General features: G+C 35.6%; 1 protein-coding gene across 1 annotated transcript; it reads left to right on the top strand.

Moving 5' to 3' along the window:
* The first annotated feature begins 63,639 nt into the window (after nt 1-63,639).
* LOC149580574 (uncharacterized) lies at nt 63,640-66,128 on the top strand. The gene has a single exon (XM_089792031.1). It carries the CDS (start codon nt 63,853-63,855, stop codon nt 65,356-65,358), a length of 1,506 nt encoding a protein of 501 aa, XP_089648157.1. The 5' UTR covers nt 63,640-63,852; the 3' UTR covers nt 65,359-66,128.
* The last annotated feature ends 222,230 nt before the right edge of the window (nt 66,129-288,358 follow it).

Here is a 288,358-nt window from a genome sequence, read left to right on the forward strand (position 1 = left end):
ATGTTGTTTTACACTCAATTTATTATATGATGAGATGACTTGGTACTCTATATTTCATGCATGTATGATGATTATTCAATGTTTTCAATTATCAATGATGATTAGTTATATGGTTTATTATCACACGTGCTTTCTTATGGATACTTACCCCATACTGCATGTGTATGGTGTGCGTGTTTGTTTTCTTTATGTATGGTGTTTCTGATGTGGTTAAGGAAGGGAGTCGTAGTCACCTGCTAGTCGGGATCTACACGATGCACCACTTCCTGCCATTGTCTGTTTAGCTTAGAATATTGTGTCTGTACATGCGTGAATTTTATGCAGGTTGCAGGTACCGAGTATTGACTTCCCTGAATTGCCAGGATGAGCGTACCTTATCGCATTATCTCAATGGTAAGAGAGGGGAGATAAACTCTTAAGTCCAAATCCTAAACCCTTTAGCCAATTGTCCTAATTGATAATTAGGACAAGTATCTGAGTTAAGTACCCTCCGAATGCATCAAATGATGTTATTTCGTGATTATAACCCTTTTTGTTTGATTTAGTATGTGTTCTTCTATGATGGGTTTTCATATGTTGCTTTATGAGTCCTTGATGTATTTACTATTAATTAAGTTTAATTAAAACGATTAATTAATGATTTAATTTAATAGAAAATTATTATGATATTTTAATATTTAATTATATTTAATTAATTGAGAAATTAATTAAATAAAAAGTATTAAATTTGGAAATAAAAGTTTTAAGTATAATTTTAGAATGTGATAATATTTATTTAATTTAATAATAATATATATTTAGAGTTCATTTTTAAATAAATGCTAAATATTATTATTAATTGAATTAATAAATATTTTATCAATTAAAGTTTTTTTAAATAAATTAAAAGTGGAAAAGATATTAAATTATTAAAGGTTTCTAGATCGCATGATCTAAGCATGAGTTTAAATATAAAAGAAATTAATTAAAACGATTAATTAATGATTTAATTTAATAGTAGATTATTATGACATTTTAATATTTAATTATTTTTTTATTTAAATTGAGAAATTAATTAAATGAAAGGAATTAAATTTGGAGATAAAAGCTTTAAGTCTAAATTTAGAACGTGATAATATTTAGTTAATTTAATAATAATATATTTAGAGTTCATTTTTAAATAAATGCTAAATATTATTGTTATTTGAGTTAATAAATATTTTTATCAATTTAGTTTCTAAAATAATTTTAAAATTGAAAATATAATTATTTAATAAAAGATTCTAGTTCGCATGACTTATGCATAAGATTAAATAAAAGAAATTTATTAAAAGATAAAATAAGTGAAAATAATAATGTTACTTTAATTTCATAAAGTGCGCATGAGATTAAAAGTAATAAAGATTAAAAATAGAAGTCAAGTGGAATATTAAATAAAGTTATTTAATAATTCAACTTAATATGCATGAAAGATGAATGCAAAATAAAAGAAAAGATAATAAAGGTTAATTTGGAGTTAACTGAGTTGTGCAAAGAGTCTTCTCGGGTAAATGCACAATTAGTGCCCCGAATTGAGGAGAAATTGCTTATCACAACTTTGGGGGTTCATTTTTGGGATATACGAAGTTGGACGGGAAATTTTGGTGAGACATCTTTTGGAAGCGATTTTCAGAAGGCAAATACCAAAGAAAGATTTTGGGAAGAACGTTATTGAGAGGAGCGAATTCTCTTGCAGTTCCTGGGGATTTCATAATAGCATCAGGATCAGGTAGGGTCTTGTGTTGTTGATTATCGATTAAATATGCAATTATCCTTTCCTGTCTTCTTCGTGTCTGGGATTGGTAAATCCGAATTCTCTGTGATGAAAGTTTTAAGCTTTCAATATTGTGAATTTATTAATTGTTCGTCAATAATTTCTGTATCCATGGAGACTGGATGAATTATTAGAACCCTTGTTTTCTTGATTTAGAAATTAAGATTTATTTAGGTAAGGATTTTGAATGTAAAACTGAAAGTTCTAAGTTTTAAAAATATATATTTTCCTTGGAGGATATTGTCTTAATGAAAATTAAATCAAACTAAATTTAAAATAAACATTATTTATTTTATATAAATATATATATATATATTTATTTATTTTATATAAATATATATATATATTTATTGTTTTAATAAAATTAAATAAATCTTATTTAAAATAAAATTAATTATTTAATACTTTTATTAAAATCGAAAATGGAGATTTGTTTTATATTTTTAAAAAAAAAAATATTACGATTTAAATTTTTATAAATCATTTAAAAAAAAAAAAAAACGTTTTAAATAGAATTACTTTATTTAATATTGTTATTAGATAATTTAAAATTATTAAATTTTAAATTATATTGAAATTTTATTATTATTTATTAATAATTTTATAAATAAATAAATTATTAATAAATATAATATGATTCTTTATGTATCATTAATTAATCTTAGTTATAGTTTGACTTAATTAAGATTAATTAAATCGAATATTTGTGTAAGCAAGTTTAATATTATAACATCGATTTTAATGGAAGCTCAGATTATTATAATCAACAAGGATTATTAATAATTTAATTATTACCTTAGATTGTTTTAGGACTTTGACTTAAGATCAATTAAGGGTAATTAGGTGTTTCATTTGGAGTTAGGAACGGGTTACTTTGTAAAGGTGAACTATGGGTTCTATCTGTTTAAAACATACGTTCAACTGGAAATGGAAACCTCAATAGTATATTATCAATTAAATTGAACTATAAAACTTTTTATTTGAAAATAAACACTGAAAACTGAAACCTTATTGTTTAACTCAACTGTATATTTCAAATCAAAACCAATTGTGAGACTATGATGTTTTCTATATATTGTTTATATTTGAGTGTTATGGGGTTGGTTTAGCATTGACCAGTTTAGGTTGTCCCCAGAGGCTCGAGGTTGTGAATGTGATGTTATGATGATTTGTTCTCGATCTTTTCAAACCAACCAAGGTAATGTGATAGTATGCTCTATGATGGATGTATTTACTGTTTGTTATTGCTTTCCAATTTCCTTGTGTGAAGCTGAGGTGTATGTATTTGAGATACTTGACTTAACCATTTTCAAGTCTCGATCAGTTATATTTGATAACCATTTTTGAGTCTCGATCAGTTATACTTGGTTTGCTTTTCGGTCGCTTAAGAGGACTGAAGTGTTGGTTATGTTCTTGATGATGTCATGTTTTGACTTGACCATTTTGGAGTCTTCGATCAGTATTGTAATTTACTATTGGGATACTTTCTGGTTGCTCATTGGAGAACCATTGGATTTTGTGATTTATCATTGATGCCTTCAGTTGCTGATAGAGAACTGTCGTGATCATATGATTATTATTGGATGCTTATCTGTTGCTCATGAAGAACTGATGTAATTTTGTGGCTTATCTTTTATGATGTTTTTCAGTTGCTTGTATAGGATTGAGGTGATTTTATTATGATTCTTGATTCGTGATTTCATGAGCTTAGGGTAGGTTATCTATGTGTAGAGTTGGGAAGTGGCTTGCAATGGGGATCGGGGCCCTAAGAGGCTGCCTGGAGTAACCCATTGTAAGTTGTTTTAATAAGTGAAAACATTTACACTAAATAAGGGAAAATGAACCTAATAAGATAATTGTATGTTCTCTCCCATGCCTTGAGTGCTAGTACAGACTAGGATGGGGTAGAGAGAATGCTTGGTTATGACCTTGCACTCCATAGTATGCCTCGTCAGTACGAGAGGATACTAGTGGCCGCAGGGATCAGTAGGGACCCGAGATTCCTAAGGGATTGCTCGGGTAACTTCTACGTGACTTTTGCGATGACACTTTCCCGCTTGCATATTAGGTTTCCTACGTGTCTTGTGGTACCTCTGGGATTTAGATGTCGATCTTTTTAGGAACCCTTGAGTTAGCATACTTATAGGATTTCCTGGACTTAGAGAGTATTTATGATTATAGGTTTTGTATCCTATTTGGGACTTGAGACTATCTCCTCAGCGCGGTGGGAGTGGACCATTTAGGTTCCACGCGGTTGGGTGGTAGTGCTTTTACTCTTACCATTGAGATCCGTTCCGTGGTCACCGTGGCTGGAGTTTTTGTGATTGGGATTTACCTTCACTATGTCCTTGGATTATTATGATGGATGGTTAGATTTTATGTTAGATGTTTTATCATTATGGATGTATGGACATATCAAGTATGGTGAATAGTTTTGTATATATCTTTACTGCACTTTGTATCATGGATTCATGGAGGTTGATGTATTTCTATTATTACATATGTATATTCTTTTAAGCCTTTCATACCCTGTGACTTGTATAGTGGATGATTGAGCATTCCGAATTAATTTGCCGAGAGGCATTCGGAACAAATGTATATTATGGACATGGGACTTTCTGATTATTCTTTCATATGTATGTGATAGTTGTTAGACTTAGAATTAATTAAATTTAAACGTGACTCAACGTCTTGGGATCTTTAAGAAATGTAACTTACAATGTATGTTGTCAATGATTACATGTTATTGCTTCCGCTACTATGTGTTTGATGTGTACGTTATACTTCTTGTTAAAAAAAAAAATGTTTAGCAAACTTAGTAAAACTTTAGGTTAATTCTTTTGGATCCCTTGGCGGGGCATTACATAAAGGTCAAAAAATGAATGCAAATGTACTAGTGTAAGCACCTAACAAGTGCACATGCATGTGTTCGTATGTGGGCACACCAACAACATGAAGATCATAAATAACAAGGGTTAGATGAGAACACATCCGACCTATATCTAGGAGCACAAATTCTACACAAATCCCTATGATGCAACAAAACCAAACATCATGAATCACTCCACCAGCCTAAATATGAGAGTATGGGGTTCTACACGAATCCTAGTAATGGAACAAAATACTAAACATAATGAACTCAAACAACTGGCCTAAATCTAGGAGTATAGATTCTACACAAATCCTTGCATCCATGAAATAATGATAAGGGTTTGATCAGAAATAATAAACCAAGTACAAAATCATTCAACTAAACACATAGATGAGAGTGCAGATTAAACACAAATCCTAATGCAAACATAAAGATGCAACAATGGTTAGATTGAAATCCTACAGATAATCTAAATCCACAACCAACATCATGCCAAGAAGACCTGATAAAATCGGGTGGCACACAAATTGAGGCAAAAACCTCAAAAACCCAATATTGACAAAAATTAATGAAAGTAAACCCCATTCTACCATCAGGTGAATGAGCCACAAAAATCCAATAAAAATTAGGCTTGAACCCTATATGTAAAAATGACCAGCATAACAATGCAAAACCCCAAACCCCCATCTCAAAAAATAAGAAAATGCTCATGCCTGCCTAATTGGGTAGAGCTAGCAATAAAAAATAGAGGGGAATACTATTTCTCAACCTCTTAATAAATGACTACCAAAAATAGAAGCAAAAATAGAGCTAAAATAGTAAAACATGAGAGCCCTACCTGACAGCCAAAAGGGCAAATATAGGAATCTGAACAGTAAAATAAAAACCCTATAGAAACTACTGAAAGTCATGACAATCCAAGATGTCCCCGAGCTAGATCCAATAGGACAAACCTTCTAATGATCCCATGCTTGTAGCTCCTAAAATGAACAGAACAATATTTCCTCTTGAAGAGGATTTGGAATTCACTCTTAAATTTCTAGTTCAAAAAGTGAGTAGTCAAGAATAAAATTCCTTTTTAGATAAATATTCACTTTTTGAGTGAATAATAGATTAGGGTTATTAACCAAATCACCTAGGTAAACCCTAAATCCACCCAAACAAAAATTGGTTATTACAAGTAATTAGAATTCAACTATGACAAAGCTACCAGGAATTAAATTAAATAAGATAAAGCCCAAAATTCCCTTAAACTGAAAATCACATAATTCCTTAATAACTTTCACGATAATTGAAAACCTCTAAAATGTACAGACATGCTCATAGGTGTAATCGCATAATTCAAATGAGTTTGGATTTATTTAAATCACTGGAGATTTTAATTTTAAACAATTAAATAGGATATGTCAACCATACAAGGATGACATTGGCTAGATATGAACAACTAAATCACTAACTCCATGTGTCACTACCAGGGACATAAGTCCTACACACTAAAAAACATGATCAAGTGCAATTGCTTATAATAATAGTTAAAGTGATTAATGCATTGAATCACATTAAAATCATTTATTTAAAGAGCCCATTTTGCATAAATTACTGAGATGAACAAGATAAATATCTGTAGCACATAACCAATGAATCCAACGTGGACAATTCATTTCTAATTATTTAAGCATTTAATAATGGTTGTTTAAACAACATAAAAATTCACAAAAAAAAATACATAAGTAAACATCAATCCTAGTAACCACTGGCACAAACCTTAGTGAAACCATCTAACACATCATATCTCATAAATCAGTCATAAACATAATCAAAGCAATTGATATAGTAATATAAATCTAATCACCTCAAGGGTGTAGACTACTTATAGTCCCAATCATGATCACTTCACAAAGAAGGATCAACAAGGTTGCATCCATCAGGATGACTTACATAAATCAAATGGGAGAGGCACTACACCAATAGATGGGATTTGATTCTACCATAGGTATAATTTTCTTACAATAATTTTGTGAACATAAGCAATGGTAGGTCACCATTTCAACTTGTGTATGAAATTGGTCCAAGGACTACACTAGAACTAAGCAAGATGAACCATGGAGGCAAGTCTAATGTTGAGTTACAATACTGTGGTGAACATGTCTCGAACCCACATGAGGAAGTGTGTGAAATTTATCACCAAAATGATCATGTGGTATAAGGCTATGACTAATTAGAAGATAAGGAATAAGGACTTCCAAGTTGGGGATGAGGTTATGGTGTACTTGAGGAACTAGCAATTTCTAGTGGGCTCCTAAAACAAGCTAAAGATGAAAAAAATTGGTCCCTACAAGATTTTGAAGAAACATGATTGAAGGATTGCATATGAGGTGAAGTTTCCAAATGAATCGACATTCCCCCCATTTTTTAACATTATAAATTTAACAAAGTATTGACAAGGTGACATATCAGAGGATCGTATACTTGAGTATCCTAAAGATATTGAACAAATCCTAGATTGATGTGTGGGAAGGAGTATTAGAAACAAATAGTATGAGGAGTACCAAATGAAGTAGAAATGATGCCCCATGGAATACTCAACCTAGTTATCTAAGGTGGAAGTTGACTATTTGAGTTTTTCCTCAACCAACTTGTTAGTGAACAGATTGTCCTTTCAACAATTTTCATAAATTTACTCTATGCCCAAGGTTTAGAAATAACAAAATGTCCACAATAGCTAAGAAATCTCATATTATTTGACTTTCTCTTTAAATTTTTTGAAGGTATAGCTCCCTTATTAGGTTTGCAATGAATTTAAATTATCTTTTACACTTTTATCCGAAAGCGCTTAAGGATCTCTCGACTACTCTTAGGTAGTGAGGTAAAAATTAGTACAAAATCTTAAAGAAACATCCATTTGAATATACTTATACAGAAAATCTACTTCAGAAGAATGAATAACACCATAAACTAATATCAATCATCCAAATACCTTAACTAAAATGAACTTATAGTAAGAACAACAATCAAATATCTCAAACCAATAAAATAGAGTTCACAAAGTAACAGTGGTCTACACACTTTGAACACCAAGTTTATAAGTTGAATTCAAGATGATGTGTGTGTGTGTGTGTGTGTGTGTGTGTGTGTGTGTGTGTGTGTGTGTGTGTTAAACCTTTCACATGCACATAGTCATTCAAAAGAAAAACATCCATATACTATCCTTTGATTACTGTATAAAAGTATCTACTTATCAGAGTTTCTAGCTATCTATTTTCTAACTATCTATTGCTAACCTTAAACCAATTCAATGCCCTAGAATTTATAGTTTTTCCATACAAATATGAAAGGCCTCCATCAAAACCCAGCCATTTTAGCTAAAACAAGAAATAGTTACAAAACAAGAAAGTAGTTTAAAAATGAGCGCAAAAAAGTAACTGAAAGCAACGATTTAGTTCAAGTGTCATCTCTAGTTTTCTCCTCCTCACCAATGGTCTGACATACCAACTTCCAACTTCAGAAAGTATTCATAAACTCCTGCATCGCATGGGAGTGTGGATTCTTTAGGATCAACAATCGGGCTCTACATGCATCCTTCTTCAATTTGAATTCCTTTATCTTTAAACTCTAACGTAGCATCAGGTTCTTGTTGAGACACAACATCAATTCAATACTTGCCAACATAGTGAAGTCATTGGCACTTGGCAATTCACCATCCCTAATTCATTCCATGGCTTCATTGAAGCTCTTTGTTAGTGTCTCGGCATCCATGTTCTCATCGTCAAACTATAGGATCCCTGTAGGATTAACTACCTTCATATCCTTAAGGAGTTCTTCGTGCATTTTAGTAATTTTATTTTCTATTCCTTGTACTTCTTTAATTGTCTCCTTGTACATTGACTCCTTCCATCTCATGTTGTTCTTCATAATGAACAACATGCAAGGATCCACATTTTTCATTGGGTTCTCATTCAGGAACTTGAGGACCTCGAACCTCTCAACTTGAGCCACTTGAAAAATGACTGCTTGACATTGACCTAGCTCTATATCCCAAACTAGAACTAAAGTTTGGATCTCTCCCAAGAAATGATTCTCCCTTAGCATAAACATTAGCAAATTCTAAAATAAATTTATTACCTTCTTTTATGATGATGTCCACCCAGTCCTTCACATTTTTAGCTAACAGCTTCCCTCTTTGCATCTGCTTCATCAATTGTTGACTTCCTACTAAATTAGGATCAAAGGGCTGTGGAACTTGAACAATCAGCAATGCACCAAGGTTCATTAAGGAATTGATATATGCAGCCATTATTGTCACCATGCCTTTTAGTTCCTTTTTCTCTTTGCTCTCCTTCTAAGATTGTGTCAACATATGATCAGTAGAGAATTTAAAGAAGTGATTGTTGGTGCTTCTATTAATAGTTCCCAATTCAACCGAGGTAACTTTGAAGCCTTCATCATCAATATCTTTGGACTCCTTCTTCTACTTGTAGGTAGCTATTTTGGCGATGATTTTTCCTGTTGCTAGGTCTTTGGTAAGGTGAGCATTTGTCTTCAACTTCTTTACCTTTGAACCCCTAGTCACATATTTAGTAACAAGGTCTTTCACCAGTGTGGAAACTAGTTGCAAATTCATTTTCTTGTTGATTGTGTTAGATAGCTAGGAAGGAATAACCAAGCTCACAGAAATTGCCTAGGCATCTCTAGTAGGAGTTAGGAATCTGGGTTGATCTATCTTAGGAGCCTCAATGAATTGAACATCGTCATCCGCACCATCTGAGAAATTTAGGCTATCATTTGAATCCTACCCCTGAGTTGACATTCTCTCCTTCTAAACTTTATGTTGCTTCAAGGCTTCAGATTTAGATTGAGATCTAGTCCTTGGAGCTATAGTTTGCAAATGAAGGGGCATCTTCTTCTATTTATCCTAAGCCAATATACTACCTACAATAGGAGAAAGTGGGACATCGGATGGAGATGGTTCAAAAAAGGAAACCACTCCTAAAGAGGGTTCATTGATAATTCCTTTGCTCTTTTTCTTTAACCAGTCATCTATGAAGGTAAGTATAAATCTAGCCCTTAGATTAATATCATCTTCCTCATCTTTATTCTAGTCAAATGTCAGATACTTCAATTCACTAGGTTCATCCTAGCTAGGTTCAATTATATTTGAGCCATCTTCAACCACTCCCTCTATTTTGAACTTCACTCTGAAGGAATTAATTTGCTACAAAGTCAACCTTGAATGATCTTTTCTCAAAACTTATCCTTCATCCTTACAATCTTGTCATAGGTCTTCCAACTGTGGAGTTGTCGGTGGGTGAACTTCAAGGCCCAGAATTTGGACTACATACCCTTTACTATCAACATTCCTTCTGCTATGGTAAGAGCCAAAATTGAACCCAAGCAAATTAATTCCATAATAGAAGCATTGGTCATGCTACTACAAACCAACAAACCCGTCTTGATAGGAAAAGTTGTTTCCCAATCCTCTTGCAGTAAATTATCCTTTATAATAGAGCAAAATTGCCTACATATCTCAGCCAAAACAAAATAGTCCAAAGTATACCGTGGAAATTTTGTAGGTTCTTCTTCGAATCCACCTATCCTAAAGTAAGTGAACCTAGGCAACTGTATGAAGTGACTTCCATATTGCTGAATTAATCTTTGGGATTCATGAGACAACCGAGGCATTGGCACTTCCGTCAGAGACATATAAACATTCTCCATTAATAGTTCATGAACTTTTCTAAAATCTTCTAAGACTCTATCTTTTTGTAGCAAAGGGCAATACTGAAAAACTATTATTTCTTCACTCCATACTCCATGAGGAAGAGGGGTAAGATCACAAGTATAGGAAATGCAATAAGTTAAATAGGAAGCCATATAAAAATCTTCCCAAGATTCCTTAGCTTGTTTGAGTTGAGACCTCAGTGAACTGGTAATAATATTTTCCCAATCCATCCATTCTTCACCCTTCAAGATGATTTCTATGTACCTCTACATTCATTCTTCAAAAGGAAACACGTCATTTGAACCTTTGACTCTGTGCAATAACACTACAAGGTCATCGATATGAGGTTTAAGGTGATCTTTTTTTATGACCTTGGGTAGCCTAGAACCTCTACCATACATGGTCTTAGTCCATTTTCAAGCTAGGGTATTGTGAAATTGATTTTGGGATTCTTGATAGTCGGCCTAGGCTTGAACAGGGGAAAATGCAGCAAAGGTATTCTCTTGCAAATGTAGTATAGAGGCAATAGTGTCTCTTGAAATTGAGAGTATCATGTTGCCATTTTTACTTACAATACTCTTACTTCTAACATTGTACTGATCAATACAAATTTGAAGAAGTTTAGGACTCACAAAGTTTGCGAGAAAAGCAGCGGCCTCAATTAACCCACTAGTTAGGACTTCAATACACCCATTCACCTCATTAGAATATTCAAGAAAATTTGCCTATAAATTCTCCAACTTAACCCCCTCCAAATTTGTATCACAAATGATTGGCTTTCTACATTCTAAACTTGAGACATTATCGAAGAAATGCAATATAGACCTCATTCTTAATCAAACAACAAGGCTTCGAATAGATATGCTAGAAAATACAGAGATTTTTTGAACAAAACAAGAATTTCTAAGTCCTCACTTGTATTTTGCTAAAAAATAAACTTTTTTTTTTAATCTCCCTTAACATCTTCTTCTCCACACTTTCCATTCTTTACATATCAAATAGAAAAAGAAAGTTGAGCAAGTTTTAAATGGAAAGTACTTATGTGTAGAAGTACAAACTTATTAGAAGGCATTAATGACACATCACTCCTTGTTAATGTTCACATGTTCAAAATCCTTGTTGCGTAAAATTTCCATTTAATGATTTCCTTTTTGGATATATTGGTAATGATTAGTTTTAATGTGACGTCTAATCTCTTTTCTAGCTGAAGATTTCCAACTTTCCCCATAATGAAGACTTTCCAGATTGGGAAAAGAAATGTCCTTTGATTCATTATTTTCTGACATGACCATCAATTGCCTTGCGAGATGACGACATGTCATACACTAGGATTTAATATTTCCAAAACACCTCCACCATTGAACAAATTTGAACTACTTCAAATCGAGGTTCAAAGTGGTTCAAAGCAATTCAAAAGAAAAATTCTACTAAGTTGAGGCATATCACCTACCATAAAAATTGTTAGTACAAAATGTTTGGTTCAACTGCTTTGAACTACTTTGAACCGAGGTTCAAAGTGGTTCAAAATGGTTTGAGGGAAGGGATATCGACTGGGGGCAAAAGGGACTTCAAATCATCACTTTAGGAGATGGTGAATATGTAGAGAAACAAGGGAAAGACTTCAATAAACAGTTAGGAAAAAAAATGAAGGAAAGACCTTTGAAAGATGGCAACTCAAAGAACTACTAACAGGGGCTCTAACTGGGGACTATGTATGTGGAGTACATAGAGAACTCAAAAAAATAGAAGCACAAACAAACCTAAGCTAATACAAAGGAAAACGACAGGGAAAGAAAATAGAAAACAAAACAAAAGGCTGTGTACATGACTGGGGACTTCAAAACTCAGAACTTGATTAACTTCAAGTCTTGCCCGATATAAGTAAAGGGTAGAACCATTCCATTTGGGTACTTCAGAAAAAAGGTGTTTGGGCCAACAACTTTTGAAATGATAAATGGACCCTTCCAGAGATATTCAAATTTTCCATGTGCACCCTTTGGTTCTCTCCTTTTATCCCAAAGAAACACTTCATCATTTTTGAGGAAACTGTGTGGTCTTGCTTTCCTATCAAAGATCTATTTTACCCTCATTTGATGCTCGGTATTATGATCAACTAGCTTGTTTCTTTCCTCTTCTAACTTGTGCAAGTACATTATCATTTTCTCCAGTGAATCCTTAAAGAACTAATCCTCAACAATAGTTTGCAGCTTAGCAGTAGACAACTCCAGAGGCAATGATACTTGAGCTCCAATCCCATACACCAATTCAAACAAAGCCATGTCGATAGCTCTTTTTGGAGTAATCTAGTCAGCCCATAATGCTTCATAAAGTTTCTTATGCCAATCTCGAGGATTATCAAACACCAACGTTTTGGTTATAGCTATCAAGTTCTTATTGCTGGACTCTTCCTGTCCATTCCCTTATGGGAAATAATCTAAAGAATGGGCTAGTGATATGCCATGTCCATATCATAACAGAGAGATCTCTTCAAATGAAAAGTAGGTTGCATTTTCTAAAACTATCTTTTGAGGAACCCCAAATCTGACAAAAATATGTTCCATCAGGAAATCATATACTACCTGGGAGTTGGCCTTTTTAGTTGGAATAGCCTCCACCCATTTGGTGAAATAATCTATTGCTATTAATATGTATGTATGTCTAGCACTTGATGGAGGATTTAAAGGTCCAACAAAATCGATACCCCATTGCTGAAAGGGCTCATCAATAATGACCAACCTAAGAGGTAGTGCTACTAGTTGAGGATGACCAGTAAAAAGTTGACATTTCTCATAGTTCTTTACAAATTTATAAGCATCCTTGAACATACCTGGCCAATAGAAACAATTCCTAAGGATCTTGGAAGCAGTTATTGTGGATGAGAAGTGTCGTCCACAAGCCTTCGAATGATATGCCTTTAATATTTTTTCTTGTTGCTCTGCATCCACACACCTTAAAAAGGTTCCATCAATTCCTCTCTTATATAGAACATCATTTGAAATGACATACTTAGTAGCCTTTAATTTGAGGTTTCACCATTCCTTATAGCTCATGTTCAGGGGACATTCACCATATGTTAGAAAATATGCAATATTTGAGAACCAGGGGTCCATAAGGCCAACAAACAAAATAGCAATTTTTTCTCCAACTTCATCAAGAGATGTATCCTTGCTTTTAGCCTATCATTTTTAACATAAAATTGATTTCTTACCTGCTTCACAATAAGTTCAGAATCACCCTTCACTTTTAACTGCTTCGCTCCTTTTTCTTTGGCTTCTTGTAGGCCTAGAAGCAGGGCTTCATAGTTCGCAGTGTTTTAGATTGCGGTAAAAACAAGTTTTGAAGGGGCCCTGAAACCCTTTAACAAAAATAGAAAAGATAAAGCATTAAATTCTACCAGTTTTTACAAGGACCTGAAACCTATTGAAAAAATAGCATCAAAATCAGGTTTTACAAGGACCTGAAACCACAAGCAATATCCAAAAAAACAACCCAAGTTTTACAAGGACCTAGAACCTAGTTAAATACCAAACAAAAACTAGTAAATAGGACCAAAAACATAAACCATTAACCACAACTAGCTATAAAGACCAAAAGCTGAGACAAAAACCAGAGATCAAAACCTAGTGAGAGTTGCTACTATAGCTCTTTAATCATTTAGACAACCTCTTTTCCAATCTTTGCAATATCTTGAATGCAATCAATAGCCAAAACAGTAATAGCCTCCTGAGCTTGCTTCCTAGAACTTTGTCTAGTTCTCTTGCTTGGACCCCCTGGTGATATAATCTCTTCATTTGTGCATTTTCCAAAAGTAGCAGCAATAGCGCATATACTGGAAGTCACATGTTCCATTTTATCACCACTTTCCTTAATAAGCATTATGAGGTTTTGTTCATAATCCTTGAGTTTGTATGGGATGTTTCCCACCTGCACTTCCAATTGGCTAATTTTTGCACATTTAATATCCTGGTTATGTTGCACAATATCCATTTTCTTTTTTAGACCCATTATTTCATTATATATCCATGAATCAACTTGAAGTATGGAATCGGCTTTATGCTTAGTAGAATGCAAAAAGGAAAGCAAAGTTTCCCTTTACAGAGAATCATTATTTTCCTCTTCCATAACCTCTTTTGTGGGTGAAGCAGTCTTATCTGTCTGATCCTCCTCCCATACAGTCGTAGGGTCCTCATTCTTGTCCTGATCCACAACCTCTTTGGTGGGTGAAGCAATATTAATAGTTTTTTCCTCCTCCCTCATAGTAATGGGGTCCTCTTCAGCCTTTTCCATCTCTTCTTCACCAGCTTCAATATCACTCTGATTACCCTCATCACCAGTATTACCATGTTCTGTGTTTTCTTCACTATTTTCTTCCTCATCCTCTTTCCCACTTTTTCCTTTGCTCTCTGAGTGACCTTCCAGGTTAGAACTAAAGTCTCCAACATTTGTATTTTCTTCTTCCTTTGGAGTATCATCCTCTTTCCTTTCAGAATTCTTAGACTTAGCTTTCTCTTTCACCTTGTGCTTTTGAGAATGCGAGGTTTTTTGTCTGAGAATCCTCTTTTTACCCTTGACATTTTCTTCATTCTTATTCTTTTTAGAAAGAGAATCAATAATAGAACCCTTATTTTTATCTAATGAAGGAGTGGAAACAATGGACTTTCTTTTACAGTAACCCTTAATAAGGAGGATTAAACCTTCATGTAAAATAGGACACGACTCCTTCCTATGAGCTTGCAAACTTTGAAGCAAAGAGAACCGCAAATAGAAAGGAAAAGAAAGTCTATCCTTATGTTTGAAATGATTGAGGAAGACAAAATGATATTTATGTACTCTTTTATTTCTACCATCAAGGATGAAATACTCATGGGTACAGGAGAGCACATCCCACCAAATTTCCTTTATCTACTCTAAATCGTAGAAATCTCCACTTTTTTCTAGATTTTTCTCCTCAGCATCCGTCTTAAGAAATTTTTTGAAAGTAGCATTTGAAATGTTGGTTTTTTTACTAAACTTTATGCCTTCCATGGGTAAACTCATGATCTTAGCTGAAGTCCTCTATCAATTTCATAGTAACACCATGTAAAGAGACCCTGTCCTCAGTCCAGTTTCTAAAAAAGGCCATGGTAACATGTGGTTTGAACCCATGAAGACGTTCCAAATAATTGGTCACCTTTCCCTTCTACAAAATCTTCCAAAAATCCTTCCTAGCCTTCCATTCGTTGCAATTTTTGGGTTCTTGTTTATGTGGCTCACCTCCCATTTTCAGAGAATTATAGAGAATGGCTAAGACCAAAAGTAGTTGAAAGAAAAAAGCAAACAAGTGAAACTAATATCAAATTTTCATCACATCACATAAAACCTGCTTTAGAGATTATACATGCAAATCCTTCCTTGTAATCACATAAATGTACCTCCTCGAGGAAGGAACACTAACAACCATAGGCCCACTACCAAAAATCATTAAATTTATAATCTTGGCAAATCTTTCTCACCTTCACATGAGTAGCATCATAATTAATAAGAGCTTTTAGATCAATGTGCTTGTTTAGCTCACCGATCCACATCATTTTATAACCCATTTGGATAGCATGGTTGACAACCCCTGTCAGCTACCCTATTAGCCTCACAATAAGTGTGGGATATTATGACTTTTTCGAATTTATTAATAAGAGATTTAATCTCCTTGACTATTACCTCAATCGACCAAGTAATTGATTTTTTTTTATTGAGCATGTTAATAATATTTAATGAGTCACCTACCAACCATAGTTTAGGGTAACCCAAATTAGCTACTAACTTCATAGTGTATAGAGCAACAGTAGCTTCAGTAATGTGGCTATTAGAATTACCTATGGGAACTACAATGGCATCGATTATATTGCTAGCATGATCTCTTAAGACCCCTCCACATCCTACTCTTCCCGGATTGCCCTTTGCAGCACCATCAAAGTTCCCTTTAATCCATCCATTAGGAGGATTATTCCATCTTGTAGTCAATCTTGGGTTATCAACTTTCAAATTAGGACCTTGTGATCACAAAGGATTGTCAATTTGAAAAGTATGAATAGTTTTCCTCTGAGATTTAAAATTTTCCTTGATTGCTATAACAATAATTTATCCAAGCACCCATCCTAGCAAATCTTTATTTCTAAAGATTCTATTATTTCTTTCTTTCTAGATACCCCACCAAAGATGGGGAAGAGGTATTTTCCAAAGAAGTTCAACATCAAGATCCCTAAAAGGACACTTCCAACTTTTAAAACAAAGTTCAACATTGTTTTGATGAACCCAAGTTATATTCTAGTAATTAAGAATCTTGGTCCAAACTTGTTGACTATAAGAATAGTTCAAGAACAAATGGTCTCTATCTTCAAGTCCATTTTTACATAAGGTACATCTATTTCCCACATTAATACCTCTTTTTTGCAGATTATCCTGGGTGAGGATCTTATTTTGAAGCATAATCCAGTAGAAAATGTTTATTTTAGGTATGAGACCCTCAATCTGTGCTTGAGACCAAAAAGGATGATTACCCTTCTCCCTCGAAGTAAAGAGAGTAGAAACTTTAAATTGACCACTAGGATCAGCATTCCAAATCATCTCATCCTTATAAGTAGGATAAAGATAAAAAGCATTCAAACTTAGTTGTATATTATTGAAACCTTGATCAATATCAGTCAAATTCACACAAGAATTATTATGCCAATAATGACTCACTAGAATGCCATACCTTTGCTTACATATATCAACTTGAGCAGTATTGTGAAAGTCTTCTATGAGGGGATGATCCATTAACCAAACATCTTCCCAAAATATCACCTTTTTCCCATTTCCAATTTTCTAGGAACAACCCTTTCCAACAGTATTCTTTGTCCCCTGAACTACTCCCCATATTGCAAATGGATAAAGAACATTAGGAGAAGAAAGGAAATCAGGTAAAGTTTTAACATTGAAAAGGTACTTATGTTTCCAAATAGTGCTCCATTCTTTGTCATCATGATAAGTTCTCCATCCTTGTTTAGCCAAAAGAGCTATATTCATACTTCTTATTGTTATGATTCCCAGTCCATCTTCTCTGATAGGTTTACAAACTTAGTCCCAAGAAATTAAATGCAGTCTCTTTTTTTCCTCAATACTAGTCCATAAAAAATTCCTCTAAATTTTATCAATAGTATCTACAAATTTCACTGGAATTCTAAAAAGGCTCAAAGCATAAGTTGGTATACTTTGAAGATAGACTTTGAGAAGAGTTAATTTACCTACTTGACTTAAAAGATTTCCTTTCTAGCCCGCCAACTTCTTATTGAATTTATTTATGAGGTCTTCCCAGAAGGAATCAAGGACTTTCAAACCTAAAGGTAGACGCACATAAATTGAAGGGAAAGATCCTATAGAACACCCAAGGATATTAGCAATTTTATTATGTCTAGGAATTGGGGTGTTGATAAAAAAATATAGCACTTTTATTCCAATTAACCAATTGACTCGATGCTAAAGAATACAAATTTAGAGCTTGCTTTAGGTTTCTGGCTTCATTGACTTCAAACTTACCCATAAAGATAGTATCATCAACAAACAGACCATGAGAAAAAATGAGAGGATCGGAAGAAGGCTACAAACCTTTAATAACACCTTTTTAAACCAAATCCCATATGTATCTCCCCAGACAATCAACCATAATAACAAAAAGAATGGGGGATAAAGGGTCTCCTTGTCTCAGACCTCAGGAGGGATTGAAGAAATGAGAAGAACTTCCATTGACCAAGACAGCTATAGAAGAGGTTGAAATCAATTGATAAATAGCTCCAACAACCTTATGGTCAAAACCAAAAGCATGTAAAATCTTAGAGAGGAATTCCCATTCAACTCTATCGTAAGCCTTAGCAATGTCCACTTTCATAATAAACCCCTAATTATTAGAACAGGACAAAGAATGAATATTCTCATGGGCTGAGATAACAGAATTAAGAATTTTTCTACCTAGAACAAAGCCATTTTGTTGATCAAAAATAATTGAAGGAATCACAAAAATTAATCTAGAAGTAAGCACTTTGGAAATAATCTTAGAGAAAGAATTACAAAGGCTAATTGGTCTAAACTAATCTGGAGAATCAGCTCCAATCTTCTTGGGAATTAGATAGAGGAATGTGGAATTTATTTCCTTTAGCATTTGTTTTACTCTATAAAATTCCTTCACAGCATCACAAAAATCTTTTCCAACGATTTTCCATAATTTATGGAAGAAAAACATGGGAAAACCGTCTAGACTAGGTGCTTTGTCTCATCCTAGAGAACAAACAGCTTTGAAAATTTCTTCATCTTTGGGGATAGAGCTTAACAATTTATTATGTTCCTTCGAAACCAAAGGTGGAATCACTCTAAGAAAATTAGCCTAGTGATCCAGATTAATATTGGGATCAACAGTCATTAAAGAAGAGAAAAAGGCAACCATTTCTTCCATAATGTCATTATCCTTAGTAATCTTTAGATCCACCTTTTTTAGATGTGAAATGTGAGTTTTAGCTCTGTGCTTGAGGGTAGAGAGATGAAAGAATATGGTATTTTTGTCACCTTCATTCAACCATATCAATCTTGATCTTTTTCTCTTGTAGATTTCTTCTTTAGTAATGATGTCATGATATTGGACCAACTTTTCATTTTCTTCTGTAATAAGGTCAGGAGTGTATCCTTCCTTCTAAATTTTATCCTATATTTTTTGGATATCTTCCTTGATATCAGAGTTATTCTCAAAAATATTACCAAAACAAATTTTGTTCCATATTTTAACTTCTTTTTTAACATCTTTGAGCTTAGAAGCTACTCTATAGAGAGTAGTACCTTCAATGTCTATATTCCATCATTCAGCCAGTTTCCTTTCAAACTATGGATGCTGCATCCACATCTTTTCAAATCTAAAAGGAAATTTTTTCTTGAAATTTATCTTTGCAGCAGTAAAGATCAAAGGAAAGTGATCTAACCTAATCTTCTAACAAGCTTCCAACTTACAAATAAAATCTTTTGTCCAGTCAGGAGAGATAAGAGCATGGTCAAGACAAGCCTGAATACATTTATTAACTCTCTTATTACTCCAAGTAAACTAGATTCCATGGAGATCCATATCCATTAAACCCTCCTTGTTAATGAAATCCATAAGATCCAGTCTACCTTCCAATTGACTCACATTTCCTCCCTTTTTCTCATGGTCATAGAGAGGCACATTAAAATCACCCATAATGATCCATCGACCAAAATAATCCTTACTTCTTATATTGGAGAGAGTATCCCAGACCTTTTTCCTAAGGTTCTTATTGTTGGGAGCATATATGTTGACAATATACCAATCTTCCTTTATGCTAGTAATTTTGGCTGCCATTTGATATTTACTAGCATTCAAAATGGTTCTTGAATAACAATTTTTCTTCCATAACATCAGAGTTTCCCCTAAAGCACTTTCTGAACTACTAGCATTTATTGAGTAATTTTTAAAGGATTTAATCTATTCAACTTTCTCTTTATTCATCTTTGTTTCTTGCAACAAAAGAAAATTTGGCTTATGCTCTCTAACAAAATTCATAACAACATCAAGTTTATGGATGCTATTCAACCCCCTAATATTCCAAATTATAATTTTCATTACTATTTTTTAGAAGTAAAGTCCAGAATAGTTTCTTGTCTACCATTAGCAATATTCTGCATACTCTCTAATTCTCTAGTTTTCCTAGAGGATCTTCTTCCAGGTTTATCTGGGATACCAACATCTGGTTTCACCTTAGTTTTTTGATCCACTCTACTTCCAATTTTTTCTAGGGTACAATCATTTGGTTTCACCTTAACTTGCTGATCCACTTTACTACTTCTTGCCTCTACCCCCTTAGAAACAGCATTAATATTTTTTTCAGCCTTTTTCCTTTGATTTGGTTTATGCTTTAAGTCTTTTCCTTCCTCCTTTGAAACTTCTAGGACAAGATCATTCCTAAAAGGAACAATATCTTTACACTTAGTAATATCTATCTCCTCTACAAGAACTCCAAAGTCAACCAGGATTTCCCCTTCCTCAAGAATCTCCTTCTAATCTAGATCTCCCCATTGATCTTCCATCCTTTGATAAATAACAATTTGTTTTGTTAAATCTGCTAAGTCTTCTATATTTTGTTTTGGCCTCATATATTGAACCATAGATCCATTGTCATCTTTTTTAGTATTCTCTTTCTCTTTCTCAGGTTGTAGGATAGGTTTATTCCCCAGAGATCTATTCCTTTCCTTTTGACTATTCTCAAAATCTTTATCAATCACTTCATCTTGAGCTTTTGAATCCATGATCTCCATGTTCTCTTTCAAGTGAGAAACTTTAGGTTTCCACACTTTCTTCTGAACTTTAGCCTTCTTCACTTCCTTTTCAGTACTTGAATGATTCTTACTTTTATTGGAACAATTTTTAACCAAATGACCCTATTTTTTATAGGCATAGCAGGAATTTGGAAGATCTTCAAAAATAATTTCTTGTGTTTTCTTTTCGAGCTTAGAAATTAATTCCACCTTTTTTGGAAGATGATTTAGATCGACCACCTTAACATAGAGTCTGGCACTATGAAGTTTGGTTCTAGCTACCGTAGCATTATCCCAAGCCACCAGTTCACCAAATGAACTAGAAATGCCTTTAAAAATATCTTCATGCAAAAATTCTAAAGGAAGGCCAGGGAGTCTAGCCCAATTTGGAGTGGTTAAGAAAAAAGTATCTGATAAATTCATATTTGGCTCCCATTTTTTAATAGTTAGAGAAATTTTTCCAAATGACCATGGACCTCCACAAAGAACCAAATTCAAATCTTCCTTACAATTGAAAATAAATGAGAAAAAGCCATTCGACATGGGAGCAATATCCACATCCCCTCAAATAACCCATTTTCATTTGAACATTTTTCCTCAAAGAATCTAAATCTAGTCTAGCCCCTAAAAATTTGCCCACTAGGGTGAAATCCATGGAAGACACAAAAAAATCGACTGAAGGATCTAGGATAAATATTTGAAACTCAACTTTCTCCTAGCAAGATTTAGCAGTCACCAATGGAAAGGAAGATTTACCATTAGGTTTTTTTCCAAAAAGTGAAGACCAAGTCCTTTGATTTGAAAACCCTACTTTTGGCCCTTAAGAATACTTTTCCTTATTGGTCTCGACAATAATGGAAGTCCAATTTGAAAGAGAAAGGGAAAATATCCCTTGTGGCTGAAATGAGGACAACACCAACACTTGAACCTAAATTCAAATAGCTTCCATTGAATTCTAGAGTCCATAGGGCTTCTTCAGAACCTACTATCTCTTCTTCTTTGCATGGTTCTTCAGGAAGAATAATATAATTTCCAAACTGACATTCCTCATATGATATCTATGTTTTGGGATTATCTGAGGGTACTACTGTATATTTATTCGTTGGCTCGGGCTCTAGCTTTATTTTCTTCTTTCCTATTGGAATATAGGCTTCTAACTAGTCCATTTTAATTTCCCCACCCATATCCTTATAGAAGGTTTTGCTAAGCAACATTCCATAGCTAGCTAGTATATTAGCTACAAAAATAGTGAGTTTCACTCTTTTCTTTGGCCAAGCATAGAGAACAGCCTATACATTCTTCACTTGATCGATTATGGACACTTGTTTTCCATCCATAGAATAACAACACCTAAAAAAATTTGTGAGCTCCAGACCAAGAGCCCTTGCAATAGGCTGGGACATAATGTTATCTAATGCTCCAAAATCAATAATGCAATTACTAAGCTTCTGGCCATTTAATAGCAATGATATATAAAATAGATTGGGCTTTTTCTCTTCTGTTTCCTTCTGAACAGAGTTAACAGTTGCCTCATGGTAAGAGGTGTTGTTGGTGCATCTTTTAGACACAAAAATAGGTTCATTAATAGCCTTTGAGTTCTTAGAAACATCATCAAAAAAATGTGCATTAGTGGTAGAACCTCCCTTTACATATTGAACTAGCTTGTCCAACTCTCTAGAATTAAGTATTAGGTACTCGGCTGGAAAAATATATATGGAAGAGGATTTGCAAAATTCAACAATATCAAAAGCTGAAGTACTAGCCATACTTTCTATTCTAGACAAGATTCTCGGTTCTATAGTTTTTGCTAAATCAACATGTATATGTTCCTTACCTTTGGAAGTTGATAAATTTAGGCTAACTCCTGGGTAAGCTTTCTGATTCCTTTGTCCTCTAGTCATCACCATGCAAGCAGGGTCTTGAAGAGTCATAAAAGCAATGCCTCCTCTCTCTGAATTAGATTCGTACTCAAGAAAATAAGCACCTAAATCACCACCTTCTACATTCTCATTTTCAGGAATTTGCTCTATTGCAAGAGCATTTTTTACTAATTGAACACAATAAAGCCAATCAAGACATTCTCATTCATCATGGTCTGAAGTCATATGAAAAGAACACATTTTTTCCTTGGGAGCTTCTTCAATTTTTAGTCTCATTTGAGGAGTAGTCAACAGGGGAGTTTTGCCAAAATTTTGAGGTTGTTGTCATCTATGAATGTCTAAATAAGGAGTCTGGTAAGGGCCATGGATTTTGTTTTGTTGTCTCTTCATCATCACTACATCATTCATCATTTTTTGTAGAACAAGATCAGTTGAATTAGAGGATGAAGTTGTTCCTAGTGTTTGAACTTCTCATTTCCATTTACCAGCATTGATAAATGCATCCTCTAACTGAATAGCCAATCTCTGGGTAGCAGCCAAATCAACACACGCATCCTTTATGAGATGAAAACTTATGTATGGATGACCAACAGTTATCAAGAATGACTTCTAGTTCTCTGCATTAGGTCTAGATGTAGCAAGGATTCTTTGAATCAATCTAGTGAACTTGGCAATGAATTCCCTCATGGGTTCGTGCATCTCTTTTTTCATCTGACTGAGTTGGAAAAATAGAGAACTTTCATTTTCAGGGGCCTTGAATCTATCTTCAAAAGCATTTTTCATATCATCCCAACTAGTGATGGAATGATGAGGTAGGTGGTTAAACCAATCTGCAATGGCATCAGTCAATGTCTACACAAACAATCTTACAACAACTTCTTGTGTGGGAACACTTATAACAGCACAAGCAGAATGAAAGGCACTTAAGTGATCATCTATTGAAATCTTGTCATCTTCACTAAACTTGGGTAAAATTTTAGTGGCTCCTTTGGGTAATGGTGTGGGATTTACACCCAAATTTAATGGCCCAATGTTTTTCCCCTATGGTTGGTTTATGACCATGTTTGGTGGTACAACTTGCAAAGGTTGAACGATTATAAAAGTGGGGACAAGAGTATTCAATGGAAGCAAAGATTGCACTAGTGATGAAAGAGGAGATCACTTCGTTGGTGAACTAGGTCTAATTTGGGATTTGATACTCTTCTTCTTGGGGTTGTTAAAATCTGGTAAGAGATTTAGATTCTTCAATGGCTCAAAATTTTCATCAAGAATCCCCTTTTCTCTCTCCCCTCTTGTGTATCTATGGGTAGCTAGCTCTAACTCCTAGTTCTAGGTTCAAGGTCTTGTAGGTGCTTGAGCAAGTCTATTCACAATTGCTTCCTCTTCAACTTTTGGTACCCCTCTCAACAATCCAGCCCTTTCTTCTTCTCTTTCCAGAACACCCAGTACTTGTTGATATTGCTAGTTACTTTTGTGCAATGCCCAAGCAGTTGAAACCAAGTCTGAGATTATGTCTTCTTGAGTATCTTCAAATTGAAGATTAGGTTGTAGTACAAGGAAGACCTCGTTATGTGGAAAAACCATTTTTATACATTGTTTTTAAAAATTTAAGTTCTTTTTCAAAGGGACTCTTCCCCAGTAGAGTTGCCAAAAAATTGTTAGTGACCAAATTGTCCTTTCAACAATTTTAATAAATTTACTCTATGCCCAAGGTTCAGAAATTACAAAATGTCCACAATAGCTGAGAAAATCTCATATTATTTGACTTTCTCTCTAATTTTTTTAAAGGTACAACTCCCTTATTAGGTTTGCAATGAATTCAAATTATCTTTTGCACTTTTACCCGAAAGTGCTTAAGGATCTCTCAACTACTCTTAGGTAGTGAGGTAAAAATTAGTTCAAAAATCTCAAAGAAACATCCATTTGAATATACTTATACAGAAAATCTACTTCAAAAGAATGAATAACACCATAAACTGATATCAATCATCCAAACACCTTAATTGAAATGAACTTATAGTAAGAACAACAATCAAATATCTCGAACCAATAAACCAGAGTTTACAAAGCAACAATGGTCTACACACTTTGAACACCAAGTTTCCAAGCTGAATTCAAGATGATATGTGTGTGTGTGTGTGTGTGTGTGTGTGTTAAACCTTATGCATGTACATAGTCATTCAAAAGCCAAACATCCATATACTATCCTTTGATTACTGTATAAAAGTATCTACTTATCAGAGTTTCTAGCTATCTATTTTCTAACTATCTATTGCTAACCTTAAACAAGTTCAATGCCCCAACATTTATAGTTTTTTCATACAAATCCAAAAGGCCTCCATCAAAACCCAACAATTTTACTTAAAACAAGAAATAGTTACAAAACAAGAAAGCAATTTAAAAATTAGCACCAAAAAGTAACTGAAAGCAATGGTTCAGTTCAAGCATCATCGCCAGTTTTCTCCTCCTCGCCAATGGTCTGATGTACTAGCTTCCAGCTTCAAAAATTATTCATAAACTCCTACATCATGTGGGAATGTGAATTCTTTGGGCTCGGCAATCACGCTCTACACACATCCTTCTGCCATTTGAATTCCTTTATCTTTAAATTGTAACATGGCATCGGGTTCTTGTTGAGACACAACATCGATTCAATACTTGCCAACATAGTGAAGTCATTGGCACTTGGAAAATCACCATCCCTAATTTGTTTGAAAGCTTCATTGAAGCTCTTTGTTAGTGTATTGGCATCCATGTTCCCATCGTCAAACTATAGGATCCCTGTAGGATTAACTACCTTCATATCCTTAGGGAGTTCTTCGTGCATTTTAGTAATTTTATTTTCTATGCCCTACACTTCTTTAATTGTCTCCTTGTACACCGAATTCATCCATCCCATGTTGTTCTTCATAATGAACAACATGCAAGGATCCACATTTTTCATTGGGTTCTCATTTAGGAACTTGAGGACCTGAACCTCTCAACTTCAACCACTTGAAACATGACTACTTGACATCAACCTAGCTCTATTTTCCAAACTAGAACTAAAGTTTGGATCTCTTCCAGCAATGATTCTCCCTTAGCATAAACATTAGAAAATTCTAAAATAAATTTATTACCATCTTTTATGATGATGTCCACCCAGTCCTTCGCGACATCAGCTAACAGCTTCCATCTTTGCATCTGCTTCATCAATTGTTGACTTCCTGCTAAATTAGGATCAAAGGGCTATGGAACTTGACCAATCAGCAATGCACCAAGGTTCATTAATGAATCAATATATGCAGCCATTGTCATCACCATGCCTTTTAGTTCCTTTTTCTCTCTACTATCCTTCTCAGATTGTGTCAACATATGATCAACAGAGAATTTAAAGAAGTGATTGTTGGTGCTTCTGTTAATAGTTCCCAATTCAACCAAGGTAACTTTGAAGCCTTCATCATCAATATCTCTAGACTCCTTCTTCTGCTTGTAGGTGGTTATTTTGGCAATGATTTTACCTATTACTGGATCTTTGGTAAGGTGAGCATCTATCTTCAACTTCTTTACCTTCGAACCCCTAGCCACATATTTAGTAATGATTTATTTCATCAGTGTGGACACTGGTTGCAAGTTCTTTTTCTTGTTGATTGTGTTAGATAGCCAGGAAGGAATAACCTGGCTCACATATATCATTAGGGCATCTCTAGTAGGAGTTAGGAATCTGAGCTGATCTACCTTAGGAGCCTCGATGAATTGAACATCACCGTCTGCACCATCTGAGAAATTAAGGCCATCATTCAAAATTGAGGTCATCATTCGAATCCTACCCCTGAGTTGACATTCTCTCCTTCTGAACTTTATGTTGCTTTGGGGCTTTGGATTTAGATTGAGATCTAGTCCTTGGAGCCGTAGTTTGAAAATGAAGGGGCATCTTCTTCTGTTTATCCGAAGCCAACATACTACCTGCAATAGGAGAAAGTGGGAAGTCAGATGGAGATGGTTCAGAAATGGAAACCACCCCTGAAGAGGGATCATTGATAATTCCTTTGCTCTTTTTCTTTAACCAATCATCTATGAAGGTAAGTTGTGAAGGTAAGTACAAATCTATCCCTTAGATTGATATCATCTTCCTCGTCTTTATTCCAATCAACTATTAGAGACTTCAATTCACTAGGTTCTTCCCAGCCAGGTTCAATTATATCTAAGCCATCTTCAACCACTTCCTCTGTTTTGAACTTCAATCTAAAGGAATTAATTTGCTGCAAAGTCAGCCTTGAATGATCTTTTCTCAAAACTTCTCCTTCATCCTTACAATATTGCCATAGGTCTTCCAACTTTGGAGTTGTCGGTGGGTGAACTTCAAGGCCAAGAATCTAGACTGCATACCCTTTATTGTCGAAGTTCCTTCTGTTATGGTAAGAGCTAAAATTGAACCCAAGCAAATTACTTCCAATAATAGAAGCGTTGGTCATGCTACTACAAACCAATGAGCCAGCTTGATAGGAAAAATTATTTCCCAATCCTCTTGTGATAAATTATCCTTTATAATAGAGAAAATTTATCTACATATCTCAGCCAGAACAAAACAATCCAAAGCATACCGTGGAAATTTTGTAGGTTCTCCTTTGAATCCACCTATCCTCAAGTAAGTGAACCTAGGGAACTATATGAAGTGACTTCCATATTGCTGAATTAATCTTTGGGCTTTAGGAGACAACTGAGGCATTGACACTTCCTTCAGAAACATATAAACATTCTCCATTAACAAATCATGAACTTTCTTGAAATCTTCCAGGACTCTATCTTTCTATAGTAGAGGGCAATACTAAAAAATTGTTATTTCTTCACTCCATACTCCATGAGGAGGAGGGGTAAGATCACAAGTATAGGAAATGCAATAAGTTAAATAAGAAGCCATATAAAAATCTTCCCAGGATTCCTTAGCACATTTAAGTTGAGACCTTAGTGAACTGGCAATAATTTTTGCCCAATCCATCCATTGTTCACCCTTCAAGATGATTTCTATGTACCTATACATCCATTCTTCAAAAAGAAATACATCGACTAAACCTTTGACTCTATGCAATAACACCACAAGGTCATGGATATGAGGTTTAAGGTGATCTTTTGTGATGACCTTTGGTAGCCTAGAACCTCTGCCATACATGGTCTCGGTCCATTTCCTAGCCAGGGTATTGCAAAATTGATTTGGGGTTTCTTGATATTCGGCCTGGGCTTGAATAGGAGAAAATGCAGCAAAGGTATTCTCTTACAAATGCAGTACAAAGGCAATAGTGTCTCTTGAAATTGAGAGTATCATGTTGCCATTTTTACTTACAATACTCTTGCTTCTAACATCGTAGTGATCAATACAAACTTGAAGAAGTTCAGGACTCACAAAGGTTGGGAGAAAAGCAAGGGCCTCAATTAATCCACTGGTTAGGACTTCCATACACCCATTCACCTCATTAGCATATTCAAGAAAATTTGCCTATAAATTCTCCAACTTAACCCCCTCCAAATTCATATCACAAATGACTGGCTTTCTACATTTGGAACTCAAGACATTACTGAAGAAATGCAATATAGACCTCATTCTTAATCAAACAACAAGGCTTCAAACAAATATGCTAGAAAATACAGAGATTTGTTGAACAAAACAAGAATTGCTAAGTTCTCACCTATATTTTGCTAAAAAATCAACAATTTTGTTTGTCTCCCTTAACAACTTCTTCTCCACACTTTCAGTTCTTCACATGACAAATAGAAAAAGAAAGCCAAGCAGGTTTTAAAGGGACAGTACTTATGTGTGGAAGTACAAGCTTATTATAAGCTCCTTGTTAACATTCACATGTTCGAAAGCATTGTTGCTTAAACTTTCCATTTAATGATTTCCTTTTTGGATATATTGGTAATGATTAGTTTTAATGCAACATCCAATCTCTTTTCTAGGTGAAGATTCCTGACTTGCCCCATAATGATGACTTTCTACATTGGGAAAAGAAATGTCCTTTGATTCATTATTTTCTGACATGACCATCAATTGTCTTGCAAGATGATGGCATTTCGTACACTGGGATTTAATAATGTGAAAACACCTCTGCCATTGAACAACCTTGAACTACTTCGAACTGAGGTTTGAAGTGGTTCAAAGTGATTCAAAAGAAAAACTCCACTAAGTTGACGCATATCACCTACCATAAAAATCATTAGTACAAAACATTTCGTTGAACTGCTTTGAACTATTCAAAGAGGTTTGAGGGAAGGGATATCAACTGGGGTGAAAGGGACTTCAAATCATCACTTCGGGAGATGGTGAATACGCGAAGTGACAAAGGAAAGACTTCAATAAATGGTTGGGAAAAAAAAAATGAAGGAAAGACCTTTGAAAGATGGTGACTCAAAGAACTACTAACACAACTGAGACATGATGGGGTCACTTCTCAAATTACCCTGAATGTCTAATGCAGGAACATCCACCAGTGTCAAGACAATCTTGCATCACCCAAAAATATGTCTAGTGATAGTTTCTAGTTCATGTTTTTGCATTTTTTTATTCCCACTTGGGAAAATTGGAGGTCCCAACTCTCAAAGTTCCACTCCTACTTTTTTGGGTCAAATATTTTTCAAATTTTAGGCTGACATATAAATATAGAAAAAATGAGCTATTCTGTAGGAGAGCCATTTATATAAAGAATTAGAGGGTGTGAGTTCAATAGAATATGATCATTTAAATTTTAAGTACTTTGAAAAAATAACCAAGTCAAAATGTTTTACTGTTTGAAAGTTCATGATGTTTTAAGTTTCTAAAGACCTCTTGAAAAATATTTATAGTCAGATTTGAGGTACTAAACAGTAGTTTCCAAAATCTGATAATATTGTAGCCCATAGGACATATAGTTGTAATATTCTTCTAACAATGAAAGAAATTCCAAATTGAAATCATTATTAATATAAATATTTAAACAATCGCAATAAAATGATTATTTAATATTTGTAATTAAATTATTGCTAAATGATTTGATACAATACTACTTATGAATTAATCATCAATAAAAAAAATCATTACAAAAGAATATGTGTGTGTGGGTGTATAACATATATAAATAGCTAAATTAAATAACACATAATAATATAATTATGATATTCATCAAAATATAATATCTTAAACTATACTAACTCCAAACTAACACCTAACCCTCCTAACTATTTAAACTAGCGATGCGACCTATAATCCTATAGGACATGGGACATACTATAAGTATGATTGCGGACAAAGGTAAAAGGGAGGGGGGAAAGAAGCACATAAGCTGGGGAAGAAGGCAAAGTAATAATTTAACAATGCATGCCATCCCAAGTGGAAGTTTAAAAAAAAAAATTTAATGGAAAGTTAAGTCTCATTTCATACCCATTGAATAACAAGGAGATAAAGACCCAAAATTATAGGGTTGACCAAAAAAAAGGGTATGTTATATAAAATATAAGTTTTTTTATTGATTATAAATGTAATTTAGTAAAGAACTTTATTAAATAGTTTATATATATATATATATATATATATATATATATATATAATTAAAAGATATTATAATTCATTTTAAGTGGTATTTAGAAATATAAATAAATTAGTTAGTATATTTTTGACAAAGTGAACTAAGAACCCATAGTGCTAGTATAAGGACATTGCTTGTCTATATAAATGGCTTCGTGCCAGTATATACTCAGGAGTTGTCTTTACATAAATGGCTAAGATGGGATTGATAAAATGTTGTAGTGCTAGTGTAGGAAGTGAGATCCTCATATAAATGGCTATCGTGTCAGTGCGAGAGATGAGTAACCTTGTATAAATGGCTAGAGGAGAACAAGATAATGGCTAGAAATAAGGATAAAATAATATATTTCTACTTTTTAGTATTAAATCCTAACATTACTTTTTCAAGTATTAGTGTCCCAATCTAACCCTAATAGCAAGGATGTCACAGTGGTGTTAGAGCATGATCTTTCCATCCTAGAGGGTGAAGATTATAAACATTTCAATCAATAAAAAGGATCAAACTATTGAATAAAATTGTTAAAGAATCTTGGAAATATGATCAAACAAATGATGAGTTCATACAAGTGATTTATTGTTAAGATGAGAGAGACAAAGTAAATTCGCTCGAGATAGGTAGATGCTAAGATAGGTAGGGACATGGGTCCCAATGCCTTGAGGAAAGAGTCCAAGATGGGTGAGGACATGGTTTTGAATGCCTTGAGGAAAGAGTCCAAGATAGGTAAGAACACAATTCCAAAATCCCTGAGGAAGAATCCAAGAAGGGTCAAACATTCAGTCCAAATACCTTGTGATAACCTACTCATAGATAGGTATCTAGCATCTTGCGACATTGAGATTTTCATCCTCTTAAGGAGGTAATATATGAAACAAAAAAGGACTTGAGATCAATATGCTAACCTATTCAATCTATTTCATTAAATGAATTGCCAAGGAAAAATATATCAAAACTATATAGATCGATCATACTATATGTGTCAATCCATCACACATCCACCCTTAATAATTTTAAGACATAAGTCAAATTATGCTTTGGGCGATCCACCAAACCTAAATATTATGAAATCCATTTAATGACCCACAATATTTCATTCTATATGATACAATCACTTAATTCTATCACTTATATTGTTTGACGTATAAATCAACTTACCTTTCAACTCAAAAATATATTATTGAAATGAAATTTGGAAATTGAAAGAGAGTTAACAAGAAATTTAAGGATTGGTCAATAATCTAACATATCAAATGAAAATTGTAATTGCTTGAGGACAAGCAATTTCAAGAGGGTAGGACTGTAATATCCCTCTAATAATGAAAGAATTTCCAAATTGAAATAATTATTGATAAAATTATTTAAATGATTGCAATAAAATGATTATTTAATATTTGTAATTAAATTATTACAAAATGATTTGATAAAATACTACTTATGAATTAATCATCAATAAAAGAATCATTGCAAAAGTATATATATATATATATATATATATATATATATATATATATATATATATATATATATACACATATATATTCATCAAAATATAATATTGTAAACTATACTAACTCCAAACTAACACCTAACCCTCCTAACTAGTTAAACTAGCGACATGACCTATGATCCTATTGGACGTGGGACACACTATAAGTATAAATGCGGACAAAGGTAAAAGGGAGGGGAAAAAGAAGTACGTAAGCTGGAGAAGATGACAAAGTAATAATTTAACAATGCATTCCATCCCAAATGGGAGTTAAAGAAAAATTTCAAGGGAAAGTTAAGTCTCATTTCATACCCACTGAATAACAAAGAGATAAAGACTAGAAATTATAGGGTTGACCAAACAAAAAGGTATGTTATATAAAATATACATTTTTTAATTGATTATAAAAGTAATTTAGTAAAGAACTTTATTAAATAGTTCATATATATATATATATATATATATATATATATATATATATATATATATATATATATATATATATATATATATATATATATATATATATATATATATATATATATATATATATATATATATATATATAATTAAAAGATATTATAATTCATTTTAAGTGGTATTTAGAAATATAAATAAATAAATAATTTAGTTTGTATATTTTTCACAAAATGAATTAAGAACTTGTTAATGAACAGATTGTCTTCCAAAAAAATACATATAAATTAACTCTAAATGCCCAAATAAGAAGACTAAATCAGAATTAATAGTTGGGTCACTTCACTATTGAAAGAGTGTAAGTGCCCTCTAACTTTATCTAGGTACAACTCCCCTTATATGATTTACAATGAATTTAAATATGGATGCTTTTAACCAAAAAATACGAAAGGTTTACAAACATCTACCCACAAACACGAAATAGATGCAAAAACTAACTGACTGAAAAGAAAAGAGCAACAAATGACACAAAGTCTATTTGCCAAAATGTTGCATTACAAAGAGAATGAAAAACCTAAGAAAGCGTAGAATTAGAGCTTTAAAGACATCTTGAAATTAAATATATTTAGAAAATCATGAAATTGAATGTGTTTAGAGAAAACTAAAAGCTACACAAAGATAACAATCAGTGGAAAGAAAATTGCCCAAACTTGAAGTTTTGATATGCAATTGTCTTCCAAGTCTCCCTTCTCTAAAAATGCAAAAGACAACAAAGATCTCATTACATGTTGAATCAAAATCACTATCTAAAAGGAAACATAAATTCCCTCTCCTGCATTATATTCAAAATCAAAATATCCCCTCTTTTTCAACACATAGTTTAGAAAAATAAACAAAAGCTCTGCTCTTTCTCCCCTAGAAGAATTGAAGAATCTAGAAAAACTCTCCCTTCCCGCTATAGCACAAAGTCTATAATCAAGAAAGAAAAAAGTGAAAAAAAAAACCCTGGCACTTTTGTCATCCCATCGTAAATAGAGCTTCTTTTTCCACTTTCAGTTCTGATAACTGTCTCTTGCTAGTTCTCTTCATCTTTTGTTTCGATAAGAATTTTATCAGTTAATTAAAAATTGACTTTTGATATTGTCTTTTCTATAGAGTTTATTAAAAACTCTCTTAAATATCTCCTTCATATCCCTTGTTTAATATACTTCGATAAAGTTTTTTTTAAGAAACCTTTTAAAAGTCTCCATATATTCTGTTCATAAGGAAGTAAGGGAATATTTGAGGGGAGAATATAATGTTTTGAATATAACATTATAAAATTCTTTTAAGTAAAACTAGCAATTGTTTGGAGACACGAGTTGCTATACACATGGCATCTGTTCAAATGACTGTTCATATTTAAATTAACAAATCCCCAATCTTGTAGAATATTTGTTAGAGAATTATCTGCACTCTGTCAAACACCCCATAGAGCACACCATGCATAATTAATTTGCCTTCTCCATTATGATCCCATTATTCTGCTTCCAACCCGAGCTCACAGTTTCTCACGAACACCATTGAGGCCTGCAAATTCATTTCAAAGCTGCTTTCACATAAGAGTCCATTGAATTTAGCATAACTCCTATTTACCACCAATGCTCAAATATTTAATTCCCCGAATGTGGAAATCCATATGGCAATGTTGTTGTGAACCCGTGACTTGACAGTGTGCTTGATGTTGCTGGTACTTATGATTAAACTTGGTCTTTTTAAGAGCCCCACCCACGGGTTGTTATTTTCATATTTCAGGTTTGAGATTTCATTTGTGAGAATGAGTGCGTTCATTCGGGTTCGAGCCTCCCCTTTGACCCCGTATGGTTGCATCACCATCTGCATTCACAAAACCCGATAGCAATTGATGGTGGTTTATATTTTAAATGTGTTGCTTTGGAAATGAATGGAGCCTTGTCGACTTGGGAGAAATTGACAAAGCTCAGGTGTAAAGCTTTCGTAGTTGATAATCATCCTCCATGCTTGTCAATTCATCATGGATACCCATGCTAAAGAAAATGCATGTGAAAGACCATTCAAAGCATCATATTTTTGCATGTGCAACATTCTGATAAACATAGATCCCAACATCCGTGATATATCATCACTATATCTCAGCTCCATTCCGCAGATCATTACACATATCATATACTCTTGCTTATTCTTAGAACCAGATAGGAAACATTTTGCATAGGCTGATGATAGCATTGGGTTGAAACTTGCGGCTTTCAATGGATATTAATTTTTTGACATGATTTGTCTTCACCCATGGTTTTCCATGCACTTCTCCATGATGAGTGTGCTCAACTATCAGCTTTATCTACAAACTTGCATTTATCATGGAGCAACATAGAAAGATAAAGGGGCACGGGTGATTTATTTGGGAGAATCATAGACAAAACAATATTATGAATCCTTTCCATGACATATCACTGAGTCATCCATTGTGCATTCAAACGGTTAGCATGCACCTTGCTTTTTGGACCAGATCTCATACCTATAGTATCCTTTGATGATTTAATGCATATGCACTTATGTTGGTTGTGCTCGGGGGTCCTCAAATTGGATGTCAGAATGTAACAATTTCTTAAAGAGCTGTTGTCATAGAAGGATAATCTTTCCATAAGCGACCTAGAATAAACCTCCAAGAGAGAATACCAACTCAAACCTTTTCAAGGATTTGAAAACACTTATCCATTGTTTCATGGGAGCCGAGTTATGAGCATTATTCATTGGAAGCAAATTTAAATGCTTGGATCCAAATTGGTGGTATATAACAAATCTAAGTTCTGGCATCTTGTATGCAATTCTATCTTTATTCAGATTTTTGCAACTACAAATTTCTTTCAAAAATCCAAGCTCAGCCTTGGTCCTCTTATTGCATTCATAATCATGGTGCTCTGTTCAGCAAGTATCATCCAACTGTTAATAATTCATCATAGAGGCTCTATCTGATTCATAAGGGAAGAGATCTAAAAATTACTGGATGTTTTTTTATTGTTAAGCAGATGCATGGTAATAATACACTGAATTTCCTATATGATAAGGCACTTTAGATGTCAAATTTCAGCATATGGAGATGTTCATGGGCTACTTCCTCATCCATAGATTCATCATGTGACTTATAATACCCTTAGTACATGACCAATTGAAATCTTCGAGCTTTTCTCAACTTGGCTGAGATATTGGTTTGATGTATCTTGCTGAGATTGAGACAATAGTAAATTCAAACTTGTGCATTTAAATCTGCATTTTGAACTAGTGATATGAATCTCTAGGCCTCGGGAGCTTGCATGTCAAGACTTGAAAGAATCTTGAACCTAAATTATGAACTTTGATTCTAAATCTCAAACTGCAATCTAACACTTTGAATTTGCAATGCAAGTCTTGAACTTTGAACCTTTGATATCTTTGAGTCACTGGACTTTCATGCTAAAACTGCAAGATGAACCAATTTGAATCACTAAACCACTTCAAACTACTTTGAACCTTAGTTCAAAGCGGTTCAAAATCATAAATCGAAAATTCTAAACTGTGTCCATATTGGGTACCAACAGGGACTCTAACTGTGGGACTATTTTTGATGCAAAAATTGAAAAACTCCAGCAATCTCTGGCAAAGACAAGTGCCTAACCCATTGGGCAAATAGAGTCAATAAGAAGAGAAAATCGAGAGATGCTTGCAGAGAGGGTGGAGGGGAGCAGGGAAAAATCAACTGACCAAAAACACCTAAACTACCAACAAGCACGAAGCTCACACATTATTCAAACTAATGCTACACACACCAAAAAGACATATTTACAAAGTATATACAAAGGTAGGAAGAGAACCTACCAAAAAATTGGAAGAAAGAAGAATTCATGTGAATCCATTTATTGGTTGGGAGAAGTAGAAGCCTTTCCACATCAGCAAACCATGTCTCAATAGAGCAACTCCATACCACTGCTTAATGATGACTCTTTCATTGCCATACTTCAAACTGAAAGTGCATATGCATATGTTGATCCAACACTCATTTCCAAACAGCCATAACTCATCATAGCATCATTCTTTGCTCGAGAATTGATCTTTAATATCCACAGGGTCAGATTCTACTTCAAGATGAAAAAAATAAAATGCTGAAAATCCACCAAGAGATGATGCATAATACCTTGAAATGTTGTCATCAAGATTCAATTCTTGCACATGGCCCTTAATGTCATGGTCAATTTGCAGCAATAGAGACACCTCATCCAACATGGGATTAACCCTTGAATATGTGTTTTATTCATCTCTTTCAAGAACCAAACTGTCATCGAAGATGTTACACATTCCATTTTTGTCCTTTTCCAAAGTGTTGTCACATGTTTCAACATTTCTCCCACAATCCAAACCAGCAAAACCATGTATAGATGAATGAAAAGAAAAATTATCAACAAATGCTTCATTCTCAATCTAATTTGAATGGATACCTGAGTCATCATTAAAGGAATGATTTGGGTTGAGTCATGATAAGAATGTGTCTATAATTTCTTCTTCCTCATTAAGAAGCATGTTCTTCAACATATCAGCCAAGTCACCACTAGATTGAAAGTCAGATTCACACATCCTTTTCTCAACAAGAACTTCAACAGGAAGACTTTCATCCAAAGACATCTCTGCCTTATCTCTATGAAGGATTAAATTTCCATCAAATGAACTAACCTGAGAAAGGTCTTCTAGCTAAAGAGATAATAAAAACACGCTTATGATTCCCTCTTCTTGATCAAGGAATGTGCCTTTCCATGTTTTAGCATGGCTATCTATAGGCTGAGTGATAATTTCAACACATCTTTCTTCAATCTAATTTTTAGCATGAGAAGAAAACTTTTCATTGCAAATTTCACCTTCAAACCTATTAGGTCTTCCCATGAGCTGATTTTGAATTTTCAAGCATGAGGAATCATTTTCATTATCCATGAAAGTATAAGATTCAATCTCAGATTGTAGGTTATTCTAAAATTTTTCACCAAGAAGACTTTTTAAAGAAAGATGACCAATATCATTTTCACCCATTTCATCAAAAGTGAAAGATTGAAATTTGGGCAGCAAGTTGTCTAATTTTTCACAAATAGGGACTTCTGAAATGAGATGATTGTCAACACTCTCAAAATTGAAACTTTCTAAAGCCAAAGAGGAGAAAGATTTAGAGGCACCTTCGTCAAAATCAACATTAACAATAAGGTTTGCTGCTGCACTATTTCCAAAGTGAAAATATTCCATAAAAGGATCTTTTCTAGCATTCATATTCAAAGAGCCAATGTTCTCACAATCTTTTGTGAGTTTTAAAGGTTCATCTTCTGACAAAGCATTACTAGAAAGCATTTCAATGGAATTCTTTAAAAAAGAATGCTCACCATGATTTTCAACTGGAAAACTTTCTACATGAGGTGAAGAAATATCTTGAGGCAAGATTTCATCATTATTGCTTACCCTTTCTCCATTGCTGTCACATATATTCTCATCTGTTGAAACTGGATCAACATGAGGCTGGAGTAACTCTAGCTGTACGTCTTGGTCATTCATGAAAAGGTGATTGAAGTACATGGGTGAAACTGAGATAATTGGAGCTTCATCATCATCCACCTCCAAATGCTTCTTCAACCGAGACACTCTCTCCTCAAGTTCTTGCAAGTCTTTCAACTTGTGAAATTTTGCACAGAGGCTTTTCCATAGCAGCCAAGACAAGTCATTATTTTCAAGGCTTATATTATTCTAAATGCCCTGAGAAATACTTTCTTTAAAGCTATCCACAAAGTCACATAACACTTTATCGTCAATTTGATGAAATTCCAGGAGAGAAGGGTCTAGCCTCGATCTTCTCATGACTTTTGTATCCAACATGGTCTTTGTATAGATTCGCCAATCTCTTGCACATAGAGATAATCATAAAACTAAGGAAGCAAATGTTAGGCACTTAAATCTTTGCTTCAGGATCCCCAGTAGAGTCACCAAAAATATGTTAGTGAATAGATTGTCTTCAAAGAAAATACATATAAATTAACTCTAAATGCCCAAATAAGAAGACTAAATCAGCACTAATAGTTGGGGCACTTCACTATTGAAAGAGTGTAAGAAGCCTCTGAATTTATCTAGGTACAACTCCCCTTATATGATTTACAATGAATTTAAATATGGATGCTTTTAACTAGAAAGTACAAAAGGTTTACAAACATCTACTCGTAAACACAAAATAGATGCAGAAACTAACTAACTGAAAAGAAAAGAGCAACAAATGACACAAAGTCTATTTGCCAAAATGATGCATTACAAAGAGAATAAAAAACCTGAGAAAGCGTAGAACATAGCTTTTAAAGACATCTTGAAATTAAATATATTCAAAAAATCATGACATTGAATGCATTTAGAGAAAACTGAAAGCTACACAAAGATAACAATCAGTGGAAAGAAAATTGCCCAAACTCAAAGTTTTGGTATGCAATTGTCTTATGAGTCTTCCTTCTCTAAAAATACAAAAGACAACAAAGATCTCATTACATGTTGCATCAAAATCAATATCTAAAAGGAAACATAAATTCCCTCTCTTGCATTACATTCAAAATCAAAATATCTCCTCTTTTTCAACACACAATTCAGAAAAATAAACAAAAGCTCTGCTCTTTCTCCCCCGGAAGAATTGAAGAATCTAGAAAAACTCTCCCTTCTCACTATAGCACAAAGTCTATAATCATGAAAGGAAAATTTGTAATCATGAAAGGAAAAGTGAAAAAAAAACCCCCCTAGCGCTTCTGTCATCCCATCATAAATAGAGCTTCTTTTTCCACTTTCAGTTTTGATAACTGTTTTTTGCTAGTTCTCTTCATCTTTTGTTTCTGTTGGTGCTCAAAATTGCAGCCCTTATTTTGAGCACTGTTGAGAAATTAAGCCCTATGAAAGCTTTTTGATACCTATGCACCCGACTGCTAGTCTAAAGCCTAAAAGGTGTTTAATGTTTCTAACACCCTATATTCAGCCTGTCTAAATGTTCCATGAAGTTAAATCATCATTCTGAGCCATTTGGCGAAGTCCTGTTTCAAGCATTTGTCAAATTTGCAATTCTGCCCTAGTGTCAAACAGCGACAGGAGGCTGTGTTTGCATTTGAATATCTTTAACCCAGAATTGTGTCATGACCCGCCACTTTGGGAGTGTCTAATATCCATACCTAAGAGCCTATGTTTTAGATTTTGAGTCGTTTCCAGTCCATTTGACTAGGTTTTGAATCTCTCAAAGTTGGAAATTTGATGTTTTCATGTTGATGCACTTTGCACCTAATTCTGGGAAGCCTTGTTTGACGTGCTGTAACTTTTGACCGGTTGACCAAAATGCCAAAATTACTTTTGCATTACATTGTAGACATTAGAGACTTCCTATGTTTCAATGTTCAAGTCTTAACGAATCCGTTTGATCAGTTTTCAAACACGATTCCAAATGGAATTTCTAAAGTTTTACTGGTGTCAGCATTTGCAGATTGATTGGAACCCCTATTCGTGATGTCATAACTCCTAATCTGTGATTGGTGAGATCGAATGGATTCTACCATTGTGTTGTCCTCCGAAAATAGTACAAGTGTGCCAGTTTTAAGAACTTGATGAATCCATCTTCACACTTTTCTAGGGTCAATCCATTTGTAAAAAATCATTGTCTTGTCTGTGTTTCTATCTGCAAAATCCAAGTAGCATACTTTGAACGTCCGCCATTCGTGTCCTGTGATTCGTCATGAACCCAAATTGCATATTCATATTCACCTCATGACATAGAATCAGTGTCCCAGTTTTTGTTTCCCCATGTGCTCATTTGCCTAGTTTTCTGAGCCAAATCCAAACCCAGTTTATGGTATTCTGACATGTTTTGGTGCAGGTAATTCTGAAGAGGCAACTTTGATGGTCAATAGCTTTTGACCTTGAATTCGTCATGAGATAAGATTCGACAGGATGTAAGTATGTGGAACAAAGAATCAATGGGTCAGATTTCAGAGCCTGGTTAAATGTTTGGATCAGTTTTTAAAGCCAGTTGATAGGCCCTATTAACAGAAAAGTGACAGTTTGTAGATAAGTGATAAAATGAGTTTTAAGTGATGATTCAACTGTCAAGTTTGTTGCAATTCAGTATGAGGTGATCAGTGGGTCAGTTTTGTGGTTCAGTTGTTTGAGTTTGAAAATTTTTTAGTTGGACCCGCCTTGGGGCTCGACCAGCCTCATCAAAGTGACAGGGGAATGTAACAGTGAGATAAAATGGGGAAGTAAACATGACTTTTAAAGTCTTGAATGAGATCAGTCATAGTCTTAAATGATCAGAGATGAGTTTTACTTCCAAGTCAAAGATTTGATGAAGTTTGTTTTGTTTTGCCTAATGTAAACCTTACTAAGACATCCTAGCATAAAATAAGCTCGACACTGTTGAACATCCTCCAGACTAATCAATCACCTAGGAAGCTTGGAGGCCATTAGTTGAAGGTGCTACATCAAGAAGAATCTCACTCTTGTAGCTGTTGAATTTCAAATGCTTATCAGCAAGGATTACTTAAAAAGAATGCTTGCAATACTGAAGGGTCATCTCAAGTTTCTGGAGGTCACCAGTTGGTAGTGCATATGGAAGAAGCTCCATTTCTTTGAAGAGAGTCTGCCAACAACAGTCACTCATAGTATGAAAGACTGCCCAGCACCAAGAAAGCAAGGGCACTCCACGCAGGCAGAGTATGACATGTTAAAGATTCAAAAGCAAGGACTCACATTTTAAAAAAGGGAACTGAGGAGCCATCCAAGTCAAGATGAGACCATGTGTAATTAAAAAGAATGTCCATGATTGCAAGACACCACACATAAAAGAGGTTACCACCAGTGAAAAAAGGCCTCATGCTAATCAAGGAGAAGCAGGGGAGCTCACGCATGAAAAAGGCACCACGAGCTTGCAAGGAACCCGCCATGTCTAAAGAGAAGTTATAGTTTTAAATGAGGAACGCGGACATAGGAATTCACATGCATTAAGACCACAGCAAGGGACTAAGGTAAAAGGAATAACCGCTTAGTGAAAAGGAGGCCTGCCTCCAAAGCAGAGGCATCAAAGTTTGAGTTTAAATCCATCAGAGAGACATGCCTATTCAAGTTGCAGGAACCTCACAAAAAAAAAAAGGGGCGGAGCTCGGTGTTAGAAAGAGCTCCACGTGAGTGAAAAGAAGCCATTGGAGCATAGGGCATATTCAAAGGCAAGGAATGTGAGGCATCTTATAGTAGGGAGGCATCCATAAAGCAGCAACCTACATTTTAAATGAGAACAAACCCACAAATTAAACAGCAGACCCCAGACAGCGCGCGCCAACAAATATAACAAGGAAACACGCAATACAACAATCCAAGAAGACCATGCCATTTCAAAAGAGCTCCTACATCTTCAAAGAAAAGCCACTCAACAGGGAAGAATAGATGAGGAACATGACTGGAGCCAGTGCTGTGTAAAAACCAGAGAAGCCGATCCCAATCACAGCCAAACCACAGAAGAGAGCATTATCAGAACAAGACAATGGCCACGCATAACTTGGAGACGCTTATTCAAGCAAAATTCGCAAGTTTTATAGAGAAAGCCGCCATTCATTGCAAGGAAAGAGCCCACGATTTTGTGGAGTTCAAGCCATGCAAGTCAAAGAAGTCGTGCCATGCCACAGAGACCCTACGTTTTAAAAGAGACTCCCAGGCCATTAAATCCCATATTGGCTGGGCAAATAAGTTTTTAACAGTTCAAATAGAAATGAACACAATAGACATTGTGAATTGAAGGTAGAGGCTTTTGAGAAGCCGCAGGTCAGAGGGTGGGGCCCATGGTCGGATTGATGACGTCAAATTTGAAGCCCTTGTAAAATTTTAAACCAGAGTACAAGCACGCTGATGTGGCACCAAAAGATGGAGGTTGCACGAGATTGTGACACGCATCTTGATCTTGCGGCCATCGTTACCTCACCATGCGAAGGTGCTCGCTAGTTATCTATAGCGAGATAGCAAGGCTAACGTGGCAACAAGTCTGGGAGATGATGATGTGGCATGATTTCCAAGGCTGATGATGAGGTGTCAGAGGATGACACTTGTCATTCTGTCGCTGTGTCGCTAATGACGTGGCAATTGTTGAGTTAGATAGCGATATAGCGAGGGTTGATATGGTGACGACACGTGGTAGGTAATGCAGAATAGGCGAGCCAATCAATGAATGACATGTATCATCAAGCCGGTCAAACCAAACTTGACCTCGGATTCAAAGGGTAGGGAAAGTTGTGAAGGCCAATGAAAAATATTTTTTAAATCATGTTATGCAAAATGGATGCCCATGAAATTTTTTCAAAACTCAGAAAGGATTTTAATATAAAGTTCTAACCTTAGAATATTTTAAATTTTCCAAAATTTAAAATCAAATGTTGCAAGTCTGAGTTTTCAAACAAAGGGGACTGTTTTTCAAACAAAGATTTTAGGCATTTTCGAGAGGCTAGATATGCCATATCATATACCCCTGGAATCGTGGAAGTCTGAATTTTTTGATTCCAAGGTTAGTTTCTACACAGGAATCCGTCTGTTCAAGCAGTATGAGGTTTTCTATTAGGTTCCTTTTCTGCATCCGTATTCAGGTATGGAGGTTCAAAATTGATTCCTAACATAATGATAACATGGGTATGGTTAAAAGATAGTAAAAATGCAGTTGGGGTCGAATTGAATTAATTTCAAATCAGTTAAAGTTTGATTCCTTTAGCATTTCATGAAGATTTCAGATATTTTGGCAAGTAAAGGGATTTCATCATTAGGCAAGGATATTTTGCAAGTTTGTTACAGATTAATGATGAAATCAAATCAGATTAGATAGGAGAAGGAAGGAGGAAGTTTTCATTTGCCAGAAGATTGAATTTCAAGTGGACACTTGTCAAGTAAAGATTAGATCCGAAAATTCTTTCTCTTCTATATTTTTCTATCTTTCATTCTTTGTGGGGGGTTCCAGTTTTTGCACTAAGAGACCATTCTTCAGCATTTCTTCTTGTATTGAACAACATTTTGAGTTTTATGCAAATAGTTCATGTCTGTTAGGTAATTTATGAAGTATTCTGTACATCTTTCATGTATTTGGTTTCAAGGAAATCAAATAAAGAGAAGCAATGGTTTCAAATTCAGTTTGAATCTTGTCTCATGTTTGTGGATCTGTAATCTTTTCTAGTTTATGATCAAAGACCATAGATTAGGTTGCATCTCATTTAGTGATGTATGTGATTGAAATACCTTGCTTATGGAACAAAGAGCCATGTAACCGCTTGGTGTTTATCACAGGGTTTACTAATTTCATGATGGGATATTCTGAGTATGAGATTCATTTTGATGCGGATATCTATTCATAAGGTGAAAGATAGATCAGGGATCTAGATGTAGTAATATGTTTGAGATTTTCAGGAGATGTATGGTTATAATTCATTTAATTGCCCAATAGATAAGGCACTGATCACATATAAGATCATTAAATTTTGTTGCTCATACCTGGGTCTTGCTGTCATCAATCTATTAAATCATTTTCATTTTATGTTGAAAGCTATTCAAAAGTTAACCCACACTTAGCTTGCTAGTTTCATGAGTTATGTTCTTAGCTATTTCATGCTTGTGATTCTTGGTTAAGTATAGAAGATTTTGGGGGTTTTTATTTGCTTTACATTAGATTCAATGAATGCTTTGACAACTGGTACCATATAAAGAATCTATAGGTCCACCCGCCTAGGTTTTGCAGAGCCTGAAGAAAAAGAAGGGTCATGCCTTATAGTTGGCCTGGTGTCTGAATGGATGTGTTGAGAATGAGAGTTAGCTGCCCCTAGATGCATCTTGTTCTCATCAGGGTAATTGGAAACGGGTAACATTTTCAAACACCAACAGTTTCAATAAGAGTTTTATCAGTTAATTAAAAATTGACTTTTGATATTGCCTTTTCTATAGAGTTTATTAAAAACTCTCTTAAATATCTCCCTCCGATCCCTTGTTTAATATACTCTAATAAAGTTTTTTTTAAGAAACCTTTTAAAAGTCTCCATATATTCTCTTCATAAGGTTCAAGTAACGGAATCTTTGAGGGGAGAATATAATGTTTTTAATAAAACATTATAAAATTCTTTTAAGTAAAACTAGCAATTGTTTGGAGACACAGGTTGCTATACACATGGCATCTGTTCAAATGACTCTTCATATTTAAATTAACAAATCCCCAATCTTGTAGAATATTTGTTAGAGAATTATCTGCACTCTGTCAAACACTCCAGAGAGCATGCCATTGCATAATTAATCTCCCTTCTCCATTATGATCCCATGATTCCGCTTCCAACTCGAGCTCACAGTTTCTCATGCACACCATTGAGGCCTACAAATTCATTTCAGAGCTGCTTTCACGTAAGAGTCCATTGAATTTAGCATAACTCCTATTTACCACCAATGCTCAAATGTTTAATTCCCTGAATGAGGAAATCCATATGGCAATGTTGTTGTGAACCCATGGCTTAATAGTGTGCTTGATTTCGTTGGTACTTATGATTAAACTTGGTCCTTTTTAGAGCCCCACCCATGGGTTGTTATTTTCATATTTTGAGTCTAAGATTTCATTTGTAAGAATGAGTGTGTTCATTTGGGCTCGAGCCTCCCCTTTGATGCCGTGTGCTTGCATCACCATCTTCATCCACAAAACCTGATAGCAATTAATGGTGGTTTATATTTTACATGTGCTACTTTGGAAATGAATGGAGTCTTGTTAGCTTTGGAGAATTTGACAAAGCTCAGGTGTAAAGATTTTGAAGTTGATAATCATCCTCCATGCCTTTCGATTCATCATGGATACCCATGCTAAAGAAAATGTACACAAAAGACCATTCAGAGCATTAGATTTTTGCATATGCAACATTCTAATAAACATATATCCCAACATCCGTGATATATCATCATTGTATTTTGGCTCCATTCCACGGATCATTACACATATAATATATTCTTGCTTATTCTTAGAACCCGATAGGGGCCTAAACTTGCGGCTTTCAATGGATATTAATTTTCTGACATGATTTGTCTTCACCCACAGTTTTCCACGCACTTCTTCATGATGGATGTGCTCAGCTTTTGGCTTTATCTACAAACCTACATTTATCACGAAGCAACATAGAAAGATAAAGGGGCATGGGTGATTTATTTGAGAGAATCATAGACAAAACAATATTATGAATCCTTTCCATGACATATCACTGAGTCATCCATTGTGTATTCAAATGGTTAGCGTGCACCTTGCTTTTTGGACCGGATTTCATACCTATAGTATCCTTTGATGATTTCTTATGCTGGTTGTGCTCGGGGGTCCTCAAATTGGATGTCAGAATGTAACAATTTCTTAAAGAGTTGTTGCCATAGAAGGATAATCTTTCCATAAGCGGCCTAGAATAAACCTGCAAGAGAGAATACCAACTCAAACCTTTTCAAGGATTTGAAAACACTTATCCATTGTTTCATGGGAGTCGAGTTATGAGCATTATTCATTGGAAGCAAATTTAAATGCTTAGATCCAAATTGGTGGTATATAACAAATCTAAGTTCTAGCATCTTGCATGTAATTCTATCTTTATTCAAAGTTTCGCGACTACAAATTTTCTTCAAAAATCGAAGCTCGACCTTGGTCCTTTTATTACATTCATAATCATGGTGCTCTGTTCAACATGTATCATCCAACTATTAAGAATTCATCATAGAGGCTCTATCTGTTTCATAAGGGAAGAGATCTAAAAATTACTGGATGTTCTTTGATTGTTAAGAAAATGTATGGTAATAATACACTGAATTTCCTATATGATAAGGCACTTTAGATGTTAAATTTCAGCATATGGAGATGTTCATGGGCTACTTCCTCATCCATAGATTCATCATGTGACTTATAATACCCTTAGTACATGCCCAATTTGAAATTTTTGAGCTTTTCTCAACTTGGCTGAGATATTGGTTTGATGTGTCTTGCTGAGATTGAGACAGTAGTAAATTCAAACTTTCACGTTTAAATTTGCATTTTGAACTAGTGATGTGAATCTTTAGGCCTCAAGAACTTGCATGTCAGGACTTGAAAGAATCTTGAACTTGAATTATGAACTTTGATTCTAAATCTCAAACTACATTCTAAATCTCAAACTACAATCTGACACTTTGAATTTGAAACACAAGTCTTGAACTTTGAACCTTTGAGATCTTTGAGTCATTGGACTTTCATGTTGAAACTACAAGATAAACCACTTCGAATCATTGAACCACTTCGAACTACTTTGAACCTTAGTTCAACGCGGTTCGAAATCATAAATCAAAAATTTTTAATTGTGTCCATATTGGGTACCAACATAACCCATAGTGCCAGTATAAGGACTTTGCTCACCTATATAAATGGCTTCATGCCAGTATAGACTTAGAAGTTGTCTTTATATAAATGGCTAAGATGGGATTGATAAAATCTTGTAGTGCCAGTGCAGGAAGTGAGATCCTCGTATAAATGGCTATTGTGCCAGTGCGAGAGATGAGTAACCCTGTACAAATGGCTAGATGAGAACACTATAATGGCTAGAAATAAGGAGAAAATAATATATTTCTACTTTTTAGTATTTAATCCTAACATTAATTTTTCAAGTATTAGTGTGCCAATCTAACCCTAATAGTGGGGACATTACAATAGTTGGGGTATGTTTAGATTGTAATGAATAAAAGATTCTCATTTTAGATGATAAAAATTTGCTTTATTGTTTTGTCATTTGTGTCTCAAGTTGTGCTCTCATTAATGTTACTGTCCAAACCCAATTATGCTAGGGAGAATTAGTCATAGGTTTTCTCTAATTTTTTTAGCATTGCGGGTGACACAAGTGGCCTTAGTACTTTTATTTTTAGTTCTATTATTAGTTGGTTTAACTTGGAATCTTATTGACCTGTGTGGTAGTTTAAAACTTACTTTAATACTTTGGTGAACTTGTGTAGCCTATGTGACTTAAGTTTTTTGCTTTATCTTGTGTCTATAGGTTTTGATAGAGAAAAGTTATAGGTGGTTGTTCCTCTGTTGTATTTTTTCTTATATATAATATTCTTTTGTTAATATGTTGTAATTGTATATGAGATAACCCCCTAGTATTGGATGTTTTTAATATCAAAAACATGTTATTATGGATGTGGTTGATAATGGTTACTCTTTGAGGATTTGACAAATCTCAGCCTTGGTTTGGTTATTTATTTAATATGTGTGTTTGTTAGCAATGCCAACCTATTATAGAAGAAAAAATTGAAATCTACTCTTGCACCAAGGGGTTTTTGGTAGTTACTTTTGACTTGATCTCTAGTTGGGATTATGTTCTTGATGTTAAAGTCAACATACTTTCTTTCTAAAGCTTTGGGTTTCTTCTAATCCTCTTCTAAAGTCAACATTGAAGCATTTGGAGTATCACATTATATGTTTAAGCATACTATGCATGCTACTAGACAACCATAGGTAGTTGGAATAACTCCCCCAACTATGTATTATTCTCATCTTGATTATCAAATGGAACTCACACTATTTTTAATCATTAGCACTGGACAAAAACTAGGATAGAGATAAATAATAGTATACAACAATAACAACATAAACATATATGCAGAGGAAAAAATGATAGATAATATAGAGGAGGAAGAGGAAGAGAGATAAAATAGTAAGATAGAGTGGTACCAACATAAGTTGTGCGTGTGTGAGAGAGAGAATTAAATATAATCATTTTTCTTAATAAAACAAACAGTCAAAATAAAATCATGGTTATAATAAAGAATTAAAATATATTATATTTTAATTAATGAAACTAAGAATTTAATTTTTATATTAAAACTCACATTTCTATAAGAAAAAATGTAATGTATGAAAATATAAAAATATTTTATAAGTAAAACTAATTGTTTAATTTTACACAATTAGAGAAGGTTTACTATTTAATGTTTTGTATTTCCAATTTTTTTCATACAATTAAGTAATTTTTAATAATGAAATAATATCTATATAATTTAATATGTACATTTGTAAATAATAAATAGATGTAATACATATAAATTTGATGTTGATGAATAAATATGATGTAATAAATAAGAAATAAAATATAACTATTTAATTTTAATACATAGTTTATAAAAACCTAATAATAATTTATATATCTTTTAGAATTGAATTATTTCTATTTCGTGTTTATTTCTTTAGTATTTTTTTGATATAAAATATGATTATTAATTTAATATTAAAATATATATTTAAGTTTTAAATGTATTTAAACTAAATGATAAATTGTTTAAATAAAAAATATTAATAATAATAAATAATATAATTTAAAAATTGTAACATTTATCAATTATACATATTACAAACACTATTATAAAATATAATTTTAAAAAAATTGTTTAATTTATTTTTCTAAAAGTAAAATAATAATAATAATTTAACTACTTTTATTAAAAAAGCAAAGTTTTTAAAAAATAGGAAATTCAAATACAAAGATATAACATATTAAAATTGTATTAAAAAGACATATATATATATATATATATATATATATATATATATATATATATATATATATATATATATATATATATATATATATATATATAATTTGGACTTATGCATTACATGAAGTTTTGGGTGAACCCACAATAATGGGTTCCACTTTAGTGGGATGAAGAAATTTGAAAAAGTTGACAAATTTTCGCATCTCTATTCACCATACGTTCGCGCGAACACCTTAGACATGTTCGCGCGAACATGTACTGCTCGTGTGTTCATGGGAACATGTCAAGGTATGTTCGAGCGAACATGCGCTAAGTACATGTTCGTGCGAACATGTAGTGAGCCAATTTTTGACGCTTAAAAACATCTTTTTCACTTTTTCAACCTCATTTTTATGGCGAGTACTGTTGATTGAGCGTTCGGGCGAACGTGTGGCTTGAGCAACTTCTGTCAACATCATCTTCTTGTTTTCGTTCTCATTTTCATTATCAGGTATGTCAAAATAATATTAATTTAATGTTTTCAACGTTTTTGAAGTATTTTTTTATATCATCAAAGTAGATTTTAATGTTTTCAATGCATTTTTCTTGTGTTTTTAAAACATATTTAAATGTTATTTACGTTTTTAATAGTTTTGAAAATATATTTGAATGTTATTTACATTTTTAATAGTTTTGAAAACATATCTAAATGTTAATTTAATATTTTTATTATTAATTTAGAAAATAGAAAAATATTATATAGAAAACATTAGAAAACATTAGAAAAAATAGTAAAAAACATATAATATAAAATTTAGGAAAAACATTAGAAAACAAGTTTAGAAAAAACATTATGAAAACATTAGAGAATTTATAATTTAATATAAAATTTAGAAAAAATTTATAAAAAAATTAGAAAATTTATAATTTAATATAAAAGTTAGAAAACAAATTTATAAAAATAGTTTAAAAAATTTTAAAAAATTTTTAAAACATTAAAAAAATTCAAAAATTTAGAAAAAAACATTTTAAAAATTAGAAATTTAGAAAAAAAAATATTGCAAAAACATTACAAAATTTAGAAAACAAATTTAGAAAAAAACATTACAAAAATATTAGAGAATTTATAATTTAATATAAAATTTTTAAAAAAATTAAAAAAATATTTTAAAATAAATTTTAAAAAATATTAGAAAAATATTAGAAAATTTATAATTTAATATAAAATTTTGAAAACAATTTTTTTTAAAAAATTGCAAAAACATTAAAAAATTTAGAATTTAATATAAAATTTAGAAAAAAAATTACAAAAACATTAGAAAATTTATAATTTAATATAAATTTTAAAAAATAAATTTAGAAAAAACATTAGAAAAACATTTTTAGAAAACAAATTTAAAAACATATTAGAAAAATATTAGAAAATTTATAGTAATATAAAATTTAGAAAATAAATTTAGAAAAACATTAGAAAAAATATTTTTAAAAAAATTAGAAAAACATTACAAAATTTTAGAAAACAAATTTAAAAAAATATTTATGTGTGTGTGTGTGTTAAATGTATATATGTCAAATTCACTTTAATGTCTTAATCTTAGAAGTTTAATTAAATGACATATCTTAAGGGTCTAGATCCTGAATTGTACATGTAAAAATATGGATTAAAATGTATAATTTTTTATTTTGAACATAGATGTACATGTATATTTGTTCATGGTTAAAAGTAGATGTATGTACATATTTTTAATAAATTCACATTTTTATATGTATAATTTGTGTATATGTTAACTATTGATCTTAATTTATCTTATAAATAAGTGCAATTAACTATATTTAATAACACGTCTTAAGAGGAGATCCTAAATTATACATAAGAATGTAGATTAAAATGTATATTTTATTTCATAAATGTACATGTAAATATGTTCATGTGGTAGATATAAATGTACATACATATGTTTTCAATATTCACGTTTAAATGTACATATGTTATTATTTTTAATGTCTTAATAATTAGAAGTATATAATTCACTATATAATTCAATGACATGTCTTAAGGGGAGATCCTAAATTATACATATATAAGAATGTAGATTAATTTGCATATCTAGGTATGAATATAACATACATGTACATCCAAACCCTAACCCTAACCTAACCAAACCCTAACCCTAACCATTATCCAAACCCTAACCCTAACCTTGATCTTAAAATTTAATTTCTAAACCCAATATTATAAATGATAATAAATACCCTAAATCATAATCTTGAACCAAATCATAAACTTCATATGCTAAGTTCCCTTATCCTAAATTCTTAACCATGGACTTTAATATTAACCTCTAAATTTAATGCTAGAAATTATTTAAGTTCGTGTAAACCTTGATAGTGTCATAAGGTCTTAAATCTTACCCTAAAATTGAGCCTAATTACACTAAAACCCTATTTGAAAACCTAATTGAAGCCTAACTTACATAAAATTAAAACAAGTTGACCCTAATCCTAAATTGTTAAAAATTACATTTGAGATACATGCACATACATTCAAACACATGTACATAAATGAAATATGACCCTTGTTTTAAATGATATATATGTAACCCAAATTGAAACCTAAACCTTGAAACATTATCATTTAAGAGTAATACAAATAATTTATTAGGTACCCTTTAATTGAATTCTCTAATAATACCCCCCAAAGTATAATAAAATCTTAGAACAACAAATTAATTCTAACCATAACCAAACTCTCAACTTTAAAGTCATCTTATACTTATATGAAAATTAATCTAGGTCTGGATGTGTTACAAATTATCTAGGTCCATGATGTGTGATGTATGTTTAATTACATGTGTATAATTTTTAATGTTAAAAATAAAAAATTATGTACAATAGGCAATTTAGCTCTTCATACATTTTTACAAATATGGCTTCACACGATGTGCTTGATGCAGCCTCTGGTGCGACACCTAATGTAGTTCCTACTGCGACACAGGTTGATGTGGTTCCTATTGTAGCACCTGATGCAATTCCCAATATGGCTCCTCATGTAGCTCGTGGTGGGGCTCATGTTGCAGCTTCTGGTGGGGCTCCTCGTGTACCTTGACATAGGGCTCATCGTGCAGCTCATGTTTCAGCTCTTGGTGGGGCTCATGTTCTAGGTCAGGCTACACCTGCAGCTCCTGCTGGAGGTCCTGCTGCACCACCTCCACGCATCGATATCGATGCATTATTTGCATTTTCAAAGCATGAGGTTGCTAGACTGCAGCACTCTATTGACCTCTAATGATGGTCTTTATAGAGACATATGTACTACAATATGCAAGAGTTTACAGGATTTGACAGCTAGGTTTAGAGGTCACCATTCATTTACTCCTGCCATATTAGCTTTCATATCTAGGGAGCTTAGGGATGAGGTTTCAGGAGATGCATCATTTGATGACGTCAAGAGGGTAGCCCCCAAAGACGTCATCTAGAGAAATCTATTTCCAGCTTATGAGGCGACGCAAGATAAGGTGAGAGGCTACAGAGTCACACGATGCAGAGACCCTATTATTGCTAGCATGATCTATCCACGATTTTTAGCTGCATATGGTCGTTATCCTAATAATGACCAAATACCCTTTTATTTTGCACAACAATTGTACGTTGAGTTAGGTATAGGGATCAATGTCAACTACTTGGATATTCTTGATTATTGCGGACAGGGGCATGGTCAGATTGCAGATCGTGACCAGTACCACAGTGTAGATTGTCTGCCACCTGCAGATCTTAGACAGTTTGTTGGATCAAGGATGCCTCCTATGATTCCTACACATGCGCCTATTGCAGATAGAGTCATCATTGCTTCCCAAAGGGAAGCAATTGACACTATTGGGCACATTGCATATACGGCGGCTAATATCACATCAGATTCTATTGGTCATTGTCTTCATAGTCGACATCCTCGTCCACTTGGTCGACCATCTTCACAGGCATCTAGTAGCACTTCAAGTGCCTCCTCTGATGATGCATATAGAGCTGCTGGGCTACCATTGCCAAGTGATATTCGTGGTCTTTCAGGACAGCAGACACATGGATATGGCAATGTATTTTTTGGAGGATATGTTGCACTTTATTAGCTATATTTCTGATACACAGAGGATTCCAGTACACGTAGTGATGGGTGTTGTTAGACAACATGAGAGCCCTGACACAATTCCACAAACACAAGCCACCAAACTAGTGACAGATGATACACCTATGCATAGCTCACAACATTCGGCACTAGACTCATGACACTCTACAGATGACTTGAGAATACGAGTTGGAGATGTCCATATCATAGCTGAGGGCCTTGATGATTTTGGTGAGTGGTTGCGAGGCCTATTTGAGATTGATACTAGTTCGACCCTGGGTATTTCGTCATACATGGACCTGTTATTTGGACCTGGAAGCACTGATTCTACACCAAATGTACCTAGCCAGTTACACAATCCACTTCACTCAGATTTACTAGCAGTTGGACATGGAGTTTCAGGCTCAGGTGCATCAGTAGATGATATGATGGAGTCTGCTGATCATCCTCCACCTATGGAGACTAAGGTACATATATAATTTATTTTTAATTTTAAATATATATGAAATTAAAAAATATGTTCATTTATTGAAAAATTTAGTTTAGATATATATGTAGATATTTAATTTAATCTTTAACTCATAATAAATCATGTAGGCACAAGTCGCTGAGCACATGGTTACACATACTGTTGGTTCAGGGCATCATATACATGAGAGAGATGATTCTATTGAGGCATCTGATAGTGCTTGAGTTTTAAATAGTTTGTTTAAAGTTGTTTAAATATTTTGAAAACTAGATATATATATGTGTGTGTGTGTGTGTGTGTGTGTGTGTGTGTGTGTGTGTGTGTGTGTGTGTGTGTGTTTTAAAGATAGAACTCTAACACATGTATGTATATATGTATATATATTTGCAGGGCTTGGTTGATGTGCCTCAGTGAGAGGATGTACAGGAGACTCGATCAGAGGGTCGTTCTATTCGTATGCGTCTTGAGGGGTACTTCTAGTGGTAGATCAGAATTATATATTTTTTGATGCATATATATTGGAGGTCCAGTTTACATGTACACGTGTATTTCAGTTCCTTGATGACATGCATGTACTTTCACTATTTATTTGATTATTGAGTATTTCAGTGTTAGATACCATCACATGTACATATATATGATTTTTTATATTTTGCTACATACATATATTTATTCGAGATTTACAGTTTGCATTTCAGATACATAGAGATATATTAGATCTGTAAATGTTTATTCTTGAGATGTGTATATGTGTACATATGTGTATTTTTTTGTGTTATAGCTATAGAACATAATCTTGAGACACGTGTGTACATGTATATCAATTATCAATTAGTAAGAAGTTAGAAAGATACGTATTTCTTAAATTATCAATAACTAATCTGCTAAAGATAAATATTAGTTTTATGTGGATAAAAATATGTTAATTAGGTAAGCCAATTCATTATTTTAGAGAAAAATTACAAAATATATAATATTAAAAAAAATAATAATTTAAACTAATTTAAACTTTAAGAGTACATGACCGTAGATGTAATAAAGTAACATTAAAATATATAATTTTTTAGTAAACTAACCTAAATGATAACTATGAACTTATAATCTTACAATTTTAAAAACACATACTTTAATTTTCACTTATGAAATTCAATCTAGTTTGAAAACAAGTTGATAAATGAATTTAAATTATTAAATTCATCCATGGTACAATTAATTTAAATTATTAAATTATATAATTTTTTAATAAACTAAATTTGATAATCAATTACTAACCTGCTAAAGATAAATATTAGTTTTATGTGGATAAAAATATGTTAATTAGGTAAGCCAATGCATTATTTTAGAGAACTTTTACAAAATATAATATTAAAAAAATATATTAATTTAAACTAATTTAAACTTTAAGAGTACATGACCATAGATGTAATAAAGTAACATTAAAATATATAGTTTTTTAATAAAGTGACCTAAATGATAACTATAAACTTATAATCTTACAATTTCAAAAACACATACTTTAATTTTCACTTATGAAATTCAATCTAGTTTGAAAACAAGTTGATAAATGAATTTAAATTATTAAATTCATCCATGGTACAATTAATTTAAATTATTAAATTATATAATTTTTTAATAAACTAAATTTGATAATTAAGAACTTATGATCGTAAAATTAAATACACATTTAATTCAAGATGAAATTCAATAGTTTGAAAAAAAAGTTGATATTTAAGAATTGTAACATAGATAATGAAATTGTGTAAGTTCAAAATTGTAACATAGATAATGAAAGTGTTGAAGTATGAAAATACATAGAGGGTATGCAAGACAAGCAAGCAATGTTTGAAGTATGTGATGCAATTCCTAATTTGTGTCCCAAGGAACATAGATAATGAAATTGTGTAAGTTCAAAATTGTAACATAGATAATGAAAGTGTTGAAGTATGAAAAATACATAGAGGGTATGCAAGACAAGCAAGCAATGTTTGAAGTATGCGATGCAATCCCTAATTTGTGTCCCAAGGAACTAATTAGTTTTGGAGTTCCTGGGAAACCTATTAGCCAGCGTTCAAAGGAAATCAATGTGTTCATGCAAGGGCCACATTTCTTCTACTATGAGAATGATGCTTTTGCATCAAAGGATATTTGGAAGACAATATCTGAACAATTTAATAGTGTTGAACCAGAGTTGGTGGACTCAATGTTCTTTTCAACTTCTAGAAGAGCAAGAGGGTATGTGAATAACCTTCCAATAGAAGAGCGATTTCAAGCAGAACCTTTCCCCCCATGACTATTTAGGAAGCACTTCCACAAATAAAAAAGTATTAGCCTTCATGGTATCAGACGAAAAAAAAAAAATTCCATAGACTCAAGACGATGTGGCACTATCCTTATTGATCAATTGAGAGTTATGATTCAGAATGCATGAGGGCAACTGCAATATAGTGCGTAGAAATATATACTTCAAAAGTGTGAAGAGTGGAATTTGGTATGGGTGGGGCCAAGTGACCTCATCCCTCTAGAGCTCCATGAGATAGAGCTTATATTAAAATTTGATAGAGATCACACTCGTGGAACTTCTTGTCTGACCGATCGCTTGTGTTGTTTGGGTAATTCATTCCAAACAGATACAGTTGCATATCATTTATCAGTCTTGAAAGCATTATATCCTGATGGTGTCAGAGTACTTTCTCTGTTTTCTGGTATTGGTGGAGCAGAAATTGCTCTTCATCGATTTGGAATACATTTAAGTTGTGTTGTATCTATTTTAAATTATGAGTTTACTCACATTGTGATGGAAGTGAGAGAAATAATGCACTCAAAAGCCTCAGCTAATAATTTTTCCTGATCAATGTGTAGGCTCATTTTTTTTGGTAAATAACTCAACGTTAATAGACTACTTGAAAAATGGAAAAGGATTTTAACCAGAATAGAATGTTCTCTACTGATTTTAAATTGTCAAATCAAAGGATTACATACTCTAACTAAGAATACTAATTCTTTTTCATTTTCAAATTAATTTTATAAAGGTTTACAATCAGAAAATACTTTTTTCTTTAACGAGAGTTCAATTTTAAGTCGTCCAACGAATTTCTTTGAACTGACTCTAAAGTGGTTTGTCGTGGAAGCTTATCGTAATAATAATGTTTCTGATCTTCTTTAACGGATGGTTTTTAATTATAACTTTTGGAGGACCTCCGTGGGCTTAGAAAGTATGTGTTTTGTTTTACAATGATACAAAATTACCATATTTATTGTTTGCAACTACTTGAATTTCCTTGGAACTTTTTAAGGTGGAGTATTATTAAATTCATCCATGGTACAATTAATTTAAATTATTAAATTATATAATTTTTTAATAAATTAATAAAAATTAAGAACTTATGATCGTATGATTAATCTAAACACATTTAATTCAAGATGAAATTCAATAGTTTGAAAAGAAGTTGATATTTAAGAATTGTAACATAGATCATAATTCAATAGTTTAAATTCATCCATAGTACAATTAATATTATAGTTTTTAAATAAACTAATGATAACTGCAACTCAAATATTCAAATTAAAAACACAATTTCACCAAAGTTGATATTCACAATTTCACATGGTAGTACAATTGAAAACACATTTCACCAAAGTTGATATTCAGATTATTATAAAATAAATCTCAAAGGTCTAATCAACCATGATGTACACTTATAACATGCAATATTTTTTCATGATCTTCACTGTCTAGTCTCCACTTGCGACGTACATGCTTAAGTTTGATTGGATGCAGACAAAGCCCTATAGCAACAACCAGGTGGTTGTATTGTAAAACTTTGTTGTCAGGTTGATAATCAAAAAAGTGTATTCCATGTTGGACTATTTTCTCTTGCTTCAAATATGTTCCCTCTATCACAACAGAACCTGTACCACAAATTTAAGTGTTTTAAAATTTGAAAGATATGAAGTTACCTAGATATAGTTATTTATTTAAATATATATGTGCATGTACATGTATATGTATAATTTGCCTATGGGGAACAACATTCCATCACTTTCTTCAGGATCATATAACTTTGTCCTCTCTGAAGTACATCACAATAAATAATAACTGACACATTTATGATTTCTAGGCTCAACAATCGTGCAAAGACATCTCTTGCATAACAAGTATACATGAATGCATGTGTACAATATATATAAGACAATTGAAATCGATAATTAAATAAAAAGTTGAGATTAATTTTTATGATACTCACCCACTTTTACCAATCCAGAGATATGATTATAATCATAAGAAATCAATGGAATATCATCAAAATTTTCATCTTCTTTATCAAATGTATCGGTAACATCAAGTGGTACCGAAATCCATGCACCTGTATATCCATGTGTCTGATTGATGCATTCTTCATAGTTTTCATCAATGCAACTGTCACAAAAATATGAGTATTCTCTTGCCTTCAATGTCCAATTGCAATTATTTGTACTCATGATTGAATGTAAGGAACGTGTCTTTTCTATCCTCTTGCAACCATGCATGTTTTTTCTATTGACACCTGAAAGTTCGTTAAATTGAAAATATAGAAAAATTAAATTTAAACTTAAACGAATTCAAAAATAAAACTTAACAATAAAATTTTATAATTTAATTGTGCATAAAAGTTAAACAGACGTACACATCCATACTTGTTATCTCCCAGAAGACTCTATATGGTGTCTGTCAACTCATTGTTGATGATGTCCCGACCTCATCTAATGCAAAATGAGTTTTACACCATACAACAACATCATGTGCATCATTTACACGAACTCCCTGATAATTCATTTGATACTTTCGCAAAGCACGTTTGATGCAAGCTCCAGCACCATCATGTTCACCTTTTCCATGGCCACTCTCAAAGAAATTCCATATGTGTTTTATATTCTCATTGTGATGATATCTACACAATGCATAAAATGGTCTAGATGATTTAAATTGTGCGGCACATCCATCAGACCAAACATAATGTTTATCAACATTTATGTTTCTTTCTTTCAAATAAGAAAAGAACATATTGAAACAATGTTCTACATAGTGAATGCCATGTTCTTTATCATCATTTATATAAAAATGATATTCCTTTATAATTACTCGTGCTTGAACTGTACTCTGAACACCATCCAAATCTAACTGTGCATGTTTATAAAAAACATGTACCATAATAGTGACCTGCTTATTAAAGTAATAATCTTATTGAATTGCTTTCTGATGAACAAATGAATAGTTCTCTGCAAAATCAACAACGGATACAATTGTTTCAAGTGGAAAATTATCTCTCAAAGTTTGAAACTGTTGTGCTTGCCACTTTGCAAAAAATGCATGACAAATATAAGGTTGAATCAATTTCTTAAATCTGTCCATAAATGTTAGAACATGCAACTCCTCTTCAACATTTTCCAAACTTTTTGTTTCTTTCCCCAACTTTGTTTCATTCTTGACATACTTGTAACTTTTGCAATTCAATATTTTTATTACATCAATATTTTCAGTTTTCAAAGGAAATAGAGCCAATTCACCACATGTTTCACATAATCCTTTGATGCAATTTAGTTTACCAATTGGATCATCTATGTTGTCACACAAAATGGATGATATAAACTCACTTCTCCTACTAGGAGGAGCAACACGAAAACCATATGTGTCTTCTATAAACTTTTGAAATACCTGATAGTGGAGATCAAACTCAATATGATGACGACAACAAGAAGTTTCAAACACTTTGTTTGACCTCACAAAATATGGCTTCAATTTTTCAAACAATGTTTGCCCAAATTTTACATTACGATGTTCATTACAAAATGACACATCTAACTCATGCTGTGTTGTGTCCAACCAATGTTTTGTATGATGTTCATATTGACCAGGTGCAATCTTATGCCTGATAACATCTCTACTATTTGATGAAGGATGAGTGTTATCAATCCAAAATGATATGACTAATTTTTTTAATAACTCTTCAATTCTATCAGAACGAGGTTCTCTACACATGCAGTTGCCCTCCATAGTACTGTCATCCACAATTAATCTTCTCTTAACATATTGTCTCATTGTTTTCCTACTAAAACCCATTTCAGAAGAAATTGAAGATATTTGTCTATTTTGAGACATATTTTTACTTACAACAGACATCAACATCACTTTTCTTGCCAGAGACTTATCTTTACTTCGAGAGTGTTTTCCTATGTTTCTCAAACCTTGTTTTACAGTTTCAATCAAACCAATTTGCATGCTAGAAAATCTTCTCTTCTTTGATGTTGTGTTTACACCTAACAATTTCAATGCCTCTTGCAACTTTTTTTGTGTAAGAAAAAGTGAAAGCAATTGAGCTTGTTCAAGTGTTTCAGTATTATCAAATTGAGTCATCATTTCTCTTATCTTCTTCTTCATTGACCTTCTCTTAGACAAAACTTAATGATTGAACACTAGCTGCAAGTTTTCTCAATTTATCTACATCTATTTTAAGTAAATGATCTAAATTCTTATGAGAAATACCATACTTTATAGATTGGACAATATTTAAGAGTTCATCCATACCAGTTCCTGCACCTGATCTCTACCCTTCTCTGATTTCTATTACTGAAATTTCTACAGGGACTGATCTTGAGCCTTCTCCAACATCCATTGTTTGAGATTCAATAGGGAAAGATTCTGACCCTTCTCCGACTTCTGTTATTTGAACCTCTGTAGGGACTAATCTTGAACCTTCTTCAACATTCATTGTTTGAGATTCCGTAGGGAGTGTTCTTGACCTCTCTCCCATATGCACTACTTCTACTTCTGTTGAGCCTTCTTCAACATTTCCTTCACCTTATTTAATTCGATGATAATGTGCCACTTCTTGATGAGACCTTATATGTGCCATTATTGCATTTGATAACTCCAAAGGTTGTGTCCTAGTGAGTGCTGGCATGATACCTCAGAATGCAGATGTAGTGGAGGGAAACTTAAATGAACTTTATGCCTCTCAAGTGCGTAGAAAAAAAGGTTGCAGTTGGTAAAATAGAGTTGTAGGGTGCCTAAAATGCAAATTTTGAGTGTTTTGAATAATTTAGAGTGTTTCCTAAGGTCTTGGGATGCAATGCAAGGTGTGGAAGTGCAGATTAGGGTTCTTGAACTTATAATGAAACACCTAATTACCAAGTGCGTCCTAAAACTATCAATTGCGCCCTAAAACTACCAACTTCACCCATGAAGTGTGCAGTTAGTAAAATACGGTTGCAGTTGGTAAAAGAGGTCAAAACTTGATAATTAAGACGTGGGTATGCAAGATATGAGTGTTTTTGAGATTTTTAAGTGTTTAGAGATGTTATGCAATGTGAAGAAATGCTAAATGACATAGGGTTTTGATATGCAAAGTGCAAATGTCCGAGGGATGTTATGCAAGTGCAAATGCAAGGTGTCGTTTTGAAGGTATGCAAGATGAAGAATATGATATGCAAAATGAAAGTTAGAGTTATGTTTTGGACTTGGTAAAGATGCTAAAGGTAGGTGTATGCAAAGTGGACTATGCAAGGGATGGTTTCCTAGGGTTGATAATGACTTTTAGGCAATGTAAAATGAGGATAGGTAATCAAGAAGACAAGTTGGTTGATGAACAATTTGATAGGGTTTGATAGTGAAAATGATGCTAGGGTTTGCACAATGCAATATGAGGGGGATATACCACTAGGGTAAGTCAAAAATGACATTTAGGAATATGATTATGCCAATGATAGAGGTATACATAAGGTTTTTTAAACTTAGGTGAAATCTTGACAAGGTTTTGACAATGTTTGATGTTTTGACAAGGTTTTGCAAGTTTCCAAGGTGTAAATTTGAATGTTAGCTTTTATCTTGATTATGTTTTACACACATGCAAGACACATTAAGACAAGAATAGCTATTGTTAAAAGTGAACAATCACACCACAACCTAGGCTTTAGGACTGTATCCACTGAATTCTTACTTAAACCAAAGTTCAACCGCGCTTATCCAGAGTGGACAACTTAGGAATTTGGCAACACAGGCTCCCCTTTATAGTGCAATCACTTCTCGAGGCTACCAAGATCCATGTCTCAAGGGGCATGACTTCCCAAGGGATTGTTGTCTCTACTAAGGATCGCGAGAATGTAGGATGTCTTCACGAGCATGGGTGACCCCTTGAGCCAGTGGATAGAAAGGATTTTGGCCACTAAAACATGGTTTTTAGTAAGGGCATTCTGTTCAACAAGTGAGTGATAAACTTCCTCAAAAGGTCTCCCAACCCCGAGAATCGGGGTTTGACACACCATAAGGGTACTGGAGGAGAGCTATCACTTAGCAATACTGCTGACACGGCTTTCACCGTAATCGAGTTTTATATAGCAGCTAGAAGTTGACCTGGCTTTTGGCCCATTACTGCTCTGAGGTTGTCCCCTGGCATACCCAATATCGAGTATCTTGGTCCAAGGCAGGCCTCCTATAAAAGTTACATGGATTTCTCTTACACCCAAGATCCATGAATGGCGAGAGGATATGTCCAATGCAACTCTTAAGGATTTAAACACACACACCAGACAGAAAATAAAAAGTTTATTTTAAGCACCAAACGAACTGTTATTTAATCTAATAAATCCACACACATGGTTTTGACAAACACACAATGGTCTTCGACAACGTCCTGCAAAACAAGCATTAGTTGTTTGTTACGATCATGTCTTTATTCTATGATTGCCACATGCTGCAAGGAGACCATTAGTAACACAATAAGAATACACATTTTTTAACACCATTAATATGTTACTAATTTTTAATTTAACTTCAATGCATCCGTCAAACAACTTCACTAATGAAAGAAAGAAATAAATAATTTAAATAAACAATATTTTTACCAAATTGATGCTTTCGATTTTGCGAATGAAATTCATGGCAAAGACAAACAATGCACATAGGTCAGGTTGATGGCAAATAGTTATACAAATGGCAAATAAAAAGACAAATGGCAACTTTTTCAAATTTTTTTGGGTGTTCGCACGAACACGTTGAATTACATATGTTCAGGCGAACATGTGTCCAAACTTTTCGGCGGCCGCAAATTTTTATGGCGTATATTCACACGAACGTACGTTTGCACGAACATGGTAAACATGTTCACGTGAACGCCATGTTCGCGCAAACATGCAAATCACAAAAATTTTCACCTATTTTTCAGATATATATATATTTTTGCTCTTTTGACTTCCATAATTGCAGGAGAATGATCTCCTACTGTAAAATTAAAAATGTCAAAACGTGCTGCTCGGAGCAAGCTTTCCAACGACTATAATTTTAATACATAATTTAATCATTAAGACTTTCAAATATGAGTTTAACTCATTATAGGTTCATTGCCGATTGAACATCGACCGACTTTGACACTTCGAAAAAATTAGTAAACTAGGTCAAATTTTTTTTGAAAAATATGGAAGAATTGGCTTATTGAGATACCTTTCTATTCAAAAAAAAAAAATGGTTTATGATAAATTGACTTCAAATTATTTGTGTCAAACGGAACGTATGTCTGAATTACGGTTCATATCACTTCAAAACTTCATAAACTATAAAATATTCAACCAAAATAAATCAAACCAAATGCATCATCTAGATATTGATGTTATAAATCTAACGTCAAAAGAATTACTTCATTATCATTTCTAAAAAAAAAAATTATGTGTGTCAAACTAACTGTCACTTTTTAAAATATTCAATTTTATTATGTACCACTTTTCGGAGGAGATAAAAAAAATTGACATAAATAATTTTTTTTTTAGATTAAAAAATATGGTTACAAAGTAGGAACAAAGTACTCAAAATCACTAGTTTATGTCATCTTAAAGTTATTTATAGTTTTGAAAATATAGTCAATTGAACGTGACGTTTGTTGCAAAAATATTGATTTTAGTGTCAAAATTAGTCAAAAAGTGGAACCCATTATTGTGGGATCACCCTTTTAGAAACAAGTTATATCAAATAGTCAAAAATAAAAATCAATGTAAAACTAATAATAAATATATTTAAAATAAGAAATTAAAAATATTTAATAGATTGTGATAATTAATATTGATTAGACATGTTGTGTGAGGTGGAAGATAAAATGATTGAAGAAACACAATTTTATCAACTTATCACAAATGTGAAAAAAATAAAGTTATAATTAATATATTCATTATTGCAAGATGAAGTTGTTAGAAAATATTTGTATTTTTAATTGAAGAAAATTAATTTTCTTCCCACCAAAAATAGTATGGATCAATAGAATGGATAAAAAATATGATTTATAAAATAATGGAAAATTAAAAAAAGATATGAACATTTGAAATCTCATATAATCTTTTAAATTTTTAGATTTGATTGGTTAGTGTTAATGTTATATTTGAATTGACATGAATGCATAAGTATTATGCCATGACAGGAACTAATAAGATCGATGGCACTCGAGATTACACAATTCCCATCCAGCGTATTTTTGGCTCTAAAATTTTATCCATTTTTCATTTTTTTCAATATACCAAAAAAACACAACTCCCATGCGTATCCATTCAAACTCCATTTATCTACAAGCTAATATTACATGGCTTTCTTGTTCTCTCCTGCGGCAAAGGCCGAACAGGAAAAACTCTGACACCATTGCAATACAATAACAGGAGCAACAAAGATGAAGCCTATGGCCATATGTGATAACAGGTATGCCTTATCTCCGTCTCTCTGTTTCACTACCAGGGTTCCTTCTAACAAAACACCCTGCAATATTAAAATTGTAAGGAGAGACCCTGGGAGTAATGCTTCAGTTGGCCAAATGAATACAGATGTGAAAGTCAGAAGCATCAATTCCAATAGAATATACGTGTATAACGGCACCGGTATTTCCGCCATTGGCCAAATCAGTAATAGTTATATGGACAATACCAGTCCAATCCACAACAATTTTAATATCAATGCTAGTAGAATGTGCAAGAGATATGGAGGTACCGACAACACTTCAGTAGGCCAAATTGTTAATAGCAGTATGAAACGTAAAAAATTCTTATACTATCATGAGGGTGCCCACAAAACTACAGCAAACATTGACAATAATGCTAATTCAATCCGCGGCAATATTTATTCCAATTTCCATCCAATCTTCAATGGTAACATCAGGAAGGCCAATGATAATGGAAACAGATCAGGCGACAGGACCAACAACAATATGAATGCCAACAAAATCCACTACCATAATGATAACTCTAGAAACCTCACTTCAGCTAGCCATGATAATGGCATTTTGAGTGCCCAAAAAATCTTTAGTTGTTATGATGGCAACCACAAAATTTCAGCAGGCGTAAGATATACCAACAATGCTCATCCCATCCAGACCAGTTTCAATCTGAATTTCAATAGCAATAGCAATAGCAATACCGACAAAATCAAGACTCGTATGAATGCTAACGAAACCTACAATAGTTATGATGCTCCCAACAGCCCCACTTCTGCGGGAGAAGTCAACCGTCTGGTCCTCAGCAATAAGCAAAGATTAAAGCTGAATAATTCCTCAGACCGAGACTTCTATTCATTCCCAAGATTTGTTACTCATGTTGATGATGCTTTCATCTCCACTCTCACAGATCTATACAGGGAAAAAATTCCACCCGGCACAGAAGTCTTAGACCTGATGAGCTCTTGGGTAAGCCATCTTCCAGCTGAAATTCAATACAAGAGAGTAGTTGGTCACGGTCTTAATCCCCAAGAGCTTGCAAGGAACCCTAGGCTTGATTATTTTTTCGTGAAAGACCTAAATGAAGATCAGACCTTAGAGGCCAATGATTGTAGCTTCGATGCTGTTTTGTGCACAGTTAGTGTTCAATACCTTCAGCAGCCGGAGAAAGTTTTTGCAGAGATTTATCGGATCCTTAGACCTGGTGGGCTGTGTATTGTGAGCTTCAGCAATAGAATGTTTTATGAGAAAGCAATCAGTGCATGGATAGAGGGTACGGATTATAGTAGAGTTCAGCTTGTTGTGCAGTATTTTCAGTGCGTCACAGGCTTCACACAGCCAGAGGTGGTGAAAAAATCACCTGGGTCAGAGGCAAAGTATTCATTTGGCTGGCTTTTGGGGTTATTGGGGATAAAGGCTAATGACCCATTCAATGCAGTTGTCGCTTATAGAAATTTTAAACCTGTCTAAGTTTGCAGAAATGTGGGAATGGAAGAGCAGATGCCCTATTAACAGAGGATTTCTCCTATTACACAAAAATGGGTCTGCTGAGCAATTAACTGTGATGGAAGATCACAGAGAGGAATGTGTGGTTGAAGAAAGCATAAACTCAATAAGCTTTCCTGGGTTCAGTATTTTGGGTTCCAGTTTGCCCTTGTTGAGAATCCATCCCTGTTTTATCATATACACTTCACTAATAGTGCTACTACAGAATGGAATGAATCAGGGTCTTACGAGAAGATTTTATACTTTGTATCAGAGCCAAAATTAGTTTGACATTCTCACGAGATAGCTGTTGGATTGTCATTAGAGATTAGAGACACAAGTCTTCTTCCTTATCATTGGAGCATCTTTGTTTCAGACTGAAATTGTTCTTCTAGCTAGTTCAAAGGTTTTACTAGGACAGGGCAATATAAACATACTGCCACATAGTGCACAAATTAATTCATCTGGCTCAACCTGTTCTTGTAGAACTCATCTCAAAATTTGAGCTTTATGTATTTTATTAATGTTTACTTAACCACTAGAGAGCAAATTATTAGCTGGACATTGCCATCAGATAGCTGTTGGATTGTCATTAGAGATTGGAACCATACGTCTTCTTCCCATTCTGGCATTTTTAATTTAGAATGAAACTGTTCTTCTAGCTAGCTCAAAGGTTTTGCTGGAATAAACATACTGCCACATAGTGTACAAATTAATTAATCTGGCTCAACCTGTTCTCGTAGAGCTTATCTTGAGATTTGAGGTTTTGGTATTTTATTAATGTTTAACTAAGTACTAAAGAAATTTCAAATTTCTATTGTATCATCCTATGATGAATCAATTGTTCTCAAGTCATAGATGCTCCAGGAGTAATATTCCGTTTCATTTACCATCTGGTAATCTGTACTTATTGTGTATTGTGCTTCCCAGTTTCTCTTATGAGTTCTTGTATTGTTTTTTGAACGCTTCCTTTTCCCCAGTTGAATATACGTTCTTGTCTCCACTAACAAGGAAATAAAATAACCTCTTGGGCATTATGCAAATTTTGTCCTGTGTCTGAGACTTTCAAGCTAAAGAATGCAAAACCATTTATGAGTGTTACCAGCAAAAATTGTTAAATCTAAGGCCAAGACTCCAACGTGCACAGGACTTGAACCTGCACTTTGTACTCACAAGATTAGTCCTAGCACTCAATAACCAGGGATAACTTTAAGAAACCCTGCTTTGGAAAAATATATAAAATCATGGTGAATCCAACATTATTATAAGGGAAAAAAATTAATTTGGCTTGGCAATTTTATTTTTCAAAATAGGAAAAAAAATTGATTTTATCGGCGATTTTTTTCCGTTGTATGAAAATTTTGTAAAACCATGGCGAATCTTTAATTATTTCAAAAAATCGCAACCAAAAGAAAAAATATATAGAAACCATAAATTTATATCATCCAAGATACAATAACCCTTTTTAATGACCGTTAGATGATCCTAAATCAATGCTCTAAATCCCATTTCAGGCTAAAAAGTTAAAGTACAAAAAGTTTCTGAAATAACGACACTTGTCCACAGTATAATCTATTTCGAACCAAAGATTAGAAGGATAAAAAGTTCCTTAGAAAGTCTCCGGAATAGAGACACTTGTCAAATACATGTAATTTACATATAACCCGACTTAAAGTTTTACCATAGATTGGCGAATGTGACCATTTATTAAGACATGCCTCAGAAATTGTGGGCAAAAACATTTAATTTACCAATATAAATTAAAAATGATTGTGTATCAATATTGGTGATTGTAACATACCAATTTTTCACAACCGTTGTAAATATTCATCTAACAACAAAACCCTTTCACAAGACTATGATCTCATTAAACTAATTAGAACTAGAAAGAAGTAACTGCTATCTAATCTATTGCATTTTAACATCAATGAATGTAAGGAAATAAATAAATGATTACTTTGATATTATATAAATCAAACTAACATGCTTGACTGAAAATAAAGTAACAACATATATTTCTACGCTACCTATTTAAGCTTTCATATTTCTAAAAGTAAATATGCAAAGAACGTATAGTTATGAAGAATTCTCTTTAACTTGTCTAAGCCTCGGCATTGGTGAGAGGAGAAGTATTGACATAGGCTTAACCTCCCAACCGTGGACCATTACTTATCCCCACACATCCTAACTTAATAGAACGGCCCTCCCTACCTCGGAATCGGGCTTGGGATGTTCATAAGTCTAGCCATCTGAGTAATCAGGTGGTTTGAGTGTCCCAACAGTTATTTTCCAAAATAACTGAAGCGTCTGGACAAACAAAAAAAAAAATCATGTTCGGCACATCTGCCTTTAACTACCCTAGCCAAGGATTTCAAAGTTGGGTTCGTAAACCCAATCTCCACCACTCGACTTGACAACTAGTTTCATGATTAGGACATGCATGAGCTATCATATGTATTTTATTTTTTTGTTATCTGATTTCATTTTTGATTTGATTGCAAGATTGATTTTACACCTCTTCACCAATCTTTGGCCTTTCTGCCAGGTGAATTTCCTTTGTGTCACTTTAACCAATTCCATGCAAGGTAGCTTGTTTAAGCTTGCAACATTTGGATACCTTCCAAAATATTCGGGTTCAATAAATATAACTGAATCATTGATGTGAACTCAGGGTATTATTGTTACTGGACAAAACATGAATACTTCTTACATTTACATCAGATGGTTAATGGTTTATTTCTGCTATTACAGTCTTAACCAACTGAGGAGATAGATCTTTGAGACTGAGAAAGATGAATTATGGTAAGTGAATTATGCATGAGAAATAAAAATAAAGACTACTATTCTACCATATTCTCAGTCTTCCATGTACAAATATATTATAAAAACCATGACTTGGTCAGTCGACTAAATATAATTTGGCTCAGCAGCAATTACAATGTTAAAGACATTTATTGACTTTATTAGACCTCTAAAAGTTATCGGACTGTTTGATATGGATATACAACTGACTAAATTAAAAATCGAAAGGCAAAAACCTGATTCCCGACTCTGGATTCTCTCTTCACCAAACTAAGAAGCTTGACTCCCGCCGCATATAGACTTGTTTTGATTCTTACTGTGGTCTCAATGATAGAAATCAGAGGAATGGTTCAGATTTGCTGGGATGGAGATAGTTTATTGTGAGTCAGAAGAAACTCAGAAAAGCGTAGCAGATTCTTGGAAAAATAGAGACGAACGCCAAATGAAAAAGGTATATTCAATTCGATCAAGGAGACTCTTTTAATATAGCTGCTTGGTTCTTCGACTACCTTCAGTTATAAAAATGGCCATTCGAATGCCTCTCAAATTGAATTTTAAAAGAAGGAAAATAAGAGGGAAAGAATAGAAGTTGGAGAATTTGAATTTATTATTTTATTATTATTGTTCATTCTTATAAACGGTCATGTGTATGTATTGATAAAGTGGCATCATTAGATTATAAACTTGTAATTTATTGGTGTCACCTTATTTTTATGTACATGTGTTCGTATTTTAGGGTGAATAATAATGATTAAATAATAACTTCAAATAATAAATCTTCAAAGGTATGAATTTCATATTTTAATTTAGATTATTAAGTTTTTATTTTATTGTTTTTCTAATAGCTCATGTGGTCCTATAATGCAACATGTTGTCAAGTCCCAGTATCCTTATTAGGGTAGTCTTAGGTCAAACTTGTTGATTTTGATGACTAGACCAATCGACCATCCCCTTCCGATGATCCCGTTTATCAATGCTTCCCTTTTCTTCAGTCTTCTTTTTGCAATCACCCAAACAAACATTCTCGCCAATACATTAATTCAAAGATATATTAATTGTTAATTCAAAACCATTGTCAATCATCTAGTGACAGTTATAGATTTCATCAAAGTCTATAATAATTAACTCATTTCACATGATCATGAATGAAATAACTCATTATCAGTTGATACAACGTATATAATTTAACTAACTCACTTTGTATGATTAGGAAAGAAATAAATTGATACGTCTATAATTAACTAACTCACTTCACATGAAAATAATTTGTTAAACCAACGGCTATGATCAATTTTAAAACTTGGGGCAAAATTTGGGATGTAACATACCCACTCCCTTAGATTTTTCATCGTCCTCGATGAACATAATAGAAAAATTAAGTAGTTCTTAGTGAGTTATATAGAAAGAAAAGAAATATTCAGTTTTCAATCTTAGAGAAAAGATAGGGATATCTTTGAAAAATATCATGATAATCCTCCCAGGTGACATTATCTTTAGCATACTGGTCCCTTTGGACCTTGCACTGCGTTACTTTCCAATTTCGTAAGCGTAGCTTACTTACCTTGAGTATTTTGAGCGGTCTTACCTCTACCACCCCTAGTTCTCGTACCTGCAATAATTTCCAATCAATCATATGTTCATGGTGGGTAATATACTTTTTAAGATATGACACACTGAAGACATCATGCATCCTGGCAAGGGCTGGTGGTAAACCAATCCTGTAGGCCACTGGGTTTACAACCTCCAAAACTTCAAAGGGTCCCACCTATCTTGGGGCTAACTTAGCATTCTTGCCAAATTTGATAGTACTTTTCTGAGGCTTAACCTTTAATAACACCTTGTCCCCTACTGAGAATTCTCTGGGTGTTCTTTTGGCATCAACATAACTCTTCTGTTTGTTGTTTGCTTCTTTTAACCTTTGACGAATTTGAATTACCTGTTCCTCCATCTCCTGAAGCATTTTAGGCCCGACAATGATTCTATCTTCCAACCGATTCCAACTCACTGGAGTTCTGCATTTATGACCGTACAAGGCCTCAAAGGGGGGCCATTCTAATGGTGGACTGATAGGAGTTATTATATGCAAATTCTACCAAGGGTAAATATGTTTCCCATTGGTACTGCCGGTCCATACAGTATACTCTTGGGAGATCTTCTAATACTTGATTTACCCGTTCTGACTGACCATCTATCTCAAGATGATAGGCTGAACTAATGTTCAATTTGGTGCCCAGAGCTGTAAATAATGTTTGCCAGAATCTGGAAGCTATCCTAGTATCCCTATTTGAAATAATTTTCTCTGAAATTTCGTGCAACCTGAAATTCTCTTTTATGAACTTATGAGAAATCTCAGGTGCTCCATTAGATAAATTCCCTTGTACGAAATCCATGGATATTACCTACCATTTCCACTCGGGTACTTCATTTGGGTATAACAGGCCTGCTGGGTACTGATGTTCTGCCTTTACTCTCTGGCATTCCAAACACCCTGCTATAAACTCGATTATCTCCCTTTTCATCCCCTTCTAGAAATATAAAGGTTTTATATTAGATAACATTTTCGTTACTTCTGAATGTCCTGAATATGGGGCTGAGTGATATTCACCTAAAATCAGTCTTCAGAGTTCAGGATCGTTAGGCACATAAATTCTGTGGTGGTATATTAATAATCCATCCTCTTCTAAGCTAAACTCTGAATACTTAGGATCTTGCTGGTCTTTGATAAGAGCTAAGCTGATTTCTGTATAAAACTCATCATGCTCCAGGTGTTGTAAAATTTGGTCCTGTTGATGTTAGTTTTTATACCACATAACATATTAGCAATTGAATATCTGATATGGAGTATCAAACACACAATTCCTTTCTTGAAAAGTTAATACTGATGGGACATGAGAATAACTCTAATGTTCCTTACACCTGTGGATACTAACTCAGTATATCAATGTGATTTGCTGGTAATCACGTAGGCGGCTTTACATTATTCATTCGAAGATAACTTGGTCTTTGGTGGAATGATGGTGATGGTGATTCGGTGTGAATGCCAGATGATGTTGATGGAGAAGGTGATGGTGATGGAGGGTGAATGTTCTTATGACTTGTGCCTTTCTAACTTTCCTCTTCAAAACTCCAACTCCTAACTACTTGCTATTCTACTCCTACTCCTATGAATGGAAAGATTAGCAAATGAACGGGGATCGAATCTAATGAAAGTTTACCAGCAACTCCACCTCCATAGATGCAATGATTCAAAGGAAAATAAACTAGTTTACCACACAAGGCTTCTCAACAAGCCGCTAGGATGCTAGTGGCCTAGTTATTGATCCCTATCAAACATCCACTAATGCTACCATGCAACTATCCATCTACTATTAATCTTACTTAGCAACTTGAAATGAAATCTATTTTAGCAACTTTAAAGGAAATCTTATTCTAACTAGCGGAAGTAGAAACCATGCAACAATACCGAATGTTCTTAATCACCATGCAAGTCACAACAATGATAAGGAGAGGCAATTTTGGCATTATCTTATGCAACAATTTTCTCCGACTATTACAAATGAGAGAAAATGGCTGTATATAGAGGCCAAAATGTACAATCGACGGTAGAGATAAAGGGGCAAAATCGACAATCCAGATTGAATCCTAGAAACCCTAATTAGGGTTGCCACCCCATCGACCAATGAGAAGATGCCACCTTGCCAATGGACCAATGAAAAAAGTGGAAAAGGAGCAACCAATGAGAAGGCACCAAAATGGTGGCCAATCAGAATTAGACACTTGTCCTACCCTAGAAGAAAGAGAAATCACCACTTGGGCTTATATCAAATGATCTAATATAAATCTTCCTTTTTCTTTCGTTCTTTTAGCTAAGGCAATGAACCTAGCTAGCCCTTCATTGACTTCCTCTATGGGAGGGCAAGGTGTATGCTTTATCTTAAGCTCAGCCGATTTCATCATGCTGCTTGCTGCTTGCTGCTTGTAGTGTCTTCTCATGGTCCTTCTCATAATCTTTTGCATATCCGATAAAGGCATTGAGGGAGGTAAGGGTGCCCAAATGCTTCTTCTTGATAGCAACCTTTCCTAACTCATCCAATCTTGATCCAAGTCTTGTCTCATCGATGTCCTCTTCTCTGATGTCTTCAAAATCAAGTGCCGCCCCAACGTCGCTCATCATGATTGAAATGGAAGTGTCGACGCTTGGGCTGTGCTGTACAACTACATTCTATATCTCCTCAAGTGTTCTCAATCTGGTAGTCAAGGCAACAAACTAAGACTCAACCGTACTCAATCCTCTTTCATCAACCAACTTGGCCCTTTCCAAAGATGTCTCTAGTAGCCCAATGAACGCCTGTAGCCTGGGAATAACTAAATCCTTGATTGGAAGGAAATCCTTCCACTCCTCTTCAAATACTTTGAATTTGTTTCTAATGGTCACTACCAGAATGTCGAGATAAAGGAAGGTAAGAAATTTCGCCCATCTTGGATTGTATCATGGATCCAATCCCTAACTTCATGTAGCTGAGCCGATATCTCTTCTAGGTTGCTCTCACTATCTTGAGGAAGGCCTGCCTGGTGCAACTGTTGGATAGGCTGGCAATATCTCCAATATTTTTTCTCGGCCTCCAACTTTATGATCTTTTCATTTGCCTTCCTCAACCTTTCTCTGATTGAAGCTATACCCTCTTGGATCTCTTCACATTCCATGTCATCTGTGTTTCTTCCCAAATTATGCTCTACTATCTCATATTCTTGGGCCGTAGTCTCATCCAATGCCTTGTTGACTGTTGGTATAGCAATCTGAACCTTTCGGTGACCATCATTGTCACTCCTAATTACCTTTGCCACCGTTTTTGCCATTTGTTTTTGGTTTTCGCTATCAACCTTTTCTATTAGTCCTCGGATGTCTTCAATTGTTCGGGCAGTTACTACCTCGCCTCTTGGCATAAACATTTGCCTTAACCATAGTGGTGTGGTGCATCTCCCCAAATCTTGATTCGGTTCGACTAACAGAGCATCACCAACGGCCTTGGGTGCTTGACTTATTGCCTCAATATCAATCAGCCCATCTCCTTCTTCACTAGTAACTTCCATGTCATCTCCATGTTGATTTTTTGAGAGAGGAGAGTACTTGGTGCTATTACTATAACCACTTGACTCTGTATTAGAGCTCACTTCTACCACGGTCCTTTGTTCACTTGTGTTATCTTCTTAGCCTTTAGCTTCAATTATCCTTTACCTTGATGGTGCTGCGTGCTGTCTCTTTGTTGGAGGTTCCTGATGTTCTTTGCTTTTTTCAACCTCCAAAGCTCTCTTCCTGCTCCTAACTGTTTCTTGTTGCCGACTACTTCCTTTACCCTTCTGTTCGACTGATTCCGCTAGACCCTCTTTTGGCTTCATCTTCTCATAAGTAAGGTGTATCCTTTGACTTTGTAGTTTCCTTAACTTTTCATTATACCACGACTCGGTATGCAAATCTATGTCCTTGTGACTGCTTCCAAGGAAGGATCATGATGATCATCTTAATCAACTGGATTCAACTCTGTTTCTTCTACTGTATCATAATCTTGTCTCAGCACATCTCCATCATCTTTCAGTTGATCGGGAATATCAAGGCCTCTCCATCTGATATCTCTCATCATGTTCTCCGACAACCTTGAGAAAGCTAGCTTTCTCACATGAAAGTCATCCTTGGCATTGGCTCAAAAGTCTTCTATCGTGGGAACATGTTTAAATGCATTTCCGTGAGATACCTTGATAAGACCATTAGGATCAAATCCTTGCCTTGCTCTGTACCATCCTAGATGATACCATTCCAATTCCTTCTCTGCAGTTGCAAAGGCGACACGATTGGGGCAACTACCATTGCCAATTTCAAATGAGAACGTAATCCCTGTCTTACCTTCGAGTCTCATTATTCTGTCATAATGCTAAAGTTGCCTAGCCAATTCCATCAAAACTACCTTGTCGATTGGGTATCTTGGAAGCCTCTTGGGACAAACTATGCTTCTTGCTACTCTAATGTAGGTGAATTGCGAAAATTGGATGAACCAACTCCCATACTTTTTTATCTTTGCTTCTGCTTCTGATGAGACTCTCCTAGCAGGTGTACCTTGGAATACCCTTACTATCTTCATGGCAAAGGCGTCACAAAACATTTTGTAATCTTTGTTGTTGTGCAAATGAAGCTGTGGATAGCATTCATGCACCAAATATTGCCCCGGACCATTGCCAATTTCTCCTAAGGCCTTAAGTCCCAGACTTTTATACAATCTAGCAATTAGGTAAAATAGATAGGATCCCATGTAGAATTGCTTTTGGTTTTGTACGGTTCTAAGTTGCAACTCTAGATTCTCGCTTATTATCCTAGCCCAATCAAATCTTTTTTTTCCTTTTTCAATTTCATCGATAAAGAAGTACATCCAGTTTTCAAATTGCATACCTTGAGCTAGGCCCATGATCCGGCTGAGGAGCACAATGAGATCGCCATATTCTGATTTGAAATCTGCCACTGTGAGCCTTGATGATATGGTTACTCCTTTCTTTCCCTTGTGTAGCCAATCCTGTTTTAGATGCATGAAATAAGCCTCTTGGTTATCTTATAATGACTTGGCGGCTTGATCCATTATCACCACTATTATGCTCTTGTACTGGGGAATGTTAAATGCTTCTTCGATTGCTTGTCCGCCAATGTTGGCCAACACCCTCTTCCTTTCATCAAAAATGATGGATTTACTGATTAGATCAAATCTGGATGCGCACTCCATAACCAACTCTGGACAAGGCAAGGTGGGAGGAAAAGTTGCTGTGTGTACAATTCCACTTCTATATATCTTCTTTGCCATGGGGATTGTCCTTCCTTTAGTCTGTCCTTTACCTGTATCATATTTACTGTACCAACATTTGTATCGGTTATTCACCTCATTTTTTAGAAGAAAGTTGTTTTGGGTATCATATCCTTTTTGTCTTTCTTAGTGTTTGTTCCCTTAGGGTTCTTGCTTGCACTGACATCTACCATCCTAAACACTTACTTCTGCCCCTTCGTTTTAAGTGATATGGACTACTCTTATCGATCTCCAACATTTTTTCTATCAATGGATTCTAACTTATTTCTGCTTTGCCAAGTCCTATTACTACACTTATCAATCTCCAATCTTCAACCTAGGGGTGAGACTACCATTTATTTTTTCCTCTTCATTACCTTAGGATGAACTACACTTATATCTCCTAACTTCATATCTAGGGTAGTCTAGCTTATTTCTGCCTACCCTTATCAATCTCTAATCTTCAACCTAGGATGGGATGATGAAGTGGTGGATGATGAATGCAAGAAGAACCAAGGAAAACAAAACCAGACAAGAACAAAAGAGCGAAATGCACTTAAGGACCCCTTTCAACTCTAAATGAATTGAATTTACTTTTACCAATGGCCGGGTCTTCTTTTGAATTTTGGATCAGACTTAGGAATTTCAAGCCCCTTGCAAATATTGATGCCCTAGCTGAATAAATTAGAATTTTGTCGACTTGAAATTGCCCATGCATGTGTCAAAAAAATCAGACTTTATCACTTGTTTTCTTCACCAACAAAATTGTCCAATCTCTAGGAGAAAATCGCAGCCCCTCTTGAAAATCAAAATTTTGTCTTCCACAAAATTCGGCTCGCACAAAGATTGGCTCCCACAAAATTCGGTTCCACAAAAGTAGTGTTAGGGCAAGAAATTCTGATTTGCCACAAGAAGTTGCCTAGGGTAGAAATGCAGCCTTCATGGAAAATAATCAAATTGCCAACAATGAAAATCCACCTTTGCAAGAATGCCAAAATCTTGAAAAAAATCGCCTTAAGAAAAATCGCTGCCTTCCTCAAAATTCGCCCAAGCATGCAAGAGGAGGATGGAATGAATGAGGAGGTAAAGGGAAGGAGATCCCTCCTATACCCAATTCACTTCCCTTCTCTAGCTGACCGACTTGCATCTATTAGGGAAAAAAATATATTAATTAATGCACAATTCTAGTCCGGATTAAATGATAAGCTAAAAATTAATTTTGCCACAATGAAATTTGCACTTTTAATTTGTCGGTTAGACCATAATTGCAAAAATAAAATAAATAAAGCCTTGGAGATGCTAAACATTTTCATTTAATGACAATTTAGTAATTAATATATCATTAAAAATTGGATTTGGCAAGCCAAAACCAATTTTTTCAATTTTAAATTACTAATTTCTTTAAAGACTTAAAGATTTCAAGGCAAATTTAATCCATTTAATGCCAATTTTTTGCAATTTAATCTAAATCAATTTTGGTATAACAAAAATAAATCATTTCTCTAGAATCTAAAATCAATTTTCCAATTTGATTTCACCATCACAAAATTAAATTTTTCATCAAAAAAAAAAAAAAATTTCCGAAACAATTAAATCTAAAAAATTTATTTATTTTGAAAATGCTAAAGATTACATAATTACATCCAGTTTTCAAAATAAATCGTCTAAGTACAAAATTCAGCATTTTATCTTGCCAAGTGTTGTTTTTTGAAATTTGTTCAGCCTAAGGATAAAATTAATCGTTTCGGAAAATCAAGTTTAAAACCAGGTGAAAAAAAAAACCTAAACCTTTCTCCCTTTGGGCTTGAAGGTGTCGAAGGCAAATTTTTTTGCCAAGGCGACCGAAAAAAGGGGTCCCCAAAAATTTTGGGGTGATGGTGTGTAAACCTCACAACATATCTCTCAACCTGAAGTTTACAGTAGTTATCACTGAGATGTGTCTTCTTCAGCTTAGGGCATCTGCCACCTTGTTTTCCTTACCTTTAATATAACTTATGTTGAACTCATAATCTACTAAGAATTCCAGCCACCTCCTTTGTCTAGCATTAAGATTCGGTTGGGTGAATATATACTTCAAACTATGATGATCAGATCTAAGCTCAAAAGGTTTTCTGATTAAGTAATGTCTCCACATTTGCAAGGCATGCACTATCGCTGCTAATTCAAGATCATGGGATGCGTAATTTTGTTCATAATTTTTCAGTTTTCTTGATTCATAAGCAATTACTTATTCATCCCGCATTAACACACCCCGTAATCCTTCTCTAGATGCATCTATTATAACTACGAACTGCTTTTGTGGGTCAGGTACTATCAAAATAGGTGCGGTAGTCAATTTTTCTTTCAGAAACTCGAAGGCTGATTGACACTTCTCTGTCCAAATAAATTTCTTTCCTTTTCTTTAAAGTGAAGTGATCGGATAGGCTATCCTTGAGAATTTTTTGACGAACTTTCTATAAAACCTAGCAAACCCCATAAAGCTCTTGACTTTGGATAAATTTCTAAGTATGGACCATTCCTTAATTGCTTTTATCTTTGATGGATCCATTGCTATACCCTGAGCTGATATTATATGCCCTAGATATTGAATCTCCTTTTGGTAAAAAGCACACTTAGATAATTTCCCATATAGCTTGTGTTCTCTTAATCTTTGCAGAACTATTTCTAAGTGCCTCTGATGTTCTTTTTCGTTCTTAGAATATATTAAAATGTCATCTATAAAGACCAATACAAACTTGTCCAGACAATCCTGAAATATACTATTCATTAAATTCATGAAAGCTGTTGGGGCATTGGTTAACCCGAAAGGCAACACTGTAAACTCATAATGTCCATGCTTGGTTCTAAATGCAATTTTATGTATATCCTGATCTTTTACTCGAAGCTGATGGTATCCTGACCTTAAGTCAATTTCTAAAAATACTGTCGCACCCTTCATTTGATCTAAAAGATCATCTATCCTCGGCAATGGATACCGGTTTTTGATGGTGACTTTATTAAGCATCCTGTAATCTATACATAATCTCATGGTTCCATCCTTTTTCCTTACAAAAAGCACTAGGGCTTCCCATGGTGAGACACTAGGCTGAATCATCTTCTTATCTAGCATATCCCGAAGTTTAATCTGTAACTCCTTTAACTCTATAGTTGTCATTCTATATGGAGCTCGGGATATGGGTTCTGCTCCTGGCATCAAGTCTATGGTAAAATCAAATGCTTGGGAAGGGGGTAGTCCAGGAAGTTCCTCAGGAAACACATCTTGATAATTCTTCAAATAAGGGTATTTTTCTTCGAAGGACTCTTTTAACTTTTGTTTGATTTCCCCATCTTCATAAATGTAGTCATCCCCATATGTGGTTGTTTTAGGTTCCCTTGTATCCTTAATCCTAACTGTGAAAATCTCACAGCCTTTCCTCCCATATCTCTTAAGTTGCATTGCAGAAATCTGTTTTGATATAATTTCATGTTTAATCCCTGAAATGTTTGTTGGTCTGCCTTGATCATCCACACAATTTATAGTTTTGGCAAGACAATCTACTTTGGCCTTATGTTCACTGAGCCAATTAATTCCTATGATAATGTTTATGACCCCAGGGGTGCTACATATAAGTTCAATTTCGTAGAGAAATTCGGGAAGTCAACTTGAGCTTCAAATAGGCATTGCTCCACCTTAGCCCTTGATTGGTTCACATACTTCACTGTCCATGGTTTTGCCATAAAACTAGATCTTTTCAGGAACCTACTTAACAACCTAGGTGATATAAAACATTCAGATGCTTTATTATCAATTAATATGGACACAGGGTTTTTGTAAATCTTATCCGGAGTTTCAATGGGGCCTATTTGTTGTTCTGCTTGTCTATTATCCAGAGCTACGTGAATCCTTTGCTGAAAGACTTGATGCTGTTGTGGTAAAGGTGGTCACTATGGTTGGCTGATGTTGGGTTTAATGGGGCACTATTTTAAAAAATGATCTCCACAGTTAAAACATCCTCCTGGTGGTCCTTTCTTCTCATTATTCCTGTTGTTTTTATTCATATAATAATTACTTTTGGCATTGCCCATTGCTCTTTAACTTTGGTTTGTTGTTTTTGTAGTCCTTAAATTGCCTTTTTTGAGGCCCGAAATCAGCACCGTCTGAATTCCAGGTTGTCTTCCTTTTGTTGTCTTGGATGGAGTCATCCTTTTTGATCTTGTGTTCTTGCTGAACAGCCTTCTCTAGGGCCTCTTCCATGGTTCGGGGAGCGAGAACATCAATAGTTCCTCTTATCCTATTGTTCAATCCCATGATAAATTTCCTCACCATCAAATTAGTGTTTTGCTGATAAGGTGGCATGTACTTATGCAATCATGTGAACCTCTCCCAATACTTATTGACTGACATGTATCCTTGTTTTAAGAATCTAAAAGCTTTGCGACAGCCAACGTTTCCGGAATGTGTTCACAAATTTCTCCCAGGTGATTTCAGTGGTCCTAATGTTTTGTTCAACCTTGGTATTTCCCCACCAGGTTGCAGCTTCTCCGATAAAATGATATATTCCCCAAACTGCCTTTGAGGTTTTAGAGAAATTCCTAATCTCAAAATAAAATTCCATCTCAGTTAACCATGCTTCCGCTTCTTCCCCAGACTCAGAATCAGAAAACTTAGGTGGTTTTATTTTCTTTGTTTGTTGATAAATCAGCTACTATCTCTTTCTTCTTTTGTTTTTCCGATTGCTTGGGAGAGGGAGTTTTGTTATGTTCAGAGACTTCTGTCTCCACTCTAGGAGGTGGTGTGGTTTGGACTTCCTGGCAATTCTGCCCTATTTGGGCTGCCATTTCACTCATCCTTTTTTCCATGGTTTCTAACTTTAACTGTGTTTTTTGCAAGATCTGGAGTAGCAGTTCATTAGAATATTGAGGGTTCTTGCGTATTATATCTTGATTTACAATGTTCTTGTTGCTGTTCATTTTTATGTTAAGGGTTCCCACATGTAAATTTGCAATTTTGTCATTTATGTGCAAAGAAGAAATTTTTTACAATAAAGAAAAGTCTTATAAACACATGATTTCGAATAACTTAATTTAATTTATTATTTCATTGCTTCACTAAGCAACCTTATTTACAAAATCTTCCTCTATTGAGGATGTTTACATCAATATAATGTTTAATCTTGCTCTACAACACTTAGTTTTGGTTCAATTTGACACATATCTCGCACCATCTAGGATCTATGAAATTGTAAAAAAGGGTTGCTTTGCTGAGCATTCCAGCTTTGAATTAGTTTGTTTCTATATGCCGCTTTTCTAGTAGGAGTCCACCTGACTCTTTCCTTCTTCATCCACTAAATTGCCTGATTCAAAGTTTCATTATCTCGGGGTATAGAACAACAGGTGTAGTCATATTTAGTTATGTTTTTAATGAGATAGGAAAAGATGGGGTGTCGAGTTTTCTTGCGGGGTGTTTTACGTACTTGCATCCTGTAGTCAACCTAGAATTCTTTCAGGTATCAAGAAGGTAGGGTGCCCTAGGTTCAGTGTCGAACCCAGTGCTGTGATACCATATGTAACATACCAATTTTTCACAACCATTGTAAATATCCATCTAACAACTAAACCCTTTCACAAGACTATGATCTCATTAAACTAATTATAATTAGAAAAGGAGTAATCGCTATCTAATCTATTGCATCATAACATCAACGAATGTAAGGAAATAAATAAATGATTACTTTGATATCATATAAATCAAACTAACATGCTTAACTGAAAATAAAGTAACAACATATATTTCTACACTACCTATTTAAGCTTTCATATTTCTAAGGGCCCGTTTGGTGAGCGGAATAGGAATACGTATTCTGGAATAGAACGTATTCCTGTTCTCCGTTTGGTTCAGCCAATATTTGATGAGAATTCGCGGACCCGAAAATTTATGTTTTCTGAAATTAAAAAAAATGGAATAGGAATACGTATTCCAATACCACCTATTTTAGTGGAATTGCAAAACCCCATTTTTGGGCCAAAAATGGAATACGTATTCCATTTTTGCCTCGTATTCCAATCCCGTTTTGGTGGATCCGAACAAGGAATTCGAAATTTTTGGAATACGTATTCCTATTCCGCTCACCAAATGGACCCTAAAAGTAAATGTGCAAAGAACATACAATTATGAAGAAGTCTTTTTAACTTGTTGTCCAAGCCTCGGCATTGGTGAGAGGAGAAGCGTTGAAATAGGCTTAACCTCCCAACCGCGGACCATTACTTATCCCTACACATCCTAACTTAATAGAATGGCCCTTCCTACCTCGGAATTGAGCTTGGGATGATCATAAGTCCAGCCATCTGAGTAATTAGGTGGTTTGAGTGTCCCAACAATTATTCTCCAAAATAACTGAAGCGTCTGGACAACAAAAAAAGATCTCATATTCAGCACATCTTCTTTTAACTACCTTGGCCAAGGATTTCAAAGTTGGGTTCGTAAACTCGATCTCCACCACTCGACTTGACAACTAGTTTCATGATTAGGACATGCATGAGCTATCATATGTTTTCTATTTCTTTGTTATCTGATTTCATTTTTGATTTGATTGTAGGATTGATTTTACACTTCTTCACCAATCTTTGGCCTTTTTGCCAGGGGAATTTCCTTGGTGTCACTTTAACCAATTCCATGCAAGGTAGCTTGTTTAAGCTTGCAACATTTGGATACCTTCCAAAATATTCGGGTTCAATAAATATAACTGAATCACTGATGTGAACTTGGGGTATTATTGTTATTAGACAAAACATGAATACTTCTTACGTTTACATCAGATGGTTAATGGATTATTTTTGCTATTATAGTCTTAACTGATCGAGAAGATAGATCTTTTAGACTGAGAAAGATGAATTATGCATGAGAAATAAAAACAAAGCTTACTATTCTATCATATTCTCAGTCTTCCATGTACAAATATATGATAAAAACCACGACTTGGTCAGTTGACTAAATATAATTCGGCTCAGCAGCAATTACAATGTTAAAGACATATTTATTGACTTTATTAGACCTCTGAAAGTTATCGGATTGTTTGATAAGGATATACGACTGATTAAATTAAAAATCAAAAGGCAAAAACCTGATTCCCGACTCTGGATTCTCTCTTCACCAAACTGAGAAGGTTGACTCCTGCCACGTATAGACTTCTTGTGATTCTTACTGTGGTCTCAATGATAAAAATCAAAGGAATGGTTTGGATTTGCTGGGATGGAGATAGTTTAATGTGAGGCGGAAGAAACTCAGAAAAACGTAGCAGATTCTTGGAACAATAGAGAAGAATGCCGAATGAAAAAGGTATATTCAATTCGATCAAGGAGACTCTTTTAATATAGTTACTTGGCTCTTCAGCTACCTTGAGTTATAAAGATGGCCATTCGAATGCCTCTCAAATCGAATTTTAAAAGAAGGAAAATAAGAGGGAAAGAATAGAAGTTGAAGAGTTTGAATTTATTATTTTATTATTATTCTTCATTCTTATAAGCATTCATGTGTATGTATTGATAAAGTGGCATCATTAGATTATAAACTTGTAATTTATTGGTGTCACCTTATTTTTATATACACGTGTTTGTATTTGAGGGTGAATAATAATGATTAAATAATAACTTCAAATAATAAATTGTCAAAGGTATGAAATTTCATATTTTAATTTAGATTATTAAGTTTTTATTTTATTGTTTTTCTAATAGCTCATGCGGTCCTATAATGCAACATGTTGTCAAGTCCCAGTATCCTTATCAGGGTAGTCTTAGGTCAAACCTGTCGATTTTGATGATTGAACCAAACGACCATCCCCTTCCGATGATCCCGTTTATCAATGCTTCCCTTTTTTTCAATCTTCTTTTTGCAATCACCCAAACAAACATTCTCGCCAAGACATTAATTCAAAGATATATTCATTGTTAATTCAAAACCATTGTCGATCATCTAGTGATAGTTATAGATTTCATCAAAGTCTATAATAACTAACTCATTTCACATGATCATGAATGAAATAACTCATTATCAGTTGATACAACATATATAATTTAACTAACTCACTTTGCATGATTAGGAAAGAAATAAATTGATACAACGTCTATAATTAACTAACTCACTTCACATGAAAATAATTTGTTAAACCAACGGCTATGATCAATTTTAAAACTTAGGGCAAAATTTGGAATGTAGCAGCGATTGGTATGAGCATGCGACCCAATTTTCATAAATTGCGGGCGACGTCGCCACTCCAAAAGTGCCAAAAAATTCGCCAAATCTAGGGTCCTCAATGAGTGAGATTAGCCATTTGGCAAATAGTCGCTACTGAAGTAAACCTTGTCAATAACATGTGGGTACTTAAGAATTGTTTTCTAATTTTTATATGCACATGTTAAGATGAATATTGAAAACGGATATCCATGGTTGATCAAGACCCACAGCTCTGACGACAGCCTTGTTCTGGAAATGTTCATGGTTATAGGATGGAAGATCAACAGTGTGTATGCTTGTTATATGAAAGGTACCACCTATCTGTTGATGTGAGTTTTGTTCCACTACAACATGCATAATCCACTCAATACTCTCTTCATATAAGGTCATCTCTCATGCTAAGCTTGCAAAGTAAGATCATGAAATGACTCCAAGGTTTTTTGAATTGTGGATGCTTAGTGAAATAATGTGATTTTCTGGTAATCACTTAGGGAACATACATTATTCATTCAATTGATATCAACTATTTGTACTTCTAAGGATTTAGCTTCACAATGTGCAATGAAAATATAGTTTTAATCTTCAACTTCTCCATGTCAACTCAAACTTTTGCTTATACTTCTAACTACGAATGCAAGAAATCATAGAAGGACTTGGGCCCTACTATATGTAGCTTGATCAGCGACTCCACCCACCTAGTGCAAGCTTCTAAGAAAGACACAAATGGTTTTCACATCAATACCCACTCTTCAATTCCATCAAATTGATGCAAACTAAAGATTGAATATCAATTGAAGTTAAGTGATTTAAATGCTCATTTTGCAGACATTGAGTTTAATGCCCAACATCTAGCATTTAAATTTCAATTAGAGACCTCACCTTGAGTTTAATGCCCAATAATTAATTGCTTGGGTCGGATTTGGGCTTGAGTACTTTGATTTAGAGGCCTTATGAGGCCACCCACTTCATTATATTGGGCCCAAATCAGGTTTGACCCAATTCCCAACTTGTACGCTATTTTCTAGGGATGTTTGGCTTAGAATATTGGGATCAAATGTCATTAAAAAAAGGCCACACGTCTCCTATAGGGCTGCGGCTCACTTTTGAAGGGCATTTGCTATAAATCAGGGATCCTAGTTTGGCCTCTCATTGTGCACGGTAGAATAAGACTGGCCCCATTTTTAATTTCAATGCTTGGAGTCTCATTGTTGGGCCCTAAGTATCCATATTTCAACCCTACCAATCTGGTTTAAGGCTGGAGTAAATACTCCAGCCCCCACATGCTACACATTGGGCAAGTTTAAATTTGATTTGGATCTGTTTCAAGGGGCCATATGTTTCATATAGGGCCTACACTCCTTGGACTTTGGCCCATCCTTATACCATTTGGGTCTTGCCTTAAGTTTCAATGCAAATCACCATGCATATAATCTGTTTTGGAGCCTATTTGAGGCTATTTACTATGCATTTCGCCCAGTTATACTTGTCTTAGCTTGCTGGGCCTTAACGATCCTTGGGGATTCAAAAACTTTGAGTTTTCTGATCAAATTATCAAGCTTTTGAAGAGCACACAATTATACTGAGGAGGGGGGTGGTGGGTGAGTCAGTATAATAACAACTTTTGCAATTTAAAACTTTTATCCACACAATAACTTCAAATTCTAAAATCAATGATTATGCACATGAACACAATAACACTAAGATTTACGTGGAAACCCAATGCAGGAGAAAACCACGACAAATAATTGCTTTTTATATTAATTTTTTCTTTTACAATGATTTGTAGGCACCAACCTACTAGAGGATACAATCTCTATGTTTATGAACACCAACTCACTAGAAGCTCTTAACTCCCACACTTCGCAGGCACTGACCTACTAGATGCACCAACCCCCATTGCTTGTCTTCATGAGCAACAACCCACTGCACGCAAACTTCTTTTCCACCTTTGACACTGTTGCTCACTCAACTGATGATGGACACTTTCTCTTAATCTGATTGTATTTTCTTCTTCAATATCAGAATTCTTTCTTTATGACTGCACAACCTTTATCACTATATCATCATAGATCTGCCAACTACGTATGCTCCAAATTGTCTACTAAAACTGCTCTAGAATGCCCACAAAGTCTTCATATATCTGCTCATGAATGCTTATTAACATGGTCTATATACAGCCCTTACAAACCTTCTCAAATGCAATCCCTCAGTTTTGCAAAGATCATTTTCTTCCCACACGAGGTGCATTCTTTTATCTCATAGACACCATTCTTATAATTCTGCAATTCTATTTGTATCAGATATATAAACCTGAATATTTATAGCCCTTTAATTGCTTGAACATCCTGTACACATCTCCCAGATCTCCATTCTTCTTATGCTCTTGTATTTTCCATAATACTTACAAACACTTCTTGCACTCTATATTCCTCCTACCGTTCTGCTGTTATACTTCCCTTTTTTTTTTTGTTCTCACATTTCTCCACTCCAATTTCCAATTTTATTTAGTATGCATTTATACTTTTCAAAGAAATGATCATGCCTTTAGAAATGAAAGCACATGTCACTCACTAAAACATGATTTATTATTTTCATTTAATAATCTTCCTTAATCACATGAATCACTCCAGCCGTAATAGTTGATTATCATAGTAATATTCTTTTTGACATAAGAAGTCAACGACTTAATAAGTTTATTATTTAACTGAGCAGGCTTTTTCTTATTGTTTGTTGCTTCATCGTTGATTATTATCATGAAAGTTGGTTAACCTTTATTTTAATAGCCGATGGCATCTGACAGGATGGTTTATTCATCTTTAATAATACCGGCGTTCATCATAAAGATTATTGGGCTCCTCTATGGCATTGCTCCTTGCCATTGACTCATACTATGAAGCATTGGTTTCAGAGAAGAATATGTTTTAATTGCTGTCAACCATTCTCGTGTAAGAATCTCTGCATGTTCAACGTCTTTGACGAAGAGTCTACTCTTTTATTTCCATCTCTGCATTCACATAGTTCAATATTATTCTTGACAGCATCGATTATCTTGAACATGCAACTATACCACTGTGTATACCTTCTGTTGCTGCTGTATCGTATTTCTTTCGTATTGTATTCATAGCTGCATAGTCGCTGCTGATCTTCTTCTAACAAGTGGTCATTGATTTTTGTCTTTTGGAGGCATACGTATACATTTGAAATTGCTGTTGTATATGTATCTTTTACTACATCACTTCATTTGACATTCAATCAAACTTTAGTATCTTGCAATGGCTGCCATGTTTGATAATTGTTAACTTCGAGATTATCAGTTACTCCTTGCCATCTTATGTATTTGATCTCTCATTCTATGTGGTGCAGGAGCACCTAGGTCGGCTTAGGGTAGACCTAGGGCTTCTTTAATGTTTTTGCTTGTAGTGATGCTAGCCACATCACTAGATCAATAAGGGGACCAACTTGGTCCTAAGGTGAGATTAGATAGGTTGGAAGAGCCCCAAGATGCAATATTGCTCCTAATTGCTCAAAATTGCTCATTTGGCTCAATAGAGCATTTTTGGGTTTTGTGGGCTAAATAGGGCAAGTAAGTGTTTTATGGTCCTTATTAGGTGTTTTGTACCTATCTAAGGCCTTTTACAAAGTTTGATAGCAAGTGGAGCAAGTTTGGGAAGCAAAAGCGGAAAATTGCTCAATTCTTGCAAAAGTTGTCATTGACAACTTTTGCAATTTTCTTGCAAATTGAGCAACTTCTTCATCGGAGCTCTTCAACCACTTAAGGTAGTTGGGTTCGGTCATGCCAAGCCTATATAAGGCCAATCTCAACCTTTTCAAGGGGTTGGAGAAAGTGGAATTGTCAGTGTACGGACTGTGCTACAGCATTTTAATACAACAGTTTCTTGGTTTGTGTGTTCTTTGCCTTGTACGGATTAGATGCAGTTGTCTTTGTGTTGGAAGTGAAAGTGGATATTGTTTCTCAATTCTGTAAATAATTTGTTTGTTGTTTTATAGGGTTTGAAGTGCTCAAGTAAATTATTTTGTAACTTACCAATCTGCTGGTCTGAACAAGGTTGTGAGTGCAAAATGGGGTCTTAGGGCCACTTCCCATCGTATACATTGTACGGTCTCTTGGGATCTGGAACTAGACTCCTTGTACTTTATGTACAGCAAAGGAGAGCCCATGGAAAGCACAACTGAGGCTTTGGAGGTGATGCCCTAGGCAAGCAAATCATGTTTGGTTAGGGATCAGAGATCAGCAAATGAGCATTTGGAGTAAATTGAAAGTGTAGATACTCCAATCCAAGCATGTGGTGAGTAAGGAGATGATGAGAGCTAACCCCAATCCCATGGAGAAGCCTTGGGAAGAATCCTAAAGAGGTTTTTAACCCAAACAGTTCCAAAATCCTTGAAACCCTCAAAATAAGGCTAAATTTGTGCCTGCACTGTACAGACAAGTTGAAGGATTAAGATTTTCAAAATTTTCAAGTACTCTGAAATGGGTATCCAGAAAGCTGATTTGTTTTGGCCATTGTTAAGGGTTTTTGCAAAATATCTTAGTTTTAATGTGTTTGGAGGGCTAATCCTTGTAGCCTTTTCCCAAGCACTTGGGTGCAAAATGATTTGTGGATTGCAACTTGATTAGGGTTTTGTCCTTGTTTTGGGGTTGGCATTTTGATGAATGACCTAGGGTATACCTAGGTGTCCATTTCATCATTTGGGGAATCCAAGCTAGTTTTGCATTAGTCACCATGTTGGTTTCACCTACTGACTCTTTAGTAGCTATAGACATCCACCAATTGTTCCCAAATCTTTAACCTGCTCTAACATCACTCTGATGTGACAACCAATCTTGCTCTCAAACCCCAAGCTCTTCAGTGTCTCCACTAAGTCATTCACTCGACCAAATAAGGCTTCTACACACCCTATTGCCTCCCAGGATCCTAGCCAGTGGATCCTATTCCTTCAATTGGTGCACATCAATTGGTTGGTACAAGCTTGCTTATAACTTCACTAATAACCCCAATGCTGATTGGATTCCCCAAATGATGAAATGGACACCTAGGTATACCCTAGGTCATTCATCAAAATGCCAAACCCAAAACAAGGACAAAACCCTAATCGAGTTGCAATCCATAAGTCATTTTGCACCCAAGTGCTTGGGAAAAGGCTACAAGGATTAGCCCTCCAAACACACTAAAACTGAGATATTTTGCAAAAACCCTTAGCAATGGCCAAAACAAATCAGCTTTCTGGATACCCATTTTAGAGTATTTGAAAATTTTGAAAATCTTAATCCTTCAACTTGTCTGTATAGTGCAAGCACAAATTTAGCCTTATTTTGAGGGTTTCAAGGGTTTTGGAACTGTTTGGGTTAAAAACCTCTTTAGGGTTCTTAGCCAGGCTTCTCCATGGGATTGGGTTAGTTCTCATCATCTCCTTACTCACCACGTGCTTGTATTGGAGTATCTACACTTCTAATTCACTCCAAATGCTCATTTTCTGATCTATGATCCCTAACCAAACATGATTTGCTTGCCTAGGGCATCACCTCCAAAGCCACAATTATGCTTTCCATGGGCTCTTCTTTTCTGTACATAAAGTACAAGGAGTCTAGTTCCAAATCCCAAGAGGCCGTACAATGTATACGATGGGAAGTGGCCCTAAGACCCCTTTTTGCACTCATAGCCTTGTTCAGACCAGCAGATTGGTAAGTTACAAAATAAAGGAAGTTAATGAACAAAGGGAGAAGAACAAAGTTCTTGAAGAATCCCTAGCAGAGGTGAAGGTGAAATTGGATGCATTTGCTGAAGTAGCCGGGAGGAAGGAAGAAGAGGAGTATGAGAAGGGTAAAGAGGTAGTACTGGAGGACATTGTACTTGAACCTGACCCTGTCTTGAATGAAGAGCCCTTCTTGAAAGCTATCAAAGCCCAAGGAGGAAAAGCTTTGGAAGGTGTACCAATTTTCAGTGGAAAGATGGACATGGATGCAGTCATGGACTGGGTAGATGGCATGGAGAACCATTTTGAGTGTGAGGGGGTATTAGACGCACAAAAGGTTAAGGTGGCTAAGTCAAGGCTCAGGGGCTCAGCATTGACATGGCGGAAATACCTACAAGATGAAAGAATCAGCATGGGTAAGACTCCTATAGAAATTTGGAAGGCTATGGTCACTAAAGTGAAGGAGAACTTCCTACCTGAAAATTTTGAGATCCAACTCCACAAGAGAAGGCAAGGACTGAAGCAAAAAGACCTAGATGTAACTTCTTATACTGAGGAATTTCAGAGGCTATATCTGAGAACCAAACAACAAGAAGATGAACCATTCAAAGTGGCAAGATATCTAGGTGGTTTGAAGTGGAATATCCAAGAGGAGCTCAGTTTGTGGGCACCTACCACAGTTTAAAGATGCCATCAGCTAGCTCTAAAGGTGGAAGAAAAGAACAAGAGGAAAGAAGATTCTAACTTCAAGGATAGAGGCAAGGGCAAAAATCAAAGAGGACAAAGGGGAGGCTACCAAGGTAGAGGAAGTGAGCAAAAGAATCAAGGAGAGAGCAAGCTCACAGAGCAAACTAGTGACAACCCTTCAAGAGGTGGTTACAATAGAGGGAGAGGCAATCAAGGGGGATCCAATAGGGGGAGAGGATCAGGCAGATCCAACTCATAATTTGCAAGTATGAAATGTTATAACTGTGGACAGTTGGGTCATCCAGCCTATAGATGCCCAGACAAGCCTTCTTCCTCAAGCCAAGACAAAAGAATGGCATATGTGCAAGAGGATTGCAGCAAAGAATCAGATGTGGACCACATTGAATTTGAAAAAGGTGAGAATCTCATGTTTAGGAGAGTGCTGATCAAACAACTAGCTCTTGATGAACCTAGACATAGAAGGGCATTGTTTAGGATAAAATGCAAAATCCTAGGAAAAGTGTGCAAAGTGGTGGTGGATTTAGGTTCTACTAATAATGTAATATTAGAGGAGGCTGTTACTAAGCTGAAATTGCAGAAGATGCCTCATGACAACCCTTACAAGGTTACTTGGCTTAATAAAGGACAGAGCATCTTGGTGAATGAGCAAGCTTGGGTGGATTTTTCCATAGCAGGATACAAAGATAGGTTGTTGTGTGATGTATTGCTTATGGATGCTTGTCATCTTTTGCTAGGTAGGCCTTGGCAATTTGATAGGGAAGTTGTATATGATGGTAGTGCTAATGCCATAACTTTTAAGAAGGGAGGTAAGACCTTCAAAATTCAGTCTTTATTGGAAGGGGAAGAACCTCAGCCCAAAATGCCTAGTGTGTTGTTCTGTAGTGGGAAAGAGTTTGTGAAAGACCTCAAGGATGAGGAATGTCAAAGTTTTGCAGTAGTGCTGAAGTCTAAAGCAAAGGAAAATGCAGCCAAGGAACCCTTACCAATTGAAGTCCAAACTTTGCTTGAAAAGTACAAGGACATAGTGAGCGATGGTACTCCAGCTACCCTACCTCCTAGGAGATTTATAAGTCATCAAATTGACTTTGTTCGAGGTGCTTCCTTGCCTAATAAAGCGGCATACAAGCTCACTCCAGATGAAAAATTAGAAGTGGCAAGACAAGTCCAAAAATTAATGGATCAAGGTTTGATACAAAAGAGCATAAGCCCATGTGTGGTCCTTGTTGTGTTGGCATCTAAGAAAGGGGGCAATTGGAGGTTATGTATGGACTCAAGAGCCATAAATAGGATTACAATCAGGTATAGGTTTTCCATACCTAAGATTGAAGACCTTATGGATTGTCTTGGAGGGGCTAAATATTTCACTAAGTTGGACTTGAAGAGTGGTTATCACCAGATAAGGATAAAGGAGGGAGATGAATGGAAAGCAACATTTAAGACTACTGATGGTCTTTATGAGTGGCTTGTGATGCCATTTGGTCTTTCCAATACTCCTAACACATTCATGAGGCTCATGAATGAAGTGCTCAAGGACTTCACAGGTAGATTTGTAGTTGTATATCTTGATGATATACTTATCTTTAGCAAGACTAGAGAAGAGCATATCAAGCATGTTGAGGTAGTTTTGAAAATACTTCATGAAGAAAAGCTAGCCATCAACCTTGAGAAGTGTATTTCTTCAAGGAGGAAATTGTGTACCTAGGCTTTGTGGTTTCTCGAGGCACATTAAAGATGGACAAGGAGAAGATTGCTAGTATACTAGATTGGCCAATACCTACCACATCTACTGAGGTAAGAAGTTTCCATGGTTTGTCTCAATTCTATAGGAAATTCATTAGGAATTTCAATGGCATTTGTGCACCTTTCCTAGATACTATAAAAGGTGGAGTCAAGTCTAAGTTTAAGTGGACTTTAGAAGCTGAAAAGTCATTTGAAATGTTGAAGAAACAAGTACCTACTCAACCTATCCTACAATTGCCTAGTTTTGAGAAATTTTTCACCTTAGAATGTGATGCAAGTGGCTTAGCAGTAGGTGGGGTTTTGAGTCAAGAGGGTAGGCTAGTAGCCTTTTATAGTGAGAAACTTAATGAGGCCAAGAAGAAGTATTCATCCTATGACTTAGAGCTCTGTGCCTTAGTTCAGTGTCTTAGGAAGTGGAGATAGTATTTGTTGGCCAAAGAATTTGTTGTGTTTACAAATAATCAAGCTCTTAGCTACGTCAACACTTAAGAGAAGCTGAGCAACATACCCTTGAAGTGGATGGAGTACTTGCAGGCCTTTACCTTCACAATCAAGCATAAGAAGGGGCAATTAAACAAAGTGGCAGATGCACTTGTTGATGTGAGTTTTGTATCACTACACAACATATTAGTAATTGAATATCCAATACGGAGTATCAAACATACAATTCCTCTCTTGAAAAGTTATTGCTCATGGGATATGAGAATAATTCCAATGTTCCTTACACTTGTGGATACTCACTCAGTTTTATCAATGTGATTTGCTAGTAATCACGTAGGCAGCCTTATGCTATTCATTTGAGGATGACTTGGATTTTTGGTGAGATGGTGATGATTTTGTATGAGTGCCAGGTGATGTTGATGGTGATGGTGATGGTGGAGGATGGTGAATGGTTCTTACAACTGGTATCTTTCTAACTCTCTTCTCCTAAGTTCTGAGTCCTAAATTACTTGCTATCCTGCTCCTACTCCTATGGATGAAAGACTAGCAAATGGACTAGGATCGAACCTAATGAAAGTTAACCAGCGGCCTCACTTCCACAAGTGCAATGATTCGAAGGAAGAGTAAACTAGTTTGCCACACAAGGCTTCCCAACAAGCCACTAGGATGCTAGTGGTCTAGTATTGATCCCTATCAAACATCTACTACTGCTAACATACAACTATCCATCTACTTTACTCCTACTTAGCAACTTGAAATGAAATTTGCTTCAACAACTTGAAAAGAAATCTACTCTTAACTTTTTGGAAGTAGAAACCATGCAATAATATCAAAGGCCCTTAATCACCATGCAAGTCACAACAATGAAAAAGAAATAGTGATTTTGGCATTATCTTATGCAACAATTTTCTCCGACCCTTACAAATGAAAGCAAATGGCCTTATATAGAGACTGAAATTACAATCGACGGTAGAGATAAAGAGGCAAAACTAAAGATCCAAATTGAATCCTAGAAATCCTAATTAGGGTTGCTACCCCATCAGCCAATGAGAAGACACCACCTTGTCAATGGACCAATGAAAAAAATGTAAAAGTGGCAACCAATGAGAAGGCACCAAAATGGCGGCCAATCAGAAATAGACACTTGTCCTATTCTAGAAGAAAGAGAAATTGCCACTTGGGCTTACATTAAATGATCTTCTAATATGACTCCCTTTTTCTTTCATTCTTTTAGCTAAGGCAATGAACTTAGCTAGCCTTTCATTGACTTCTTCCATGGGAGGACAAGGTGTATACTTTATCTTGAGCTTAGCCGATTTCATCATGCTAATTGCTGCCTGTAGTGTCTTCTCATGTTCCTTCTCATATTCTTTTGCGTATCCAATAAAGGTGTTGAGAGAGGAAAGGGTGCCCAAATGTTTCTTCTTGATAGTAGCCTTTCCTAGCTCATCTAGTCTTGATCTAAGTTTTGCCTCATTGATATCTTCTTCTCTGATGTCTTCAAAATCAAGTGCTGCTCCGATGTCACTCATCATAGTTGAAATGGACATTTTGACGCCTGGGCTGTGATGTTTAACCGCCTTCTGTATCTCTTCTTTGCCAAAGGGGATTGTCCTTCCTTTAGTTTGTCCTTTATCTGTATCATACCGACATTGGTATCGGTTATTCGCCTCATTTTTAAAAAGAAAGTTGTTTTGGGCATCATATCTTCTTTGTCTTTCTTAGTGTTTGTTCCCTTAGGATTCTTGCTTGCACTAACATCTACCATCTCGTCAACCTATGATAGGATGGTTGAGTGGTGGATAATGAATGCAGAAAGAACCAAGGGAGACAATATCTAGACAAGAACGAAAGAAGGAAATCAACTTAAGGACCGCTTCCAACTCTAAATGATTTGAAGTTACCCTTTACCAATAACCGGGTCTCTTTTTGGATTTTTACCTGTATTGTGTTTACTGTATCGACCATAGTTTAAAAACTCGGTATCGGCAATATCTCGGTTGGCCCAAAATTTTGGAAAAACTCTGAATCGACAAAAACTCGGCGAAAAAATTGGCAATAAATCGGCACTTTTATCGAACATTTGAAAATATACAAATTCTTAAAATATTCTTAGCAATTATTATAAATCTACTAAAGCCTAAAATCTATTATCAATTTATTATAAATCTATTATATATTATAATATAAATCTATTATTTAATAATTATCTATAAAATATATTGCTACTAGCCAACTACAAATTATCAGTTCTGAAAAATGAAAATAAAACAATATTAATGTAGGTTTTAAATTTAAAATACAATAAACTTAAATTACTTTTGTCTTTAAAATTGTAAATACTTTAAATTTATTGTATTACTATTTACTATTTTAAATTTAAATAAATACATTAAATTTACTGTATTTAAAACTTAATAAAAATTAAATTAAATTTAAATCTTTTAAATTAATTTTTTTTAATATTACTGTATTGTAAATTTTTATCTTTTATCAAAATAAATAAATAAAAATTTTAACAAAATTAATTGATGAAATTATATCTGGATTTACATAAAGTTATAATAAAATTTACATAAGATTTAAAAAAAACAATGAACATCAACATAGTTTGGAAAAAACGAATCGTAACTGGAAGGCGGAGTGCAGAGATTCGTCATTCGAGCACATTAAACTTCACACGCTCACCAGAGGGGTTAGGGTTTTGATAGCTCTACACACTTATCAGGCGTTCTTTGAGCAGAAGGGTTTCCGTCTTGCCAATCTCACACACTTTAGGGTTCATGGAATTGCTCTTCTCCTCCAGAGCGCAAATGACATCTGCAATGGCAGCGTTGTAGGCCTGCTCTTCCGTCGGATGACACCACAAACAGACACCCTATATTCGCCCCCCTCTATCTCCATCCCTAAAACGTGAAAGGAAATTTTGAATGTAGATTTGACCCAAAAAAATCAACGCTATTCAACGTTTTTTCACCCCAAAATCCGCGGGTAATGGCGATTTTTTTGACTAAAAATCGCTGCGTTTTTTTGAAAATTTTGGGGCCGGCATTTATGGCGTTTATATCACTCGCCTTGCTGTTTCGCGAAATACCGCGTTTTTTGCGATTAATCGCCGGTATTTTAAACTATGGTATCGACATTGGTATTGGTTATTCGCCTCATTTTCGAGAAGAAAGTTGTTTTGGGCATCATATCTTCTTTGTCTTTCTTAGTGTTTGTTCCCTTAGGATTCTTGCTTGCACTACCATCCTCTATCTCGTCGCCCTATTACGGGATGGTAAAGTGGTGGACAATGAATGGAAGAAGAACCAAGGGAGACAATATCTAGACAAGAACAAAAGAGAGAAATCAGCTTAAGGACTCCTTTCAACTCTAAATGATTTGAAGTTACCTTTACCAATAGCTGGATCTCCTTTTTGGAATTTAGGATCAGACTTGAGAATTTCAAATCCCTTGCAAATCTTGAAGCTCTAGTTGGAAAAAATCAAAATTTAGTGCTCTCAAAATTGTCCACCATTTGCCCCCAAAAAATCAGACCTTTGATCACAATCACCTCTGCCAAATAAAATCTCCCAAACTAGGGCAAAAATTGCAGCCCCTCTTAAAAATCAGAATTTTGTCTTTCACAAATTTTGGCTCCCACAAAATTCACCAAGCAAGAAGAGTGTAGGTCTGCCCTCAATCATGGAAAATTGCCAAACATAGAGATCTCTACCATGAAGAAATTTGCCAACAATAATGCCAATCTGCCCTAGGAGAATTGCTCAAGGAAGAGAAAATCTACTCCTAGCCAAAAATTGCCTAAGCACCCAAGAGGAGGAGTCAAAATGAGGAAATGAGAGGAAAGAGTTTCCTCTTATACCCAACTTGCTCAGCCTCACTAGCTGGCCAACTGGGACCCTAGGAGCAAAAATAAATTAATTAGAACACAAGACATGGTCTCCAATTAAATGCTTAGCCCAAAATTAACTTTGCCAAGATGAAATTTACTTTTTTAAATTGCTAGTTAGACCAAAATTGCAACAAGAAAGTAAATAATGCCTTGGGGATGCTAAATGTTTCCATTTAATGATGATTTAGTAATTAATATATCATTAAAATCGGATTTTGGCTAGCCAAAAGCCATTTTTTCAATATTAAATTACTAATTTCATTAAAGACTTAAAAATTTTCAAAACAATTTTAATCCATTAAAAGCCAATTTTTTTGCAATTCAATTCAAATCGACTTTGCCAAGCAATTTAAATTTTTATCACAAATAAAATTATTTCTCTAAAGTTTAAAACCGATTTTGCAATTTGCTTTCATCATAACAAAAATTAATTTTCTCACTGAAAAAATTTCAAGATTTTCCAAAAAAGTTCAAATCTAACAAAATTTCATTTTTTGAAAATTATCCAAATTTACACAGTTATATCCAAATGTTCAAAAGAAATCATCGAAGTACAAATTTTACAATTTTATCCTGCCAAATGTTTTTGAAAATTTTGTCCGGCCTAAAGATGAAATTGGTCATTCTGGAAAATCAAGTTTTAACCGGGTGAAAATAAGCTAGGCCTCTCCCATGGGCCTGAAGGTGTCCAAGGCTTAAAAAATCTCAAAAAAAATCAAATCAAAATTGTTGGACACTCCAAAAATTTGCCAAGGCGATTAAAAAAAGGGGGTCCCCAAAGTTTTGGGGCGATGGTGTGAGAACCTCACAACAACACTAAGTAGAAGGATCTTGACAGTCCAAGAGATTCAACTCCAAAGCATTAGAATAGAGAGTTTTCAGAATTTTTATAAAGAAGATGAGGACTTTGTTGAAGCCTACAAGGTATGGATTTTGAGAATCATTTTCATAGCAAATTTTCAGAATATACTTTGCAAAATGGGTTGCTATTCAAGGGTAACTAGTTGTTTCTACCAGGGGGTTCCATGAGAGAGAACCTAGTACAGGAGAAGCATAATGGCAGCCTAAGTGGACATTTTGGTGTTAGCAAAACCTTTAGAGTTGGTGCAAAGGTTCTATTATTGGCCAAAGTTAGCAAGGGATGTAATTGAGCATGTGGAGCAGTGCATGGTGTGCATGAAAGTCAAAGGAGGAATGAGCAGTGCAGGTCTATATCAGCCTTTACCAATTCCAAACAGGCCATGGGATTGTGTAAGTATGGATTTTATTGTTGGTTTGCCAAAAACTAAGCAAGGATATGATAGCATCTATGTTGTTGTTGATAGATTCAACAAATTGGGGCATTTCATTCCATATAGGACAACTAATAATGCAAGTCATATTGCCCATTTGTTTTTCAAAGAGGTGGTAAGGATTCATGGACTTCCATTAAGCATTGTGTCAGATAGGGATGTTAAATTTATGAGCCATTTTCGGAAAACCTTGTGGAAAAAGCTTGGTACAAACATGTCATTTGGTTCAGCTTACTATCCCCAAACTGATTGTAACATCCAATTTTCCCGGGTCTAATTTATCATTCAACCTACTCAAGGAATACAATTACTTCTTCGTTTCATAGGAGGGTAGTTACATCATTCATGTTCATTGAAGAAGATTTTACTGTTGAAAACAGTTAAACAAAATTTATTAACTAAATACTTGAAATACCATCAAATTAAATTACTACAGAAATTACAAACCACATACCTCGGGAACTGAGTTTGAAATCAAAACTAGGGATGCTTCTGCAACCACCCAGGTTAGTCCACAAATACACTATAACATTTTCATATGACAACTACCATCTAAGAACCACTATCTTAAAAATCAAACGATAATTTCAATTAAATACCACCATATTTTAAATTAGGGCATCACATACCACTGTATCAATTAGGGCATTGTTTACCTTTAGTTCATTTAGGGCTTCTAATACCGCTATCTCACTTAGGGCTTTCAATACCACGAATTCATTTAAGGGCTTCCATGACCATGGATTCAATTTAGGGCTTCCGCGATGATGGATTCAATTTAGGGCTTCTGCGACTACAGATTCAGCTAGGGCTTCCAATACCATTGTATCATTTAAGGTTCCAACTATCACCCAATCAAGTAGGGCTTTGGATTTCTTTTCCTTCTGATCACTTATCTGAGACAGTTTCTCAAGATTAGATAAATACTTGTATTCAATATTCATATAAATGAAAACAATTCACAAATCAATCTAGATAACAATGAATTTAACTCAATTCAATCCTACCTCTTCATAAATAAAAATGATAATACCTTTTTCTGATAAACAATTAAATGCATAGCTTAACTTTGTCTGACGCATATCCGACGTCTTAAGAGAGAGGAAACATTGTCAGGGGTTTAACCACCCAACCTCGGACCACAATATATCCCCACACGATCTTTAACGAGAAAGGCCCTTCCTACTCGGAATTGACAGGGAACATCATTCCATCCACTGGGCATCAAGATATATAACATGCCATATGACTTGGTAACAAGAGTTCATAGTTACAAAAATATGCATGAGCTATTAATTAATTTATATTAAATGGTAAATATTAAAATGATAAAACTGATACTGATTCATATTGCTACAAATTCCTCTCTTCGACCTCGTCACCCTTTTTCTTGGCTACTCAACTAGGTGAAATCCAGGTGTTAGAAATTCTCAGCACAATCGATTCTGTCAAATTTACATGCATCTAACATTTTACAATCTATGAATACATAATTTTGTTCTTTAAAGATGTTTGATTAATTAAATTCCACCTCTTCACCATAATGCCTGGAGAGTTCCATGGTGTTTGGATTCATAATAGAATTTTCATCTTTGCATGGTATGAATGAATGTATAACAATCTAAGCTAATTTAAGTTGCTCACAACTTTCCTATATGCATAATTGATACGTTCTTAAGAATTAAGTTACATCTGTGATATAAGAACAATTTTCCAATAACTAGTAATCTATTACTGTTCACCATGATTCAATTTGTATTTATACTAGTTCCAGAACATTGGATTTTTCATGATTTCATGTTCTTTTCCAGATTGAGTATAAATGGGTTAATTAGATTCTAAACTTCATTGCATTTCCTTCCATCAAATTGAGTTAGTTATAGTTAAGGGACAATAAACGATAAAACATACTTTATGACCTAATATCTTGCAAAATAATGGCCAACTGGATGATATTCCTTCAAGTCATTGATCGTAAAAGATTTACAGAAATTTATAGTCAGTTATGAATATGATTAAAGGAAATCATCATCTCATAAACAGTGAAACATTATCATATAAGAAATTCGCTAACCTTAATATAGACAACGACAGACTTCACCTAAATGCTGTTTTTGTATATCCTCTAAAAGATATCGACATTCTTGGTGATGGAAGAAACGGTAGATCTATTGATCAATACAATTTTATTTCTAATTGCTAATGCTAGGGCAAATATGCTCCAAACTGTCAACTCACGGGTTTTAATATGTATTTAAAACATCAAATAAGTATAATGGTTGCATGAGTTTAACAAGAATCTTACATGGCTCTCTGTCCTCTAATACTGAGATGAGCCTGCGTTTAAATAAACCCCCGACCCTGCTCTGCAACCTGCGGTAGATAATAATGGGTCGAATTTAATTCAGGAAATGATTTGAACAAGGTTCGGTCTCTTCAGCATTGGTTGACAGGGAACTCCATAGCTAAGGGTTGCCGGCAGTCAAAATAAGGAAGCTATTAAATAAAATAAGCCTATCTCTACATTTGCCTATAGTTACAAGATTCATTTCGAACTCCCAAGAAGTCTAAAAGAATTTAAAACATAAATACTATTAAAAATGTCAAACAATAATCGATTGAAAACAAGAATAATAAAGAAGAAAATAGAATTAAAATTCAAAGATTATAATAATATAATTAATATAATTCGAACATTATTATAAAATACAACTTCTAAATTATTAAATGATAATGGTGTCAAATCATGGTTACATTTAAATGAACATTTATAAACAATTATTAAAGATACTACGACAAAAGATAATTAAAAACTCTTTAAGATACGTTTTATATTTTAACTCAATTATTTTATTTTAATTATTTATTTAAATAACTCATGCAATTCCACGGGTGTATCCTGTTTCAAATCGCTAGGTCCTTTACCCATCTGCCAGTGATGGTGATGCCCTGCCTAATTCTTTTTTGACAATGCTTCCACCTCTTTGACATGCTCCCTGCAAGGAATTCCTCTGTAATTAAATTATATATTATAAATAATCATATCAGTTAATCCTTTCATCTTAATTCCATGAATTCGCGATTAACGATCAACTAACATGTCATCTTCACTTGAAATCATAACGACTAACTATCTTACCATTTTGCCAGATTATATCAAATTAAACTGCCAACTGACTTCATGTGAACCTCAATGTCTATATTTCAAGCTAGGTCAAAAATTGGGATGTAACACAGATGGTCAAACTAAAGTGGTTAATAGGACCTTAGGGAACCTTCTAAGGTGCCTAATTAAGGAATATGGTCAAAGTTGGGATGTTATCATTTCACAAGCAAAATACGCCTATAATGATAGCAGGAATAGAACCACTAGAAAGAGTCCTTTTGAGATAGTTTATGGAATGCATCCAAAGGGTTTATGTGAATTGAGGGGTCTTGATGATATGGATCAAAGAAGTGGTCAAGCTAAAGACTCTGTTCAAACCAAGAAAAACCATGAAGAAGATTCAAGAGCAAGTCAAACAAACCATCCAAGCTAGCACTCAAAAAGCTCAAGGCCAAAGCGGATGAAAAGAGGAAGGATATTTAGTTTGATGTTGGGGACTATGTAATGGTCCACTTGAATAAAGCAAGGCTTCAAAAAGGTGTTCCTACCAAAAGCTACAGATGAAAAGAGTAGGGCCTTGCAAAATATTGGCAAAATATGGAGAAAATGCCTACAAGGTAGATTTACCATCAAATCTAGGCACATCCCCTATTTTCAATAGTCAAGACTTGGTGGCATTCAAAGGTACATTACCTTAGATCAGTCCAGATGTTCAAGTTGACATTGAATCTACTGTAACACCTAATATCAGCACGTTGGAAGCAGAGAAGGTGTTAGATTCCAGGGTGAAGAAATCAACAAGGCACAAGGTGTATATGGAGCATCTCATCCAATGGAAGGGCAAGCCAATTTTAGAGGCTACTTGGGTTGCTAAGTCAAAGTTCAAGAAGGTTGGCATACCCCTGGACATGTTGCAATCAGGTGTGACTTAGTTTTTTGATGGGGGGAGTATGGTGTAGGAGCACCTAGGTCGGCTAAGGGTAGACCTAGGGCTTCTTTAATGTTTTGGCTTTTAGTGATGCTAGCCACATCACTAGATCAATAAGGGGACCAACTTGGTCCTAAGGTGAGATTAGATAGGTTAGAAGAGCCCCAAAATGCAATATTGCTCCTAATTGCTCAAAATTGTTCATTTGGGTCAATAGAGCATTTTTGGGTTTTGTGGGCTAAATAGGGCAAGTGTTTTATGGTCCTTATTAGGTGTTTTGTACTTATCTAAGGCCTTTTGCAAAGTTTTATAGCAAGTGGAGCAAGTTTGGGAAGCAAAAGTGGAAAATTGCAAAAATTGCTCAATTCTTGCAAAAGTTGTCATTGACAACTTTTACAATTTCCTTCATGGGAGCTCTTCAACCACTTAAGGTAGTTGGGTTTGGTCATGCCAAGCCTATATAAGGCCAATCTCAACCTTTTCAAGGGGTTGAAGAAAGTGGAATTGTCAGTGTAGGGACTGTGCTACAACATTTTAATACAAAAGTTTCTTGGTTTGTGTCTTCTTTGCCTTGTACGGATTAGATGCAGTAGTCTTTATGTTGGAAGTGAAAGTGGATATTGTTTCTCAATTCTGTAAATAGTTAGTTTGTTGTTTTATGGGGTTTGAAGTGCTCAAGTAAATTATTTTGTAACTTTCCAATTTGTTGGTCTGAACAAGGTTGTGAGTGCAAAATGGGGTCTTAGGGCCACTTCCCACTGTCTACATTGTACGGCCTCTTGGGATTTGAAACTAGACTCCTTGTACTTTATGTACAGCAAAGGAGAGCCCATGGAAAGCACAATTTTGGTTTTGGAGGTGATGCCTGATCCCAAATTTTGACCTAATTTAAAATATAGTTGTTGAGGTTCACATGAAGTCAGTTGATAGTTTAATTTGTTATAATCTTGCGAAATGGTAAGATGGTTAGTCATTATAATTTCAAGTGAAGATAACATGCTAGTTGATTATTTATCATGAATTCATGGAATTAAAAAGGCAACTAGCCGTTATGATTATTTATAACTTATTATGATAATATGATTTAATTCCGGAGAATTTCATTGCAAGAAACACGTTGAAGGGGTGGAAGCATTGTTAGAAAAGAATTAGGCACAGGAGCATCACCATCACTAGGCAGATGGGTTGAGGACCTAGCGACTTGAAACAGGATACATCTGTGGGACACGCATGAGCTATTTAAAATAAATAATTTGAGAAACATAAATAATTGAGTTAAAATATAAATCATACTTGAAAGGATTTTAATTGATCTTTCATTATATTATTATAATAAATATTTGCATACGTACATATAAATGTAAAAATGAAATGGCACCATTATATTATAATAACTTAATAAAATGATGTCACCCCATTGATATACTTACATGAATGTATGTAAGTATATATTATAATAATAATATTCAAGATATAATAACATTCGAATTATAATAATATTCGAATTATAATCTTCCAACTCTATTCTTTCCATTTTAATATTCGATTTAATATTTGGCAATTCGAATTGTCTTATATATCTTTCCAACTTTATCTCCAACCATTTAAATTTTCTTTTCCTCTTCTTTGTTTTAATCGAATTAAAACATTTGGAATTTGAATCGGCTATAATCTTTTGTAACTGGCAGAAGCCAAGGAGTCTTGTGTTCTTTCTTTTTATAAGAAGTCGTGAGGGAGAGGCGGGGTATCCTTTCCAAGCACCCGACTACCTTCTCAATCATCTTCCTTTATCAAATCGGATTCCTCCATTAATTCTGTCTTTTTTTTCTTTTTGCTCATAGTTTTCCGGCTTCTTTCACTAGTCGAATCTCTACAACTTCATTCAAAATCTCTGCAATTTTTGGCAGTGTCTTTCTTGTTGCAAGTCGGCTATATATTGTTCTTTGCTGGAGATGATGGTTTCAAATGCACACTGTGATTACACCTAGTAATCCATTTGAAGAAGAGCCGAAAACCCTGTTGTTACTAGTCCATGCCATGATATTACTCCTTCCCACGAATTCATGCCCTTTTAAACATGCTGCCAGGAATTGAGTGTTATTTTGGTAGGAGCTAAGACTTGATCCTTGCAAGTAAGGTGTGGCAAAGTAGCTGAGGGTTCAGCATGACAATATCATCAATTTGTCCAGATTTTGTGAAATACCCGAAACAATATTTCCAATTTGATTTTCCTTGTATAAAGGTACAATAATATTGAATTTCATCGCAGCAAGTTTTAGTATTTGTCATGATGATATCTTGTTTGATTTTACAGATTGAATTTCTTTAAAATTAGCTTGATTCATGGCAAATGATAGCCAAGTAACCATAGTATGGAACCATAAATGAATTGTGCTAATGGATATTAGAATTAAGCAATCAATCTGTAATCTTTTAAGAATATAATCTTTCAAATCATAGATTGTGATAAGCTGGAATATACAATTGAGAATCAACAGAAAGAACCAGAGAATTCCAAACATCTAGGACTCACCCGACTGTGTAGCCAAGGAAATGGGTGATGAGGTGAGAGAAAGGAATCTGCAATAACATGAACAATATCAGTTATGACATAACAATGTTTATCATTTTAAAAAGGAATCATTTAAAAGGTAATGCATGAGCATGTTTACCCTCCTGCTGTCAAGTTGAATGGTGTGTTTAGATACCAAGATGCTCAGTAGATGATAAGATGATCTCTCTCTATTTTGGGTAGGGAGGCCCTTTCTCGATAGAGATTGTGTGAGAATAATTTAAAGTCCAAGGTTGGTTGGTTAAGCCCCTGACAATGTTTCACCTCTCCCCAAGTTGTTGGACGTACAACAGACAAAGATAAGCTATGCATTCAATTGTTTGTTAGAAACAAATATTTTTACTTTATGAAGTATATGCAAGAAGAAGGTAAGATTAATTGAGTTATATTATCGTTGCAGTTATTTTACACTTAGTTGCGAGAGATAGATTTATTTGATGAATTGTTATTTCAGTCTTTCATTATGTGAACATTGAATATGAGCATATCTTCTAATTTTAAGCTATTGCCACAGTTAAGAAATCGAAAGGAAAGGAATGATATAGTGGTATTTGAAGCCCTAATTGATTCAGTGGTATCTGGACCCCTAAATGATACACTGGTATTTGGAGCCCTAATTGATACAATGGTATCTAATGCCTTATATGATCCGATGGAAATTGAAGCCCTAAGAGATACAGTGGTATCTGAAGCCTTAAATGATCCAATGGTAATTGATGCCCTAATTGATACAGTGGTTTGTGATGCCCTAATTTTTTATAGTGGTATTTAATAGTAATCGTCATTTGATTTTGATATAGCAGTATTGAATGGTAGTCGTTATATGATTTTGTTATAGTGGTATTTGTGGACTAATTTGGGTGATTGCAGAAGCATTCTTACAATGATTTATCGGTTCAAATTTCATAGTATGTGGATTTTAATTTCTATAGTAATGATGGTGTTTTAAGTTCTTAGTTAAGAAATTTTGTTTCACTGATTTTAACCGTCAATGTCTTTCATATGAACACAACCGATTTAACTGTCTTCCTATGAAAATCAAGTAATATTTGTATTTCTTTGAATATGTTAGTTGTTAATTAAGACTTGGAAAATTTGGTTGTTACAATGCCCTAGGCAAGCAAATCATATCTGGTTAAAGATCACAGATCAAAAAATGAGCATTTGGAGTGGATTGGAAGTGCAGATACTCCAATCCAAGCATGTGGTGAGTAAGGAGATGATGAGAGCTAACCCCAATCCCATGGAGAAGCCTTGGTAAACCCTAAAGAGGGTTTTAACCCAAACAACACCAAAACCCTTGAAACCCTCAAAATAAGGCTAAATTTGTGCTTGCACTGTATGGACAAGTTGACAGATTAAGATTTTCAAAAACTTCAAGTACTCTGAAAAGGGTATCTAAAAAACTGATTTGTTTTGGCCATTGTTAAGGGTTTTTGCAAAATATCTCAGTTTTAGTGTGTTTGGAGGGCTAATCCTTGTAGCATTTTCCCAAGCACTTGGGGGCAAAATGACTTGTGGATTGCAACTTGATTAGGGTTTTGTCTTTGTTTTGGGTTTGGCATCTTGATGAATGACCTAGGGTATACCTAGGTGTCCATTTCATCATTTGAGGAATCCAATCAGCATTGGGGTTAGTGAAGTTATGAGCAAGCTTGTACTAACCAATTGATGTGCATTAGTTGAAGGAATAGGATCTATTGGCTAGGATCTTGGGAGTCAATAGGGTGTGTAGAAGTCCTATTTGGTCAAGTGAATGACCTAGTGGAGACCTTGAAGAGCTTGGGCTTTGAGAGAAAGATTGGTTGTCACATCACTAGGTATTCAAGATGACATTGAAACTATTTACAACCTCTAAATATTTTTTCTATATAAACTTGCCGTAAATACCAATGTTTCTCGCATGATATTCGTATTCTTTTATGGTTTCTTGCATTTTCTTCTTAAGGCATATGTGTTCATATATAGTTGTTTTTAATAACTATTTTTGACTTGAACCGTTTGTTTCTCCACTAGTGAACATTGTTTAAGCATATTACATTCTCTATCTCAAAATGTTATCATTAGAACTGCTGGCACTTCCTCCCATTTGCCTTTGCCATTAATCTCCCTTTTGTGTCTTTATCAAATAGTAGCTTTAATCAATTAATAGCAATGCTATTCTTAATAAATCAACCTTCATAGAGTGCCCTTGTTCACACATCATAGCTTTGGTTTCTTATATTTTTATACCTTTGACATTGATGATGGATGGTTACATTATCAATCTTGTGCACACTTGTAAAACCCTTTGACATCAATGACAATATTTTCATCAGTTTCAAGGTGCTGTTGCAAGCATAATCAGTGTACTTTCAAATTGGGTTCTATCATGGTTTGGACCATGGGTAGTCATAGGTTACGCCGAATTTCATCCATGAAGTTCAGATTTCAGCGAATTTTTACCCTCTCTGAACTTCATCCAAATTTTATGACATCCAATATAATATTGTTATTTATAATAATATTATTTTATTTTAAAATAATATTGAGTTACTTCATTTATTTATTTAACAATGTCAAACTATTTTGACAATTTTGTGCATATATTACTTATATTTAAAAATAGATAAATTTATATAAGTTTAATTCAATGTCGAATTTTTTACCAAATTTTTACCCTTGCCGATTTTCATCCGAATTTTATGATTGACGAAATCAGATTTAAATTTGAACCTTGCGACTTAGTGTATGAGAACATAAACAAGGCCCCCCTTGGTTCGTATCAAGGTCTGATCTCATGTTTGGGGCTGCATTCTTTACTTGTACAATCATTTTCAAGGCTGAACCACCCATATTTTAAAGTTCAAGGTTCATTGTTCTAAGTTTGGGTTACAACTCCTAGGCTTGAGATGGGGTGATGCTTCATTTACTTGACTTGAGATAAGACAAAATTTAGTGGGAATGAAGGAGAGGCTCAGCTTGAGATGAGACAAGATTTGATGGGAACGGAGAAGAGGCTCATGTTGAGATGAGACAAGATTTGATGGGAGTGAAGGAGGGTCTGAGCTCAAAATTGAGGGGAACAAAGAGAAGTCCCAGCTCATCAAAGGGGACGAAGACATAGCTCAGCTCAAAAACCAAGGGAACAAAGACAAGTCTTAGCTCAACAAAGGGAATGTGGACAAATCTAAGCTCCAATTTTTATACTTAACCAAATTTCAGCTCTTCCTAGGCTAACTTCTATTATGTTGTCATCTCCTAGACTTAACCAGATTATGCAAAATCAGTCTCACTTTGGCACTTAGGCAATTTTCTCAACTCTCAAACTAGACATGACCTTTCACAGCCCGACTTAATGCCAAATCTTTGCAAAGTTTCAGACTTTTGCCCAAACATAACCTCTTGCACCTAGATTGTTGCTAAATTTACTCAAACACCTAAGCCTACCAGAAAAAGGAGGGGGTCCCCATTTGCATTGGGGTGATGGTGTTAAAACCTAACAACATCTAGCACCCACCCAAAGAAATGTTCCTGAACATTTGCAGAACCTTTGGTTAATCCCCACATCACCTATCCAATGACTAGGAATTGTACTCAAAATGGGAGGAACCACAAATTGAGCTAAGAACCTTAATCTTTAGTTGCTCATGTGTGTGCAAGTGGTTTATGCCTTGGTCAACAAGAACCTAAAAGCTTCTTAGATATCTTGGACTTAGCTATTTTGATATCGTTACTCCAAAAACATTTTGTATAGAGCCTCGCTGCTAGTTAGGCATCTTGGATAGAGCCTTGCTGCTAGTCAGGCATCCATCATTTTGACAAGGTTATTGGTGTGATCCACCATGAACATTGCTCTACCTGTAGTCATTTTTCATTTAATAGCACTGATAGAGATATTCGCACAAGCAGAGCAAAACTATTTCATTTTTCATTTAACTTTTTTTGCATTTTCTTTCTTTACTTTCTTTTGATATTTCTTTTTGTTTCCTTTCAACCTTTTGTTTGGCCTATAGGCGTGGAAGCCTGTAAACGGTTTGGAAAACCATAGTGCACTGAAGCTGGTGTATGATTTTCACTAATCCCAACTTCACTTTGAAAACTCAGAGCAATTAAGTGCGAGTAAAATGTCATGATTAAAAGACGCAAGTATCTTAGACACAATGAATGTATTCAATCCAAATTTAGTGCAAATCCTTTTCGAAGGACCAACTATTAGGAGCGATTTCCTGTTCAAGGTATACTTGCAAGAGGTATTCAAGAAATAAGCCAAACAAATCTACTAGGAGAACACTGGAGTGTGTTGTATGGCACATCGCCTTTCTTACTAATTGGGATCTCTCTAGACTAAACTAACCAAAGCAGAGAACTAAACTGTGCCGAATTAAAAAAACTAAACGAAACTACTTGAGTCAAATGACTCAAGGAAAACCTGCAAACTGATTTTCTAAAGCAGACTTTCAATTGATTCAAGGCAAATTAATCCAGGCTTCAACAAAGCAACTACTCTAACCACTGAAAAAGAAACCTACTCTAACCCTCTCGAACCAAGTGGTTCGAGACAAACCCACTCTAGCTATGTGCATAAATGCCAAAGAGATGACATCGACTGGACTAGTATATTCACTTGATCTAACATGGTTTCTCAAGATGTTTAGGAGTGGCAAGGTTTGGGCGACCATTTTCAGTTTTGTAAATTTATTCTTGTTCTCTGAAAACAATTTTGTCACTCACTCTCAAACTCAGGAAGTTTATCATGTAAGGTCAACAATTGAGGCAATTCATTTGGTCCATGGTCAATCCAGATGCAAGTTATCTTTCCTAAATTTTCACAATCAAAATAAAAAATTTCATGACTTTCAAAATTAAAAGAAGGCAAAGATACAACCTAGCATGGAACATTTTGACAGGGCTTTACATAACATCATCACCACCATGTTCGTTTGGGGGGTGCTAAAGGATATCAAGAAGGAAATTTGGTTTCAAGATAATCAAGTTACTGCAAGTGGCATGGTTAACTGTCAACTTCGACCTCCAAAGGCTCTGCTACTTGAGATTGAATTTGATGAACTCATGAGGATGTTTGGTGATGGTCTTCCTTGCAGTTTTGAGGATTCCAAGAGTGATGAAATGCTACATGAAGAGTTGCAAGATGTTCTTAGAGCAATTTCTACATGCAAGATAGCCAATTACCCCTGGATGCTCTTGCATCAATCCCTTCTAGTGATCTCAATGGTCTATAGGACTTTTTGACCCTAAAACTGTTAAATTCACGTTTCTGACAGTGAGAGTAATTGTTGGGGTCAATGAGGTATCCCTGGACATGAACCTGTTATCTGAATGTATGGACTTTGGACATTTCTATGTGGCATTGCTTGAATTTGATAGATATGTGTATGGTTAGTTTAAAATATACATCTTGCTTGCTTGACACAACATATGTTTGCTGATGTGTGATTTGTACAAAGGAACAATCAAGGTCTGTTTGGCCTAGACTTATTATGTGACACTTTTGCATGGTCTCATATTGGACCGGTGACATATTCAGTGGTAACATACTAGATCAACGACATATGTGGTTAGATTGTTAGACTATTACATATGTCTACTGTATTGGACCAATGTTATATGCTGCTCTATCTTGAATTGGTGGAACATGGGAACACTTAGGAATCAATGACAAAAGCATTCTCTCTAGTATACTCACACAATACCATTGGGCATTGACAAGTCAGGTATACTTGAGATAACAATCTATTAGAGTGAGGCAGAGTTACCTGACTTCTTGTTTGTGTAACTTCTCAATAAATTATCACGTATTTGTTTAAAAAATTCCATTGAAAACCTTATTCTGTAACAATTCTGAAGCTATTATTTTGTTTATTTTTGAATAGGGAGCTGTATTTAAATTAGGTGTTCACATAATGGAAATCAAAACAGAAATGTAGCTATTACACATAATGTCTTTTATAGTTCTCAAATTTAGTTGGAACTAGTTCCATAATAAACTGTAAGCTCTGCCATTTCAAGCAATAAATTATAATATATATGGCCCAAATTTATTTCATATTTAATTTGAGCAACAACCATATAAATTTTAAAATGATAAATTCACATTAATAAAAAATATCCGATAATAAATTAAGGAGCAAAAGTCTCCTTAGATAAAAGATTATAAAGATCTTTCCACAACGGGTAAGATTGACAACTAAGAAAAGCTGAGGATAAGAATTTAACGAAAGACTAAAAGAATTTGTCTAAATAGTACCCCAATTGACTATGATAAACTAAATATAACAATATTATTTTAATACCCTCTCTTAATAGTCAATCTGCCAACTACACCAAGTTTTTCCCAAAACTTCACAATTTTTTTGGACTCAAAGACTTGGTAAGAATATCTGTAGTTTGATCCTCAGTTGCAACATATTGCATCATCACTGATTTATCTTCTACAAGTTGCCAAATAAAATGACAATGAAGTGCCACATGTTTTGTTTGATCATGGAAGACCAGATTTTTTGCAAGCTTTAGCACCCTTTGGTTGTCACAAAACAAGGGTGAAGGCCCCACTTGAGACATTTTTGTGTCAAAAAGCATCCTGCAGAGCTAGATTGCATTAGATGTTGCTTTGTCAGTTCCTCGATACTTAGCTTCTGTTGAAGAGTGAGCTACTGTTTGTTGCTTCTTAATGGTCCATGTGATTGCATTTGTACTTAGACTGAAAACATATCCAAAAGTAGACTTCCTGCCATCAACAGAATTTGCCCAATCTGAATTGGTAAATCCAACAAGCCTAGGATTTTTTTTTCTATTATACAAAATATTGTTGTCACTTAGGTTTGCACCCTTGTCCAAGGCCTAAGCACGAGAACAACCTAGTGAAACATGGAAACAACCTCCAAGCTGTGGGACTTGAACTACGAGGTTGAGTCTCCGGAGAAGGCCGGCTTCCTCTTACTGTCAGGGCGCACCTATCTATTCTCAGAAGGGAAAGGGAGAAAGAGAGCGTTAAAGCAAATCTACCTAGTCTAATCTAAGGCGGTGATGCACCGAAACAGAGTGTTCAGACTCATTCCTGCCCATACATGCACTACGAAGCTAGGGTAATATACAAAAGTCATACGCGTCCAGACTTATATCGATCAATAGTCACATACAGATCAGAAAACCAACTGAATGACACCAGGAAAAGGAGATTTCACTTGTATATTATCCAATAGGCCAAAGATAGATACAGTATGTGGACCACTAATCTCAATAATGCATCAATGAGAGGCAGAAGAAGCACATGCACATTGACCACTGAAGAGAATGACACAGGATACTATGTAGCTCAGAGACACAGGGATTCTACACTGCAAGTCTGCAAGCAGTAGCAGAGAAAACCAGGAAGAGTCGACCACCAAGAATAGATCACAAAATTGCCTTTATAGCTCAGTCATAACTGAAGATTTCTGCATTACATTCACTTCTCACCTACTGGCATTAACTTCCACTCTGAGAATCCAATCGGAGATCTGATTGAATCCTGGCTTGCATACCAAGAAATCTCATATCTCTCTGAGAAAGAGCCTGGAGAAGACATAAACGGCACCGCAACATTCCCTGACATGGTAGATGGATCGACCGGATGGATGGAGTGTCATTCTGCGCTTAGCATTCATTCCAAGTTGGTGGCAATCAATCATACCATCGGATTTGTGGCAAAACTCCTGATTTTCCATCATTCATGATTCGTGCATCCATCGAATCGATCAGTCAACAGGCTCGACGAGCCTACTGGGCCATGCAGACCAATCAGACCTTCGATCTCGCCACCCTGGCAGTCTCTTTACATTTGACTGGGCGTTACCACCCTTTCCATGCGACTGGGCGCTATGTCGCTATCGGAAAAGTCTTCGAAGGTCTCGATAGCGCCATAGCGCCTAAAGGTTTCAACTTGACTGCGCCACCTTGGCGATCATCTAACTGCAATCGTTCGCTAACCGCCACGTTGAAAATCGGACCCGCAAGGACACGTGTCCTCCAAGCGCTAACTCGCCATTGTAAAATCCGCGCAGTTCCTCCATGGCGAGATAGCGCCCGCCGCTGATCTCTTTCCAATCTGACGGTCGCAGACTCTCCTTTCCGTGGCCCTCCTCTCGTGATTCGCCGAGCCCGCTGATACATGGCGTCTGTTCGTTGGTTTGTCGGTCATTCAACTCTAACTGCATCTGGCGGCATGAAATGTGGCCCCGCCAGGACACGTGGCGCACGGGCGCTATGTCGCCATGTTAAAACCCGTGCAACTCCGCCATAACGCGATGGCGCTTACCGTCGATCTAAGCCGATCCGATGGTGGAGATCATAAACCTTGACTGTGTTAGCCGTGCTGACAGAGACTCCGCCTAGTTACACGCGGCTACTTCTGATTTATCGCCGTGACGCCGGGCTGACAAACTATACATGCGGAGTACCGTCGGGACCCACCTGTCTGGTCATTCTTCGCCGTGATGAACTTTTCATTTGGGCGCTATGTCGCCATCGAAAAACGCATTGGTTTTCCGTTGGCGCCATGGCGCCTCGCCGGTCTTTGGAACTTCCGGCCCGTGAAAACCCGTTGCCCGCCGCCGAGAGTATTTCCATCGGGCGCTATGTCGCCATCGGAAATTTCCGGCCGATATGCAATAGCGACATGGTGCCCACTGACGTCAAGGAACTTTCTGACCTGCTGAACGCTGAACCCACCGGACACGCGTCAATTAGGCGCGATGTCGCTGATACTATCTCCCGTGCAACTTTCGATGACGAGATCGCGCCGACCTTCGATCCTTCTGAAATCTGACGGAAGAGAAACTTTGGCGGGTGAATGAATGATAACATTTCTGGCGACTCACAGGGGGCATGAGCCTGCTCAATGCATAAGACCAGTGCTTGCAGAAAACTCCATTGGGCTACAGGGTCGAGAAAAGGACCTGGAAGGCACGAAACTGAGAGCTACAAGAAACCCTAACCCGCCTGAGAGGAAACCAAAACATTGAAGACCTTGAAGCTCTAGCTCTGTTTCTGACTAGAAACAAAGAACAGAACCTCCTCCGCGACCTGAGGCTGTCAAAACTTTGGAAACTGGCGATTCAAAAGAGAAACCCTGTGCACGCGCACTTATTGAAAAACAGGAACAGACAGAAGGAAACTAGATTAACTATGTACATAGATTCACAATCCTTTTAGAAACAGGGCTTCAGATGGATCCCATTGACTGGAATGGGCAGAGTTTCACCGTTAGGTCTGCTCAGTTGGAATGCATTTGCCTGTTTGCAACTGGAGATCAAATAAGGGCCACTCCATAATAGGTCAAATTTGGAGTGCCTTCCTGGTTTTGCTCTGTCTGAGTCCCACTTGAGAACTAAATCTCCCTCTCTGAAGATTCTGGCCCTTGCCTTCTTGTCAAAACTCTTCTTCATCTGTTGCTGGTGAATCTCTAGAGTTTTCATGGCTTTGTTTCTCTTTTCTTCCAACTCAATTAGTTCTGCCATTCTTACTGACATGGCATCATCTTCAACCAGTTCCAGCTGATGAGCCAACTCCAAGGATGGAACTCCAATGAGATTGGGAGTCTAGCTTCCCTACTATATACTAGCACAAAAGGTGAATTCCCAATAGATCTCTTGGGTGTTATCCTATCAGCCCACAGAGCAGTCCTTAATTTCTTGTGCCAGGTCCTCTGATTGTCTTCTATTGTCCTCTTCATAATTATGATCAGATTCTTGTTGGAAGATTCAGCCAAACCATTACCTTGAGGATAGTAGTTCGATGATGTGCTCAGGTAGATATTGTGACTCATTGCCCATGCACAAATTTGGGTTCCAACAAAAGATTTGGCATTATCTGAGATGATAGTAGAAGGAGCTCCAAACCTAGATACAATTCCATCAAGGAATTCAACAACTGATGGCTCTGTAGCATCCTTCAAGGCAACTGCCTCTGTCCACCTAGTGAAATAATCGGTAGCAGCTAAGATCCATTTATGACCTGCACTAGATGGAGGATTAATGGGGCCTATGAAATCCAACCCCCACTGGGTGAAGGGCTGATCCACCTGAATGGGATGAAGAGGAAGAGCTGCAAGTGTTTGTTTGCCTGAGAAGAAAGCGCACTTCTCACATTTTCTCACATACCTATGACAATCATGAAACAAGGATGGCTAGTAATAACCAGCCCTCATGATCTTCATGGCAGTTGTTCTTGCAGAGAAGTGGCCACCATCAGGGCCATCATGGAGTTCTTTAATCATCCTTTCAGCCTGATCCTCTTCAACACATCTCAACAAGGTCCCATTAAAATCCCTCCTGAATAGGATATCATCAATCACAACATAGGGAATGGATTGTAGTCTATATTGTCTTTTTTTAGCTCTGTCCAATCCCTGAGGGTATCCGTTCCCTGATAAAAAGTTCTTCATGTCATCCATCCAGCTCTTCGGGCCATTAACATTTCCTTCCTCCTGTTGCTCTGCAATTACCATAGCAACCTCCTCATCCAACTCCTGGTCTGATAACATCTCTTTGCATAATCCTCTCCCTCTTACCAATTTGGTAACCTGAATATCAACCTCATATTCCATTACTCTAGTGATCCATCCGGCCCTTTTTTCACTAATATCCTTGCTCAAAAGGAAGTCCTTTACACTAGCATGGGGCACCAACGAATGGATCTTGTTGTGGGATAAAAGGTGTCTAAATTTCTTCAAGGCTCTAATGATTGCAAGGGCTTGCTTCTCAACAAAGCTGTATTTATCTTCATATTCTTTAAGCCCTTCACTAAAGAAGGCTATGGGCTGTTCCTCATTCTTGTCATTTGTTTGAGTCAAGACAACAGAAATACTTGATTCACCACCTAAAGTGTAGAGGATGAAATCTTTCTCGAAATTTGGGTTCATGAGGGTAGGGGCCGATGCTATGGCTGCCTTGATCTTTTCAAAACTCTCCTTCCCCTCCTTGGTCCATGAGAAGACCATATCTTTCTTGAGCATGGCTGTAAGTGGTTTCACCATGGTAGCAAGATTAGGAATAAACCTTCTTACAAAATTTATCCTACCAAGGAAACTTTGCAGCCCTTTCTTGTGTTTAGGGAGAGGAAGGGCAAGTATTGCTTTTGTTCTTTCTGGATCAATGGTTAATCCATCTTTAGATACAATGTGTCCCAATAGTTTTCCTTGGTTTGTAGCAAAGACACATTTGGCTGGGTTGAGAGAAACCCCAAACTCTCTACATCCTAGAAATACCTGTCTCAAATGATCAAGATGATCTTCCACATTCTTGGAATACACAGTTATATCATCAAGGTATACTAAGACAAACTTGTCAATTAATCTTTTGAAAGCTACCTCCATTGCCTTTTGGAATGTGGCACTTGCATTTGTTAATCCAAATGGCATTTTGCAATAAGCATAGGTGCCCCATTTAGTAGTAAATGCTGTCTTGTATCTATCAGACTCTTTAATCAGCACTTGGTTATAACCAGAAAACCCATCAAGAAAAGAGAATCTCCTTGACCCACTGACCTTGGACAGAATTTGCTCCATAGAAGGAAGAGGATGGTGATCCTTAAGGGAACCCTGATTGAGATCCCTAAATTCCACACACAATCTGATTTCTCCATTCTTCTTCCTCACAGGGACAAGGTTAGCCACCCATGATGAGTGTTTAATAGGAAAAATTATGTTAGCTTCAATCAACTTGGATAGCTCTTTCCTCATTAAAGGTTCAATCTTGGGATTCACTGGCCTCTGCTTTTGTCTTACTGGTTTGAACCTATCAACCAAATCTATGGTATGCTGAAACAAACTAGGGTCAAAACCTTTTAAGTCATCATACGTCCAAGCAAATACATCACTAAATTCCTGACATAGATGAATGAAATTTTCTTGCTCAGCTTCAGAACATACCTTCCCCATGCTAAGAGATTTTCCATCAGCAATAGTAACTGGGGCATGGTCATCCTTTTTTGCAGCTAGATCCATCCCTTTATCCCTTGACTGATCATCAGGATTAAAGACACTCTCCAAGGTAATGAGACCCTTGGGCAGCTTGTTGGAACTGAGATGAATGATCTGATCACCATATTGATCTTGTAGTCTTGACTGATTTCTCTCTGAAAATTCTGCTTCATTCTGCAAGAAGCTCACAATTTGCTCATCAGACTCAAACACTTGCCAATGAGTATTATTATCAGGAACAGCAGGCCTTACCACTATCCTTACTTGTTGTTTCTTTTCTTCCTCAAGATTCCTTGGCACATCATAAGATGCACCCACTGCTGCAAGTCTATCAGCATATTTATTTTCTTTCCTAGGAATGCTTTGAATATTAAATGCTTGGAAACCCTCAAGCAAATCCCAGACTCTGTGTTTATAAGACTTGAGCAGGCCATTTTTGGTGATATTCTGATTTCTCACTTAGTTCACTACCAACTCACTGTCCCCATATACTTTCAAGGCTTGAATTCCCCTCTTTTGGGCAAGTAGGAGACCTTGGATCAAGGATTCATACTCGGCCACATTATTGGTACAACTGAATTGGAACCTAAAAGAGAAGTAGTATCCTATTTGTGTAGGAGAGATCAACATAACACCAGCCCCTGATCCATGTCTATTCCTTGAGCCATCAAAGTACATACTCCATACTCCATTTATGTCATCATTAGTCCTAACAAGGTCAGGAACTTGAACCTCTTTCTCTATTATGCAATATGTACTAAGGCCTGTCTCAAGGGTTTCCGACATAGGCTCAAACTGACATGTATTTGCCCACTCATCTAAGAAGAAATCAGGAATCTCTACTATGGAAGTGACAGACTCGTTTACTATGTTATTTTCGTCCATCTCTAGGATAGGGCAATTCATATTGATGAAATTGGGAGTGTAGGGTTCAGTGTGATGAAGGGCTTGAGGTTCTGCTCTTATTGAAGCATTGGCCCCATATCTGGTCTTAAATGACATGTAAGACCAATCAGCAGATATGAATACACCAATTTGAGCAGTGAAGTCTCTTGAAAGACAGATGGCAAAATAGGGCTTAACCTCAGCAACAGATATGTCTTGAATCACAGTACAACCAGGGCATGCATGTAGGGCCATTTCCACACTTCTAAGGATGCCTACGGTTTTGACAGTACTCCCATCTAGTTGTAACACATCCCTAATAATGGGCTCATATTTCATCCCTAAAGCATCAGCAACACACTTAGGCATTACTGAGCTACTAGCCCCCGAATCTATCATGCAATTATGGACTAATTTGCCCCCTATAATCAGAGAAACATAAAATGGAGGAGGTCTAACCTTTTTATTTGCCTCCACATCTCCCGCTGGTTGTACTAAACTAGTGGCACTCTCCATGGTAGATGACTGATCCTTGGGTTCAATCCTTTCCAATTCTTGCTGCAGCATCTTCCTCTGCATTGGTATGGTAGCAACAGCATCCCACATGGAAATGTTTACATTGGTCTTCTTCATTTGCTCTACCACACTCAATGGTGCGTTAGGAATTTTGGTAGAAACTTTGGGAGCTGCACTTATGAGAGGTTGAGATGGAGTAACATAGGGATCACTTGCATTCTCCTCTCTTGGACCTTGCCTTTGCTGTTGTGAAGTGTTTGTTTGCTCATTCGCTGTCTGTGTGTTAGGTATAACACTTGAAGTTGAGGCCTGCTTAGGAGAAGGAGGAGCAGCATGTTCCATAGCTCTCTTCTTGCTTCTTGTGTTATGAGCAACGGAATCCTGGTTTACATTACAATGCTCCTCCATCGGGTGATTCATAAAAGAGCAATCACCCTGCCTCTGAACATATGAGGCCTCCTTGGGATGATCTTCCTTGTGTGGTTGCTTTGCTGTGGACTCCTGGACAGTTAGGGCCAAATAAGATTCTGCTTTCGGACATAGGCAGTAGGTATAAGAATAGTTGCATGAAGGACAAAAATCTTGGTCTTGGGCCAAGTTATTTTGAGGGACTATAGCTCTGTTCTGATTTGAGCTTGAAGCAAAAGCATGACTATTCTGCCTATTCTGATCAAAAGAGCTATTCCACTGATTAGGAGGCCTACCACCACTTGGAGCCTGATATTGCAATTGGGGAGGCTTGCCACCTTGGGCCTGCTGCCTTTCTAAGGCCACCACCTTGTTACTCATCTTTTGTATTAGAGAAAAACTATCCTCTAATCTCTTCCCTTGGTCCTTCAACTCCCTCCCCTGCTCTTGTAATTTTTTATCCAGGGTCTTCTCTCTTTTGTCTGTGCTCAGCACTAGACCTTGGAGCATTTCCTTGAGTTCATCTATTCCGTTTGAGGATGTGGAAGCTTGGGGGACTGGAGTAAGGGCTTGTGACGTAGGAGTTGTAGGAAGAGGGGCTATTGCTGGTTGGTGGTTGGGAACATCAGGAAAGAAAGGCATAGGAGGCCTTGGGGCCAACTTTCCACCTTGTATTAGGATATTCTCAGCCTTTATAGCTGTCTCATAAGCATTTGGTAATGTATCTCCTCCCATAGTTTGGATTGTGGTGGCAATGTCATTGTTGAAAGCTCTAAGGTAATGCAAGAAGGCATTGCTAGGGGTAGGTTTCACTATAGTAGGTATTCTATCCCATGTCTTTTGGAACCTGTAATTAAAATCAGTCATACATTCATGGGGGGCTCTTTTTATTGTAGTCAGCTACTCTAGTAGTGACAAATGGTCACTCTTATCCTCAAAATGTTTACATAATCCTGCTCCTAGTCCATCCCAGTCAGTTATGGAACCATGAGCTAAGCCTCTATACCACTGTAATGCTTTTCCTTTTAAAGATGAGGCTAGAAGTCTGATGGCAACATCATCTTCTGTAATACCATGAATATTGCAGACATTCGCTACCTCTTGGATATGCTCTAGGGGGGAAATAGAAGTTTCACCAGTAAAATCAGGTATGCTTTTTAGTGCAGCTACTGGTATATCATGTCTTTGGGCTAACAACAGAGGACTTCCACCATTAAAGGTGGCAAAAGCATGAACTCGAGGGTGTGCCATATAAGCAAGTGTTCTATTGATGAGTGCTGATGGCAATCTAGGCTGAGTTCAGACAGTAGAAGGAGTAGAGACAGATCTTACAGGTATATTAACTGTTATTCCACCTCTAACTGGTGATAATGAAGCTCTAGCCCTCCTTCTTCTAGGACTTGAAAGTGAGAGTTCTTGATATTGAAAATTACCTCTGGAAGACGCCCTTGTTTCAGCTCTGGGCATGAATTTCTGCAACTTTGGCTTGAAACCAGATTTGTTGATGTTCAGAGTCGCCAAGTACTTGATGAATCAGCCTCTTGAAGGCTTGAATACTAAAGCCAGCACTACTTCTTCAGCATTAATCTCAGAAACTCTTTCTTCTTTTGACACCAGTAGACATGAAATCTTCTGATATGAGTCCCACCGAGCGTGCCAAAAACTGTTGTCACTTAGGTTTGCACCCTTGTCCAAGGCCTAAGCACGAGAACAACCTAGTGAAACATGGAAACAACCTCCAAGCTGTGGGACTTGAACTACGAGGTTGAGTCTCCGGAGAAGGCCGGCTTCCTCTTACTGTCAAGGCGCACCTATCTATTCTCAGAAGGGAAAGGGAGAAAGAGAGCGTTAAAGCAAATCTACCTAGTCTAATCTAAGGCGGTGATGCACCGAAACAGAGTGTTCAGACTCATTCCTGCCCATATATGCACTACAAAGCTAGGGTAATATACAAAAGTCATACGCGTCCAGACTTATATCGATCAATAGTCACATACAGATCAGAAAACCAACTGAATGACACCAGGAAAAGGAGATTTCACTTGTATATTATCCAATAGGCCAAAGATAGATACAGTATGTGGACCACTAATCTCAATAATGCATCAATGAGAGGCAGAAGAAGCACATGCACATTGACCACTGAAGAGAATGACACAGGATACTATGTAGCTCAGAGACACAGGGATTCTACACTGCAAGTCTGCAAGCAGTAGCAGAGAAAACCAGGAAGAGTCGACCACCAAGAATAGGTCACAAAATTGCCTTTATAGCTCAGGCATAACTGAAGATTTCTGCATTACATTCACTTCTCACCTACTGGCATTAACTTCCACTCTGAGAATCCAATCGGAGATCTGATTGAATCCTGGCTTGCATACCAAGAAATCTCATATCTCTCTGAGAAAGAGCCTGGAGAAGACATAAACGGCGCCGCAACATTCCCTGACATGGTAGATGGATCGACCGGATAGATGGAGTGTCATTCTGCGCTTAGCATTCATTCCAAGTTGGTGGCAATCAATCATACCATCGGATTTGTGGCAAAACTCCTGATTTTCCATCATTCATGATTCGTGCATCCATCGAATCGATCAGTCAACAGGCTCGACGAGCCAACTGGGCCATGCAGACCAATCAAACCTTCGATCTCGCCACCCTGGCAGTCTCTTTACATCTGACTGGGCGTTACCACCCTTTCCATGCGACTGGGCGCTATGTCGCTATCGGAGAAGTCTTCGAAGGTCTCGATAGCGCCATAGCGCCTAAAGGTTTCAACTTGACTGCGCCACCTTGGCGATCATCTAACCGCAACCGTTCGCTAACCGCCACGTCGAAAACCGGACCCGCGAGGACACGTGTCCTCCAAGCGCTAACTCGCCATTGTAAAATCCGCGCAGTTCCTCCATGGCGAGATAGCGCCCGCCGCTGATCTCTTTCCAATCTGACGGTCGCAGACTCTCCTTTCCGCGGCCCTCCTTCTCTCGTGATTCGCCGGGCCCGCTGATACATGGCGTCTGTTCGTTGGTTTGTCGGTCATCCAACTCTAACTGCATCTGGCGGCATGAAATGCGGCCCCGCCAGGACACGTGGCGCACGGGCGCTATGTCGCCATGTTAAAACCCGTGCAACTCCGCCATAGCACGATGGCGCTTACCGTCGATCTAAGCCGATCCGACAGTGGAGATCATAAACCTTGACTGTGTTAGCCATGTTGACAGAGACTCCGGCTTGGTTACACACGGCTACTTCTGATTTATCGCCGTGACGCCGGGCTGACAAACTATACATGTGGAGTACCGTCGGGACCCACCTGTCTGGTCATTCTTCGCCGTGATGAACTTTTCATTTGGGCGCTATGTCGCCATCGGAAAACGCATTGGTTTTCCGTTGGCACCATGGCGCCTCGCCGGTCTTTGGAACTTCCGGCCCGTGAAAACCCGTTGCCCGCCGCCGAGAGTATTTCCCCTGGGCGCTATGTCGCCATCGGAAATTTTCGGCCGCTATGCAATAGCGACATGGCGCCCACTGACGTCAAGGAACTTTCTGACCCGTCGAACGCCGAACCCACCGAACACGCGTCAATTAGGCGCGATGTCGCTGATACTATCTCCCGTGCAACTTCCGATGACGAGATCGCGCCGACCGTCGATCCTTCTGAAATCTGATGGAAGAGAAACTTTGGCGGGTGAATGAATGATAACAAATACCAAAGTCAAATGTCCCTTTCACATATTGCAGTACTTGCTTCGTTGCAACCCAGTTTTATGCCATAGGGGCTATCATGAAATGAGAGATATAATTCACAATATAACTCTAGTCAGGTTTAATGGCTGCAAGGTAGATAAGGGTGCCCACTAGTTGCCTAAAAGCTGACCTATTGATCACCTTTGAGTCTTATTAGGTTGAAAGTTTCAACGCTTTATTGGTAGGTGTAAATGAGATTTTGTATCTGTCATTCCTAACTTGGCTAGCAAACTCTTGGCATATTTAGATTAAAAAATAAAAATGCCGCAACCTTGTTGTGAGGTTTTCACACCATCGCCCCAAAAGTTTTGGTGACCCCCCGTTTTTCCCTTGCCTTAGCAAATTTGGAGTTGTCCAAAGGTTTTCGGATTGGTAATTTTACACCTTGGACGCCTTCGGGCTAGGAAAGGGATTTGGTTTGTTTTCACCCGGTGCAAAACTTGATTTTTTGGAACATGTAATTTTATCCTTAGGCCAAACAGAAGTCAACAACAATTTTTTTCGATGGTTAAAATAATATCTGGCAGGATAAATTTGCAAATTTTGGACTTGGATTTTGAAAATTTGAAACAATTGTATAAGCTTGACCATTTTCAAAATGAAATTTTTAGATTTAGTCATTTTGGAAAATCTTGGTTTTTTTTGGTGAAAAGAAATTTTGATAGTGAAATTGAAATTGGAGTTTGAATCTCGACTGCCAGGAAAAAGATTTATTTTGTTAAAATTTTTGAAATTGTATTGCAAAATTGAAATTGGATTAAATTGCAAAATTTCATTAATTTGGTTGAAATTTAGCCTAGAGGAGTTTAGAAATGTTAAAGGAAATTGGTAATTTATAATTGAAAATCGATTTTGGCTTGCTAGATTTGATTTTAATGATATTTTAATTGCCAAAGTGTTGTTAAATGAAAATTATGGCATCTCCTAGGCTTACCTTGTTTCTATTTTGCAATTTCTAATCAAAACTGGCAATTAAATGGGCCCAATTTCACTATAAGGCCAAGTAATTTTAATGTTCCATTTAAAACTGGGCCATCTTTAGAGGTCTAATTTTATTTTTTTGTTTCCCTCCAGGCAGTTCGGCCCACTCTGGAGGCAAAATGTTTGGTATAACAAGGGCTTCCCCTCCTCATATTTCCTCATTCTTTTTTCCCTCCTCCTTGGATGTGCGATTTTTTTCAAGTTGGGCAAATTTTCAGCTAGGGCAATTTTGTTAAGTCTGATTTTTCCATTGATTGGCAGTGATTTTTTTCCTCCTTGGATGGGCAATTTCTGCCCTAGGGCGACTTGGAGGAGCAATTCCGATTTTTTTCAAGTTGGGCGATTTCTGCCCTAGGTCGAGTTTGTTAAGAAGGCCTGATTTTTGCAAGAATGACAATGTTTTTGGGGTCTGATTTCTCCATCCTTGGCAGCAATTTCTCCTTCCAGCTTTGGAAATTTTATTTGGTAAAGAGACAACGTGATTTATGGTCTGAATTTTGGCAATTTTGGGCGAATGGTGGAGAACATTTTGATTTAGAGCAGATTTTTTTCTGCCCTAGGGCAGTGATTTCCTTCAAATTGGGCAATTTTGGCAAAGAAGGTAAAGATTCAGTGGCATGAATAGATTTTTTTGCAAGGTTGGTGAGTTTTGATTTTTGCTAGGGGCATCACATTTTGAAGTGGGATTGAATTTTCTTAGATCAGATCCGAACTTGGAGAGGGCCCGATTATTGGTTAAGGCAGATTTAAGGTAAAATTCTCATTCATTTTTAGAGGTGAAGATCAGGTTTAAAGGTAAATTCTATTTTTTGTTCTTGCTTGGTTTTCCCTTATTTTCTTCTTGTACTCATCATCCACCACTTCATCATTTCCATTGATAAGCTGAAGTTGGGAGATATAAGTGTAGATTTCATGATAGGACACTTGGAGAGGCAGAAATATGCTAGACCACCCTAGGATTGAAGTTTGGAAATTGATAAGTGTAGTCCATCCTAAGGTAACAAAGAGGCAGAAATAAGTTAGATTCCATCGATAGAAAGAAGGTTGGAGATTGATAAGTGTAGTCCATATCATTTAGAACGAAAATGGTAGAAATAAGTGTTTAGGATGGTAGATGTTAGTGCAAGCAAGAACCCAAAGGGAACGAATACCAAAAAGGACAAAAAAGACATGATACTGAAGACCACCTTCTTCTTGAAAGTGAGGAGAATAAGTGATACCAATATTGGCACGGTGAACATGGTACAATTGAAGGATAGATTGAAGGAAGGACAATCCACCATGGTGAAGAAGATCTACAAGAGCAGAATTATACATGTGGCGGCTTTCCCTCCTACCTTGCCTTGTCCAAAATTGGTAATGGAATGTGCATACCGATTTGATATTGTGACCAAGTCTATCATTTTTGAAGAAGGGAAGAGAGTGTTGGCTAACATCAGCGGACAAGTGGTCGAAGAAGTATTCAATATTCCCCAGCATAGAGGCATGACGGTGGTAACAATGGATCAAACAACCAAGTTCTTTCAGGATAATCAGGATGCCTACTTCATCTAAAGCAGAATTGGTTACACGAAGGCAAGAAGGGAGTTACCAAGTCATCAAAGCTCACCAAGTTAGATTTCAAATTGGAGTATGGCAACCTTATTGTGCTTCTCAGCCGAATCATGGGCATGGCTCAAGGTATGCAATTCGAGAACTAGATGTACTATTTTATTGATGAAATTGAAAATGGAAAGAGAAAATTTGATTGGGCTAGAATTATAAGTGAAAATTTAGAGTTGCAACGTAGGACAGTGCAAAATCAAAAGCAATTCTACATGGGATCCTATCTTTTCTATTAGATTGCGACACTATATGAAAATCCTGGACTTAAGGCCTTAGGAGTGATTGGCAATGGGCTAGGGCAATGTTTAGTGCATGAGTGCTAACCACAGCTTCAATTGCACAACACCAAAGATTATAAGATGTTTTATGATGCCTTTGCCATGAAGACGATAAAGATATTACAAGGGACATCTGCTAAGAGGCTCTCATTGGAAGCGCAAGCAAAAGCTAAGAAGTATGGGAGTTGGTTCATCCAATTTTTGCAATTCACATATATTAGAGTAGTAGGAAGTATAGTTTGCCCCAAGTGACTTCCAAGGTACCCAGCCGAAAAGATAGTTTTGATGGAGTTGACTAGGCAACTTGAGCATTATGACAAAATGATGAAACTTAAAGGTGAGATAGGGATTACCTTCTCATTTGGAATAGGCAATGATACTTGCCCCAATCCTGTCGCCTTTGTAGTTGTAGAGGAGTTAGAGTGATATCATCTGGGATGATATAGAGCAAGACAAGGATTCAATCCTAATGGTCTTATCAAGGCATCTCACGAAAACACATTCAAACATATTCCTACTATAGAAGATTTTTTGGCCAACACACAGGATGACTTTCATGTGAGGAAGCTAGCTTTCTCAAGATCGTCAGTGGGCATGATGAGGACAATTAGATGGAGAGGCCTTGATATTCCAGATCAGTTGGAAGATGATGAAAATGTGCCTAAGAGAAGATTATGTTATAGTGGATGGAACGGAGTTGAGTCCAGTAGATTGGATGATCATCAGGATCCTTCCTTAGAGGCAGTTACAAGGATAGTTGATCTACACACTGAGTCATGGTACAATGGGAAGTCAAGGCAATTACAAAGTCAAAAAGTACGCCTTACTTATGAGAAGATGAAACCAGAGGAAGAAGGTCTAGTGGAGTCAGTTGGACAGAAAGGTGGAGGTAGTAGCCAGCAACAAAGCGTAGTTAAGAGCAAGAAGAGAAATTTGGAGGTTGAGAAAAGTAAAGAACATTAGGAGCCTCCAACAAAGAGATAGAATGCAACATCGTCAAAGGAGAGCATAATTGAGGCTAGGAGCCAAGAGGTTAATACAAGTGGACAAAGGGTCTCGGTAGAGGTGAGCTCTAATTCAGAATCAAGTGGTTACAGTAACAGTACCGAGTACTCTTCCCTCTCGGAGAACCAACATCGAGATGATGTGACAGTCACTAGTAAATAAGAGGATAGGCCAATTGATATTGAGGAAATAAGCCAGGCACCCAATGCCATTGGTGATGCTTTGCTAGTCAAACCGAATCCAGATTTGGGGAGATGCACTGCACCACTGTGGTTAAGGAAAATACCTATGCCAAGAGGCGAGGTGGTGACTATCCGAACAGTTGAAAATATTCAAGGGTTAGTGGAAAAGGAAGATGGTGAGAAACAAAAACAAATTGCAAATACGGTGGCAAAGGTAATCAAGAGCGATGATGAGGGTCACCGAAAAGTTCAGATTGCTATATCAAAGGTTAGCAAGGCAGTGGATGAGATTGTAGCCCAAGAATATGAGATAGTAGAGCATAACTTGGGAAGAATCACGTGACATGGAATGTGAGGAGATCCAGGAAGGCATGGTTTCAATTAGGGAAAGATTGAGGAAGGAAAACAAAAGGATTGTAAATTTGGAGGTCGAAAACAAGTATTGGAGGGATTGCCAGCCTATCCAACAGTTGCATCAGGTTGCCCTTCCCTAAGACAATGGGAGCAACATAGAAGAGATATCGGCTCAACTGCACGAAATCAAAGAATGGATCAATGATATAATTCAAGATGGGTGAAATGTCTTGCCTTCCTTTATCTCGACACTTAGGTCAATAGTGGCTATTAGAGACAAATTTAGAACATTTGAAGGGGAGTGGAAGGATTTCCTTCTAGTCAAGGACTTATCCATTCCCAAGTTATGGGCATTTATTGGGCTATTGGAGAGATATTTGGAGAGAACCAATTTGGTAGGTGGAGGAATGAGTATGGTGGAGTCTTGGTTTGTTGCCTTGACCATCAGATTGAGGATACTTGAGGAGATACAGAATGAAATTGCACAACATAGCCTAGGCGTTGACACTTCCATTTCAACCATGATGAGCAATGTTGGGGTTGCACTTGATTTTGAAGATATGAAAGAGGAGAATGTCAATGAGATAGAGTTTGGGTCGAGATTGGATAAGTTGGGGAAGGTTGCCATCAGGAAGAAGCATTTGGTCACCCTCACCTCCCTTAACACTTTATTGGATATGTGAAAGAGTATGAACAGGATCATGAGAAGACACTACAAGCAACGAGCAACATGATGAATTCAGCTGAGCTCAAGATGAAGCACACGCCTTGCCCTCCCATGAAGGAAGTCAACGACAGGCTAGCCAAGTTCATTTCTTTGGCTAAGAAGATGAAAGGAAAGGGTAGAATTATATTAGAAGATCATTTGATGTAAGCCTGAGTGGCAAATTCTCCTTCTTGGGTAGGATAGGTGTTTGATTCTGATTGGCTACCATTTTGGTGCCTTCTCATTGGTTGCCACTTTTCCTTTTTTTTCATTGGTCCATTGATGAGGTGGTGTCTTCTCATTGGCTGATGGGGTGGCAACCCTAATTAGAGTTTTTAGGATTTGATCTGGATCGTTGATTTTGCCTCTTAATCTCTATTGTTGGTGGTAATTTTGGTCCCTATATAAGGCCATTTGCTCTAATTTGTAAAGGGTTGAAGAAAATTGTTGCTTAGACAATACCAAAATTGCTTCTTTATCATTGTTGTGTCTTGCATGGTGATTAAGAACACTTGGTGTTATTGCATGGTTTCTACTTCCAAGGGTTGAAGAAAATTGTTGCTTAAGATAATACCAAAATTGCTTTTATCATTGTTATGACTTGCATGGTGATTAAGAACACTTGGTGTTATTGCATGGTTTCTACTTCCAATAGTTAGAGTTTAATATCATTGAAATTGTTAAACTAGATTTTATTTCAAGAAAGTTGTTAAGTAAGAGTAAGAATAGATGGATAGTTGCATGGTGATATTAGTGGATGTTTGATAGGGATCTCAAAACTAGGCCACTAGCATCCTAGCGGCTTGTTAGTAAGCCTCGCGTGATATTCTAGTCTCTTTTCCCTTGAATCATTGCATCTATGGAGGTAGAGCCGCTGGTAAGCTTTCATCAGATTTGATCCCCGTCCATTTGCTAATCTTTCCATTCATAGGAGTAGAGGTAAAGCAGCAAATAGTTTAGTAGTTGGAGTTCATTTAAGAAGAAAATTAGAAAAAGGAGAAGCATTATTGGTAGACATACCCTCCATCATTACCATCGACATTATTTGGCGCTCATATACTTTACAAAGCCAGACATCATCACCATCACAACGAGAGTTCAACAATCCTTGAATGAACAATGTAAGGCTGCCTATGTGATTAACCAGCAAATCACATTGATATAATTGAGTTAGTATCCACAGGTGTAAGGAACATTGGAGTTTTTCTCATGTCTTCATGAGTATTTACTTTTCAAGAGAGGGTTGAGTGTTTGATATTCCATATCAAGTATTCAATTCCTATATGTTATGTAGTGGTACAAAACTGACATCAACAAACCTATCTACCAAACCTCTGCACCTAAAGGCCTAAATTTTTGTCATATCGAAAGGCTGAAACAAATTTTATTTGTAATCATCCACATAGATGACAAGAAGAATGATATCATTACCTATGTTTTTGAATTATAAATTGGGATTTGAAGGACTTTTCCAAAACCTGTGTTCATTCAAATACCTATCAATCTTTATGTACCATGCCTTGATTGCCTGTTTCAGGCCATAAAACACCTTTATCAATTTGCATACTTGGTGCTCCTTTCCTAGAACCTTAAAACTCTAAGGTTGTGTCATGTACACTTCTTCCAAATCTCCATTGAGGAAGACAATCTTCATGTCCATTTGATGGACTTTCCATCCAAACTGTGCTGCTATTGCTAGAACTAGACAAGTGGTGCTTTTCTTTGTTGTAGAGGTGAAGGGTCTCCTCATAGACCATTCCTTCTCTATGCAAGAATCCTTTAGCCACCAAATGTACTTTGTATTTGTCAAGTGTTCCATCAGATTTGTACTTGATTTAGTACATTCATTGTCAGCCAGTGAGTTTCTTTTGTGGTGGGAGATCTGAAAGAACTCAAGTGTTATTTTTTCACAAATGCTTTTATATTCAGAATCCATAGCCTTTTCCCATTCAAGTTTACTTTTGGCCTTTAAATAATCTCAGGGTTCATAAATTCTCTAAATGACCATAAGAGCAAAATTAAATGGATTATGTTTGGTCTTACCTCTAGATGATTGACCCTCAGCCAGTCCATCATCCAAAACATCACCGTTGAGCTTTTCCCACTACTTTGGTGGTGGCACAAAAACACCTTCATCCAAATCAATGTGGCCACCCAAGTCAAACTATATAATCTAGATGCTGATCTAGGTTTTCTTGAAGAAAAGCTTTTCTACTATTACTTGCCTAAGAGATTTCACAAGTTTGGAATCATCAAAATCTCTCCCTTTAGGTGTAGCTAATAGAAGTTGAATGGCCAATCTATAGCCTTAAAAGAGTGATCTTTAGGGTTCTTGATGCTAGAAGAGAGCTGAAAAGGCCCACCTTCTTCATCAATTACTACATCCTTGCTGAGTGTTAGGCAGTCAATTTCCACATCAATTGGCCTGTGGGCTTTATGGTTGTTAGAGTACCTTGTAAGCATTAACTTTTGACTTTTGGAGTCAAGTTTGGTTCTGGTGTCATTTGGAATCCAAACATATGCATTAGAACCAAAAACCTTAAAGCAAACGATTCATGGTTTCCTCCTAGATCATGCTTCCTTTGGGGTCTTCTTGTTGACTACCTATCTCGAAGACCTATCAACAAGGTACACTGCATTTTAAATTGCCTTAGTCCAAAACTTCTTTAGAACATACCAGTTCTACATCACCATTGGGCCTTTCCCGTAATAGTACTGTTCCTCCTTTCAAGTACACCATTATGTTGATGGGTAAGGGTGTTGTAAAGTGTCATTTAATACTGTGTTTGAAACATATTTCGTTGAATTTTCTTGACAAGACTCACATCCACTATCAAATTGAAGAGTGATGATTGCACATCCTGACTCATTTTCTACCAAGGAGTTGAACTAATTAAACTCTTTAACTACTTCTAATTTTTCCTTTAGGAAAAATGCCCACATTTTCCTATTGAAATCATCAACAAACAAGAGAAAATGTTCGGCACTAGTGACCGATGCAGTATTTATTGGTCCACAAACATCTGCATGAACCAGTGGAAGAACCTTCAATGCTCTCCAAGCTTGTCCTTCCGAAAATGGAGTTTTGCGCTACTTCCCTGCTAGGCAAGTTCTGTAAACATCTTGTAGTTGCTCCTAGATCTCGAGTAAGCCTTCTACCATATTCTGTCAACTAAGATTGTTAAGATAGATTGAGATGCCCATAACATTGATGACAAAGTATTGATAGAAGATGAACTCTTTGCAGCCAATGCATGTTTTTGAACCTCTCCAATGTCAACAAGATGATACAACCCATGAACTTTGACGCCAACTACAATGGAATTTCTTCCTCCAAAGGTTATTTGAACATTTTCTTTTCCAATAAGTTTTTACTCTTCACCAGTATCGAAGATTATTGAATCTGAGCAAGTCTTACACTTTGTGAACCAATTTTTCCTATTAGTAAAATGCTCAGATGCTTTAGAATCAATATGGCACATAGATGATTTTGTATGATCTGCTGGTTGTTTGGCCATCAAGGCATAGAAGGTGGATATCTTCTGCTTTGAATACTCTGCAACATGAGCCTTGTGTTGAGACCCTCCCTAGTTGGATTTTTGAGCAGCCAACCTCTTTGTGCATTGCTTCTTCACATGACCAAGTTTAACACAATAATGACGTGTGATGGTCTTCAGATACTTTAAAGTAACATCAGATTTGCCTTGTCCTTTCTGTTGAGCGGACTTGCCTTTGCCCTTGTCCTTGGTAGTTAAAGCTTGTTCTACAATGAATCACTGCTGCTACCAAACTGCTTCTTACATCTACTTGCTGCAAGAGTTTGTTACACTAATCATTGAACTTTAGGTCAACATTGGTAGAATTGATGTTGAGTTTTTCATTGAAATGCCAATGTGAATGTGATAAGCTTTTCAATGTGATGATGACCATATCTTCTTCTTCCATCTTGCAACTCATTGACCTCCAATTGATCACTATTGTGTTTGATTTTATAAAATAATGCTACAAAGACATCTTCTCACCCATCACTATCAAGATCATGTTTTTGGGGACAAGGGCCCTGCCTATATTAGATATTTCGTGCAAATCTTGCAAGTGTGTCCATAGTTCTACAAAAGTCTTGATAGAAGGTACTTCTAGAAGCATTTCATTTATAACAGATAACTTGGTGGTATAACGGGTTCAGGATTGCGCTAATTAATTTGTCATGGTCTTTACCCACAGTTGTTGGATGAATGGATTTACCAAGGACTATCCAGTCAAGACACTTGTACTCAAAGATTGTGATCATCCCTTATTTCTAGTGTTCTAATTTTTGCCATTGAACCTCCTTCCAACATGATGTTGGGTAATGATGCCATACTTGCCGCTATCCAAAGGCAAGAAAATTAAGGTAAACTCCAGCTTTGACTGAAATTCCATAATTTTTTTTTTGTAAACCCAAACATCTCTGATATTTACAGAGTAAAAGATTGTCAACAATTATAAAGGTTGAAAACCCATGATTTTATCCAAAAAGTAGAAAAAAATTGTACAAAAAAGTTAAGAACTTAGGTCGAGAATCCCCTAAGAAACCCTACGGGCATATGTGAGATTTGTGATTTTGAAAAAATAGCTGGGAAACCCTTCGTATGACTAGAAACCCTAGTTGCAGCCTTGCAAGAGAGAGAGAGAGAGAGAAAAAAACCCCACATTTTTTGAAAAAAAAAAGTAGTTCAGAAAAACAGACAAGTCATACTAAAAACCCTAGTTGCAGCCTTGCAAGAGAGAAACTGAGAAAAAAACCCCACAATTTTTGAAAAAAAACCAGTAGTTCAGAAAAACAGACAAGTTGCACAATTTTTTAATGAAAAAAAATCTGTGATAGCCAAAACACACTGCAAACTTGCAGAAAAAATTCATGCTTTTTAGTAAGAAATAGGTTGCAATCTTTAGGTTAAAAAATCTGCTATTTTTCCAAGGAAGGAAACCCATGATATTTACCAATTAAAAACCTCGCGACTTAAAAAATAAAATCACGCAAAAGAGCTTGCACAATTTCATATGGAAATCTTATGATGAATTTTCTGTCATGTTGTACAATTCGTCACTGTCACAAACCATACACACTAACTGGTCCCAAGGTTTTGCAAACCTGAGCTCTGATACCATAAAATGAACACAGAAAATGATTAATCATTAAATACATTTGATGATAAATTAAGGAGCAAAAGTCTCCTTAAATAAGGGATTACAAAGATCTTTCCATAATGGATAAGATCGTCAGCTAAGAAAAGTGGAGAATAAGAACATTGCTGAATTTTAAAAGAATGTTTCTAAATACTATCCTAATAACATAATAGACTTCTAAATACTATCCTGATTCCTAATAACATAATTGACCATTATAAACTAAATATATTAATATAATCATAATTTATTTTGACTAATTTACAATGCATGTTTTGGAACCTTGATTGTGGATTTGGCCAAAAACCTGTGGTATTTTGTGCAGTTTTATAGGTGCAATGGAAAACTAGTCTTCCCTTGATTAAAAAACAAAATGGAGACTTCAAACCAGAGTCTGGCAGTCTGATGAGAACTACCAAAACTCACAAATAGCAGCCTAAACAAATATATAAAATTTAAATGGATAGTTTTAGCTTCCATAAAATCTCACAGCTTATTAGTATGCCATTGATGTGTGCAAATGTTTGTACAACGTGGTAAGAACTTGCATTGTTTCTTTTTTCTCATTTATTTCAGTTTTGGGGCTAATAAAAGAATCTGCGTCTTATCTTATAAATATACTTTGTTTTTGATGGTAAGAAAGAGTTGAATATTGAAAGAAATAATTTAATGGAATGGAAGATTTCCTAAGAAGTACAGTGTTTGAAATCAATCTTGGAATACCTTTGACTTTGAGTTTGGTTCTTTTTCATTGGTAGATGAGGATTTATCATACTTTTGGACTGATTGCTTTACTGATTTACAGGCCCTTTCTTCCATATTTTCATAATGGTTAAACTTATACATGTAGTGTGTAAAAACTAAAAGGCTTCATACTGGCAATATTGGGTGTTAGAATGGTATATCGAGCTCCTTACACACTCAAATACCATATTAGCAATCTCATTTTAAAATAAACTCTGGCATATAACCATAGTTGCATGTGGTAGTACTAGAAATGAAATGAAATGATTCTTGATTATGTTCACAAGACCCGAAGGCCTATGGCACCACAAGGCTTACAGCTATACCAATCATGTGAAAGTTTTACGTTGCAAGTCAGCAGAAAAGGAGAGTACACAAATACTAAGTTACAAATCCTGAAAGATTAATTGTAAGATAATGTTGCTTCCTTTTGAAGGGCTGATAATCTTCTGTTGGTTCTGTCAAGAATTGATACTGTGTTAATTAAGAGTTACTGTCATCTCCTCATATAGCTCAAACATGAAGTCGATTACCTAGGAATCCCTCGAGGCTGTATTAGAATATGAAATGCCTCTCAGTTTTAACCACCCTTGAGATGCAGGATATACAGATCTTCCCTTTCAATTCCTCCTAGAGGTGATTCCTGCGGGCCGCGCCCATCTCATATCTAACCTTGTGGAAAGCTATACATGCACATCATGTCTTATTTGTAGAGAGAACAAGATGCACTTGAGAGAGTTGAAGCAAATTCTTTGAGATAAATTTAGTGGCTTCTGTTATCTAGTTGCTTTGCTTGAATGTTGGTTTCTTATTTGCAGGTTGATATTGTTTTACAGCAACCACCCAGAAAAAGAGTCATGTAGTATTTAGTGATCCCTTAACCTAAAGTTGGTCATAATATTGAATCAAAGCCATCAGTTTCTGATAAAAGTGATAATTAGTTTTTGATCCTCGAGTGGTAGTCTTGAAGAGTTATTAAAATAGCTTCTTGTATAATAAATTTGAAATCAATAGGTGAAGATCAAGATGTGTTTTCATCTGGTGGGATCAGTTTGCCACTTAAAGAATGGAGACTCAATTGCCAAAACTTTAGTTTGTGAGCACTGTAGACGAGGGCACATTGATTGGAACTGAGGGCACATTGATCGGAACCATGAGAGTTTTGTATTGTAGGTATGAACCTTAAAGAGTGCTAGACAAGGATTAGTAAAAAATGGGTGAGGGCATGTGTAACAAAATCTGTGGACTTGTTGGTCATTGATGTTGAAGTGAGCACCAATGACCATTAATCTACATGCCAAATACCCTCCACATGACAAGAGAGAAGCAAGAGGTGAAGATGCTATTCCACGAAATAAAGAATAAAAAATCAATAGGTGAAGATCAAGATGTGTTTTCATCTGGTGGGATCAGTTTGCCACTTAAAGAATGGAGACTCAATTGCCAAAACTTTAGTTTGTGAGCACTGTAGACGAGGGCACATTGATTGGAACTGAGGGCACATTGATTGGAACCATGAGAGTTTTGTATTGTAGGTATGAACCTCAAAGAGTGCTAGACAAGGATTAGTAAAAATTGGGTGAGGGCATGTGTAACAAAATCTGTGGACTTGTTGGTCATTGATGTTGAAGTGAGCACCAATGACCATTAATCTACATGCCAAATACCCTCCACATGACAAGAGAGAAGCAAGAGGTGAAGATGCTATTCCACGAAATAAAGAATAAAATATCATGATACATGATCGATAGATATGAGATATATTGCAATGGTTGAGGTACCCCAAGCTAATGTCATAAGATTAGACAAGTTTACGATGAGCATCTTAATCTTATGACATGAGAGAACTGACATAAGAGATCATAAATGATCTAAGTAACAATTCGTTAGCCCTGTTTATAAACATGTCAATTTCAAACTTTCATATTTTGTCTGGCTAGTCAAGCATACATGTTCTGTAAAGACCTTTCAAGATTGGTCACCATGTACTTAAAGTCAAAGGCCTTCATTATGAATCTTGTAGTGAGTTCATTGACATTTCTCTCTTCATCACAAGCCATCATGTGCATTACGAGAGCCTAAGTACAAGTGGCCAATATAGCTTTACGATGTTGAATTTGTCAGATTTACAAATGATGGGTGTCCTATTTTGATTATGCTCAAATGTTACCAACTGCCAAAAATATCCGAATGCTAATTATCAGCAACTTGGACAAGTTATATAAGTTTATAAAATGCCAATATCTTCATTTAAAGAGGCTACTTATTTTATTTCATACATTGGCGAGTTAGCCAAGCTGATGGAAGAACCAACACATTATCGATCTCATCGGCATTTTATCCAACTTTCCAAAGTTTTTATAAAGGTGGATACATTAATATGAAAGATTCAACCTTTATTAATCGGCAATTTCATGAAGTGGTTCGAAACACCGTCAGGAGATTAGAGGTGGATGTGCAAATGCATTTGATTGCCCACTTTATAAAGTTCTTTAAATTTTCTTAAAAAGTTGGATAAGTTTGCTAAAAAGGTGGTTTGGAAAGAAGTCCAAAGTAATAGCAATAGCCAAAAACAATACAAATACACTCATATTGAGCACATCAAATGTAGGGAATTCATTATATCAGTGAGTTGGTCCAGCATGTGCTGAAAAAGCCGATAACAGAATTTTGTAATGGTATTCATGGGGAGGTTTATAACTTTTGTAAGTTTGATAAAAGGATGACAGTAAAGAAAGAGGTAATGATTACAACCACCAAAAGATGTCACGATAAAATGAGAGTTATTTTTATGGTTTAAAAAAAAAGGAATATTTTCATCGCCAATGGTTTATCAGTCTTTCTAAGAGAAATGCCATTGCTGGGAACAAAATGAAATGATTGCAAATGTGCACAAAATAGAATTTGTAAGGTGTCTCAAAAAGATCTCACAAATTCAATCCATGTCGATTCCTAAAAAGATAAGATCTCATGTGTGCAGTGAGTACAGGTTTCATGAAGAATGAATTGTCTAAAAAGCTTTAGAAACTTTCAAACAAATGCATCTGCCAAATGGTAAAAGATGAATTCCAAAATCAGTGCGGAAACAAGTTACAGGCATCCACCAAAGCTGAGTGAATCATGTTCATTTGTTAACTATTATAGTTCGAAAGGCCCCTGTAGATATCCATGAAAAGCATCACAACATGCTATCAACATTTTTCAACACATAATGGTCATCAAACATTATAACCAAAATGGTCTAGTGGACATGCGCACAAAATCTGGAATAATAAATAAAGGATGTGGGCTGTTCGACATAATACAATGATTGCAGGAGCATATTCAAAATGGAATGGCTGAAAATGCTTTAAAAACCTTCAAGCACATGCAAAATGTGGAATCATAGGCAACACAGAAGTCATTTGAGGGAATAAGACAAAGAAATGTCATCTCCAAGAATTAAAATGCATGGAGAAATAGCTGGCTAACTGTTTTGAAAGAAGGCTTCATAGAGATGTCAAAATGCAATGATGGAGGCATTTGCATAAAACAGATTTATCAAGAAACCTTTAAGAAAATGCAGCTGCAGTTAGACATACATGCACAGTATGGAGCCACAAACACAGCCCACAAGCTGTTTCTGATTACAAGAATGGAAGAAAATTGATGATCTGTCGAAGCAGCAGTTTAGAAATGATAGTGGGTGCAAGGCCACATACTACAACCTCTGCATACATTGTCCCAATGTCACACACAAAATGAAGCACAAAGAGTTTAAGATCTTTGCGGTTGGAGATGCCACATAGGTGACATTTATGTAAAATGTGGAGCACGAATAGCTACACTTAAAAAAGTATTTGACAGAATGCTTCAGGGAAATGTCATCTCGTGCAATTCAGTGGTTGCAGAATATGCTCAAAATAAATGGTTAAAAATGGCTCAGAAACCTTTAAACAAATGCTTTGGGCAGGTGTAAAGGCAAACCCCATAACCTTTACCAGCACTTTTCTCGTTTGTGCCAAAATGTGAGCTTTCGAACAGGTTATAGAACTTCATCTTTGTGGAGGAATTATTGTCAGATAGAATTGTCGGAGATGCTTTGGTAGACGTGCATGCAGAATGTGGAGTCAAAGACAAGGCTTATAAGTTGTTTTTCAGAATGCCTCTGAGAAATGTGGTCTCACGGAACTTTATGAATGCACATATACACATAATGCAATTTAGTAAAGGTTTCAGCAACTTCCAAATAACCAAGTTGGCCAAGATAATAAAGTATCGATTCCAGGGAGATTTAGTTATTCTAATTTAGTCATCGGTGAGTTGACAAAGTTGTCAAAGTACTCCAAAATACCGACAATTCAAATTGGAGTTTTGTTCAAGATTCACGACTTACCAAAAGGGAAATGGGTATTGTATCGACAATTCTAATGATGATCACAAGATGGTTAACTTGTACAGAGTGCCAACATGAGTTTCTCATTTGTTTTCAAAGGCCAAGAAGAGATAGTTACAGTAACCACCCAAGAAAATGATACCAAGAAGCTTATATAATTGGATGCATAATCAAGTGTGATTACATAATGGAGATATTTGCATGTTTTAGCCAAAAATTTGCAGGAGATTTCTCATGCAATTGAATCATTTTTCCTTTTTTTTAAGCATAATTTAGAATATGTAAGGCATGATCCTTAGTATAAATAAAAAGGGTCATGAAACATCATTTGATCACCCTCCAAAACATAGTGATGACATAACATTTTGCCAAGAATTTTAATATCAAAGGGGTTCTGTGAGCATAAATGTAAGGTGTAAGGTTGGCTCTACAATGTTCTCAAGATCGTCCAAACCCACTCCGAAATAGGAGCTTCAATGCAAGTTCTGACTATTCATCATGCAAAGAGGGACAATGAGTTTGGCTTTAAAAATTCTTAGGTCAATATGCATACAAATGTGAAAGCATATACATAGAAAATGAACTATTTGACAAAATGCTTCATGAGAAATTTCTTTCTTGAAGGGTCATGAACATGAATCTCAATGGCAAAGAAAGTGATGCGTCAAGTATGAACAAACAAATCAAATCATTGGGAATGTGGTGGCCTTGAATAACAAAAATATGTGTTAATTGTTCTTTAATGCCTTATATTCTTATGTTCATTTACACAACAACTATGACTCTCATTATCTAAGTTTCATATTCTCTCCAATTCATTTGGCTTGGCTTATTCAAGATGAGTCATGGATTTACTCAAACAATCAAGAAGTACAAATGACGTTACATTTGGTGACAACTTCACATTATGTGTGGATTGAAATTTAGATCTTCCAAGGATGTTGAGCTATGAATATGTCACAATACTTTGGTCCTTTTTGAAGAGCCTCAATATTATTGGAGATTGATCACAAGTTTAGAAGAAACAAATGAAGACGGACATGCAACTTAGGGAGAAGCCTGATTTGAAAGTCACAAGTTTCTTTTTTGTAAAAGTGACTTGATTTTTTGTAATTAGAAGTTATCTTTTGAGATCTATTTTTGTAGAAGCTGGGTAAATCCTAACTTGTTTGTGAATGGGTAGTTACTCCTAGGGATCACTTAGGTAGTTATGGTAAGTGGTTATTTGAAGTAGTTATCCTAGGTATTCTTTTTAAAGAAGTTGTCTTTGATAACTACTAGGTAGTTACCTCAAGTAGTTACAAAAAGTAGCTAGGTGGTTACACTGAGTGGTTACTAGGTAGTTATCAAGAAGACCTTATACATACAAGCTCATTCACAATGTAAAAATGGGGAAGATCTTTTCACAAAGGGCATTACAGAGAATTGTCCAAAGAGACTTTTTGGTTTTACACCATGTGCAAAGTGTTTTTGATTTCGTATATTTTCAAAAAGACAATGAAGAATGCATTTAGTTGTACGTCTCAAATGTATGTTGGCATTATGATGACCATGATGATGAGCATGATGATGAGCATGCTGATGAACATTATGATGAAGAGTGGTACATCATAATAAGGATGATCTATGGTTGTCATTGATGGAAACTACTATTATCACTTTATCAGTGAAGGGATAAATGTCAGTATAGGAACATGATTGGTGAAAGTTTAACGATTAGTGAATAAGCCTATGATCGGTGACTATAGCAGAGCAATTGACAGTTATAGTGTGATAGAAATATTTTCATTGATGTCAAAGTCAATGACATAATCAAGAGATGCATATACATTACATGAAATATATATTTCATTATTCTTGAAGTTATGATTATATATATATATATATATATATATATATATATACACATATACATATATATACAATCTTATCTCGAAGTTATTCCTTCAAGCCATTCCATTAGTGATTGTATTTGTTTACAACTTTGCATTGCCATACCAATCACTATTTGTGTGTTCATCATGGCTTTTGTCTATTTGTATTCATCCACTTTGTCATTTCTTCAACATGTGCAAGTACTCTCTCTCTCTCTCTCTCTCTCTCTTTATATATATAAAGAGAGAGAGAGAGAGAGAGAGAGAGAGAGAGAGAGAGAGAGAGAGAGAGAGAGAGAGAGAGAACAATTTGAGAGTACTTGCACGTGTTGAAGAAATGACAAAGTGGATGAATACAAATAGACCAAAGCCATGATGAACACACAGATAGTGATTGGTATGGCAATGCAAAGTTGTAAACAAATACAATCACTAATGGAATGGCTTGAAGGAATAACTTCGAGATAAGATTGTTGTGGGAGGAACTTGAGCAACCAGTTTATACATCAAATTGGAGATATTTAATGGAATAATATACATATGGACCATATTCTCATTTCCATATGACACTGTTCATCATATCTATAGAGGGTAATGACAAGTGACATAGTTGGAATTGAAAGAGCATGGAACACAACACTTTCATGGGTTTCCAATCAACGATGAGTATACATAAAGAGGCAAAGATGGTAATAAGAAGACAATTAAAGTGAAGAATAAATATAAGGACACAGGTGATGTTGAAGATTGAATAGTGAGGGAAAATAATAGCGTTCGAATGGAGGCAAGAAAAACTTGGATGCTTGTGTTTCTTTTATATATATATATATATATATATATATATATGCAACAATTCAACAACACATTAATTTGAAGAATATCAGGATTCTTAATTTGACACAATAGTAGCATCATTCTATTGATGTCAGTTTTTGTACCACTACATAACATATTAGCAATTGAATATCTGATATAGAGTATCAAACACACAATTCCTCTTTTGAAAAGTTAATACTTATGAAGACATTAAGCAAGAACTCCAATGTTCCTTACACCTGTGGATACTTATTATATCGATGTGATTTGTTGGTAATCACGTAGGTGGGCTTACGTTATGTTATAACTTGATGGTACTTCGCTTGCTTGACTTGTTCTTTTCTCCTTGATCACTTTCACTTTCAACTACTCCTACCACTAAATGCTTATTGCTCTACTACTCCTATGGATGGAGAAATTAGGAAATGGACGGGGATCTAACCAAATGAAAGCTTGCTAGCGGCGCTACCTCCATTGGTGCGATGATTCTAAGGGATACTCTTAGGATTTTGACATTGACACCTATCTTCCAACCCAACTTGAAGTACAAGCGGAAAGATGATAAGCAAGTAGAACTTAGGAGCAATAGGACTAGATTACTGCACAAGGCTTCCTAACAAGAGTATATAGGTCCCTATCAAACATTCACTAACATCACCATACAATTAGCCATCTACTTCTACTCTAACAACATGAAATGAAATCCTACTTTAATTTGAGAGATGAGAAGAACCATGCAATACACCAAAATGATCATGTATATCCACCATGCAAGCCACAACAATGAATAGAGAAAAATTTTGATAGTATTTTGGCAACAATTCTCCAACATAACTCTTTCACAAATGAGAGAAAAATGGCCTTATATAGAGGCTCCAAATAACAATGAATGGCTGAGATTAAGAGGCAAAATCAAGGGCTAAGATTATATCTTACAAACTCTAATTAGGGTTACCATTATTCAAACAATTACATGAGGGCACCAACTTTGTGGGCCAATGAGAAAATTACTAATTTGTCAACCAATGAGAACATAGGACACTTGGCATGATTTGATTGCATGCACATGAAAGTGCTACCTCATCAACCTTATCTTATAAATTTATTCAATCCTTGAGGTAAGGTGAAGCCTTGGATGCTTGAGCTTGTCCTTAGAAACTTTCTCATCACCTCTTGAACTTGCTTGTACTTGATGTCCTGACCTTGAAAGGATGAGGTCTTCATGTATTTGGGGTAATCTCGCCTTGGCCTCAATGGCTTTCTTGGATATGAACTTCTTTGCAACTTGAGAGCCTTGCTCTTGGCCACTACCTTGAAATTAAACTTAAACTCCCCCATTATCCTTGCCTTCCTTAACCTTCCTGGACCTCCAATCCTCCCATTCGAATCCAACCAAGCTAGCTTGCACGAATAACCAAACCTTGCCTAGCCTCAAATATTTTAAATCTCTTCTACTACCTCAAATATTTTCAAAACTCTTCTACTAATCCGCTCTTTCTTGAAATTTCGGGGCTTCTTGAATCTAAATCTTCAATCAAATTTGCCCTTCACCTGATTTCATTATTCACCAAAGCTCACACTTCAACCTTTGCCAGCTTGCAGTCAAATAGAAGGGTCAGGACCCCATGTGGAATTGCTTCTAGTTTTACACTGCCCTAAGTTGTAATTCTAGATTTTCACTTATAATTCTAGCCCAATCAAATTTTCCCTTCCCATTTGCAATTTCATCAATAAAGTAATACATCCAATTCTTGAATTGCATACCTTATGAGACACCCATGATCCGGCTGAGAAGCACAATGAGGTCGCCATACTCTGATTTGAAGTTTGATAAGGTGAACCTTGACGCCTTGTTGACTCCCTTCTTGCCTTCATGTACCCAATTTTGTTTTAGGAGAGTGAAGTAGGCATCTTGATTATCTTGGTGGATCTTGGCAGCCTGATCCATCGTTTGTCTCCCAACTGTATCATGTTTACTGTACCGATATTGGTATTGGTAATTCGCCTCATTTTTGAGAAGAAGGTGGTTTGGGCATCATGTCTTCTTTGTCTTTCTTAGTAGTTGTTCCCTTAGGGTTCTTGTTTGCACTAACATCTACCATCCTAAACGCTTATTTATGCCCCTTCGTTCTAAGTGATATGGACTACCTTTATTGATCTTCAACCTTCTTTCTATCGATGGATTCTAACTTATTTCTGCCTCTTCAAGTCCTATCACTACACTTATCAAACTCCAATCTTCAACCTATAGGTGGGACTGCCCCTTATTTCTGCCTCTTGATTACCTTAGGATGGACTACACTTATATCTCCCAACTTCATTCCTAGGGTGGTCTAGCTTATTTCTGCCTCGCCAAATGTCCTATCATGGATTCTACACTTATCTCTCCAATCTTCAACCTATAGATGGGATGATGAAGTGGTGGATGATGAATGCAAGAAGAACCAAGAGAAACAAAACTAGACAAGAACAAGGAGTGAAATCTGCTTAAGAACCACCTTTCAGCTCTAGAATGAGTTGAATTCACCTTTACCAATAGCCGGGTCTTCTTTGAAGTTCGGATCAGACCTAAGAATTTCAAGCCCTTTGCAAATAATGATGCCCTAGTTGAAGAAATCAAAATTTTGTCCTCTTGAAATTGCCCATACATGTGCCCAAAATCAGGCTTCAATCATATGTACTTCTCCACCAAAAAAAATTGTCCAACCTAGGAAAATTAGAACTCCACAAAGTTCGGCTCCACAAATTTCGACTCCATCAATTTCGGCTAGGACAAAAATTGCAGCTCTCTACTTGTGGAATGAGAAATGAAGGGGGAAACCTTCTTATACCCAACTCTACACACTCCTCCTAGCTGTCCAACTAGCCTTGAGAGAGACAAAATTTAAATTAGTGCACAATTTAGATTTAAATGCCAAGCTAAAAATTAATTTTGCCATAGTGAAAGTTTGCATTTTAATTGTCGGTTAAGATGAAAATTGCAAAAGTAAAATTAATAAAGCCTTGGAGATGCTAAACATTTTCATTTAATGACGTTTTAGTAATTAAAATATCATTTAAAATTGGACTTAGCAAGCGAAAATCAATTTTTCAATATTAATTTATTAACTTAAAAGATTTCAGAATCTTCAAGGCAAATTTAACCTATTTAAAACCAATTTTTTGCAATTTAATCCAAAATCGATTTTGCAATGCAATTTTAATCTTTTAACAAAAATAAATCATTTCTCTAGAATCTAAAATCGATTTTCCTAATTCAATTTCACCATTACAAAATTATTATTTTTTTTCACCAAGAATTAAAATTTTTGAAACAATTAAATCTAAATTTTTTTTTATTTTGAAAATGCTAAAGATTACATAATTATATCTAGTTTTCAAAATAAAACCCTCTAAGTCCAAAATTTTGTAATTTTATCTAGCCAAGTATAGTCCAAATTATCAAGAAAATGTTGTCTTTGAAATTTGTTTGGCCTAAGGATAAAATTATCTGTTCTGGAAAATCAAGTTAAAATTCGGTGAAAAACAAATCTAACCTCCTCCCTCCTGACTCGAAGGCATCCAAGGCATAAAATTTTCTAAGATTGAAAATTTTTGGACAACTTCAAAAAATATTTGCTAAGTCAACTTAAAAAGATTTCAAAAATCCACGAAAATTGCCAAGGCTTGCTTGAAAAAGGGTGTCCCCAAAATTTCTTGGGGCGATGGTGTGAAAACCTCACAATATCTAGCATCAACCCAAAGAAATGTTCTTGAACATTTCAAGAAATAAGTAACTTAGAACAAAAATCTCAGGATGGCCTATCCGCAAATCTACTTAAGGACAAGCACTCAATAAGGGAAATAACTCTCTAGTTGATCCTAAGCACCTTGACCATAAGTTACCCACATATGTGCAAATGGTTTATTCCCCACTCGTCAAGATCTTGATAATCTCTCAGATTCATTAAACTTAGCTATTGTAAATATCCTTCAAAAGCAACCTGGATAGAGCCCTGCTGCCAGTCAGGCACCTATAGCCCCGACGGAGTTATCGCTGTGGCACCACAATTATGATTCTACCTTTAGTGATTATTTTTATAGCACCAGTAGAGATGGTTGCACACGCTTGTTCCAAATTTCATCTTTATCTTCACTTTGATACTACTTTTTCTCTTTTTTCATGATATTTCTCTCTTTTTTTTTTCAATCTTTTGTTTGGTTTGCAGGCAATGAAGCTTGCGAAGGGTTTGGAGAATCACAGTGGTGTTGAAGCAGGTGTATGATTTTTACTAAGTCCAGTTTCACTTCAAAACACCAAGAACTTAGAGCAATTAAGTTTGAGTAGAATGTTGTTACCATGTCAAAGATAACTTAAGAACCTCTGTCGAGTTTGACTCAAATTTAGTACAAGTCCTACCATATGCCAATGACTAAGCACATCCTTTAATCTCTAAATCCTTGCTAAATGCATTCAAGAAATGATCAAGATAGACTCCGTTTTGTCACCAAAATGTAAAATTTACACACCTCGCCCACAAGTGATAACATGGACCCCCTTTGCTCTTGCGAAGGCCAAAACCAAAATTGCTTTCCAACTGAGGGAAGCTAAAAAAAATAATTTCAAGTCAAATGACTTGATGCAAATCAAATTGAGCTCCCTCACAACACCTAAACTAAACAATTAAAAGAAAACTACTCTAACCCTTGGGCTAAATGGTCCAAGACACATTCTACTCTAAGGAACAGAAAGGAAACCTAATCTAAGTCAACATGAAAACAAACTAAACTACTCTCTTGAACCAAACAGTCCAAGACAAATCTACCCTAACTATGTACAAGACTCTAAAGGGACAACACTAACTGATCTAATATATACACTGGATCTAACATGGTTTCTTAGGGTGTTCAAAAGTAACAAGGTTTGGGTGATAGTTCTCAATCTCGCAAACTCATCCTTATACTCTGAAAAAAGAATTGTCACCTCAAACTCAAACTCTAGAAAATTCCCATGCAAGACCAACAATTGAGGCAACTCATAGGGTCCATGATTAATCCAAATACAAGTTATTTCTCCAAAATTTCCATAATCGAAATAAAAACTTTCAAAACTTTCATCTTTAAGAGTAGGGAAAGAAACAACCTGGTGTGCTTCAGGTGGTAACTCTTGTTTAAACCTCAATTGATCATCCATAGCTTCAGAAGGTCGCAATTGGTGATGAATCTTCCCTCTAACATCTACATCGAACTCATTGGTAGTCTAGGCAGAATCAATCATGGAATCAAGCTCATGAAATATCGTCTTTGGGGGCTTGTCCCCGTGAATGGTGAACCATGAATCCTTGTGAATCTCCTCAAGTGTATCCTCAAAAATCAAGGATTTTTTGATATTCTCCCCATCAAACACCTCTCCAAGTTGCTCGAACACAATATCCAACTTTAGCATCAACCCAAACTGTTCTTATTTTCCTTTTTCATGGGAGCAACTTGATCACCACTCAACAATCCTTGCATATCCTTGTCGATAGAAGCTTCATCATCTAGCATGTAATTTCCCTTTGAACTCTCTTTAGGAACACCTTGCCATTCTTTATATAGACTCTCACCAAACATAACACCTTCAAGATTGGTAGGAGAATCATCATACGCCTTTGTGAGTTGCCCATCAACTTCCATTTCAAGTGGCAAAATTTCTGGAGGCCGAAATAGATGGTAAATCATGCCATTTGCAACAACTTTATCACCTTGAAAGGCTTTGGGTAATGACTCCCTTTGTATTTCTTCCATAGGATCTTCAAGCATCCCTCCAAAGAATGTAGTGGAGATAGTGCCTTGTATTGGTTTATCAAAATTTTCCTCATATTTGAACTCTCTTGTAATATCTTGTAATTCCTTGTTGAACTCACCCACTTGATTATCTTCCTCTTTAAGGATATTTAAAACTTGTTGCAATCCATCCTCAAGAGTCACCCCTTGAATTATGTATGAAGGATCACCAAAGATTTCCTTTTCGTCCACCTTTCGATGTTTCATTTGTAGTTCTTTGTGTGCCCTCACATATTGACCTTTGCCTACCATCCTTTCTCTCTCTTTGATAAATTCAATTGTTTCCTCAATTTTCTTTTCAACCTCTCCACCTCGTGATATAATGTGTGAAGGTTCATCCACTTGGTTATCTTGGACATTAAAATCAACCGTATCATCTGGATAAATCTTACCCTCTTCATTCTTTGGTGTCCAACTTAAAAGCTGAAAGAAATCTTTACCACCCCCCACTGATATTTCCTCATACCAACCTAATTGAAACTTGACCAAGTCAATGGTGTCTTGGCAAGATGGGCAAGTAGACTCTGAATGTGAGAGACTATGTACACTGCACCAAGAACTTCTTACATATATGTTTTTCAGTTCCCTATTGATATCTTCTTTGAAAACAAGAAAATCTTCCTCCGAATTGACAAAGACCGCAGGCTCATGTACTTGTGAAAAAGAAAATCTTCCTCTTAATGCCAAGTCCATTCTCAAGAGAAACACCAAACAATTCATCTCCTCATGATCTGTAGTACCATGTATCCTACACTTCCTTGATGTTGCAAATTAGAGACAAATCCAATGGAGGTAATCTTTTGTTCAAATCAAACCAAATGGGAAGAATGTCCACCTGCCTGTCCATTGAGAAACCTTTCTTTTTTGAATTCTTTGATTTCTTTTGATTTTTTTTTGGATTTTCACTTTGAAAGAGATCTCTCATGTCAAATCTAGCTTTGAAAGCTCATGCCTTGTCAATCTCTACTATGAATTTCCAAGTTGATCTAAGAATGAAAGTCATCCATGCCCTCCCTCTAGCACTAGATAATGTTGTTGTCAGTTTTTGTACCACTACATTACATATTAGCAATTGAATATCTGATACGGAGTATCAAACACACAATTCCTCTCTTGAAAAGTTAATACTTATGAAGACATAATCAAGAACTCCAATGTTCCTTACACTAGTGGATACTAACTCAGTATATTGATGTGATTTTTTGGTAATCACGTAGGTGGGCTTACGTTATTCATTTGAAGATAACTTGGTGGTACTTTGCTTGCTTGACTTGTTCTTTTCTCCTTGATCACTTTCACTTTCAACTACTCATACCACTAAATGCTTATTGCTCTATTACTAGTCCTATGGATTGAGAAATTAGGAAATGGACAGGGATCTAACCAAATGAAAGCTTGCTAGCAGAGCTACCTCCATTGGTGGGATGATTCTAAGGGATACTATAATATCCCCTACTAGGCCTGTATAGAATAACTATCAAATTTTGTTTGATAGTGTTGTAGCTTCTCTTTGAAAAAATTGTATAGGAATTTGTATATATATTATGGTTTAGAATGTAATAGATTCTTTTTCTATATCAATCCCTTGACCTGAGAGGAATGGTATGATTGTATTAAATAGGATGAATACCAATACTCCACTTCATTATAATATTTATGTTCAAGTTTTACTCACGACCAGTGAAAAGGTGATCTGAGTTAGATAGAGAGTTCAGATTTAATTAAAAAGAACACAAACAATAAAATGATACGATCAAGATTGGCAACTCGTGGATGCAATATCAATGCAATAAGAAGGGTGATAACATTCTTTGTGTCGTAAATTCTTCTATAGCCTACGTTCAATGTTATACTTGGTATAATAGATTGAGAGTTTATAGTAGAGACTGACATTCTATATGGAGGTTCGTATATATTTCTGAATCAATCCATCGATCCCTGTCCCTAATGGGATGCTACCTCTGATGATTTCTTTAATGGTCATTGTCTACTGATTACTGTTTGAATATCATGTTTGACCTTTTGTTTATGTCGCTTCTCTATATCTCTGTACGTAACTGACTATGTCGACATGAATCAGTGACTTGTTGCTTCTTTATTCTTTTGTTTGATACACGCATCATGAACATCATTCGATGCTTCCCAAGATCACAATTCAAATGTTATAGTTATGGACAGAAAGACAGAAAAATAATGTATTCTATTGGGTGTTCTTTCCTCCCCCATCGTATCAATATATCTTTTATATATTGTGTAGTTTAATTGAATGGTGTTTTGCTGGATTGAACATTCTGTTTCCATATATCAATTACCCATCTGATGTTATCATACTGGACATGACTGAATAGATATTCATTGAGCGGTGCAATGGTGATGGGCTCTTCTTACTTAGGTTGAATGAGGAGTTTTCATATCTCTGCCATAGACTCTTCTTGTCACATTGCTTACTATACCTTCCCTTGGTGAACTACAAAAAATTCCTTTGTAATCATACTGACTGTATTAAGTTGTTCATTGTCTTCCTTACTATTGACTAGTATTGCAGGTTGCAATGTCTTTGAATATTTCTCTTATCCATTCTTGCCCTATACCTTTCGATGGAGTCATCTTGTTCGATTGGAGAAGTCTCATTTTTATGAAATTCTGATATATGTTTATATGTATTCTAAACAGATACTTCCTGCTATTGTTGCCTTCATTCTCCCTCTTTAGTCACTGCTATGTGTTCTGGTGTAATCCTTGTTCAATGCTTTATATCCTTGATACTGTCCACTTCGTTCATAGTTCCTTATCTCTATTGTGCAATCTGCAACTCCAATTACTATTTGTATATTTCCTATATCTCCCCTTTATTCTATGACTTTCTCCTTTATTTATATGATTGTTTTATATTTCTAAAAGTCACACCCTTTGTCTCTTTATATAATCAAGTAAGATTAATTAAGTTTTGAATATAATATCATTGTCTATTTCAAATTATAGATTATTATTATAATTTTATTATATTGATAATATATGATTTGTTAATCATTTGACTAATAATTTGATTGATTAATATGTCATTCTTCCATTCGAATATTAAGGATGTAGAAGATATTGTACTCATAATAATATGGTTAATATTAATAATATCTCTTAGTTTGATATTTATTTATTTAAATCTTTTATTAATAATATAATATTATAATATATCATTTATTCCTATCATGTTCTCTTATTAACACTAAATTTAATAAATTATAATATAATTTATTATTAGACTCCTTATGTTGTTCTTTATTATTATTATTTTTAAATTCTAAGGGGCAAAAATAAGGGACATGACAGTCCGCCCTTCCTCAAATTGCTTGTCCTCAAGCAATTCAATATTTTCTCCTTGTGAGTTTGTCGATGCACCTCACTATAGTCCTGCAAAAACAATTTCAATTTTGAGATTAGATCATAATAAATTTAAAGATTGCAAGATTTGATTTAAATTACGAAGATCAATTTAAAGAGAGAACTTATCTTGATGTACTAGAGCACTTTCTTTGTTGCTTGCTCTATGATGACTCCTAATGACTATATCCTGGGAGAGGCTTTATCACATCCTTAGTTCTCAATGGGTATCCATTTAGGATTACTCCCCTTTATAATACTTAGGTGAGATTTTAACTCATCTCACGATCTCTATAATAATTTCTCTATAGTGGGGTGCCTTAGCAGTTCTCCCATAACCACAGTGTAGTAGGGTGCCCTGCTAGCAATTCTCCCTTTACTATCACTATGATAGGGTGCCCTCAACGGTTCTCTCTCAACTAATTCTTGCAATAGGGTGCTCCCTTAATTATAGAGCAATAGGGTGTCCTAATCATGGTTCTTCCCACATACCGCTGCACTACGGTGCCCTAGCTATTCTCCCTTAATTAATTTTGCAATAGGGTGCTTTAGTAGTTCTCCCTTAATTATAGAGCAATAGGGTGTCCTTACTATAGTTCTCCCTAACATACCACTATAATAGGGTGCCCTAGCTATTCTCCCTTATTGCCCTCTTAGGAAGGTGCTAACAATAGGGTGTCATTAGCAATTCTCCCTTAATATTAATAATCATAAAAATATGTACATATATGTATTGTTTGATATTTACACTTCCTGATTAGGGTATGACTAAAGTTGAACTTCCTCGAAGCTTCAATGATTCTCTATTTTGACAATAATCACTTATATTCATCATTTAACTAATCATTTTTCTAGGCTTCTTTTTCACCTGTATTCACTAAATGTTTGTAATTGTATTCACACTACAAGATGGCAAGATCATTGCTCTGATACCACTGTAAGGCTATTCTTACCCTATACCTTTCGATGAAGTCATCTTGTTCAACTGGAGAAGTCTCATTTTTATGAAATTCTAATATATTTTTATATGCATTCTAAACAGATACTTCTTGCTATTGTTGCCTTCATTCTCCCTCTTTAGTCACTATTATGTGTTCTGGTGTAATCCTTGTTCAATGCTTTATATCCTTGATACTATCCATTTCATTCATAGTTCCTTATCTCTATTGTGCAATTTGCAACTCCAATCACTATTTGTATATTTCCTATATCTCCCCTTTATTCTATGACTTTATTTATATGAATGTTTTATATTTGTAAAAGTCACACCCTTTGTCTCTTTATATAATCAAGTAAGATTAATTAAGTTTTGAATATAACATCATTGTCTATTTCAAATTATAGATTATTATTATAATTTTATTATATTGATAATATATGATTTGTTAATCACTTGATTAATAATTTGATTGATTAATATGTCATTCCTCCATTCGAATATTAAGGATGTAGAAGATATTGTACTCATAAGAATATGCTTAATATTAATAATATCTCTTAGTTTGATATTTATTTATTTAAATCTTTTATAAATAATATAATATTATAATATTATTATATATTATATTATTATATCATTTATTCCTATCATGTTCTCTTATTAACACTAAATTTAATAAATTATAATATAAATTATTATTAGACTCCTTATGTTGTTCTTTATTATTTATTTTAAAAAATTCTAAGGGGCAAAAATAGGGGACATGACAAATAATCTTAGGATTTTCACACTGACACCTATCTTCCAACCCAACTTGAAGTACAAGTGGAAAGATGATATGCAAATAGAACTTACGAGTGATTGGACTAGATTACCACACAAGGCTTCCTAACAAGCCGCTAGAATGCTAGTGGCCTAGTATATGGTTCCTATCAAACATTCACTAACATCACCATACAATTAGCCATCTACTTCTACTCTAACAACATGAAATGAAATCCTACTTTAATTTGAGAGATGAGAAGAACCATGCAATACACCAAAATGATCATGTATATCCACCATGCAAGCCACAACAATGGATAGAGAACAATTTTGATAGTATTTTGGCAACAATTCTCCAACATAACTCTCTCACAAATGAGAGCGAAATGGCCTTATATAGAGGCTCCAAATTACAATGAATGGCCGAGATTAAGAGGCAAAATCAAGGGCCAAGATTATATCTTACAAACCCTAATTAGGGTTACCATTATTCAAAAAATTACACGAGGGCACCAACTTTGTGGGCCAATGAGAAAATTACAATAATTTGTCAACCAATGAGAACATAGGACACTTGGCATGATTTGATTGCGTGCACATGAAAGTGCCACCTCATCAACCTTATCTTATAAATTTATTCAATCCTTGAGGTAAGGTGAAGCCTTGGATGCTTGAGCTTGTCCTTAGAAACTTTCTCATCACCACTTGAACTTGCTTGTACTTGATGTCCTGACCCTGAAAGGATGAGGTCTTCATGTACTTGGGGTAATCTCGCCTTGGCCTCGATGTCTTCCTTGGATATGAACTTCTTTGCAACTTGAGAGCCTTGCTCTTGGCCACTACCTTGAAATCGAACTTAAACTCCCCCATTATCCTTGCCTTCCTTAACCTTCCTAGTCCTCCAACCTTCCCATTCGAATCCAACCAAGTTAGCTTGCACAAATAGCCAAGCCTTGCCTAGTCTCAAATATTTTCAAATCTCTTCTACTAATCCACTCTTTCTTGAAATTGTGGGGTTTCTTGAATCTCAATCTTCAATCAAATTCACCCTTCACCTGATTTCATTCTTCACCAAAGCTCGCACTTCAACCTTTGCCGGCTTGCAATCAAATAGAAGGGCCAAGACCCCATGTGGAATTGCTTCTAGTTTTGCACTACCCTAAGTTGTAATTCTAGATTTTCACTTATAATTCTAGCTCAATCAAATTTTCCTTTTCCATTTGCAATTTCATCAATAAAGTAATACATCCAATTCTCGAATTGCATACCTTATGAGACACCCATGATCCGGCTGAGAAGCACAATGAGGTCACCATACTCTGATTTGAAGTCTGATAAGGTGAACCTTGACGCCTTGTTGACTCCCTTCTTGCCTTCATGTACCCAATTCTGTTTTAGGAGAGTGAAGTAGGCATCTTGATTATCTTGGTGGAACTTGGCAGCCTGATCCATCGTTTGTCTCCCAACTATATCATGTTTACTGTACCGATATTGGTATCGATAATTTGCCTCATTTTTGAGGTGGTTTGGGCATCATGTCCTCTTTGTCTTTCTTAGTAGTTGTTCCCTTAAAGTTCTTGCTTGCACTAACATCTACCATCCTAAACGCTTATTTCTGCCCCTTCGTTCTAAGTGATATGGACTACCCTTATTGATCTCCAACCTTCTTTCTATCGATGGATTCTAACTTATTTCTTCCTCTTCAAGTCTTATCACTACACTTATCAAACTCCAATCTTCAACCTACAGGTGGGACTACCCCTTATTTCTGCCTCTTGATTACCTTAGGATGGACTACACTTATATCTCCCAACTTCATTCCTAGGGTGGTCTAGCTTATTTCTGCCTCGCCAAATGTCCTATCATGGATTCTACACTTCTCTCCAATCTTCAACCTATAGATGGGATGATGAAGTGGTGAATGATGAATGCAATAAGAACCAAGAGAATGAATTCAATTCACCTTTACCAATAGCCGGGTCTTCTTTAAAGTTCAGATTAGACTTAAAAATTTCAAGCCTTTTGCAAATAATGATGCGCTAACTGAAGAAATCAAAATTCCATCCTCTTGAAATTACCCATGGCCAAAAATCAAGCTTCAACCATATGTACTTCTTCACCAAAAAAATCGTCGAACCTAGGAAAGTCAGACCTCCACAAATTTTGGCTCCACAAAGTTTGACTCCACAAATTCTGATTCCACAAAGTTTGGCTTCACAAATTTTGGCTCCACCAATTTCGGCTAGGGCAAAAATCCCAGCTCTCTACTTGTGGAATGAGAAATGAAGGAAGGGGGAAGCCTTCTTATACCCAACTCTACACACTCCTAGCTGGCTAACTAGCCCTGGGAGAGAGAAAATTTAATTAGTGCACAATTCTGGCCCAGATTTAAATGCCAAGCTAAAAAATAATTTTTCCATAGCGAATGTTTGCATTTTAATTGCCGGTTAAGACCAAAATTGCGAAAATAAAATTAATAAAGCCTTGGAGATGTTGAACATTTTCATTTAATGACGTTTTAGTAATTAAAATATCATTTAAAATCGGACTTAGCAAGCTAAAATCGATTTTTCAATTTTAATTTACCAACTTCTTAAAAGATTTCAAAATCTTCAAGGCAAATTTAACCTATTTAACACCAATTTTTTGCAATTTAATCCAAAATCGATTTTGCAATGCAATTTTAATCTTTTAACAAAAATAAATCATTTCTCTAGAATCTAAAATCAATTTTCCTAATTCAATTTCACCATTACAAAATCAATTTTTTTTTCACCAAAAATTAAAATTTCCACTTTTCAAAATAAAACCGTCTTCCAAAATTTTGTAATTTTATCTTGCCAAGTATAGTCCAAATTATTGAGAAAATGTTGTCTTTAAAATTTGTTTGACCCAAGGATAAAATTACCCGTTTTGGAAAATCAAGTTAAAACTGGGTGAATAACAAATCTAACCTCCTCCCTCCTGTCCCAAAGGCGTCCAAGGTGTAAAATTTTCTAAAATCGGAAATTTATGGACAACTTCAAAAAATATTTGCTAAGGCAACTTAAAAAAAATCTACAAACTTGTGAAAATTGCCAAGGCTTGTCCGAAAAAGAGGGTCCCCCAAATTTTTGGGGCGATGTTGTGAAAACCTCACAAGACATTCAAGGTCAACGACATAAGAGGAATATGTTAGGTGATCAAATAGTAATTATGTTTGAACTTTGATGGAATTAATTGTTTATTATTAAACACAAAATGCAACTGCAACACATTAACAAAAACACAAGCTTCTGAAAAATGATAGAGACAAAAGTGGTGACATGGTTTACATGCTACAAAAATGACACACAAAGGCAATGATATTCTAGTATCATCGCATGGACAAAGTAATGAATATACTATACCTAGGCAGGCTCGAATGTCATGAGTACAATAGAGATAAACATAGTCATATACAAAAACACTAAAACAGCCAATCTTATTTGTCGAGGAGTCTTCAGATGTTGATGGAAAAGACATTACACATGAGAGAACAATAGATGAACTATTAATGATATAAGAAAAGGCAGCACATCTTGATGACTTTGACCTTATTTGAAAACCAGAGTGAAACACACCCGCAACAGTTGAAGATGGCATGGATTTGAAGTGATATGTAAAATAATGGGTAAAAGAAAAATGTTAAAGAAACAATGGAAATATTATGACATCAATAATTGATAGCATGTGAGAGAAGTTCGAGTGATAGTGTCTAGATCAAACACGTCAAGGGAAAGTACCATTGGTAAAAGATGGATGACTAACATCTCAAGGGATACACAGTTCGATGAAGGAAAGACATGATGTTCGTCCAAGGATCAAACCCAACACAACAATGACCCAATGGAGCCATCTTTAATAAATTAAAAGCCTGGTTACTAAGCATACAACGTGAAGTCATTCAACATTTTTTGACAACGACAAATATACTAGGTGGCTAGAAGATAGATATGCCAGCAAGACTGATATAAAAAAAATTATGATGTAAAACTAATTCAAAGGAAATGGGAAGGCACAATTAATTTAGGAAAATATTAATCTAATTTATTCAATAACAAACAATGCATATACCAAGAGGTGTGATTAATAAAGTTAAGAAAATATATGACAAAGTGTTATTATTTAAATGGAAAGGTGCGATTATAGCTTTTTTTATAAATAGAGGGGTAAAAATTTATTAAGAAAAAGGATTACAACAAGGAGAGCTCAACAAGGAGCTCTGTCTTGAGCAACAAGTTCATCAAAATCTTGTAACAGCTCAAGGGGGAGCTGCCCCCATCCATAATATTCTAGCTTGGAGCATGACTAGAAGCCCATTTGGCCAAACAATTAGCAACTTGGTTCCATTCATAAGGAATGTAAGTAAACCTAATGAACTCAAGAGAGGTACAAAAGAGAAGAGTCTAATAAACAACAGTGGCCAATTGCCAACTAACATCCTCAAGCTCCTATGAGGAAAGCAAGTTCACCACCACTTGGGAATCAGACTCATAGATAATCTTGTGCCATCCCTGCAAACAACACTATTCCACAACATATAAAATGGCCTAAGCCTCCATGAGATTGTTAGTATGGTCACCCTTATTCCCTGAGAAAAAGAATTTAACTTCACTAGAACTGCAACTAGCCACTCCCCCAATACTAGTAGGTCTTGGATTCTCCCAGGAAGAATCATCAGTGTTAATTTTCAGAACTCCACGAGGAGGATTCCAATGCCCCTTCTAATTCACTTGTACTTTCCCCTATTGCTGAGGCTATTTGGGAACTCTTTGATACCATTGAGTTGCAACCCTATCCTGAGGATGAAAATTGAGGCGATTGCATATAGCAAGATCAGCTGGATCCATACCCCCATCTAGCACACACTTAATGTGAATAGTTTCCTGAAGAGAATGTGAGATCTTCCACCAAAGATGCATACACCAATCCAAACATCTTGGATGATTCAACAATTCCTCTCTAGCTAGATATGCGAAAGAATGAAAGATGGGCCAGCAATCCAAGCAACATGGAGAGGAGAAGACTTGGAAGGAGCACTGCCCAAGCGGGCCCAGAACTTAGTCAAAGAGGAAGCATATCTACAAGAGCAACCCCAAGCACTCACCAAAGGTGCCATAACTGAGTAGAAAAGGAGCAATGGAAGAACAAATGGGAGACAGACTCCTCCCCATTACGACACAAAACACAATAAGAGGGGCCTTGAAATCCACATTTTCAAAGATTATCCCATGTGAGACAGTAGTTGTGAGCCACTAGTTCATTTTGAAAAGACACACCCACCATTGGAAAGGGTATAAAAGAAAGATATTTAATTTGAAAAGAAGTGAGTCAGCAGTTGGAGAAGAAATAAGAGTATACTAAGAAGAATATGTAAGAAAGAAGAGTAGAGTGAATGAAGTCAAATATAAGTAAAGTATAAAAAATATAGAAAGGAAATATATATATAATCAGATTGAAAATCTGAATTATATTAATATATCTGTATGTCTGTAAATAAGAAAAAGTTATATATTTTAATTATAGGCTGGCTTTAGGAAAGGAGAGGAGCGTATACATTCATTTAGATGAGAAGAGAAAAGAATGCAATGAAAGTGTCCATAATTAGCTGAATAAGCAATATTGACAACGTGGAAGAACAACTTGTGTACTGTGGGTTGGTGCTCACGAAGACAGTAAAGGGAGTTGGAGCTTCCAGTGAGTCGATACCCATAAAACATGGATGTTGTAGCCTCTAGTAGGTTGGTGCCTACAAATTGTTGTAAAAGAAAAGGAAGCACATCATGATGACTTTGACCTTATTTGAAAACCAGAGTAAAGTTGATACGCCTGCAGCAGTTGAAGATGACATGAATCTGAAGCGATATGCAAATCAATGGGTAAAAGAGAAATGTTAAAGAAATAATGGAAATATTACAACATCAGTAATTGATAGCACGTGAGAGATGTTCGAGCGATAGCATCCAGATCAAACACATCAAGGGAAAATACCATTGCTACAAGATGGAGGACCAACATCTCAAGGGATACACAGTTCGATGAAGGAAAGACATGATGTTGGGCCAAGGATCAAACCCAACACAGTGATTACTCAATGGAGCCATCGTAAATAAAATCAAAAGCTTGGTTACTAAGCATACAATATGAAGTCATTCGGTGTTATTTTGACAATGACAAATAGTCTAGGTGGCTAGACAATATATATGCTGGCCAGATTGATATAAATTAATTATGATGTAAAACTCATTCAAAGGAAATGGGAAGACACAATTAGTTTAGGAAAATATTAATCTAATTTATTCAATAACAAACAATGCATATGCCAAGAGGTGCGATTAATAAAGTTAAGAAAAGATATGATGAAGTGTTATTATTTAATGGAAAGGTGCGATTATAGTTAGAGATGAAGAGTTATTATTTTTAATAAAAGATGTGATCCTTCATTTTGAAAAGACACCCACCATTGGACAGGGTATAAAACAAAGTTATTTAATTTGAAAACAAGTGAGTCAGCAGTTGGAGAAGAAATAAGAGTATACTAAGAAGAATATGCAAGAAAGAAGAGTAGAGTGAATGAAGAAGTTGGATGTAAGTAAAGTATAAAAAAATAGAAAGGACATATATATAATCAGATTGAAAATCTGAATTATATCAATATATGAGTGTGTAAATAAGAAAAAAAAAAAAATTTTAATTAAAGGCTGACTTTAGGAAAGGAGAGGAGTGCATACATTCATTTAGATGAGAAGAGAAAAGAATGCAATGAAAGTGTTCATCATCAACTGAGTAAGCAATATTGACAAGGTGGAAGAACAACTTGTGTGTAGTGGGTTGGTGCTCACGAAGACAACAAAAGGAGTTGAAGCTTCTAGTGAGTCGGTGCTCATACAACATGAAGGTTGCAGCTTCTAGTAGGTTGGTGCCTACAAATCATTGTAAAAGAAAAAGACATAAAATAAAAAGAAATTATTTATCTACGGCTTTCTCCCACATTGGATTTCCACATAAACATTGTGATATTTTGTTCATGTGCATAATTGTTGATTTTAGTGTAAGGTATTGTGTGGATAAAAGTTTTAGATTGCAAAAGTTATTGTAAGATAAGTTGAACACATAAAGAAGACGAAAAGCTGATTGCATTAACGTCAAAGTTTTGAGAAATATTTTTAAAGGAGCATATGCATGAAATGACAGCCTAGAGTAAGCAGGAACTCTAACAAATCCTCCTCAAGGGGAGTATGGGAGAACTTCCATAGGCACAACATTTAATGACTAATTTGTAGATGGAAGATTGATGGTTATGTTAGAAATAGGGATTATTGAGAGGGGGGCGGGGGGGTGAATTAGTAATCTACAAACTTTAGTCACCAATTGGATATTATTACTTACTTTAAACCATGCATAACAAAGCAATAAAATAATGCTGAATAGTAACAATAACAATGCACAAAGATAACTCATAACACCATATTTTGTTAACTAGGGAAACTCTAGCCAAGGGAAAACCCCGATGGGGATGATACCCACTAGATAATATACTGATATATAAGTTCCTTGTTAGAAGATGAACCTTGTTAGGAGTCAATGATAAAATTCAGTATAAGTAGTCCCTATTAGGAGTTGTGCCAACCCTGTTAGGAGTTGTAGTATAATGCATGCAAGAAGAGCCCACTGCCCAAACATGCAATTTCAACTACAAGAAGAGCTCACTACTCAAACAAGTAATTCACTGTTATTTCCTTGACTGATCTCTAATCTTCAACATGATCTTGGATCACCAGATAAAACTTCACATATATCGCTTTCACAAAAGTTCGCTCACTTCGCAATCTTACAAGATAACACTTTTCAATTTTACAATCACTCTTCTTATCGCAAGAAGTCCTTTGCATAAATACCATGCCTTTACACAAATTATTGCTGGGTCGGAAAAGACCACAATTCACTTTTCCAAGTTAGAGTAAACATCTAAGATGTCGGCCCTAATTGGACAAGTAATTGTTTTGTAAACAAAACAATACTTTCCTTCAATTCCGCTGTCTTGCTTTATCAAAACACGATTATCTCTGTTCTGTACAACCCGTAAAAACTTTTGAGGTTATACATGTCATCACCAACATGTATACTATCTCCATGTAACTTCACTAGTCATAATATGACGTCTGCAACATGTTATAAACAAAACAATATACTGCTGTAAACCAAATTCTATACTTATACAATTTTTTGATTACCAAACACTAAGTATCTTTATTTCCAAGGTTTCTTGTGAATGTGTACATCATATGTTGCCATTAATGACAACAATTACATATCACTAGGCCAATTTTCAACAATCTCCCTCTTTGGCATTGATGGCAACAAAATAGGGAAAATTGGCTAAGTGACAAAAACAAAAGTAAATAACACCTTACATCTATTACAACTTGTTCAACTTTATATATATGCTCCCCCTTACAATATACTTTACACTTTTACAATCTTCACATGAATTCCTCTCCATTTTATCTCTCCCAACAATCTCTCCTTTTGATAATTCAATTTTCACTATCTCTCCCCCTTTGACATCAATGAAAAAGGTCAAAATGTTAAGATACTGCCCAAAAATTGTCCAAAACTATTGTCCTTCCTTATGCTGAAATACTCTTCATACAATTATCAAAATAGCCTTCAAATTGTCCATATCTTTGGTCCATGTCTCTTTGGTAGAGTCAGCTGATGTGAGAATTGCATATAAAGCATATGATGCAATCTCAACTGCATTAATGTCTGAATAGAAAAATTTTGAATATGTGTCCTTGGCCTTGACACATTCTTCGAATTGCTTTTGAACAAAAGATAATTTCAAAACAATGGATTCTTTGAAATCAGATGTTCTCTTCAAGATCTACTCTTTCCGAAGTTCTAGTTTCTCGATGTCATTGTGAACACTGGCAACTTGACTCTCAAAATCATCTACTTTACTAGATGGATGCTGGATCTGGTTGGACAAAGCCTCTAGCTCATTCATCTTTGACTCAATCTGATTATCTAAGTCTTTAGTGAGCTTGTATGATAAGGTACACTTAACACACACAGTTTTCCCTTCTTGTTGACATTTCCAAAGTTCTTTTATACAAGTATCAAGGTTGACTAAGTCATTCTTGATATTCTGACAAATTGTGCTAAACAAGTTAGCATCATGGAAAATTTGAGCCTTTGCCTTTGCAACATTCAACAAATTTGTAAGTTCTTCATCAAAAGATTTTAGCACTGCTTGTGCTCTTTATTCAGGATTTGACTCAGTATCTGTACTGTTAAAGTACCGTGCAGTCTGTCAATGACTTGCATTAATGATCTCTGTAAGCTCTTCACCATTTTATTCTTCTGAATAAGTTTAGATAAGGATGAAATTACATCAGTTTGATCATCCTCATCAGTAGCTAAACTAGGAAAAGAGAGTGGAGTAGATGAACTAGATGGTTTAGTCTCATCCTCCCTCTGTTTCCTAACAGCTTCTTTAGTTCTTCTCCCTTCCTCTTCTTTCTTTTCCTTTTCCTCTCTTTCTCTCTTCTCTTTTGATCTTTTCTTCTTTTCTTCTTCTAGTAGCCTCTTCTCTTTCTCAGTTTGTTTCAACTTTTCCTCAATATCTTTAGTGTCTGTTCATTTGGTTCAGAACCACCAAATGGATTGGTATCAACAGTGTTAATGGTAACATTGGTTTGATTGTTGCTGTAAATACGTATTCGCTATTTACACTTACTTTACCTAGGTTAATGCATTATTTAATTATTTTGCATTATTTTATTAGTTTTATTTGTGAGACACTTAGGAGTTTGCGTACCCTTGTGAGTTGTCATGTAGACAACACAGGAGTACGCAACTCTATTTTAGCACATGGTGTCTACAACACTAATTTACGTGTCACACCCTTGTAGGCTTATCCCCACATCACCCATATCTGGTGGACATGTGCTTGGTTGTTGACATATCATGTAGCTGATTACAAGGCATTCTAGATGTATCTTAGAGGGTTTTATATATAGGTACTCCTAGTGTACTCTTATCATGGCATATTAAATATATTGTCATTCTGATTATACTCTCTCTCTTGGTCTACTGTGTGCTTGTGTTTGAGTTCTTAGTTCTGGGGTGAATTTTTTCCTTAGGAAAATTCTTACATGGTATTAGAGCCACTTGGAGATTTTCTCATCACATAGCCGTTCCGAGACCATACTTGCTTCAGCACCTCAGCTCGAATTCGGAGTACTGCAGAAATTGGGGTCATCTAGAGCCAGATCTGACCTCGCCATTATGTTCGAAATGCCGAATCAGTGAAGATCGACTATAAACTTGGCTACCTTGGCCCAAAGTTGATTGTGAGGCAAATTTTTTTTGCAAATCGAAACTCGAAGGCCTCGATTTGTAGTTTGGGTATGGTCATTTGTAGATCTCGTTAATTTATTTTTGGATCTATGTTATTTTTCTCTACATTTTCAACTGCAAATTTTCAAAAAAAATTTATGCTCTTTGGGCACCTAGCAAAGAATTTTTTTTTTTTAGAACCGAGTTGTCAGATCTTGACTCTGTAGTATATTTAATTGGTTGGTTGCAACGCTTATTCAATTTAAATCCGCAGGCACATTGGTTAATTCAGCATAGAGGCCGTACTAAAATCCGGATCACACGCTTTACGGGCCAGCCCCGTGACCATCTGCCGACCCCATCCTGGCGGCCAAGTCCACCGACGGTGTCTTTGTTTATTTTTGTTGTACATGGGTTTATTCTTAAACAACACATAGTGCTTAACACTTATGCATGTGGGATTATTAAAAATTCCCTCCTGCCCATTTTTTGGGTTCTGGCGCTTTGTACTGCAACATATTCTGTCACAACGCTCAGATTCCTGTTCGGACAACAATTCTCGGTGGCATCAGTACCTTCTCTGGCAATGCGAAGAGAGATTCTGGACTGCAGATTCCTAACTTCGACGAGGGTTTGCAGATTCCTGATTTCGGCATCAACGTTAAGTTTTTCGGCACACTATTTTAAATTTGTGGCAAGCGTATTTCAAAATTCGGCGTCTCCTAAGTAATTTGGCAACCGTGCATCAACTTTTTCGAAGACTCTGATTGCCAGCTGTCTTTGCGTAGTAACTTCCCAGCGTACGCAGACACGTAGACCACACATTTTTAACCACGCGGACACTGTCTAGTCTCCTGCCCATGCCCATGATGGACTGCTATGATTTAGCCACATGTCTAGTGATTGACATATCAAGCCACGTCACTTGGTGACTCCTCTAGACATGTTAGTGTAGAGCTGTCCTCACCCATCAGCATCTGACGCAGTCAAAGACACATCATTGATACGCAAGATGCCACATCAAACTAACATGTCAACTGTACGAAATTTGCCATGTCTCAATAGACTATACGGGCACGTCATTGTACGAACATACAGTCAGTGCGTAGTCATCTGACACGTCAGTAGGGGCTTAGTTTTTCGCTGACGTTAGCTTTTACTGTCTTAAAATTGATGGCCATTTGACCGCCATAACAGGGCATTTTACAACTGCAGTGATGGCCATTTTACCGTCCAATTTAAGCTCGTAGTTTTTGCTCTAGACCCCTCTCCAAATTGCATTTCAGTTTGGCAGCCTAACTTCGCGAGCTCATATCTTGGACATCCAGACTCCGATTCAGGTGCAATTTTTTGTCAAATTGGGTAGAATTTCTTGAATTTTCTAGTGGTGGTGTTGTTTTCTAGTTTTGGTGCATAAATTTTTCATAAATTGCATTTTTTGGCGACTGTACTTGCATAATCTTGCATTTTGCAACTTCAAATGCTTCGTACGGGCACATCTGGTCACTTTTTTAGGTTCTATTATTTTTAAAGTGCGTATTTTTTTTCTACTTTCCAGATCTAAAGTTAGATTCTAGGGTTGTGTGGACCAAAATCTCACTTTCAGAATTAGGCCTTTTTTGGCATTGTAAAGCTTTGATTCTTTTTTTGAATTATTGTAGATCTGAGCTGTAGTGCTCTAGTGACAGATTTGAGCCTTATAAAGTAGTTGTAAAAGCAAAATCAGAAAGTCCACTTTGTTCATTTTGACAAGTGGCCCATTGTAAATGCACTACTTATAAAGTGCCAAAAGCATCTTTTTTGGGGGTGTCTTTTGATTGAGTGAAAAGGGAGGGTGTGTACTATGTTTTTGTGTCTCTCTATTGTACTCTTTTCATTTTCTGCATCATGGGTTTTAAATGTCCTCCTTTAACTTCACCCAACTATTCTACATGAAAAGATATTGCATGGATTAGGTTAATGGAAAAAGGATATAGTCTTTATGTTGATTGTACAATTCCTAAACCTACTGATGCTGAAGAACTCATTGATTGGCAAACTCAAGACCAATAGGCTTTACGAGCTATCAGGAGTTGTGTACATGGGGATCTTCTCTTTCACATTAAAAATTGTTTAGAATCTAAAGAAGCTTGGGATAAACTTGAATAGTTGTATGGTAAGGTGGATGAATAAAAGAGATTTCAAATCCAAAGAATTTTGACACAATTCAGGATTACATCATTAAAGTCAATGAGTATAGAGCACTTCTAAAAGATTGTGGAAATTCCATGAAGGATGACAGGTTGATTCATCACATCTTGAAGAGGCTACCTTTTGAGTACGCTAACTTTGTTTCGAGTTTTAATACTCATAGGTTGACCATGGGATCTACTTACTAGAAGCTTTCATTTGAAGCATTTACAGAGATGTTGATTGCTGAACACTCTCACTTGATGGATTTTGGACTTCTCAAGTCATCAAAGACCAAAGCCTTGGTGGCTAGTGATGAGCACAAATCAAGTCAAGGAGGTTAAAGCAACAACAAGAAAAAGAAGTGGAAGCAAAAAACACAATCTGAGACACAACAATCCCCCTCTCAACAAGGGAATTCTTCTTCAAACAAGAAGGGAAGTAATGACAAGAAGGAAAAACTCTTTTGTGCATATTGCAAAAAGCCAAATCATGACGAGCATCATTGCAAGACAAAAAAAATCGACGAGTTAGAAAATCTACTCAAGAAGAACAAGATTCAAGTGCCAAGTACTTCCAAGGATTCTACTCCAACCTCTTCAAAGGGTAAAGGGCAAGCACTTATGGAAAACACAAGTTCTTCTTCAGAATGGATACTTGACTCAAGTGCCTATTACCATATTGGTTCTTCAAAGGAAAACTTTTCTTCATTGAAGTAGTCAAAGATACCGCACATCTTCATGGGAGATGATACTAAAATGGAAGTTGAAGGGAAAGGACATGTGGAAATGGAAAATGGGGAATTCAAAGATGTTCTCTATGTTCCAAACCTTAGTTCCAATCTCCTATCAATTTATCAAATAACTCACCTAGGAGATGGTCACAAAGTTGAGTTCCTTCTAGATTCAGTGATGGTGCGAAGTCTACGAGATGATTCATTGGTTGCAGTGGGGAAAGTCAATGATGACAAGAGGCTTTATTCCTTCTCCCATTTTGTGCCTAAGTCTCCTTCTCAAGCCTTGTTGACTCACTCTACTTCACAAATCAACTTATGGCATGAGCAGTTTGGTCACCTTGATTTTTGCTCTCTTTAGTAACTTTGCTCAAAACATATGGTCAAAGGTCTACCCAACCTCAACTTTTCTACGGGAGAATGTCCATCTTGTTCAGTGGATATGAATCTCAAGGAGAAGTATGATAAAAGGAAGTCTTCTTGAGCTCTAGTTGTTCTTTAGCTAGTTTACATGGTTTTAGTAGGACCCTTTGCAGTGACTTCAGTCAGCCAAGGCTGCTACATACTCACATTTGTTGATGACTTTTCAAGATTCAGTTGGGTCTACTTCCTTCATCATAAGAGTGAAGTGGTTCATAAGCTTCAAAACTTTAAGACTCATGTTGAACACAAGTCAAGGAAAGCCATCAAGGTACTAAGGGTGGACAATGAGAACATATATGTGGATAGAGGACTTAAGAACTTTTGTAGAATTGAGGGGATTGATCTTTAGAACTCACTACCATTCAATCTGCACAAGACAGATGTTGCAGCTATGAGAATTAGGACTCTCAAGACCATGGCAAGTTGCATGATAAAAGCCAAGTCTCTCGATCCTACACTTGAAGTTGAAGCCATTAGCAGTGCTACTCACATACTTAATAGGTCTCCTCATAATGCCTTAGACAGGAAGACTCCTTTTGAGGCATGGCAAGAAACCAGTTGTGGGTCACTTTAGAGTCTTCAGTTGTCTAGCATGGGCAAACCTATCTTCTAGGAATTGCAAGGCACTAACACCTAGGCCTTGTACCTTCATCGGATATGAAGACAAAGCAAAGGCTTATAGACTTATGGATCTCAAGACTCATGAGATATTTGTGGAGAAGGTTGTTCACTTTGAGGAAAGTTCACCTAGCTTATCCTCTACTCCTCTCTGCACATCATACACAATGGAAACTGATAGTGACACCAGCGATAGTGCTTGAACAAATTCAGACACGTGGGGTTCTATCGACAATTGTAGTGAGAGGTCACATCATAGTCCACATGCTTACATTGCCATAGTGAAAGGTCCAATACAACATGGTACATCTCATCTTCCAGCTCCAACTTTAGATGACTTGGGAGACAGACTTGAGGACTTACATTTTCTCATTGATGAAAGTGATCCTTCTACAATTGTTGTGAAGGCTCACTCTGACGCTCATTTCCATTCTCTACACGATCAATCTATACAGGTTGGCATGATTGTGGATCCTTATGAACAAAAATTAGTGGAGGTCTCTTTGTCAGTGGAGGAGATAGATGGTTTAGTGGAACAGGTTCAACAGACATCCTTGCCAGATCTACATTCATTCTTTTCAGCATAGTTGGAAGGGGTGAACATTAGCATCAGCATAGGGATACTTGAGCAAGTTTCAAGGCCAACATACCTCTTCAGGAGTGTACCTTTTGCCTTTGTTTCTTCCTAAGGGGAGGAATGCCATTCAACATTTTTGGACCAGCTTCTTCATTGGAGCAACTTTCACTTGTCGGCATTTTTCTTTGGGTGGGGGGGCGGGGGGGGGGGAGCCTATTCTGTCTCTCTTCCTTCTCTTATTATTCTCTTATGTATATATTGGATGTATGTCATAGTGGGGGGGTCTTGATTACTCCATTCATCCATGCATCTCTATTCATCACTCTTTTTGGGGGAGGATTTTTCCCATGGGGTTTTCCCTCTTTCTTTGCTTTATGAGAGATTGCATCTTTATTATGTACATGGGTACCTAACATGGCCTAGTAGTCGGGACCTATTATGCATCTTCATCCTAGTTTTCATAAGCTTAAGGGCATTCCCCTAAGTTGCACTTAAGGGGGGGTGTTGGTGTAAATATGTATTCACTATTTACACTTGAGTTTACTTAGGTTAATGCATTATTTAATTAGTTTTATTTGTGAGACACTTAGGAGTTTGCGCACCTTTGTGAGTTGTCATGTAGACAACACAGGAGTATGCAACTCTATTCTAGCACATGGTGTCTACAACACTGATTTGCGTGTCACACCCTTTTAGGCTTATCCTCACATCATCGCACATACTTTCATGCTTAATGGAGGATAACCCCATATCTGGTGGACATGTGCTTTTTTGTTGACATATCATGTAGCTGATTATGAGGCATTCTAGATGTATCTCAGAGGCCTTTATATGTAACTCCTAGTGTACTCTTGTCATAGCATATTGAATATATTGTCATTCTCATCATACTCTCTCTCTTGGTCTACTGTGTGCTTGTGTTTGAGTTCTTAGTTCTGGGGTGAATTTTTCCCTTAGGAAAATTCTTACATTGATCAATCTTCATGGTGTCACCACTTATTGACACTTCGAGGTTCTAGGGGCTGGAGGAGATGCTGCATGTGACTTTGTCAACATCTTACTGATAGCTGTTGTAGTCTCCTTTCTCAACTTATCCTTTTCACCAACATGAATAAGAATGGTCTCAACTTATTTTTTAAGTATGGCGCGAGGTTATTCAACAATCCTTTTATTTCACCTTCATCATTAGTCTTGGAAATGGTCCTCAACATAGACTTTCGAAGTTCAAAATCTTCTCTTGCAGAAGTCTTCTTATATATAAGTCTCTCATAGACTTTCTGGTTCACTACTCCTTCAATATCCTTCAAACTTAGATCATTTTCTATGATATATCTCACAGTAGATATATCTATCTAATCCTTCTCAAAATTATTTTATAAATCATGAAACTTGTTCATCTGAACAAAGTTTCCCTCATTTGCAATAGCTACATTGATCATCTCAATCTCTGGTTTCCAGGGTTGCCGAGCTTTCCCTACTACTTAGGTGGAATCACCTTTTCTACTTGCTTAGTTTCCTATTCCTCATCTTCTTCATCACTAGAGTCAATTGTCAACAATGTTTTCTATTTTTTTTCCCGGTCTTATGGCCATTTGCTTGACTCTTTTTGTCTTTGTAGACACTGCTTCAACTAATCTCGTAGATTTTCTTTTCTATTCACTGGGCTGAACATTTGACACTATTGCATATGGAATGCTCTGTCCTAAAGATGTTTCAACAACTGATACTGACAAGGGTTGTATGTTTAGTACACCTTGCTTCATTGTCTGTCTCACGGCCTCAGATTCACTTTTTGTCATTCCGGCCTCTGATAGTGCTTTCCTCATTATTGACTCAACCTTCTTATGAGATGCCTTCTCCAAGGTTGCTTGATGAGCATGTTGTGTAATCTCATCATACGTGCCAAATCTATACTCTGCTTTGTCTTTGTCTGAATTTAACAACAAATCAATGTAACCAATTGCTACATCATCATTCAATTCATAGCTCAAGGATCAAGAAATGTCTCTCGAGGTTCCACTGCTTGAATATATGTATGATCTATATCAACTAAAATACAAATATCTTCCTTGAATCTATCCATAATTGTAGGAGCAATTCTAAATCTCTGTTTCATCTCATTTTGAAATGTCCTCATTATTAAGTTTCCATTGTCCAATATCTTGTCTTCAGGTTGCCTTCTGCACACCTCTGAAATCTTCTCCATAGTGCATCTGTCACTACTCATTATGTCTGTGACTAATAAGTTGGGAAATCTCTTTAGTACATGAAAGATTATGTGATTTATCAATGATTGGAATCTAAACCCACCATTCTTTGTTCTTTTAATCTTTTCAAGGTTTTCTAGGAGTTGCATCTCAACACATATCTTATATGCTGCATATATGAATCCTGCTGAAAGTTCATCTATCTTAAAACTTGCACAAACTAAATAAGCAATAATTCTACTAAGAAATCTCACATCATCTTACTTGATGGTGCTGATCACCATAGCCTTACCATTTTACACTACCTTAGTCAATTTCTCTCCAATAGGTACACTGCCTTGTTTGCTAAGACCAATTATGTCATGAGTAAGGTCGGCAGAAATGTCTACTACATTATCTTGCATCCACAACTTACCATCATGTATCCTACTCAATATGATTTGAGTCCATTCATCTGTGTCTAACTCACGGTAGAAGTGATACTTAAACAAGTCTAATTTTCTTAGAGTTCAAATCTGGGTTTCACTGTCATGTTGTGGTTAAAAACTAGTTCCATATCTTTGTTCATGAATTCACTACCAATTGACTCAAATTTGCAATTCAAATAATTTTCTACGTCTTCATGGCAAACTACGTTGTTCAGAGTGATAGACAATGCTGGGTTAGGGTTTCCTTCAGTAGGTTTTACGAAAACTATCCTAAACTTAGGTTTATCTTCGTTCTCAACACTATGTACTACTAACATATCCATGATCTTTATCAAACAATATCTTTTACCAAACAAATTTGTGGAAAAATGATAAAATACCTCTTTTCGAAAATAGTGTTTGCTTCAAAATTTCTCTAACAAGTCACTTTTGAATGCTCTTTGCTTCGAATGTGTTCACAATGAAGTGAAAAGTCAATTCTATACTCCATTTATTCATCAACTTGATCTTGCATTAATTGCGTACTTCGCAAATATGAAAAAGCTATCAATTACGTTTTGTAATCAGATAACTACTCAAAATCATCTATCTGATCTTCAGAGGTCACCCGAGGTTTACTATAGCCTCCTTCCATCATAACAAACATCCTCAAGACTTCGCATCACAAAATTCTTCACAAAAACTTACTTTCCATCTTTTGCTGTAGAATTAACCTTTACTGTAATACCAATAACTCTGAATTTCATCATAACTTGTTTAGATGAGCTCCAAATTACAAGCGAGCTTAGGTTCCATCTAAACATGATTGGATGCACCTCCCAACTTCGCTACCTCTAATTCAACTTTTGAATGAAGTTCCCAAATTTTGATGCTGTGAACAAGCTTAATTCAACTTAATTGAATCAAACTCAACAATTGACTTCGATCTTCCTATCTCATCATCATCTAACTTTTCTTTTGAGATATCTATTCCTTTCACAAATGCTTCATTAAGTTTTTCTCGAAGTTCACTCACATTGTTTCTTTGTTCTTCATTGTCTCTGCTAGTTCCAGATTTCCTTTCCTAGTTCTTTCTATCATTCCTTTTATTTTTGAAGTTTCTTCCATTGTTCCTTCTATCTCTGAAGTTTCTGTCCATTCTATAGTACCTCGTTGTATGTCCGAAATTATTGCATAACTAACATACAAGTGCTTTGCTTCTAGGATTCTGCTGATCATTAGTTGCAAGACTATTCTGAGCAATGTGTCCTAAGTTGTTACACTTATAACACACGATTTGTCTTTTGTCTTCACAAGATTTTTCTCTCGATGTCCTTTCATTAGATCTTCTTCTATCTGCAGGGTTAGTATTTCTAGACATTCTACTATTTCTTCTATCATTATCATACTTAGGTTTCCTATAATCACTTGCATTATGATCCATACCATGACAATTATGACAATAAAAGTCCTTAACATGATTAAATGACTTATTTGTACAATCTCTTTTCATATGACCTATTTCATTACATAAAAAACACTTACCTCTAAATTCATAACTAGTTGCCTTAGGAGTTTCCACTTGTTTTGGTTCATCCAAGATTTCAACTTCCTTGTTTTGCTCAACTTCTTTAGGTTTCTTAGAAGATTGACTAGATTCGATCTTATCATCAGATTTTTCTTTTTATTTTGAATTTGATCTAATCTCAGGCTTCCTTGCAGACATGTTAATTAGGTAACCAAGACTAGTCTTATCATAAGTGGGTCTTTGTATAGACGTTAAATCATCAAGCTTTTCTCTGCTAGAATAAAGTTTCTTAAGCTACTGTTCACACTGTGTCAATTCACCTTTCACAATAGTATTGTACTTATGGAGTTCTTCATGATCTTTTTTCAATTTTTCAAACTTAGATGTTTTCTTTGCCAGACTTGCGCTTAGATCTTCATTTTTAGTCTTCAAGTTAGATTCAACTTTGCTAGGATCATTTCTCAAAGTTAACTTTAGATTTGTAATCTTCAACTCATGCTTCAAGATCTTGTACTCTGTCTTCAACTTTGAATAGTCATCATCATTAGTTCTAGATTCAATAGATTCAGGGTTGGATTTCAGATGAACAATCTTTTCCTTCAATTGATCAATGTATACTTTGGAGTCTTCATATCTGTCCTTCAGCTTATTTCTTTCTTCAGTAAGGAGATCAATTTGTTCAAGAGCTTCTTCAAGATTCTTCATCAACTGTTCCATATCCATAGGGATCTTACTTAAGCTGTTAAGCCTCTTTAAAGTAACTGTGCTCTGATACCAATTTTTTGAAATAGGGATTACTGGGGGGGGCGGTGAATCAGTAATCTACAAACTTTAGTAGCCAATTAGATATTATTAATTACTTTAAACCATGCATAACAAAGCAATAAAGTAATGTTGAACAGTAACAGTAACAATGCCCAAAGATAACTCAACACCATATTTTGTTAACTAGGGAAACCCTGGCCAAGGGAAAACCCCGATGGGGATGATACCCACTAGATAATATAATGATATATAAGTTCCTTGTTAAAGAATGGATCCTGTTAGGAGTCAATGAGAAAATCCAATATAAATAGTCCCTATTAGGAGACTTTGAATCCCTATTAGGAGATTCTAACCCTGTTAGGAGTTGTACCAAGCCTGTTAGGAGTTGTAGTATAATGTATGCAAGAAGAGCCCACTGCCCAAACATGCAATTTCAACTACAAGAAGAGCTCACTGCTCAAACAAGTAATTTATTGTTATTTTCCTTGATTGATCTCTAATCTTCAACACGATCTCGGATCACTAGATAGAACTTCGCATATATTGCTTTCACAAAAGTTCGCTCACTTTGCAATCTTACAAGATAGCACTTTTCAATTTCACAATCACACTTCTTATCGCAAGAAGTCCTTTGCATAAATACCATGCCTTTACACAAATTACTGCTAGGTTGGCTAAGACCACAATTCAATTTCCCAAGTTAGAGTAACATCTAGAATGTCGGCCCTAATTGGACAAGTAAATGTTTTGTAAACAAAACAATTCTTTCCTTCAATTTCGCTATCTTTCTTTATCAAAACATGATTATCTCTGTTCCGTATAGTTCGTAAAAACTTTTGAGGTTATTCACGTCATCACCAACATGTATACCATCTCCATGTAACTTCGCTAGTCATAATATGATGTCTGCAACATGTTATAAACAAAACAATACACTGCTATAAACCAAATTCTATAATTAGACAATTTTTCGATTATCAAACACTAAGTATCTTTATTTCCGAGGTTTCCTGTGAACATGCACATCATGTGTTGCCATTAATGACAACAATTACATATCACTATTAGCCAATTGTCAATATGTTATCCATTTGCCATTGATGTCAAAGTGGGGGAAGATATAAAAGATGAGTAAGTATTGCCATTAATGATTAATGGGGAGATTGATGAAAACATTGTCATTGATGTCAAAGTCAAAGACATAACCAGGAGATGCATATACATTTGAATATATATATCATTGATATAATATTTACTTCATTATTGATATATATATATATATATATATATATATATATATATATATAAAATTTTCCTTGAGGTTATGATAATAGATAGAGAGAGAGAGAGAGAGAGATTGCAGAATACTTACATATATTGAAGAAATGACAAAGCGATTGAATATAAATAAAGAAAAGGCTCGATGAACACATAGACAATAATTGGTATGATAGTGCATACAAATTCTATCACTGATGGAATGACATGAAGGAATAACTTTGAGATAAGACTCTCGTGAGAGGAGCTTGAGCTACCAGTTTATACATCGAATTCGAGATATGTAATGGAAGAATATACATATGGACCATATTCTCATTTCTATATGACACAATTCATCATATCTATAGAGGGTAATGACAAGTGATATAGTTGGAATCAAAAGAGCATGGAACACAACACATTCATGGGTTTTCAATTAAGGATGAGTATACATACAAAGGAAAAGATGGTAATAAGAAGATGATTGAAGTTAAGAATAAATATAAGGACAATGATGGTGTTGATGATTGAATAGCAAGTGAAGAATAACTTGGATGTTTATGTGTCCAGCACATATGTATATGCAGCATTTCAACAACACATTAATTTGGAGAATATTGTGATTCTTAATTTGACACAACAAAAACATCATTCAAGGTCAGCGACATAAGAGGAATAAGCCAAGCGATCAAATAGAAATTGTGTTTGAACTATGATAGAATTAATTGATTACTATGAAACACAAAAAATGGCTATGACATATTAACAAAAATACAAGCTTCTGAAAACTGATAGAGACAAACGCAGTGACAGTGTTTACATGCTACAACAGTGACATAGAGGCAATGATATTCTAGTATCATTGCATGGAAAAAGCAATGAAGATACTATACATAGGCAAGCTTGAATGTGATGACTATGATAGAGATAAGCAGCAGTAATATACAACAACATTAAAGAAGCCAATCTTATTTGTCAAGGAGTCTTTAGATGTTGATAGAAAAATCATTACAAAGGAGAGAACGACGGATTCACCATCAATGATATAAGACAAGGAAGCACACCATGATGACTTTGACCATAATTCATACACTCACAACAGTAGAAGATGGCATGAATTTGAAGTGATATGTATATCAACAGGTAAAAGAAAAATGTTAAAGAGACAATGGAAATATTATGACATCAATAATTGATAACATGTGAAAGATGGCTTGAGGGATAGCATCCAAACCAAACACATCAAGGGAAAATACAATTGTTAAAAGATGGATGACTACTGTCTCAATGGATACACAATTTGATGAAGGAAAGACATGATGTTGGGGCGAGGATCAACTAATGGAGCCATAATTAATAAAATCAAAAGCCCAGTTACTAAGTGTACAATATGAAGTCATTCAGTGTTATTTTGACAACCAAAAATATACTAGGTGGCTAGAAGATAAATATGCTGACAATACTGATATAAAAGAATTACTATGTAAAACTGATTCAAAGGAAATGGGGAGGCACGATTAATTTAGGAAAATATTAATCTAATTTATTCATTAACAAATAACACATATACCAAGAGGTGTGATTAATAAAGTCAAGAAAATATATGATGAAGTGTTATTATTATTTAATGGAAAGGTGTGATTATAGTTAGAGATGTAAGTGTTATTATTTTTAATAAAAGATGTGATCCTTCATTGTGAAAAGACACACCCGCTGTTGGACAGGGTCTAAAAGAAAGTTATTTAATTTGAAAAGAAGTAAGTCAGCAGTTGGAGAAGAAATAAGAGTAGAGTGAATGAAGAAGTCGAATATAAGTAAAGTATAAAAAAATAGAAAGGACATATATATAATCAGATTGAAAATCTGTTAGATATAAGTAAAGTATAAAAAAGTAGAAAGGAAATATCTATTATCAGATTGAAAATCTGAATTATATTAATAAATGAGTATGTTTGTACATGAGAATGACTTCAAGAAAGGAGAGGAGTGCATTAATTCATTAGATCAGAAGAGAAAAGTATGCAATGAAAGTGATCATCATTGGTTGAGTAAGCAATATTGACAAGGTGGAAGAACTATTTGTGTGCATTGAGTTGGTGCTCAAGAAGACAACAAAGGTAGTTAGTGCTTCTGATAGGTTAGTGCCTGCGAAGTGTGGGAGTTGGAACTTCTAGTGTGTCTGTGCTCATAAAACATAGAAGTTGTAGTGGGAAGAGTATACAATTATACTGGGGGGGTGAATCAGTATAATAACAACTTTTGTAGTTTTAAACTTTGATCTAAACAATAACTTCAAATACTGTAATGAACAATTATGCACATGAACACAATAACACAAGATTTACATGGAAATCTAATGCGAGAGAAAACCATGACAAATAATTTGTCATGTCCCCTTCTCTGCACTAGTGCTAGGTTAATCTATCTCCACATCTGGATAGATTAATGACATTAACTATCAGGATGCTTACCAATCACATCAAATTTTTTATCTTAAGTACATTAGTTATTATATTAAAGTTTGTCGATAAAGTTACTTTATGTTATAAAGTCATTTACTTTATAAAGTGACTTAAAGTGACTACAAGATGAAATTGTTGTTTTTATCCCACATCCCTTATTTCAATGTTTTTCCCTCACTTCTAGATTATAAGTAAAGGACCTTGCCTTGGGATTTACACACCATGAATATATGAAATCAATATATTGACATGTTCTAGTTTCTTTAATGTGACTGGTCTGAAAGCTTTGAGGATGAAATCCCTTGAGTTTAGTTTTTCGAGAAAGATTGGATGTCACCCCAATCTTTTGTCTTTGAAGTAATGCAACATACAGGTAGAAATCGACAAGTTGAATTGAAATCACAGCTGGGCTAGTTGGAGGTATGTGCAGTCGAAATACCTGGCTCTATTTGTTTGAGTACATTTTCTGATTTCCATTTTGGAAGACTGTTATCTTGGCCGCAAGGTAGAATGTTCAGTGAAGGGGGTGACTGAGTCTTTTTTTCTCATATTTTTGAAGTACCATCATGACAACTGGAAGATGTTATCGATAGGAGGAAACACGACATTTAGGTCCCTCACTAAGTTGTGAACATTTTTTCCTCATTGGTTTGCTATACATCATTGGCAATGTAAAGTGCCAGTAGGAAAGTCATCACGTCTGATCAGTGTTCGGACTCATGTTGGAAATCAAAGGTTGTTCTAGGAAGCACAAGAAGAAGCTTCACCAGTGAGAAAAGCGTAGAACTCCACATTCGGCAAGAGGATCACAACATCTAGTCTCCATCCAGTGACAGGGTATCACAGCCAAAACAAGTTGGATGTCTTGATGTGTCTATCCTCCATGGGTTATCTGATTCCCCATCCTTCAGTTAAAGTGATAGACCTGAGTAGCATAAGATAAGCAGAGGAAGTCAGCAATGGTCACATGGTATTTGGATGCAGAAAAATGTCCCTCAATCGACATTAAATAAGTACGGGTCTGTCATTCTATGCCTCTGCACACTGGTAACATTGTTATTTGTATTTTGATTACAGTGGATATTCATTGATTTAATATTATAGACTGTTGAGAACATTGGATGTTAAATTCAGTTTGAATCTTCTTGATGAAATTTGAAAATGTTATTGGTTAAATTCATCATCTCCTAGTATAGGAATTAATAAATAGTGGTTTAGGTTGTTCAGTAAAGTATTGTACTGGAGAAAATAGAGGTTGTTTGATAACTGTTTGACAAATTACCCAGTTACAAATCAAAACTCTCTGATTAGGATTAGCCAAGAATATTATAGTGGTATCAGAGCCAGAAGACCTGCCATCTTGTGGGAAAGAACCAAAATTTTGCAAACCTATTCTTTATCCAAAAATGATAGCTAGGAATGAGTAAAAGACAACACAAATTCAGTCATCTATAGCCAGAGTAAATAGGTTCTTCAGATCACATTGAGATTGAAGATAATTTTACAATGGATGAGGAAGTAGTATCTGGAATAGGGGAACAAACTGATATTACTCCATAGGTTGATCGTACAGGACAAGCTGAACAAGAAAACAACATTCAAATGGCACATCTTGAAACTAAATAGGATAGGGAAGTTCAGGAAACGTTGTAGGCTATCAGAGATGGATAGAACCATAGTTGGCATAATTGCCGAATAATCGACGAGTTTCTACTAATCGTCAAGTTTTTACAAAATTTAATCGCGACTCGGCTACAAAAAAATTGCCAAGTTTTTGTGAAAAAATCACTGATTAATCATCGAGTTTTTGCAAAAAATTGGCAAGTTTTTCTGGAAAACTCTTTTTTATTATTTTTATTTTTTTATTTTTTAATTTAATTTTTTAATTTTTGTTTAAAAAAAGGCAAAAAAAGCCTATATATATTATGTAAAATAGAAAATTACAGTATGCTAGTAGAGCTAGGAAGAGGAAGATGTGATTGTAATGATGTTTTTACCTCTAGTTTGACACACTATTTACTATTATACTTCTCGCCTTTAGTATTCCACACGAGAATGTGATTATGTACCCACTATGCACTTATATATATCTAAAATCCTAGTTGTTTCTTTTGTGTTCTCTATAATGAACTCATTAGATACATTTTCTTATTGAAATTTGTAAAAAAATGTATTTTAATTAAATTTTAGTGATTTTTTTAGGTTCCCAAGTTTTCCCGAGTTTTTTTTTTTAAATAGCCAAGTTTTTCCCAATTAAACTTTTGGGGACTTGGTGAGTTTTTGGCTTTGGCGAGTTTTCCAACTATGGACAGAACAACATTGCTAATGCTCTTCAACAACTAATGGGTACTATGCAACAGTTGGTCCCAACCCATAGAAGAGCACTGAGCCATCAGAGTGGAGGCGGTAGTGTAGCTGGATCTCCCTGAGCTATTAGAGCTCCCACACGTAATACTGGCAGGCCCTTAATGCCAGTTTTTAATGTAGAAGAAGCAGTACCACCAGTAGCACCAAATTTACTACCGACCAATGTTATGGCAATGTTTGATGAATGAGATTTGTTTCCAGACCCAATTAAACAAAATCTGACCTTTGTCCAGTACCTAAATCAGAAAAGGGAGGCTGATAGACAGCAATAGGACTAGAGACTGAGGGCTGCTATGAACAAGCTAACTCTCCCCACCTTTGATGGTAGTAGTTAGACATTAGCTAGAGCTTGGATTCACAAGCTTAATACCTATTTGACATTTAAACCCATGGCACAAATAGAAGCCATCAGATTTGCAACAATGCACCTTAAGGGAGTAGCATATGATTGGTGGCATCATGGATTAGTCACCCAAGATCATGGCCTCATAACTTCATACGAAGTTTTCAGCTCCAAGCTGATTACTCGCTTTGACAGGAAAGATATTGAAATCTATTACAGAGATTTGGCTTAGTTATGACAGAGTAGGTCTTTGAATAAGTTCATTGATGAGTTTCAACGTATATCAGTGATGGTGCCGGATATGTTAGAGTAGTGCAAGGTGATGTTATTCATAGAGGGCTTATAGGACAGGTTTAGAGGTTTGGTTAAGGTACTTAAACCAAACACTCTAGATGATGCGATTAAGATTGTCCATGATTTGGATTCACCTTCATCACTATTGTTGCCTCCGAAGAAACCCTATAGAGGATTTACATCGACCCAAGGAAACAAAAACCAATAGAAATCAAATCCTCCCAGATTGGATTTTGAGACACATAATGAATTAGGAGGAAGAAATTGTGCTTCACCTGTAGGGAACCTTGGACCCTCAATCATAGATGCCTTGGTAAAGGCAAGATTCACTATGTTCAGGTTCTTTTCGAGGATGAAGGAGAGCAACTAAAAGGTGATGATGTTGAGGACAGTGAGGAGGAAGAAGTTGAGGAGCAGCCTCTTAAAGATAAAAAGAAAAAGGCCACTATGGAACAACCTCTTATTAAAGCCACTCTTCCTAGTGATCCGACATGTCATCCTTTCAGAGTGAAGGGTGTGGTCAAGGGACAATGCATTGTTTGTCTCTTGGATATAGGAGCATTCCATAATTTCATTAGCACACATGTGGTATCTAAGAGAGGATTGTAGATAGTTGACATACCTAAGTTTGAAATGAAGGTAGCCGGTGGTGAGGTTTTGAGTTGCACAGAGAAAGTACCCAGTCTTCAGATATAGTTCGATGATTATCTTTTAGAGACTAACTTCTATGTTGTTGATTTGGATGGGTTGGATGCCATTCTGGGTAGACAGTGGTTAAGGACTCTCTGTAGGTACACATTTGATCATGAGACCATGTAGTTGTTTTTCCTAGGTAGCAAATGGGTCATACAATCTATATGCCTTTGATTATGATCTAGGATGCATGCAGATTGAATGGGTCATACAAGCAAATGGGTCATACAGTTTTTCCTAGGTACCTAGGATGCATTTGAGTTGTTCAATGGGTCATACAATCTATATGCCTTTGATTCTGAGTTGTACCCTGTGAAGATGCACTTCACACCTTTTTCATCCAATTTTTGCCTTTTCTCTTTAGGCACATGTGCATATGCAACACATCCAAACACCCTTAGGTGTTCAACTGTCCATCTTCCTCATGACCATGCTTCCATTGGAATTTTATCACGAACTGCCTTTGTTGGACACCTATTAATTAGGTAAACTGCTGTTGCCACAACTTCTCCCAGAAATTTAGTTGGGAGACCTTTCTCTTTTATCATGCTCTTTGCCATTTCAACAATGGTCTTGTTCTTTTTTTCAGCCAGTCCATTCTGCTGTGGTGTGTAGCTAGCGATGAGCTCTTTCTTTATGCCATGTTTCCTGCAAAAATTTACAAAAGAATTGGAGGTATACTCCCCTCCTCTATCTGATCTGAGGACCTTGATATAGTGTCCACATTCTCTTTCAGCTTGGGCTTTAAATTCTTCAAATTTATCAAATGCTTCAGACTTATTCTTTAAGAAATACACCCATGTCCTACGACTGAAATCATCAATGAATGTCATGAAATAATTACTCCGCCCAATGGAAGTAACTTGCATGGGACCAACTAGGTCAGTATGCACTAATTCTAATGGATATCTAGCCCTCCTAGAATTTTCAGAATTAAAGGGAAGCCTATGTTGCTTACCTAAAATACAAGCCTCACACTTGTCACAAGAATTTCCTACATGTGGCAAACCATCTACCATTCTTTTATTTGACAATAAATTTAAACCAGCATAGCCAAGATGACCATACCTGAGATGCCACAACCATGAAGGGTCTTCAATCACACTCCTTAGAGCTGATTGTGTGTGAGGTGCAGCACAAACTTAAGATTAGAAATATGTCTCTATCTTCAAGGGAAACATTTTGTTCTTTGTCATTTGAATTGCTACAAGTTCTTGCTCCTATCCTTTTCATGAATGACACACGTGTCATTCTCCATCAGCACTTTGTATCCATTTTGAATGAGTTGACCAATGCTCATCAAATTGTGCTTCATATCAGGGGCGAAATACACATTTTGTATTTTCTTCTTCTCACTTTTTTTGGTGCGGACCATAATTGATCCTTTGCCCACTATTGGTAGGGTTCCATTGTTACCCATTTTAATTTCTGATTTGAAACTCTTGTCAATGAATGAAAATAATGTTTCATTACCACTCATGTGGTTGCTACATCCACTGTCAAGGTACCAAACCTCAGGGCTTCCTTCTTCACCAACATTACACATGATGAAGGTAGTGGCATTATTTCCACTTCCCATATTCACGTCAGCCACATTTGCTTGTCCTGATTGATCTTTTTGTTTCTTCCAGCATTCATTTGCATAATGCCCATATTTATGACAGTAGTAGCATTTTACATTACTCTTATTTGAGTTGTAGTTTTTCTTACCTCCTCTTGAAGTATTTTGTGAGCTACTTGCTCCATCTACTCTTCCTGAGCTTTCTACTATAGCATTTCTTTTTCGTCCATTACCTCGGCCTCTGCCTCTAGAGTTTTTGCCTGAGCCATTTCTTCCTCTCCCCCTTCCTCTTGGATTTGACTGAGTCTTGAATGCTTGCTCTTGGGAAGAAGAAGATATACATCTATTGATCCTATGCTCATGGGTTTGAAGTGTACCCATCAACTCATCCATTGTCAAAACAGTGAGGTCTTTTGCCTCTTCTATGGTCATGACCAAATTGTCATATTTATGAGGTAAACTCCTCAATATCTCTTCCACTATCCTCTACTCTTGATAGTCTTCTCCATTTGACTTCAGTTGGTTAATCACATTGGAAGTTCTTGAACTAAAGTCAGCAACTGATTCATTTTCCTTCATCTGAAGGTTCTCAAACTCCCTCCTTATATTCTGTAGCTTTACTGTACGAACTTTATCAGTCCCCTTGAAGTTCGTCTCAAGAATATCCCAAGCTTCCTTTGCATAATTTGGTGCTGCAATCTTTGGGAATACTGTCTCTGTCATTGCTGCTTAAATCAAACTTAATGCCTTTGCATCTTTCCTCTTTGACTCTTTCAAATGAGTCTTCTGTGCATTTGTGAGGACAACATACTGAGTTGGATCAGTCACATCATTGAATCCATTGACCACAAACTCTCACAAATCATTTGCAACCATTATGGTCTTCATCTTCTTTGCCCATGTATCATAATTTTGCCCATTGAAGGGTGGTGGCTACTACCATATCTTTCCTGCATCTCCTGCCATGTCAAATATCCCAAGCAAAAAACTTTTCCCTAACTCATTGTGGATGTGGGGGCTCAAAGCTCTGATAACATGTGAGAAATATATTAAAATTTAATTTAATACTCACAACCCTAAACCTAAAATTTTACTCAGCACTTAAAAGTTGCTCGGCACATGAAGGTGCCGAGTGCCAATTTTACTTGGCACTTAAAGGTGCCGAGTGACAGATTGCTCGGCACTTGATGGTGCCGAGTGGATGGTTGCTCGACACTTGATGGTGCCGAGTGACAGGCAACAGGTGCCGAGTTAGCTCGGCACTCAAACAAATAATACTCGGCAACAATGGATGCCGAGTAAGCTCGGCTTCAAAAGAAATGCTCAGCAACAATAGATGCCGAGTGAGCTCGGCTCCAACTTGGAAAGAGGATGCCGAGTGTTCTATTCAACTGAAAAATTATAACTTAAGAAATTTCAACGTGAATGTTTTCACCATTAAAACTAGAGAGCCAAAGCTTTAAGCTTTCAAACAAATTACTCAAATGCAACATACAAGGGAAGAGCAATGGATTCAAGTACGCCTGCTTGCCTTCTATTCAATCTTTGATTTAAACTATTACAAAATTTGGGAGCATTCGGCTTCAACCAGAAAACCCTAAAACAACCCTAAACTGGTAAAACTTCAAATTTCAATAAACTTTAAACCTACAACTCTAATGGCTGCATACAATGGTGTCTAGAGCAATCACTGCTTCAACAGGACAAATGCAAACAACAACTTACAGAGAGAACAAGGGAAACACGTGCAATTGCAGGCACAAACTTCTTTTCTTCTTCCTTCTTCTGCTCTGCTCTCCTCTGCAACTTCTAATCTGCTTGAACTCTTTGAATGAATGAATAAACATTCATTTTGTCACATTCCATTTTCTCCCTCTTTTTTGATTTCAAAATTTCACCCACCGTATTTATGTTTTTGTCTGTTCTAGGCGTCAGAGGTGGTAGGTGAGCGTTTGGCTCAAGGGGAAAACTTACGCTGCCGTATTAAATATTCCAACACTCCCCCTTTGTCTCGAGCCAAACAAAACAAGGATCACAACTAATCCACATCAACTACAACAAGACACTCTCTTAGGTGTACAAAAATTTCAATGCCTAAAGGCTTAGTAAATATGTCTGCTAGCTGCTGCTCAGACTTGCAAAATTTCATCTTGATATTTCCATTCTCCACCTACTTTCTGATGAAGTGATATCTGATCTCTATGTGTTTGCTTCTCCCATGGAAGACTGGATTCTTGGACAATGCAATTGATGAGATGTTGTCACAATAAATTGTGGTTCCATCCTCTTGCCTTTCATTCAAATCTGTCAAGATCCTCCTTAACCAAATAGCTTGACATGCTGTTGTATTTGCTGCTATGTATTCAGCTTCTGCTATAGATTGAGCAACAATAGGTTGCTTCTTGGATGCCCATGAAATTGCACCCAATCTCATATGAAACATGTATCCAGAAATGCTCTTCCTATCATCTAAACTTCCAACCCAATCACTATTAGTGTAACCAACCAACTTGAAATCATCATTTGTAGTATATAAAATCTCAAATCCCTTGGTACCTTTCACATACCTTAGGATCCTCTTTCCCGCTTGCCAATGGGAATCCTTTGGTGTTTTCATAAATCTGGAAATCAGACTTACTGCATGCATTAGGTTTGGCCGAGTTGCAGTCAAATACATTAGACTTCCAACCATACTCTTGTATAATGTTGGATCCACTCTCTTGCTAGAGTCTTCCTTGCTCAACTTCAGACCTACTGCTGTTGGTGTGGGGGCTGCCTTACTGTTCTGCATTTTAAATCTCTCCAAGATCTGCCTTGCATATTTTTCTTGAGAGATGAAAATGCCATTATGCATTTGTTTTACTTCTATGCCTAGAAAGTATTTCAAGAGACCTAGGTCTGTCATTTCAAATTCACTTTACATGGCCTCTTTAAACTCACCAATTAGAGCCTTATCATTACCAGTAAAAATCAAGTCATCTACATACAAGACAACAATCAATACATTACCATCTGCTGCCTTGATGTAAAGAGTGGGCTCACCATTGCTTTTGCTAAAGCCATTGCTCATCAAATATGAGTCAATCCTACTGTACCATACCCTTGGAGCTTGCTTGAGCCCATAAAGAGCTCTCTTCAATCTATATACTTTATTCTCTTTACCTACAACTTCATAACCAGGTGGTTGCTCCACATACACTTCTTCTTTCAATACACCATTTAGGAAGGCGTACTTCACATCCATTTGAAATACCTTCCACTTGTGCTGGGCTGCAATTGTTATGACAACACGCATGGTTTCCATTCTTGCAACAGGGGCATATGTCTCATCATAGTCTCTTCTATACTACTGTTTGTAGCCTTTGACTACCAGCCTTGCCTTATGCCTATCAATCTTGCCTTTAGCATTGCATTTGGTCTTGTAGACCCATTTCATTCCAATCACATGCTTCTTTGGAGGCAATTCAGTTAGCTCCCACGTCTCATTTCTTTCTATAGCATCTATTTCCTCATCCATGGCCTTACACCATTTCTTCTCCTTGATTACTTCTTCAAAATATATTGGATCACTATGAGAAAATAATGCAAAATTAACACTCTCATCATAATCTTCATACCTTTCATCTTGGTATAACTCCCTAAGACTCTTGGTCTTTCTTGGTAACAGGGAGGAGAGTGTGGGATCAGAATCTTCACTACTGCTGCATTGCCGACTAGCTCGGTCTTCACTGGTACTCGGTACTGACACTCGATCATGCCTAGAGGAGCTTGGCAGTGACTGAACCTGCTTGCCTTTTCTTCTATTTGCTCCTTCTTCTTGCTGTTCATCAACATCTTCTTCACTCATAATTGGCACTTTACTTGAAGTGCTTGGTGACTCATCAGTTGGACCATATCAAAACTGATTTTCAAGAAATTCCACATCTCTTGAAAGAGTCATCTTGTTGTTCAATGGGTCATACAATCTGTATGCCTTTGATTCTGAGCTGTACCTTGTGAAGATGCACTTCACACCTTTGTCATCCAATTTTTTCCTTTTCTCTTTAGGCACATGTGCATATGCAACACATCCAAACACCATTAGGTGTTCAACTGTCCATCTTCCTCATGACCATGCTTTCATTGGAATTTTATCACGAACTGCCTTTGTTAGACACCTATTAATTAGGTAAACTACTATTGCCACAGCTTCTCCCCAAAATTTAGTTGGAAGACCTTTCTCTTTCATCATGCTCTTTGCCATTTCAACAATGGTCCTGTTCCTTCTTTCAGCCACGCCATTCTGCTGTGGTGTGTAGCTAGCGGTGAGCTCTTTCTTTATGCCATGTTTCTTGCAAAAATTTACAAAAGAATTGGAGGTATACTCCCCTCCTCTATCTGATTTGAGAACCTTGATATAGTTTCCACATTCTTTTTCAGCTTGGGCTTTAAATTTTACAAATTTATCAAATGTTTCAAACTTATTCTTTAAGAAATACACCCATGTCCTATGATTGAAATCATCAATGAATGTCATGAAATAAGTACTCCCCCCAATGGAAGTAACTTGCATAGGACCGACTAGGTCGGTACACACTAATTCTAATGGATATCTAACCCTCTTAGAATTTTCAGAATTAAAGGGAAGCCTATGTTGCTTACCCAAAATACAAGCCTCACACTTGTCACAAAAATTTCTTACATGTGGCAAACTATCTACCATTGTTTAATTTGACAATAAATTTAAACCAGCATAGCCAAGATGATCATACCTGAGATGCCACAACCGTGAAGGGTCTTCAATCACACTCCTTAGAGCTGATTGTGTGTGAGATGTAGCACAAACTTGAGATGAGAAACATGTCTCTATCTTCAAGGGAAACATTTTGTTCTTTGTCATTTGAACTGCTGCAAGTAAGTTCTTGCTCCCATCCTTTTCATGAATGACACATGTGTCATTCTCTATCAGCACTTTGTATCTATTTTGAATGAGCTGACCAATGCTCATCAAATTGTGCTTCATACTAGGGGCGAAATACACATTTTGTATTTCCTTCTTCTCACCTTTCTTGGTGCAGACCATAATTGATCCTTTGCCCACTACTGGTAGGGTTCCATTGTTACCCATTTTAATTTCTGATTTGAAACTCTTGTCAATGAATGAAAATAATGTTTCATTACCACTCATGTGATTGCTACATCCACTGTCAAGGTACCAAACCTCAGGGCTTCTTTCTTCACCAACATTACACATGATGAGGCAGTGGCATTATTTCCACTTCCCATATTCACGTCAGCCACATTTGCTTGTCCTGACTGATCTTTCTATTTCTTCGAGCATTCATTTGCATAATGCCCATATTTATGATAGTAGTAGCATTCTACATTACTCTTATTTGAGTTGTAGTTTTTCTTACCTCCTCTTGAAGTATTTTGTGAGCTACTTGCTCCATCTGCTCTTCCTGAGCTTTATATTGCAGCATTTCTTTGTCCTCCATTACCTTGGCCTTTGCCTCTGGAGTTTTTGCCTGAGCCATTTCTTCCTCTTCCCCTTCCTCTTGGATTTGACTGAGCCTTGAATGCTTGCTCTTGGGAAGAAGAAGATGTAGATCTATTGATCCTATGCTCATGGGTTTGAAGTGCACCCATCAACTCATCCATTGTCAAAACAGTGAGGTCTTTTGCCTTTTCTATGGTCATGACCAAATTGTCATATTTATGAGGTAAACTCCTCAATATCTTTTCCACTATCCTCTACTCTTGATAGTCTTCTCCATTTGACTTCAGTTGGTTAATCACATTGGAAGTTCTTGAACTGAAGTCAGCAACTGATTCATTTTCCTTCATCTGAAGGTTCTCAAACTCCCTCCTTATATTCTGTAGTTTTACTGTACAAATTTTATCATTCCCCTTGAAGTTTGTCTCAAGGATATCCCAAGCTTCCTTTGCATAATTTGCTGTTGCAATCTTTGGGAATGCTGTCTCTGTCATTGTTGCTTCAATCAAACTTAATGCCTTTGCATCTTTCCTCTTGGACTCTTTCAAATGAGTCTTCTATGCATTTGTGAGGGCAGCATACTGAGTTGGATCAGTCACATCATTGAATCCATTGACCACAAACTCCCACAAATCATTTGCAACCATTATGGTCTTCATCTTCTTTGCCCATGTATTATAATTTTGCCCATTGAAGGGTGGTGGCTACTGCCATATCTTTCCTGCATCTCCTGCCATGTCAAATATCCCAAGTAAAATTTTTTGCCCTAACTCACTCTGGATGTGGGGCCTCAAAGCTCTGATATCATGTGAGAAATATATTAAAATTTAATTTAATACTCACAACCCTAAACCTAAAATTTTACTTGGCACTTAAAAGTTGCTCGACACATGAAGGTGTCGAGTGCCAGTTTTACTCAACACTTGATGGTGCCGAGTGGTGAGTTGCTCGGCACTTGATGGTGCCGAGTGACAGGCAACAGGTGCCGAGTTAGCTCGACACCCAAACAAATAATACTTGGCAACAATGGATGCCAAATAAGCTCGGCTCCAAAGGAAATGCTCGGCAACAATAGATGCCGAGTGAGCTCTGCTCCAACTGAGAAAGAGGATGTCGAGTGTTCTGTTCAACTGAAAAATTATAACTTAAGAAATTCCAACGTGAATGCTTTCACCATTAAAACCAGAGAGCCAAAGCTTACTCAAATGCAACATACAAGGGAAGAGCAATGGATTCAAGTATGTCTTCTTGCCTTCTCTCTGATTTAAACTATTACAAAATCTAGGAGCATTCGACTTCAACCAAAAAATCTTAAAACAATCCTAAACTGGTAAAACTTCAAACTTCAATAAACTTTAAAGCTGCAACTCTAATGGCTGCATACAATGGTGCTTGGAGCAATCACTGTTTCAACAGGACAAATCCAAACAACAACTTACAGAGAGAACAGGGGAAACACGTACAACTACAGGCACAAACTTCTTTTCTTCTTCCTTCTTTTGCTCTGCTCTCCTCTGCAACTTCTGATTTGCTTGAACTCTCTGAATGAATGAATAAACATTCCTTTTGTCACATTCCATTTTTCCCCTCTTTTCTGATTTCAAAATCTCACCCACCGTATTTATGTTTCTGTCTGTTCTGCGCATCAGAGGTGGTAGGTGAGCGTTTGGCTCAAGGGGCAAATGTACGCTGCAGTATTAAATATTCCAACATAAATACATTCTTCTCCCTTAATGTCATTTACCACATACTTCTATGCACATATATAAATCAAATTATATATATATATCCTTCCTTATCTCACACTTTTCACATCCTTATGCACTTTAATATTTATATTCTTATCAGATTTGAAATTCTGATTAAATATATATCCTATCCTTTTCTTTCTTATTCTTCTTTCTTGCCACTGACTTGATTTTAATTCTATATCCTTCTATTACTTATATCTTTTTCATTTTAAAGTTTACGTCTTTTAAAATAAAAGAGTCGTGTCCCTTTTAAATAGACTAACTTTTCATTTTTAATATAATCACATCTTTCCATTGAAATTAATTCCATGTCTAGTATTACTTCAATCTTATCAGGCTTGTCTGAAGTTATAATGTATAACCCTTTTAAATTCCCTTTTTAAATGCCTCTTTAATATTTTGTCCCAAAATTCTCATCCTCAGCCTGTAGATGCAGGTACAGACATCTTTGATATATCTAATCCATACCTTATCGTGATTGTTTGGCTGTCTTCTGACAATGTTGGAGTTAATGACATGGCTAAAGCAGCTGACTTGTTTCTTGGATAGGAAAGTCTTCAAGATGATTGCGTCTTGTATGTTTATCATGACTCTAGAATTCCTTTGTTTATTATCTACACCTCATACCTATCATGTCACTTTAGGAATTTTATAATAGTGACTATCATGTAAAGTGCTGAAACCTTCGTCTCATATACGTAAAACTTTTTGCTACATATACTTATTCCCAGCTGCCTTTGACTCTTATCAAACGTTGTGTCTTTCATCCGGCTTCATTTTTCCTTTTTTGGTTATCGACACATGAACTTTTAATCATGCTACTCCACAAAGACTCCCGCTGCATAGTACTTCATTGCTTAGATTCCAAGTCACCGTGGAATATGCTATGAAAATCTGTAGTTTTTATCCACGATACTTATATAATTTTTCATATTTTGCTGAACGGAGACTCTGATTGTTTCCATCTTTTATCGGGGCTTTAATCAGTGCTTGGCATTGTTCCTTGACTCATTCCATAGTTCGCTGCATATTATATTCATCTTATTTCTTAACTAACATTATGGCCATTTGCTAATATTCCTATCTTTCCAAAATGTGCTAGCACTCCTATGGCTGATTACACAACTTCTTTAGACTGTATGTTGTCTCCTATGATATACATCGTGTGTTATGAAATTTGATGCACATCAACCTTTAAAATTCCTACAACATTATACTGAGTGAGTTCCTTTGTATATGAGTCTTCATATTTGATGCAGTCTCTGTTTAATTTCTAGATACATAACATGGCTGTATGTATATTGACTGGTGTGAGTTTGTATGCTATTTGTTTATTTGATCATCTTCAATACTCATCTACATGTAATATGTATATTACATACTTTCTAGTTAACCTGTGTCGTGAGACCATAATATCTTGTCTTCTCCATGTTTTTGAGCATACTGTGTGCTGAAAGAGTCTTTCACATGTATATTTCTGAATTGGAAATTCATTTCTAACTTTACACATTTACATATCTCGTAAGAAAGATGTATTTATTAATCTTAGTGTATAAGGCTGCCATTATCCTTATTGTTTGTAAGTAATCTAATACAACTGCTATTATATATTCTACTATAACATCTTAAATAACTATACGCGAATCAGAAATAATTCTCATAACTGTACTGTTCATTGATTTAACTTGAGATTGAGGTTTCCAAACTTCTTTATATGTTGATCTTAAATAATGGTATTGCTTGTTATAGTTCCTTCATTGATCTGCACTATATTTAAAATGCATCTCTGTCAAACAATATTAATAATGCATTTCACATTTTCCATCAATGATAACATTTTAATCAATCTTCCTATAGATCTTCGACATCAATGACAAAATAATTCCATCAATCTCCCCCTTTATCATTGATGTCAATCAAACATTTTCTAAATCTCCTCCTTCCTCTCTCTATCCCCCTCTGATATCAATGGCAAAGGGTCAACCATCAGGGTTCTATCTACAAGACTTCCTCAAATGCTTCCCTATGAAAGTTCTCTCATACTCCCATGGAGAAGGATTATCCAATGCTCCTACATGCTCTATTGCTTTTAATGCTGCATTTTCTTCTTGGAAGGTTCCTCTTGCAAACTTTGACATCAATGCAATTAGCTTTCCAATCTCTTGAATATAATCTTTAAAACATCAACATATATTGAATCACCTTAGTCTTTTTCTCCAAGGATTTAATGAGTTCTCTCTCATATATATATATATATATATATCCCCCTGAGATCATGCATCCTCTCAACTAAGAAGTATATGAGCTGCAAGCTGCACTTGCATTAGCTTATCCTTCTCCTTGAATTATCTTCCTTCTCCAAACATTCATAGTTTTTCCTTTGTGATCATCTTTGGCATCATGTTTTTTAATACACCTTTGAGTTTTTCCAACATCAAGTCTACAATGTTTTGCTCTATGTCTATAGTTATTGCACTTATAACTCAAAATATTATAGTTTAAATATGGAATGTAATTTCTACTTCTACATGCTTGAAGATTTCCCATTTGTGATCTACATTCTCTCACTTTGTGACTAAAGTAGCTGCATGAGTAGCAATATCCATAGAATCTATTGATATATAGCGTTTGTACAAGTAATCTGTCATATGCAAACCTGTATCATATTTATTTGGTAATCATGTCATGTCCCCAATTTTCGGTGGCAGTCTGATTAATTAATTTGATTAACTTGGTTGTCCAAAATAATGAATATTTTATGAGGACGACTAATTAATCATTTTAATTAAATAAATAAATGATATTAAGTTAATTACTTATAAAGTTATCAAATAAATAAATATTAAAAGATAACTTTATATTTAATTAATTTAATAAAGTGACTTGGATTATAAAATATTTAATAAAGTCACTTAAGAGATAAGATCAAAAAATGTTCTAGAAGTCTCTGGAGAAGATGGAGAGAAAAGAATAAATAGGCACCCCAGGGCTCCATTCGAATCAGGCAGTTGTTTATCTCTCTTTGTTTTTAGATTGTGATTCAGTCACAGGTGCATTGTAGAACCTAGGGTTTCTGCAATTGTCACAACTGGCCATTGAGAACGATAACTCTCAATTGGTACACAATTTTGAGGATGTGAAATATCATCTGAATTATTGCACAGTGGAGGTGGTCTTTAGCCATTTCATGTTGGGCTTATTTGTATATTCAGAATTTTGGAGGAAGACGATTTACGATTTCTGATAATCGTGAGAACTGAAGAGTTTGAAGGTCTGGCCGGGAGTTGAGAAACCAAGGATTACAAACTGATGAAACTGCGGGCCTGATTTGACTGTCAGAGACGAAATCATAAAAGGAAGGATAACGAGCGGATTTAGGATTATTGCCAAGCGAATGCAGTTATAGACATTCCGAGTTCCATCTGGAGGCGGCCATTATTATTATCACTTCCATACATGGTCAACGGCATCTGTATTGCGCAGGCATTAGGAACGAATCGCAAAGGGTAGGAATAAGGGAAAATTACATTGGAGAACACATTCGTAGGATAAACCCACGAAAATGGAGATATAGAAAATAACAAGCCGAAATATATTCTTTAACAGTGATTTTATTTGAAGCCGCAGCTATTATTGCCGCTTGCAAGAGTCTGGAACCCACTGTGGAAAATTGCGGGAAGGATATAGTGTATGGAAATTCGGGCGACCTTCCAAGCTAGCCAAAATCGCAGATACAAGGGGCGGAAATTATCACCTAAAATACAAATGTTATGCTCCTAAATTGGCGAATGCATAAATCGGGCACCATTCAGGAAATTGCGATCTCATTTCTTCCACCCATTTGGCAGCCGCAGTAATAGGGCAATCAGATTATCGATGCAATCATGGAGTCAGGCCGAACGTGTCAGCGAAGTCTGTGATTGAGAAACAGACGGACCCTGTTGGGAGGTTGCGGAAAAGAAAATTGCGTGCCTAAAAGTTATATATACAAACTTTATAGCCGGAAGCATTCAACGACTTAGTTAATAAGCCTGAACGATTACAGCACCCATATCGGTTTAGGACTAGGCTGGATCGAGACTCCAAATTGAAAAAAAAAATTATGTTGGCAGCATCAGTTTCTACGTTTCCAACTAGTTATGGAGGACTTTGAACAGACTCGGCGAATTTCATGGAGGCGGCAATTTGAGGTTTTGATATTGTTCCAATTCAGACCAGGTCTGTTATATTTGTGATTAGACATTGAAAATCTTTTGTAATTAAAAATGTTTCCTTGAATATCGATGGTATTGTTACCTATTGTTGCATCTATATTATTTGGTGAATCCTATTGGAAATAATACCAAACTGAAGGTTGCATAACAAGCGTTTGACAAATTGTCTCAGTTCATTATTATTTGTGAATGACCCATATAGTAAGAGTCAGTACAGTGGCAACATAGATTGCTGGCAAACTGTTTGATGAAATGTCAAACCCTTGAAGTTTTAAGATTTTTGGTGCTTAAAGAGTCAATAACCTGTCGGGGTTATCTCAGTGGTATCAGAGCAGTTTTCTTGCCATCCTGTGGGATGAGAACCGACTTACATGAGTGATCAGCACTCTACTTCAACTAAGATGGACAAGTACAACACAAAGTCTCCAAGGACACAATCTTGGACCATTAATAGACACAGTATGCAGAGTCGGAATTGTGGAAAGGAGAGCTATTCAGACATTCAGGATGAGCTCAGAAAAATCAAACATAACATGTCTGAATTGTTGGTTAAGCACCACCGTATGATTGACAGGCTGTCCGACCCAGCTAAGGTGAATAAGTCAACTGGATTTCGATTTGGCAAATCTTCTCGCAAAGCCTTGATTGATACAGTGGGAGATGTTACTAGGAACCTTAATGAGGAGTTCGAGAAACAAGTGTGCAACCGGTCAGAGGTTTTAGTTCGGTCACAGGACGAAATGGTGAAGGATATTACGCTGATGGATAGTAACTGTCAACTTGATACTCAAGTTGAGACAGTTGTATATGGGTTTCCCAAGGGTGATGTCTCAGGTACTCAGGGTAGTTTGGTTTCGACAAGCAATGATTACAGTGGAGTGAGTTCAGATGATGATAAGGATGTTGATGGTAAGATACTAGGTAAAGATAAGCAAACACTGAGTATCCATGATTTTGCTGAGAGAGAATACCAGGCTCAGTTAGATGCTTCGTCACATAAGGATGAAACTGGTAGTACTTCACATGATTGGTCCAGCCAGCTGAAGGTGAGCGAAGAAAGTGTTGTGACTTCTTTATCTCATCATGACAGGATGCGGGAGATGATAGAAGAGCACATCCGAATGATTCAGTCACAAGGAAGACATAAGGAAGTTCAGGCAAAATCTTCTTGCTTTGATTTACAGGCAATTAGTGAAGGAATGGGAACAATGAAGTTGAGTTATCTACGTCTTCTATCAGACCGGGACCATCTTCTTAGACTTGTCAGAGACTACTCAGATGCCTTGAGAAGGAAGGAGGAAATTGACAAGGTTTCTCGCGAGCTTGAGGACACTCGAGCAACTTTGGCTTTACAGGACTGGGAGAGACATGGGAATGAGCATGGCATGGAGCTAAGCTTAGTTTCATCTGGCACGTCTGACACTCAGCTTTCTACATTTGATGGGTCATATGTGGTTGCTGATAATGTTGCGCATTCATCTAGCATTCACATCCAGGATACAAGGACAAGGTCAGACAGGTTCGTAGAGCCAGTTGGTCACATTACTCAGGTAAGGAGTTTGCTTGAGTTACCAGCTGCCCCTTGTTCACAGATATGGACTTGAGAATGTTTTAGCAGCATTTGGGATTTAGTTGACTGGAGAGCACTTTATGGTAGCAATGATTATTTGGATGCTATCATGGATTTGATCAGCAGAGTATACGGTGTTGTCTTTCCTTGTGCCAGCAGAACATCCAATGTTGGTATTAGTTTTATACACTGGTGTTAGGTTTGGTTCATATATGCAGACGACCATCCTTGCTAAAAGGGTTGAAGATTTTTCATATTTGGCAGGGTATATTGATGAGTCCCAGGATCGTTTCGGCCTTGATAACATCCAGGAGGATGAAGTGAACAGTTTTGAAGATTCAACTTCCTTGACAAATTCTTTGGGTACAGGGGAGTTTAACAGCAGTACTACAGATTTTGACACTCTGGATGAGGATATGAGTTTTGGAGAGGATTCGCAAGATATGGATGACAATATTCTAGAAACCAGTAACCTTGAAGATACTCCTTTAGACAATGTGACAGAGAAGGTTTGTGGAAGACAGTTTAGCCAGAGCCATCATGTGATTAGCCAGTTGAAAGTTAGTAAGCGAGACATTGCTATCGCTTGTGAGCATTTTGATACTGCTCGTCAGTTGTTGGCTGTTACTGGGTGGGGTACTTCTATGATAGATGAGTCCAGCGGTGGTTATTTTTCTTTGGCAGAGATTCATGCCTTGAGTGAAGCTGTCCGGATTTTGAAGCAGGATTATTTATGATTGGTAGCCGACTGTGATCACTTGGTTGAGTGGGGAAGTACAGCTTATGAGGCACTCTTGGATCGTGAAGAAGAGGTGAGTAAGCTTTCCCAGGAGCTCATAGCGACTACTGAGGCGTTAGAGGACACACAGCGGGATCTACAGAAGTCGCAGTTTCAGTTGAAGGAGGTGACCGTGGAGTTGGAGCATTTGCGGTCAAAACCAGCCCCAGACCCAGTTCATTTGACTATTGAGGTGGATGATGGTAAGTACACTTCCGCAGTTGCTACTAAGGAGCATATTGTTGAGGCTGACACACATGTCCAGGTTTTGGAAGTCGCTGGTCTTAATGAGTTTGTGACACCAATAGAGTCAAGTCTCCAGATTGATTCTTCTCAGATAGTTGATAGTGTGGTACAGTTGAGTATGCCACCCTTACAGGAGGACCAGTTGTGGTGTAAAGGGGAGTATGTTAATGTTTCCTCATATAATTTTTACTGCACTGAACCGTTCATGGAGTATTTGCTGGATAGTGCATGTGTTCATTTGGACTCGCATAAAGTGACAGAAGGTGTTCTCATCCAAGATACTAGTGTTATTTGCAGATTGGTTGAGAAGATTATAGGGGTCCTTTCTACTATGCTACCTCACAGGGATCTCGAGGAGGGGTTTGTTGAGCAGAGTGCACAGGGACCTATCCGACTTACAGTCACTCGGAGTCAGAGATTGGAGCCATATGTTGATTACCAGTTCAGTGATGATGGGCTAGCAGCAGAATATGGAGGTTCTTACCGGCATTATACGGTAGGGTACGCTCATCATTTTTCTTTTGACATAGAAATAGAAGATTTTATTTCACGCAGATGTAGATTGGTTCCAGCTTCTTACCATCCATTAGGGGATAGATTGGCACCATCTTTTGAAAATAAAATTGGTAGTAGCAAGTTACTCAGCCTGTAGCATCGACACACCCAGAGTAGTTTTACAGAGATTGGATTTGATGGCAGTGATTCAGGTACCTATGGCTGTTTTCGTATCTACAGTGTAGGTGGGTGCAGGTGTCATTTTGACGGGGGCTTGAGTTTTGATAGAGTTGATTTTTCAGTTGGCTTGAGTTCCGCAGAATGGTTTCTTCTACCGACATCTACAGTTGGTTTTCAGATGATTTCATCAGAATTGTCAGTTGTTTGGGAATTGAGTACAGTTTTTCAGCTGTTGGTAATAATGTTTTCTCCACGAGAGTATGGTGCGGATCGGGATGATACACAGATTTACATTTGGGATCCAGGCAGACTGATTGGTTCATGGTTCAGCCATTGCTTGGGGACAAGCAATTTCAGGAAGGGCGGTCTGTCATGTCCCCAATTTTCGGTGGCAGTCTGATTAATTAATTTGATTAACTTGGTTGTCCAAAATAATGAATATTTTATGAGGACGACTAATTAATCATTTTAATTAAATAAATAAATGATATTAAGTTAATTACTTATAAAGTTATCAAATAAATAAATATTAAAAGATAACTTTATATTTAATTAATTTAATAAAGTGACTTGGATTATAAAATATTTAATAAAGTCACTTAAGAGATAAGATCAAAAAATGTTCTAGAAGTCTCTGGAGAAGATGGAGAGAAAAGAATAAATAGGCACCCCAGGGCTCCATTCGAATCAGGCAGTTGTTTATCTCTCTTTGTTTTTAGATTGTGATTCAGTCACAGGTGCATTGTAGAACCTAGGGTTTCTGCAATTGTCACAACTGGCCATTGAGAACGATAACTCTCAATTGGTACACAATTTTGAGGATGTGAAATATCATCTGAATTATTGCATAGTGGAGGTGGTCTTTAGCCATTTCATGTTGGGCTTATTTGTATATTCAAAATTTTGGAGGAAGACGATTTCTGATAATCGTGAGAACTGAAGAGTTTGAAGGTCTAGCCAGGAGTTGAGAAACCAAGGATTACAAACTGATGAAACTGCGGGCCTGATTTGACTGTCAGAGACGAAATCATAAGAGGAAGGATAACGAGCGGATTTAGGATTATTGCCAAGCGAATGCAGTTATAGACATTTCGAGTTCCAGCTGGAGGCGGCCATTATTATTATCACTTCCATACATGGTCAACGGCATCTGTATTGCGCAGGCATTAGGAACGAATCGCAAAGGGTAGGAATAAGGGAAAATTACATTGGAGAACACATTCGTAGGATAAACCCACGAAAATGGAGATATAGAAAATAACAGGCCGAAATATATTCTTTAACAGTGATTTTATTTGAAGCCGTAGCTATTATTGCCGCTTGCAAGAGTCTGGAACCCACTGTGGAAAATTGCGGGAAGGATATAGTGTATGGAAATTCAGGCGACCTTCCAAGCTAGCCGAAATCACAGATACAAGGGGCGGAAATTATCACCTAAAATACAAATGTTATGCTCCTAAACCGGCGAATGCATAAATCGGGCACCATTCAGGAAATTGCGATCTCATTTCTTCCACCCATTTGGCAGCCGCAGTAATAGGGCAATCAGATTATCGATGCAATCATGGAGTCAGGCCGAACGTGTCAGCGAAGTCTGTGATTGAGAAACAGACGGACCCTGTTGGGAGGTTGCGGAAAAGAAAATCGCGTGCCTAAAAGTTATATATACAAACTTTATAGCCGGAAGCATTCAACGACTTAGTTAATAAGCCTGAATGATTACAACACCCATATCGGTTTAGGACTAGGCTGGATTGAGACTCCAAATTGAAAAAAAAAATTATGTTGGCGGCATCAGTTTCTATGTTTCCAACTAGTTATGGAGGACTTTGAACAGACTCGACGAATTTCATAGAGGCGGCAATTTGAGGTTTTGATATTGTTCCAATTCAGACCAGGTCTGTTATATTTGTGATTAGACATTGAAAATCTTTTGTAATTAAAAATGTTTCCTTGAATATCGATGGTATTGTTACCTATTGTTGCATCTATATTATTTGGTGAATCCTATTGGAAATAATACCAAACTGAAGGTTGCATAACAAGCGTTTGACAAATTGTCTCAGTTCATTATTATTTGTGAATGACCCATATAGTAAGAGTCAGTACAGTGGCAACATAGATTGCTGGAAAACTGTTTGATGAAATGTCAAACCCTTGAAGTTTTAAGATTTTTGGTGCTTAAAGAGTCAATAACCTGTCGGGGTTATCTCAAATCATTACTGTTGTTCTCTCTCTCTCTCTCTCTCTCTCTCACACACACACACACACACACACACACACACACACACACACACACACACACACACAAATATATATGAGTTGTTAATGATTATAATAAACATGCGATTGATAATCTTGTCGGTAGATTAGATAATCGACAGACTGCTTTGTATTGGCATTGTGTTATTATAAATTGATGACAGTGATATAAATCGATGACATTGGCGACTGCTTGTATTAAACAGTATTGGTTTACTGCTAACTAATCATTAGTTATGCCTCTGTAGAGGCATGACCTTATGTGGCTAAAGGCCACGTAGAGTCATGACTCTACGGGTCATAACTGTTGCACACTTATATATATCAAATGTAGATCCATGGGAATGTTATCAATACATGGCATCTCAAACCCAACGATCTACATATCAAATATTACAAATACCTTCTAGTATGTTTCCTTTGCAATCTAATATACATGATCATTGTTATATTCAGTATACAATCTGCATTATCAGCAATATACAGAGAAGGAGATTATGAACATTAGCAATTTGAAGATCATTATTTGAAGAACAACTCTGCACTACTGTGATACAAGTAAGAGTATCTATTGTTTCCATATTTATTGTAATAGTTTTATCTATCAGAGATCCATAAAAACTAACATGGTATCAAAGCCATTTTGATAAGAAAAGCTATTACTCAGAATTAAAATCTAAATCTTAGATTTTTTCAAAAGCTAAATTACATTATTAAAATGGTGAATCATGTGAGACTAGAAGATAGGCTTGAGGGTGCATCTAATTTCTCATCATTGAAAATTAGAGTAATGATAATATTAGGGGAAATAAAATTAGAGGAATATATTGAAACAAACATACCCATGCCTGAAAATGAATCAGAGAAAGTAACATGGAAAAGATATAATAATAAAGCAATGCAAATTATAATAGATTCTGTAAAAGATCATATTCTTCCATCTAGACTACATTTGATATGTTCTCCACTGTTCGAGATATATTTGAAATCAACAATACTAGTAGATTATTAACCCTAAAACAAGAGCTCCTATATATAAAGATGAAAAATGGAGAATCTATTACTTCATACTTTCTAAGAATTTTTGAACTAAAAGATCAACTTGCAACAATGGAAAATCGAGTTGATGAAAAAAAAACTCAATATGATAGAACTAAGAGGTCTTCCTCCATTATGAGAAACATTTATTCGAGGTTTAAGCTCTCGACCCAAACTCCTTAAATTTGATTTATTAAAGAATGAATGCACATAAGAAGAATCTAGATTAGTCTCAAGAGGACTAAGTACAAATCAAGAGGGAGAAATTCAAGCACTTCATGTAAAATCAAACAAGAAAAGAAAATTCAAATACAACAAAAGGGAATTTAACAAATCATATAAGCAACATGATTAGTCCAAAGTTAGATGTTTTAACTGTTATATAATTGGTCACTCTCATAACTTCTGCCTTGAAAAGAAGAAAATTAAAGTAACTTTAGCAAAAATCAAAGAAGAGGGTGTAGAGAAAGAAGAAAGAGAAAACTATGCTTTTTTTACTTAGCCCTTTCAAGTGATTTAAACTCAAACCACAAGTCCAGGCACATCACTGGTTTCAAAGACAAATTTGAAACTTTCTCTGAACAATCCTCAGAAGATGTTACCATTGGAGATAACTCTACTCATCTTATCAAAGGAATTGGTTCTTGTTCAATTTACCTAAATTTAGGAATTACTCTACAACTCAAAAATGTTTTATATGTACCATGAATAAAGAGAAACCTAGTCTCTATTTCTGGTCTTGCTGATCAAGGATTCAAAATCACATTCCAAGAGGACAAAGCTCTATCTTGGCCCAAGAACTCTAATATTAAGAAAGCCACTTCCATCAGATTTAGAGATAGGAGTCTTTATAAAATTTGTAATAATCAAAACCTAGCTCTTAGTCATGAAATTTCAAATTCCACCAAAATTTTGCATAGGAGGCTAGGCCACCTTCATTATCATGCATTGTCATCCATAGGAAAAATTGTAAAAGGTTCACATAATCTCAAAACTGATCACTTAAGTATTTGCAAAGGATGTAATTTAGGCAAAAATACTAAACAATCATTTCCTAAAAGTGCTCACAAATTTAAATCCATTCTTGAACTGATCCACACTGATCTTTGCGGCCCTATGTCTGTACCTTCTCTTAACAGGTGCTTGTTTTATATAATTTTTATTGATGATTACTCTAGATGATCCTGGATCTATTTTTTGAAACAAAAAGAATCAGCTGAAGTTTTATCGAAATTCAAAGAGTTCAAAGTCGTAGTTGAAAATCAGTCAGGACAAAAAATAAAAATTCTAAGGTAAGACAATGGAGGTGAATACATCTCTAATATTTTAAAGAATTTTTGCATTACTGTTGGGATTAAAAGGGAGTTTTCTATACCATATAATCCTCAATAGAATGGAGTTGTTGAATGTAAAAATAGATCAATTGTTGAATCTACCAGAGCAATAATGCATGATCAAAACCTTCATACTTCCTTTTGGGCTGAAGCATCTAACACTGCAATTTACATTCAAAATAGATGCCCACACTCAATATTAGAGAACACCACTTTGGAAGAAGTATTCATAGGCATTAAACCTGATCTAAGCCATCTAAGAATATTTGGATGTCTTGTTTATATCCACATTCCTAAAGAGAAAAGAACAAAATTAGAACCTTCTAGAAAGAAGGGGATACTTATTGGATATAGTAAAACAACAAAAGGATACAAAGTCTTCATTCTAGGTCAAAAAACAATTGAGATTAGTAGAGACATGAAATTTGAAGAAGATATCAACTTTAATATCTCTAGAAATAGTGATGAATCCATTACTAAATCTATTCTTGAAGTAGATGAAAATCAACAAATAGAAATTGAGAGGGAGAATGATATTGAATCATCCTCTTTCACTATGTCTAATCATGAATATTCTAAAAATGTCAACAATAAAAAGAGGCCACTTTGGGCTAGGAAAATGATAGAAGAAAATTAAGTTGAACTTAATGAAGTGATTTGAGAAAGCAAAAGAACAAGAAATCAATTATGTTATGTTGCATTATTAATTAAACTTATAAAAATTGAACCTTCTAATGTTAAAGAGCACTTTCAAATCAGTCTTGGAAAGAAGCAATATTGAAGAATATAACTCTATATTAAAAAATGATGTATGGGATGTTATACCAAGACTTAAGAAAAAATTAGTTGTTTCTTCCAAATGGCTATTTAAAATTAAGCATGCATCTAATGGCAGTATTGAAAAGTACAAAACCAAGTTTGTAGCACGGGGTTTCTCATAGAAAGAAGGTATTGATTATGAAGAAACATTTGCTTCAATTGCTAGATATACTTTAGTTAGAACCATCTTGGCTATTTTAGCATCCAAGGGATGGAAGGTTCATCAAATAGATGTCAAAACAACATTCATTAATAGCAAAATTGAAGAAGTTTATATTGAACAACCAGAAGGATTCAACACTCATGACAACAAAACTCATGTTTGCAAATTAAAGAAAGCCCTTTCTGGTCTCAAATAGGCTCCTAGAGCATGGTATGAAAGGATAAACAACTATCTAATGAAATTAGGATATTCTAAAAATGAAGTTGATCCTAACTTATACTTCAAAATAGATGGTGATGATATGATCATTCTTGTATTATATGTTGATGATTTGCTGATAACAGGTGATAAACATCTCATAAAGAAATGCAAACAATAACTCACAACAGAGTTTGAAATGAAAGACTTAGGTCTACTTCACTACTTTCTTGGATTAGAAGTCTGGCAATAGGATAACTACATTCTTCTAAATCAAGGAAAATATACAGTCAACATTTTGACAAAATTTGGTATGATGGAATGTAAACCAGCTACTACTCCTATGAAAGTATTTTTACACAAGTTGAAGGATGATATGATCAATTTAGGACCTACAGATTCTACTTACTACAAGAAGATTATTGGATCTTTAATGTATTTGGTGAATACTCATCCTAACATATGTTATGCTACTAACACCTTTAGTTTATGTGTGCACCAAAGAAGATACATCTACATGCAACTAAATACATTTTGAGATATCTAAAGGGTACTATTGGAACGAGAATCAAATATGATAAAGTCAACATCAAACTTCATCAATATTTTGATTTTGATTGGGTAGGCAGTCCTACTGAACGCAAGAGTACTTCTAGATATTGCTTCAATCTAGGATCTGGTATGGTTTCTTGGTCCAACAGAAAATAAAATTTAGTTGCATTATGTTCCACCGAAGCATAATACATAGCATCTTCTTCGGGTGCTAGAGAAGTAGTATGGCTATGGAAATTGTTAGGAGATTTGTTCAAAAGACCTTTGAAGCCCACTGTGATTCATTGTGCTAAACAAATTTGCATCAATCTTTCAACCAATCCTATTTTCCACAATCACTCCAAACATATTGAAATCCTTACCACTACATTCGAGATATGGTGAATTGAAGCATCATTCAACTAGAGTACATCTGTACTAATGAGCAAACAGTTGATATCTTTACCAAGCCTCTTGCTAAAGTGAAGTTGAAATACTTCAGAGAAAAACTTGGTATGATTAATTTGTAATATTGAATATTGAATTAAAAAAATTTCAATTCATGTGAGTTTATGCTTCTATTATTGTTTAGTTGCATCATATATGTAATGAAAGGTGATGATCTTTCATGGACATATTTATTTAGAAGGTAATTATCTGCAAGGTGATGATCTTGTGAATAATATGCATGTTATCATGGACATCTCTAGACATTGCTTTGGAAAATTAGAGATCATAGATAACAAACTCATTTGTTACCATGGACATCTCTAGATATTGTTTCGGACAATTAGAGATCATGAGTAATGAATTTTTATTTTATTACTATGGACATCTCTAGATATTGCTTCTGGGAATTAGAGATCATAGATAACATATTCATTATGATTACTCTAGATATTGTTTCGGACAATTAGAGATCATGATGTACGTTATGATAGTGTTCATAGCTTGGTGATTTTTTATTATCTGACTAGTCACTATTTCAGAGTGTTAAGATCAGATAAAGTAATCAGATATTCTATTTTGAAATCTAAGGTATATTACTTCTCCCTTGCTAAGAGGGAGTGTTGATGTATAACATTTATAGAAGTAATCTGTCATATGCAAACCTGTATTATATTTATCTGATAATCATTACTATTGTTCTCTCTCTCTCTCACACACACACACGCACACACACACACACACACACACACACACACACACACACATATGAATTAATGATTACAATAAACAAGCGATTAATACTCTTGTCAACAGATTAGATAATTAATAGACTACTTTGTATTGGCATTGTGCTATTATAAATTGATGACATTGTCGACTACTTGTATTAAGCAGTATTGATTTATTGCTAACTAATCATTAGTTATGCCTCTGTAGAGGCATGACCCTATGTGGCCAAAGGCCACATAGAGTCATGACTCTACGAGTCATAATCGTTGCACACTTATATATATCAAATGTAGATTAATGGGAATGTTATCAATACATGACATCTCAGACCCAACCATCTACATATCAAATATTACAAATACCTTCTAGTACTTTTCCTCTGCAATCTAATATACAAGATCATTGTTATATTCAATATACAATCTGCATTATCAGTAATATACAAAGAAGGAGATTTTGAACGTAAGCGATTTGAAGATCACCATTATTTGAAGAATAACTCTACACTATTGTGATACAAGTAAGAGTATCTATTGTTTCCATATTTATTGTAATAGTTTTATCTTTCAAAGATGCACAAAAACTAACAAAATCTAGGTTTATATCCTTGCTTTCTGTAATTATTTTTTTCAGCTCCTTTAAATTTAGTGGATGAATCATCATTACTTCCTTCCTTGACAAATCCTTTGAATGTATGATTATTGATTATTTGACTCTCCTTCATAGCTTACTCCCATCTTACTTGTAGATGGTTTTTTACTATCAATAATCTTTGTTAGAATTTCAAAACTCTCTTCAAATTTAAGACTGTTATTCAATTTGATGTTTCTCTCCTCTAAGTCTTTTTTCAGTTTTTCAATTTCTAGACTCGATTTGATACTCTTCTTTTGCATTTAGAATTTTTTCCCATCATTCTTAGCTTGTTTGGATCCTTCTAGTTGAGTCTTTAATTCTTTAATATGCATCTTGTACATAGTGACTTTCTCTTTCAATTTCTTATTTTGCTTGTATGCATAGTGTAACTCTTCCATGACATCAACATCTTCTTCCTCGCTAGATGACTCAACATTTTCTTCTTCTTCTTTGCTACTTGCCACCTCAACACATTCATTCTCGTTGCGTGCCTCATCAACATCATCTTCTTCGTGCTCACTAGTCATGGCCAAAAGGAGTATCTCATCTTCCACATCATCACTATGGTATTCATCATTGCTCTCTTCTAATGAGATGCTTTCTTTCTTCGAGTATAGACTCTTTTTGTGTTTGTGAAACTTCTTATGATTGTGCTTAGCATGCTTCTTTCCTTTTTTCTTTGTGTGTTTTTCTTCTTCATCATCACTAGAGTCACTATTGTTTAGAGGGCATTTTGATGCATAATGTCTTGGTCTTTTGCAATTGAAACATCTAAATTTGCCTTTGTTCTTTCCATTATTCTTTTTTTAGTGTTTTTTCTAAACAAGCATCTGAATTATTTGATTGACTACTTGAGCTTTCACTTGGAATTTTCTTTTTTCTTTTACCCTTTTTAGATGCCTTGAATGCTATTTCCTTCTTTGATTCATTTCCTCCAACTCGCATTTCATAAGCAGTAAGAATCCCATGTAATTCATTGTTTGTCAAAGTGTCTAAATCTGTTCTCTCTTCGATTGTAGATACTTTAGAATTGAATTACATAGGTAATGATCTAAAAATCTTTTCTACCACTACCTGTTCTTTCACTTCTTCACCGAGGGCTTTCATTGAGTTTATGAAATCATCAATACAATCAAGAAAAGAGGCTACATATTTATCCTCCTTCATTTTGAGGCTTTCAAATACGCTTCGATGAGTTTCAAGTTTTTCTTTCTTTACATTATCAACTCCATAAATATTTTTCAATTTATCCGAAATGTCCTTGGCAGTTTTATTGTGCATAACTTTTGCAAATTTTGATTTGGCAAGTTTGCATAGAATTGCATGTTTTGCTTTTGCATTATTTTTGCATTTTCTTTTTCGGGTTGTATCCGTTGGTGGGTTTTGTGGGGGGTGTGTAACCATCTAGCAATGATTGCAAACATCGAATCCAACAACAATTAGATAAGTTTCCATTTTTATACTCCAATAAGTGTAGTTCATCCCATCAAACATTGGTGTTTTGCTTTGAAATATTTCACCCATGTCTCTTTTAGATCTGCTTCAAGTAGTTAGGCTTTTAATGAAGGAACCAACTCTAATACCAATTGAAGAGCACACAATTAATGTATACAAGCCCCAACCAATCAAGAAAGTTAATGCAAACATGTTTGGTGCATTGTCTACCATTCCACAAGGTGTATTACTGTTGGGGAATGTTCAAGGATACATCCATTGCAAAGTAGAAAAGTGGGAGCAAAAGTAGTAAATAATAAATACAAAGACTTATGTGAAGATGGAGAATTGAAAGATGAGCACAAAAATATTTTAACCAAAACTTAGCTTATGTGGTGGATATTCCTACTGAATTTCAACTGATTCAATACATGTTGAGTAGAGCACACGACCAATACATGTGATTGGAGAAACCACATAAGAAATCAAGAACCATAATCCACATAGTAACACATTTTCAAGTAGAAGGAGAAGAATCCATGTTGAGATAAATAACAACTAGTTTGATTACCGATTCAACCTAATTCATATATGAAGGGAGAACCATGACAATTAAATAGATTGAAGATAAAGAAGTTCATTTTTCTTCAATGGTGATAGGGTATAGAGTATGCCAATCAAGCAGAACAAACAATATTCCAAGCGGTGCCACTCATGTAGCTTATTAGATTACAAAATAAGATGTAGTGTATGATCTATGTGAGATTACTGGAACTCAACTACTGGAGAATATGAAGAGAATAAAGAGGGACAAGAAGCAATCACTGAAGTATATAGCCATACTGGTATGTATTTTCTTTTACATCCAAAATTATTTTCTAGGTAGAGGTCAAGTTACATGGTCCAAGGATTGATCGATGCCCACACATATAGGCGAATTCATAAGAGAATTAGGTGATAATTTTAATACTATAATTTGGGATCACTATAAAGATTCCAATGTAGCATGCATAGATGAGAGAGAATCCCTACTAATGTTGTAGAAAAATATAAGAATGATATTTTCTTTCTAGTGGATACAAACCAATGTATTACGTAGGCTATAGACCCCAAAATCCATTGGATTCCACCTATGGGCTATGAGGTTGATGATAATTATGTTAGCAAGCATGTTGATGAATTGTTGTCCAACATATAAGAAGGCAAAAAGATTTGATGCTCTCAATGAAGCTCTTGCAGGCACCCAAAGGGATTTAAAGACACCTATGATAGAAAGGAAGAGAAGGGGAATATTTAGAAGTCTGACTAGTGGAGAAAAAACAAGAACATTAGGTACACTCATCATTGTGATAGAAGACCTATCAACCAACATGCCTTTTGCATACAAAATAATGAAAGCCGAGTAGACTTGATTGGTGACAAAGGAAATAAAGACTAAACCTATAAGAAGAAGTCAAGCCACAAAAGAGATCTCCAAAAAGAAGAAAAGTGGAAAAATAAAAGAGGAAGAGGAAGAAGCCCAAAGAAAAATGTCAGATAAGGAAGTTATAGAACTGTAGAAGAAAGGAGTGAAAAGCAACACACCTACAATAGATGAAATTGCTAAAGGTATCATAGAAACTGGTAGACTAGCAGTGGTCAAGAGAAAGTATGCCTTTGGAAGTGATGAAGACAAGAAAGAGATTGAAGACATAGTCATAAAACATCTTCATAAGTTTAACAAAACACCCTTCGAATTACATTCAATGATTCCTTATGAGTTGCAACATCTGATTGATGCAAGATGACATCTACGCTACAAACAGACAAAGAGATAATAGGAAAAGCTCTATTAGAAGAACAACTCGAGTTAAGTTTAGAAGATGCTAACACAATATTTTAAGCTCACAAAAAAGAGTTTGGTATAACCAACAGAGAAAAATGAATGCCTATTGAAGATGTACAAAGTTTACATGATGAAATAGTTGACATGTGGAAGAAGATTATGAAGAATGAGGAAGAAAGAAAAAATTAGTCCACACCTATTCAAGTGGATGACATGTTTATAGTTGAATAAACTATTGGTGATGTTATTCATGATGTCTCTAAATAGGTACAAGACATAAAAGGACAAAGCATGGAGATTCCACCAACCAGTGAAGCATAATTCGTAGTTGTTTACATAATTGTTATAAGAGCATCCTAGGTTGCATTGCTATCCTACTTGGTAGATATTGCTTCATTATCATTGCGAACCTATTCAGTGACCATGTTGTTGATTGGCTTGGTGAAGGTGTTTCTGTCATTGTTCACCAAGTGGCTTAGGTTCTTCTTTCACCAAGTGGATTTCTATCCCATGTTTACCAAGTGTCTTGGCAACTCTTTGTTGTTGTTCAATGATGCCTTGTTCTTCTTTCACCAAGTTATCTATTTGGTTCTTATTTGAGAGCCAACTTGTGTATTTAATTATGGATCATGATTTAATGTATTGATCGATCATTGGGATGCATGTACACTATTATTTGGTCAACCTTCTCCATGTGATGATCTAGTATCTTTTGCAAGTTGTTTTGGCAAGTATAAATAGGGGATCTGTTAGAAACAATAGTCCACCAAGATAACTGGTGGGGGGGTGAATTAGTTATCCAATGATTAAAACATTTATCCACTTTAAATAAACTTAACCATTCAATCAAAGTAAACAACAACCATAGCAATATGCACACAAACAATTACACCAGATATGTTAACTAGGGAAACCCTTGATCAGAGGGAAAACCCTGGTGGGAATGATCCCCAAAAGATGGTGTACTAATATAAATATTCCTTGTTAGAGGATGGACCCTGTTAGGAGTCTATTACAATACTTAGTACATATGAGTCCTATTAGGATATTTTGAATCCTTGTCAGGAGATTCCAACCTTATTAGAAGTTGTGCCAACTCTATTAGGAGTTGTGGTACAATGTATGCAAGAAGAGCCCACTGCCCAAACATGCAATTTCAATTACAAGAAGAGCTCACCGTCCAATCAAGTAATTTACTTCTAAGTTCCTCTTTCATATATTTTGTCAACTAAACCAATCACTGTCAAACCTTGTAGACTAGGTCACGAACCTCAGATCCAAGTATCCAACTTTAGATCATTCAATAAAACCCCAGCAATGAAGTTTCCTTCACTTCCTCTCTGCTTTACTCAACTTCACATTCTGCTATTTGTGTTGTTTATAATTACTTCTCTTTGATACATTTCCATACCATGATAAAGGAAATGTCCTTCCTTTATATTGAATCCATAAAAAAATTCCCCGAGTTAGCTATTAAACCTTCTTAATTAATTATTATAGGACCACATTAAGAACACGTTTCACTTAGCGATAACATTAATCTTCCACAATCTTTCACCTTGCAACTTGAATAACTTTCTATACATGTAATATTATGACGAGCGAGCTTAGCTATGTCATCATAAACATGTATTCTTCACATCCTCAATCTCGATTCTTAGAATAACAATTCTGCTAAGAGATATAACAAGTTTATCAGAACATGCCTTTGTAAACTCTATCTCAGAACAGATATCACCAAAACTTGCATAACTTCTTCTAGACTTAACATTTCTTCATCCGACATTAACTACATATAATAGATACTTAGAAGTATCTCCCATAAGCTTTGATAGTGATAATACTCAACTAGCCATCCGTATCAACTTGATCTTTCCACTGTTCTTCTGTTAGATACCACAAAAAACTGTTATGTTGACATCAATGACACACATAGTCATGAATGCAACATATCATCATGATAATATATCTACAATATTGCCACATTGGAATATCATCAACATTCATACTTCCAACAATCTCCCCCTTTGGCATTGATGGCAACATAGATGAAAAACATCTAGTTCCAAAATTACCAACTGCAAAAGACTGTTAATCTTTCTTTTCAAATCCACTTCATCAATGATTCTCCCCCATTGATATACCTCAATGTGCTTTTTATTTTTTTAATGTCTCCAAACTATTTTCATGCAGTGCTTCTTCCCCATGATGATGTTTTTCATCCAGTACTTCTCCCATTGACATCAATGTCAAAGGAATTTGCAACCAACAATCTCTGCAACAACTGATTCTTACTTAGCTCAAGTGTCTAAAGACACTGTTCAAAACAACATACAACATGAGTCCTAGATGAATCCATCCATCACAAATACTCCCCCACAAAGGAAGCATCAACATTTTGTTCGAAAAAAAAATGGTGCTTTGTTGCACTAGACTAATGCACTCTTGCATCTTCTACTCTAATGTAGGAAGGGCATAACCCCTAGCATACCTTGCAAATGCTCAAAAGTCTCTTTGGGAAGAGGCTTAGTGAAGATGTCTATAATCCGCTCTTTAGTGCTCACATACTTCAATCTAATTTTCTTTTTTGCAACTTTCTCTTTGAACATGTGATACTTGATAGAAATGTGCTTAGTTTTAGAATGCAACACTAAATTCTTAGACATATTTATTGTGCTTGTGTTATTACAATGTATGACAATAGGCTCACTGAATTGTATCCTTATATCCTTCAACATCTATTTCATCCAAACAAATTGATTATAATTGTTTGCTACTACAACATATTCTACTTCCACTATACTTTGTGAGGTATAATCTTGCTTCTTACTTAGCCAAGAAACCAATCTTCCTCCAAGAAAGAAGGCTCCACCACTGGTGCTCTTTCTATCATCCATATTACCTGCCCAATCAACATTAGTATAAGCACTTAGACTGAAATCATTAGACTTATCATACCACAATATGAACTCTAGTGTTCCTTTCAAGTATCTAAATATCCTTTTGACTATTGCATAATGTGCTTCTCTGAGATCAACTTGAAATCTTGCAACAATTCCAACTGCATTTGCTATATCTGGCCTTGTGTGAGTCAGATATTGCAATCCTCCGATCTTAGATTTGTACTTTTTTTGCTCAATAGTAGGTGTCTCATCCATTGTAGATAACTTGTGTCCAGTTACCATAGGTGTTCCAATAGGTTTACATGTTTCCAAACCAAACCTTTTCAATAAATCCTTCAAATACTTAATCTAAGAAATAAAGATTCCTTCTTTATCCTGTACAATCTGTAATCCTAAAAAATATTTCATTTCTCCTATCATACACATTTCAAATTCCTTCTTCATTTCTTTTGCAAACTTGTCACTTTCCTCATCATTTCCTCCAAATATGATATCATCAACAAATATTACTAAAATCATTAATCAATCATCAATTTCTTTCCAATAGAGATTACTATCTACCTTACCTTTGTTATATCCAAACTTTGTCAAATGCTTTTCCAACCTTGTATACCAGGTTCTGGGTGTTTGCTTCAAGCCATACAATATTTTCTTTAGTCTGCATAATATGTCCTTGTCATCTATCAAGGGACAACATTTAGGTTGCTCTATGTACACCTCTTCTTCAAATACTCCATTTAGAAATATTGACTTGACATCCATCTAATTTACTTTGAATTTCTTATAAGCTGCATATGCTAAGAATAACCTTACTACTTCTATTCTTACCACAGGATCATAGGTTTTATCATAGTCTATTCCTTCTTGCCGTGAGTAATCTTTACATACCAATCTTGCCTTGTTCCTTACAACTTCAACTTTCTCATTCATCTTATTTTTGAATATGCATTTAGTTCCTATCACATTCTTGTCTGCTACTCTAGGGACAAATTCCCATGTCTCATTCTTTACTATCTGATCCAATTCTTCTTTCATAGCTTGTTTCCAATGATCACCTTTATATGCTTCATCTGCATTGTTAGTTCAACTTGAGATATCAAACATAGTTCTTCATTGGTTCCGCTTCTTGTCATCACATCTTTATCTTTGTTTTCAATGATCTGCTCAGGTGGATGATTCTTTGTCATATTCTTACCTAAATTAGGAGTTGCTATCTCAACACTTAGCTCTACTGAAGGTTTCGAGCTTTTTTCCTACCTTTGCTCTCCTTCATTATGCAAATCATTGTTAGTCTCAAGGAATACTTCATCATTCCTTGGTTTAGTAACAACATCATCATCTGAATTGTAATCAACTGCTCTTTCTTGTATCCTAAATTTCTCATCAACTCTTACATTTGCACTTACCATAATAGTCTTAGTTCTTAGATTATAACATCTATAAGCCTTACTTTTCAATGAATTTCCAAGAAACATACCTTCATCACTTCTAGCATCAAACTTACCAATATCATCATCTCTTTTGATATAACACTTACTACCAAAAATTCTGAAATACTTAACTGTAGGTGAGTGACCAAATTATAGTTCATAATGGGTCTTGTTTGTGTCTTTCCTAACTTGCACTCTGTTCATAGTGTAGACTGTTGTATGCATATCTTCTCTCCAAAACATCTTGGATACATCATTCTTAGCTAACACAATTGTTGCTACTTCTGTAACTGACCTATTTCTTCTCTCTACTATACCATTCTATTCAAGGGTTCTCAAAGCTAATAATTGTCTTTTGATTCCATTAGCTTCACAAAACATGTTAAACTCATTTGAAGTAAACTCTCATCCTCTATCCGATCTTAAACATTTAATCCTCATGCCTAATTTATTCTTAACTCTATTCTTGAATATCCTAAACTTATCAAATGCCTTAGATTTCTATTTAAGAAATGCAACCCACATCATTCTAGAAAAGAAATCAACTAAAATAATAAAATACCTTTCACCATAGAATCCTTTAGTCTTAGTAGGACCACTAAGATCTATGTGTACAATCTCTAATTTTTCTCTAGTAGTAAACTTCTTGCTGGGAAATGAAGTTTTGTTATGCTTTGCCAAAACACACTCCTTACAAATTGTGTTAGTAGGTTTTAGAATCTTAGAAAAATCTCTAATTGCAAACATACTACTAGTCTTCACAATGCTATCAAAGTTTATATGACAAAATCTCTTATGCCATAACCAACTATCATCTACCTTTGCAACCAAACATGTCATTTTTGTAGGATTCAATTGAAATACATTACCTCTAGATCTGGTTCCTGTTCCAATTACCTTTCCATCTTTGTCTTTGATTATGCATGTCATTTTTATGAATTGCAACTGATAACCTTTATCTGCTAGTTGTCCAACACTCAGAAGATTGTGCTTCAAACCATCACCAAAATATACATCATCATCAGTGTTAGTTTTACCATCAAGAGTTATAGATCCAATACCTATAACTTGGCATGTTGCATTGTTTCCAACTCTGACAATGCCTCCATCCTAACTTTTGAAGTTAAAAAACTTGTTCATATCACCAATCATATGATGTGAACAACCACTATCAATTATCCAATCAGATTTCTTTTCAACCTATGATATCAAAGCTACTTTCTCTGGGCTTTCTTCTTTAATTGCTACAAATCCTATATAATCATCACTAGCACTCACTACTTGTTCATTAGAATCATCTTCTTCATTTTCATATAGACATTCTTTATCTCCTTTAGGTTTGAAATTACCTCTATAATTTTTCTCTCTTTTAGGACACTTAGATGCATAACGACCATATTCATTACATGCCCAACATTTAAAGATTTTTTTACTATCTTTTTCTCTTCTTACTAGAAGGGCTATATTCCTTCTTCAATCTTTCTATCCTTATCAGCTTTGTTGCTTCTAACAAAATCTCCTCTAGCACTTGTGCTCCTTGATAAACTAGATCAAATATTCAAGGCATTGAAAGCTGTTTTTGTTCTAGTCAAATCTCTAGATTGTATAAGCTCATTTCAACTGCTTGAAGTCTTCGAAGCAATGTATCCTTTTTGAAATATTTGGTCAAGATATCAACAACTATATCACTTGAATTGTTGGCTTAAATGGTGGTGTTAAGCTCTTCAATATCTTCCATATCACCTCCTCTTCTTATTTGGTTCCTTCTTGAGATCTAATACTTATAGTAATTTCTAATATCTTTCCTACAAATGTTCTTACAGATTCATCTTCCATCATTTTAGCATCTTCAAATGCACAAATCCATCTTTGTAGCCTCAACTTCTTAGAATGTTTATCACCTTCAAAACTAGTTTTCAAAGCTTTCCAAATCAAATGTGAAGTAACAAGTGACTTTACCTAATTGTATTCAATTTTAAGAAGTGCAGTCAATAGTACTTCTCTAGCTCTCATGTCGCACATAAAAAGATCTCTTTCTTCCCTGGTATAAGCTTCCAAATCTTTATCAGCAATGATTGTCTTCGTTGATTTTGTCAAGATGCAGTATCTTGACCCATACACAATAGATGTGTCTTCATGTTTACCTTCTAGTTGTCATAATTTGCTCCATCAAACTTCAGACTATCTTTCCTGAACACGCTCTCCATAGATCTCCCAAAGTTGTTAAACCTTATCTTCAAGGACTTGACGCTCTGATACCAATTGTTAGAAATAATAGTCCACCAAGATAACTAGGGGGGATTGAATCAGTTATTCAATGATTAAAACATTTATCCACTTTAAATAAACTTAACCATTCAACCAAAGTAAATAATAACCATAACAAGATGCGCACAGACAATTACACTAGATATGTTAAGTAGGGAAACCCTTTTGATAAGAGGGAAAACCCTGGTGGGAATGATGCCCACAAGATGATGTACTAATATAAATATTCCTTGTTAGAAGATGGACCCTATTAGGAGTCTATTACAACATTTAGTACATATGAGTCCTTGTTAGAGGACTTTGAATCCTTGATAGGAGTTGTGGTACAATGTATGTAAGAAGAGCCCATTGCCCAAACATGCAATTTCAATTACAAGAAGAGCTCACTGCTCAAACAAATAATTTACTATTAAGTTCCTTTTTTCTATATTTAGTCAACCAAACCAATAACTATCAAACCTTGTAGACTAGGTCACAAACCTTAGATCCAAGTATCCAACTTCAGATCAGTCAATAAAACCTCGCCAATGAAGTTTCCTTCACTTTCTCTCTGCTCTACTCAACTTCACATTCTGCTCTTTGTGCAACTTACAATTGCTTCTCTTCGATACATTTCCATACCATGATAATGGAAAATGTCCTTCCTTTATATCAAATCCATAAAACAATTCCTTGAGTCAGTTGTTAAACATTCTCAATTAATTATTATAAGACCACATTAAGAACACATTTCACTTAGTGATAACATTAATCTTCTGCCTTGCAACTTGAATAACTTTCCATACACATAATGTTATGATTAGCAAGCTTAGCTACGTCATCATCAACATGTCTTCTTCACATTCTCAACCTTGATTCTCAGAATAACAATTTTGCTAAGAGATATAAAAAGTTTACTAGAACATGCCTCTATAAACTCTATCTCAAAAAAAACATCACAAAAATTGCATAGCTTCTTCCAAAGTTAACATTTCTTCATCGAACATTAATTACATATACTGGATATTTAGAACTATCTCCCATAACCTCAAACAGTGAGAATACTCAATTAGCCATCCGTACCAATTTGATCTTTCAATTGTTCTTTTGTCAAATACCATAGAAAATTGCTATATTGACATCAATGACAAACACAGTCATGAATGTAACATATAATCATGATAACATATCTGCAATTTTCCCCCATAGGAATATCATCAACATTCATGCTTCTAACTGGATCTTGGTCTAGGTTTAGAAGTAAGAAGTTAGTATGGGAGTAAGAATGATCATAGATCTTGCAAGGTGGAGGATATTTTCTATGTCTAAATCATTGTATTGGTCGTAACTTGGAATGCCTCATAGTTGGGCTTGTATGATGAAATTGAAATGAAATAATGAAAAATTGTTGGTTCTCTATCCTATTTGGTATTGTCTCTTTGTGATTGTTTCTATTGTGTGAACTCAACAAAGTTGCATCGTAATTGAGTGAGCCTTTGGGCTCTAGTTATCATAACTCCCTTGCACTAATAAGTAGTGAAGGAGAGGCATTGTTACCTAAGAAGAAAGACAAAAAGGTTGCAGAGAGTCAACAAGTAGAAAAACAAGAGAAAGATGAAGAAGAATATCTAAAGAAGAGAAAGATGAGTTTAGAGCCAAGTACACAAATAAGGCACAAACTATAACAATTGGTCATAGAAGAAAAAGAAGAAAACTTAGGAGAGGAGGAGGAAATTCCTACGCCAGTATATATTTTAAAGTTAAAGCCCAAAGAACTATTTGAATACTTAGAAAAGGTGAAGAGGAAAGAAATATAAGAAAATAAAAGACTCAAGAAGAAGAAAGCTAGAGTCTTAGAGCAAGTTAGAAATATTCTAGTAGAACTAGTTCTTGACACATCCTATAATAAGAAGATTCACATATAGATCAACAAGATACATTGATCAAGGAAATACCCAATCAAGGTATAGATTTGTAGACAACAATAATGAATATTGTGGAAGAAAATTTGGAAAAGGAAATGACAGGTAAATCGAAGGAGAAAGTTACTTTTAATTAGGAAAAGCTATTAGACTTTGTGAATGATACTAAAACTAGATTAAAGCAGTAAAATTGTTTACAAAATGAGTAGATTACTTGGAGATTGTCAAGGACTTGGAGCAAAAGAAAGAAGAAGCACAAAAGGAGTTGGAAAACGAAAGTAACTGACTTGATCCAATTTGAAGCTTAGATATTTCATACAATAGTAAAGTAAAGAACATTTTGCAAAAGATTAAGCAACTACAACAAGAACATGACAATAGAGTGATGACTCAACTAGAGCTACAATCCTACCTATCCACTACCTTGGAGGAGATGAAATAGAATCTTAAAAAGGTAGAAGAAGTGCTTGCATTATTAGATGATGAGTCCATAGACAAGTTGGATGAGACAATAACTTGGATGAGACAATAACTAAGTTGCATGAGAAAATTATTTCACCAATTCATGCACAAAAAACTTGGGAATCATTTATGGATGTTGCAAAATCAAACTACAAGGTAATCTTTGATAGGTTATAAATACTTTACAAACTATTAAGTATTACACTTTCGACATTGTTGTTAAAGGGGGATAAGAGAAAAGCAGAAGAGAAAATATGAAAATAATAAGGGAGAAGAAAGAAAGGAAAATGGGAGAAGAGAAATGGAAAAGAAAGAAAGGAAGAAAGGCAAAAGAAAGGGAGACAAAAATGATCAAGTGTTGATCAGTGATATAAAAGAGATAAGGAGGTATGAGAAAAGGGGGAGTACATTAGAACAATGGAGAGCATAGTTTGTTTGGATAAACATATTTTTCCATCAATGTCAGAGGGGAAGATTGTTGGCAATATGACGAGGATGGTGGTGAACATTATGATGAAGAGTGGTAAAGCATAATAAGGATGATATGTGGTTGTCATTGATGACAACTACTATGATTGATGAAGGGATAAAAGTAATAATATGAGCATGATCGATGAAGGTTTTAACAATCAACAAATAAGCTTATGATATGTGACTACATCAGAGCAATTGATAGTTACAATGCACCTTTACAGCGGTCAAGAAAAATAAGAATCAAGAGATGCAATCTCACAAATAGATTCCAAGTGATTATCCCATTGTATATCTACACAACAACCTAATTGGTTGACAGGTGTAAACGGTTTGAATTATTCCAGATGCCAAGAAAATTAAGAACATTTGAGGAAAGATTGAAGATTCGAGATCCATGAAAGGTACTGAATGAGAGATCCTATTGGATATTGCGTTAATCAAGTAAGAAAAATATGAGATGATGTATTAATATTAATTAGTTTATTTGATTAGTTTGAGGCAACCCTAAAGTGGTGCATTTATAAACGTAACACATTTTGACTATTCTAAGTAATTGACAAGGAAATCTAGTTGAAGATTGACATGTTAAGATTAAATCACATTGAGGCAAAGATATGTGATGTGCTTAAAAGGAAAAAAGTTATGCCTAACCTAATGGTAAAAAAGGTTTGTAATAGAGAAGATGCAAAAGGGAGAATATAGTGAATTGTGAAGTGTATCAAAAATATGATCAAGACATAGAGCAAAGAATAGTTGGAGAAGAGAAGAACTTATTGGATCTGACAAGCAAGGAGTGCCATATCTAGATCAAAGATTTTTTTGTTCCCTAATAGTTATAACAACTAAATCCTTGAATCAGGTGAACCCTAACAGGTTCTTGTTGTAAATCCCTTAATCAGGCAAGCTCTTAAAAGAGTATTTGAAATCCTTTAACAATGTAGATCCTAGATGATATGTTTGTACTTCTAATAAGGTACAAATCACTCCAAACAAGATGGATCTTTAGAAAGGGTATTTGTATCCTCCTAACTAGGGAACTCATTTACTATAGTAGTGAGGTTTTGGATATCATCCCCAATGTGGTTTAAATGCTCAAACAAGGGTTTCCATGATACCAAAATTGTATTATGTATGATGATTGTGTGGTGGTGTACTGTTATTATCTTTTATTTGTTAGCATTTTTTATATGCTTTATTTGTGGAAGTTTATATTTCAAGTTAGAAAATTGGTGTAAACATTTTCAATTGCCTATTAGTATTGATTCACTACCCTCTCAATACTCAATAATCCTAACAATGTATTCATGATTTTTTATCTCTAGGTTTTTGTATGCCAAATTGGTGATCTCTTTATGCATTGATGGAATCCAATGATCCTTTTAAAATATGTAATTGATTTGATGTAGTGCATTTAATTTTTTGTTATCTTGATGTGCATGCATTGAAGTGAGATACCCTATTGTATGTCAAGCCTTCTATTCTTGTTTTATAATCATTACATGTGCTTGTAATCACCTAATGATGAGGACACAACCTAAGACAAAATGAACACAATAGGAAAAGGGAAATATTATTATTAGAAGTTATTTTCTATTACATTTAGTACAATGGAAATAGACCAAAGATGTGGCCTATGGGCTTACAATGTTGTTTGATCCTATAGAAAAACCCTCCTCCAGTACCTTCTCCTGAACTCCACAAAAAAACTACCTTTACAATGCTAGAAATGTCCTTAAGTAACCCAAATTAGGTTTAGGGTTAATAATACATTTTAGAATATGCCATTTGGCATCCACCGCTAAAACAAAAGGTTCTAGAAAACACGCCAGAAGTCAATGTAAAATTAGGAGAATCCAGAAATGGTAGTCCAATTTTCAAGAGGCATAACTTTTGATCTGAGGCTCCGATTGAGGAACCACTTACATTTTTAGAAAGCTCTCCAAGCGTTCTATAATCCTATGGATGAGCTTTCCTAATTCCCCACTTTCAAGCTCGTACAAGGCCATTTAGTGCCTCAAATATGACTTTGAAGTGCTCTTAGGGGGTCTCCAAGAAAATTAAAACTGCAATAACTTTCAAACTACAAAGCGTTTTGACCTAATTCTTTTTCTGGAGTGCTTTAAATTACAATTATAATCATTCATCCAATTTGCACCCTCTAACTCATCATAATTATGGCTCAACTACAAAATAACCTATTTTCTACATTGGCATGTATCCTAAGGTGCTCAAAAACTCTAACCCAAAAAATCAATAGTTGAACTATGAGAGTGGGAATCTTTATTTGACCCAAATGGGTATCCAGAAATGAAAACATATTAAACAAAAACTAACACTAAGCATATTTTTGGGTAATACAGGATTGCCCTTACACCACTAGATGCTCCTACATTAGACACCTAGGGTAGATTGAAAAGTGCCCCTATCACTTTATTGGTGGTAGAAGAAAACCCAAATGGGAAAACTCTGTTGTGGATATCCAAGTTGAGTCTTCAATTGGTCATCCCTTCCACTTCGCCAAGTATTCTTTGTACTGCCTATTTTTGGTACTCTGGCCAACATGACTATCCAGAATTTCTTCAATCTCTTCCTTTGCAAAAGTAGGAATTGGACATGGCTCCAACATCAACTCCTCATCTACACCATCATCGTGATATTCTGTTAAGTCTACAATATTGATAATAGGAGAAATGTGAATCCCATCTGGTAACTCCACCTCATATGCATTCCTTGAATCATGTTTCTTCAAAATTTTGTAGGGGCCAAATTTCTTCATCTTTAGCTTGTTGTAGGTACCCACTAGAAATTGTTCCTTTCTCAAATATACCATAACCTGATCTCCAACTCAGAACTCCTTATGTCTCCTCTTTTGATCTACCCTAGCCTTTATAGGTTCATCTTGGTAATATGTGCTCACACCTCCTCATGTAGGTTCTTGACATGTTCAACAAAGTCTTCTACCTCAACAGTTGCCCTCTCCCCTTGCTCCATCTTCCTCAGCTCTAGTGTAGTCCTTAGACTACTCCCGTACAGAATTTGGAATGGTGATCTACTAGTACTCCTGTTTACAAAATTATTGTAAGAAAATTCTACTTGTGGTAGAATCAAATCCCCAAATGGGTATCCAAAAATGAAAACACTTTAAATAGAAACTAACACTAACCATATTTTTGGGTGATACAAGATTGCCCTTACAACATTGGATTGATGTAGGAGCATCCAGAGGTATAAGGGCAATCCTGTCTCAACCAAACAAATGTACTTAGACTTAGTTTCTATTTCATGTGTTTTCATTTTTGGATACTCATTTGGGTCAAATAAAAGTTTCAACTCTTACAGTTCCACTATCAGTGTTCTAGGATAGAGTATTTGAACACCTTGGGATACGTGTAAATGTCAAAAAAATAGGAGTAAGTAATTGAGCCATCATTTTGGTGAACTAGAAGGTGTAAATTGGTCAGAAGATTGTAATTATAATTTAGAGCATTCCAAAAAAAGAATCAAGTTGAAAGGCCCCATGGTTTGAAAGTTATTACAATTTTTTGATTTTTGGAGACCTCCTAAGAATGCTTCAAAGTTAGGTTAGGGGCATTAAATGACTTCAAATAGGGTCAAAAAATTGCTATAGAGAACTTCGAGAGCTTTCTAGAAATGTAAACAGTTCATCAATCAGAGCTATGGTTCAAAATTTATGCCTCTCGAAAGTTCGGTTACTGTTTCTGGATTCTTCTAATTTTGCACCGACTTCTAATGCAACTTCTAGAGGCTTCTATTTGGTCGGTGGATGCCTACTAGCACTTTTTAGAATGCATTCCTAATCCTTAACCCTTCAGGGTCTATTTAAGAACATTTCTAGCATTATAAAAGGTAGTTCGAAGTGGAGTTTGAGAGAAGGTACTGGGAGAAGAATTTATCCCCAAATTTATGATATTGTAAGCCCTTAGGGCATGTTTTGAAGTCTATTTTCTCTGTACTGAATGTATTAGCATATTTACATAGTGAGTAAAATTTTCTCTTTCTTGTTGTGTCCATTCTGTGATTGGGTTGTGTCCCCATCAAGTGGTATCAGAGCATACCTTTGTTAGTGGTAGCAAAGCTTACCTACATCAAGTGGTATCAGAGCCAGTTTTCCTGAGTGTGTAGACGAAGAGCCCACTGTGAGGTAGTTTGCACCAGGACCGTGTGGTTGAGGGTTTGAGTTAAGAAGATGCCTCCACAAAGAGAGCGTGGTGGAAGGGCTGGAGCTATTAATCTTGAGGAGGTTAGAGCCCTCCAAAGGCAGGTACAAGCATTGCAGGAGGAGCTCCGTAGAGGAACAAATGTTGTCGCAAGCAACAAAAGTGAGGATGACAATGAAGAAGAAGAAATTGGACCAGAAGGGGAATTTGACAGGGAAGTTCTGAATTAGGCAGAGGAAAGGCTTTTTAGGGCTGTTACTAAGTTTGGGAAAAGACCTACAATTGATGTGGGTGTATTTTCAGGAAATTTGAAACCAGATGAGTTGATCGATTGGATCAATGAACTGGAAGAATACTTTGAGGATGAGGATATCAGGGACCCAGACAGGGTTAAGTTTGCAAAGGCCAAATTGAAAAGACATGCCAAAATCTGGTGGCAAGTGGTTCAATTGGAACGAAATAGAAGAGGAAAGGATAGGATCACAAGGTGGGATCATATGGTGGACAAATTGAAGAAGATATTCATTCCTGTTGATTATGAGCTTGATTTGTTTAAGAAGATGCATGGGTTAAAGCAAGCGAAAAAATTAGTCCAAGAATATATAGAGGAGTTTTACCGACTTCTAATTAGAGCAGGGCATGCAAAAGCAAATAAGGAGAAGGTTGCTCATTATATCAGTGGGTTGCGACCTAGCATCCAGGAGGAATTAAGTCTGGTAAGAATGATTAGCATTGAAGAGGCATACTAGTTTGCCCTACGAGTTGAAGAGAAGCTAAATAAGAGCTTTGAAGGGAGACAAAGAGGGCATGGTCAAGGAGGAAGGGGTAGTGGTAGGTCATCTGGAGGCCAAAATGAAACCCAAAAGAAAAATGAAGATGTGAATACTAGCAGGAACCAGAGGAATGAGGGTTTCAACCGCTCCCGTGATCAAGACTTTGGAAATTAGAGAGGAAGAGGTAGAGGACATGGACAAGGAAGAGGAGGCTTTTGTGGTACCTATTTCCATTGCAATGAAGAAGGTCATCGTGCCTTTGAATGCCCTCAATGACAAGGAAGGACAGATAGGAGAGCTGAGGTTCAAGCTAGGGTTGCTCATGTGGATGAGGATGTATAATCATCACATTTAGAGGATGCAAAAAGAGGAGAGACTTTAGTAAATGAAAGGGTCCTACTAAGTGGTGAGATTGAACTAGGACAAAGGAGGAGTTTGTTCCGTACCAGATGCAAGTGTGAGGATAAATGTTGTGATGTGATCATTGATGGTGGTAGCACTAATAACTTGGTATTAGAGGAGATGGTCTCTAAGCTGAAGCTCAAGAGGGAGAAACACCCCCAGCCCTATCGGATTGCTTGGGTGAAAAATGATCATAAGGTCCTGGTAAGTGAACAATGTCTAGTGAAATTCAAAACTGAGAATTACCATGATGAAGTTCTTTGTGATGTTATTCCAATGGGTGTTTGCCATCTATTGTTGGGAAGACCATGGTAGTTTGATAGGCATGTAGTACATGATTGTCATGCAAACACATACTCTGTAACAAAGGATGGAGTTCACTGCAAACTGAAGCCCATGAAAAAGGAAGGTGAAAAGGTATGTAGCAGTGCTAGGATTTGTCTTGTTGATGGAAGGAAGTTTTTAGATGGCATGAAACATCAACGTATGTGCTATGCTTTGATTCCTAGGAAAGATAAAGAAGGTAGTAGTGAAATACCACATGAAGTTTCAGATTTACTAGGTGAATTTGGAGATATCATCTCTAATAATGTTCCAGAAGGATTGCCATCGGTAAGGCAAATTAGTCACCAGATAGATTTGATCTCAGGAGCTAGTTTGCCTAACAAGGCTGCTCACAGGATGACTCCTACTGAAACTGAGGAGCTAAATAGATAGGTTCAGGAGCTATTAAGGAAGGGCTTGATTTGGGAGAGCCTGAGTCCATGTGCAGTACTTGCAATACTGGCACCAAAGAAGGATGGAGAGTGGAGGATGTGTACAGACTCTCGAGCTATAAATAGGATAACCATCAAGTATCGGTTTCTTTTGCCAAGAATGGATGATCTTATGGACTGCTTGAGTGGAGCTTAGTACTTCACAAAGATAGATCTCAAGAGTGGCTATCATCAGATATAGATACAAGAAGGAGATGAGTGGAAAACAACCTTCAAGACCAAGGAGGGTCTTTATGAGTGGTTAGTCATGCCCTTTGGATTGACGAATGCCCCAAGCACCTTCATGCAGCTTATGAATGAGGTACTTAAGAAGTTCTTGAGAAAATTTGTTATTGTCTATTTGGATGATATTTTAATTTTCAGCAAGACTTTGGAAGAACATTTATTGCATATTCATAGTGTCCTTGAAAGTTTAACGGAAGAGAAACTATTAATTAATCTAAAGAAGTGTATCTTTGCAAAAAGGGAGTTAGTCTACTTAGGGTTTGTTATATCACCTGAAGGTCTCAAAATGGATCTAGAGAAGGTAAAAGCCATCTTAGAATGGCCTAGTCCAAGGTCTGCTACTGAGGTAAGATCATTTCATGGTCTGGTTAGTTTTTACAAGAAGTTCATTAAGAATTTTAGTGGCATATGTGCACCCCTGACTGACACAATAAGAGGGGATAGAAACGAGTTCAAATGGACTGCAGCAGTTGCGAGAAGTTTTGAATTGCTGAAGAAGAAGGTGACAGAACAACCTGTGTTGGCACTTCCAAATTTTAGAAAGGTGTTCCAGGTGGATTGTAATGCTAGTGGCAATGCTATTGGGGCTATATTAAGCCAAGAAGGTAAGCCTAGTGCATATTTTAGTGAAAAATTGAATAATGCGAAAAAGAAGTATTTTGTTTATAATCAAGATTTATATGCAATAGTTCAGGCCTTAAAGAAATGGATGCATTATTTATTGCCAAAGGAATTTGTTTGATATACTGATCACCAACCATTACAATACCTAAATAGCCAAGGTAAATTGAATCAGAGGCATATGAAGTGGGTAGAGTTCTTGTAGAGCTATACATTTGTGTTGAAGCATAGAAGTGGAAAATTTGACAAGGTTGCAGATGCACTAAGTAGGAGACAGTTGTTGCTTACGGTAATGTAGGTTGAAGTAGTTGGGTTTGATGAACTCAAAAATCTGTACCCTGAGGATCCTGATTTTGCTGAAGCGTGGAAAGCTTGTAAGGAGCCTGTTGCTGTAGACAGAACTAAGCAGTTAGACTATCTGATTCAGGATGGTATGTTATTCAAGGGCAGTCAATTATGCATTCAAAGGAGTTCCATGAGGGAAAATTTGATTAAGGAGAAACACAGTGGAGGGATGGAAAGACATTTTGGTCTAGATAAGACCATTGCCATTCTTAGAGAACATTATTTTTGGCCTCAGATTTCACAGGATGTGAAGAAGTTTTTACAGAGTTGTTAGATTTGTCAAGTTGCCAAGGGATTTAGTCACAATACTGGAATATATCAGCCATTGCCTATTCCATCAAAGCCATGGGAGGACATAAGTATGGATTTTGTTCTTGGATTGCCAAGGACACAAAGGGGTAATGACTCAGTATTTGTGGTGGTTGATAGGTTCTCCAAAATGGCATATTTCATTCCATGCCACAAAACTCATGATGCTATCCATATTGCATACTTGTTTTTTAGGGAGGTGGTAAGACTACATGGTCTCCCAAGGAGTATAGCTTCTGACAGAGACACTAAATTTGTGGGGTATTTCTGGAGAACATTGTGGAAAAAGTTGAGAACAAACTTGAAATTCAGTTCCACACATCACCTGCAAACTGACGACCAAACATAAGTGGTAAATAGAAGTCTTGGCAATTTGCTGAGATGTTTAGTTGGGGATAAGCCCAAGGGATGGGATTTGATTCTACCACAAGCGGAGTTTGCTTACAATAACTCTGTAAATAGGAGTATAGGTAAATCGCCATTCCAAATTGTATATGGAAGTAGCCTAAGGACTGCACCAAAATTGAGGAAGATAGAGCAAGGAGAGAGGACAAGTGCTAAAGCTGAAGAATTTGTTGAACATATCAAGCGTCTGCATGAGGAGGTTCAGGCACACATTACCAAGATGAATCAAGAGTATAAAGCTAGGGCTGATCAAAGGAGAAGACATAAGGAATTCCAAGTAGGGGATCTAGTCATGGTACACTTACGGAAAGAAAGATTTCCATCCAGTACTTACAACAAGCTAAAAATGAAGAAATTTGGTCCCTACAAAATTTTGAAGAAACATGACTTAGGAAATGCATATGAGGTGGAGTTGCCAGATGGAATTCACATTTCTCCTATTTTCAACATTGTAGACTTAACAAAGTATCATGATGATGGTGTAGATGAGGAGCTGATGTTAGAGCCATGCCCAATTCCTACTTCTAGGAAGGAGGAGATAGAGGAGATTCTGGATAGTTGTGTGGGTAGGAATACTAGAAATAGGCAGTATGAAGAGTATTTGGTCAAGTGGAAAGGATGGCCGATAGAGGACTCAACTTGGATTTCAGCAGCTGAGGTTTCCCATTTGAGATTTCCTCTACCATTCATAAAGTGACAGGGTCACTTTTCAATCTACCTTGGGTGTCTGTTGCAGGAGCATCCAGAGGTATAAGGGCAATCCTGTGTCAACCAAAAAAAGTACTTAGACTTAGTTTCTGTTTCATGTGTTATGATTTTTGGATAGCCATTTGGGTCAAATAAAGGTTCCAACTCTCATAGTTCCACTATTAGTGTTCTAGGATAGAGTATTTGAACACCTTGGGATACGTGTAAATGCCAAAAAATAGGAGTATGTAATTGAGCCATCATTTTGGTGAACTAGAAGGTGTAAATTGGTCAAAATATTGTAATTATAATTTAGAGCATTCCAAAAAAAGAATCAGGTCAAAAGGCCCCACGGTTTGAAAGTTATTGCAATTTTTTAGATTCTGGAGACCTCCTAAGAATGCTTCAAAGTTAGGTTAGGGGCATTAAATGACTTCGAATAGGGCCCAAAAATTGCTATAGAGCACTTCAAGAGCTTTTCGAAAATGTAAACAGTTCATCAATCAGAGCTACGGTTCAAAAGTTATGCCTCTCGAAAGTTCGGTTACCATTTCTGGATTCTTCTAATTTTGCACTGACTTCTAATGCAACTTCTAGAGGCTTCTATTTGGTTGGTGGATGCCTACTAGCACTTTCTAGAATGTATTCCTAATCCTTAACCCTCTGGGGTCTATTTAAGAACATTTCTAGCATTGTAAAAGGCAGTTCAGAGTGGAGTTTGAGAGAAGGTATTGGGAGAAGAATTTATCCCCAAATTTATGATATTGTAAGCCCTTAGGGCATGTTTTGAAGTCTATTTTCTCTGTACTGAATGTATTAGCATATTTACACAGTGAGTAAAATTTTCCCTTTCTTGTTGTGTCCATTCTGTGCTTGGGTTGTGTCCCCATCATGGATGCTCCTGCATAACTAAGCCATCCTATGAAGACCGAGAATTGTATATATGAGTTGTTCATATTTTAGTTGAAGTAAAGTTTTGTAATTAGTATCAAGAGATTATATTGTCACCAAGTACTCCTATACATGCCGAGTTGATCATAATACTATATAAGATGAGATATCAAGGGTTAGTTCATGTTGAGTCATATAGTTTGTGCCAAGTAGATATAAGTCAAGGGACAACATGGATATCAATTTTGATGGAGCATTAGAGTGTTCATGTGTTGATCAAGCTAATTTGGTATATTTTTTTGGAATGACACAAACAATGAGGTAAACCATTTTAACATGGATGCATGATTTAATCATTATAGAGTAATTTAAGGAGATTATTATGAGTTTTGTTGAACACCATTAATCCCTATGCACAGTGATCAACCAATCATAAAATGGAAAGTGTAACTAACAAAAGTGAAGGATCTGGATCATTGATTTTGATGTAGAAAATTTTATAGTTAGTTATAAAAGAAGGATCTTAATCATAATTTTATATGCATGCAAGATGAGAAAAGTTGGGAAGCTACAAGAAAATTTTGAATTTTAAAGTAGATAGAGCAACTGAGTAGAGAAGGGAAGAATACATAAACATCAGATCAAAAATTGGAAAGAGAATATCCGTTATTAGCATTTGAAGTGTAAAATGAAGGATTAGGTAATGATAGATTCTAGCAAGTATTTTAGGGTAAATCTCTTAACAAATGGTTCTAATAGACCTTTGTAAATATCCTAATACAATGCTTATTTAGTTATAAGTTTTAAATCATTTAATCAAGGTAGACTAAAATAGTCTTGTAAGCTCTTAACAGGAAAAACCCCTACTAGGGTAGGTCATCAGAAGTGATCAAAATTATATCTCTAATAGGTGAACTTTATTGCTACAGTACTGAAGATTTGTGGGTGTCATCTCCATCCCAGTTTTACCTTCACCTTGGAGGGATTCTAGATAAGAAAAATAGTTATGTTATATGTTGATCATTTGTTTACATGTTTCAAATGTGATTAGTTATTAGAACTAATGCATTATTGGACTAAATGTTTATGTGATTTATGATATTGTTTTTAGAAGGATTAAAGGTGAAGTTATCAGATCTAGTATTTGTTTCAAAGGGTAGAAGTTTTATAGATCATGATTCTCAATATCAAACTTTACCAATAGATTGGCAATAGGATGATCACTTCCCAAAGATGTACATTGAGAATCCATTCTTTAGGATTGTGCATAATCCATAAAGGGATAAAGAAATACTGTATAGATTTCAGGATAACACAAGAAGAATACCAAGAATGTAAGGCCCTGCCTGGAGATCCTTGGAAACAAGGATGAAAAATAAGCAAGAATATTTTTTTTAAACCAAGTGTAAGTGCACATGATAACAACCTACACAGATCATAAAGATTGCAATGAAAGACTAACAATCAACCAACACCAACGGATCTCCAAATGCCACTAATAACCAAACCATAAATAAGAAGACATACGAGATCAACCAAGCTGATAGACAAATGCTAACTTTTGAAAATTGGCTAAGTCTGAAATCCAGAATCCTTGAAATTTGGCTAAGTTTGGATTTTTGAAGCCTTGAAATTTCTTAGAATCTTTATCTTAGCCCATAGAGGTATGAAATCCATCTCAAATGAATTGTCCCATATATTAAAATATATCTTAAGTATAATACGTCAACTTATACTTAAATGATATATTTTAAACCCCAAGAGACTAAATATAGAAACACACACAATTAGCAACAAAATTTGATACCATAGGGTTGAAGAACACTGAAGAGGGTATCCAAATCGACTCTCAAAAATCTCGGACTAGACCAAAAAGTGCTTGCTGCCAACCTACATAAGTTTTTACAAAAACCAGGCAATACTTTAATACAACATAGAAAAGTATCCCGTGACATTTCTAAAAGAGGGTGACATTTTTAGGGACTGGGCAATACTTCTCCTAAAGGTGTGTGACACTTTAAGGGTGTCATATGACATTTCTTATAAGGAGGTGCGATACTTTCCAATATTGCGTGACATTTCTCCAAGAGGTGTGCGATAGAATCAGGGGACACACAATACAATTTCAATTGGCATGTGATACAATTTTGTGTCACACCATGCTAATAAAAGATCGCCCATAGAAACACATGAACACTTAAGGAAAACACAAAAAGGGAAAAAATAAAGTAAAATTGAGTTCAGAACCTCCACACCAAGGAGTACCGGATCTACATTTTGAGGCAAGAACACTCAAACAGAATAAATAAATATGGAAAGAACAACATCTAACCATCTAACAGATAAGAGAAAAGGTACAGAAGGAACATTGCAGTGAACTAAAGCAACATCGTAATAACTGAAATGACATCGCAATGTACAAAACAACCAAACTAAGTATGCGGTTCCTCCCAACCATCAATGGCATCATAAGATCATCATGGGCCCTAGCCATCCCCTGTGCGTAACATCCCAAACCAGTGATCAAATTGTCGGTACTATTGTGATAGGGACGTCACTACTAAACATGCTAATAACCAAAATATAAGGAAATCTAACATGCTAGTAGTACAACAAGAGATAAACCTGCAAGTAGATAACATCACCTATCACATGCTAATCATCATAATAAGGAATGCATCAAAACTAAGATAATCTAAACATGATAAAAAACATTCCAATGAAAGCATAAATCACAAGAAGCATACTCTAAATTGAAGTGCCAAGTGAACACATCCAACAATGGTCGCACTAGGATACAAGATCATCTCTGTACATCGGTCCCTAGCAGTGGTGTGAATAGCTACACCTCCTAACCATGTGGCACTTGTAGGTCCACACTCGCCGTGCTGATGGAGATAATGTTCCAACCACAAACACACACAAAACAACACCCATGGCTAACACACAAGCCAAGTAGTATGATGAACAAATCCAAGATATAAACAATGCATAAACTATATGTCTTGGTTAGAAATCTCAATGGGCTACTATGTAGGGACTAACATCATGGAGAGTTTCCTGGCATCCAAAAGCCCAAGCTCAAATCACATGTGGAAACACTCTCAAGGTACTCCCTTGGAGGCCATCACACGAATGCGAACACTCACTCAAGGTACTCCCTTGAAGGCCAACACATAAATTTTTTTCATTATCTTAAGTTTTATTATCATCCAATGTTTTATTTAATTATCACTTACTTAAAACTTCCTCATGCCAACCCCATGGGACAAGGTCACCAGACTGCGAGATAGGAGCCCCCTCCATCTGCTACCCTACCCTACCCATGCTCATCCAGCGACGACTGCCCGTAGGCATGCAAACTCCCAACTCAACCCCAATGATCATAACTTCCAAAAATACCACAAAAGATTGGGCCCTGTAGGTCACCTAACAAGTGTACTCGTGTGTGGCGCACCACCATCATGAAGATCAACACAAAGAGTGGATGCGAACACAAACAAAAAGTCAATCAACTGAAAACATAATTGGGATGACAGATGCTACACACATCCCAATGTAAAAAAAAGTGCAAAAGTGGTTTGATAGATATCCAAACGGATCATCCAAGTCCACGATCCACATTGTGCCAAAAAAACTTGAGAAAATAGGGTGACATGCAAAATGAGGTAAAAACCCCAATTTTGGAAAATTTTTGAAATTAAAACCCATTTGGCCTTTGGGTGCAAAAATTTTGAAAATCCAAAAATAATTGAATGCTTTATGCATAAACCAGCATAATGGCTCAAAAACCCAAACCCCCATTTTAAAAATAGGGAAAACATTCATACCCGACCAACTAGGGAAAAACCAACAAACAAAAACGGAGGGGAACACTAGTTCTCAACCTCCTAACATATTGCTACAAGAAACAGAAGCTAAAACTGAGTGAAAAAAAAAAATGAGAAAGCCCTACCTGTTAGAAAAAGGGGTCGAAACAGTAACTTGCCCAATAAAATAAATCACCCACCGAATCTGTTGAAAATGGTGACAAAGTATAAACTCCCCAAGCTGAATCCAACAAGACCAACCTTGTGCAGATCCCATGCTCATAGCTCCCAAAATGAACAAAAAACAAATCATTCAGAAGAGGATTTAAAAATTTGCTCTCAAAATTCTATTTTTAAAAAGTGAGAAGTGAATAATGAATTCACTTATCCAAAACTTATTCACTTTTTGAGTGAATAGTCAATTCTAGAAATTAGCCAGCTAGAGTAGCTAAACTTTGAATTGACCCAAATGAAAATAGGTTATTATTTGTAATGAAAATTTAGCTAAGGCAAAGCTGCCATAATTAAATATGAAAAGATATAAAACCCAAAAATCATAGAAAATCACTTAACACTTTCACAACAAATGCGAACTTCTAAATGCACAGACATGCTCACTGGTCTAATCACATAATGTAGATGAGATCAGATTTACTAATCACTGAAAGATTTAGATTTAAACTACTAAATAAGGGTATGTCATCCATATAGGAGTGACATTGGTAAAATATGAATAGCTGAAACACTAACTCCATGTGCCACTGCTAGGGATATAATTCTTGCACACTAAAACACACAATCAAGTGCAATTGCATATAATATCATAGCTGAAGCAACATGTATTAAAATACCTATTTAATCCATTTACATCACTCACGTTCGTAGAAAGTGTAAAGATACAAGAATGAAGTAAATAGCCATAAAATAGAATCCATCTCATAACATACTCAACAAATATGTCCAATAAACCATAAAACCAGATATCATCATAGATCTACTGTCATCTCAAAATAGCATCAACATGAAAAATGATAAACTGAACAACATAGCATCATAATACCTATGAAACTAAGTCAAAGTATATCATCTGACCTTTGGGTCATTATAAGGTACAAAATAAGAGTATCAAGTATCTCTCGAATCAAAATAGACAAGGTATAGACTGCAAACATGAGAGGCACTACAAAGAATCAGGGGCTAAAGTACCCTAATCCATACTCATAATACATATTTATTACTCCATTATTTTTGGTTGAAACTATGTACAAGGATGGTGTATGCATGCCCCCTTCCTTATGATGAGTATATAATAGACATGAAAAGGAAGATAAAGATGATACCTACTTTACACAACAAGGAGATATGCTTAAAGAAACAACAAGGAATCACAATCATGAAATAGCTAAGAACATAACTCATGAAACTGGTAAGCTAAGTGCGGGTTAACATTGAATAGCTTTCAACATAAAAGGGAAAAGTGATTTAATATGTTGATATCAGCAAGACCCAAGTATGAACAACAGAACTTAATGATCCTATCTCTGACCAGTGCCTTATCTATTGGGCAATTAAATGAATCATAACCATACATCTCCTGGGAACCTCAGACGTACCTCTACATCAAGATCCCTGATCTATCTTTCACCTTGTGAATAGACATCTACTACAGAATGAATCTCATACTCAGAAAATCCTATCACGAAATCTGCAAACCCTGTGACAAATATCAAGCAATTACATGGTTCTTTGTTCCATAAGCAAGACATTTTAACCTCATACATTTCAAAATGAAATGCAACCTAATTCATGCTCTTTGATCACAAATTAGAAGAAATAACAGAGCCATAATCAGGAGACAAGACTCAGACTGAACTTCAAACCTTTGCTACACTTTATTTGTTTTCTTTGAAATCAAATACATGAAATGTATAGAAAATAACTCATAGATCACCTAACAGAATAGAACTATCTGCATAAAAATTAGAAATGCTATTCAATACAAGAAGAAAATGCTGAAGAATGGTCTCTCAGTGCAAAAACTAGAACCCATCAAACAATGAAAGATAGAAAGATATAGCAAAGGAAAGAATCTCAGATCTGATCTTCACGTGACAAGTGTCCATTTGAAAAGCAATCCTCTGTAACTGAAAAAATTCTTTCTTCTATCTCTCATTCTAATCTGATCTTGTTTCATCATTTGCACAATATCTCTGTTGAAATGATGCAACATTGCTGAGTCACCACAATATCTGATTTACCCATTGAAAAGTTTGGCAAAATCGGGTTAAATTGAGTGAATGTGAGAAATGTGAACTCCAATTGCATTCTTACCAAGTTTTACTAATCCCCTAACTGGATTTTCAAATTTTTACCCATTCCATTGAGGAAGCCCCAAAATTCATGTTTCTGGCTATAGCTCAAACTAGGAAGCACCTGTGCAAAAACTGACTTCAAAAATGGAAAATTTAGATTCTCACGATTCCAACGGTATATGATAAGGCATATCTAGCCTTTATGAAACGCCTGAAATCTTCGTTTGAAAAACAGTCCCCTTCGCTAGAAACTCATGTTTGCACATTTTGATTTTAAATTTCAAAATTTAAAATAAGCTAATGTTTTAACTTTAGCTTATTAGCCCCTTCAGATTTAAAAGAATGTGCACGTCACTTCCTTTTGGGAAAAATAATAAAAATATTATTTTAAAAACATCTCATATTTCTCCATCTCATTTCATCTGGGTCAACCTGAAATTTGACTGAGTGACACGTGTCACTTACTGATTCGCTATTGACTCTTGCCGGATTCCTGAGTTTTTCGGCGACCTCGCTATGTCGCTAGCCGGATTTTTTAAGACTTTTCGACTAGCGAGGTAGCGACTGCCGAATTCTTGGTTTTCTAGTTGCCTTCTAGCTCGCTGACATCATCCTGCTTGGACTGCATTTTCGTTTAAAAATTTGTTTTATTCGAACCTGCTGACATCATCAACAACCCCTACCATACAGCCGCGGCCTTTGTCTTTTGAAAAAGCTTGTCTTTAAGACACAATGTTATACGTGTAGATTTGTATTTGAATACATGTAAAATGGTCACGGGAGCGATGTGGGACAATGTTTATGCGTCTCCTCTAATCATGGCGACCATTCCTCTGCTGTGTGCTATGTACTGAATGCTCTTTCACATGAAACTCTGCCTAGGAGTCTGCAGTTGCTCTCCTCCATTTGCCCTACAAGTTATGTTAAAAACTTTGATACCCCAGCTGGTTCATTCTATGTTGATTGCGGCTTCAGAAGATGGAAGTCTTCATTTCAATGCGTGAGGCTCCCTTGAAAACTTCCCTCCGTTCAGCTGCAACATCCTTTTGTGTGCGTTGAGTGTGAGTTCATTTTCTTACATGGGAGCTATTCGTATCTTGCGTGGAATGCATGGCTTTGCTTATGATTAGTTGAATGTGAGTTCCATAACATCTTTTTATGCATACGCAAGTTCTTTTACTTGTCTATGACAATACACAAGCTCCCTCTTAGCTGGCTGCAGATATCTTTCCTCTTAGACATGCCGTGTGCTCCTTAGCATAGTGTGAGGAGTTTCTTTTCTCTGCATGGAGCTACTTCACACCTTGGAAGCTGCGGCTTGCCTTCTGTAGATTCATTTACGCCTCCTTGGAATGTATTGTCTCTTTCTTTTAGAAATAGCGTGAGCCCTCTTTCTTCAAAACAAGAGGCAAAACCTTACTGCATGTTCTTGGCGTGATCCTTTGTTTCAAAACGCAGGGTGATTCTCTGTCTAGTGCGTTGACTGTGGCTCCAAGTTTTGGCATGAAGTCTCTTTTTTCTTGCTGGTGGCTTTGGGTCCCTTTTTTTAAAAACGTTGATTATTCTTTTTTCATGCCTTATACTGTTATAAACAATGTCTTCCCTACAAGCTGCGGCCAAGGGTTTTTTGTTGGCTCCTTGCAAGGATCGTTCCATACCTTCAAATTGTCAACTTTGAGCTTTTAGACCTCCCTACCTCCTTAGACGTCCTCTGCCTCTTATCTAATGCCATAGCTTCTCATGGTGTCCTCTCCTGCTGTTATCGTTTCATTACAAAATGGAGGCATTTTCTTCATGGTTGAGAAACTTAACATTATAACAGCATATAACAGGCTTCTCAATATGAGCACCATGTCCTTCTTTGGGAACAAGTTGCAGCTTCTCGCATATTGAAACAAACTCCCTCAAATATGATGGGGAAGTCTTGATAATATGGAGTCAGACAGAATTCTGAACTTTCTCTATTAATACCTGTCTGGAATTGACTCCCTCAAATTTTTTTTAGCAAGCTCGATAAGAGCACATTGATCAAAGAGAAACATGATGGACTGATCTTTGTAATAGTTTGCCTTTGTTTAAAACAAATGCCAGAGTCTACACCTTCATAATTTCATGATATTCAGAGCATGGATGTTTAATACTACTTCTTTTATTATATGCACCTTTCTCTTCTTGTAATTGTGCATAACTTTTTCCTTTTAAGAAAATCCTCCATTTGCCTCAAAAAACCGTCAATCTTGGCAGAATTAGTCGGGCCCCAAAGTGGGTCCGGCTAAAAAAAATTTCATTTTCAAACAACTGATTCTTCAAATTGATCCACTGCACTCAGGTTATTGAATGAAGTCAATTTGTACCACAGAAACAAATTTATAATTCACTTTTACACCTGACTGCAAACTATCAACTTCGTGCCAGGAGGTGTTTGGACTGGGCTTAAAAACTGACCCAAACAACTGACTATACTCTGAAAATTGGCACATTAAATATTTGTTCCGCACACCCTCAGCCTGTCGAATCTCGTCTCATGAAGAATTTGGGGTCAAAAGATATTCGTTGTCAAAGTTACCTTCTCAGATTTACCTGCAAGAAAACACGTCAGAAAAACAACAAACAAGGTTCGGATTTGGCTTGGAAAACTGGGCAAACGAGCACATGGGGAGATGAAAACTGGGGCGCTAAAACTCTGTCATGAGGTGAGTATGAATATGCAATTTTGGCTCATGACGAATAACAGGGCGCAAATGGCGATCAGTCAAAGTGGGCTACTCAGAATTTTGCAAACTGGACATGCTGACAGAAAGCATTTTTGCGAATGGAATTGACTTGGAAAAGTGTGCAAATGGATTCATCATGACTTGCAAACGGACACACCTGGAGTATTTTTGGAGGACAACACAGTGGTAGAATCCATTTGATCTCACCAATCATGGATTAGGAGTTACAATGCCACGAACAAGGGTACTGATAAATCTGCAAATGCTGACACTAGTAAAAAGTCATAAATTGCATTTGGAATCGCACTTGAAAACTGATCAAACAGATTCGTCAAGACTTAAAAATTTAAACATAGGAATTCTCTGACATCTACCACGCAACACAACAAGAAATTTAGCATTTTAGTCAACTGGGTCAAAGTTATAGCATGTCAAACAAGGCTTCCCAGAAATGTGTGCAAAGTGCAAAAGCCTGAAAACAGTAACTGACCAACTTTGAGGGATTCAAAACCTATTCAAACAAACTTGAAACGACTCGAAATCTAAAACATAGGTTCTCAGGTATGGACACTAGACACTCCCAAAGTGGTGGATCACAAAACATTTCTGGGTGCGAGATATTCCTTTACAAACAAAGCCTCCTGTCGCTGTTTGACACTTGAGTGAAAATGCAAAATTGATACTAGCTCAAAATAGAACTTTACCAAATGACTCAGAAAGTCAATCTAACTTTACGAAATGCTTAGGCATGCTGAATGGAAGGTGCTAGAAGCGTTAAACACCTTAGGGGTCTCAACTGGACAATCGGGTACAACCAAGCACATGCATTTTAAAAGTGTTTAAGGGCTTGATTTTTCAATGGTGCTCAAAATCAGGAAAGCAATTATGAGCGCCAACAGTGGCTCTGTTTGGGGATGCATGTCCCTTATGGGCATGGCAAGGATTTAGATCTCTGGAGGAAGCAGACCATTCCTAAAAACTTCAAAACTCTTCTCGAACAGCTTATTGAAAGCAAGGAAACAACTACAACTACCAAGACTATGTACACACGATGGCCCCGGGCCACCGAACTTCAGCAAAATTGTTTACCTCTGTCATAAACATGATTCTCATCTGAACTTTCATGAGGTAAAATGAATTTTCTTCTCTTATTAGTTTCACCAATCATATTATCATCGTATAACAAATCACTTGGCAAAACAAAATCAGCACTCTTACTTCCATAATGCATATAAAAACTTGCTTCATTCTCTTGCTCACTATGAAAGTTCTGATCAACATGCTTGAACATATCAAACTGTAATTGAAAACCTTCTCTAACAAATGATTCGTGCATGCTATCAATTTCGAATATGAATGCATCATATTCAACTTGGGGAAAAGGATCACCCATACCTTGAAAATATGTTTCCTTATGCATAACCGGATGATATTCAAATGAACATTCTGACTTGTACTCACATATATCATCAATGTCAGAATTTGAAGCTAATCCACAACCTTCAAATGGTTCTTCACAATCAGCGAACAGATTAGTCTTTACAACAGAGAGTTCATCATAAAAATCATAACAAGGTATAGGTAGATTTTCAATAACCGTCTCATCAAACACCTTGTCATTTACCTCCTCAGATGCAACATAATCATTAGTTTCACTATCAAACTCGAAAGAAGAACATTCTGATCTCTCACAGCAGTAAGACAAAGTATCATCATTAAACTTATTCTCTGCTAAATCTGAAACTTCCATGTGCTCTTCAAAAAGAGGATTGATAACTCCATGCAAAGCGCCTTTGTAGACATTAGGACAAGTAATGTGCTGATCAACATCAAACTCCTCACCATATAACGGATTAGTGAAAACTTTAAAACCATTTCCAACATCACTGTCATGGACGCTTTCAGCATATGAAGAAGAAAAATCAGAATTATATGAAGACTCAACATCAACTCCGTCAACGAAGCATGTAGAATATAGATCAAAGTTACTTTCATTGTCTCCATATAGGTGATTCAAATGTCTTGCAAGCAGATCATCATTTATCTTACCAATAGGTGTTGATGCATTAATCTCAGGACCAATCACGTATTGATCATCACTGCACTCATCCTCAAGACACTCTTCTACACAATTAGGTAATACGTCTTTATGGATAACCTCTTTGTCTTCATATTGTGTAGACATATTTTCTTCATAACTTTCAATCTCAAACTGATTTACACAATTCTGAAATGGAAACTCACTTTCAGATTTAGAAATAGTATTCGTACCTTTACTAGCAAGAGAACACTCACTTCCATCATTGCTCTTTTCTTCCCAATCAACATCTGATTCACATGAAGACAGACACACACTAGCACTATCCTCTTCTTGACTTGAGTAATAACTCTCATCATCAGCTTCATATGACACCTCTTGATAATATATTGGATCAACAACTTCATTATCACTTGAAAGACGACTCTCAGCTTTATCATACTCACATTGATATGATTGTCTTTCAACTTCAGATTTAATAACGTTCTCAACATGATGCAATCTCTCAATGAGATAATTCATTTCTTGCCGATCCTATTGGTCAAGAGAATGCATCTCTACCGCTGAAATATTATCAACATATGAGCTTAGTTCTCATGACTGTGATTGAGATACATATGATTTGCATTCTTTAGATTGTGTCATCTCTCCATGGCATGTCAGGTAAGCAATTTCACCTCTATCGCTTGATATATCACTTCTGGTTTCTTCCTCCTCATACTGAAATGAATATTCTTCAACTTTAAAGTTTACGACATTCTCAACCAAAGGCATATTATCAATAGGAGGATAAACAACTGAATTCATTTCTTGTATGTAAAATTCATCAAGTGAACTATCTTTATGTTCTAATGTTGTAATACCACAAACATGTGCATTTAATTCAGCAATAATGGAATCATTTCTTCTTTGCAACAGAGAGATTTCATGTTCACATGTTTTTATTTCTAAGGCTTCAACAAAACTATTTATAACAGCAGGAGCGCTTATTTGTTGGTCTGAAATCGAACACTCCTTATGCCATTGACTTGTGCTTTGCACTTCATATTGCCAGCCAATATTTCTAGAGAAGTGACTTTGGGTTAAGCCATATTTTATGTTATTCTCAATCTCTATAGCTGTCATGAATGCCTGATGCAAAGTCTTGGGTTCTTTATCTCTCAACAGATAGTTCATCTTCCTATCAAATGCACCGAGATAAACCACTAAACACATTTGATCATCCGGCTTGTAACTTTCAGGAAATTCACTCAAAATCTTTGCAAATTTGATATTAAATTCAGGAACTAACTCACCATTCCTGATTTCAATTTTCAAAAACTTATCAAAATATTCAAAGATGCTTACTCTTTCCCCGAACTGCATCATGAAGGCTGATAGTAATTCATCCCAGGATGAAATTGAACATGCTGGTAAAAATGAAAACCAGTCCCTAGCATCATCCTCTAAAGTCTGAACAAACAATTTCATCTGAATGTCTTCATGAGCAATTTCAAAATCACCAACCAAGTCACTAAACAACTGAACATGATGACTGGCTGAATTTTCATGGTTTCCGCCAAACTTAGGCAAATACTGTCTGAGGTTACAAGGCATAGTATTTGAGAAACCATGGATACCATTAAAATTCAATGGCATATACCTCCTGGTAGAGTTGGATATAGGAACTTCACTAAAAGGCTGCATACTAGATGAGATGAAACTCGACATTCTTCAACTCAAGACTCATTCACCATTAAATACTTTCAAAATTCATAACTTGCAGCAGATTCTTCACAACCCTCTACCAAATGAATGTTTCAAATACACTTCACAACTTTAAAACAACAATTGAAACCAAATCCAGTGAAATGTATAAAACACAAAACTAATCTCCTCTTCTTAGTGCTCGAACTTCACTTGATGGAGAATACATATGTAGAACTAACTTTCATGGGAAATAAAATTGCATGAAAGTACAAAATACCTCAAGTGTTGCTGTATGAAACCATTGATCTGCTGATTGGCCTGGTGCTAACATGAATTCCTCACACCACTGATCATAACCTTATAGAGTCGCCATCTCCTTGAAGAGAGAAATTAAATCACGACTGTGATTCATCTTTATCATTACAAATTCTTATGACAACAGATCACACAACACTTCCAGACTTATTTGTCAGAAACTTATAATAGGTTTCTCTTCTTGCTTGCAAATTCATCTAACTTTTAGATCTGCTTGATTCCACTGAAAACTCTTGAAAATAATTTATACATCACTGATCTACAATGATTTAGAGATCCTTTAAATAGAGTCGCCACTCACTATTGTGAGAAAGATTTGAAACAATGATTTATAACATGGCAGATCTGAATTGCAATTCCAACTTGTAGAATTTGCACATCTTTAAAACACTTAGAAGGGAGAACCTTTATTCAACAATTCTGACTCTGATCTTACAACAGTATTTTGAAAGCAACAACCGGCTGACTTGACTGAATATGAACACTCTTAGCAACACAATCTGTACTCAACCTTGAAAAATACTGAAGAGGAAAGAAGGAGAAGTGAGACCCAAACACCCCTACCTACTCAAGATCATCTCATCTAGATTGAATAAATTACAAATAAAAAATAGGAGGGATAGACTGAGCCAACATTGGGGAGTGGGTCATATGTGTTTGATTTGTCTAATTTTTACTGGATGCTTGTTAGGACATACCTCTAGTTTTTCATAAACACAGTACAAGTGTCAAGTGATACTTCAAAAATATGCTTCACATTTACAAGTGACATGTCAAATTTATATAATGAAATTTAATCTAATATGATCATCCAACTTAAATTTATGAAATAAAACAATTCACAATGAGGTGCCAATCTCTTTACTAGATTAATCCTCAACTTTACAGTTTCCACATAGCTTTAACCTCAGTTCTTTGATTAAGTTCCATGGTTATTTCCTTGCACACTAAATCAAAGCATTAGTAGTTCAAGGAGATTAAATATATAAAACCAATGGTACACAATTTAAATTTGAAATTGACATTCATAATTCATAATTAATAAACAAATAATCTTTTTATTTCTAAAGAAATATTCATAATCTAGAACTGAAATCTTTCACTTTCAAAACAACTTCCATAATTTAATACTCATGTAAGGTAATTGCCATATTTAAACATTTCATAGTAGGTTTGTCAACTTAAATCTCAGTTATAAATTAAAATCTACATGCCAATCCCATAATTCAAGTAACATCCTCACTATGAACATATAAATTTATAAACATGACATGTATGGAATAGGTCCTAATCATCCTTAACCTAAGTACTAAATCAATATAATTAAACTCCCAAACATAGTTCAACTTTAGAGTGTATGCAAAAATCAAACCATGTTATACTATCTTACTAACATCAACTCCCACTTTAACCCATAATTACCTTATTCCCATATACATCATTATCAAAGTAATAAAATCAAAGGTAGAACCCAAATCACATTTTAATATAATATGCATTTAATTTCCATTTCAGTATCATTCTTTCTAGAACTTATTTGTTGGAAATTGGTGAAACAAAACTTCAAAACTTTAACCATAAAACATTCACCACACATTCATCTCATCATTTAGCATGTAAGCTGAAATAGCTAACTACACATGTCCATCCATATCATGAAACAAATAACACATAACACAATAATTTTGTTACCCAAAAACCCTCCAATGAGAAGGTAAAACTAGGGTGGGGATGACCCCCACAAATCTTCACTACTATAGCTATAAAGTGTAGCCAATTATGGTTACAACAAGTTTTATCACAAACTATGATCTCTGTTGTGTTAAAGGATTATAAAGACTGCTAGGTCTCACCCTGTTAATGGATTTCAACACCCTGCTAAAAGTGTGCCTTGCTAGAGGACTTAAACTTACAATAAAACAAGCACTAAGTTAAGAGATTACGCAAGTCTACTATAACTAATTTGTTAGGATATTAACTCCATATCACCTATTAAAATGATTTAGCACCTTGATCCTTCAGTTAACACTCTATTGCTAGATGTCAGATCCTCTTTTCCTTGTTAAATCCTTGATCCTTCTGATCAGATATGTCTCCTCTGGCCTCTCTCTACTTTTCTCTATTCTCTCTAACTGATTCTATAATTTAGATCATTATCACAACCTCCATAGCCTCCATGAATTCTCACTCTGCACTTAGCATTCATCTCCTTTTGCACATTTACTCATCACAGAAAATGCTTATTGTTTTCCCCCTTAAGTAAACATAGGTGGGATAGAGTTAGGTAGGAATCAATGGCCGTGGTTGATCCATTTTTTGCTTAGAACATCCCTCGACTTGATTGGTTGCATTAATTGCGTAGAGATTTGTAATATACCTTCTTACATATCTTCTAGAATCGTAAAAAAATCATTATGTCGGTCCAAAAAATGGTTTACATAGAAGTTTGTGCCATTACGAAAAACTATGTACAAAACTATTCACTCAACATCTGAAGGCTCTAATCCTCAACCATCACTATATTCAAAATGTTGTATCTCAGCTCCTAAATAAATCGAAATATTTGTTTACTTGGCTTCTAAATCACTCAACATGTATATTCTACTCGGCTCATGAGTGACTCAACACATACTAGGTATATCACCCAACATGTATTGTCTGACAATTGATGTTCAACGTGCTTTGATCACTCAGCTTGCACCGATTTCTTGGCTCACTCTAATTGCTTGGTTTGCACTATAATGTTGATAGATAATGACTAAGTTTTTTGTCACTACCTTGTCAAAAACAATTTGAGATTAACAATATCCCTGTTAGTCTGATTTTTAGAAAATAAGTTTTTCCAAATCCTAGGTTAAAAATTAGAATTGAATTTATTATTTGCTTGATTAGGGTTTTTGATTCTTTGACCTTGTTTTTAAATAACCTTTAAAAAATCTATCAAACCCTAAGTCTTGCGTTCCTTTTAAATTTATTCAAGTGCGAAGCTTTTCAAATCTCAAATATTCCATGTCCCATTTAAATATTTTGTGCCCCCAAGTGCCTTTTTCCTTTTGTTTCTCACCGTCTGATCTTTACAAGATCTACGACAATTGTGTCATCATCATGTGAAGATGCAAGGGTTTTATGTATAGTGACATAGCGAACAAGGAAAATTAAGGAAGGACCCACCACTCTGATATTAAAAAATACATTAAAATTTCTACTGTTAGATTGAGATGAAATTAATGGTTGTCGCTTCTTTGCTATGGAAACATGATCACTCTTTAAGTATAGCAAGGTAGTGACTCAACGAAACATGTCCTCAAGAATTAGTGGGTCCAGTTTGAAGCACCAACAATGAAGGAAAAGTACATGTGGAGATTTTTTATTGGTTTCACTACCAACATATTATGTTTTGAAAAATCTATCAAACCCTAAGTCTTGCATTCCTTTTAAATTTATTTAGGTACGAAGCTTTTCAAATCTCAAATATTCCATGTCCCGTTTAAATATTTTGTGCCCCCAAGTGCCTTTTTCCTTTTGTTTCCCACCGTCTGATCTTTACAAGATCTACGACAATTGTGTCATCGTCATTTGAAGATGCAAGGGTTTTATGTATAGTGACATAGAGAACAAGGAAAATGAAGGAGGGACCCACCACTCTGATATTAAAAAATGCATTAAAATGTCTACCATCAAATTGAGATGAAATTAATGGTTGTCACTTCTTTGCTATGGCAACATGCTCACTCTTTAAGTATAGCAAGGTAGTGACTCAACAAAACATGTCCTCAAGAATTAGTGGGTCCAGTTTGAAGCACCAATAGTGAAGGAAATGTACATGTGGAGAATTTTTATTGGTTTGACTACCAACATATTATGTGGAAGATGAGTCATCCCTATTTTCACTACTAGATCGTAGGATTTTTTGAGATCGATGATGTAAATTTGAAAAAGGAAGGTAACACCACTCTGTTTCACTTGTAGTTCATTAATGAGGAATGAAATCTTCGCATGTGAGTAGAAAATAGAGTATATTGTAGAGAACAACACAAAAAGGTACTTGAACTTTATTCAAATAGTAGGGAAGATCACCACTAGCTACAGGAGTAAAAAGAAAAAGCCGCATGTTGAAAGGAGGCAGAGGCATATTTTATGGAGGAGAACTAACAACCCCACATCATAGACAAGGAGGAGAGCACATCTTGGAAAACAAGAAGCAAACCCCCATGCAGAAAGGATGTCCATTAGATAGGAGAGCACAATCAAAAGAAGAAAAAGGAAGCCGTAGAGTAAAGCATGAGAAAGATGGTTAAAAACCATTATCCCGAATTACTCATATGGGGGCCTCTTTAGTTGCTTAAATATCAAAACACACAATATGATTGTTTTCTTAAAGAAACACGCCTTTTGGAAAAGGAAGTAGCTTCATGGGGCTTGTGGTCGGCCAGCTACAGGTCATCAGACATAAATTTTAAATAAGTACGTAGATAGAGATGCTGACGTGGAAGATGGAGGTTCCAGATCATGACATGTGGATGATTTTGCAATAGGCCCTATGTCACCAAAACAAAAATGCACGGTGTTTAACATGGTGACATAGCAACTGCTCAGGTCGTGTAGTGATGTGGAGCTAGGTGGTGATGATGTGGCACTAAGGTGTCATGAGTGATCAAAGGTAAGGTTCATTGAAAAATGAAAGTTCATCGAGAAAGTTAAGGATGTTGTCAAGAAATTGAAGGATTCTAGTGGTTGCCATGTCGCCACTGAAAAATGGGATGGTCTTGCCGGTAGCAACATGGCAACCTCATGGGAAATCAAAAAGCTGGTCAAGAAAATTGAAAATCTAGCAAGGAGTTGAGAAGAAGATATAGACCAAAGAGCAAATCAAATGTTGTCACGTGGCATGACCCAAGAGGCCCATCATGAGATTGGGTGAGGAAAGATTAAGACCTCCAATGTTACGCCCAAGCGATGTTATGACCATGCTGTGTGATCGAGGATCAACTTTGAAAAGATGCACGATGTTACAATTTCATCGTAAGATCGAGATGGTCAAAGGATCAGAGATGCAAGCCTGGAGTGATGCGATGCTATGATTCCATCATATAATTGTAGGATCATGAGATCATGATGCAAAATGAGGAAGATCTACGATCTTACGACCAATCGTAAGATTGCAAAGAAAAAATTGAAGTACCTCGATGCTATGATTGGCGTAAGGTCGGGAAGGTAAAAAATGAGGTGTGCGATATCACGATAAGCCTAGTATGTTGTAAGATCAGGATGCTAAAATATGAAGGGGTGAGATATTGCAAAAAGGAATAGCCACCACATGTCATCATCTTGAAGCCTAGTCATATGATTACAGGATAAGCAAAATGGAGGTGTGCAATACTCAATGACGGCATGTGATCAGAAAGTCGAGAGCTAGAGATGGAAGCCTTGCAATGCTATGAAAATGAAGCCTGTTGTGAGATTAGGGGTAGTTTCCAAGGGGTTGCAAAAACCTAAGGATGTGGCCTTACAATCTTACGAAAATTGTAAGATCGTGAAGGTTATAATTTGAATGTAAGATGCTATGCTAGTTGGAATCATATGATTGGATGGAGAAAATAAGAAAGGTAAGATGCTATGGGATAAAAAATTGAAATATTTCAAATGTACATTATTATGCGGGACTCACTTGAGCATATCAACCAATGGAGAATGGACAGGTGGTAGAGGTTGATTGGAAAAAATAAATGTAAAAATCAGTTCAAAGTTGTCAATGCAGTATTTCAAATGGTTTAAAGATTTAAATGATTTAAATGTTTCTATATAGTTTTGAGTATATAATCATTTAAATTTTTATTTTATGCTTTGTTCAGTCCAGGATATGTAGTATAATATATTGTTGGAATCGACAAACAATGAACTCTCCATTTTTGCAATTAGATTTTGTGTAGGTCTTAATCATGAGTGACTACAAGTATATTTGTAATTTTGGGGCCTTCTCAATAAAATGGGTGAAAATTGAAGATGTAGTTACAAGCATGGTAAAAACATAGGGTAAAAGGTCTATTGGATTAATTTTTAGAATATTGTGCCTTTTTGGTATAAATTGGCTCCAATTTTTAGTTATGATTAAGGATTTGATATATAGTTGTAGAGAGAGATTAGAGAGATTATTTTCACTATTAGGAGAGGTTTTTCAAAAGGATAGATGTTAGACATAGAGCAGATCTAAGAATTCCTTCCTCTATATCATTCTCTTTCTTTCTCATTGTGTTGGTTCCAGTTTTGAAAGAAAAAAGGACTCACTACTATGATACCATAAGCATTCTAATCTTGAGTTTTCTTAGATTTGTGAGACCAATGGTTCTAGTTTTTGATATGTTTTCTTGACTATGACACCAATTTCCTTCAACATTTCTCTTGTATGAATAGTAGTAGTGAAGATAAATACAAAAAGTTAAGACCTATTAGGTTTTTCTATATTTTGATTTTATGCATATGAATGTATAATTTCAAATAAATGAATACAATTGAGTAGAAAGCTCTTTAGTTTCATTTTGATTCTTGTCTCCTTCCTCTGTTATCTGTAATGTTTTGTGTTTAAGAACAAATAGATTAGACTCATTTGTAATCCCTTAAGGTTGTATGTCTAGATAAGTTCGCTATTGGAACAAAGAGCCAAGTAAATGCTTATTTACCTTGACAGGGTTGTAGGTTTCATTAGAAGGATATTCAGTAAGTAGTGAGATCTTTATGAACATAGATGTCTATTTACAAGGTGAATGGATAGATTAGATATCTAAATATAGGAATATGTCTTAGGTATCCATATGTATGCATTAGATTCATGGAATTGCCCAATAGACAAGGCATTGATCAGCTACATGATCAATTTGTTCTTATTGCTGCATATTTGGAGTTTTGTTGAATTCAACATCATTAATCAAACATTTTTCCCTTTAATATTGAAGAGCTATAATAGAATGCCCTCACTCAGCTTATGAATTACATTGTCTTGCATTTAGCTACTGCAAATCTATGTTATTAGATGAGTTATTAGGAGATATAAGGGTTAAATCTACTATAATAGATTTAGGAAAATATTTTTGCATTGGTACCATATTAATTGAATTTAAGGTCCACATGCCTAGGTTTTGCATAGCCTGAAGTAGAAGAAGGGTCAAGCCTTATAGTTGGCCAATGTCTGAAATGATATGTTAAAGATGGAAGTTTGCTGCCCCTAGATGTGTCATATTCTCATTGGGGTAATTTGAAACCTATAGCATTTCAAAACACCAACAATATGGCAACTCTGCTGGGGACAAAGGTTGTAAATGCCTGAATTATGGAGCTAGAAACCTCTGATATATTTTGCATATTTAGTTTTGTATGCAAGTTTTTGTATTCCTCAGTAATCTTTATTCTCTTATAGTAGTAGTTCTTAAAGTGGATGCAAATTGTGTTGAGAAATGAGTATGCCTTCAATCAATTCAATTTGGTGTGAGTTAATGTTGTAATTTTAGAGTCAAGAAAGCTATGTTTTAGCTCTATGTAGAGGTATCAAATTCAAGGTAAATCTGAAGAGGTGTCTTCTATCTGCTATTATTTCAAATCAGTTTGTGGTATCTTTAAGACTAATGCAATTCATGTCTCACTTAATGAGTGGTGACATGAAGTTAATCTCTATAACAATGCAGTTCTATACATGAATTGTGATTAGTTGCTACATGAGAAGAGAAAATTCAAAGAGGTTGAAACATTCAAATGGTTGGTAAGATTTGTGATGTGCTAGTTCAAAGATTTTAGTAAATAATTGATAAGATTTTGGGTCTGCTATTGTAAATAGTGGACAGAGAACCTTTAGCCATCTAGATCTTGGGGTATTTTTATTTTCATGTATTATCTTTTCATGAAAATTGATTGTTAAAAAACAGTGCTCTCCATCAAGTGAGCTTCAACACTAAGATGAGGAGAATAGTTTGAAAAGTTTCATACACTTAATTGAATTGTGTTTTAGGTTGTTGTATTTGAGTTTGTGAAGTGTATTTGAAGAGAGTTATTTGGTAGAAGGTTGTATAGATCCATTGCAAATTGTGAAATCTGAGATTTATTATGGGTGAATGAGTTTCATATCTTTGAAGAATATCAAGTTTCCTTTCATCTAGTATGTAGCCTGTTAGTGAAATTTCTAGATCTATTTCTACCAAGTAATATATGCCATTAAATTTCAATGGCATTCATGGTTTCCCAAATGTCATTCCTAATGATGTTAGAAATAAATTGCCTAAGTTTAGTGGGAACCATCTTGTTTTAGCTAGTCATCATGTTGAGTTATTCAGTGATTTGATGGGTGACTATGAGACTGCTCATGAGGATTCAAATTGAAGTTATTTGTTCAAAATTTGGAAGGTGATGCTAGAGACTTGTTTTCTTTTCTACCAGTATGTTCTATTTCATCTTGGAGTGAGTTGTGTTTAGCCTTCATGGAGCAATTTGGAGAAAGGGTAAGCATATCTGATTCATATGGTAAATTTTTAAGGATTCATATTGAGAATGATGAACTTTTTCCTTAATTTAATATTAGATTTGCAAGAACCTTGAATGAGATCCTTGAGAAATGTAGACCAAAAGATCAAGTGTGTCTAGTTGTTTATCTTGACGCATTTGATAAAAAGATGAGCTACCTATTAAGAGATAAAGAACCTAAGACTTTGCATCAAACATTCGTAACAACAATGGAGATTGAAAATAACATAAAGTATGGCTTAACCTGGAGTCACTTCTCTCTCAATGTTTGCCAACAAGATGAGGTGCAAAGGAAAAATCAATGTCAAAAGGAGTGTTTAAATTCAAATCAGCAAGTAGGTACCCTTGTTGTTGTAAATAATCTTGTTAAAATTTTAGAAGTAAAAACATGTGAACATGAAGTCTCTTGGTTCCAAAAAGGAGTTGATTTTGTTCTTGTAGAATGTAATGCACATGTTTCCAGTATTACAATAGCAGATGATAGAGTTGATTCATTTGACAAAGTATACATGCAAGAAATAAATTCAATTATTCATTCTTCTATTAATGATTTGCATTATGTTGAAAACATAACTAGTCATGAAGTTGAGAGGTGTTCATCATAGTATGAGTATGAAGAAGTTGGAAGTGATGTGTCAAGTGATGAAGGTGAAGTTGCTGATCTGACATATTTTGTAGAAGCATCATGTGAAGATAATGATGAGAGTTGTTGCTCAAGTCAAGAAGAAGACAATGATATTACATGTTCATCTTCATGTGAATCTGATGCAAATTGGGAAGAAGAAGGTAGTGACGGAAGTGAGTGCTCTTATGCAAGTAAAGGTATGAGTACTATTTCTAAATTTGAAAGTGAAATTTCATTTTAGAATTGTGTAAATCATTTTGAGGTTGAAAGTTATGAAGAAGATTTGTCCACACAATATGAAGATAAAGGGATTATTTATAAAGATGAACTACCTAATTGTGTAGATGAATGTCTTGAGGATGCGTTGAGTAATAATCAGCAATATATAATTGATTCTGAGATTAATGCATAAGCACCTATTGATAAGATAAAAGGTGATTGGTTTGCAAGACATTTGAATCATCTAAATCAAGACAATGCAAATAATATTGACTCATATTCTGCATGCTTCGTTAATGGAGTTGATGTTGTGTCTTCTTGTGATGATTCTAATTTTTCTTCTTCATATGCTAAAAGTGTCCATGAAAATGATGTTAGAAATGGTTTCAAAGTTATCACTAATCTGTTATATGTTGAGGAGTTTGATGTTGATCAACACATCACTTGTCATAATGTCTACAAAGGTGCTCTGCATGGAATTATCAACCCTCTTTTTGAAGAGCACATGGATGGTTTAGATTTAGTTGAGGATGATCTTAATAATGATACTTTATCCTACTGCAATGAGAAATTAGATTGTTCTTCTTCCGAATTTGGCAGTGATTATGAGGATGATGTTGCATCTCATAATATGGATGACAAGGTGTTTGATGAAGGTGTTATTAAAAATCAGCACACACCTTGTAGTAAGCTTTATGGTGAAAACTTTAATGTGACAACTAATCTATTTTCTAATTGTGAAGAATCATTGGAGGACTCTAGATTAGTTTTAGATTCTAACATTGATGATATATGTGAGTACAAATCTGATTGCTCATTTTAGTATCATTCAGTTATACACAAAGATACACAATTTCAAGGTATGTGTGATCCCTTTCCCCAAGTTGAGTATGAAGCTTTCATATTCAAAATTGATAGCATGCATGATTCATTTGTTGGGGAAGATTTTCAGTATGAGTCTAATAAAGTTGAGCATGCTGATCGAAACTTTCATAATGAGCAAGTGGTTGAAAGTGAAGCTAGTTTTTGTATGCGTTATGAAAGTGAAGGTGTAGAGTTTGTTTTGCCAAGTGAGTTGTTTCAAGATGCTAATCTAATTGGCTAAATTGATACAAGAAAGATTTCTACCCTACCTCATGAGAATTTAGATGAAAATTAGATTTATGATAGAGATAAGAAGTTTTGTTGAAGTTCAGTGGCCCAGGGTTATCGCTTGTACATAGTAGGTGTAGTTTTCTTGCTTTTAATAAAGTTGTTTGAGAAAAGTTTTTACTGTCAAGTGTGTGGTCTGCTCAGCCATAGATTCTATATTCTTGTATAGATTCGAGTAGTCTATCATCTCTAGATAGAGCCACTATTGTTCTAATTTTTAAAAAATAAGTTTTTCAAAATCCTAGGTTAAAAATAAAAATTGAATTTATTATTTGGCTGATTAGGGTTTTTGATTTTTTTGCCTTACATTTTAATAACCTTTGAAAAATTTGTCAAACTATAAGTCTTGTATTCCTTTAAAATTTATTTGGGTGTGAAGCTCTTCAAATCTCAAATATTCCATGTCCCATTTAAATATTTTGTGCCCCCAAGTGCCTTTTTCCTTTTGTTTCCCACCATCCGATCTTTACAAGATCTACAAGAGTCACATCATCACCATGTGAAGATGCAAGGGTTTTATGTATAGCAACATAGTGAACAAGGAAAATGAAGGAGGGACCCACCACTCCAATATTAAAAAATGCATTAAAATATCTACTATTAGATTGAGATGAAATCAATGGTTGTCGCTTCATCACTATGGAAAGATGCTCACTCTTTATGTATAGCGAGGTAGCAACTCAATGACACATGTCCTCAAGAATCAGTAGGTCTAGTTTGAAGCACCATCAATGAAGGAAAAATACATGTGGAGAATTTTTATTGGTTTGACTACCAACATGTCATGTGGAAGATAAGTCATCTCTTATTTTACTCTTGGATCGTAGGATTTACTAAGATTGATGATGCAAATTTGAAAAAGGAAGGTAACACCACTTTGTTTCACTTGTAGTTCATTAATGAGGAATGAAAGCTTTGCATGCGAGCATAAAATAGAGTATATTGCAGAGAACGATACAAAAAGGCACTTGAACTTGATCCAAACAACAAAGAAGATCACCATTGGCTACAAGAGTAAAAAGGAGAAGCTGCATGTTGAAAGGAGGTAGAGATGTCTTTTATGGAGGAGAACTAATAGCACCATGGCATAGACAAGGAGGAGAGCATGTCTTGGCAAACAAGAAGCAAACCCTTGTGTAGAAAGGACATCCATCAGATAGGAGAGCACAAGCAAAGGAAGCAAAAGGAAGCTGTAGAGCAGAGCATGAGAAAGACAGTTAAAAACCATTATCCCACATTTCTTGTATTGGGGCCTCTTGTTAGGATAAACCACGGATAGAAATAAAAACTACATGCAAATATAACCAATAAAAAAAATAATAGAACACATAGAAATGAACACAAGGCACCAAGATTTAACGTGGTTCACCCAATCCCTGGGCTACGTCCACCAAACAGCAAGTCCGATCTTATTACAATCCAGTGATTACAACTTGATTACAATCCGTAATCCCTTACAGCTCAATACCGCCGCAAGAACCAATTTCGTATCACCACACATAAAAAATACCCAACCCTAAGCCCTTTTTATACAAGTATTAAACCGCTTTAGGGTTATAACATTTCGGCCATATGTCGGCCATAATATGTCGGCTACCATGTCGGCTACTTCCAAATTTTTTTTTTTCGGGGCGATGCCCCGAACCCCACTATTTATGAAGTATGTACAGTACTTTCCTGATCAATCACCACAATCTAACAATCTCCCACTTGGGGACTAATCAGGCTCCACACTAAACAACACCTCTTTAGTTGTTTAAATATCAAAAAACATAATATGATGATTGTCTTAAAGAGACACACATTTTGAAAAGGTAGTAGCTTCATGGGGCCCATGGTAGGCCAGCTGGAGGTCATCAGACATAAAATTTAAACAAGCACGTAGACAAAGATGTTGACATGGAAGATGGAGGCACTAGATCATGACACATGGATGATCCTGTGGTAGGCACTATGTTTCCAAAGAAAAAATGCATGGTGTTTAACATGGAAACATAGCAACTACTTAGGTGGCATAGTGACATGGAGCAAGGTGGCAATGACGTGGTGCTGAGGTGACATGAATGATCAGAGATAAGGTTTGCCAAAAAATGAAAGTTCACCAGAAAAGTTAAGGATGTTTCTTGGAAATTGAAGGATTCTGGTGGTCACCATGTCGCCACTAAAAAATGGGATGGTCTTGCTAGTAGCGACATGGCAACCTCCCAGGAAATAAAAAATCCAGCCTAAAAAATTGAAAATTCGGCGAGGAGTTGAGAAGAAGACGTGGACCCGAGAGAAAATCAAATGTTGCCACATGGCATGACCCAAGAGGCCCTTCGTGAGATTGGGTGAGGAAAGATTAAGACCTCTAATATTATTCTCGAGAAATCTCACAACCATACCATGTGATCGGGGACTGGCTTTGAAAAGATGCACGATGTTACAATCTCATTGTAAGATCAAGATGGTCAAAGGATTAGAGATGCAAGCCTAGAGTGGTAAAGTGCTATAATGCCATCATAGAATCGTAGGATCATGAGATTGAGACGCAAAGTGAGGAGGATCTACAATCTTACGATCAATTGTAGGGTCACAAAGAAAAACTTGAAGTGCCACGATGCTACGATTGGCGTAAGGTTGGGGAGGTCAAAAATGAGGTGTGCGATATCACAATAAGGTAAGATTAGGATGCTAAAATATGAAGGGGTGAGATATTGCAAAAAGGAAAAGGCACCACGTGGCATCGGCTTGAAACCTAGTCATATGATTGTAGGATAAGCAAAATGAAGGTGTGCGATACTATGATGAAGGCATGAGATCAGAAGGTTGGGAGCTAGAGATTGTTTCCCTATGAGGGTAAAAAAATGAAGCTTGTTGTGAGATCAGGGGGTAGTTTCCAAGGGGCTACAAAAACCTAAGGATGTGGCCTTACAATCTTAACAAATTGTAAGATTGTGAAGGTTATAATTTGAATGTAAGATGCTACGCCAGTTGGAATCATATGATTGGATGGAGAAAATAAGAAAGGTGAGATGCTATGTGATAAAAAATTGAAATATTTCAAATCTATATTGTTATGTGGGACCCGCTTGAGCATATCAACCAATGGAGAATGGATAGGTGGCAGTGGTTAATTGGAGAAAATGAATGTAAAAATCAATTTAGAGTTTTTAGTGTAGTATTTCAAATGGTTTAAAGATTTAAATGATTTAAATTTTTCTATATAGTTTTGACTATATTATCATTTAAATTTTTATTTTATCCTTTGTTTAGTCTGGGATATGTAGTATAATATACTATTAGAATCGACAAAGAACAAACTCTGAATTTTTGTAGTAAGATTTTGTGCAGGTCTTAACCATGAGCGACTATAGGGAGATTTGTAATTTTGGGGCCTTCTCAGTAAAATGGGTGAAAATTGAAGATGGAGTTACATGCATGGTAAAAACATAGGGTAAAAGGTCTATTGGATTAATTTTAAGAATAATATGCCTTTTTGGTATAATTTGGCTCCAATTTTTAGTTATGATCAAGGATTTGATATACAGTTGCAGAGAGAGATTACAGAGATTCTTTTCACTATTAGTAGAGGTTTTTCAAGAGGACATATGTTAGACACAGAGAAAATTTGGGAATTCCTTCCTCTATATCATTCTCTTTCTTTCTCATTGTGTTGGTTCGAGTTTTGAAAGAAAAAATGACTCACTATTGTGATACCATAGGGGTTCCAATCTTGAGTTTTCTTGAATTTGTGAGACCAATGGTTCTAGTTTTTGATATGTTTTCTTGACTATGACACCAATTTCCGTCAGCATTTCTCTTGTACAAACAACAATAGTGAAGATAAATATAGAAAGTTCAGATCTATTAGGTTTTTCAATGTTTTGATTTTATGCATATGAATGTATAATTTCAAGGAAATGAATACAGTTGAGCATAAAACTCTTTAGTTTCATTATGATTCTCATCTCCTTCCTCTGTTATGATGTAGGAGCATCTTGGGTTGCTTTGTTATCTTGCTCATTTTTTGTTTATTTGCAAGTTGGTTCCAAGTTACTGTAGCGTTCAGTTGGTGCCAAGTTATTGTAGCACTTAGTTGGTTCCGAGTTACTGTAGCACTTAGTTGATGCCGAGTTACTGTAGCACGCCTTCATGTGCCAAGTTACTGTAGCACTTAGTTGGTGCTGAGTTACTATAGCATTCCTTCATGTGCTGAGTTACTATAGCACTTAGTTGGTGTCGAGTTACCGTAGCACTCCTTCATGTGTTGAGTTACGATAGAACTTAGTTGGTGTTGAGTTATTGTAGCACTTCTTCATGTGCCAAGTTACTATAGCACTTGGTGCCGAGTTACTATAGCACTCCTTGATGTGTTGAGTTATTGTAGCACTCAGTTGGAGCCGAGTTATTGTAGCACTCTTTCATGTGCCGAGTTACCCAGTGTATGCCGAGTGTCAGTATTTGGATGTGATTTCTGTTAGCCAACTTGCAAGATTTATTTTGATCGCGACATTTATGTTAATATATTTTCTTGGGATTTCTTTAGACTATTATTGAGTCAGCCTTGCTATTTTGTAATGTTCTAGAATGACCTAGAAGTCATTTTGGCAAGTATATATAAACTATTTAGGCTTAGAGTTAGGCAAGTTTTTGGAGAGTAGATTGGAGAGTAGAACTGAAAGTGCAAATTTGCAGTTGGATCTTTGAATGTGAATGTATTTTTAATTGGCCATAACCCAAAAGGCCATACTGTTGGGCATGTATGAAGATATTTTGATGAATCAATAAAAGTATTCACTCTTATTCCTCCTTTGGTTGTTGTTCCTTATGTTTGCTTCCATTGTGTTAACTCTTGCAGGTTGGTTTGGATAGTTGGGTGAGCCTCTGGCCCTAGTTATTCCCCTTTGCCTGCGTCAGTTCGTATCAAAGCTTGAGGTTCATCCTTGTGGAGATTGGATCATGTAGAAACCTAATTTGGATTTAGTTGTAGGGTGGCAGGTCTGCGGATTTGACCTATAACTTGCAAAGGATTATGATTCTTATCCTCACTCCCTAGCTTATCAAAATTTACATGTGTGAACCGAAAAAAATTGCATTTATAACAATATTTTCACATAGATTGTCCAAATTAGAGGAGGGAATTGTGGCTTATCACTTTGAATTGGCTCAAGTCATCTGACTCTATCCTCTCCTCATCTAGATTTGGTTTAGGCTCAGACTTTTTCTTCAATCTCTTGTATGTTTTCTTAGCATGCTTACTCGACTCTACTATTTCAAGAGTCCTCTTTCCTCTAAGCTTTACAACTTCACTTACCTAAATAGTGGTTGCCCTTATATTGGACCTAGTAGTAGGTACTGCAGGATTTTGTTGTGGCTTCTTCATAGGCTTATTTGGTTTCTCCACTATTTGTTCCTTTGCTTTCCTCTTCTTGGCCTTAGTATCTTTTGGTTCTTCCTCAACTTCTTCTCCCTCGACACCTTTTGCATCTTCTTCTAGATCCTCTCCTTGTCCTTGAGTTAATTCCAATGGGGCTTGAACTTGTTCTTCCTCTTCCTCATCATTACCTTTTTCTTCTTCTTCTCCCCCTTCACCAAATCTCTCCTTCAACTTTTTAATAACTTTTTTCTTCTTTCTAAGAATCATAGCTATTTTCAAATCAATAGTTAACCTTGATTTAGCTTCCTTATAGTTTCCAAATGAGGTGGCACTCATTTCAATGTCTTCTTCTAATAAGTCTATAATTTTTGCAAAGGCCTCATCTACATTGATCTCATATGGCAAGGGCTTAAACCATCTGACCCTAGGTATAGCTATCTACACATATGTATGGTTGAAATCCACTAAGAAACAAACTTCACTAAGGATATAGGGATCCTTAGCCTTTGTTTTATTATTTACTTAAAATCCTTAAAAAACTTTGTCATCACTAAATCAAAGTTAACACCTAGTTGCTCTATGAATTCTGAAATCTATACTAGAGTAGAATTGTTGGTGTTCCAAGCAACTATGCCAAAGGTAGGAAATGTTTTCTGCACATAGAAGAATATGTAGACTAGTAAAGAGCCAAATTTTCATGATGCACTCTTTTCTTTCCTTATGGCCTCCAGGTTTTTTGATAGTTGATGTAGTTGAAACTTGGCAAGGTCATAAGTATGGTTCCTCTTTACTATTTTGTAGCCCAAATCAATAGCCATGGAAGAAACACTGTTCAGTCAGCTAGGCTGAAAGAACTTCTGAGCAATCACTCTCACTACAAAGACAATTAAGGGATTTGAGATTGTGTCAATAGACATTCCTCTCTTGTTCTACACTACACTTGTGTTCTCCTCAATCATGTCCTTTGCATCACTTTTCATTCTCTTAGGTCTATCAAGGGTAGGATATCTTGATACTTATTTAACAATCCTCTTTGTGAGCTTAATGGTCCATTTTCTAATCAGATATAATTATCATGTATGTGATTTAGAACAATTCTAATCCATTCAATCTTAAACACTTGAGGAAAATCTAGGGTACAGTTCAACCCTTTTTGTTCAATGAGTTTGTACTCTTCCCTCAAGACTTCGTTATCACAAAGTTTATTGTAGGAATCCCTTATCTCCAACTCACCTACTTCTCCTATCTTTCCTATACACCAACATCTAACTTCTTGAATCATTAAAACTTTTGGTGGTATCATCAACAATGCATGGGTCTCCTTTGTATGCTATTTTAGGTATTTCTTGGAAAGGTGTTTGTTTTTCATCATTTATAATTAGTTGAACATTAAAAACTCCTTCCACTCTTTCCCAACACTTGCAGATGAGCTAGACACCATTTTAAATAACTAGAGTTTACAAAAATTCAAACAATGTAACTCAGCAATAGTGAAATACCTTCTCAATTTGATGAGTTTGTCGAGTTGTAGTTGAATCCAGTTCACAAATGCTAGAATCTCTTTTTCCAATTCTCCTTCATGCTCTTTTTGCTCTCTTTAATTGTTGATGAATGCAAATGAGTCAAAAATTGACAATATAACCTTTCATATTCGACAATAAATTCTCAGTTCTTACATAGCTGTAAGCTCAGCTATCATAGGACTTCCCACTTACTAAGCTTATACATAATTTCTAGTGTGCTCAAATAACATAGCGAGCTTGGCCAATACTAACACAATTCCATCACTTGACAATAAGTGTGAAACTTTCCATGCTTTGCAACAACATGGAACTAACAAAAGTAAAGCTTTATTCCAGGTTTTAATCAATACATTTAATATAAATTCATGCATATATAATCTTTTTAGATCTTAGATTCTTGGAACTGGTGCATAAGACAACTTTTGAAATATTAGTCACATACATACCTCTTGATTGCCTATTTTAAGTTGATGTGATCACCTAATTCATTGAATGAAGTGATCTCATTTGAACTTGATGTGCCACACTCTTCTTTCTTTTTCCATTTCTTATTCATTTGCACTTTTACCTTCTCTACATAGACATTTTATTTTCCTTTATTATGTCCATTACTCGCTACTAGTGACCTAGTTGGATAGTTTCTACTTATATGATGAGTCTTGAGACAACTAAAGTATGTGGTCTCACTCAACCATCTATTATAGTTTCCTATGAAGTATGTTCTAATGTAATTATTAGGAACATGTCCATATTCTTGACAATAGTGACAACTGTACCTTGTATTGTAATTCCAATCATAAAATTTTCTATTTTGTTGTACCTTCATCTTCTTATTTGATGTCCACTTCGAATTAGATCTACATTTATATACTTTATGTCCATACTTTTGACAATTGTGACAATATTCTTCAAATCTCTGAGTGCTCATGGTCTTGGTCCTACATTCATGTGTCTGATGTCCTTTCTTGTTTCACTTATTATTATAACTCTTGAATTTCTACTTAGAGTTCAGATTTGCATTGTTGCTCCTGCAAACATTTGCTGCATGACCTATCTTTCTACAATTATGACAAGTGGGTTTGTAGTTCTTACCTTTTTTGTTTCTTTGTTCACTAATTTTAGATGATTCTCTTTCTTCATTACTAGTGTACCCCAATCCAGTAGCATCACTGTTAGATCTTGGAGATCTCATTAGTTTCTCAAAGTATTTTATGGATTCAATAGGTTTGTTGAAAATTTTAGCAAATTCCTTTTCTGCGCTCAGTTCATTCCTCAGTTGATCATTCTATAACTTTATGGTTGTGATCTCAATGTCCTTTCCATTCAATTTATGGTTTGCAATCATCAATTGATTCATTGTATCTAGTTGCATGTTGGAAAGTTTTTGCAAATCTAATGTCTTCTCTTCTATTCTATTGGTTAGTGTTCTTTTGTCATCTTCAATCATGAATTTTTCTTCCTCAATTTTCTTTTTTTGTTCAGTCACCTCACATAGTAATACTAATTGGACTTCTTATTCTATCTTAAGATTTTTGACCTCTTCAATTAGGACACCATTCTTTTCCATTAGATTGATAATTGTTGCTTAAAACTACTTGAGTTTCCATTCTCAAAAAATTTAGTAGCATCTTCCTCTTGGTAATGAGTTCCATTTAGCTCAACAACCAATTCCTTTCTTCTCTTCAATGATTGCTACAATTCATCTCTTGCTTCATTAAGTTGGTGTAGGGTAAGTTGTACTTTAATCTTTTGGTTGTACTTTAATATTTTGGTTCTCAATAACCTTTTCAAATTTGTAGACTTCCATCTTCAAGATCTTTTCTCAAAGCTATAAAGCTTTCCTTTCTAGAGAACAAGGCTCTGATACCAATTTTGGAAATAAAAATGGGAAAGTAAACTCTAAGAGGGGGGGTGCAAAGTTGGGGGGAGGGGGTGAATCAACACTTCAAAATTTTAACCATAAAACATTCACCACACATTCATCTCATCATTTAGCATGTAAACTAAAATATCTAATTACATGTGTTCATCCATAGAATCAAACAAATAACACATATCATAATAAATTTGTTACCTAGAAACCCTCCAAGGAGAAGGTAAAATTGGGGTGGGGATGACACACACAAATCTTCACTACTGTAGCTATAAAGTGTATCTAATTATGGTTACAATAAGTTTGATCATAAATTATGATCTACCCTATGAGTGGTCTTCCCTGTTAAAGGATTTCAATACCTTACTAAAAGTGTGCCTTATTAGAGGATATAAACTTACAATAAAGAAAGCACTTGGTTAAGAGACTGACACAAGTCCATTAAGACTACTCTATTAGGAGATTTACTTTACATCACATGTTAAAATGATTCAACACCATGATCCTTCAATTAGCACTCTATTGCTAGATTTCATATCTTCTCTTTCTTGATAAATCCTTGAACCTTTCATCAGACATGTCTCCTTTGTCCTCTATCTTCTTTCCTCTATTCTCTCTAACTAATTTTGCAATTTAGATCATTATCACAACCTCCATAGCCACCATGAGTGCTCTCTCTACATTTAGCATTTGTCTTCTTTTGTGCATTGACTCATCACACAAACTTCTTAGGGTTTGCCTCCTCAAGTAAACATAGGTAGACTAGGGTTGGTACAAGCTAGAGTTGTCGTTGCACCAAAAGATCAACCTATTAATGCTTGATATAATTACTAGAGTTATAGAACACAGGAGGTGGTTAAGCTATGTCATGAATCCAGAAGGGGAAGGCTAGCGGTTAGTCCAATAATGGTTAGGTGGGAATCAATGGCTATGGTTTCAATCTATAATACTACTTAGAACATCCCTCAACTTGATTGGTTGCATGTACTACATAGAGATTTATAATATATCGTAATGCATATTTTCTAGAATTGTAAAACAATAATTGTGCCAGCCCAAAAAATGGTTTACATAGAAGTTTGTACCATTACAAATACCTATGTACAAAACTGTTCACTCAACATCTAAAGGCTCTAATGCTTGACCATCACTATATTCACAATGTTGTAACTCAATTGGTGAATAACTTGACATACTCTACTTATTTGGCTCCTGAAGCACTCAACATGTATAGTTTTCTCAGCTCATGAGTGACTTGGCACATAGTAAGTATATCACTCGACATGTATTTGTTAGAAATAAGGATTACAAAGAGGGGGGTGAATCAATAATCTAAAAACTTTAGTCACCAACTGAATATTATTACTTACTTTAAACCATGCATAACAAAACAATAAAGTAATGATAAATAGTAATAGTAACAATGCACAAAAAAAACTCATAACACCATATTTTGTTAACTAGGGAAAACCTCGATGGGGATGATACCCACTAGATAATATACTGATATATAAGTTCCTTGTTAGAGGATGGACCCTGTTAGTAGTCAACAAGAAAATTTAGTATAAGAAGTCCTAGTTAGGAGACTTTGAATCCCTATTAGGAGATCCCAACCCTGTTAGGAGTTGTAGTACAATGAATGCAAGATGAGCCCATTTCACAAACATGCACTTCCAATTACAAGAAGAGATCACTACCCAAACAAGTAATCAAATTGAAAATAAGTATTGTAACTTCTTCCTTAACTGATCTCTAATCTTCAACTCAATCATGGATCACCAAATAGCTCATACAAAAATTTGTATATATCACTTTCATAGTATGTTCGCACATCATAATATTCACACAACTTACATCATAATTATACTTCTTATTGCAAGATGTCCTTTTCATAAATACCATGAGTTTACACAAATTTTTGTTGGGTTAGCTAAGACCACAATCCACTTTTCCAACATAGAGTAAACATCTAGGATGCTGGCCCTAATTGGACAAGTAATTATCTTGTAAACAAAATAATCCTTTCCTTCAATTTTTCTATCCTATTTCGCTTCAAACATGATTAACTCTATTTTGTACATTCTATATTGACTTCTAAGGTTATGCACATCATGACCAACATGTATACCATCTCCATGTAACTTTTCTAGTCATAGTATGATGTCAACAACAAGTTATAAACAAAACAATACACTGTTATAAATCAAATTCTATACTTAAACAATTTTTTGATTACCAAACACTAAGTATCTTTATTTTTGAGGTTTCCTATGAATATGTACATCATGTGTTGCCATAAATGAAAACAATTACATATCACTATTAGCCAATTGTCAAAAATCTCCCCCTTTTGCATTGATGGCAAAAAATAGGGAAAATTGGCTAAGTGACAAAATAAACTATGTCTAATCTATTATGGTGTTAAGTTTTTACATATGCTCCCCTGTAAAATATAATTCACATTATATCTCTCCCCTTTTATTATTCCAAGTTTTCTACTTTCCAATTTTCTATAACTTCTACCCCCCCTTTGACATCAATGACAAAGGTCAAAATGTCAAGATCTATTCTTTGACATCAATGAAAAAGGTCAAAATGTCAAGATATATCTAAAAAACCATTGTTTTTCCTTATGCTGATATGATCTTCATGTAATTATCAAAATTAACCTTCAAACCATCCATACCTTAGTCCATGTTTCCTTGGTAGATTTAGTTGATGTGAGAATTCCACATAAAGCATATGATGCAATCTCAACTGCATTAAGATTTGAATACAAAAAGTTGGAATATGTGTCGTTGGCCTTGACACATTCCTCTAACAGTTTCTCAAGAAAAGATAATTTTAGAGCAATAGATTCTCTAAAATCTGATATCCTCTTCAAGATTTGTTCCTTCTAAAGTTCCATTTTCTTGATTTCACTGTGGGCCACTTGTCCTTCAAAAACATCTACTTTGCAAGATAAATGTTGGATCTAGCTAGATAAAGCCTCTAGCTCACTCATCTTTATCTCTATTTGACTATCAATGTCTTTATTTAGTTTGTACGATAAAGTACACTTAATATACAATTTTTTCCCATCCTTTTGGCATTTCTAAAGTTCTTTTATACAAGCATCAAGATTAACAAATTCATTCTTGATATTCTGACAGATGGTGCTAAACAAGTTAGCATCATGGGAAATCTGTGCCTTTTCCTCTGCAACATTCAAAAAATTGGTAAAGTTGTCATTGAATTATTTCAGCATTGCTTCTGACCTTTGTTCAAGATTTGATTCTATGTGTTTCACTACAAAGGTACTGTGTAGTCTATTTGTAACTTCCATTAATGTTCTTTTTAAGCTTTTCACCTTCCTATTATTTTCGATAAGCTTGGTTAGGGATGAGATTAGATCTATTTGATCATCATCATCAATAAATAAACTGGCAAGAGATAGAAGAGTAGATGAACTAGATGGTTTAATATCATCCTCCCTTTGTTTTTTCACTACTTCTTTTGTTCTTCTCTTTTCTTCTTCTTTCTTTTCTCTTTCCTCTCTTTCTCTCTTCTCTTCCAATATTTTCTTCCCATCTTCCTCAGTTTTCTTTCTCATCTCTTCTTCTACAATTCTTCTCCTTTCTTCCTCTTCCTCTCTTTTCTTTTCTTCCTCAAGCAATTTCTGCTTGGCTTCTTCTATTTTACTCTTCTCTTCTTCAAGTAGCCTCTTTTCCTCTTCCATCTACCTCAACCTATCTTCAATATCCTCAGTGTCTGATTCATTAGGTTCAGAACCACCAAATGGATTGGTATCATCAATGTTAATGGTTACATTGGTTTGATCAATTTGCATAGTATCACCACTCACTAAAACTTCCAAGGTTCTAGGTACTAGAGGAGATGTTGCCTTTGATTCTCACAACATTTGATTGATCACTGCTATAGTCTCATTCCTTAGTTTATCTTTTTCACCAACCATGAATAGAAATGGTCTCAATTTATTCCTTAAGTATAGTGCAAGGTTATTCAACAATATTTTGATTTCAATTTCATCATTAGTCTTGCAAATAGTCCTAAGCATAGATTTCCAAAGTTCTAGGTCTTCTTCCCTTGTAGTATCCTTCTTCTGAACGAGACTCTCATAGACTTTTTGGTTAATAATACTCTCAAGATCCTTCAATTTTAGATTGTTTGCTATAATATATCTCATAGTAGATATATCAATCTAGTCTTTCTCAAAACTATTATAGAAATCATAAAACTTGTTCATCTTAACAAAGTTACCTTCATTAGCAATAGTTGTATTGATCTTCTCTATTTTTAGCTTCCAAGGTTTCCCAGCTTTTTCCTGTTGCTTGCTTTGCTGGAGTCACTTTCTCTACTTTCTTGGTCTCTTATTCCTCTTCATCTTCATCACTTGAATCAACTGTCAACAATGTTTTCTATCTTTTTCTTGCTCCAGTGGCCTATTGTTTGACTCTCTTTGTCTTGGTAGACACTACTTCCACCAATCTCTCAGATTTTCTTTTAGGTTTACTAGGCTAAACATTAGACATTGCTACATATAGAATGCTCTATTATGAGGATGTCTCTACAACTGATACTAACAAAGGCTAAATGTTTAGTACACCTTGCTTCATCATTTGTCTTACAGCCTTAGATTCACTCTCTGTCATTTGACCTTTGATAGTGCCTTATTCATTATAGACTCAACTTTATTAATGTGATGCCTTCTCTAAGGTTTCTTGATGAACTGACTATGTGATATCATCATATGTACCAAATCTATATTTTGCTTTATCTTTGTCTAAATTCAACAATAAATCAATATAACCAACTACTATATCATCATTCAATTCATAGCTTAAGGGATCAAGAAATGTTTCCCTAGGTTCCACTACTTGAATATAAGTATGATCTGTATCTGCCAAAATACAAATGTCTTCCTTAAATTTTTCCACAATTGTAGGTGCAATTCTAAATCTCTGTTTCATTTCATTCTAAAATGTTCTCCTTATCAAGTTGCCACTATCCAATATCTTGTCTATAGGGTGCCTTCTACATAACTCTATAATCTTTTCCATTGTGCATTTATCACTACTCATGATGTTGGTGACTAATAAGTAAGGAAATTTTTTAAGTACATGAAAGAATATGTGATTGATCAATGACTAGAATCTAAACACACTATTCTTTGTTCTCTTGATCTTTTCAAGGTTCTCTAAGAGTTGCATTCTTAGAATTTCACTAAGATTCACTTGTTCCTTCTCTATACATATCTTATATGTTTCATAGATGAATCCCTCTAAAAGTTCATCAAAATTAGAGCTTTCACAAACAAAATAGGCAATAATTCTACTAAAAAATCATAAATCATCTTGCTTAATGGTGCTGATCACCATAGCCTTTCCATAATACACTGCTTTAGCATAACTCTCAACTTTCTTCATGACCATTTTCTCACCTATAGGTACATTGCCTTGTTTAGTAAGACTAGTTACCTCATGAATAAGGTTAATAGAAATATCAACTACATTATCTTGCATCCATAATTTACCATCATGTATCCTACTCAATATGATCTGTGTTCACTCATTTGAGTCTAACTCATGGTACAAGTGATACTTAAAAAAAGTCTAATTCCTATAGATGTTCAAATCCAGGCTTCATTATTATGTCATGGTTGAAAACCAATTCCATATCTTTTTTCATAAATTTACTACCAATCAACTCAAACTTACTATTCAAATAACTTCCTACATCTTCAAGATATATTATGTTGTTTGAAGTGATATAAAATGCTGAGTTAGGGTTTCCTTCAGTAGGTTTTACAGAAACAATCTTTAACTTAGGTCTATCTTCGTTCTCAACACTGTGCACTACTGACATATCCATGATTCTATCAAACAAGAACTTTTATCGAACAAATTTGTAGAAAAATGATAAAATACCTCTTTCCAAAAATAAGATTTTCTTTGAAATCACTTTGACAAGTCACTTCTAAATGGTCTTCACTTTGGATATGTTTGCAATGAAGTAAAAATCAATTCTACACTCCATTTATTCCATCAACTTGAACTTGCATTTATTGTGTATTTTGCAAACATGAAAAAGCTATCAACTATGCTTTTTACTCAACTAACTACTCAAGATTATCCATCCGATCTTCAAGCATCATCCAAGGTTTATTATAGCCTCCTTTCATCATGAAAAACCTCCTCAAGACTTCACATCATGAAATTCTCTAAAAAACATATTTTCATCTTTTGCTACAGAATTAACCTTTTCTGTAATACCAGTAACTCTGAATTCCTTCATTTTTAAAAAATGAGATCCAAATTAAAAGTGAGCTTGGGTACCATCTAAACATTATTGGATACATCTCTTCCCAACTTTGCTACCTCTAATTTGGCTTATGACTAAAGTTCTTAAATTCTGATGCTGTGAACAAGCTTAATTCAACTTAGTTGAATCAAACTCAACAACTAACTTCGATCTTCCTGTCTCATCATCATCTAACTTTTCTTTTGAGATTTCTACTCCTTTCACAAATGCTTCATTAATTTCTTCTCAAAGTTTACTAACAATGCTTATGTGTTCTTTATTGTCTTTGTTAGTTGTAGAGTTCCTTTCATGGTTCTTTCTATCATTTCTGACATTCTTTCCATCATTCCTTCTATTCCCAAAGTTTCTTCCATTGTTCCTTCTATCTCTAAAGTTTATGTCCATTCTGTAGTAATTCACTGTGTGTCTAAAGTTGCTACATAACTGACATATTGGTGCTCTGCTTCTAGGATTCTACTGATCATCAGGTGCATGACAATTTCAAGCAACGTGTCCTAAGTTGTTACACTTATAACACATGATCTATCTTTTGTCTTCATAAGATCTTCCTTCTCTTGTTTTCCTTTCATTAGATCTTCTTCTATCTACATGGTTAGTATTTCTAGACATTCTACTATTTCTTATATCATTATCATACTTAGTTTTCCTATAATCAATTGCATTATGACCCATACCATAACAATTATGACAATAGAAGTCATTAACACGATTAAATGACTTATTAGTACAATCTCTTTTCATATGACCTATTTCATTACATAAGAAACACTTGCCTCTAAATTCACCCCTAGTTTCCTTAGGAGATTCCACATGCTTATGTTCATCCAAAATTTCAACTTCCTTGTTTTGCTCAATTTCCTTGGATTTTTTAGAAGATTGACTAGATTCAATCTTATCGTTAGATTTGTCTTTTTCTTTCAGATATGATCTAATCCTAGGTTTCTTTGCAGACATGTTAATTAGATATCGAAGACCAGTTTTATTATAAGTAGGCCTTTGAATTGACATTGAATCATCAAACTTTTCTTTGCTAATATAAAGCTTCTCAGGTTGTTTCTTGCACTGTGTTAATTCACCCTTCACAATAGTATTATACTTATGGAGTTCTTCATGATCTTCTTTCAATGTTTCAAACTTAGATGTTTTCTTTGCCATACTTGCTCTCAAATCTACATTTTTAGTCTTCAAATCAGATTCAAATTTTCTAGGATCATTTTTCAAAGTTAACTTTAGATTTGTACTATTTAATTCATGCTTCAAGATCTTGTACTCTATTTTCAAGTTTGAATAATCATCATCACTAGTTCCAAATTCAACCTTGGATTTGAGATGTTTAATCTTTTCCTTCAATTGACCAATGTATACCTTGGAGTCTTCATATCTATCCTTCAACTTATCTCTTTCTTTAGTATGGATATCAATTTTTTCAAGAGCTTCTTCAAGGTTCTTCATCAACTATTCCATATCTATAGGGATATTACTTAAATTGTTAAGCCCCTTCAAAGTAACTATGTTCTAATACCAATTGTTAGAAACAGAGATTACTGGGGGGGGGGAGTGAATCACTAATCTACAAACCTTAGTTGCCAATTGGATATTATTACTTACTTTAAACCATGCATAACAAAGCAATAAAGTAATGTTGAATAGTAATAGTAACAATGCACAAAGATAACTCATAACACCATATTTTATTAATTAGGAAAACTCTAGCCAAGGGAAAACCCTAGTGGGGATGATACCCACTAGATAATATATTGATATATAAATTTATTTTTAGAGAATGTTCCCTATTAGGAGTTAATGAGAAAATTTAGTATAAGGAGTCCCTATTAGGAGACTTTGAATCCATGTTAGGAGATTCCAACCCTATTAGGAGTTGTAGTACAGTGAATGCAAGATGAGCCCACTGCCCAAACATGCTCTTCTAATAACAAGAAGATCTCACTATCCAAACAAGTAATCGGACTAAACATAAGTACTATCACTTCTTCCTTGACTGATCTTTGATCTTCATATTGATCATAGATCACTAAATAGCTCATATAAAACTTTGCATGTATCACTTTCATAGTAAGTTCACACATCACAATATTTGCACAACTTACATCACAATTACACTTCTTATCACAAGATGTCCTTTGCATAAATACCATCCCTTTACACAAATTGCTATTATGTCGACTAAGACCAAAATCCACTTTTTTAACATAGAGTAAACATCTAGGATGTTAGCCCTAATTAGACAAGTGATTATCTTGTAAACAAAATAATCCTTTCCTTCAATTCTGTTGTCTTATTTTGCTTCAAACATGATTAACTCTATTTCATACATTTTTTACTAACTTCCAAGGTTATACATGTCATCACCAACCTGTTTACTATCTCCATGTAACTTCGCTAGTCATAGTATGACATCAGCAACAAGTTATAAACAAAACAATACACTACTGTAAACCAAATTCTATACTTAGACAATTTTCTGATTACCAAACACTAAGTATCTTTATTTCTGAGGTTTCTATGAACATGTACATCATGTGTTTCCATAAATGATAACAATTACATATCACTATTAGCCAATTATCAACAATATTGTCTAGCAACTGATGTTTGACATGCTTTGATCACTCGGCTCATACTGATTGCTCAACTCGCTCTAATCATTTAGATTACACTATAATGCTAATAGATAATGACTAAGTGTTTTGTCACTACCTTGTCAAAAAAAATATGAGATTAACACTATTATCCACATCATAATACCTATTCAATTTATTTAATCATAAGGTGATAAGTGAGGATATATGACTATCAACATGCGATGAATAGAAATAGATAAGGTCCTTAATCACTTAAATAAGATAAATTTAAATTTTTGTATGGCTATGTTGATATAACTTCAACAATTGTCAATAACTTGAAACATAACTCATCTTATGTTAGCATTTCCTATTGATGCAGTCTAAATACATAAATCACTGATATAGTAGTCTGATACCACAATATGATATCTTTTTATCACTACCTGTAAGGTAGGAAAATAGAAGAAATCCTTGCCCTACATTAATGAGAAGAGGAAATACCAAGATCCATCCTTTTTTAATTATGTTTGATTAACACAAGGAGGAGTATCAATACAAAACATAATGTATAAGGGAATGAATGACTTAATTTTATGTCCCTCTCATCCCCAACTTAAGATGATTTAGGTAAAGATATGTAAATAAAGAAACACTAAAATAGAAATAAAATGGAGAAGATAATACCTTGCAGAAAAAAAAACTAAAAATCTACAGTCAAATGATATACAAAGCTATTGCAATATGACATCTAGATAGAAATCTACAAGGAAGACAACACCTTGAAATCTTTGAACGATATGTTAAGGGCAAACTAGTGCATTAGTGGTGTAGTATGACCCTAATTGACTATGAGTGACACCAATTTTGATTTCATCATTCCAAAGAAGGCCAAAAAGGGTATCCAAATCTACAACCTATTCATCAATTCAAGATTTGAAACCTGCAAAATATTGGGGTTGTGTGAATTTTATTTGGGGGGGTTGCCTCAGTAAAAGTGACCAAACCCTAGTTTAGGAATTAATCTTGTATTGAAATTATTGAAATAGAATGATAGCAAGTAGTAGTGATAGATCTAACATGAATTAATATAAATTTATGAATGTTCTCTTAAATTTGGAATGTAATCAAGTATGTAGATGCAATAGCCTTGAATCAACTTAAAAAACCCTAGAAAGGAAATCAAAGTAAAAAAAAAAAACCTTCTTGCAAAAAAACCTTCTTGCATGTATGTGCTTGAAATTTGTTTTTGTAGATCATGACAAAAGATGAAACAAAGGACCTTGAATATATGAAGAGAGATCTTGAATGTTGTAAACACAATGGAAGATCTAGCATAAAATCCTTCAATGGTTTGAATGCATCAATCCTTGATCTTGAATAAAGGAGACCTTGAATGCATCAAATGCTTGACGAGAACTTGAAAACTTGGATGCTTGAATTCTTGAACTTTGTGGATGTAGTTTCTTGTTATGATTGTGGATGAGAAATGAAGAAAATGGAGGGGTTTATATGTTGATGTTTAATAGCTTTACTTGGATAAATTACATCAAGATATATGTGTGTGTGTGTGTATAATACTTAAGAGATTATATATATATATATATAAAACTAAAAGCTTAATTATGATTATGATAATGAATAGAAATGTCCTAGGAAGGGACATGAATTTTCTCTCACTCTCTTATAAATATAAGGTAAAGCTATAGTTGGGAAACACATACTAAAATACTTGGTAGTGCTTAGTACATTTGTAATGATCCCAGAAAAACAAAATGTTATCAAAACTAAGCTGCAAATGCAGGAAGCAAGAATCAACATGATGTCAATATACAATTTAAGAGAATGAAAATAATCCTTTATATCACTAAACATATAATAAATTATAAATATATATATATTAAAAAAAAATTCATAATGATATTGAATGATTTTGAAATTTTACTAATATTCTATGAGCCTTCAATTTCATAGTCTACATATGTATGCTAGAAACCATGAGCATTCAATGTTAGAAAGGTTTGGTTGATGTTAGTATTGAAAAATACAAACATATGCTAGAGATTATGTATTTCCAATAAATATTGGACCATCAAAATAAAACTTGTGATCTTAACACCTAAGCAAGGGTTCCATTGGTGACACATTTATCTTCAAGACAAAATTTTGAGTGATAATATTACAACTTCATGGTAACATAAACAATTATAAATAGAGCAGTGAATGTTTTGTATACATAATTAATATTTGAATTTATCAATTATGAATCGATAAGGTGTGACCAAAAGTAATCAATAATGGATCGATGGGCCCAACCCAATTATATGAAGGATATGAAATGGGTGATGTTTGGGAGTAAGGAAAGGGGTCAAACCCATAATTTAAAAAGAACACAATTTCCCAACAATTGCTAGTAAAAAATGATCAAAGGAAAGATATTATAAGTGTAGTGCCTCTCATGTTTGCAGTCTATACCTTGTCTATTTTGATTTGAGAGATACTTGAGACTCTTATTTTGTACATTATGATGACCTGAGGGTCAAATGTTATACTTTGACTCAATACCATAGATGCATTACTGCTATGCTATTTAGTTTACCATATTTGCATATTGATACTATTTTGAGATGACAGTAGATCTATGATGATATTTGGTTATATTTTTTATTTGGATATATTTGTTGGTTATGTTATGAGATGAATTTTATGCTATGGTTATTTACTTCATTCTTGTACCTTTACATTTTCTACGAACATGAGTGATGTAAATGGATTAAATAGGCATTTTAATACATGTTGCTTTGGCTATGATATTATATGCAATTGCACTTGATCGTGTATTTTAGTGTGCAAGAATTTATATCCCTAGTAGTGGCACATGGAGTTAGAGATTCAGCTGTTCATATTTTGCCAATGTCATCTCTGTATGGTTGATGTACCCTTGTTTTAATTATTTTAATTAAAACCTTTTAGTGATTAGTAAATCTGAACTCATCTATATTATGTGACTAGACTAGTGAGCGTGTTTGTGCATTTAGAAGTTTGCATTTATCATGAAAATGTTAAGTTATTTTCTATAATTTTGGGTTTTTGGGCTTTAAATCTTTTTGGATTTAATTTCTTGCAGCTTTTCCTTAGGTGAATTTACATTATGGATAATAACCTATTTTTGTTTGGGTTGATTCAGAGTTTAACTACTCTAGCTAGCTATTTTCCATAATTGATTATTCACTCAAAAATAATGAATAACTATTGAAAAAGTGAATTCATTATGCACTTCTCATTTTTTAGAATTGGAAATTTGAGAGCCATTTTGGAAATCCTCTTCTAAAGGATTCTTGTTTTGTTCATTCTGGGAGCTGTGAGTGTAGGATCTTCATGAGGTTGGTCTCATTGGATTTGACTTAGGGAGTTTATGCTTTGCCATTATTTTCAACAGATTTGGTGGGTGATTTATTTTATTGTGCGAGTTTCAGTTTCTATCCCTTTTGTTGTTAGGTAGGGCTTTCTCATTTTATTGTTTTTTCTCCATTTCAACTTTTGATTCTTGTAGCAATTTGTTAGGAGGCTGAGAACTAGTGTTCCCCTCCATTTCTATTTTCTAGTTCTACCCAGTTGGTCGGGTATGAATGTTTTCCTTGTTTTTGAAATGGGGGTTTGAGAATTTGAGCCATTTTTGCATATGGTGTTCGATTTCATTTATTTTGAGATTTTTAGGATTTTTGCACCCAAAGGCCAAATGGATTTTAATTTAAGATTTTTTTCCAAAATTTGGGGTCTTTACCTCATTTTATGTGCCACCCTATTTTATCAAGTTTTCTTGGCACAATGTGGGTCGTGGAACTAGATTATCTGTTTGGATATCTGTCAGACCACTTTTGCACTATATGTCACTTTGGGATGCGTGTTGCATCTGTCCTCTCAATGTTGTTTATCGATTGAGTGACTTTCTACTTTGTTTTCTCATCCAATCCTTTTGGTATGATCTTCATGATGGTGGTGCACCACAGACAAGTACATCTGTTAGGTGACCTGTGAGGCCCAATCTTTTGTGGTACTTCTAGGAGTTGTGATCATTTGGGATGGGTTGGGAATTTGCATACCTACGAGAACTCATCATTGGATGAACATGGGTAGGGTAGGGTAGCATATGGAGGGGGCTTCTACCTCATAACCTAGTGATCATTATGCCTAGAGGGTTGGCAAAGGAAGCTTTAATTAAGTAATAATTAAATAAAATACTAGGTGGTAATAAACTTAAGATAATAAAAGATATGGGGTGGTAGATCCTTTCCGTTGAGGGATGTTGAATCTACACAAGTCCTAGCTTAGGCTTTTTGATGCCAAGCAATTCTCCATGATGTAAGTCCCTACTTAGTAGCCTATTGAGATGTCTGAACAAGACCTATAGTTTATGAATTGCCTATGTCTTGGATTTAGTCATCATACTACTTGGCATGTGTGTTGGCCATGGATGTTCATTTTGCATGTGTTTGTGGTTGGATCATTATCGCCATTAGCACAGTGGGTGTGGACCTACAGTTGACATGTGGTTAGGAGGCGTAGCTACCTTCACCACTACTAGGGACTGGTGTATAAAGATGGTCTATTGTTCTAGCATGACCATTGCTGGATGTGTTCACTTGGTACTTCGAGTTTTGAAGTATGCATCTTGTGATTTATGCTTTCATTGGGATGTTTGTTTATCATGTTAGATGATCTTAGTTTTGATGCATTCTTTATTATGATAATTAGCATGTTATAGGTGAGGTTATCTATGTGCAGGTTTATCTTATGCTTTACTACTAGCATAATAGATTTCCTTATACTTTTGATTTTAGCATATTTTAGTAGTGAAATCCCTATTATGATAGTACCGATGATCTAATCAGTGGCTTGGGATGTTATCCATGGGCATTAGCTAGGGCTAACGATGGTCTTATGACACCATTGATGGTTGGGAGGAACCACATACCTAGTTTGGTTATTTTGTTCATTGTGATGTTATTTTAGTTACTGTGATGTTTCCTTTCTGTAGTTTTACTCTTATCTCTAAGATGGTTAGACGTTGTTCTTTTCGTATTTCATATTTGGTTCGAGTGTTCTTGCCTCAAAATGTGGATCCTGTACTCCCTAGTGTAGAGGTTTTATTCTCTATTTTTGTCCTTTTGTGTTCTCCTTAGTGTTTCTTAAGTTTCCTAGGTGACCATTTATAAACATGGTGCAATACAAAAATGTATCGCACACCCTTAGACATTGTATCATGCATCCCTTGATTCTATCGCACACCTCTTGGAGAAATGTCATGCGATACTTTCTAGTGTTGCACCTCCTTGTAAGAAATGTCATACGATACCCTTAAAGTATTGTACGGCTTTGAGAGAAGTATCGCCCAATCCCTAAAAGTGTCACCCTCCTTCTTTAGGAATGTTGCACGATACTTTCCAGTGCTATATTAAAGTATCGTAGGGGTTTTGTAAAAACCTGTGCAGGTGGGTAGTAGGCACTTTTTGGTTTGATCCAAACTTTTTGTGAGTTGATTAAAATACCCTCTTTGGTGTTCTTCAACTCTATGGTGTCGCATTCTGAATTCGAGATGTGTTTGATTCGAATTTAGTTATGCATCTTTCGCTTTTGGTCTTTTTGGTCAGTAGTTGTGTTTGGAGATTTGTTGGTTGCTGAGATGGTGGCTCAATCTTCCGTTGTGATCTTTGTGATCCGTGTATGTTGCTCACATGTGCATTTACACTTGTGTTAAAAAAAAATATACTGGCTTGTATTTTATCCTTGTCCCAAGGATCTCTAGGCAGGGCATTACATTTGGTATTAGAGCCCATGTTGCAACATTGGGATCTCTTTTTTATGCTTCCACTATGGTTTTGTTTGTTGTTGTGTATTGCTATGTTATGATTTATTATTTGCTATTTTTTTTGTTCATGGTTTGTACTCTTATGCTTATGATCTGATTGTTCTAACATTATCTTGTTTCTTCCATAGTGATGCTTCCTACACGTAGACTTGGTGGCCGCGGTGGTACTCATAGTGGTAACCATGGAAATGAATGCCATGAAGAGGAAAATTAGGATGGAGAGGGATAATGAGTTAATAACACTATTCAGGATGGTGTGGGGGTATTGTTGCCAGTACTCCAGGAGATTCTTGCTTGGTTGGGCCCTTGTGTTGAGGAGTGCCAATAGGATCATGATCAAGAAGAGGGGTCTCACCATGGAGATTCCCATCGTTAGAGCACAAAGAGGAGGAACGCAAATGTGAGAATTCTCTTACTCCACCAAGTGGCAGAGGGCACCGTCATAGTAGTCGAGATTGCAATAGTGAGGATTCCATCAGATTGGATATCCTGAAGTCCCTTCAGAGTTCCAGACCACCACCATATGATGGCAAGGGAAGTGGCCTCAAGGTTGAGACTTGGTTGTTGGACATGGAGCAATACTTCACTATGTATCCATACTCAACCAACATGAGGGCCCATTGTGCAATTATGTAGTTGAGGGATCACACATCCATTTGGTGTAATATTGAGAGTCAAAAGATTCAGGTTAGTGTTGTAGATCTCACTTGGGAGATGTTTGAGGAGAGATTCTGAGAGAGATTCTTATCTCCTCACTTTAGAGAGGCCCATGCTAATGAGTTCCACGTAATCTAGAAAGGAAACATGATGGTGGATCAGTACAAAATTTGATTCTTTGAACTTAGGTAGTATTCATGCTACAACAATGATGATTTACTCTTAGTTCATCATTTCATCCAAGGCCTTAAGGACTCCCTCATCAGAGAAGTCCTTATGCACTAACCCAAAACTTTTGTTCTTGCTATAGAGAAGGCACGTATTGCAGAGGAAAATTTGGCTAGAGGTTTCAGTAGGAAAGCTGGTTCTCAAAACCAAGGTGCTAAGAATTTGGGATAGGATGCATAGTTCACTCAGTATTTTGGGAAGGGCCAAGCCCAAACTCAACCCTCTCAGGGTGGTCCTTACTATAAGAATAAGAAGAAGTTTTGGGGAAAGGGTGGACAAGATTTTGGTACCTCGAGAAAGAAAGGGGGTAATTAGAAATGAGGACAAAAATATCAATAGGATCATTCTACTCAAAATGTCCAGTAGAATCCCAACAAGGGTAATGCACCTTTTTCCAATGCTACTCAGGGTGGCTGGGGGATAGGTGCCAACTTTGGGGGAAATTGCTACTCTTGTGGCCAGCCTAGCTATAAATCTTATGATTGTTCGATCAAACCATCTACAGGACTTGGTAAGGGCACAACGAGATTTGAGCCTACTATAGGAGATGTGGGTTAGAATCATAGAGTCTTTGTGATGGTTGACAACCATCAAGCTAAGCATCAATGTACGATAGTTGAGGCTATAGGTATGTTGCATGGTATTTCAACTTCAGTTTTGTTTCACTCTGGTGCTTCAGATTCTTTCATTTCATCATCTCTTGTTCAACGGTGTGGGCTAGTGGCAATGCATCAGGTTGATAGGTGGTGTTGGTGCTCAAAATTGAGTTCTCATTTTGAGCGTTTGTTTGGAAGTTTGAGTCAAATCAAGCGCCATAAATGCTTTTAAATGCCTTTGTACCTTGCTGTACCTTCAAGGCCTAAGAGGTGTTCAATGCTTCTAGCACCTTCTGTTCAGCTTGTCTACACATTCCATGATGTTAAATTGTTGTTTTGAGCCATTTCGTGAAGTCTCGTTTTGAGCTAGTGTCAAATTTGCATTTTCACCTATGTCAAATAGTGACAGGAGGCTATTTTTGCAATTGAATATCTCATACCCAAAAATGTTTCATGACTCATCACTTTGGGAGTGTCTAGTGTCCATACCTAAGAACTTATGTTTCAGATTTTGAGTTGTTTCGAGTCTATTTGACTAGGTTTTGAATCCCTCAAAGTTGGTCATTTACTGTTTTCGTGCATTTGCAAATTGTGCAAAATTTTGGGAAGCCCTATTTGACATGTCATAATTTTGACCTAGTTGACCAAAATGAGAAAATTCCTATTGTGTTGCATTGTAGATTTCAGAGACTTATTATGTTTCACGTTTCAGCTCATTACGAATTCGTTTGACCAGTTTTCAAATGTGATCCAAACACAATTTTTATCTTTTACTGGTGTTAGCATTTGCAAATTTGTCGGGACCCCTGTTTAGGACACTATAACTTGAGATCTGTGATAAGCGAGATCAAATGGATTGTACCACTATGTTGTACTCCAAAAATACTCAAAGTGTGTCAATTTGCAAGTCATGACGAATCAATCTGTACACTTTTCTAGGTCAATTTCATTTGCAAAATTTGTTTTCTGTTAGTGTTTCCAGTTTGCAAAAATCAAGTAGCTCACTTTGACTGATCATCATTTGTGCCCTGTGATTTTTCATGAGCCAAAATCTTGGATTCATAATGTCCTCATGATAGAGAACCAACGCCCTGAGTTTTGTTCTTCCAAGTGTCTATTTGCCCAATTTTTGAAGCCGATTCTGAACCCAGTTTATTGCTTTCTAACATGTTTTCTTGTAGGAAGTTTTGAGAGGTCAAATTTGATAGCGAATATATTTTGACCCCAAATTTGTCATGAGATGAGATTCGACAAGGTGCAAGAGTGCAGAGTAGAGAATCAGTGTGTCAATTGCCAGAGCCCGATTATCTGTTTGGATCAATTTTTAAGGTCAGTCAAAGGACCTCCTGACACAAAGTTGATAGTTTGCAAAAGGATGTAAAATGAGCTTCAAATTCGCTTTTAGTGGTCAAATTTGTTTCAAATTAGTGCCAGATAATCAATGAGCCATTTTGAGGATTTAGTTGTTCAAAAACAATTTTTTTAAAGTTAGACCCACTCTAGGTTTCGGCTGATTGCATCAGCTTGATGGATCTTTTTGAAATAATAAGATTGTTCTTGTCTAACAAGAAGAGGATTCAGGCCCAATGTGTGGTTGTTGAGATTTTAAAAATCCAAACTTTTGATTGATTAGTGAAGGCAGATTAAACTGATCAAGTTTCCATGTGAGAAAGATGTTCGATGAGTTAATTTTATTTTTAAGTGCCTTGAAATCCACTAATTGACTATGGAATCAAGACTGCATGCTAGGTGATGATAAATGAGACTTTGTGGGTATTGTTACTCGTAAGATCAAATTGGGGAAAGTAATGGAAAAGTAGTTAATCAACTACATTTAGTTCCTCAAAAGATTTCAATTAGTAGTCATATGGTAGGCTAGGTTTCAAGATAGTCTCGAGACGAGTTAAAGAAGCTTAGGATTCCAAAAGGGTTCACTTCATGATAGTGGGGACAAGCTAGAAAAGCCTTGGAGATGGCTTTGTTCACTCTATGTTTCATGATCACAGAGGAGGGGGATTTCCTAGATACACCATGGATGAACATTGTCATGTTCCTCATTTTGAGAAAATGTTGTCTAATCAAGGATAACTCATGAATGTGTATTTGGATACATTTGCTATTAGCAAAGATACCTTATATTCCTCTGTTTCTCAGGACATATTGGATCATTTGAGGAGGGATATGATAAATCATGAAGATGGGAAGAGTTGGAGAGTGTAAGCAAGGACACATAGTGAACACATAAAGCACCCATGTGAGTAGTAGATGGCTTCACCTAGAGCCTCACGTGTAAGAAATGACAGAGGGTTCACATTGTTTTTTAAAAAAAAGGGGAAAAGAATATTCTGAAAGGAGGACATACCCCATGCTGGATAGAGAGAGCTATTTCAAAGCTATGGATAGATAATTTAAAAGATCTACTTCTTCTAGGATGAAAAGTCGACAAGCATAAGACTTAAAAATGGAATGATGAGAGTAAGGGAGCCAATTGGAGGTAGGTTGTAGAGCTCTATGGTAGAGGAATGAAAAATCTGCCATGTTAAGAAACTCACACCCACGTAGGAAGCATATGAAACCCATGACTAGAGCAAGTTAAGATGCAAGGAAAAATGTCCATAGGCACCATGAAAGATGCAGTGTACCACGTGAGTGAGCTAAGAGGAGCTCCAGATGAGTTATGCCTTGCAGTAGGGGAGGTGCTTTTCCCGTTCTTTTGTAAATGAGTTTTTGCATGTGTTTTTCTGTATACATATAATCGATGGTAAAACAAGGCTAGAGGAGGAATAAGAAAATCATAGGATTGCTGGCAATTCCCAAGTAAAATGCAGAGAGGCAGGGGAACCATTTTGAAAGATGATGCCAAAGATAAAAAGGAAGAAGTGCCATGGGAGCTCTATGAGAGGATGAAGCCACAGAAAGTCAAAAAAATATGTGTAAGAATAGAGGATGCCATGAGAAGGCCATAGCCAGTTAAGAGGAACCTGTTTCAAAGGCAGTAGGTAGATCATGCAAAAAAAGCATTGACATCCATTTATCCCACATCGATAAAATAAGGAGATATTTTAGTGTTTATATACAATTACACAACATATGAGTAATGTCATTAAGATAGGTGCTTTTTGGAAGCCATGTGTTGCACATGGGACTTGAGGATTGATAGTCGTATTTGACCAAAGCTAAATTTTAGACAAACCTGCACACATGGTGATGTGGCGATTGAGCTCTGGGTGATGACACGTGTCTGCATCGAAGGGCTAGCACATGCCCACAAAATCAAGTTTCTTGGAGGATAAATATTGCGAGAAAGCAGGCATGTGACAAGTGGCAAGAGGGTACCAGCTAGCGGTGACATGGCAAAGATGTGTAGGTTCGAATGCGAAGCATAGGATCATGACATGTGTCATGATCTGACGATCAGCACATCCCCGCATTACAAAGATGCTCACTAATTAAATAATGTGGGATAGCAGGTGACTGACACGTGGTACCATGTCAGGGAAGATGATGATCTGGCACTTGATGGAAGGCTCGGCCAATCAAACACTGCCATGTGGTAGTTGGTATTTTAAAATGTCTTCAAATTGTGTGACATTCAGACCTTTGAAATTCAAAAGAGTAGTAATCTAAAGTTTTAACTTTAGGTTAGTTTAAATTTTTCAAAAATTAAAAAACAATGAGTTGCAGATCAGCCATTTCTAGCAGAGAGGCATTTTTCAAATTGACTTCTTGGGAGTTTTTGGAAGGAAAAATATGCAATATTATATATCGTTGGAACCAGGAGAATCTAATTTTTTTGACTATGCAGTTAGTTTCTACACAAGAAGCAGTTTGTTCGAGTTATTCAAGGTTTTCTCTCATATTTCCTTTTTGCAACTATATTTAGGTTAGGAAGTTTAGAACTAATTTTTGACATGTTAATGACCTGAATGTGGTTAAAAGGTAGTGAAATGTAGTTAAGGTCAAATTCTAATCAGATTCACTTAGTAAAAACTCAATTTCACCAGCATTTTCATGAGGCAGATCAGATATTTTGGCAAGCAAAAGGGTTTTCATCATTGAATAGAAGATATTTTCAAATCAGTTAAAAGGTAATGATGAAACCAAATCAAATTAAGGTGTGGAAAGAGGAAGGAGGTTTTGCAACTGAAAAAGATTGATTTCCAAATGGACACATGTCACTCTAATATCAGATTCAGGAATTCTTTCTTTCCTATATCTTTCTTTCTTTCTTTCTTTGTAAGGGTTAGCAGTTTTCTCTGGGTAATACCAGCAGGGTTCTAGTGTTTCACTATGAAACCATTTCTTTTAGCATTTTCTCTCTTGTATGAATATCATTAGGAAGGATAATATAGATAGTTTAGATCTGTTAGGTGTTTTCTGTGTTTTCATTTCATGTATATGAATGTATAATTTCAAGGAAATTAATACAAAATATAGCAAATGGTTGACTTTCATCTTGAATCTTGTTGCCCTCTTCAATGTTCTTCAACATTTTATAATCTTTGATGTAGAGCTTAGGTTGTAGTTGTAGTCCCTTAAGGCTGTATGTTATTTCATTGTTTCTTGTGACTCAAAGGGTTATGTAAATGCTTCAGGGAAATCAACAGGGTTGTGAGGTTACTGATGGGGATATCATGTAAGAATGAGGTTTAAATTGAACATTGATGTCTATTTACAAGTTGAATAGATAGATCAGATATCTAAAGATACACATATGTCTCAGATATTCATATGTATGTTTGTGATTCATGGATTTGCCCAATGGTTAAGGTATTGATTAGTTATAGGATCATTAGGTCTTATTGCTGCATATCTGAGGTTTTGTTGAACTCAACATTATTAATCATACGTGTTTTACCCTTTTATGTTGAAGAACTATCAATGTTTAACCCTCACTCAGCTTGTGCATTTCGTAGAGTTGTAATTAGCTACTACATTTATTTGTTACTGCATAAGACTTTAGGAGATATAAGGGGTTTTCATCTGCTTAATAGATTTAGGGATATGTTTTTACACTGGTACGGTATTAATTGAATCTAAGGTCCACCTGCCTAGGTCTTGCAGAGCCTGAAGTAGAAGGGTCATGCCTTATAGTTGGCCCGATGTCTAAAATGGCATGTTAAAAATGGGAGTTAGCAGCCCCTAGACATATCATATTCTCATTGGGATAATTGAAAACCTTCTAGCATTTTCAAACACCAATAGGTGGCAGGTTGAGTTAGCCATAGATTCTAAGGTGGTTGTTGACTCGTTGGTTAGGAGTTGTGTTTTGAATTTGGGAACCTTCATCACCACAGTGGATTTATGTATTCTACATCTGGAATCTAATAACATTATGTTGGGCATGGATTGGTTAGTCGCCCATCAGGAAAATATCAATTTCCATCATAAGGTGGTACAATGTGTTGATGACATAGGTGGGCAGGTGGAGCTGTTGGGAATCTAGAGACTAGTCTCACTTTGTATGATCTAAGCTAATCAGCTAAAGTAGAGTGTATGAAAGGGTTTCTAGTTGTTTCTTGTGTCTCTTAGTGATCTTGAGGAAGCCGAGAGCCATACGGTGACTCTTGATGATCACCCACTCCTTCGTGAGTATGTTGATGTGTTTTCTGATGAGATTCTAGGTATGCACCATACCATGACATTGATTTTCAGATCGATCTTATACTAGGAGTAGAGCTGATTTCACAAGCTCCTTACCGCATGACTACTCAAGAGTTGAGTGAGCTAAAATTGTAGTTGGAGGAATTGTTAGCCAAGGGCCATATTCATCATAGTGTATCCCTGTGGGGTGCACCAGTTATCTCCATGAAGAAGAAGGATGGTTTGTTGCGTTTGTGCATCAATTATCGATAGTTGAATAAGGCGATGGTGAAGAATCATTATCCCTTGCCAAGGATAGATGACTTGTTTGAATAGATGAAGGGATCACGAGTGTTCTCAAAGATTGATCTCAAGTCAGGATACCATCAGCTTTGTATTCAAGAGGCTAATATTCATCGAACAACTTTTCGTACACAGTATGGACATTATGAGTTCACGGTTGTAACCTTTGGGTTAACCAATGTACCATCAGTATTTATGAGTTTGATGAATGGTGTATTTCACACTTACCTTGATCAGTGTGTCATTATATTCCTAGATGACATATTGATCTATTCGAAGACTAAGGAGGAGCATGAAGTCCATTTGCATCAAGTTTTACAGTGTTTGAGAGACCATAAGTTGTATGGTAACTTGAGTAAATGTGGGTTCTTCCAATCAAAGGTGAAGTATTTGGGGTACATCATCACTAGTGATGGAATTGTAGTGGATTCAGAGAAGATTCATGCTATCATGGATTGGCCGATACCCACTAATGTCTTAGAAGTTTGTAGTTTCATGGGATTGGTGGGTTACTACCATCACTTCATGAAGGATTTCTCACAAGTAGCCCATCCTATCACTTCTCTTTAGAGGAAGGGGAAGAAGTTTATTTAGTTAGACCAGTGTGAGGAAACATTTAGTGCTCTTAAGGGGTGTTTGAACAGTGCACCAGTCCTTGCAGTGCCTAATCCTATAGGTGATTTTATGGTTTGCATAGATGCTTTGTTGGAATGCATGGGTGCGGTGTTAATGTAGGATGATTGAGTGATTGCTTTTGAGTCTAGAAAACTCAAGGACCATGAGCTTAACTACCCCACTCATGATTTGGAACTTGTGGCCATAGTGCATGCCCTTGTCCGTTGGAGGCACTTTCTTTTAGGACACATGTTTGAGTTCCATAGTGATCATAGGAGCTTGCAGTATATCTTCACTCAGCCAAACTTAAATGTATGGCAACATCATTGGATGGAGTTCTTCTATGAGTTTGAATTTGATGTTCATTACATTAAAGGCAAGGAGAATGTCGTTATGGATGCTTTGAGCATAAGGCGACATGAGGTATTAGTGATGTCACTAGAAATGAATTTACGAGGCCACATCTTGGAGGCATTGCCTAGTGACACTTAGTATTAGGAGGTCAGGGTAGAGATAGAGTCTGGATGTACCCTTGAGGGAGGTTTTTAGGTTATGTATTTGAGTCTGATGGACTACTACGACACATGGGGAATATCTATGTACCTACATCAGGTGATCTTCGTACCTTGGTTTTGTCTGAAGTACATCATGCATCATATTCTACACATCCAAGTGTTAAGAAGATGCATGTTGATCTCAAACAACTATACTTTTGGGCAAGGATGAGGCACACTGTTGCTAATTTTTTTGCTAGATTCCTTGAGTGCCAGAGAATGAAGGCAGAGCATCAACATTTGGCGGGTCTTTTATAGCCACATACCATTCTAGAGTGGAAGTGGAATACAATATCTATCAATTCTATCATAGGGTTGCCTATGTCATCACAGAGACATGATTGTATCATGGTGACAGTGGAAAATTTGTCCAAGGTAACACATTTTTCACCCATGAGAGCATCCTACATAGCTTCTTCGATAGCAAATGTTTTCTTGGCAGATATTATTTATTTGTATGGGATTCCTCATTAGATCATTTCAGATAGAGATCTAGTGTTTACTTCTGCACTATTGATGTGTCTCCAGTATGCTTTGGGCACACAGCTCAATTTTAGTTTAGCTTATCACCCAGAGACCAATGGTTAGACTGAGAGAGTGAATCAGGTTCTGGAGGATATGCTTTGCATGTATCTTATGGATAGGCAGGTGAAGTGGAAGGACTATTTGTACCTCATTGAGTTTTCATACAACAACATGTATCATAGTTCTCTTGGCATGTCACATTTTTAGGCCTTATACGGTAGACCATGCCATACCCCTTTGAGTTGGGATCGTTTAGAGGATCGAGTTCTTTTGGGTCCAGAGATGCTTTAGGATATGGAACAACAGGTTGTTTGCATTAGGGAGTATTTGGTTACTACTCAGGACAGGTAGAAGAAGTATGTAGATGCCCATAGGTTGGATCATCACTTTTCTGTTGGTGACAGGGTGTTTTTGTGAGTGTGTCTAAGGAAGAGCCCCATCCATTATGGGAAAGGCTCTAAGTTGGCACCATGTTTTGTTAGACCTTTTGAGATCCTCGAGAGGATTGGTCCTATTGCTTATTGACTAGTGTTGCCACCTACCCTATCATGCATCCATGATATTTTTTATGTTTCTATTTTGCGAAAATATATTTTGGATGTGACCTATGTTCTTGATTGGGATGCTTTGCAGGTAGCAGACAGATAGCTTACATTGGAGCCCATTCATATCCTACAACGTTGAAGGCTCACCTTACGAGGTTGGGACATAGAGTAGGTAAGAATCCAATGGGACTCGAGTGATGAGACCCCTATCTTTTTGTTGGCTTCTAAGAGTAAGCCTATGCTAGTGGGGGAGGATGTAGTGACTCTTGTGTTTGCAATTTGTACCTTGTCTATTTTGATTTGAGAGATACTTGAGACTCTTATTTTGTACCTTATGATGAATTAAGGGTTGGATGTTATACTTTGACTCAGTACCATAGATGTGTTATTGCTATGCTATTCAATTTATCATATTTGCATGTTGATGCTATTTTGAGATGATAGTAGATCTATGATGATATCTGGTTATATGGTTTATTTGGCATATTTGTTGATTATGTTATGAGATGAATTTTATGCTATGGTTATTTACTTCATTCTTGTAGCTTTACGCTTTCTACAAACGTGAGTGATGTAAATGGATTAAATACGTATTTTAATACATGTTGCTTTAGCTATGATATTATATGCAATTGCACTAGATCATGTATTTTAGTGTGCAGGAATTTATATCCCTAGCAGTGGCACATGGAGTTAGTGATTCAACTATTCATATTTTTCCAATGTCATCCCTGTATGGTCGATGTACCCTTATTTTAATTATTTTAATTAAAACCTTTCAATAATTAGTAAATTCAAACTCATCTGCATTATGTGACTAAACTAGTGAGCATGTTTGTGCACTTAGAAGTTTGCATTTTTCATGAAAGTATTAAGTTATTTTCTATAATTTTGGGTTTTTAGCCTTCAAATATTTTCAAATTTAATCTTTGACGACTTTTCCTTAGGTGAATTTTTGTTACAGATAATAACCTATTTTCATTTGGGTCGATTTAGAGTTTGACTACTCTACCTAGCTATTTTCTATAATTGACTATTCACTCAAAAAAAATGAATAAGTATTGAAAAAGTGAATTCATTATGCACTTCTCACTTTTTAGAATTGGAAATTTGTGAGCCATTTTGGAAATCCTCTTCTGAAGGATTCTTGTTTTGTTTATTCTGGGAGCTATGAGCGTGGGATCTTCACGAGGTTGGTCTCGTTAGATTTGGCTCGAAGAGTTTATGCTTTGCCGTTATTTTCAACATATTTGGTAGGTGATTTATTTAATTGTGCGAGTTTCAATTTTTGGCCCTTTTGTTGTCAGGTAGGGCTTTCTTGTTTTATTATTTTCACTCCATTTCATCTTCCAATTCTTGCAAAAATTTTTTAGGAGGCTAAGAACTAGTGTTCCCCTCATTTTTTGTTTGCTGGTTCTACCCAGTTGGTCAAGTATGAACGTTTTCCCTATTTTTGAAATGGGGGTTTGGGAATTTGAGCCATTATGCTGGCCATTTTTGCATACGGTGTCTGATTTCATTTATTTTTGGATTTTCAAAATTTTTGCACCCAAAAGCCAAATGGGTTTTAATTTCAAAATTTTTCCAAAATTTGGGGTTTTTACCTCATTTTGTGTGCAGCCCTATTTTCTCAAGTTTTCTTGGTACAATGTGGGTCGTGGACCTGGATGATCTGTTTGGATATTTGTCAGACCACTTTTGCACTATATGTTGCTTTGGGATGCATGTTGCATCTGTCCTCTCAATGTTATTTATCAATTGAGTGACTTTCTGATTTGTTTTCTCATCCAGTCCTTTTGGTATGATCTTTGTGATGGTGGTGTGCCACACACAAGTACATCTGTTTGGTGACCTGCAGGGCCTGATCTTCTATGGTACTTCTGAGAGTTTTGATCATTTGGGATGGGTTACAAATTTGCATGCCTATGAGCACTCATCATTGGATGAGCACGGGTAGGGTAGGGTAACATATGGAGGGGGCTTCTACCTCATAGCCTAGTGATCATTGTGCCCAGAGGGTTGGCAAAGGAAGCTTTGATTAACTGATAATTAAATCAAATACTAGGTGGTAATAAACTTAAGATAATAAAAGATATGGGGTGCTAGATCCTTTCCGTTGAGGGATGTTGAATCTGCACAAGTCCTAGCTTGGGCTTTTTGATGCCATGTGACTCTCCATGATGTCAGTCCCTACTTAGTAGCCCATTGAGATGTCTGACCAAGACTTGTAGTTTATCCAATGTTTATGTCTTGGATTTAGTCATCATACTACTTGGCATGTGTGTTGGCCATGGATGTTTGTTTTGTGTGTGTTTGTGGTTGGATCATTATCTCCATCAGCACAGTGGGTGTGGACCTACGGGTGCCATATGGTTGGGAGGCATAGCCACCTTCACCACTACTAGGGACCAATGTACAAAGATGGTCTATTGTTCTAGCACGAATGTTGCTAGATGTGTTTACTTGGTACTTCGGGTTTTGGAGTATGCTTCTTGTGATTTATGCTTTTATTGGGATGTTTGTTTATCATGTTAGATAATCTTAGTTTTGTTGCATTCCTTATTATGACGATTAGCATGTTATAGGTGAGGTTATCTACGTCCATGTCTATTTTATGCTTTGCTACTAGCGTGTTAGATTTCCTTATGCTTTTAATTTTAGCATGTTTTAGTAGTGACATCCCTATTATGATAGTACCAATAATCTGATCGGTGGCTTGGGATGTTATGTGCGGAGGATGTCTAGGGCACATGATGGTCTTATGATTCCATTGATGGTTGGGAGGAACTGAATACTTAGTTTGGCTAATTTGTTCATTGCAATGTTATTTCAATTACTGCAGTGTTTCCTTTCCATACTTTTACTCTTATCTCTAAGATGGTTAGATGTTGTTCTTTCCATATTTCATATTTGGTTCAAGTGTTATTGTCTTGAAATGTGGATCCGGTACTCCCCAATGTGGAGGTTTTATTCTTTGTTTTTCTCCTTTTATGTTCTCCTTAGTGTTTCTTAAGTTTCTTGGGCAACCATTTATCAGCATGGTGCGACATAAAAAATGTATCACATGCCCTTAGAAATTGTATCGTGCATCCCCTGATTCTATCGCACGCCTCTTGGAGAAATGTCGTGCGATACTTTCTAGTATCACACCTCCTTGTAAGAAGTTTTGTACGATACCCTTAAAGTATTACACACCTTCGAGAGAAGTATAACCCAGTCCCTGAAAGTGTTGCCCTCCTTCTTTAGGAATGTCGTATGATACTTTCTAGTGCTGTATTAAAGTACCGCCTGGGTTTTGTAAAAACCTATGTGGGCAGGCAGCGGGCACTTTTCAGCTTGATCTAAACTTTTTGGGAGTTGATTTAGATACCCTTTTCAGTGTTCTTCAACTCTATGGTGTTTCATTCTAAATTTGGGATATGTTTGATTCGAATTCAGTTATGCATCTTTTTCTTTCAATCTTTTTGGTCAGTAGTGGCATTTGGAGATTCGTTGGTTGCCAGGATGGTGGTTCAGTCTTCCATTGTGATCTTTGTGATTTGTGTATGTTGCTTACATGTGCATTTACACTTGTGTTAAAAAAAAAAAATTTGGCTTGTATTTCATCCTTGTTCCAAGGATCTCCAAGTGGGGCATTATAGTAGGTTCCAAGGATAGGATAGGTTATGTGGATGAGAAGATCAAAAATTAAAATATAGACCCCACCACATGGTGCATAGAGAGAAACACAAATGCTTGATTGACATTAGTAAGGAATGTGAAAGGTTAGTGGAAAAGCAAACCCATATAACCATGGCTAAGCCTAGTCACACACCATGTGGCATGTAAACCAAAAAGATACATTGGGCTAGCATTGACAATTATAGAAAACCCATGCAAGTGTTTATAACTATTACACCATCCAATAATAATAAAGAAGCTTGATCGTACCTAAAAGTATTAAACAAATAACATGTAGACCAAGTGATCCCAAGGTGGGAACATGAAAATAAAAGTATAATAATATAGGGAGGTAAAAACATGGGTCACCAACCTCTTAAGAAAAGTAATGATATATTAAGGTAAGTAATGGTATATTAATTAAAGTTTCTTTTCACATTCTTAGGAAATAGATTACATGATCTTGTTATACCATTAATATAGTAGCATATAGATGGTTATATATATATATGTATGTATGTATTATGTATGTATATATGCACACATACACACACAAGGATGACATTTTTATCTAATTAATGAGATTTGATAAATTTGACATTGTTAAATTTATGTGCAGATCAATATTTATCAACCTTGAGTATTTTATCTAACCAAATGTAGTTCCTCTCTTATTTCTATTTGTACTATTAGAGTTATTTGACTTGATCTTTCTTTATGAGAATATTATTGTAGGAAGAGGAAGATTAAGATTCAGAGGGAGTCTAACATTTCATTAGAGACAACCTTGAAAGAGTGGGAGTTTGACACTTCTTCAAAGGTAAAGGCAGATTGATATCAAATTAAGAGGGAGTTTGAAACTCCATTAGAAGCATCATTGGATGCGGAACTCAGATGATTGATATTCATAGGGAGTTTGAAAGTCCTTATGTGTGACTATATGATATAATGGGCCTACCCTTGTGTACATCATGAGAGAATGACAACTTCCAAATGATGTCCCTTGTATTTATAGAACTTATTGATAGGTAATGATCTTAAAATAAATTATTTTTCTATTATGATGGATATCTTACAATATCTATGTAGATCATGATAGATTATACCTTTCATAGTGGATATTTATATGGTACACATTATGAGAATGTGTGTGAACATACCTTATAAATATTTTTTATTACATGGTGAATGTAATGTAAATTGATGTTGTGGAGGCAATTACATGGAGTATTTGGTGAATATCATGCAACTTGATGTTCAAGAGACCATTACTCACATTACTTGGTAAATATATTGCATCTCAACATTCTGAAGGCCATTACTTAAAGAGTATTTGGTGAATATCATAAATTGTTATTTTGGAGACTAATGCTCAAATGTGATATCGAAATGGTGAATATCATATGTTGATATTCTGCACACCATTTCCTTATTGAGTACATGGTGAATATCAAGTGTTGATAATATTATGAGACCATTACTCAAATTTTTGGTGAATATCATATGTTGATATTTTGAAGGCCGATAATCTTGATATCATATGTGATATGAAAATGTTGAATATTTTTTTATCATAGATATTCGTATAATACATTGAGGTAATATATTGTTATGTGTTTATCCTCGCTAGCTAAGAAGGAGTGCTGATGTTTTATAGCTTTACTCATATATATATATATATATATATATATATATATATATATATATATATATATATATATATATATATATATATATATATATATATATATATATATATATATATATATATATATATATATATATATATATATATATAACTAAGAGCTTAATTATGATAATAAATAGACACTTCCAATGAAGGGACATGTCTATTCTCTCACTCTCTTATAAATATAAGGGGAACATATAGTTGGAATACTTGGCAATACTTAGTACAATTGTAGTGATCCTGAAAAAAAAAAAACATTATATAGAGATCATAATTAACTAACTTCCACAAGCCAACTCTCATAGAAGATAACACTTGATTATCTGAAACATGGGACTTAGAGAAAGAGGGCCTCATTAGGGGCATAGTGCACCCTATATTGGTCCATCAGTGATGTAGTGTGTTAGAGTGGGGTTGTTGTTGCACCAAAAGAGCGTTATTTCAATGTCCGATATGACCACTCAACTTATAGTATGCAAGAGGTGGTTAATCCATTTTCAATAATCTTGAGGGGAGTGTTGAACATTTTTCCAATAATCTCCCCCTTAGGGTTACTCGAGGGTCTAAGGATTTGAACCTATGATGAAGCTATGATACCACCCATTAAAGTGGGGTGTTGTTGTACCAAAAGGCTAATTTTTCAATGCCTGATACAACCACTCAACTTATAGTACATAGGAGGTGGTCAAGCCCCTTTTATCAATCCCAAGAGGAGCTCTGAATAGTTTTCCATGAACACAATGTGCTCCTAAAGAAAAGAATTAGGAGAAAAATGTGACCCTAATTGTTAGGTACACAAACCCAAGGGACAATATGGGGACCCCAAAATAGGGCTTGAAAGTTGAAAATCAAGTTCAAATTATGAGGAAACTCTATTTCAGTGCCAAAAGTAGATTCCAAGTGGAAAGGTGGATGGAAAGGAAGGACCTAGGGGAAATGGATCCTACCTCAAGCTTATCACCACGAATTAGATTTTGCCCCAATTCCACATAGGAGAAGGGATGGAAAAGGAAGGAAGAAATGATAGAGAGAGGGAGATTGATGATCCCACATTACATAGGTGCTAAACCTTCATCAAATTGGAGTGCTTCCAATCTAAGGTGGTACATTGCCTACAAAATGAGTCATTCCTAACCTTGAGCACTTCTCATCCTAATACATGACCCATCTAAATTTTTTGAATTGTTCTACCCTTCTTGAGAACCATAACACATAAGGTTATATGAAAATAATAATCATTTAGGCCATTTTAGTATTGATTATCATTTCTACATTATTTATTCATAACATACATACTAGAATACTAACAAATTCCTCTAAGAACTCCCACATGGAATGTTACATACATACAAATGAATTTTAAGTTTCTAACACCCAATGGTCATCATGAATATGAGGAGTACAATAAGACATGATGTCTAAAAATAGGAGTTATATAATAAATCAAATTGCACACATCAACATAAGTTCAGTAATTTACCTTAATCTTATATAGTGAATAAGAATAATTTTGGAAATCTAATGAGAAAGTGAGATGCTGAGAGGGGGGTGAATCAAGATCTTCAACACTTCAATCATAAACCTTATTTAAACTTAATTCATCACAAAACTCACTTGTAACCTTAATCATGCATCATCATATAAAATCATATCTAAAATCTAATAGCATGAATAAACACATAAATAAGTAATCAACACATAACACAATATTTGGTAATGCAGAAACCCTCCAAGGTGAACTTAAAAATGCGATGGGATGATACCCACAAAATTTTGACTACTATAGTAAAATAGTACCTATTAGGGCTATAATTTGATCACTTTTGATGATCTACCCTATGAGGGATTTTCTCTATTAAAAGCTTATAAGACTATTAATTCTACCTTTACAAAAAGATTTTAACATCACAATTAAGTGAGTTCTTTGTTAAGAGATGTACAATAGGCCTATTAGGACCACTTTATTAAGAGATTCACATAATAAACTTATTAGAATGTAACAAAACCTTGATCCTTTGATTTGTGCTAAAATATTGATAATAGATCTTCTATATTCAAATTGTAATCACCTCGCTATGACTGATTACAATATCTCCTCACTACACTACTTGATCACCTTCCCTCATAACTTGTCAATTCTCCTTTAGCTTTGCATACATGCATATCTTGAAAACCTTCTTTTATAACCAATTTTAAGAAGCTTCTATATCACAACAAATGATCTACAATCATTATTTTTTTGCTTGACCCTTCCAATTTTATGATGCATAATCACAAGCATAATTACCTCCTTGATTATAGAAACATGTTTCATACTACCTCCTTGATTATAGAAACATGTTTCATACTTAGAAAAATAGTTTACATAGGATTTTGTGTCATTCTAGACTCATATATTCAAACTATATAACTTGACATATATACCTTCCTAATGCTCATATATGCTTGGTTCATC

This window comes from Cupressus sempervirens, chromosome 1 (assembly GCF_028749045.1).
Source record: "Cupressus sempervirens isolate cs-2001-9-10 chromosome 1, ASM2874904v1, whole genome shotgun sequence".
NCBI lineage: Eukaryota > Viridiplantae > Streptophyta > Pinopsida > Cupressales > Cupressaceae > Cupressus > Cupressus sempervirens.

Bases quoted from the DNA above. Each gene is read 5' to 3' on its own strand.
- LOC149580574 (XM_089792031.1), top strand. From the start codon at position 63,853: ATGAAGCCTATGGCCATATGTGATAACAGGTATGCCTTATCTCCGTCT.